Here is a 287,589-nt window from a genome sequence, read left to right on the forward strand (position 1 = left end):
GACCACCTAGTTCCACCCCCTTTCCCTGGGCAGGGACACCTCCCACCAGACCAGGTTGCTCAAAGCCCCATCCAGCCTGGCCTTGAACACCTCCAGGGATGGGGCAGCCACAGCTTCTCTGGGCAACCTGGGCCAGGGGCTCACCACCCCCACAGTCAAGAATTTCTTCCTAATGTCTAATCTAAATATCACTCAAGCAAAATATTCTTTGATTTAGAGCACTTCTTTCGTTCAGAATATTTAAGACTATTATTCATCTTAATGTATTCCCAACCATTATTAATAAAAAAAATAATCGAATATTTTATATCATAGATGTCAAGCTCGGTATGTAAATGGGGTTGGCCGGGGCATGTGGGTGCTCATGATCACTGCTTGGGACAGTGCCTGTTCACCAGGAGGTGGGAGTGACTTACAAATACTTAAAGGATGGGTGTCAGGAGGATGTTGATGATGCCCGGCAACAGGACAAGAGATAACAGGCACAAACTTGAACATAGGAAGTTCCACCTAAACAGGAGGAGGAACTTCTTTACCCTGAGGGTGGCAGAGCCCTGGCACAGGCTGCCCAGAGAGGTGGTGGAGTCTCTGTCTCTGGAGACGTTCAAAGCCCGCATGGACGCGTTCCTGTGTGACCTGCTCTGGGTGACCCTGCTCTGACAGAGGATTGGACTAGATGATCTCCAGGGGTCCCTTCCAACCCCGACCATTCTGTGATTATTATTATTATTACTACTACTACTACTGCGGCTGTTGTTGTTGTTTTCCTTTTCTGTTATTGTTCTATTAAACCGTCTATCTCAACCCATGAGACAGGGGGCAGGGTTTCCCTTTCTCTTTCCCCTCTTTTTCTCCCTCTTCTTCTTGCTTTTCTGTGGTGGCTGTGTGGTCCTGGCTGCTGGCTGGGGTTAAACCACGACCAAATGACACCTCCAGCAGCAGTTACAGGGACTTTGCAGCACTTTGGCAGAGCAGCTGTTGGTGGTTTGCTCCGCGCTGCTCCTGCCCAGCGCGCTGCCGCTGCTCGCGCACCCCAGCAGCCTCCGGCCGGCCGGGGCCCGGGCCATGCAGCCGGCCTTAAAAGGAGAGGAACAGCATCTCCCTCTTGGCGCGGGGGCCTGGCATTCTGAAAAGGGGAGTGAAGCGGCCTTTGGCTCTGCCGGAGCTGGCAGAAAGGGTGCGAAACGAAATACCAGTGTACAAAAATGCATATGTCACCGTCACGAGGCGCCTGGCTGGAGCTGGGGCGCTGCTGCTGCCGGAGCTGTGAAATCCCTTGCTGAAAAGTGTGAAAAATAGCATTCTTTTTATTTGGCTGAAAACATGTGGGGCACAGAAAGTCATGTCTGCTACGCTCATTATAATGTAATTATTTAAGTGTATGTGTAGGCTAACCTGCAATAACTCTCCATGTTCACAATCAAAACGAAACCTGACTTTGGAAAGTAATTTTAATCTTCCTCTAATTTTAATCTTCCTCGTTGGCAGGAGGGGAACTGTGCTCCCTGTCATGGACTTCCCATCTATGTATGTACTGTTAGCATGACTACACGCAAAAGGCTGTGTATTATTTTGGAGCCATTCTGCTCCTGACAGTGTTAAAGTGAGCCAGCAATATTAAGAGGTCTCAGCATTTCAGCGGTGAATCCAGCCAATGCCACTCTGGCAAGCGACTGTTAATCAGCTGATGTTGCTGTAACAGATGTCGGGGGAAAAATGGGAGTTGTCCTTTAGATTATGATCCTTTAAAAACATCTCCATTCCTGAAATTGCTGTATAAAGGAAGAGTTACCGTGTACTTCCACTTGTGCAACTTGGCAGTTTTGCAGCAAAATACTTTGAAAATGCCATTGCTTTGGATTGCAGATATATAAAACCCTTTTGCGAACCAAAGGAAATACTTTGATAAAATGCCAAAATGCCAGAGCTTTCACACAGATCAGAGTTTATTGCTTCTGTTAGCACAGCAGCATACACGCTTTCAGTTAAATATTAAAAGCAACTAATAAGTAGCTGGCTACAGTCTTTCTACAAAGAATTTCTTCGTTTCTAAATATGGCTGGCAAACTATTTGATGCCTCTACGCGAGCTGAAGGCCAAAGCATGATTTAATTGCTGGAGCACGCAATGGAATCTTGCTTGTTTCACAAAACACTTAGCAAAGGTCTGTAGGCCTGTCCCTCAGGTGCAATTCTTTATTTGCTCCAGCTGATTGCTATTCTGCTAAATTGCATCACCGAATCTCAGAATGCTGGGGTGGGGGGGTGTTTGAAAGGGATCTTTGTAGATTCTTTAGTGTGGTTCCCCTGCTAAAGTAGGTTGGACAGGATTGTGTCTGGGTGGGTTTTGACTATCTCCAGAGAAGGAGACTCCATCGCTTGGCGCAGGTATGAAATGCAGAGCAAAACCTTCCTAGGTGCTCTGGGAAGGTTTGCTGGTGCTCCCCTTGCAGCAGCGTGCTCACGCAGCAGGGCATGGGGAGGGGGATTGCTGGTTTTCCAGCATGCTCTGGGGGGATGCGGGAGGTGGGTACACCTTGCCTGCTGGGACAGCTATTGATGGGGAGGCGCGGGCAGGGTGCGGGCAGGGTGCTGCCGGCTGCCTGCGGGGCTGAGGCTGCCCCACGTTGTCTCTCCAGCCGGCCACACAGCCCCGACAGCCAGGGTCTCTGCTGTGGGCCCAAAGCAGGCAAGAGAAAGGGAAATTATTTTTTTTTTAATTTTTTTTCTTTCTGAATTTCTGCATTATTGCCTACTGTGGGTTTTCAGAAAGGTTCATGTCCAGGATTTGAATTCCTGCATGATCTCTGCTTAATTCAGTCTCCTTCATTTCAAATTAACAAGCTGGAGTCATTTAAAGTGCAACGCTTTGGACAAATAAGAAGTTGAAGCTGCTGCGTTGTTATAATATTTTGGCATAAATAGTATTTTTCCTGGGGGAAAATAGGTGAAAGAGCTCTGGTGGGGGGGGCGGGGTGTGGGCAGAATATTGTCTGTGCTCAGTCTCAGCATGTGTCCCTGGGGGCAGGGTAGTCAGCAGAGCATCAGGGCGATCCCCAAATTAACCCCTGTGGTTGACCAGGCTCATGGCAAAGGTGCATGGCGCAGGGGCTGGAGAGAGCTGAACGCTCTGAGGGAGAAGGGCAAACCTCACTTACCATGTCTGTTCCACAGCTCGCTCACAGAGGAGATTTGTTACCAGTAGTAGTTCCCAAATCCTATTTTATTTTATCTTTTACTAAAGTGGCTACAGGACATTTTCTGCTGTTACAGTAAATGCCGTTGTGTGCTCCTAGTATATGAACCGGGCACTTGGGCTCTTTGGAGGGAGTGAAATAAGGTCAAAGGAAATGTTTACATGATAAAATATCAGGTTTTTATCGTTAGGTGAAAGGCCACTTGTGCAAGTCCTATGGACATTTAACTGTGAAATAGCAGTATTTGTATTTAGGTAGAAAAGAAAGAGTACTGGGTTTTGGCCTGTGAAGGAAAATTCAGAATACCGGAGGGATGAGTTTGGCATATAGAAATGACGGTTGGTCAGGGGTAAGTAAAGCGATATTTGTGATATCTGCTGGGCTTTTTCATTAGACAGACAAGAGCTGTTCAGTGGCTGTCAAAAGTGTTGTTTATACTAAGGCTTGGGAAACTATGTCTTGTCTGGCAATAAAAGGTCATAAAATGTAAAGATTTAGATTAATGGACATCTATATTTAAAAACTCAACACTTAGTTGTTTTCTTTTTGAAGATATTTATTTTGTAGATGAAGGTATCAGAGTTGCTTCTACTTCTGGTTGGCTTCCAATGCCAAGTATTTCTAATTCCAGTAAACATTTTAAAACTGTTACAGATTTGATACCGGTTTGAAAACAGTGTTATTTATGCTGATCTAATTTACTTTGGGGAGACTGTCATAGACTGTTTTGTTAAGAATTGGGATTTAAAACTCGATAGAATTCAAGTGTTTTTAGAGAGGGTAAATGAAAATGTCTGTTCGTGAAGTTTGCCAAAGCCTGTTGTAAGCGGTGGAAATCCTCTAACTTAATGCTGGCGTGATGCTTGGCTTCAAAGGGCTCTCGTTGCCTGCAGGGTGTCCTCTGTCCAGAGGAGGAGGTTGGTAGCATCAGACTAGGGTACCCGTGGCTGGGTCAGGCTGTGACCGGCCTGGTGGCTTCTCTGCCCGCTGCAGCCTGGGACACCAGCCTGAGCTACTGCCTGCACGGTGCTGGTGTGCCAGATGTGGATGAATACATCCATACGGGATTAGGAGAATAAGGAAAGCTCTTACGCACATAGCACGCTAATGACCCTCTGCTTTACTATTGTATTTAATTAGAAACCAGTGTAGCATGCAATAACCCCTCACAAAATAAGCTGCTCAATACTGAAGAAGCACAAGGGGAGAACCCATGTGAAACTTCTGGCTGGATGACGTGTTTCTCAATTTGTTAAGGATTAGTGACTTTTGAAAACATTAGCTGTGGTTTTGGTCGTTTCCAGAAACCTTACTGCAGGGGGTTGTGTCTACCACCTTGGAGGAGAAAAATAATTTCCTTCTGCAGTAAATTCAGTTATAGTCTCCCTGCTGAAGAAAGGGAAGAAATAAGAGAAGCCAGAGACAGAGTGAGCTTCTTGATGGAAGTTACAACCTGGTGGGTTTATGGTGAAGTTACCTTTATAGACTGATAGACTATTTGATAATGTGCCTTATAAAGTGGTATCAAAGAGACAATTCTGTGTGGAATTATAGAAACGATGAAGGATTATTAAAGGAGGTCAATAATAAATATTCCTTCGCTATGATGTCAAAGGGGTGAGGTGAAGTCAAATCACCTTTAATATCATTAAGGATGTGGAAGGGAAAGACAATTATGCTATCAGATGACACAGCGCGGTAGGGACCACAAACCTAAGGCCGGGCTGTGAGTTGGGCGGGGGGAAGCGACACGGACAGAAGGGGCAGCAAACTAAAACCTGCTGTGAGAACCCCCAGCTGTGCCCGCTGGCGACTAGCTGTGACCATGACTGTGCCTTGCAAAAGAGAAACCTGGCACGAGTGGTGTCGGGGTAAGCAGCAGGTTAGATACCCATATGTAGCACAGCACAGCCGCCGAGGAAGCTAGGGTAGTTCTGGCTCTCCTGGGAAGGGAAAGCCTTCCTCCGGGAAGCTGCTGCACGGCGCCCAGGACCAGCCGTCAGTAATAGGCACTGCGATACCAGCAAACTTCAGAATCTGGGGGGAGCCTTGCTCAGAAGATAAGCGAGAGAGAGAAACGAGGAGCGCTTCCAGGAGTTAATATTTAATTTGGCTGAGTCGGTACGGGCAGGAATGTGATATTGCTCTGAAAGAACAGGGAGGGTATGGAAAGCAGGGAGGGAGGGGAGTTATGCTGGCACTTTGCCAGGCAGTGGGATGATAACAGGTAGAATTGAAAAAGAAAATTAAATAAAGCCTAGACCTGAAAATCTGCAGAAAAGATCCATGGTGGTGTATTGCCCTGTGGAAGGATCGCCCGGAAAAAAGGAGGGTGACGCCATTGGCAGGGACCTGCTGACATAAGGCTGCAACAGAGCTCCAGAAAATGTGTCGGGAAGCGACAGCGCATGCTTCCTTTTAGCAAATGGAGATAAACTTTTTCTCATTCCTAAAATTCTATGACTCTGCTATATTGGGCATCTGCGTTTGTCTCGTGTGAACAAGGCTTAAATCACTGCATTGGCAAGAAGTCTGTCCTTTGAGAGGTCGGCATTGGCAGAATTGTTGCAGTAACAAACTCGTATTCCTCAGGAGATAATAAACACTTCAGCCTGGTGATCCACTTCTTGAAGTCCTTGGGATTTAGGAGAAATGAAACTAGTTGTGAATCTTAGGGGGAAAATAGCATTTTGAAGGCCTGTAGCATACTGAGACCGAATATCTTCATTATTCCTCAAACCAGGACACCATGGCATGGAATGAGATTTTTAAAAGTAATGTCAAACAGCAAAGCTGTTAGTGACAATTAACTGTGTCATAGGTCTTATGCCAGCATTTGATACTGAAGAAAAGAAAAGGTGGTTCACTAAACAGAAGGTCAGGGTGGGAGATGAACTGGTAACCTTACCAGTCCAGTAACTTAGCATTAATGGAGCACCGTATACTGCTCCTGATTTGAAATGAGAATACTTCTGGTTCCAGATTCACAAAATCAAGTTAACTAGAAGGTGAAATAAAGATATTTGCCTGTATTAAGAATGAAATGCATGGGAGCACAGCTGGCTTGCCTATCTTTGATGCCATGCTTATGCTGGCACGTGCCCAAGGAGCAAAGTAGTCTTGAGTATAAACAGATTGTAAGAAATCGACTGTTTGGAGGATTTGTCAGCCTGCTCTGCAAGCACTCGCTGGCTCACACTTTATCTATTATTTTATGCCTGGATGCATTTAGTAAAAAAAAAAAAAAAAAAAAAAAAACAAACAAACAAAACAAGGAAACAAAAAACCAAACCAAAACAAAAACAAACCCAAAACCAGCAGAAGGGCCTTTAATGGCTATCAACATTGTTTGGGATTTAACTTCAGAAGGGAAAAAACATGAAACACAGAAGCCAAATAAGTATCAGTCATTTTACCTAGTGTACTTTGCTTTTATGTACTGCCCATCTTCCATATTCTGGGATTCTGTGTTTTACTTCCTTGAGCCAGCGTCTTCCCCCTCCTCCTCCTTGTGGTTGGACTTAATGATCTTAAAGGTCTTCTCCGACCTAAATTATTCTATATCAGATGGAGCTCGGGGAAATGGAGGTGCTCTCGCTGCTGCCCATTGACAGCAGAGCCGATGTGCCCACGGTGTGACTCACGGCCAGCGCACGTCTGCGCTTGAGTTACCCAGTTTCTCATGGAAAATAGGAAATTTGCCTGAACAGCACAAGAAGGTACAAGAGGGTCTTTCTCAGCCCCAGTTTATTACTATAAATTACATTGGGTTTTAATATAAAACTATTAGGATCCTGCTACTGGTTCCCATATCAGGGAAGAGACCTTTGTTCCCATCCCAAATCTGTTCGACACGCTTTACAGCAGGAAGGCAGAGCTGTTACCTCAAAACACTGGGATGAAAATCAGGAGAGAGGATACTTTATCTCCTAACTAGGGAGAAAAGAGATTGTCCATATATTTCCCACATTTCCTCCGATTCAGATAACCCTTTACAAATTAATCAAAGCGTCCTCATTCTTTTCAAACAAAATAAAATGCTCCTGCCTCTGAAAACTTTTGAGATCATTATTTTTTAAAATAGAGCTAAAGACCTGACCAAAATTCAGAAAAATGAAGAAAAGGACAGGGTCAGGTGTCTGGCCAGACAAATGTCAGCTTTAATAAGAAAGTGTTAAAGCATATGCAGAGCAGAAAACCCTTCAACACAGATAAAGAAAACAGCATCTCAGGATTAGTTGTTCTGTTCTGATGGAAATGGCCTGGATTTCTCCTTTTTCACTGGACAAACAGTAGATTTCAGGAAGTTCCAAATGGATTTTTTTTCTCCGTTTTATATTTTACTAGATCAGCACTTGAACATGTAGCCTCAGCTTAATATATTAGCTTCCTTCCCGCCCCGTTGTCATTCATCACCATTCCTATCCCACAGATGAAATCCCCAGATTTAATGGCATGGCTTTTGTGCGCAGCGTGGTGTCAGGGCTCCTCTCCTTCCCTCGCTATTCCGTGCCATCAGTGCACGTGCTTTCCATGTGCCTTTGGTTGCTCCTTATCTGAGCAGATAAAGCATGGGTGACTATTTCATCCTTTATGTGGGCGAGCAATTTTTTGCAATATTTAAAGGTAGTTTTTCCTTTCACCTGCCTGATGGCTTCAGCAGGCTGGGACGTCCCCAGACTGGTCTGGATGACCCCACAGCTCTGCACCGTCAGCGGCATCATCCCTCATTTTTTGTTTGAGGTGCCAGGACTGGGTTTGGCCGTAGGGAAAGAGGTGCTGGGAAGTGCTGGGACTCCCCTGGAGTGAGAGGCCAAGGGTCTGAGGAGCCGCCAGTGCCAGATCCAGGCAGGCACTGAGCCCATCCCGCCGGAGCAGGGCAGCTCCCAGTGCTGGGATGGTGTACCTGCTCCAGAGGGGCTTTCTGGGCCTTGGTAAGGGCTCCCGCCTTGGTAAAAAAATCTAGAACAGAAATCAAACCCGGCGTCGGCGCTCCACAACAAATCCTGGGTGGGGATGAGCAATTTTGACTTCTGTCGTCACTAAAATTTGGAGATAACACAGGTTTCCACTTGGATTTCCAGCAACATCCAGGTCTGCCCCATGCCCTTTGGAAGTGAAGCATTTAACTGTCTCCTGAATTCTTAGTGATTGCTGTATAAAAATCTTATTAGAAATCTCATTTTTACAGTACAAAGTATTTTAATCATGATCCTATTTTCTTTTTCTAGAAATAGACTAATTTGGGCGTTTTGCCGTTCCCAGGTGTACTCCAAAGTTTGTTCCCTTTGGCAAAAGGTTATTAAGGCTTTACCAGCTCATCAAAAGCACAGACACTGAGTGTCAGAAAATGCAAGGGGTCTCCAGGGCAATGGAAACGCTAATTTTTAAAAGGTTTTGGCGTGTCATAGCCCCATAGAGGGATTCCCCATCATTCGATGCTTTTAAGATTCAGCTGGGCAGGGTGCTGGGCCACCTTGTCTAGACCATGCTTTTGCCAAGAAGGGTTGGACCACAAGATCCTTGAGGTCCCTTCCAACCTGGCATTCTGTGGTTCTTTGTTCCTCTGCTAACAGTGTGAAACGAGAAAGGAAGGAACGAAAATGCAGATTAGCCTCCTGCAATTAACAAACAGTAACACGTACAAAACTGGAATGAAGTTTGTTTTCAAAGGACATGAGCACAAATACAGCTCGTACTATAGAGTCAGGTTCAGCGTATAAACATTTTCGTACTGTGCAATCCTGATGCTTCTAACTATGGATGATATTGGTGATGGAAATGCCACTTGATGAGATGTACGCTGGTGGGGCTGTATACCAGAATATTGACAAGAGAAAGAGAGGGAACTCTGTATATTTTGTTTCTGCTCAGCCCCACATGTGCTGTTGCTGAAGCAGAAGTAGAGTGGATGCCCAGCTTGTTTATCACAGAGCAAACCAGCTTGGGAAGGTGTTGGCCAGTTTTATAAATTCCCTCATAGGAGAGCACTGATATTTTTAGGGGGTTATATACATTGCGGTGTGCCTTCCTGGCTCCTTTTAGCCAAGAAATTTGCAGAGCTTTCCCTGAAGTCGGGAGGTTTACAAATGAGGCTTGTGACAGCAGTGGCTGGTGGGATGTTGTGTGTTCCCAGGAACAAAGTGGCCACAGGCCAGTACCAGGCTATAGCGCACCTGCACGGGTTTGCTGCGCAAATCAGCATTTCTGATGATTTTCTGTGGGGTTTACAAAGATTCTTTTTTTTTTTTTTTTTTTTTTTTTTTTTTTCCCCTGTGTTAGTGGGACTTCCATGCGGATCTACCTGGGGCTCTCAGGAACTGGCTGCATCCCTGATGACTTTAGCACAGTTTTCCCCGGAGAATTATCTCGTTTTAGCTCTTGTTCCTTCTTGGCTACGCTGTTCTCTTTCAGGTCCTGTTCTGTTGAATCGTGTGTGTCCTAACTGGGAAATCCCATGTATGCGAGTGATATGTGACTGTACGTGCCCGTTATATCCTTCATAACCCATGAATTCCTTGAAGCACATAGATGGTATTTCTTACATTTCTGGTTCTTGTTCAAATGTTGGGTGTTTTTTTTTTTAAAAGAGAATAGGTATTAATGAGAGCTATTTTGCCCCAAAAAGCAGAAATTCTCTGTAAAAAATTACTGATTATAAACTTGGAGCCTTTCAGCATTTCAGCATTATGGAGTATATTTGGGTTTGGAAGAACAGTTTGCTTTATGAATTTTTCATCTCTTCTGCAGCCACTATGATTTGCATAATTATGAAATCATATTATTGACTTAAAAAATGAAGTCATGAAGGGCTGTTTACAAGCCATGAGTGGTCGCACACCCTGGTTTTGCCAGCAGTCACCACAACGGCTGCTGAACTGGGCGTTTGTTGGGGTCTTTGCCTCCGCAGGCAGCAGTGGGTGCTGATGCTGGGCCTGGCTCGCCGGGGGGGCCACAAGCATCACGGCCCCCCTGCTCCCGCTGCCTGCACCGAGGGGCTCGGCGGACCCGCCCTTCCTGAACCAGGCACACATTTCAGGCTTTGACCCGAGACCTGCTGGGCTCCCAGCTTCCTGGTAAATCCTCACGTCATGTTTGCCTGCCTTTCCAACGCACAGATTCTCTTTTGAAGTGGCATCCCAAATAGAATTAAAAATACAATAATGGTCTGTAAGAATGAACAATACCAGAACGCCCCCAACAATTGTAATGTGTGTTCAGCCCTGTAATGGCAGGGTCAGTTTATGGCCCTCAGCGGGGGGGTGAAGTGCTCCCCAGAAGGGTTGCTGCAGGAGGGAAGGCGCCAAAGCTCGCCCAGGGATTGTCACCTCCATGGCCCCCCGGTCCTGCACAGCCCGCAGCACCGCACGCTCCTCTCCTCTGAGGCCTTTCGAGTGGCTGCCGTGCCACGCAAGAGGTTCTTTCAGAGCTTTGTCACAAGAACTGTGAATCGATCACCTCAGCACACTTGCATTTTCAAACCAAAAGCCCAGATCATGTCAAGCCCCTGGAGCGCAGGCGGCAGGCGCGGTGACGCAGCGGTGGCCTTGCTGCTGCTGCCGCACAAGCCCTGGGTGCAGACATCTGCCCTGGGGATGGCACGCGTGGTCCCAGCACAGCCTCGGGAACAGGCTGGTTCACAGTCCTCACTGAAGACCCTTCCTCCACAGGGTTAGCGTTGCTAACAACGTTTGCAGGGAAAGAAAGTATTTTGCTCGGCTCCTCTGCTTTTGTGTACTGTTTTGCTCTCCGGCATCGCCTTCCCGTGTTTGCGATATCGGCATCTCCACAGCAACAAGTCACACGCAGGGCTGTGACTTCACCCGGGGAACACGCAGGAAGCGTCAGGGAGCTGTCAAACAGCAAAGATGTTGTTCCAGCGCAGATGCAGGAGGCAGACGGAGACACCACGCTTGGTCTCTGCTGTCGTCCTCCTGGTGAGCCCCCAGCGGGGCTGATTTAGGCTCAAGAGAGAAGAAAGCCCTTCTGAAGGAATTAATTGTTTTAATATCTGTGGAATAAGGCCTGAGAGAGACCTCAGGCTTAGGACAATTCTTTAGGAGTAATAATAAAAGAAAAAAAAAAAGGAAAAAAGCTAGGTAGAAAGCATTGTCATCCGACATACCACCATAAATCTCCCTGAGCACTCTGGTGTTGACGACCCTTCAGCTCGGTGCGAAAGAAACACAGCAAAGCAAACGACAGCCTGAGCAAAAACGTGTCAACAAGTTCATCTTTAATCAGTAACTAACGAACAGTTTTACTCATTCATCACAGCGTGAAGACTTCCCCAGCTGCATACCTGACACCGCAGGGAAAGCGTGCTGGCTCTGCTCTGAACATTTTACACGCCCGTGCATTAATATCCTATTAAAGTGAATTACCCAAGGAGCGAAGAAAGGGGGATGTTTGCTAACATGCTATGCCCAACAGTGCAAGAACTGTACAACAAATGACAAAAACCTCTCTGCCATTTTAGCTGTGATTTTCAGACCAGAGCAGGACCCCTCTCCGGGGATGCCGCCGTTCTGACGCAGACCTCGAGGGTGTGTGGACTCCTGGACGGGCGGCTGGCACACAGGGAAAATTTTATCTGTTGTATCTCTGTGATTGAAATTTCTGGGTACCTTTCACCCTCATCAGAGGTTTTATGCTGACCAGGCTGCTGAACCTCTGAAAAGCCCAGAGAAATGACCCGCGTGCCTCTGCTTTGCCTGGAAAAAGGCTTCTGGATGGGAAAAGTGGAGCTCCCTCGCGCACGGTATCCACACCCTTGCACAAATGCACCAAATTCTACACTAGGAACAGGTATTTCTTAGAAGAGTGTTGTAAAATCAAATCAGCTTATCATTTGCATTCTGCGACTTATGCATATTTTGTTATTTATTAGGAATTGAAATCAAGCCTCAAGATTTGGATCTCTGCGATGTCCTGGGTCTGGCTTTACATTTGAACTCCCTGTTTGGGGAAGATTGATGGTTACCAAAAGGAGAGAATCACGCTTTGCTGGAAAAGGTAACTCTGTTTTTCCTGCTCTGTTTACTATGTTAATTACATCAGTTGATTAAACTAATGATGCAAACCCCAGCAGGGAAAGATTTTTATCCTTGGAACAGACAAAAATAAACTTTTCTCCTGTGCCTCGCAGGGCGTGTAGTTAACACCGAATGTGCTCTTACGCTACATGGTCCTGGTAGAGTTGGGGTGACTGGGGTACTTTTGAAGAGAGAAGAAAAGCATGATTTTAAATTGGATTGAAAAGCCTTACATTGCTGAAAAATCACATAAAATCATTCCGGTGCACCAGGCCACTGTCAGCTCTTTCAGTTGCTTCCCTGTGGCTGGTGGCTCAAGACCAATTATTGAGCAATAATATTTATGAGACTTTCATCTTGTGAGAAGCACTTAGCTGGTAAATATATGTACTGAGATGGCACACGCTGCCTTCTAGCGTTGGCCACAAAATCTCCCCGGTGCTACCCTGTGTGGGACAGACAGTGTTTCTCCCCCTCCTCCTTGGCTGCGCCTCCCCACTCCCTGCCGCCTCCGGCCAGCCCTGTTCCTGCAGTCGTGGTCAGCGACTCGCATGTTTTACACCCGTAACTTTGAAAAATAAAATATGACCTATGCAGTGTAAACTTCCTTCATCTTTTTCATCGTAAAACCTAGGAACGCATGTGAAGCTTGTGGGCTTGGGCTTCATCCCCCACCTCAAACAAGCGGTAGCTGTATAAATAAGTCATTTAAAAACTCACTGCTTAGTGCATGTCTGTAGCATGAATTCCATTAAATAGTTAATGTATTTTAATGTACTATATATTAAAGAGCAATTAACACTTAAAGATTAAATATGTTCCCCACTGCAGCTGCTGTGGGTTAAGGACTCGCAGGTGGACAGTCAGGGTAGCAGCGTCTGATCTCATTCAACCCTGTGCCTCAGCTGAAACAATCCTGGCCCCGTTTAACAGTGCCCATAGCAGGGGTTCTGCCAAGCAAGTCAATTCACTTTCGAACAGAAGGAGAGCCTGTCTGTACTGTCTGGACGGGCGGGTGTCCCTGCCCTGCTCTGCCATGCTGGGAGGAGGAGAGGGACAGCAGCTCGGAGCGGCACAGTGGGACATCGCTCCTGAAACACGCCATTGAACCACAGCTGCCCCGCAAAATGCTCTTCATGAGTCATTAAAAATATTTCCTAGACTTGTCCTTGTGAAGGTGTATTTCATTAATAGCTGTTGTTTGGGCTTTTAACACGGAAAAAGCCTCGTTTATAAATCATCTCCTAATTTCCAGGTATAAAGGTGAAACGTGGTATCATACAAGATGCAAAAGTATCAAACGTGGAGCATCCTACTCCCTAAAAAAACAGCTTTTGCTGCTTCAACCTGTAGGAATTAGTAAAGTCCCTCTGCCTGCAAAACAAATGTAAACATAGTGCAGCAAATATACTGTGCTAAGCACTCTACCTATTTCTGTTCTTTCCTGGCAACAGATCCTGGAGAGATGCTCTCTGCGATGCTCTGCTCTTTGAAAGAGTCAAGCCAACAGCAAAAGCTTAAAACCCTCCAGACCAGGGGGACCTCAGGGGCCACTGCTGAGGGAGAGGCGTGAGGGCCAGTGCTGCTCCTGCAGCAAGAAGCCTTCCCCGCTGTCGCTCCCCCTCCAGCCCACCCACTGCGCAGAAGTTTGGCAGCGGTTACAGAAGGGAGCCCTGGTGCCGGTGCAACTTCTCCTTTCCTCCTGCCCCCACCAGGGGCCCAGCAGTGGTCCTGCCTGTCCCTGCCAGCTTTGATGATCAGGGGGCTGGAGCCCCTCTGCTGTGAGGACAGGGATGAGTTGGGATTGTTCAGCCTGAAGAGAAGGCTCTGGGGAGACCTTATAGCAGCTTTCCAGTATCTGAAGGTAGCCTACAAGAAAGCTGGATGGGGACATTTTACAAGGGCATGTAGTGATAGGAGAAGGGGTAATGGCTTCAAACTGGACGAGGGTAGATTTAGATTAACCAGCTGGAAGAAATTTTTCACTCTGAGGGTGGTGAGCCCCTGGCCCAGGTTGCCCAGAGAAGCTGTGGCTGCCCCATCCCTGGAGGTGTTCAAGGCCAGGCTGGATGGGGCTTTGAGCAGCTTGGTCTGGTGGGAGGTGTCCCTGCCCAGGGCAGGGGGTTGGAACTGGATGATCTTCAAAGTCCCTTCCAACCTAAACCTGTCTATGATTCCCACCCCACCTCTGGCTTCAGCAATGCCAATATAAATGACCAGGGCTGAAAAAACACCGTTTGGCTAAAGGGCAGCTCTTGCAGCGACCTCAGTGAGGAAGCCGTGCAAAATTGGACGCCTTGCCTGGTCCATGGTGCAGCCACCTTTGCTGCTGGTACTGCACAGTGCTGCAGCCGAGCAGCTGGGCTGGTTGGGGCTGTGCACTGCTCTGCCAGCTCTGGGTTAGCTGGTACGTGCCACGAGATGGGCTGAGTAACTCTTGTGAAGCCTTCTGTTAACTGATGTAACATCCTGTATGGTGAGGTGGTGAACCTCTGTGCCTTAACACCAGCTTTCTGCCAGCACGACAGTAGCAGAGGGAGGCACTGGTAGAGGAGTGGAGGGGAATAACAAGAAATCCTGTTGATAATTACTGCTAGTGTTGACTGCAGCATCCCTTTGCAGTGGTTTCCAGGCCAATTTACCTGCAGGTTGCAACTCCAGCACGCCCTGGGGGGCAGTTGAGGGAAGCAGCTCCAGAGAACCAGGCTGCTTTGCAAGCTGAGGTGTTGTGCACCGTGCCCTGTGCCAGCACAGCCTCCCGCACTGGTGGGGAAGGCGGCTCAGGTGAGCAGAGAGGAAGCCAGACAAGGTTTCCGCTGCAGCGGGGCCGGTGCTGCTGCTCCCCGGCTGCCACCCACGCACCCACCACGGCCCGATGGCTCCTGCCGAGGTGCTGCCCTGGGCTGGGACCTGCTCTGTGGTTTTATGGAGGCTGGCAGTGACTGGTGACTCTGGGGGACATTGCGTTTCGCTCCCTGGGTCAAGCAAGGGACGTTTCTAGCAAGCTCCACAGCGTGTGGCAAGCTCTCACTCCGCAGGGCTTTGGGGTGCAAGGGCTGTGAAAGCCAGAGATGGTGGCGGCCGCAGAAGAAATGACAAAAATGAGTCTAAATGTCCCCGGCCGGGCTGCCGTTATCTGCGGCTCGCAGCAGGAAGGGAGCCCCGTGGGCACCGCCCCAACCATCGCCCCCATTCCAGGGCCGGCGGGCAATGGCCTGGCCAGTGGCCCCAGCCCGTCCCCCTGCCAGATGCTGAGGGGCAGATTAACGGGGCGCAGACAAGACGTCTTCCACAAACTTGTTTCAAACCGCGCATTTGTGCCCGAGACGTGAGCCTCCCCGGCAGCGCGCCACGCTGCAACTGGAGATGTGGCCGCAATGCAAAAGCACTTCCTCTTGCGTCTCTTTTTTTATTAGCTGAAAGTAATTTTTGCTTCTTTAAGAAAATATATATGCAAACCACAGCCCGTCGCCATGGTTACTGCTGTATGCTACTGCGAATAGCTTATTTCACATCCTTAGACCTATAGGGTTTGGAAAGCGTAATTCTTTTGGCCTTTCACCGTTTCCCCTCTCGCTAGGCCACCATCCTGCTGTTGCAAGAAAAGCATGTTGTAATTAGCCCCGCGCGCTGCCGGAGGAGGCGGTGGCCGCGCTGCCAGAGCGCTGCAGCACGCTGCGACGCACCCCACGCACCAGGGCCCCCAGGTAAGAATTGCCCTTTTTACCCCACTTTGTGTCCCTTGCTGGCCATGCAAACTCGCAGCAGAATAGTGTGCGGTCGTTTTACTGGGTCACGGTAAGTTGTTCAGAAAGGTTTATTATGTCTGCGTTTCATTGCGCGTACTGTGGCATGTAGGTCTTGCTGTTTGAGAGAAGTTAGGGAAGATTTAAATAATATGTTGAAGAAATGAGCACTAAATGTAAGGTTTTGTTGTGCAAAGTTTAAGTAACAAAACTCCGCAGTTCTGAAGAGTATTAAAAGTAGCCGTCAGATTCCAAGGCAGACCCTTCCTGGTGTTTGCTGGGGGCACAGCAGGACCCCTGTGGCATGTAGCTCCTCCGGGACCCTGAGCAAGCACCGACCTGCACCCGGGAATACGTGGGACAAACGTGGCGCGGGTCCATCATTCTCTCGTCTTCTGGTTTTACTCTCATTTTGTCAATTAATCTCCCGTGGTGCTTGCTGCACTGGAAAAGCTGAGAGAAAGGTTTTCACGTGCTTCCAAGAGCCCCCAGGTCGGTGTAACGGTTGGTTCCGTGCTGTTGGCAGAGGGCGGCAGGGCAGGATGCTCATGTGCGGCACCCCCGCCATGGTTGTGCTGCAATTCGGGGGTGTTTCCTCAGCTCCCCCTGCGCCGGGGTCCCCTCTAGCCCTGGGCAAGGCAGGTGGGTGCCTGTCCCCGGAGCATCGCTGCCTGGCTCCGCTCCGGCTCCCTGAGGGTCGTCGGTAAAACCTACGCGAAATTAAAATGGTATTAATCCCCTGAGAGTGAGCCCTCGGCTTCCTGCCGTGGCATATGCTGCTGCCGGCGAATGTCCCACCAGTTTTCTGCGATTAAACACAATGTTGGATCGCAGGCAGGGTCCAGCCGGACTGAGCACCACGCTGCTCCCCATGGAGGTTAGAGCAGACCCCGGCGCTGCCGGCTGGGCTCCAGCACTGACGGAGGAGTGATAAAGAAACCATCTTTACTGAGAGCGCAAAGGACACAGCACACATCATAATTATTCGCTGTGAAATTAGCAGTGTGGTTTTTTTGCTCATTTGTATGCTTGTTGACTAGTAGAGCTTTCAAATATTTTATTGCTTTTAACAAAAATACTGTCACTTGATAGTTGCAGGAGGCTTTAAAATAAAAGGACAGTGCAGTCGGAGGGCCAAGTCTGAAATTTGCACATTACCTTTACTAAAATGCACATGCGGATAATATCATTAACCCAGAAAAAAAAAATTAAATCTTTCAGCACTGTGATGTGAAAGCGATGGCCTCCATGTTGCCGTGAAGCAGAAGCGGAAGTTCGTTACTGCAGAAGTTGCGCTGTGTTAGGAGAGATGTAACGATTGCTTTCTTTATCAGCAAGACTGAAATTTAATGTCCGACCTTTTCGGGGAACTGGAGTTTCATGAGTGTCGAACAAATAACAGCCTAAGGAAGCCAATAGCTTCTCTAGGATCGTAATTGTGTTTAGTCTGTGTTTGCAGTAACTTGTGTATCTGCCTTTAAAAAAGGCCAGGGAAAAAAAAAAAAAGAGGAAAGGAAAATTTAGAGTACAAGGTGTATTTTGTGACCATTGTATTCCAGCTATTTGGAATGAAGCCATGAGATATATTTCAAGCTAGACGGATTTGCACCGTGATTTTTATTTACCTGTGTGAGAGGCGGGGGTGCGGCGGCACCCCGTGCCCCTGGCGGGTGGGCATTCTGCAGTCGGGCTGCAGCCGCCGAGCGCATCGGGGGCAGGCTGCAGAGGACACTGCGGATCCCTTAATGTAGTTATCCTTTAAGCGCTACCTTGCTGTAAATGCTGAAGAGAGCAGCTTTGCTTTCAGGAGCACAGCTGGAAGCGTGGCTGGACGAAGCCCAGGGGTGCTGCGGGCGCAGTGGGACCATGCCGGGCACAGAGCATCCAGGAGGATGGAGGGATCAGCCAGGCGGTTCCCACCCAGCGCCAGCCACACAGCTGGCTGCAGTCCAGGGCCTTTTTCAGTCATTTCTGAATTAAATTACGTTCTTAACTGACTTTCGTTCGTTTGTTTGTTTGTTTTCTTCTTTAGCAAAAGATTCCTGTTTGATTCAGTCTTACGCAAGCAGGAGCTGGGGTCTGAAGGAAAGCGCTGGTGTGAGCTGAGCTCGATGCTGTGGTCCTTGCTGGCTGTGTGTGCACATCAGTTTGCGCACCTCCAGTCACATACGCCTGCTCGCCTATAGGCACCAGGCCTCTATAGGGACCCTGGGGCTGCGTGGGCAGGCAGCAGGCTGCCAGGGTGGCTGCTTTTATGGAGTAATGATTAAAAAAAAAAAAAAAAAAAAAGGTTGCTGAGTTGACGAGTTACCTTCTCCTGCCCATACTGAATGTCATAAGAAACCCATCTCTGAGGGAGGGCTAGAAGCCTCTATGAGGCTTCCATAATACAAGTTTCTTCTAGAGACTTAAGTCATCTTTCAGAGTATTTATCACATTTGTAATGGCAAAGAGAAATTTTAAATATATTTTCACTTATGTCCCTAATGCCATGCCTGTTACAGGATGACCTGTCACTTGGAGTTTTCCCTTTAAACTTTTTCCTTCAGATCATTTTGAAGTAGGAACTGAAGCGGGAGGTGTTTTTATTCTGCTTGAGGCATGGTTGTGAGGAGGGTGCCTGCAGCCATCCTCACACACAACACCCAGGACATGTTGGTGTCCCACTGCCGTTCTTGTGGGGCTTCTGCCGGCCTGGGCTGCGTCCTCACTGGCCCTGCAGCCTTCTTCACTGGGTTTCTAAGGGACAGGCAGGGAACCATTGCACAAGTTTTGGAGGTCAGACTCTTGCTTCAATTCTGAGAGGGCTGTGTCAGCCCAGCCAAGAGAGTTCCTCTTTTTTTGCTCCAGTTGTAGTAACACCTAGTGACTCTAAAACATAAAATGTCCCCCAAAACACAACATGTTTCTCTTTTCCCTTGTCTCCTAATTTATGTCTTTTTGTTTGAATGACATATGAAGCTAAGTGTACAATGACATATTTCTTTATCTTTCTCTGCTGGAAGATGATTAGTCCATTGTCTTGTTTGATAACTCAGATGGTAATTACCCTTATCAGATGATAATCTGGGAGACCCCTGGATCTACGGTTTCCTCTTTACCATGCCCTGCCTGGACATCCTGTTACTGCAGAGCTTGTGCTTGGCCTCTGTGCTCTAGGGTTTAACCTCTGTGAAAGAGAATACATTCATTTTGTAGGATACAGTGAGAAATGACATCACAGATGGACAGGGCATAAGGCAAACTGTCCCTGTGCCTTGTCAAGGACAGGAGGTGTTTGAGGGGGTTCCCAGCAGGAACGCCTGGCAGGGCTGCTGCCTGCGCAGGCAGCAGGTACCGAACCCAGCAGGCAGGTCGCTGCATGCTGTCGTGCCAAAATGGACTTGACGGGGAAAATGAAACTAAATAAACCTCATCTAGCAGCACAACCAAATAACGGCTGCGGAGCGAGGCTCTTTGACATGGAGGTAGAGGGGGCTGGGTAGGGAGCTGCCATTCCAGCTGGGACCATCTCAGTGTCCATACCCACCCTGCTCCCACTGTCAAGACAGGACAAGGAGGCACAGTTTAGACACCAGTTACTTTTTAAAGCAGGTTCTGTGTGTAGAAAAGATCATTTGTGCAGACACCGGCCTACTGAAGTTACTTAAGAGAAATCTGGGCAGCGAGGAGTTTGTACAGAAAACTTTGTGACCAGAACAACTGCTATGAAGGTGCCCGGCGTACTGATGCAAGTGTATAGAAAGGAAACGGCCCCACGTATTTCTTTGTGATAGAACAGAAACAGGAAGAGCAACAAATGATCCATTATGGTATTCGTTCCCAGAGACTATCAAGGGACGTGCAACCAGTGCTGAAGTTATCTGAGTGGTACATCTGTACCACCACTGCTATATATAATGACAGGCAAAGTCAGGTAAGTCAGGCAAATATAAAAATATGATGGGATACCAATTATCATTAATTTTTTACTGATCTGGATGAAACTTCTTTGAACCGCAAGTGTAAATTCATGGCATATTTTCCTGAGAAAGAAAAAGGAGTATTTCTTTTTGTCTTTTCAGTCTCTGTTTTCTATTAAAAAAGATAAACAGAAAATACTGGAACGCTCTCCCAGTCGGTGAGATGCCTTCTCTTCCGCAGGCACTCAGCACTCCTGAGGCTGCTCCGTCTGGGCAGCTCCTGAGGAGGGATGCTCAAGGCATCTCGGTTTCACTGCCGGTTCAGAAGTGCTGCGCGGTCTGTTGCAGGGTGTGATTAGAGCACACAAGAAGAAAAGTTACTTACATTCATGCCAGGCTGTATAATAGAACAGAAAGCCTTAAGAAGGAAACAGCTGGAGTTCAGATCTTTCAAGCGGGTAATATTATTTGTCTCCCAAAGTAAAGCGAGGAATTATTTGTTAAAGCTGAAAAGCACGTTTTTTCACAAAATATCACTCTTTGCTTAGTTCACCCCTGAGTACAGATCAGGAAAAAAGGCAAATTTAAGGGAAAATTTCTTCTGGCCTCCAAGCCTAATAAAGTTCAAAGCAAACAGCAAATTGGTTTGGCTTATTCTGTTACAGATTGAAGGATGTGGCGGATGTAATTCTAAGTGATCATTTAAAATTTCAGAAGTCAACAAAAGCTCAGTATCTATAAATGAATAAAAGTCGCATTCAGTTGCAGTGGAGATGCCACTTTAGTACTGATTTTTTTCATTTATAAGATAAAAATAAACATATTCTGGAATAACTGTGTATGGGTAACAAGTGATGGTCAGAATTATAAACACAAATTACAAGATTTGGGGGAAACAAGACAAGCACAAAAGGAAGAAGCTGGAAAGACAAAGTTCTCACAGCCCTATAACCCCCAGAGTGTTTGCTAGGAAAAAAAGAATTTGGAACAATGTGTCTGTGTTGATAGAGATGTTTAACGCTAGCAAGTGTTAAATACTCCTGATACTTGAGATAAACCCTTTGCCTTCTTCCTTGTCTTCTCTGATGTCAGTGTGCCTTGTAGCTTCCTTGTAGTCACCTTGTAGTCTGCTGTTCCTGATGACTGGGGGTGAACACCGGCCTCACAGTTTTAAAAAATACACGTCATGGGAGTCCCAGTCTGTGGAAACAGAGAGAGGCTGAAATCAAACCACGTCTGAAAATGGGAGCCTGCTCGGGGAGGGGGGGGAAGGAGGCCATGTGTTTGTTTTCCAGCCGCAGGGCACCACTGCACGACCGCTGCTTGTCACAGCATCCAGCCTCAAGTGTTGCTGTGGCCACCGCGTGCTTCCAGTCGAGAGAACTCGGTGTGGTAGTAAGCAATAGAAGGGATCAGAATTCAGAATAAAGTCAGCAAGGAGCATAAGGTGTAAAGGACAGAGGCATTTGGAGTATCTGGTGTTTCCACACAAAAGGTGGTGGGCAGGGAGAGGCATGTGGGGCACGGGACAACCCAAGCAGCACGTGCACCGAAGCATTAAATCAACCCCTGGGCTGTGCCCATGCTGGACTGGGGCACTGGCCTGAGCTGTCAGGGAGCTAGAAGGCAGATCAGGCCAAATTTGAAAACTTCACCATGGAAAAGTCTTCTATAGTTTTTTGTGTTTTAATTTCTGAAGTGCGTGGTACCCAGCTCCTTGCAGCAGCCCTCGAACCCCTTCTCTCGCCGTGCATCCCCCTGCGCTGTAGGCCCTGCCGGTGAAGGACCGATGCATAACACCTATGGGACTTCAGAAAAAATTGCCTCCTTACAGACACTGTGATGTCTTTTTGGCATGGTGTAGATTATGCTGGCAGCAGAACTTGTTTATAGGATTCACACTCTTTCTCTCTGTAAACACTCATGTGTTTGATTGGCTCTTAATTTTCCTAACCAAAGCGAGGAGAAAGCTCTCTGGATGTGTAGCTGCAAGCATTTGACAAGTCCATTTTGTAATGCTTTCCAAACCTAAGAGCGGATAAAGCCTCTGTGGAAGCTCCCTGTGGTACCTGTCACTCCTGCGCAGAGGTGGGAGCACAGCAATGGCAGCCAGTGGCCGTCACCGAGCCACCGAGATACCTGTGGGCTGGGGCCGGGCATCATCTAAGGCTTCGGCACCCACCAGAGCTGCTGGGGCAGAGCCTGCGCTGAGGGGCAAGAAGGGATTTCCTTGTCTTGACTAATTCACCTACTGTTACATTTAGTAACAGGGACCGGGGAGGAACAGAAACTGTTGGAGCGCTTGCTGTAACAGTTCTCTGAATTGTTCCCTATGGAAGAAAACAGAAATAAAAATTAAAAATTTATGGGAAAAGAGAGGTTTTTTGACGTATACTCAGCCTTATCAATAAACAGTTGCTTCATATGATATAATACTTGGAAAAAAATACTAAGTAAAATGTCTCCTGGAACCAGTGAAAATATTTGTAGGGTTTGGGTGTGAGTTTGGCTAAGACACAACTGCTGCCTTGATATCAAAAGGGAAAGTCAGAGAATCCTGCCACTGCTTTTATTAAAATGGTAAAATATAGAGAACTGAAAAACATAGTTTTCAAAGGCACGGGACTCTCTTATAGAAAATGGGGAAAAAAAAAAGGAATTAACAATGTAAGAGGTCTATTGTGAGCCTCAGGGATGGAACAGAGTGCAGACTGTAAAAGAGAAGTATAGATCAAAAAGAGTAAACCTCGGCAGGGTCAGAGGAAGAAAGAGCTAGAAGAGGGACCACAAAAGGTCACTTAATCCATTCCCTCACCCCAGGCAGGATGGAGCATACCTAAATCACTCCTCCAGATGAGTGCCTAACCCTGATTTAGTATGCTTGCCAGTCCTTTTTTTTCCCCTCTAAGTCCAGCCTGAATCTCTCTCTCTGCAGTTTAAGCCCATCTTCTTGTTCTCACCACCATAAATACAGACGAGATTGTTCCCTGATCTTTATGGTGTCCTTAAATCTTGGAAGATCATTGCTGTGCTTCCTCCAGTCTTGGCGTTGGCAGGCTATTTCCAGTTCTTTCCATTGTTTTGTCCCTACAACCATCTCTGGAGCTCCAATCCCGCTTCCCTTGTCTTGATGGGCGAACACTGTTGGGACTGGCCCCCATGCGTCCCCTGGTGTCTCACGCATCCCGCTGCTGGCAGCCTGCCTGCCTCTCTGCATTCTTTGGGTGTACGTCCTTCTCTTTTTCTGCCCCTTAGGTTAGTGCCACGTTGTTTTGTTGAGATTCCTCTGCATGTGGCCCTAGATTTGAGTGTCCTAGCAGGGGACATATTTACGTTGTGTCTGACTAATCTACAGCTCTGGGGCCCTCAGCGCAGGAAAGACATGGACCTGTTGGAGTGGCTCTGGAGGAGGGCTGCGGAGATAATCAGAGGCTGAAGCCCCTCTGCTGTGAGGACAGGCTGAGAGAGTTGGGGTTGTTCAGCCTGGAGAAGAGAAGGCTTCAGGGAGACCTTAGAGCCCCTTCCAGTCCCTAAAGGGGCTACAGGAAAGCTGGGGAGGGACTCTGGATCAGGGAGTGGAGTGATAGGACAAGGGGTAACGCTTTTAAACTGAAAGAGGGCAGATTTGGATTAGATATTAGGAAGAAATTCTTGACTGTGAGGGTGGTGAGACCCTGTCCCAGGTTGCCCAGAGAAGCTGTGGCTGCCCCATCCCTGGAGGTGTTCAGGGCCAGGCTGGATGGGGCTTGGAGCAGCGTGGTCTGGTGGGAGGTGTCCCTGCCCAGGGCAGGGGGTGGAACTAGATGATCTTTAAGGTCCCTTCCAACCTAAACCATTCTATGATTCTAATGCATCTCCTTTTTTTGCACTGCTCCTGTTGGCATCACCAGCATGGCTGTACCAATGCCAACCCGAGTGACCCTCGTCAGAGCAGAACTGGTGCCTCAGTGATGGGCGTGCTGGTCTGGAAGGGACCATGTCTCTTCAGCGCACCAGGAGGCTCAGAGCAGTGCCCAGCCATCGCAGTGGGTGCCGGCCCCATCTGTGGGGTGCCCCGGGGTGCCCATGGGTGCCCTGCACCATCCGGCACAGCCGCCCGGGGACCCTAGGGGCCTTCGAGCTCACCTTGTTGGAACCTCACGGGCTAAAATATCCCACCCGCAACGTGCTTTATTTGCCAGGATGAAGGCTGCGTGGGAAATGGGATGAAAGCGCGGCCCTTTTGCCTGCTCTGGCACGAAGATCAGCCTTATCGCCTCATTAAAGGACCAGCATTTGTTGTGGGGGTCTGGAAAAACAGTAGTACGATGTCTAGTGCAGTTTGAGGACGCCGGGGCGGGCGGCGGAGTCGGCAGGGCTGCTCTGCCGGAGACATTTTCCACTCCCTTCCCTCCCCCCGCTTTTTTTTTTTTTTTTTTTTTTTTTTTTTTTTTTTCCCTTTCCTCCGAGCCCGGAGGCGGCGGCGGGGCCGGGCACGTGTGCTGGGGCCCGGGCACCGTGACTCATGAGGCGCCGGGCCGCTCCGCCGCGGGGAGGATGAGGGAAGCGAGTCCCCGGGGGAGGCCAGCCCGCCACCGTCCCCTCCGTCCCGTCTCGCCGGCATCCCGGAGCCTGCGCCTGGATTAGGTGAGCGCGGGGGGCAGGGGCTCCCCGCGGGGCCCTGACGGGGCCCGGGGCCGCGCTTCCGGGCGGGGCGGGGGCGGCGGCGGAAGCCGGGGCCGGCGCGGGGAGCCCGGGCCGCTGCCGCCGCCTCCCGCCCGCCGCGCCGGCGGCGCTGTCAGCATGCGCCCCTGACTGGGCCGGGCCGCCGCGGCCGCCACCGCCGTGCCCGGGCCGGGCCGCCGCCCGCCCGCCCCGCCAGCAATGCCTGAGGTGAGTGCCGGCGGGGGCCGTGCGTCTCCGCCACCCCCGGCCCGGCGGCCCCCTCCCGGCGCGGCGGCTGTGGGCGGCGGCCTGCCCGGGGCGGCGGCGCGGGGGTGGGGGGGGTTCTCGGCCCCGCTTTGACACGGCCCCGCCGGGGGGAGCCGCCGTCCTCCGGCGGGGGGGGGCAGGGAGCGGCGCGGCCCCGCTGCCCGCGCCGCCCTGCCTGGCGCCGGCGGGGCCGGGGGTGCGACAGCCCGGCTGTGGGAGCCGGGAGCGGCCCCAGGGTTCGGGGGAGGGAGAGCCCCGGGGGCGGGAGGGCCGGGCCGGGCCGGTGGCGGGGTCCGGGGCGGCGGGGCGGCCATGGCAGGCCGCGGTGCGGGGCTCCCGCCCGGCCGCGCCTCTCTCCTGGGAATGCGGGTGCTCAAAAAAAGCGCAGTTATTTGGGTTAGATTGTTAAAGAAGACGGTGTAACTTCAAAGGGACGTCGGCGGTCTGGGCGCGCATCGCGGCGTCGGGCCGCATCCCGGCAGTGGCTGTGCTGCCTGTCCCCTCGGGAGTGCCTGCGTTAACGGCGTGGTGGAAATAGGTATTATTTTTTTATTCTTTTTGGAGAAAGTTCTTGAATTCAGAACTCTGTCTCACATCGAGTTACTGTAAACAAATCAGTTTGTGAAGACGTTAGTATAGTGGAAGAGAAAAAGGGAGAAAAGCCTTTTTAGAATGTTTATTTTAGAAAAACATATGATTATTTCTTTTAGAAATGAATTATTTCTTTTGGTGATTTTTTGAGGGGGGGAATATATGCTGCAAAACATGTCAGTCGCAGAAGGACACAGGTGACAAAGATGTAGAGATTAGTGAAACTGCATGAGAGCAGGCTCAACAGAGATGTAACTGACAGGTACATAAATAATGAATAGTAACACTGAATAAATAGCTGGACTACATCTTTGGCAGTACGGAAAAAGGGTTCTAATGAGAGTGACAACAAGGAAATAATTTGCATAATGAATAATTAACTGATGGTACTTACTACTGCAGGGGAGGTTTCAGGGTGAGCACCTGAGGTCGGGTGCTTGGATGAGTCTCAGGCTCCTGCCTGGGCCCAGCCTGCTTAGGTTGGGAGCTGACATACATACAACAATATTATGACAATTTAAAGTAGATAAAAAAGAAAATAAAGGCTTGGCATCCCCAGCTTCACTGGAATGGGTGACAGAAGTGCTGTGGGTGGAAGGCCGGGAGGTAGCAGTGCAGAAACCTGAGGTGTTGGGCGTCCCCCCACTTGCCGGGCAGCGGGGGGAGCACTGCCCAGGAGGTTTCCTGCGGCGTGGAGCATCCCGACGGCCCCTCCGGAGGGGACCGGGTTCTGGGTGCACGCCGAGCTGAGCTCTGCGGTGGCAGCCTGTGCTTTGACAATTTAAACTTTGTGAGGCCTATTGTCAGTCTGCTATCCTCGGCTCGTGTCGGATAGGGTGTGGACCAGGACATTGTAAAATGGAGTTGAGCTTCCCTGGATTTAAAGGTTGGGCTTCTGAGCTACAGAACTCCTTTAGGCTTAGTTGTAACAAAAGGTGTTTAAATAGAAAAGTGATGGCGATGATTGAACGTTTCAAGTTTAACAAGCAGTTAGTCTCCAGACTTGAGAAAATTTTGAAAACTTATTACCCTGTACGTTGTATGTATGAATTAACGGTAGTTGTGGAGCCTGCCTAATCTATGTGACACCTAAAAATACAGGATTGTGCAGTTGTTATTTACTTGGGCTACTGAGGGAAGATACACAGGCAACAGGTTTCTTAATCTGATACATGAGAGAGAAAGTGACAGGGCATATTTATTGTCTCATTTCCTTAAAGCCATCATTGGATTAAATTTATTTTGAATGGCAGGCAAGGGTCTGAGTCCAAGGATGCTTTGTTGTACTCTGAGGCATTTGTATCAATGGGCGAAATTGGGGCATTGTGTGAGCAATTTGTAGTTTGCTTGAGTCGGGAAACAGTGCCAAAGCTGTCCTGTGAAACCCCCTCTCCGCTGCAGTGGAGGGTATGGTTTCTATACATCGACTGCACAGCGCCAGCCTTCCCTGCGATGGGAACAGCCTTGCTTTGTGATTTCTTTTCATTTAGCCACAAAATCCTCCTTTATGCTCGCTGTCTCAGAAGTGTTGTGAGGCACAGCTGTGCCACGTGCCAGACAGGCGCAAGCTTCATGTTTTTCTGGGCTGAAAGCTGTACTGCAAACACGGGAAATGGCCAGTTCAGAGGTATCCAATGACTGCCTACAGCTCCAAGCCTCCGAGGCAGATGTCTGATCCACGTTCTTCACCCTCGTGGGAGAAGATGTTAGAGTTGTAGATCTGGGAGATTAACGAGGTAATGGATAGTATCTGTCTTCAGGAGTACCAACAAAACAGTTTAATTAGTGGAAGCAGAGAATTTTAATTTAAAATTTCTCTGGTATATTATTATCTAATTGCGGAAGTAATCATAATCATAATTTAGAATATTACCTGGAGGTTTCTCTGTAGGCAATGAGGGCCAAGGAGTTACATTTTGCCTCGCTGTGGTCAGTGTACTGTGTCATGGGCCGGATTCATCCTGGGGAGACTTGGGAGATTGTGAAAGCATAATCCTAAGCAAGATCCGGGCATGGGTGGTTAGTAGGGTGCCGTGCGGGTTCCTGGAGCACCTCACCATCATGCACAGTAGCCACACCACAGGCCCCTTGGAAGGGCTGGGGCCGTGGGCAGGCTCTGCCACTGCCGGCCACAGCATGCTGGTGGGGCACCTGAAAATTCCAGGGGTTTTGGCTGATTTTACTTCAGACTGGAAATGCCGTTAGTTTGTTCTGCTTTGGGAATTTCAGCAATATAATCAGAAATAAATAAGTGTGACTTAAGCTGCTTCAAGCTGTAAATGTAGACATTCATTTTTAGTTTTGAAGAAAGGTTAATTTTGTTTGGTATTAATCCACGTCTTGAATTCTACTACTTTGTTGCTTCACTAAGTCTCAGATGCTGTTCATATTTTCCTAGTATTACTAGGTAATAATTACTGAATTTACATTCTGCTGCCTATAGTGAGGCCAAGGATTGAATAAACTGACAGTTTTAGACACCTCTGTGACAAATACCACACACTGACAAGCATTTGAAAGTAGCAGGTGCTGCTGTTGCTTTCTTTTATAACCTAGTTTGCATGGAGGTTTCTGGTGCTTGTTCAGTTCGCACGTCTCAGGAGCACTGAAAATGCTACTTTCCAGAAGTGTATAAGCAGGGAATATACTACTGAAGAGAATCTGTAACGTCATTCACTGCAGCCTGCCCAGCAGATTTTCAGAGGACTGGTAAACGTGGCCTTTGCACAATGTCCCAGCGGCATCGCTTTGCATCCCTGCAAATGTGACTTCCCTGAGCTTAGAGCCCGTGGATATTGTAAACCTGGAAAATAGATTTGAAGTACAGGAGATGGTGATGCATCACACCAAACAGCTGCAACAAACATTAAACAGTCAAAAGGGTGTTGCTCCACAGGGCCATTATTTTGGTTGCCCAGAGGAGACAGACTGTTAAAGCTGCATGGTTTTAACCGTCCATGGCCACAGCAAAGGTTCTTATATGCGTGCTGTAGATGAAAATCTCGTGTGCTGTAGATGAAGATAGAGTCCAGTTTGGATTAAACCATACACTTTCCCCTCTGTTTTTATTTCCTTTAAGTACTTGTTTTATTCTGCTGCTTCAGATTTAATGCGAAGGTGGTAACGACACAGGAATGCCTGTAATTAGGAGGATGAGCCTTAGCACCTCTTGATGTCCAGAATAGAGGATGATTGCTACTTAGGAACCGCATGTGTATAAACTGCAAACATCATTTTTCTAACAGTACTAACACAGAGGAAGTCACACATGTTGCATTTTAAAAGATGCCTTGCATTAACTATTCATTACTTTGAAAGGCTTAATGTGTGTTTTCCTTTGCCTCATGCACATTTCAAATGCTATGAAGAGGTGATTTTGCTGTTAGCAAAGACCAGCTTATTAAGATAAAACTGCAAAAAAAGTTCTGTTCCCTTTTGGTGTCATATTTTTATGATTTTTGTCCATGCCGAGGATGACTTCAGTAATTATGAATATTTATCAAAAAATTCCTGCAGCTACTCCTGTCCAGAAGGAATTTTACTGTGGTTGTATTTTGTATATTTTTGTGACGATTTTCCAGTATGAACAGGGAAGGACACTCATGTCGGTGATCAGGTGTTACCTGAAATAATCTGGTTTTTTTACTGTTGTTCATTTGTAAGAGGTGGCAGACTAATCCTGCACGCAAACGTGCAGTTGCTGCCAGAGGGTCCAGAGATCTGCTGCAGCGTGAGCAAAGCTCGGATGCGTAGATCCAGGATTTCGGTTAATGTGTTTTATACACCTAACAGCTGTAAGGTGTTGAATCTGGCTGGGTTTGATCACTTCCCTGGGGACTTGTATGTTTAAATCTGTCCTGCTGATTTCAGCCCCACACGGGGCAGAGGGGTGGCAGGGGGACCTGGGGCAGGCAGAGGCTCCAGGGCTTTCCTTTGCCTGCGTATGTGGTGGTCCCCGCTATTTGTGTTCCTTAGGGATTAGAGCAGTTGCCTAGGGTTATTATTATTATTTTTATTTTATTAACAATTATATATTGTAAACTTAGTTTCCCAAGTAATGCAGCAAAGTAAACAACATTTCCTTCCTAGTACCCCATAATTATTTACCAAAAGGATAAACATGTGAATGGTGTTTTATTGCTACCCTCAGTCACATTTGAAGTCTGTTCTGCTCGGGGTATGTGCAATTGTAATTCCCGTTAGTGTCAATGAGAGTTCGCAGCAATTAACAAGGAAAGAGAAGGAACCATTAAAACAGTATCACAGTTGTGATGAAACGTGAACGCATCCCAAGATAAAAAAATATGTTCTAAGATAAAAAAAAATACACATTTAATATAAAAAGAGGTGAAGGTTTTGCATATGGCACTGTATAGTGGAGCGTGGTTCCTGTTAAGGCTGTTCAAGCGAGCAGTCCATGTCTCCCATTCTACCTTCGGCAGTTTGTGCAGGGCGAACATCTTAGTCATTGCTTCCTTTGGAGAATAAAGCTAGTGACAAATGTTGTTTTACGCTGTTCTGTGCATTCAGAACCAGCAGTAAGTTTTCCGGCTCTGTGGCTGGTATGAAATTTCATCTGTAACTTGGGTGGAAGCAAGAGGAGAGCCCAGCAGCAGCGCCGAACTGGTGCAGGTCACCGCATACAGGGCTGCCCATGCCTGCCGGGCTCATTGATGGCCGTGTGAGGGTTTGGTGTGTGCTGACCTTGAGATGAAATCCAGCTATGTGTCAGGAGAATTGCTTTTCCCCTGGGATCAATTAATTTTTTAAAATGTCTGCTTGCTGTCAGTTACTACCCTGTGAAATAGTCCTTGTTTTAAATTATGTGCATATTCTGCATTGTTATAAAAGAATATTTTTATCCAAGATATCTTTATTAGAAGTACCTGGGAGAACTCTATTTTAATGTACTATAACAAAAAAAAAAGTCAACATTTGCAGTAGCTACTGTTTGTCCTCACTAAAGTCTCACTTTAGTTCTCACTAAATGCAGCTTGAATTTTTAATGGAATGATCACTATTTGGTATTAATTAGGAATATCAGCAGCAGTTTATAAGGTAAAAGTATAGTTTTGTCACTAGGATGCTAAATAGTGCAGTCAGAGCTCATTTTTGTTTGCACAGGAAAACCGAGGAAGCCGGGACTAAGTAAACCAAAACTGTCCGTGAGTTTTGCGTAGCCAGAGTATTGTTTCCATAAGGCAAGTGTATAATCAGCGGTACCCAGCATGGGGGCACAGGTAGTGCTGCCCCTGACTCTGTGTGTCCTTCTGGAGCTGCCGGTCGCTGCTGGCGACGAGTCTTGGGGAGAAGCAACTTCCAGCCCTTCTTTGAGCACTCTCAGAAAGCGTGCAACTGCCTGTGTTGCTCTTCGGACCTTTTGGCAAATATGCCAAATATTTGTTTTCACAAAAAAAAAATATTTTGGGGCATAAATATGCAAGCTGTATGTTGGTGGCTGAATCAGAATGAATTTCAGTGCAATAAAAAGATGCAAGTACTTCTTAAAGTTAAAATATGGGTTAAAATTTGTCTCGTCACTTGACATTTTGAGAAGTGAGCTTTCACATAGCCCTCCATTGCTAGCCCAGCTGTATTTGACTCATTTTATCAGTTCTTTCTTTGAATTTACAGGTGGCAGTTTAAACTTCTGCATATAGCCCAGGTTTTCCTATTGGAAGCATACCTTACTGTCGGCCCCTGAGGGAGGCTGCTGTTGTAAAAGGCATTTTTTTCACTTGCATACCTGCCATTAACGTACATTCAGAGTTGGTTCTTACAAAAGTGCGTCGGTCTTCCTTGCAGTGTCACAGAAAAAAATTAACAGAGCGCGCACTGAGTTTTCCCCTTATCGCACTGTACCACATTTTATATATCTTGTAGTGAGATGTTTTGTTTCTACGGTTTCAGGCTTTGTGTTTCAGAAGATTAATAGACTTAGCAGCCCTGTTTGCTAAGCTTAGTGATGATAACAATGTAATAAGTCATGAGACAGTCGCAGATCATCTGGCAAGTCAAAAGAGGCCTTGGGCTTGAACTTGGAGCAGGTATTATTTGGAGAGAAATGTAAAACGTTGAAAGCATTATAAATAACCTGGCCTGACTTGGGTGGCTGCAAGTTCAAGTTTGTGTGAAGAGCCTGCATGGGAAGCTCAGCTGACAGCGTCTGCATTCACCCTCTATACCTATCCATGGATAGAGCAAGCGGTGTTTGTAAAGTACATGACAGTATTTCATGCGGCAGGTCCCAAGCATGGAATGGTTCGTCTGGCCGCGCTCAGCGCAGGCTGGAGGAGCGGAGGTGGCGCTTGCCGGACCGCCGGTTCCTGCAGCCCTCGCTGCCCACATTCCGGCTGTGCCATTGGCTCCTGTGCCAGCGAGTCCGGCTGCGAGCGGTGAGTAAGGGCTTGGGAACCCTGAGCATGTTTGGGCTCCGGGCCCAATCCTGCTTCCAGAGAAGTTAATGGGAATTTTTCCTTCTAAAAAAGGGAGAGCGGTCAGAGCTCCTCAGCTCGGTTCTGCAAGGCCCTCTGCACTCCTCTCTTGGTAGTCCTTTGGCCCCCAGCTCCCACTCTGCGTGGGGAGGAGATGGTCCCACAGCGGGTTGGCTGCAGCGGGGCATGTGGGATGGGAGCGTGCAGGACAGGAGCGAGCTCCTGAGACCGCTTCAGCTCTGGCATCACAATCACATTATCTCTGCTGCAGTGATACCTACACAGTATTCAAGGAGATAAGCTTTTCTTTTAAGTTTAAGTAAATTGCTCTAGGAGAAAATGAAGTTTGCTGCATTAATTGGGTCTAGATATACCTGAGGTCTTGAGCCTTTAAACTCCGTGCTCCCTGGGGACACCTTAGAGGAGCGTGCAGGCTCCGGGAGCTTGCTGAACCAGGCAGATGTGTCAGGTTTTCCGAGCAGGTTGCCAAGCTGAAGGCAGCAATAATCAGGCCTGGATTCACCATAGAAAATACGTGTCTCGGTGTGCGCAGGCGCCCAAGAGCCAGTGCTCCAACATCTGCCCAGTGTTGTTGGCAGAGGCACAGGCGGGATGGGGGGCTGGCTGTGTGGAACCACCCGCCCTTCCTCCTCCTCGCCGAGCCCCAGGATTGGCACTCGCCATCCTGACTGACGCTGGCTATTTTGGCGGTGCTTGTGCCATCTGGTTTCCATGGAAGAAGGGTCCTGTCAATTGCGCATACTGATTAACACAGCATGATTTACTTGTGAGAAATACACTCTAGTGGGTTTTTTTTTTTTCTGTGACTCTCTGAGACTGGGGGGAAAAAAAAATCCGAGCAAAAATGTTTCTTCCAGTGTTTGGAAGACTCTTTTAGCGCCTGGGCAGCGTTCTTGACTTCGTGTGATCGCTTCTGGTTTTCAGTGAAATCCTTTCCATATGTAATTTTATAGGGGAATCCTTCAGTGCTGGATACGTAGCCAAAACTTAAAGTGACTTTGAGACTTCTTTCACAAGCAGTGCAAAATCAAAGGTAGTGAGTCCGTGATACTGATAATGTAATTTTGTGCTTTTCAGCCTTTTGATGTGTAACAGTTAGAAATGTTCTTCTGGGAGTGCAGGCACTTACTGCTATGACTTAGCTCTGCAGACTGCTTAGAAGGAAGTCCCTGGGAAAATATCTTGCTTGCTGCTTATCAGCATTTTATTGAGCTCCTGTATTTATGTGCAAATATATTTGATAAATAAATCTTTAATGATGCAATTTTATGTGAAAAGTAGACGCAGCTCTGTTCAATTCTTCTAATTAAATACAGCTCATGGTGTCAACTAAAATGCAAGAATTTGAACTTCTTTCACTCATTTTTCTGCCTGCCTGGCAAAATTATTGCTTTGGGTTTGTTTGTTTTCTACAACATCTGAGCATTCTGTCTTTAATCCCCATTTTTATAAAAATTGCTTTTTCTTAAATCTTTTCAGAAGCTATTTTCCAGATATCCCGTGTTTTTAGTGTAAGACTAGAATTTCAAGCTTTCATATTTGGTATTTTTAAATGGCTTTTAGATGTAAGAGTGAGAACACAAGGAAAATGGTAACCTTTTGAGCTTTTTTCCAAAATTCCTTCCCTGTGCTGTTCAATTTGAGTAGCTTGCGCAGGTACGTCAATGAAAAAGGAGACGCATTGAGGAGAACTCAAGTAGAAGATAGAGAGGAATCTTCCATGTGAGGAATATTTTGGGAAAGCAGATGAGAACAGCGGAGGTGGACAGTGATGATAAATGGTTTGGGTGTGATGTGAGCCTCCTAAAGACAAGAGTTCCTTGGAGCGGTGCTGGGGGGATCGCTGGGTGCTCTTGTCCCTGGAGGCTGATGGGTGGCTCGGCTGTTGTCCCTGTGCTGGCTCCCTGAGCACGTGGGCTCACGGCTTTGCTGTCTACTTGTCCGGGGGACCTCTGCCGCAGCTCTTCTCTAGAAAGAAAATAGACAAGGAGCTGTGGAGTTAGTGCTCAGGGCATAAGTGGCACCATTAGATGGGCATGAGCACTTTTTTGTCTTGGGTTTTCATAGGGCGTCATCTTGAAGCTGTTATTTTGGCTTGTTTCAACATGATGAGTGTTGAAAGTAACTGGGGTATAAGCTGAGTTTTCAGATAATTTTAAAAAATGGTCTAAGATTTTTGGTCCACACCTGTGATCTTTTGACACGTTAACACTGGTATTTTTATTCTGTTGTAGCAGGCGGTTTGGGGAAAATTATCCATTTTTATGTTGCGTGTATATATAGAGGCCATTTCTTCTGCAAGAAGAAGTGATGGGAGTTTGAAGGTTCTGTGTTTTGTGATTTGGCAGCAGTTGAGCATAGAAAAGGTTGTCTACAGAGCGAGCAGAAAGGACACAGTTCACTCCCTGCTCACGAAGGAGACTACTGGAGGGAGCCTGGACTGTCAGCCTTGTGTGCAGGGCTCTGCTGGGGCGGTGGGCAGTGCTGCCCCTCAGCAGAGCAGGCTCAGAGCGAGTCATGGGCACGTCTTCAGGGGGATGACAAATAAAAGCAATCCAGCAGCTCTTACAATGTGAGACTATGAGGAGTGCAAGGACGCAAGAGGGTAATGAGGGGATTGCATTTGTTCTGCCTCAGAGACATTCCTTGATTGTTCCGTGGAAGATGGGAGCTCGGAATCTGAACTCGGGAGTTCAGATAGCTCAGCTGTGTGACAGCTATAAATAAAAACTCAGAAAGGTAGTGGTTACAACGCAATCTATAACCCAGAAACAAAAACTATTAAAGATCTGTCTGGCTGAGCTGGAAACCCCCTGTAGCTACCATTTGTGGTGATGCAGAAGGTGCCACCACACCCACTGCACCTTTCACGCCAGGATGCTGCTTGCTCTTTTTCTCTTTTTTTAATATGATAAGTTTAGTGAGCTCAGATGACAACAGCCTGTGGGAGATCTCTTGTGCCTTCACGTGTTACACCAACGGTGTCCCTGAAGCCGTTCTTGCTCAGTGGCCTCAGGAACACCCCAGGACCCCATGGTGGCACTGGCTGGGGTTTCTGCTGCGGCGCTGGCTGCAGGCGTGCTGGCCTTGCAGCTCCCTCCTGTATAAGCACAGACCCCCTAGAAGAGCTGAAGAAACCAGAAATCTTTTTTTCATCCTCCCCCAAGTTCATCTTTATAACCCACAGCAAAAGGCTAAAAATGAGAGAAAAGTTGTATCCAAGTGTGCACTGAAGCAGCATTACACCAGCTGGGTCATTCCAACAACGGGGAATCCATGAGCAAGATGAGTGTTATTAAAACTCATCACCAAAGCCAGCTCTTGATGGAGGAGGGGAGGAAGGCAAACCCTAAACACCTGTGCGCAGGGCACTGCCGTGGCAAGAGGTTGTCCCCAGGACCTGCCTCACTGCCCCCCTTGCTGGGGACACCCTGTTCAGGGGTTACAGCTCGCCTCCGCCAGCCACCATGTTTCTCCGTGCTGAGGTTTTGTGCAGAAGAAGCTGTTCTGAACAGGGGCCATTAGTGGGTTGTTTTTCATGGTTATTGTTAGCTATGTAAATATCATGATTCAAGATGAACATGCATAACAAAAAATTATAGCAAATACTGATTTTAAAAATGGTCTCAAAGACATTTTTCACTTCTTTCCTAAGATAAAGCATAGTCATTCAGTTTTTGTTCTTTTTAATACTGGTGACTAATTTGGAGCTTTTCCTTGATGTCTGAAGACACATGTATTTATTTAGCTTGGGTGAGATTGTTCACGATACAAAATTAATCACATCAATTAGTGTTTCTGTGATGCTGAGCACTGTATGCATAGTGATCTCTGTTAAGTCAAGGAAAGCGTATCCTAAACTTGATTAATTTTGCTCTATACTGAAGAATCATTTTGCTCTTATAGTAGTGCATAGCAGTTATCTTGGGTACCTCACATGGTGACAGAGCATAGAGTTAAACACGCCATTCTCTGGGATTTAAATTCTTACATAAATAATAAAAATAAATTATTTTAGTTTAATTGTCTTTTCTGATAAGTCATACAGGCTTTTTTACTGTGCTGGAAGGAGATGACTGATAACTATAAATTAAGGCCAGAATGTGTTAAAACCTAGAAAATACTCTGGTTTGGATTTGAGATTTTTTGAGACACGGAAAGCTTTGAACTGAAAGGCAGCCGGCTTTATCTCCTGTCTTGCAACAGATGCTGGAGTAGTTTTCCAGCACTGTCCTTGCCTTGTGATTCATGTTAACGTTACCGGGAGCCAGGCGGTGACATCCTTGCACCAAGCTGGCCATGCTCCCTGTCCTTGGTGGCTCTGGTGTGGCAGTGGTGCTATTGTGGGCGACTGTGGGACTTTCAGAGGCGTGGGTCCCTGGAGGTGCTGTGTCAGGGTGCTGCTGTCAGTGCTGGGGTCCTGGGGGTGCTGCTCTCCTGCAGTTCCTGCCACATCAGCAACCCCGTTTTCACCTGTTCCCATACCATTTTCTCATCCTTGGGAGAGAAGCATGTGATTGTCACAGTTCACCATTACTGAGATGAAGTGACCCAGCCATCAAAACCTGAGTTCTAACTTGCAGTTGAAAGTGGAACTGTGTCATGAGTTCCTCATTAGCTGTATTCGTGTCCCTTTTTGTTTGCCCTCAAGTCAGATGCAAGATGAAGCAATGAACGTAATTATAACTTCTGATTGGCCTGGCTAGCAGCGTGCCGTTGGGGCAGTGGGCAGTTGGTGGGGAGGTGCTCTGCATTAGATTTCACTGAAGATGCTGCAGTGCTCCCCAGCAGTCCGTCTGCGGCAGCCGCCTCTCCACAGGGTGAGCAGGGCCCTTGACATGTGCAAGGATGTGGTAGCTGCATCCAGGCTCTGAATTCATAATTATTCACATAACAAAATGATCAGCATGCTGTCCTGCAGCATGGCGGTCAAGAAGAATAAGGGCGAGAACTTGGAAATCTGGAGTTTGGTGATGGGAGCAAACATGGGAGGGGGTGCCTGAACTGGGGCAGGTTAGAGAAGCTAAGTGGAGGAGCTTGTTGGCTGGAGCAAATGTTACTAGCAATAAATTAATAATACTGTTAGTTCTGACCATGTATATACCATAATCTATCAGGTGCTCACCTCGTGGTCTCCCAAAACTCATTTTACCCGCTGCTTTATCCATCCGTTTCTGCAGAAGGAAAAAGCCACCCTTTGCAACCAGGGTTGCGTGGCAGCTGCTTTAGGAAGGGAAGTGAAAAATTATATATCAGATTGTAAAAAGTGTGAACCTTAGCAATAATAAGGTGCTGGTATGTTTTCCCGTGCTCTAAAGTAGGTATTAAAGCATCTGACCTGCAAGACGCGAGGCTGGGTGTCTGCTGCGTCTCATACGAGGGAGAACTCCTCCGGGTCACTTTTCCTCTCTGAAACCATCGGCATCAGCGGAATTCAATGTTAGAGGGAAGCGGTTGCTTCCGTTGCTGAGTCATGGACGTTGCTTTTTTTCTGTAGTAGTTGTTATCATGGATGATGCTAATAATCTTGGGTTTTATATATATAACATTTTATATACACACACAGGTACAGTTAGAAATCACCTGTCAATATTGGGAGTGTTTTTCAGTGGTGTGTAGCTATCCTTTTTGCCACTGTTACAAGTACCTCCCAGTTTGGAGTCTCAGTTGTGGAACTTATCCTGAGGTTCGGCATGTGGCTGTGTTCTTGAGGAAAACACCCCAAACCTGCTGCATGCAGGGTGGTTGTTGTCAACATTTGGCTGCATAATCGACAGGCACCCCAGCCTGCCCCCACTGAAACAAACAGGAGAAGTAACACGTAATATAAAGTCACACACGTGCATGATGCAGGAGAGAGTAGGAAACATTTTCCAGGTGAAATGTGCCTTTCTGGTGTCTGGGGACAGTGTGGGGTGGACAGTTCGGAGTGACCAAGACTAATTAATCTAAAGTAAGAAAGGATTGGTCTATGGGATTTGTACATCAGTGCCATGACAGTGTTGTTGGGAATTGGTTCACAGTTTGATGAAGGACGTTAAGTCTTGGAGAACTGATTTCAAGGCAGTATCTTCTTTCTGTACACTGCAGTAACGCATGTGCAATTGGGGGCACGTACTTTATGACGTGTTGTCTCTTTTTTCATTATTTACCCAGTTTTCATGAACTACGCACACTTGGATGTGTTAAATTCAGATGTAATGTCACAGTTAGGTGTTTCTGCTAAAACGGTTTCAGAAACTGTGAAATATACTCAAGATAAAAACGCGTCTGATGAGGATCTGCCTAAGAAGCCCACTGAAGGCAGTGGGAGGTTGCGCTGCCTTCCCAAGCAACTTTGTCAGAGCTAAAACAGTACAGAAATAACCTTTAAAACACTACTACTAGTACTACTACTACTAAAACTATGTATATTATGCAAAATATCTGGGTCATAGAAGTAGTGTTGGCAGTTTTTTTACAAATCCAATGTGAGACTTGCTTAGTAGTTCAATGCTAATACACACTTGTAGTTTTACCAAGCTCTGTTTAAGTCACAAGTTGCTGGGCTGCGGGGGGCTGTGAAATACATCTCAAATAGTGTAGTACCTGGGCATTAGTTTTACTAAAGAGTATTTTTCTTTAACCAGTCCTTCGCTGTTATGTGGCCAAGATGTTAATTAGCTCATTGTTTCAGCTTAATTTTGTGACAGTGCTATAATTATATCCCTCAATTGTGCCATGAAGTAATTGTTGTATCGTTTCCAAATTTTATGTTGAGATATGTTATTGGTAAACTTTGAATTTGGCAGAGGTGTTTTGAAAATACTGTAAGGCAGTCAGTAATTTTTGTATTTCTTTCTTTAAAAGACAGCCATTTGGCAATTTTCAAGCTTTGAGACTGTACTGTCAATGTAAATAGAATATTGATTTTATTCCATTTCCTATCTCATTAGAGTCATTGTCATGAGGGTGGATTCATGTTGTGTAATTATCTGTTCTTGCTGACAGTTCTCATGTCATTGATACTGGCATTTTCAGCTTCCACTTTGAGCATAAAAATAGCATTCGTCTTTTCATGTTCTTCTTTAGTGTTGTGCTTTTTTGCCTGTCTAGCTTTTAAACATCTTTCTTTCTAAGAGACGTGTGTGAATTGAGATAGAGAAAACAGGAACGTCCAGCAAACCCAGTTACAGGAAGAGTGAAAACAATGGCTCTTTGGGAACGGTTCCCAGTGGAGTGACACACTCCCGTTCAGATAGCTTATTTTTGTGTCAAAGACTGTAACCGAAAGAGGAGGAAAAACATATCATTAACCTGGCTGTACAACATTTCTTTATAGCAATAATGGGAAATAATAAAAATTGAACATATTTAATCAGAACTTAGAAACCATATGCACATGGTCCTTCCTGTGTTAGTTTCCCTTTCTCGGACATTTCCAGATAACCTTTCAATTGATTTCTGAAGCTGTTTCTTAATCATTTTCATTGACCCAGCTCAGCAGACAACTAAGTCACCCCTCATACCCTCTTAAGGAATGACTTAGTGTTACTTCAATCTTTTGTCTTCTGAGAATCACTTTCTAATTCTTTTTCAATATTTTTAGTTTCATTTTCCTTGCATTCCTGATAATCAGTGAAGGCAAGGTTATGCTTTGTCCAAACCAATGTTGCAACAGTCCCAAGACAAGTAGCAAATACTTTCAAATTTCAAAAGGTGAACTGCAAAAACCAGCTGTGGATTAAGAACAGCCTTTAGTACTGAATGGCCTACTAGGTGAAGTCTGGAAACTGTCAGCCTCCAAGTAAATTTTAATTAAATTTTTTAAAAAATTGTTAAAAAATCAACTCAACCCCTTTCCTGTCCTCTCTCTACGGTTTCTCCTTCTGGATCTGTTGCAGTCTTTCTTAGCTTATCAGAGACAGCTCAAAGAGAGATGTGAATATATCTGCTGGGTTTTTTGTCAGACAGTGATATCCTGTAGTATTTGAGGCTTACTGGGGACTCCTTACTGACTTGGAGTATCACAAGAGAATTTCAAAGTGAGAGGAAAATAGTTTATGCAGATACAAGAAAATAATTCTATGCTAACATCTTCCTTTATTTATCGGAGATATTGAAAATAGACCTCTGGTCTGAAGTCAGTTTTTATTTTTGCTAGAAGGCTATTTTTAAAGCTGACATTTCTGGTTATGTTTTCAGGTAGATAACAAATTCTGACAAAACAATTTTTCTTCAAGTGACTGTGCAGACAAAACATACATCTAGCATTTCTTCACATCCAGAAGATTTACCTTTGAGGCATCACAGCTCCTTGGAGTAATACTTTTCGTACCTGGCAGCCTGAAGAATGAAGGGTGAAATTCAGCCTCGTTTAACACAGTTACAGATATGTCACTGACCTCAACAGGAGCAGGATTTCACTGCGAGTAAGCGGCTAGTCTGACTCCAAATAGAAAACTTATTACAAAGCTAGGAATAAAACATAGTTTCATGGGTTTTACCAGGGAGGTTACTCCTTTCATTATATGTGAGCACAAAAGATAGTTTTCAGCTATTTTTATTTTGTATGTTGCCTTCATGCTGTCTTTCTTTCCTCATTAGGGGTGACTGCTCTTGTAATGAGAGTGAAATTAAGTATCTTGTTTTGAAAATGTGGCCTTTAACTTGCTTTGGCTTTAGCATGTAAAATATGTCAATTGCTGCTTTAACTCTTCTTGGTATTTGGAAAAATCAATAGTTGGTATGGATTGTATACCAAACTGATGAACAGGAGAAAATCCCTGCTTAGAGCTTTTCACAGCTTTGTTGTAGACCTATTACTGCCTGCATCGGCATCACCTTCTCCTGAGGGTCCCGCAGGGAATAAACGTTCATAACAAAATAAAACACTCAAAAGTCGTCATTTTGTGCTGTGCAAAGAGCGATGGTGGGAGGAAGCAGATACATCTATTATCTGTACCTGTGGAGGACGAGAGTGAGTTGCGGTACACCTTGGCTGGAGGCCGGGTGATGTTTTAGGCTTCCAAAAGCTCTCTGATGTGAAGGGCAGTCCCGCACAAGGCGGCTGGGGATGCTTGGAGCCTGTCCCACCAGGGTGCCCAGATGGGCCCGCTGGCATGTGGCCGGGGCAGGTGGCATCGTGAGGTGCTGGCATATTGTTCTGCGCTGCTTTCAAATCTCTTCGTGCTAACCCATCACAGCTGGGTAGTGGAGCACAGGTAGGAGAACCAAACTTGTTAGCCTGAGCACTTGTTACGGAATGAGTTTTCAAGACCCGAGTCTCTGCTGTATCCCCAAGTGCTGGTCAGTAATCACTGCTGGCATGGGATGACTCTGACTTCTGAATTTTAGCCAGTTGAAGCAAATGAACGTCTGTGTTTATCAAGAAGGCACCTAGCTGTTAACTTGTGCTTGCAAGTAATTGTACATAGTTGTTTCTCCGGCTAGTAGGGATTAAAAATCTGGGCATGATTAGAAGTGTCCTGGCAAGGAAACCGTGGTGCCTGTTATAATCTTATTAGCTGTATTAGGTGTGCTTTACTTCTGCTGTAGTTTGTTGTTCTAATCATTTAGTCCTTAGAAAAACACTCGTAGATTTTCCTCGTCTACTGGTTTGGATCCACACTGAGCAGCACCACTTCCCAAGATGTGTTTCTGATGACAGTGTCAGTGATGCTGCTTTGAGGGGTGGAGGGGGAATGTACAAATTATGGAGTGGTGTCTTTAGAAAGACAAGGATGTGAACAACCTTCCCCCTAAATGCAGGATGCTGCTGGGGGTTCCAGTGCTGGCACAATTCCCATCGTCGGGTGTCGCCAGCGGGCTCCAGTGTTGTCCTGCAGGCACTGCCGTTAGGGCCCCTCTGCTCTGTGCTCCAGGCGGCTCTTTTGGGGTCCCCAGGCAGGACAGGAGTTATAATTTATTATGGAGTTATATTTACATGTGGCACCACACTTCTGTGGCAAAGCTGGGCATCTGAAACTCATCTCAAAGAAACACCCATTCCACCTTGGCATCCAAGGGGCAAGGTTTACCCTCTTGTTTCTAGATGTTAAATGCTGGGGTGTTTTTTTAAGCAGATGGTGTTCATCATGAAGCTCGTAGTTCGCCTTCAGTATGTTAATGGGAGGAAGCAGTGTGCTGAGTAATCATCATTCTCTCCTGGACCGGGCAGTCGCTCACATGCGGGCATGCCGTCGCCGCAGACCCGGGCCAGCCTGCGGTGACCCCGACGTGGCTGTGTGCCAGTGACGACTGGGGCTGCACAGCAGGGCACGGTAATGCCTTGGGCAGCCGGGGCCCAGCCGGTCCTGCGAGGAAGCGCCGTTTGGGGTCTGTCCTGTGGCGAGTACCGGCGGGGGCGGAGAGGCCGTGCCGCCGCTTGACCCCGGCCGGCGACGCCCGCAGCGCTGTAACGGGCGGGGCGGCGGGCCCGTCTCTCTGCGGCTGTTCCCCGGGGGGAGCCGGTACCCCGAAAGTAGCCGGTGCCCGGCGAGGCCCGTGGCGAAGGGGAGGGAGGAAGGGTGAGGCCCAGCCCGGCGGGGCGGGGCGCGGTGGCGCGCAGGCGGGTCAGCGGACGGTACCATTCCCGGCGCTGCGGCGGCGGCGGCGCCATGGTCCGTCCCCCTCGCTGCATGCCGGGTAGCGCCCGGGCCCGCAGGCTCGTCCTCCGGCGGCCGGGCGAGCCCCGTCGGGCGGGCTCGGGGCAGCGCAGCGAGCGTCTGACAGGCGCGACCTTTCATAAGACGGCCGCCCGCCATTGGCTCCCTGCCCGGACTGTCGCTGCAAGGCTCTCTGCGATTGGCTGGCTCCCCGTCATGCCCCGGCTCCGCACGGGGAAGCGGCCCCTCTCCTGGCAGCCCGGCTGGCGTGAGTGCCCTGCGCGGGGCGGCGGCGGCGGGGCGCCGCGGCGAGCCGCCCGCTGACTTGTAACGTGTCTCTTCTCTCTACAGGTTGGTACTAAGAAGTGCCTTTCCTGACGTCTCTGCTGCTTGGGACCGCTGCTAGAGCCGCCGCCGCTGCTTTTTGCCTTGCTTGCTGCCAGCGACGACAGCGCATCCGCCGCCAGACACCCCCGCTGCACCCCGGCCGGGAGAAGGGCGCTGGCGGGCCTTGCCGCAGGCTGCTTTACTGTAAAAATAAAAGTGTGCTGAGAAGGTCAGATATCTTCTGCCCGAAAATCCAGGAGAGGAGGAAAAAAAAAAAAACAAAACAAAAAACAAACCCCGTCTCAATCGTTGCTCTAAACTGCTGCATCTCTCTATGCCAAACTAATCGATACCGATTGCACCACAAAACCCCGCTGCAAATTCTGCTGCGTGGAGATTACCTTTCAGACAACTTTACCGAAAGCAGCTTGGAAATCCCGTGTCAGAGGGTCTGCTGTGTTTTCATGCTGGCAGCGTGGGCCCCGGCGGGCGCTCAGGATGGGTTACTGAGCGCACGAGGCCACACTTTTTAACATTCACCTTGCCGGTAATCCTAGCATTTCTCTAAGTGTGAAACCTCAGTCAATTAACAGCGTCACGCTGTGAACTCCTGGTGGCACGTCTTTGAGGTTGCAGCCACCCAGTTTTACACGTACTTTTAAAATAGGGAGTGGGGGGAAAAAAAAAGTATTCTGGAGGTGGCACTTTCATCATTTCCAGTTTATCAGTTCAGCTACTCGTTTGTCCGTTTTATTGGAAATTTTGACTACCTGTAAAATCTAAAGATGGCTGTTAGTGTCACGCCGATTCGGGACACAAAATGGCTAACGCTGGAAGTGTGTAGGGAATTCCAAAGGGGGACTTGCTCACGACCAGACACGGAATGTAAATTTGCACACCCATCGAAAAGCTGCCAAGTTGAAAATGGACGCGTAATCGCCTGCTTTGATTCATTGAAAGTGAGTAAATATTATATTATTTTCAAGGATATACGGTTTATGAAAGAAGCAGTTGTAGCCAGAGAAACCCTGGAGCCCGACAGGGAGCAATTGCTGGCTGCCAGCAGTGGCATGTTTTGCTGCTGTTATTTTATTTTATTGATGCTTGTTGATTTGTTTTGCTGTTTTCCTCAGGGGAAGGGGAAGGATAGGGGGAATAAAGGGAAAATACGCCTGGCAGGGCTCAAATCCTCTGGTATGGCTACAATGACTGGTTCTTTGCCTCCGAATTATTCTCTGCCTGTAGCTGGAATAAAGGGCACTTCACGTAGAAACAGCAAAGTCACTGTAAGGATTCTTTGTTTTTAATAGCACAAACCACGTAAGCAATATGATGATTTGTTTCCATCTCATAACTACCAGCGGGTTGTTGGTGTCTCTGGACAGCTGATGGTGAATCTTAGAAGAGTGTTTTCCTCCCTAGGTTATTTAGGTGCCTGTGAGCACCCTGCTTGTATTTCTGCCTTTGGGACTGCTGTGGTTATCCTGTCTTTTTCACAAATGCACTTGCTTAAGGGAAGGGCAACACTCAGCAGGAGGCAGGGTGCCTCTAGACACGCAGGCAGGGCTGCAGCAGAGAGGGTACAGCCTCATGGTGATTTTTAGGAGGCATATCCAAGTTAGGCGCTATGAATATATGGCTGCTGTTTTACTGTAGCTGAGGTTTCAGTTACAGATGTTAAATGTGTGAATCCTTGTCCTTTCCCTTCATTTTTTATGAATTAAATAATCTTAACATTTAAAATACTCATCCCACAAACAGTACAGAATTAATTTGGTAGAGTCATAAAAAAATCAAAAGCTGTGAAACAGAAATATGCCTGTCAGATTTTCTACAGCATAATTTTCTCTTCTTGGGATCAAATCCTGGGAAGCGGAGTTGGCTCACGGCGGAGACGTGCTCTTGGGAGGGAGTTGTAGCTGTAACCAGCTACTGCAGGTCGCTTGTGCAGCCAGGCCCCGATCGCAGCGGCAGCCGGGCAGGAAGGGGGTTTGTAGCGGTTTTATGTGAATCCTGCAACACTCCTCAGTTTAGAAATGTGTCTTGTCTCAGATCAGATCCCCTCCTCTTCTCCCTGCCGTTCTGGGGGAAGGGGGGAGCTGTGTGAGCGGCTGCGTGGTCCTGGCTGCTGGCTGGGGTTAAACCACGACGAGGGTGAACCTTTGAAATGTTCTTGTCACAAAATATCCAGCTCCCCCACCCATATTTTAACTGATGGATGTTGAAATGTTTTTGTTTGTGTTGTTCAAATTTATTTTAAAATTACAGTAATTATAATGGGGGGGGCAGAAGAAAAATTCATTTTAGAATGTGGAAATAAAATGTTTCGATGCATTAAAAACTGTGTTAGGAGCAGTGCCAGGGGCCGCCAGTGCCGATGGGGAGTCCCAGCCCCGAGCCGTTGCTGTCACTGGAGGTGCGGCACAGAGCTTTTGCCCCTGTGGCCACCGTGGCCACTACCCCTGTGTGACAGCAAGCCCACCTGGTGCTGCTTCTACGCGGCAAGGCATGGCGTGGTGCAGGCCAGCTGCTGCTGCAAGGACGCTGCACCGCAGATGCCACCGCAGCTGTCCCACTGGTGTGTTGGTGTTGGCCACGCCACGACACTGTGCCCAGGGCAGCATGCCTGCTGGGAACGTGGGCCTGGCCATGGAGACTTAAACCTGCCCCTGTGTGAGAATGAAGATGTATTTATTGGTAAAATTCTACCGCAGTATCCCCGGTTTAATTTCCCACCAAGCTGGTATTTGATGGCACAGCACACGGTGGTCGCAGCAGCCTCACCCCACTGGCCTGTGCTTTTCAGAGCCGGGGTCCAACAAAAAGGTTGAAAAAAGTCACCAGAAATAATTAGATGTGAATCTCCTTCGCTATGGGAGGCACCACCTGAGTTTGCTGTCCATCAGCATCTTCCACTCAGGTTTCTGAGGTCCATGGTGATGGGAAGTGCCTTAAAATCTCAGTGCTGGAGGTGGCGGCCAGCAGCACTGGGGCTGGAGCGGCAGCGTGGGCTTGTGTCCGGATGAGGGACCAAGCGGGGATGGCCAGGCTTCCTGCTCCCCGTCGGCATGGCTCTTCCGCTTCCTTTCTTAATGAAGGAGATAATTATCACCTTTGTAAAGAGCTGCAAGGTCTGTGGATAGGAGCTGTAGGTGACACTACGGCATTATTACATTGCTTCAGAATGCCCTGTGGAGAAGAGTCTTGTGCTGCCGAGGTGAAGTCAGCACAGCAGCCGAGTTGTAAGCTCGGAAGGAGCCTGCTGTTTAAAAATATGCTGCTTACTAGGTACGTTCGCTAGTGCCGGTGCTAAAAGGTTTTCCAGTGGCTCATGGTTTGCGGTGTGCTGCAGCAGCTCCAGGGTTTGGGGGTCCCCTCCCTGCAGCCCGGGGAGCAGGAGCTGCCGGAGCTGGGAAGGCTGCTTGCTCCCCTTTTTACTTAAATAGCTTCTATAATCTACGAAGATACCTTTGGTGAACAGAAAGTGGAATATCTCCTCATTGAATTCCCTGTCCAGTCCGCATAACAGAAAAGCAGTTGCTCAGTTTTGGTTTTGTTTCAGGTATTTGTCAATTTTTCTGTGTGCTGGGCTAAAAGGGCACTAGTTACTCTGTTACCTTTTCTGCAATATCACAAACTTTAGATGTTATGCAAAAATAATTTAGGGAAATGTTTTCGAAGGGAAAAAAAAAAAAAAGGATTTTTGATTAGGGCAGTAATTTTTGATATTTTAATAGCTTGGTGCGGATATAATGTCCTTGTTCTTTACTAAAATAGCAGGACACCTAAAAAGTGGCCTTAATATTAAAATACTTGATTTCTTATAAATGTATGTAATATTAGTATTAAATGAACAGCTATTCTTGTATTGTCTCTTGGACATAAGATAGGTACTTAGTCGCTGAGTTTTTCTTTACAAGCGATGAATGCACCTTCCCCTCACAGTGCTCCCAAGAATTAGTGTGTCTTAGAAAAAATGCTTTATATTTTGTGACATCAGGCAGGTGTGTGTCAGTGCTGCAGAGCCCTGCAGCCCCCGGCAGTGATACTTGCTCATGAGCTGGAGATGGCCGGTGTGCTCTGCTATATTTAGAACACAAACAGGCCGAGCAAATACTTTCTGCAGGGACCCCGTGAAATGGCAGTACCCTTCAGCTCTGGCTTCCGTCCCGGGTGTCCCAGCGGGTGTTGTGCAGGGACGGGTGCACAGATCTCGCAGCCAGCCACCAGCAAGGGCGACTCATCCAGAGGGAAAAAGAGATTTCAGAAGTGGAACTTTCAGCTTAGGTAAAAGATTTCTTTTTCTTTCTTTTTCTTTCTTTTTTTTTCTTTTTCCCTCACTGAAATGAAAGCAAAACTTGTGTACGTAGATCTAGAGCAAAAAAAGAGGGGCATCTCCTCCCACCAGTCTCTCCCCAACATCGTGTAGCCACCGGCAGGAACCATTGCTGGCGTTTGCAGGGAGCTGCTGGAGCGGAGACACCGACCGCAGCGCTGGTCTCCGGACACGTGTCACCTGTTGGGAAACATGTCCCATGTGTGCATCTGATGGGTTCTTTCTTAAAGCTGAATTGGTAACAAGCAGCACTTGTTATGTGTTAATTAGAAGTGTGGGGGAGAAAAAGGAAGACACACAGGCATTTCTGTGACTCCAGCGGGGCAGTGCAAGGAGGAGGTCAGGGCCACGACAGTCACAGCAAGATTTCATCATCCCCCCGGTGAATACCCTGCTTCATAATCAGCCCTAATGAAAGCAGCAAGGCTGTCCTTAGGGTAGTGCATTAATCAAGATAAATGCGTGTGGGATAATCTCGCCCTTAGATATTGGGAGGATAATTTTAAAACAAGAATGATTATGTAGTATATTCAAATTGTGTGCTTGAGCGGCTGAGTCAGCTCCAGCTCTGGCTCTCCGTTGTTTAAATGCCGTAGGATTTTTTTCCTAAATTTGGATGCCTAAAAGCTTGCTAAACTGTCTACAGCAGAAATAAGCTCTTAAGTTCCTAAATCAGGAAACTGGTTTGCAACAGAAATTAGATTTTTAGCATAATTTTAAAACATTTTTCTTCATTTTTTTTCTTGGAAAAAATATGCCCAAGTAGAATTCATTTTTGAAATTACGTTAGCTTCATCAGATGTTCCGATATATGAGTCATCTGACGCTTCCTGAAAACTGAGATAAAGATGCCTTAACAATGGGGAGATGGATGTCAAATGCAAATCTTGTGGGAGGCTGCAGATGCGCTGAGGACACCCCGTCAGCCTGCCTGCAGCTTGTCTGCATGCGCCGCATCCTTCAGCTGCCACGGGGTCTTCCCTAGCCGTGTTTTTTTGAAAGTATAAAACCAGCAAGGATGATAGTAGGGAGAGGGTGATGGGGACTGGGACTGTCTTTTCTGTTGTGCTGCCGGGTTGTGGTCAGCGCTGATGTTTATCGGCACTTCTCCACTGTACTCAGTGGGCTTTCTGTGGGGTGTGAACTGTTGGGATCCAAAACATGCCGGTTATAACTCATCTGAACTTCACATGATTTCAGAGGACTCGGTAAACACTGCAGGATTTGGGCTGTATCACAGTTTGTCCATTTGGAGCTGCTCTCCGCTATGGGCACTGCAACTTTCAAATAACTTTTTGCTTTCTCAAGTTATGCTCCTGCTAAGGTAGCTATTTCGTGCTTGAGTTGGATGTCCTGATGAAGTGTAAAAAGCTTTTTCCTGCTCTTCCTTCGACAGCTGGAAAGTCTTTAACTCTCACATTTCTCTGCTTTTTTGAAATTCTAAGAGAAAGCTAGAGATTAGAAGTTCAGGTCTCTTCACTGGTGATATCTGAGGTTGAAGCCCTGGTGCCTTGTGTCTAAGATCCACCGATATGTAGTATGTTAGTATTTTATCTTCTGTTGTACAAGTACTTATTTTTTAAAAATTAAACTCCTGAGCTCTGTAAAAGTGACATGCCACTTTTTTTACCAAGAAGCCTTAAAAATATATAAATGCATTATTATTACTATAGATTCACTCGGTGAGCAACTTATTTCTACCGCCTCAGAGATGTAATTGTTAATTTTTCAAATCACTGTACTTTGTCACTGCTTCAAAAAATAATGATTTCTTTGACTTGTCACTCCCCTTCATGTTTACTTACCCAAGAGTACAGAATAAGAACCTTATTTGTTTATTTTAATGCAAAGAAAAGGAAATAATTGTAAGCCTATTTCACTAGTAATGTAAGAATGGCAGATCATTTGCTCTGTCTCTGCTTTAATTAAGGCAGAAGAAAAAAATCCAGAAACATAGTTACAGAACACTTTAGTGGGTGATTCTTTAGTAATTTTAACTTTGGAGTGTACGGCAGCACTCGACTGCGAGGCACTGACAGCATTTGGGGCGCAGAGGTTCAGGTCTGCTCAAGGGCTGGGAGGCAGCTGGACCACACGTCTGATTCCAAGGAAACTTGTAAAGCAGTAACCCTTGGAAAAAAAATTAAAATATAAACAGCGTTCAAATTCCTGAGATCCAATTTGCCATTTTTCTCCTCTTCAGCCTGTGTGTCTGCCAGTAGGCTGAGCTCCAGAAGAGGAAGCAAAGGGAAAGTGGCAAATACATTGGGAAAATGGTACAATTGTTAGGCTGAGTGGCAAATAGTCCATTAAGAAAACAAACAATTGAAACCATGCGTGTTCCTCTATGGGAATATAAATGGTATTTTGAAATCTTATCAGATACTCAGACAAAAGAGTTACAGCTCACTGTGGTGTTCAGAGTTCATATTACAGTTTCAGCTCTACCTCTGCAGGAAGAAATTAAAAAAAAATTAAAACATTGCATTGCAGCATTTGCACTGTAGTTTTTTTTAGAGGCTGTACATAATAGAAACCAGTGTGTTACATAGAGGCAGGAACTCTGCTGGGTAGAGTCAAGATCGGTAAAATTCTGAACTAATTTGTGGGGAGAATTTTAAGAGGCATAAAATAAGAAAACCTCATATCAAGCATATTCAGTCATTTGTCTCAATTCTTCAAATAAGTGGTATGAAGCAGCCTGTGAGGCCCCTCTCCTTCCCGGGATGACCCCAAGTCTCTGTTGCTCTGTTTTTCTGAATACAGATGCCTTGTTGCCAAGGTTCACTCTTAAATTTGTTGGAAGCAACAAATTACATTCAAGACTGAATGATCACATCTGGTTTTTGACTTTGGAGAAGCACTAACGTTTCTTCGCTGGGACTGCATAGCCGTGTTAGCCCAACTGGACACCATTTAGGAAATACCGCCCCGGGTGCTGTGTAGAAGCCTGTGCTTGGCATCAGGAATAGCTCCCGTGTCGGAGCCGTGTCTAGTGTTTGAGAATGGCCAGTCTTCTAGAGAAGAAGTCTCAAAGCCAAGGCAAGTCTGCCACCCTCCTACCAGTTTGGTCAGATCGTGAAAACCCTGTTAAGACTAAAAACAGCATTGTTTTGGGGATGATTAGTAATAGGGCACCTCTTTAGTCCTCTCTCTGTTTTCTTGCGCTTCCTTCTGCTCCCCGTTGTGTTTCTGCATGGATTGGTGGTGGGGCTGGGCTCAGTGGAGAGCTGAGTGCCTGCTCTCCCTACTTGGCAGCAGCGGTTCTTGCTCTGGGAACCAGCTCCCGGCACCGTCCTGCCACTGGTTGGGGTCCAGATTTGGGGGAGGGCAGCAGTGCCCTGTGCTCAAGCACAGGCTTGGGGTAGAGGAAGCTTTGGTGAAGAGCAATTAAAAAGTATTCCTGTGTATCCTGTGTCTTTCCCTGCTCTGTGTTGCTTTCAAAGGGAACAAAAAGGAGAAAGCAGAGCCTGGGGCAGCACTGCCTGCGGCGCCAGGGCAGCTCGCCCCTTTTGAGGACCAGGATCCCAGGTGGCATGCAATTTCAGTGACACTAATTGCTTGATTTTGCCCACTGACTGCCTCACTGTGTGTTTCCTCCCACCAGCATTGTGTTATACTGCTTGGGGAAAATCAGAGGGTGATCTTTCTAGCCTTTAAAGGATATGAAGCCACCTCACCGAGTCTCTCTCTTGCCGGCTGTGCTAATTGGCATGCTTGCTGGCAGCCTTAATCGCGTGGGACTGGATTTGTCCAGGTGAATCTGCCCGCAAGCAGCACGGTGGCAGCTGGGCCCTGCTCGCCTGGCTGCAAGCCCCACGTGACGGCTGGGAGACCCAGGCTTTTAGTTTCTTCATCCAGGGCTGCACAGCAGCACTTAAGGTGGTCCCTATATAAAATAACAATAACAAAAGAGATGCTTTTATTCTGATCCAGAGTTCTGTCTTTTTCCTTCATTTGCACGGTGCCACTAGAAGGATTACTGCTATTGAAATAAGATTTAAGTAGATGCTGAATTGTCAAGTACTGAAACACAGGATTATGCAAATAAGAAAACCTTTTTAGGGTTTGTGTTTGAATTTATTGAAATACTTATGACTTATCCCCTTCATTAGGGAACATCTCATTATTTAATTGATACAGCACACCTGTTGAGGTAGTTGGAAGCAACCTTTTGATCAAATAAAGGAAAATATTAACATCTGATGAAGTGGATTTTTAAAGAAGAATAATAAATCCAGCTACTTCATCTGCAGGGTGTAGTGATGCTGGAGTGCTTCACACCAGCAATGATGAGCTGTGGGATGCAGCAGCTTCACGAGCTCCTGCTGCATTAGGAATAGCAGCATGGGAGACCTTGCAGGGCTGCTGCTTCGTGTGGTCCACCAGAAGGTGTGTTGGAAACCGGTCACTTACTCAGGCAATGCTGGTTTGAGATCCCCTCCATTACAGAGAAAAAGCTGCTTTTCATGGGTGCTGCCTCAAGAGGTAATGTCCCTGCTTCAGGGGCATTCCTGGATGTAGCAGATATATTGATAATAAAACAGGATCTGCTTCCTCAGATTACATTTTTTTATGTCCCAGTCACTGCATAAACTTCACGGTTGACAGAAATGCTAAACTCTGCGGCCTTTTGTTCCCCAGTACATTTGGGCTGCCAGCTCTCAGCCCTGGAGATCCTGAAAAGTTCTCTCGCTTTCCAGAGACGGGATACTGGGAGCACTCGTGCTGCTCCGGTAGGAAAATGCTGATACTTTTGGAGTATCATGCTCAAAGGCTGCTGAAGAGTGGGGGTGCTTTAGCAGGAGGGTTTGAAGGGGCCGGCTGGGGTAGCAGATTTGGATTGAGCTTGCATCTTGAGAGCGCTTCAAGTCCTCTGAAGTTCCTGGAAAGGCTCTTTTCGGCTCTAGATTCCTCTGGACCATTCCTAACTTGGCGAAATAGTACAGAGAGTCAGTAAAAAAGGAAGAGAATACTGTTTGAAGAAAGGAGAAGTTTTTTTAGGAAACAAAGCCATTTACTTTTTGTCAGCATGATTTCACTGAAGTTGAATGGGATAGTTTCCAGGCTTAAATATAAGCATAAATAGTTGTGAGATTGAGATTTAAATTTGAGAAAGAATTACAAAGTTTGAAATTGTCCTTTATGTAAGTGCGTGCTCTCTGTGCTGCCCTCCTGGCTGCAGGAGAAGGCACATGTCCTTGGGTGCCCAAGGGTCTGGGAAGCAGTGGTTTAGAGTGGGGGCTGTGGGGGCATATTTTGGATCACAATGTAGAGAGGGGGCTCCGGGGTCACAGAAGGGGGCTGGCTCTGAGGCCACCTCCACCAGGGGAGATGCCTGTGGGACCAGGAGGAGCAAATGCTCCGTTGAACTCGAGGTGGAAGGTGGTAGTTTTCGACTGGGGCAGATCATGGGCTCAGGTACAAGGGGGTCTGCAGTGTACCTGGGGAATGGGATCGATCGTTTGTGGACATGCTGAAAAAAACCACAGTCCAGGAGCAGCCGTGCCAGCCCAGGGCAGCTGCAGGTGTAGTAGGTAACCACCACTTTGCAGGAGTAAAGGTCATTGTTTTCTGCTCTTAAGTCTTTCCTATCTCCTGGTGATGGATTCACTTGCCGTCCAAGGGAAGTACCCACCTGCTGAACTTCAGGGCCATCGGAAGCCCTATGGCATTTTAGCCCATAGCAATATTAACGCTGCTTCAATTTCCAGCTTCTCCAGTGTTGTTTTCCCTTTCCTTTCCCTGGATGCGTATCCTTTTAAAAACATCCTCAGTCTTGAAAGCATAAGTACAAGCTGATCATAAACATTACTAGGATAAGATTGCAAAAAGACACAAGAGTGAATTTTAACAAATTTGTCTAGTCTGTGCTTTATACATGCTCGAACGAAATCTAAGGAATAGCCATGTGTAAAAGTGTGCAAGTGAGCATGCAGAGTGGCACAATGAATTTGTCACAGTGGTTACACTCCACGAGCACAGACTGATAATCCGTTGCAGAAGCGAATTTCTTTATCCCGTCAGGAGTCAGTCTAAAATCCTGTGCGATTGCGGTGCTAGTCTTCTGTACTGGGCGAGGGAGAGGTTGTATGGGGGTTTTTTGAAAGAACTCTTTCCAGCCGTGACTGGCCCATGGAGAGGTTTTCACTTCCCAGGAGCCTGTCAGATTTTTAGCTGTGTGTAGCTGCTAGCACAGCGGTGTCGAGAACTGCACATTTTAAATTTGTGTCTTTAATAAAGGAACAAGAGTACACGCTGAAGTCTTTTGAAAACAGCAGACAGAATTAAGTGTTTTCTGGGATCTTGAGACTCACTATAAACTGACATTGGTGAAGCAAGTACTTGGAGAAAAAAAACCAAATTGTACATTCGGTCCTGCTTTTGGAGCAGAATTCATCCGTCTGTGTGCAGAGCTCGGAGCGCGTTGTACAGCTGGAGGTGGCGAGCTGAAGCTGGGCAGGCTTCTGGCTCTCTTCTCACTCCCCATTTTCTATGGTGGAATTGAGGTTTAGAGCCAGCTTTTGATGGTCAATTGTGCCTGTCATTCAGCTTTCTGGTAGTAGGACGTGTTCAAAAGATCACTCCCATTAACATACTCTTGCTTGTCCAGTACACTGGTGGAATCTTCCCTGCAATGAGCTGAGTTAAGGGACAGTATAAGGATTTATGCAGTGATTGCAATTGAATAAAAATGCAGGCAAGTTAGGAAAAACCCTTATTGGGCAAACCGAATGATCAAAGATTTCATACTCAAGGTCCTCAGAGGAAACAGGAGAGTCAGTTCTTTGTATTTATTACGGTGTTATTTATTCCTGTTGTTTATTGAACGCTGGGGCTGCACCTGGTGTTTATGGAGCAACGTAAGATGCCTCCCTTGAACAAGGCATGCAGGTGATGGATGGATGGATACTCATGGATATATATGGCAGCTTTATTTCAAAGTAAAGTACCTTAAAGTGCAAAGTTCTTTTTGATAGTGGAGTGGAGGGAACTGTTTCACAGAAAAAAAAAAAAAGAATTAATTTGTGATTTAAATATTTCCAGTTGATGCCGGGGGGGGGGGCTTGTGGTGGGGTTTGTCAGTCGGGGGAATTTCTCACTTGGCCAAGTGTTCATTGCACAGAAGCGAATGTGTGTGGAGCTGCAAACTGGCAAAATATACCTGCAGCAAAAGCGTAAACACACTGTAACTAAAACTAAGTATTTTCATTTTTTTCTGCGCCTGGACTGAACAGAAGGAAAAAAGGGATTTTTAGAACTGTAGTATCATACAGCGTCAGTTAAGACTGTCTTTTTTGGAAATGATTATGAACGCTGCAGAGCACTATTTAAAAGGATCTCCAGACTCTAAAGTCAACTCAGCTTTTCATTGCATTGAAAGTAAAACTATCTGCACTTTCCTAATTGTACTAGCAAAGGTAATATCAGTACAGGATTAGATGATAGTTTAAAATATCGCTAGAAAATGTGTTTAGAAGTATTTAAACTTCTTTTTTTTCCCCTAGTAACTTACTTGTAACAACTTATTTGCAAGTTGTATTTTGTGTTCAGAAAACATTCTTAGTGTTGCTTTCACTAATGTGCAAACAGAGCAGTGAACACGGGTGTCGTTTCTGCGCTGTCCCGTGTGAAAGCCCACAGTGCATGGAGCAGTATTTGTGCTGAGGGGAGATACATTTGCGAGGAAGCTTATTGACTTTAGGAAGAGTTTAGTAGAAACACATGTAATCTTCTTTTTGGGTTTTTTTTTTTTTTTTAAATGGGCTGTTTTCCTAGTAGCTCGAATGAGAGAAGAATGGGTGGTATCACATACATTGGAAAATAAGACCAGCCTTATAAATAGCCTGTATAATTTTTCAGAAAAGATTTAGATATGTACATGAGGGAGAAGGGCACAGTGATTATATATAAACCAAAATGTAAATGTCTGCACAGTGTAATGCAGCTGACTTTTGCTTGTGGTACAGCTACTTGTGTTATTAAAATAAATGAAATGGCAAAAGTAAGAATGCCATTGTGAGAAAGCAGAAATACCAGCTTTTTGGAACTGTATTCAGTTTATCAGATCATGGATTACTGTGTTTAAAGCTTTCCTGGAAGATTACTTTCCTAAAGCCTGGAAATTGGCCGAAATAAGCTTAAATTGTACACAGAGTCAAAGTCTGCTGTATATACTCTGCTTTATTCAGAGGTCTTACAGTGATTCCTGTTATCTTGCAATCATTTGGCTGCCCTCCTCAGTTAAATTTCCGTGGAGCAGGACCTCGCAGCCCTCTGCTCAGAAGTGACTGCGGAGCTCTGTGGTGCTGGTGGCAGCGGTGGCAGGAGAGAGACCCGTCGGTGAGTTGTCACAGCAGACAACTGCCTTGTCCTGTAGTCGGTACCACTAAAAGGCAGTAATTAAAGTAGCTGTAAATGATTAAGGTTTTTTATATGCCTGGTTCCTTTGAATAGAGGTGAGCATTCCAAAGTGCAAGTTTTATGCAGGGTTGCTCATTTTACTTTTAAAATTTTTGAATCATGCAGATAATTAATTCAAATGCTGATTTAAAAAATGCAGAAAAAACTGACGTGGGAATTGACTTGAAAGTGACAGAAAAAACTGACTTGAAGTGCTAGTTGTTGGGTTTGGGTTTGTTTGGTTTTTTCTAATTACCCACTGCAGGTATAAATTAATATGGTTTCTGTATGTTGAAGTAAACAGCTGTTCCTAAGGAGAGGTGCCAGTTGTACTGTTTAAGGTTCAGAATACCAGAATTTCTGGCTGCTTTTTTATATCACATCTCCTATTTGAACTATGGATGGTTTGATTTTATACTTATGGAAAACAAAAAGGGAGAGAAACAGAAACAAACTTTATTGAGTATAAACTCAAATATCTCATAACCAAATGATCTGAAACAGGGACTCTTTATCAGGGAGTAGAGTGATAGGACGAGGGGGAATGGTTTTAAACTGAAAATGGGTGGATTTAGGTTAGATATTAGGAAGAAATTCTTGACTGTGAGGGTGGTGAGCCCCTGGCCCAGGTTGCCCAGAGAAGCTGTGGCTGCCCCGTCCCTGGAGGTGTTCAAGGCCAGGCTGGATGGGGCTTTGAGCAACCTGGTCTGGTGGGAGGTGTCCCTGCCCAGGGCAGGGGGGTGGAACTAGATGATCTTTAAGGTCCCTTCTAACCCGAGCCATTCTATGATTCTATAACGAAGTGGCTAATTATAATTAACATTCATTTAACTGTTATCATGTTACTTACCCCACTTAGGACCTGTCAGAAGCGTGGGTGGCAGGCTGGTTCATTTGCCCCCATCACACAGGTTCGTCAGGGTGCTGCCCCCATGGGTGGTGGGCTCTGTGCAGACGGCACAGCCCCATGGCCCTGCAGGCACTGGGTCGGCGGGCAGGGACCTGCTGGGGCACCCGGCAGCCCCCGCTCCCTTCTCTTTTGGGGGTAACTCACGGGTAGGTGCTTTAAAAAGTACGTGAATGTTGACAGGGTGGGAGCCATGAATATTTTGATGAACAGAATGTGTTACAAGTAGTTTCTTTAAAAATATGTACAACTGTGTGTAGAAGGAAAAATACAATTTTCGTTGCTGTATACAAGATTTTGAATGCAGCTACTGCACTTACTCCTTCCTTTTTAAAATTTTTCTTGAAATCAGAAGTTTCTTTAATCTCATTCTATTTCTTACATAAGAAATTTAACCAATTTTCTTAGGTCTAGTTTGCTTTAGTACGTTAAAAACATATTTTTGCAGGAAGTTCCATAAGGAGGAAGTCAGTGGGTTTGTTTGAATTCAAGGTTGGAAGAACAAAGACGTTTGGGTGCTAAAATTTTTATGTAAATGGCCTTATCATAGCCAGCTAAGGAACTGGTACATTGTTAATGGCATTTTGCCTCATTTTTTACAGTACATTTAGCTGCAAGGGAGAAAGCAGATAGCATAGCCATGCGTTGGGGGCTGGGAGGAGGAGCAGCTGCGGCACCGAATGGATCAGGAGGTGGTCCCTCACCCCTTCTTTGCATGTGTATTTTCACTTCGCATCTCCGAGGGTAAAACACCGCTCTGACACAGAGCTGCAGCTCTCCAGATGGCAGCTGGCTCTGGCTGGTAGCCCTGCATGGGTTCAGCGTTTGCCCCCAGGCAGGGTGCCAGTTGTAATGGTGGGACATGTTCTCCTGCCCTGAAGGTGCCTTCAACTCTCGGCCTGGTCTTGGCTGGGGCAAGAGCACAGGACTCGGCGCTGGCGTACCCTGCACCGAGGGGAATCGTAGAATCAGAGAATTCGTTTTGGTTGGAAATAACCTTTAAGATCAAGTCCAACCATTAACCTAGCATTGCCAAGTCCTCTCCTAAACCATGGCCCTGTGCACCACATCTACACATCTTTTAAATACCTTCAGGGGTGGTGACTCCACCACTTCCCTGGGCAGCCTGTTCTGATGTTTGATAACCCTTTTGGTGAAGAAATTTTTCCTAATATCCAATCTAAACCCGCCCTGGCACAACTTGAGGCCATTTCCTCTTGTCTTATTGCCTGTTTCCTGGGAGAAGAGACTGACCCCCCCCTCACTACACCCTCCTTTCAGGTAGTTGTAGGGAGCGAGAAGGTCTCCCCTCAGCCTCCTTTTCTCCAGGCTGAACAACCCCAGCTTCCTCAGTCGCTCCTCACAAGACTTGTGCTCCAGACTCAATGCACTTCTCTTCCCAGCGTCCCCCCGTCTGACAAGCGCGGCACAGGGGGTGCACGGGGAAGTGGCCCCCACGCTGACGGGCTCCTCTTGGCCACGGCCCCGTGGCTGGGGCCCTGACCAGAGACCGGAGCATGGCAGTGGCCACCCCTCCATGCCTCAGGGCGAGCCCAGTGCTGGGGAAGGCGCTCATGGGTGAGATGGCGCAGGTCATGGGTGAGGGCAGAAGAGGAGATCTTCAGAGGGAAGTGAAAAAGGAAAGTAGTCAAAGGGGAAGAAGAGGTGACGACCACGGGCCTTCTTCAGCTTACAGAAATAAAATGTGTAAGGAGGTGATTAAATCTCTAACCAGACAAGAAGACAAAGCAGAAGGAAGAAAGAAAGAAATTAAGAGGAGAGACAGAAGACTAAAAAAAGGTACGAGGCTGCAGGAGGTCAGATACTGTCACACCACCTGATGGATACCGAAGGAGAGAGGACTCGGTTTTAAAAGCATGAGCAGACAGAAGGGAAAGAGGAGGAAAGAGCGAAACATAATAGATGTCGAGAACAGAACTGTTCAGGGCAATGCATCAGTTGGGTGTAGCATACAGAAAGGCGCTCTAATTCCTTGAGAAAATGCATCCGTTTTCATTTTCTGCCAGCTCTTCGCAAGACATTTTTTTGTGCCTAGTTCCAAGTATGGTTACTGGTGTGATTTTAAATATATCTGAAGAGAAATATAATGCTTGTTGATTATTTTTTTTTTAATATGGAGGAAAGTGCACCTAATGTTTACTTGTTGGAAACTTTTAACAGTTGGCTTAATTAAGACAGACACTGAAAACACGAAGGGAAGCAGAGGCCGCTTCTTAATGTTTTAGGCCATTAGCTGAAGATATTTTTAATGCCTGTAACAGTGTAAAATATTTTTACTCGGTGTTTGTCACATGTTTATTGTTTAGATGTTTCTGGTGCGTTTAGATGTGTAAATACCTCAATGGTTAGACACTGCTAAAGTGGCTACAGTGGAAATTACTTGGAAGTTGCTTGTTATAAAGCTTTCAGCTAAGTGTTTTACTCTGTGCTATACCTAGGTGTGTATATAAGCACTGTATACTATTTGTATATATATGCTTAGTATATAGCATGTATATTATATATAGGTCTGTATGTATCACAGATTAATGACAGAAAATAACAAAAAGTGAGGTTCACTGCAGGCAGGTGAGGGACAGGAGCTGCGAACTTTCAGAGTTGTGTTGCTTTTGGGGTTTGTTGGAGCTGGTCACCACCCCGGTGGTGTGAGCTGCGGGGGCCCCCTGGCCAACGTCAGCAGTTTCCAGGAGGTGGTCAGTCCTCCCTTCCCCAGGGTGCCAGTGCTTCCAGTGCCGCCTGCGATGGAGCCAGCTCACACCATGGGGCTCTCGAGGTGCCACCTGGCCCCGCTTCCACCGCACAGCTCTGTAGCCTTCGTGTGCGAGCCGGCTGGCTTCAGAGCCAGGCAAGAGCTGCTCCAAATGTACTTGAAAGGATCACGTAATTAAAGTAGATCTGTTATCAAAATCACTCTGAGGTTCCAGCGATGGGTTTGGATCCTGATGAAAGCGTTTGGCAGCCAGGCACGGAGAGGTGTTGTCGTTCATTAAGTGGCTGCGAGCAGACGGGCTTGCGGTCCTTGGGAGCGTGTGTGCACACACATGTCAGCAGCGGTTGTTTGTGATACCCTGGTTGTGCATTTGCATACAGTAGATAGCAAGAGGTATTCCCACTGTTATATGATTTATTAATCATAGTGCATTGCTTTCTCTGGCTTTATATCTATCTACATCATGTATAGTTTTTTCAGTCAATCTGTTTTTCAAAATTCTTTTGTACTTGCTTTCTTTTTGGTGTCAGTTGACAAATGTGCAGGAAACGAAAGGAGAGCCCCCCCCCCCCGAACACATGGGTGAGAGGCGGGGGAAGTGCTCTCGTTACATTTAACAGAAGCAGGGTTTTGGGGTAGGGATAGAGTTTTGTTCCCTCCAAAGACACAAGGGAAACACCAAGTAATCTGAGTAGGATTAGACACCCACTGACTTCTTTTTTTTTTTTTTTCCAGTGGTAAAGCTTAAAGATTTAGTAAAGTACAGGACATGCAACAGGTGAACTATTTATTTTTTTTTTAAAAGCACCTGTCTCAAACTCTAGATTGGCAAAATCTGCAAATAAAACTTTTACAGCAAAGTATTTGAAACATAAAAAAACTTTTTAGGAAAAGGAAGACATTCACAAAAGCTAAGGCTTAGCCAGTGTTTTTCTTTCGCGCCCCACTGCAAGACCCCCTTCTTCTATCGAGCTGAGGCTGGGGAAAGGCAGTGTCTGCGGTCAGCTGGGACTGGGCTTGGTGAGCATGGCTTGCCGGCAGCTCCGCAGGCACCGCCGGCTTTGGGAGACGAAAGTTTTGGCAGGATCAGGAGATCCCTGAGGGCATCTCATTCCTGTGTCTGCAGCGTTTGCTGGTGGAAAGCTGATGCGGAGGAGAGTTTTCACCCGCTCTGGCCCTGCACAGCTGGGGCAGATGTGGCACACTGTGGTGCTCCCTCGCTGGCCCCCAGAGCGGTCACTGCGCAGGGTGGGCAGGACAGGCTCTGCTGGCCTGTCGGGGTGCTGAGTCCTGCCCTGGTGGCAAGGTCGGCCGGCTCTAATTCAGAGTCAGACTCACCTCAGGGTGACGCTGGGTGTTTAGGTCAGCACCCAGTACAGTTCTCCTGGTGCACGGCTGTTTGGTGCCGGAGGTCTGCTGGACCAACAGGCAGCTCTGCTGGAATAGCACAGAACCGACAACTGCCTTATGGATGGAAAACACAGGCATAGTGAGCCGCTGCACTCCAGGTAAATCAGGGTAGTATTCAAACAGGGTCTTTGATCTCCCTGCTTTAGGACTGGTCTCACCTTGCATCTGTCTCATGTACCTACAGTTAATCAAAGGGGGAAAAAAAGACCCTGAAAGTTTGGGTTTGGGTTTGATTTCTGTGTATGCTCTTCTCCCTTATTAACTGCACGGGTTTGAAAAATAGCTGAGCTTGGTGTTGATCTATTTAATTTCACATGACAATTTTTAAAAATTAAATCTTAAGATGTAAATTACTTTCAAAACGACTTTCTTGGTTTTGCACTTTATCTACTGCTGATTCCAGAAGGGCTTTGGAGCTGAAACGTCCCTTTCCTGTCTGATTTTTTTTTTTTTCTGTCTCTGTGCGTATGCCTTATAATAAAGTTATGGTTGGTTGCGGTGGTTTTCCTTGGTTTGTACGTATGGGCAGGTATTACTGCTATGTGTATTTTTGCAGTACACTGATGGTTTGGTTTTAATACTTTCTGAAAAGGAATGTTTTCCTAATTTTGTTCCCCATATACATTGCTTGAGATCAGAGAGAACTGCTGCCAGTCTTTCGGAAGGTGCAATGGTGACACCCGTCTGACACTCAGAAGCCACCTCGGGCTGTGAGTGGGCAGGATGATGCTGGAGGGTGTTGCTGCGGAGGTTCAGCAGGAGCACACAGCCCTTGGCCTCCAAAACGCGGCCCTGGGCAGGCGGGAGTAGACGGGCACTCTCGCTGGGGACCTACATGGGGATTTCCCTCAGGGCGGGAGGTGGGTAGTTTGGTACAACAGAGAGTTGACAGAGAGTTGTTATGACCGTGATACACCCTGTGACCCTGCCTGTAGCAAGGAGATAAAGTGGCCGTGGATCACTGGGGCGGAATGCTTACGCACCAGCAATTTTGTCCCATGTCTCTTGAATTCTTGGCCTTACTGTGGATTATTCCAGCAACTGGTGCCAGGTGGCTCCTCCAAGATTTTTTCAGGCTGCTGTATTTTGTGTATTGACCTTGATTTTTGTATGCTTTGTGCTTAAACAAATTGAAAATAGCAGTTGCTAAAAATACACCCATATTTAATTTTTAAAATTTGGAAAGCATTGCTGAATTTTGTTGTTGTTTGGAGTACAGCAAAAGGTCGCTTGTCCAGCACCATCCATAGTTGCCTCATTCTTTTCTCTCTGTTCTACTTAAATGGCAAGTAGTTAAATGTTACTAAGTGACTACTGAAGTTCTGTTTTGATCAGCTGACAAATTGCTCAGTTCAGCTTCTGCTCCTTAACTTTGTTTAAAAAATGTCTTAGCCCTCGGGACTGCGAAAGGCAGGGATTTCCAGTGGCAGTGGTATTGCTGTGTCACTTCGAGTGCTTGGAGGTGCTTTACCTGCTGGAAGCTGGGACCTGTGTTCCCAGGCAGAAACACTCAGTGCTGAGCGCTCGGTGGAGGACGGGGAACTCTTTAAGGGCTTGCCTAATACAAGTCAGATACTGTTGTTAGGGGCAAGTCCAGGAGCACATGAAGGCATCAGCAGTTGAGGTCCTCTTTGCTCTCTGATCTTGCTCTCATTATTGTGAAGCCTGAGGAAGAAGAGGAGGAGGACAATGGTGCATGGTGTGGCACCGCCTGGAACAGTGGTGAGAGCAATCATGGGCAGAAATTCCAGGTCTCCCTTCAGCCTTCTTCCCCCTTACTTTTCATCTTGGCTTCTGGTCCCATTCCTCTCCTTCGCCCTCCTGTTCTCCATCCTCCCCTTGTTTCTGTGACAGGAGCAGACAGGCTCCAGCCCTCATTCGCAAGGTGGGAAAATTAATTTTGCCAGCGCTGCTGAGAAGCCTGATGTTAAGTGGCTTCATCCATACAGAGGAAAAGGAGGGAGGTGTGTGCCGGTGAAGCCATGTCTTGTCCTTCGCCATTGCCCTTTGGGGTGCTGTGGTGGAGTGGGATGTGAGCACTGGGGCAGCGCAAGGGACAGCACCGGCTGTAGGGAGCCGAGCATCTCCCAGTCCCATGAAATAGCTTCTGGGGCTTTTAGGGCTTGGCAGTGATGGTGGGCAAAGCTTTCAAGGCTTGGCAGTGGTGGTGGGCAAAGCTTTCAGCTTGAACTTGTTTGATTGTAGGGAGGTTATAGTGTAGAAAGTTCTCATTTGCTATTTCACTTATTTCTTGTTTTACTACTTTTTGAGCCAATCTGGTCTCACTTTTTTTTTTTTTAAATAAAAGGTGGGGGGAAAGAGGGGAATTTAATGGTGTTTTTATTTCCTTTTAATACTCAGAAATGAGTTGTTTCCTCCCCCATAGAGCTGTGTAAAATATATTAAAGGAGAATTTAGGTTCTTGAAGAGCAACCACCTGTAACACAGCCCTCCGGCCCAGCCCTGAGGCCAATGCTCTCATCTCCGTGACTTTGATTCTGCCTCACACATGCTGAACTTGGGGAAAAAGTGCTTCTCAGATGAGATCATGATATGCTGGTCTTCCTTCTGAATGTTACTTTTTGTTTCATCAGTTCAGTTGGCTCCCACACATGGAAAATTTTTAATTTCCCACCAGCTATGTGGCTGAACACTTCAAGCAAGAGTCTTCAAGTATTCAGGTCGTAAGCATGTTTTTGAGCTCATACGCACTACAGATAATATCTGCAGAGGTTGTATTTTCTTTTTCTTGGTGTATACAGGAAAGGTAGTAGAACTGTTGAGATGTCTTATAACGAACTTCAGCTGCCATTAGTACAAATGCCACTTCCCTACAGAAAGGTTGCTTCTGTAAAACCAATACTCCCCCTCGCCCTTTTCACCATTGCGTTTCAGTTTTGGTACCTGTCCCAGGGGCAGCTGCTGCTGCCGCCCGGCGCTGGAGGGACCCAGGAACCGAGCTTCCACCCAGAGGAAAGCTGCTGCGTCTGCCTGCACGGTTTGTGCTTGTGACAGGATATTTCAATTGTCGGTGCCCATGTTAAAATAAACAATGAAAGGGAATTCCAACCGCAAAGCAGTATTTTGGCATATTTCATGATTATTTAACTTTAGAAAAATAAACCCTGCCATCTGTGTTTCCCACTAATTCGTGTCCATTGACCTCCTCTATTCAACAACTCAAAATAGCAAGGGCAGATTAATCTTCACCTCTTTATTCCTTCAGAGCCCAGATGCTCTGTAAGTCCTTACAGATGCTGAAAAAGTTTCTGCTGTTTATATGTACTTTCTGCTCCTCTAATGTCATATTTCACATATTTCATAAGCTTTTCTGAGCTATCATTGCCTTTTTTTCCGCAATACGTGACTTTGACAGAGTTAAGCTTTTCAAGGCTTTGATATCAAATATTTATCCTGCAGCCACATTTCTGAGCACAGATGGGATTTTTACCTGGGTCCTTTCCAACGAGAACAACACGTGTTCCTCAAAATTGTACCAGGGCTGCCGGCTGGTGCCAAGGCCAGCTAGCAGCCTCCCCTCGGGAAGGGGCAGGGGATGCAGGGATGTGCCTGCAGCCAAGGGGGACGGGCAGGCACTGTCCCCAGCTGTGCCAAGAGCTTCCGTCCCACTCCGTGACAGAGCTGCCGTGTGTGGTTGTGTCCTGCCAGCCTTGTCTGGGGCCGTACGGAGTCCCGGCTCCTCAAGTGTGAGAACCATCAGGCTTGTTCTAATAGGATGGATCTATGCAATGGAGTGAAAATTCTGTATTTATTTGCTCTAACAAAGAGTTGTATTTTTAAAAGTAAAGCTGATACAGGGGCGCTATCAGAGAGAAGATGGAGAGCTGCTGAGAGCAAGTGATGTTTTCTTGTAGCCTTAATTATATTTGCACTGCGCCAGTACGGACAAAGTAGATACTATCTTTATTTGCACACTGTGACTTACAGTGGATCCTTTGTTCTGTTGTTTTATTGTCATTTTGTTTTATGTAGAAAGTAAGCAAGGCCAAATCTCTGGTGTAAAAGCTAAAAGGGATACAGAGTGTGTGATTACAGCAGTGCTGCTTGTTAGATATGGTTTAATTAGTGCATACATCCGTCATGCAGCTTTGTCTTTGTAAAATATTGATTTACAGTATCAGTGTTATGAGTCCTGGAAAGCACTTAGTGCAGGAAATTATTCTCAAGCTGTATGAAAAAAATAATAATCTGTGACTGATACAGGGCCTGCTGAGTCCAGCTTTGCTGCAGGGTCAGCAGCGTCCTGCCATTCCCCTCCACTTCTGGCAGTGCAGCACAGAGCTCTGAGCAAGAACTTCTTCATTGGTATGCATTGAAACTTTCAGGTTTTGTTAGCCTTTCCATGTCCCAGTGTTAATGATTGTTGGATCATGGCGTGGCGTGTGGGTGGTGGAGCTGGACACTGACCTGGGGTGCGGTGCCCGACTGTGGCTGTGCCTTGGGTGTTGTTTTGCTATTGCATGCTGAAGCCAACCTGCAACCAGCCACCACAAGTTAGAAATTAAACAAAACTTTACTCGTGGCATCAGGTGATCCCCTCTGGAGCTGGGCAGTGGAGACCTGGCGTCTGCATCGCTCCCTGGTCCTGTGGTCTGTGGAGGGCTGTCGTGCCGTGGGTGCGGATGGTGCACCGTGTCCTCTGGGTGAGGTTTGCAGAGCTAATGTCAGCTCGGCCCTCTGCCTGCATGTCTACAGGGCCAGGCCACAGCACCCAGCAGTGCTCCTGCCTGCTGCTGGGCTTGTCCTGTGCTGGCCCAGGACACTGGAGCTGGCCACTGGCTGTCCTCCCCATGCCACTCTGGTGCTGTCCCCATGACATGGACATTGCTAACGCGCTGTGCAGGCTTCGCTCCTGCCAGCAAACGTTGGTGTCCCCTTCTCATTCTTTTTGTTCTTCCATGTAGCCGTTACACCACTTCAGCATCAGGTTTGCTTTTTGTGTTTTTTTTCAATACACGTGACAAGTGTGTAGCAAACAGTATGGTGAAGCAGTGCTTTACGTGAGGTCTCACTTGTTGCTCCGCCGCTGGGATTCACTGGCCGTGCACCCAGTTGCTTGGTTTTGCCACAGCTGCGGTTAGCCTGCAGAGACCGGAGGGTTGTTTATTTGGTTAGGAAGCTTTTATTGTGCCTTAGCACACATTTGCTAGGTAAAACAAACCTGATGTATCAGCCTTTATTTGCCCATGACACTTTTCCTTTGCTAGCCTTGCTTAAACTTGTTCTTTGTTAAATACTTTTAACTCTCCCTTTTCCTCCCGTTGCCAAACATATCAATGTTACTGGTTCTCTTTCTTTGCCACTGAAATCTGAATCACTTATAGACAGATCTTCATTGCAGTAATTTTTAAACTATAAACTTGGTTAAGTTTTTTTATTTCTCTGTTGCTGAACCGTTTATTCATTACATCCTTTTCTTCCCTCTTTTGCCTAAGCAGTGAAAAACGTTATTAATCAAGTTTGTCTTCATTTTGGCATGGTTTAGTTGCTTCTTTGTGTATCTTCTAAATATTTTAAATTTATCTTTCTCTCTGCTATGTGTGCCCTTCCAGATGATGTAGTAAAATTTTGGATTTGTGTTTTCCTAACATAGTCCCTTTACTGACATCCAGTGTCGTTATCCCTTCATCAGTGAGCAGTCCAGACCATATTTTAAGGGTAATGAGTACTTTTCAATGTGGAAGATCGCCATCAGAGTAATATAACCTTTTCAACTTTTTTCCCCCGCTTCTGAGGCTTCTGCAAAGTGCCTTTATGGTCTGAATACCAGATTACTTGAGAGCTGCCAGGAATGGGCTAATTCTGTACACAAGCAAAATGTTCTCCAGTTGTGTGAAGCCTGAGGGTTGCACTTTGGTGTGATGGTCCATGCTCTGCCCGCCTGGGTCCTGTCCTCGGCTGTGGTTCACACGTTCCCATGGAGCCACTGGTTTCTCTGGTAGTCCCTAATGGGAGCGAGCGATCACTGTCTGAAAGGCGGTGGGTGTCCTGTCCTGCATCGGTTATACTCGGCTCGCCTTCTGAAGCTGTTCTGTGGCTCGAACGATAATGGTAATCAAAACTAAATACATCCTTAAATTCTAATTGCTGTATGTCAGCTTTCCTTGGCCTTCCTGGTATTTTCTTATCTGCCCAAGCCAAGCGGTTGTGGTGCTGTCCATGCTTTGGAAGGCGGAAGAGAAGTGAGGGTATGGTTTAATTAGGTCAGAGTTTAACTTCAGTCATTAGCACCACTCATTAGCCAGAGTTGGCTGGGGATGAGAGGAGCCTGTGCAGCAGATCCTGCTGTATTCGCAAAGGGTTTGCTGTAGTAAGGGTGCCCATCACACAGCCCGACACCCCGTGGGGGCACCCGGGCAGGACAACCCTCCTCCTCCTCTGGCCAGGCCAGTGTCCCCTGCTTGCGCCTGCTGCCCCGCGAGCTGGGCTCCACTCTCTGGCCCCCCCAGCGCAGCCGCCCAGCTCCCCCTAGCCCCGCTTTCATACGCTTGGCTTTTTTTGTCCAGAAGTGACTAAGCTTCCTGTTATTCCACTCTGTCAGTTTTTCCCCGATACTGGTGTTGTGTTGAGCAATATTTACTTGCCAGCAGCTTCCTCTGCTGCTGTCCCGCTCCGTCTCCGTTGTGTTCCCATGTACCTTTCACAGCCACGCTGTTAGCAGCCCTTGCGGGTGCTCGCATTCACGTGGTTGCACTTGTATCCACCCAAACCAGGATTTATAAAGAGGAGTCAACACCAGAAGTGCTTTAACTCTCATGATAGGACGAGGGGTAATGGTTTTAAACTGAAAGAGGGGGGATTTAGATGAGATATTAGGAAGAAATTCTTGACTGTGAGGGTGGTGAGACGCTGGCCCAGGTTGCCCAGAGAAGCTGTGGCTGCCCCATCCCTGGAGGCGTTCAAGGCCAGGCTGGACGGGGCTTTGAGCAACCTGGTCTAGTGGGAGGTGTCCCTGCCCAGGGCAGGGAGGTGGAACTGGATGGTCTTTAGGGTCCCTTCCAACCCAAACCATTCTGTGATTCTGTGATTCTATGAAGGAGTTACTCCAGGAATGCACTATGAACTAATGATCAGTCTGCAGAAAGGAAAGTCGAACTTTGGTTCTTCCTTTAAGCACGGGTATGTGTGCAGCCAGAGTAGGCATCATTAAGTTGTCCTCAGCTGTCCTGAGTTGATAAATGCAGCTCGTGTGTATGAAGGAATTGTTTCTACCTCATCAGAAACCGTGGGCTCACTGTGATTTAGAAGGGCTTTCCTCCAGATGATTGGAAATCAAACGTTTCTCCTCCGGCAGCAGCAGCTCAGGCGCAGGCAGGATTTTGTTCTGGAGTTCCAAGGGCAGAGGAGGAGGAGGACATGGCAGTCCCCGGGTGCTCGTCCCAGCTGGCAGGGTGGGCAGTAGCTGAAGGTATTTCTCACCGACCCTCCAGGTACGAAGACCTCTCCCAGCCCCATGGGGCAGCCGGGGACATCCCCATTCTGGTGCCCTGCAGCATTCATGCGCCCGGCCCCTGCTGCCTGCCTTCACTGGGACCGGTGGCAGCGAACCGCTACGGCTACCGGAGCTGCCAGGGTAAAAATAACACATCAGGAGGAATAAACAAGTTATTTTTGTGTATTAGGGGTGGCTGTGCGTAACTGACTCAGGGCCTCGCCTTGCTCTGCCACCGAGGGCTTACTTAGACATCCCGAGCATTTAGAAACAACTTGAGGCATTTCCCCTGGTTTTCGTAAGGCAGGATGGGGGCCAGTGGTCTGTGGTGGGGTGTTGGTGCCCCAGGAGGGGCTGCTGGACCGTGCTGCTGCCTCTCGGAGCAGCGGGCATCCAAGTGCCAGGTCCAGAGGTCCTGCAGCAAGACAGGCTTGTCCTGCCCGAGCCACTGCCAATTCTGCTGGTGTTTGTGCCCAGGACACTGCTAGTTACATGGGTATTTCAACAAACTACAAGGGATACAAAGCCCTCAGCCTTCCTGAAAATCATCAGGTTTATAAAAAAACTGAAATTTATACCTAAATTCTTTAACTAGTAATATTTGAAATGCTGCTGGCACAGTGAAATGGAAGGAAAAGAGCCTGTCTTGCAAAGTTGGTGCAGCTGACTGTGACCTCCCTGCCTGCTCCTGCAGCCGCGCTGCAGGACGCTGCGGCCATACGCCCCCTTCGGACAAGGTTAAGATCTCGCTTTCCTTCAGAGAAACATTTTCTAAAAGTTAATAAGGAAAATAGAAAACTGGTAGAAAATCAATAGTGCCCAGCAGAAACTGGGCGTGAAAAATAACACAGAACGGAAAATAGTTTCTCTTACGTAGAATTAAAACACTTGTCACCTACAGACTGCAGCAGGCCTGGCCGTGCCGGGGAGACCATCTCTCCCTCCTTTTTTTTTGTTTTGATGTCACTGTACCACTGTAAAAGGTATTCATTTTAATTGTTTTAATTTGCACTTGCTGAATTCTGTCAATTACTAAATTATATGTAGCAGTACCCATTTCTAGTTAGGCTTCATGGGTTTTATGGTGACGGGCAATGGCTGTATAACAAAACACTCCTCGTTTCTCTAGGCTTTCTCCCTATCCACTTGTAGAGATTGTCTTCTACAGGAGCAGGCAAGGCTGTGTAAGTGCTTGTACTGGAGCCCGTATTTTAGATTTAATGTTATCCCCATTTTGCTTATGCAGATGCATCATTAGCACTGGAGAGGCTCTCTCCATGGCCGGGGAAGAGCGCTGTTGGGCACCTTGCTGGTTGCCAAACTGTCTGTGGCATGGGTAGGTGCCGGCGGCCGCCCTGGCTGCTTTGGCCAAAGGGCCACCTGCACAGCCCTTAGATGTGTGTGGAAGGAGACGCCTCTTTTTTGACTATAAAAGGTGTCTGTGCAAGTACTCATTGTTTATTTGCAACCGTGTAAATAGCTGCCCTGGCTCCTGCTGTGCCCCCCGGCTGCCCACAGGCGCTGACTCTGGCATTCTCTGCAGCTCCTCATATTGCAGGCACCAGGACATGAGCTATGGGTGTCTTCTGGATCTTCTGGTAAACCATAGCAGGAGGAAGCCTTCTGCTCTCTGTTGAGGGTAAGGAACAAGGGTAACAAGTGGATGTTAATGAGCAGAGAGGATTTAATGAGTGCTGGCCTGGGAACAGTTTGAAGGAAGATAGGGCAGCATGGGGAACTGAGCTGGGCTGTGGCCATAGATGCAGTCAGGACACATGGCACCATGATTGCAGTGAGCTGTTACCGTGCCTCCTGCCCGCTTTCTGCCTGCAGTCCACATTCATTGAGTGCCTTGGGACCAGAGACGTGAGCTTCCATGCAACCCCTGGGGTGCTGCTGCTGTGGTGTGGGCAGAGCTGAGCCTCTGGGCTTTCCTGTCCTCCTCTTGTAAAGCCTTTTGTTCTCCTCCTCTTCAGTCCTCCACCTCTCTCCTCACCTCTCCACTCACTTGCCTTGTGGTGGTGTGCTCTCTGCAGTGTTTTTTCCTCATGCTCTTTTGTCTTACCTATCAAAATCAATTGTTTCTATTTTCTTTTCTATTCCCTGTCCCTTTTCTTTTTTTTGTAATGGCACTGATTTTCACAGTTCTCCAGAGCTTTGCTTACCTGTCCTGAGGGCATCTTTTTCTGTCACCAGCTATTCCTGGCACGTTTCGTAGATCTGTCCTCCAGGTCTCTTAAAAGCTCATCTTAATACATCTCCCCTGTGTTTCAGCACCTGCTGTCTGACAAATTTCACGCATGATCTCTCTTTTCCACCAAATCCTCTGCTCTTCAAACACCTCCTTTCGTTCCAGACCCAATAGACAGCAAGGAGAGCGAGAAGGAGTTGTGAAGAGCAACAGAAAGTATCGCCTGCTTTACCCTGTGGCAGATTATTTACTTTTTTTAATGGAGAAGTTCCCATGAGAGTTGTGTGCCATATAGCCAGCCCTTCCCCTGTTTCCTTTTGAAGTGTGTTTCCTATTCCTTTACATAAAACTTATTCTTATATATGATTTCTAGTAAACAGTCTAACTCTAGGAGAAAGATTTCACTATTTCATAGAATATAAAGTTTATAGAATCATAGTTTGGAAGAGACCTTTAAGGTCATCGAGTCCAACCATCAGCCGAAATGATGGAAAGTGGTTTTGTGGCTATGGCTAGGGCCAAAGCTAACAATTTTACTTATGTTGTAATTATGATGCAGTAGAAAGGAAAAGAGGAGAGCAGTGTTTGTTCTGTCTTGTGCAATTAAGGAAAAATGCAAGTCTAATTTTCTGTCAGCGTAATCTTTAATGATCGTTCTTTGATTTTCACTTCAAAAAAGACGGAGTTAGGCTTTAAAAGAAAATTTTCAAAGGTGCGGGAGTATTTAATTGCCAGCCAACAGAAATCAAGAGGAAAGGTGTGGGGACGTGGCAGTGCCCTGTGGGTGGGTGGCACATGAGGTTTCAGGGCTGGTTGCTGATCTGTGGAGGCTTTTAGGCTTGAGGTCCATGTGTTGTCCTTGCTCATAGGTGCATGTTGCTGGGTTCATTAATTCCTCTTGAACTACTGATGAGGTCTTGCAAAATTTCCTTGCCGTTGATAACTTAAGTGTAGTAATGTCAAGCTATGGGAAACTTTGTCTTAATTGCAGCACAGGTAGCACGGTGAGATGTGGTGAGGAGCTGTGTTTCACACTGACCCTTGGACAGCTGGCCTTGTCCTGCGCTGGTGCATGATTGGCCATTAATTACCACTTTGTTTAGTGTACTTCTGCTTACAGCCGCTTCTGACAGCTCCAGCCCCATCAGTGCAATAAATAGTAATCAGATGCTGGCACTTCTTGGCTTGGTTGGATATGCAGACCAACTGTTAGCTCTCAATTCTTCTTGCTCCCATCCCAGGGATGCAGTTAAATTAAATACCTGTTTTGTCACGGTATGTGTACCTGCCACTGCAGCTACGTCTCCGGCAGTCTGTGCCCACCAGGCTGTGGGGCACACGGGGGTGCCAGAACCGGTGTCACACAAGTGACTGTGCCTCAGGGTGCTGGTGGCGATGCCCAGTGTCCTTCGGACATGTGCCATGGGGGCTGTTGGGGTGCAAGAGCCTGTACCCGGGCTTGACCGGCACCTGTGCATCAGCCTGGCAGTGAGCCGCTGCTCGCAACCCTCCTTTCTGCCGCTGGGCTAAGGAGGACCGAGCTGACTGCAGAGGGGGTGGTGGTTGTTTCTTAAAGATGTGTTTTGTTGGAAATCACTGTCTTGTCAAAAGCTGGAGGCATTGGCTTCACTGAGTTCCCTGTTGTCAAAAACAGGTGGAGTTTTTTCTTAAAAATTGTTAAAAGGTTTCCTGGTTATTTTTTGGTTTTTTTTCAGAACAGAATTTCTTCACCTTTTTGTAGTTCATAAAGTTCTTTTTCGACAGGGGAAGTATTTTCTGTTTTACTCAAGAAACTTTGTAGGTTAGTCCTTTCGGTCACAGCAGTGATGCTGGCTGGAAGAGGGGTGTCTGCCGGCTTGATGTGTCTCATTACTGGAAGTTCTCAGTGGCTCTCTTTCCCTTTCTATGTATTGTGAAGTTTTTCTTTTCTCTTTTGTGTTTCTTTTTAAACAACCCCATAAGTTAAGTCTCCGTTGGGCTATTTCATTGTCCTGTGCTGACTTGCAGGACTCTGTCTCATGCCTGGCGCTGGATTAGCTGCACCTTTGGCAGCCAGGCACAGACAAAAGGCACATTCTCCCTCCCACGGCAGAGGATGCCCTGTGCAGCACCCACTGCTGCCCATCCATCAGCCCCGGCATCTTCATGTACCTCAGAGCTGAAGCCTCCCTGGAAATTACGTCTCCAGGCTTAATGCTTTGTGGAGTGGTGACATTAGACTGAACTGGTTTTGAGATCCAGTGCAATTAGGGGTAAATATGAACCATACCTCCTGCACAGGCCTTTCTTGTGTGGCTGTGTGTGTTATTTCATAGAATCATGGAGTCATAGAATGGTTTAGGTTGGAAGGGACCTTAAAGACCATCTAGTTCCAACCCCCTGCCCTGAGCAGGGACACCTCCCACTAGACCAGGCTGCTCAAAGCCCCATCCAGCCTGGCCTTGAACACCTCCAGGGATGGGGAATTGACAGCTTCTCTGGGCAACCTGGGACAGTATCTCACCACCCTTGGAGTTTTGTTGAACTGTCAGTCTCTCCTTTTTTTTTTTATTACTGAGTAGATTGAAGTGCCTTAATTTGATTACTCTATAAGCAAACCATACAAAAAGGGCCAGAAGTGTTAAGTTTTCAGTTGCCGAGTGCAGAACTCGGTGTCAGCTGCCAAAAGCAGCCTGTCTTCTGCTGTCACACACCTCTGCCCGAACGACACCCACATAGGTGTCCCCACAGCTGTGAAAATGTAGTTATTTGCTGAAATGCCCAAGAGAGTCTCTGTTGCAGTCCCCTGACATCTCTCCCCCTTCCCCTCCTCCTCCATAGCTGCTGCTCTCAGTTTATTTTGGCAGTCCTGGGTAAGTGCAATAATTAAGTAGAAAGGTTTGGACATTATTGAAGCAATATGTTTCCATCTAAAAAAGTTAACTGTATTGTAAAATGTCTCAGTCATGGGGGAGTTAGGGACTGGAGAGTTGTTTGCATTCCTGAAAATCATGTCGCTTCTCCATGCCTCCTTTAGTGACTTTCAGTGGAGAGCCGTGCCCTGCAGTTAGTGGGATTTCCTAGCAAGCGAAATGTGCTGGATTTAATTTGTCTCGTTTGACTAAAAATGCCGGGCAGCTCTTGCAGAACTGCACAGAGAAGCAGAGCTTGTCACTCAGCAGGGATTTCAGTGTGGTGTTACTGAAAGAGATTCAAGATCATTTCTCATGCTGGTAATTCAAAGTTGTGATCCTTTGTAAACTTGGAAAAAAAGGTCTTCGTGGTGAGCCTGATTGTGCGAGTCTGAGTAGGTATATTGCCTATCAAATGCAGCAGGAATTCTGCAGATCAGAGATCCTGTTCATTGTCTATCTGAAATATTTGGGGATGGAAGTAAACTATCTTACACTTCACAAGCAGTGTTTAGGTTTGGGTTTTTGTCTTTTCAGGCATTTTATGAGGATTTTAGCATATGGGTGATTTTGTGGCGAAAGCAGTCTGACAGAAAGTAGCTATTCACTTTTCCAGGTAAAAATAGCAGTTGCTTCCCATAGTGCCACTAACCTGCTCTTTGTTACTTGGATAAAGATTCATTTGAGCCCTGTGCTTGGTGTTCACTTGGGGAAGACTCACTGTCTGCTTTTCACGTTCAAAGGGAAGTGGCATCTCGGGGCAGAGCTCAGGGGATGCTTTTAAAATCATTTCCCTGGGCTTTGGTATTGATTCACAAAACAGTTCCCATTTGACTGGTTCACCTTGGTTTCAGGGAAGCATTTTATTTATCTGAAAATAATTTTCATATTTGTAACTAGTACCTCAAGACTTGACAAATTTCCCATCCTGTCTTTGCCCCCTTCCCAGAAACCTGTCCTCTCTCCCTAAACCAATCGTATCAGCAGGGAGAAGGCATCGCTTAGCTCTTTGCTGTTGGTGCATGCTCAGGCATCTCCTTCCTTCTCTGCATGAGTCCGCCTGCTCACAGGAGAACTGCTGGTCCTCCTGCCTGAGACCTCATCTGCCTTTTAGTGGTGGGAGTGACCGTTTAGGTGAAATTTTAAAATTCGGAGTTTTCAGCATTTGACAGGAACATAAAATAATTTTTCAGCACAGTTTTGAGATTCCAAAATCAGCCGAGATTAGTGCATACCCAGTGTGGTCCCTTCCAAAGGAGGGAGAGCAGCAGGAGTGATGCGGCTAAGTCGTGCCAAATATTGAGTATCTCCCGCAGGGCAGGGAAAGCCTGCAGCTTCCAGTAATTTCAGTTACCGTTTGGGGTTGGTAGCATCCCGGAGGGGAGCTGACCTTGCCCAGTGCTCGTTTGATCTCAAGTCAGTGGGTCTCTCCTGTCACAAATGAGGTGTTAGAGCAGGGCTGGCTGTGTTTTGGGGTAGGAAGCACAGTTCTGGTGTTTCCAGCCTCTAATTAACCCTTTGGCGGATCCATTCACCTCTGACTTTGCAAGCTTGCAGCAGAGGGTACGCAGCGGCAAGGCACCTTGGCCTGCAGTGGGGTAGTTCTGCTGCAGAAGTGGACTTGAACAGGCACATCGTGTGTTTGGGTTTGCTTGGGAAAGAATCTGGTTGAGAGAGACACTTTATCAGGAGAAGAAATCAAAAGCGCCTAAGGGCGGTACGAACAGGGCAGGGTGTGTGGAGATGCCCAGTACCGGCACGGGATCCACTGCGGAGCAGCCGTATGGGGTATGTGGAGTGGGATGGGGTGGGATGGGATGGGATGGGGTGGGATGGGATGGGGTGGAAGAGCAGGGTGCTGGAAACCCTGCTGGGAGGTCTCACCGTCAGAAAGCAAATAGTGTGGTTCTATGTTCGGATGCAGTTTGGAATACAAACTCAGAAAGCTTTGCTTCACTTGTGTTTAGTTAAGTTGTGAAGGCAAGTGCTATTTTGAAATTAATAAATTTCCGTATTTCAATCTGAATTTGTTATTTAACTTTACTTGAATAAAATAGTAATTTACCAATTATTTTTACCACAGTTGTTGTTAGGTTATTTTTAGTAAAATTTAGAAAACATTTCAGTCAATCCAAAGTCATTATTTTTCAATCAATAAGCTATTTACCTGACAAATTCATTCCAACTGTACTTAAAATAATGTGTCGAGATACCATATTTGCGAAGAACAAGGGAAAACACTACAAAAAGGATAGCAAGGCCTAAAAACTCCATCTGCAAGGCAAGAAAAGAGAGAAATGTGTAATAGTTACATAAACTACATCAATAAGAACCCCAAACATGTCAATGCGTTGGCATTTTCAGGTTAGGATTCCAGCAGTGATTTCCAGTGCCAGTGGTGTGGGGCTGCACTTTTCACCAATGCTTTTAAGTCATCCTCTCTTCAAATAAAAATCCAGACAAAAAATAATGACAGCAATTGACCTTCAGATCGCTAAAGGAGGGCCGTCGGCATACTGCTGGAAAGTGGAGAACAATTTATTGATATAGCATTAATTTTTTTGTTATTCTGCAATGACCTTAACCATAAATGTGAGAAGAACCTGCCCGGCTTTGGCAGCCTGCGCGGCCACTGACGTCTTGCCCGGCACAGCAGAGCATTGCAGTCTGTGTCCTCACTTCACCTGGGGCTTCATCCCTCAGCAGCCAAGGATTAATTAATTAGGATGGAGGTAGATGAGAGACCTCCCAAGTTTCACTACCTGTGTAATACAACATGCTGATTTGCTTAAAGCCTAGCCCTACAAGGGACCCAGCACGAGCAGATTTCAGGAGAGATTAAACACCACCGCTGCAAAAATAGACTAGCAAAAGTAACGTGCCTTGTAGTGGGTAATACTGCATGGGAGTTTGTAGGGATCACTTCTTTTAATGGAGTGAATACAGAATGAGCCTTCAGAATAAGTCTGATCTAGTCCAACCCCCCTGCTACCGCAGGGTCACCCAGAGCAGGTTACACAGGAACGCATGCAGGCGGGTTTGGAATGTCTCCAGAGACGGAGACTCCACCACCTCCCTGGGCAGCCTGTGCCAGGGCTCTGCCACCCTCAGGGTAAAGAAGTTCCTCCTCATGTTTAGGTGGAACTTCCTATGCTCAAGTTTGTGCCCATTACCTCTTGTCCTGTCGCTGGGCACCACTGAAAAGAGCCTGGCCCCATCCTCCTGACACCCACCCTTTCAGTATTTATAAGTGTTGATAAGGTCCCCCCTCAGCCGTCTTTTTTCCAGACTGAAGAGACCCAAGTCCCTCAGCCTTTCTTAATAAGAGAGGTGTTCCAGTCCCCTAGTCATCTTTGTAGCCCTTTGCTGCACCCTCTGCAGCAGTTCCCTGTCCTCCTTGAACCGGGGAGCCCGGAACTGGACACAGTATGATGTGTCACACTGTCAACTGATGGGTGTAGGATGTTACAGAAGAGGTTTATAGCAATGAAGATTGCGGACAGCCAAACAAAACTGGCAAGATTAGTTTAATACTGTTTGGCTGTCTCAGCCCGGCACCCCTTTGCCGCATATGTGTGGTTATACCCTGAACACCTGCATCCAGGCTTTTCTTTTCCAAATGCATCTCCACACGGTGTCTCGTTTGGGTGTTGTAGCAGCCTGTTGTCAGCTCTTGGTTTTATCTTTGTTTTTAAATTGGTCCCACAGGTCTGCAGCGCTCTGCTGGTTTTGTGCCTTGAAAAACAGGGATATATTTCAGCAGTGGTGGAGAGGTGTAGTGTGGGCAGCTCTAGATACCACTGGATTGCTGAGGATTCACCGGCTTCTGCTTCTTCCTGCATTATGTAAAGGACTGCCTTCATATTACTATTATTAAAAAAAAATGTGCACTTTGCAGAAGCGGTGGAAGTGCAGGCAGGCGCAGCTGTGCGTGCAGCTACAGTGTCGTGGAAAGCTGGTGGAGCAATGTGCTGGAAATGAGATGCAGGGCTTAAAGAGGGAAATTAATCGCATGTATAATTAAAGTGAAATTTTCTGAAAATATTTTATATCTTTTTTAAAGGATATGTTTGGTTTTGCAGTGGGTATATTGTGAATTGCTGATCAAATCACTCCCGTTTAGAAAGAAGCGTGGCAGTTGCAGCTGTAATCTGTTTAACGTTGCTCGTGTCTCAGACACCGTAATTGCAATGCAATGGCGTATCCCTGCCATAAAGCAGTGTCAGGGCTTTAAGGAGGGAAAAGTGCGCTTCCCCTTTATAAGTAAATGATTGAGTACGAAGAGGAGAGACATTCCCTTCTCCCCCCTGGTCCTTGTTGTGGAGCTCACCCCAGTCCCCCGGGCACGTCTTGGAAGGACCCTCTGGCTGCATCCAGCCGCGGGATGGGGGTGCTGGTCCTGTCGCTGTGACACAGGGCAGGGGGATGCCAGGCTGGGGACGTGCTGCAGCCACAGGTATCAGTGGGAGCGAAATGCAGCCTTCAGGGGTGCTGGGTCCTTCCTGCAGCAAGTGTCCCCTGCTGGGCTCGCTCCCGCGCTCGGACCAGCACGGCGGTGGCGCCTTGCCTCCTCTCGTGCCCTTTGTTTGCTTTGCCTGGTCTGTCTGGCCCAGGTTAGATTTATTACGAAGATGCTGTAGTAGTGCTCGGTGTCGTCTATGCACAATTAGGGAAGAACTTTGTAAATGGAGCGTCAGAGCGGCATCGCTGCGGCCGCAGGGGCACGGCTGGCAAGCTCGCTGTGCTCGGCCTCAGCTCCCCCCTGCTCACAGATGCGAGCAACAGGTGATGGCAGTTTCTCTCGCTTGAAATCACAAAAGCAAGATTTTATTTTTAAACCCTAGCAATTCACGTCTAAATATAGCAGCTATAATGGAGAACTCTGCTGCATATTTACACTTGGGTGAGGACACTAATTATCCAATTTAGATCACCATGCCAACCACCTTCCCTTTCTCACCAGGTAGAAGAGACTTAAAATGCCAGTGCGCTGCAAAAACAAAGGAAAATAGTTGCATCTGGATTTTTTTTGTATTTTACATGTGCCTATAGCTACCTTAAAAGTTACATTTGATATCTAATAAGAAAGCTATTCTTGAATCAAGGGGGCTGTAAAGAGCACGCGGGCAGGTGCTGGAGGCAGCACACAGCGAACACCCTGAGCAGCAGCGAGGGAGCCGGGGCTGGGGCGGTGGGAACACCCCTGCAGACAGTGCAGACAGCCAGCGCAGGTTTTTAAACAGTTTTAAAATGCATGAACTATGTAAAAGGTATATGATAACATCCATGGCATCACACCTCTTGTGGTATTCCCCTTTTAAACTTGCCATAAATAACGTTGACTTGTTTCAGCGGCTCTGCTGAACAAGGGCTGTGTCCCTTTTGTTAGTTCCCCCAGTGTGGATGTGGTGTTTGACAACTTACCTGTTTTTTGTCATACCACACCAAAACAAATAGGAAGCCTGAAAATATTATTAAATAATAATTGTGCTGCAGCACATCCATTAAACAGTTACAGTGGAACCCGATGGATCTTCAGCTTACTGCTCATCTTAATCATCTACTTGGAACTACTGAGATCCTAAGAGCAGAGGTTGTACAGCAAAAAAAAGAAAAGATTTTTTTCAGACCGAGTCATTTACAAGGAGATTATACACTGTGAACAGAAATGTTGATAAAAGTAATCCTCGGTACCTGCAGCTGGCGAGGCGTTGCACAGCGCCGCTTTGTTCACAAGCACTTGCTGGTTGGCACCAGCTGTAATGATAAATAGATTAAATCTTGCCTGCGTTTTACTTGATCTATATAAAGTCATTCGTTTTACTCTTAAAATCTTAGTTATTGCAATCTCGAGTAAGGATCATACGGATTACTAGAGATTGCTCTAACAGGATTTTATGGCTTCAGGAGTTGAGAGAGAGCAGTTTCTGAAGCCCTCGCTGGAAAGGTTTTGTAGTTTGTCACGCCGTCGTTATCCACGTGCAACCCCTGGGAGATAACCAGGGGTTATCTTGGGGGACATTTGGTTTTCCTGTATAGGCAGGGGCAGTTCTGTGGTGTCCTGCGGTACAGCACGGGTTGGGGGCAGGGGGAGCGTTACTTGGGGAGAAATCCCGGGTTTCTCAGTCTACAGAGTTTGTGGGTCTTGGGACTAGCAGTGCTACAAATACAAATATTGATAAATTGATACCTATAATGTGTATATACAGACATGTGGATATACAAATATTTGTGATAGTATGAATATCAATCCCAAATGGTATTAAAGAATCAGAAACATATTTATATTTCCTTAAGCTATTGATGCATTTGCCAGTGGCTGTTGCGAAACAAAGATTCGGGGTGTTTTGGTAGAGTCTGCAGCACCTTACCCCCCGTTACAGACTGACTGGAGCTGGACGGATGTTTCAGTGACACCGTTGTGGGTGCTGCACAGGAGGAGGAGGGTGCAAAGCAAAGTGGTGCAGGTGTGAATGTCCCAGTCCGTATCCCTGTCCCCATCACCATACCCCTGCCACTGTTCGTGGAGCTGGGGATCATAGAATCATAGAATGGTTTGGGTTGGAAGGAACCTTAAGGATCATCTTAGATGCACCAGCCCTCTGATCATCTTCATGGCCTCCTCTGGACCCGCTCCAACAGGTCCATGTCCTTTTTATGTTGGGTGCCCCAGAGCTGGAGGCAGCACTGCAGGGGGGGTCTCCCCAGAGCGGAGCAGAGGGGCAGAATCTCCCCCTCGCCCTGCTGGCCATGCTGCTGGGGATGTGGTAGGCTTTCTGGGCTGTGAGCGCACATTGCTGGCTCATGTTGAGCTTCTCATCCCAGCGCGAGTCCCAGCGCGCGTCCTCTGCCTTGGTCCCCACGCGTGGGCTGGCAGGAGCGCTGAGCTCAGAGCAGAGCCCAGGCAGCTCCCGGCAGACCAGAAACAGGGCTGGTTTCATCCCTGTGCTGTTTTCTTTCCTTCTGGGTTCATGCTGGCAGTCCGTTTACTCTTTTGTTTTTTCTTTCTTTTTTTTAAGCCTGTTGAATTTCACGGCAGTAAGATGGCTTTTCTGCAGTTCTTCCCGTACAAGTGCCATTAGCGTTGTAAGCCAAAGTGATAAATTACAGGGTTTGAGACTTTTATCTACGAGGTACACACACACAAACGTCATTAAGTGGTCACTTCTGTCTGTTTTATGGCTACACTGGATATGAAGAGATGCACAAAGATAATTAAAAAATATAAAACTTGTAGCTGAATCAATTTAATTATTATACCCAAGATCACATCATGCCAAAAAAGTGAGACAAAGCGTCATAGCAAATTCAAATGAGTCAGATTTCTCCTTTTGTAACGGCCCAGTAGGTGCTTGACATGGGGGCTGCTGCTGTTGGGACACCCGGGCACGTCCCCAGCCCCATGGCAGCCCTGGCATCACTGCAGTGGTGGCCGCTGGTTCCTGTGGGGCTGTGTTGGGAAATACTTGTTTTGTACTTATGCTGGTAGTGCAGATTTTGGCAAAGATCTCCCAAAGTGACCAGGAATAACTGAAAAAGGCCTCTTTTATTATTATTTTTTTCCTCCTTTCTGCAATAATAGCCATAAAACTGTAGAAAGAAATATACGATAAAGAAATAAATCAGTGAAGCATATTTGGAAATAACTCTACACAGCCACTGATGGCTTGATTTAGCTGAATAAATCAATATAAGGCATTGCAATAGCTGCAGCACAGCATACACGTTACAGTTGGGCTTATCAGAGACGGAGCGAAGGCATCCCCTGGACCAGCGGCCGTGATGAAGTGTGAAGCTGGAAGGAGCAGGCTTGCAGGCAGCCTGTTTAGCTCCCCCAGCTCCCTCCTCCTCCTCATCTCCGAGGAAGGCAGCTCTGTGCCAAGAGGGGCTCTGTTTCTGCAGAGCCGGGCACCTGCATCGGAGGGTGAACCTGGGGAGGATGGTGGGGATGTGGCTGGAGGCAGGATGGCCCTGGGTTAAGGTCTTAGAGAAATAGCAGGCTTGAAAGAGCTCCGAACCAAAGTTAAACTCTTTTCCAGAGCGTGGCTGAGCTTTGATTGGTATTCCTAGAAACAGGGATTAACCAAATGTACTCAATGTATATGCTAAATGTTTGGAATGCTTTAAAAGCAGAAATTACTTGCTTTCTACTGTAGGACCTTTAATAAGTTTAATAAATAATTTTATAGTCAGAAATGAAATAGCTGCATTTCCTTGCACCAGGTTTGCTGAGGCACTGTCCAGAGCCAGGTGGGGATGGGGATGGGGTGGTCTCCAGCGTGCTTGGGAGCCTGCCAGGGCTGCCAGGGAAACTCCTGCTCTGTGGGACTTTAGCACTAAAGCCTGCTGGAGGAAGGTAAGGATCAGTAAAAGCAAAATTATTTTGACTCTTGCTGACACTGTGCACTGTCTGGTTTGGGGCTTTGCAGAGGAGACTGGTCAGAACACAAGCAAGGGAAAGTGTTGGTGCTGATGGCACAGTGTGTGTGCCATCACTGCGCTGGTGTCACCATCGGATGTGAGGCCGCTGCTCTCGTGACACGGTCACATTCCCCACTACAAATCTGCTCCCCGAGACCTGTGTTTAAGGGCTGAATAAATTAGGTAGCTGTATATTTCAGCTACCTAATAAAACCCAGGGCATTTTTTTGTTGTTGTTAAAAATACTTTCTGCTTTTCTTTGCTAACACTTGGCAGCTATTGCAGTCCAGCAGAAAGCCTTAAGGGAAGACATATTCAGGCTGAACTGAAGGCTCTGGAAAGTTATCCTGGTGATTTTTATCCTTTTATTTTACTGTTGCTGTTCATTAAAAACGTGTTCTCCATGAGAACTTCATTGATGTCAGCACTGGCAGAGATCTGTGCTCGGTGATGTGGGGCAGCACGGGGCTGTTGCTGCTGGGTGCTGCTTGCCATTTCTTTCATCTTCTGTGCTGCAAGAGGTGTGTGTCCCCAGAGCCCCCGCACCTCCCATCTGGCTGGTGGCAGCTTCCCAAAAATCAACAGGCAGTGAGTGGGTCAGGCACTGGTTTGTAAGAGTGTTGTGAAGTGGCGAGGGAGAGACGAGGTACAGGTTTTTTTATTGCTTTTTCTTCTGTTCCGTCCTGCCTGAATTCCAGCAGTGACACTGTCCTCGCTCCCGCTGGTGCCCATGACACCTCCTGAAGTGCTCGCATGGGGCAGGGACACGAGGGTGAAATGCGTGGTCTGTAATGCCTTGGTGTCCTGAAGAGGTTGATTTATGTAAATGCTAAGAAAGTCATTATCCTGTTTATTATTATTATTAAATGCTGAAATGTAATTAACTGGGTACATAACACAGGTGTGAAAACAAACTGAAGTTTGTAGGCATATTAATGAAGCAAAAATGCTGCAGTTAATTAGGAAGAGGAGAAGGGATGTGAGTGGCACCTTCCAGTGGTTCCCTGCAGTTGTTTCTTTTTTCCACTTGTGATTAATTTAAGCAGTATAAAATTTGTAATTTACTAATGCCAGTCGTTTTGAGTCGCTGGGGTGAGGTGGGGGCAGTGGGACACCATTTGCCCCTGGCGGGCAGCAGCAGTGCCCTGGGGCCGCACCGGGCCGGGGATGCTGGCTGCGCACCGCAAGCCTGTCTCGGTGTGTGTGGTGTGGATGTGTCCCCTCTCCTGGTGTCACTGGGTGCTGTGGCCATGCACTCAGTGTCCTGCTCCTCAGCTTCGGTGTTTTATAACACCAAACTTGTAATTGAGCTGTGGCTGGCCAGTGCGTGTGTATGAAATCCTTTGTTTAATAGAAATTCAGCAGTTGTTGTCAATATTTATTCTTGTCTGCTGCTGTTTAATCAACCCCTTATCATGTTTTCTGCTGCTTTTTCCCTTTGCGAGCAGGGGCTCTGCCGTGGGTGTCGTGGCTGCCGGTCTCTGCGGGGCCGTACCGGCTCAGCACCGTGCTGTCCTCAGGCTGCCATCGGACCTGTGCGCTTGCACCCCACGGCTGTGAAAGGGGTTCACCTCAGCCACTCTGTGCTTAGTTTGTATGTTGGATTCTGCCTTACTTATAAGTTTCTTTAATTATTTTGAGGCTAGTATTATAAAGCCGGGGCAGCCTGCTCACCCCCATGGCCGCTGGAAGCAGGAGGTGGGACTGGCAGGGAGAGGGAATCGGGCCATTGCTCAGTGGGACGTTTAGGGACGATTTTCCGGACCAGAGAAGTGTGCTTGGGCAAATCAAAGTGTAGCGGTGATAACTGGGGAAAAGGATGAGGTCTGAAGGGCAGCTTGAGCTGCTAAGGAGGGGAGAGACCATCCATCACTGCCAGCCTCTGTGCCTGCGGTCCTCTGTCTCTCTGCACATCACCAGGCTGCTCGCCGTACTCGAGGGGGAAATGTGTATTTTGAGGGGGTGGCATTTGCGTCTCCCAATTCTCCGTGTGTTTGTCATAGGCAGCTGCACCGGCACGCTTGCTCGGAGGGTAGCCTGACCACGATGATGCCAGGAATGTGGTTATCCTATGTAGAAACAAGAGCCTGATGGGTTTTGTCGTGCTGTGGTGTATTTTCATTTTATGCATGGAAACCGCATACAAAACCAGAAATACACAGATGATTTTCATCTTTTTTACTCGAGCACAAAGCATTGGTTATCCCATCTCGGCATTTGCCCTTCTGCTGGTGCTCTGGAGCTGGTAGGTTTTCCTCCAGCATGCCAGTGCTGTGGAGGAACAGGCAAAGTAACGCGCTACTCAGACGGCTCCAAAACCACCAAAATGCAGCAACATCCCTCTTTATCCCCTTGGAGTGAAATCACCACAGTGCAGGAGGTGCAGATCCCGTTTTGAGATGCTACATCAGACTTTGGGCTGGAGCCCTGAGTCCCCTGGTCGGTCCCTCCGCTGTCGGGGGAGTCACCCGTGTGTGCCAGGGGCCATCAGGGGCACTCGTGGCAGGGCCGACTGCCTGGATTTTAAGGAGTTTTGGAACAACCTAATTTAAAAAATATAAATTTGTTTTTAAGGATACATCCTCAGGATGGTATGTGTAAAGTGTAGAATCAGGTGTTTCCATCCCAGGATGGATATGTGCGTACTTCTTGTTGGAAAGCCTGTGGGTCACTGGGATGGAGTGGTGCTGACAGCTCTGATCTGCACCTCCTGCCGTGATCTGGTCCCCAGTGAAGGGCTGTGTCGTGCACTGGTGTGCTCACATGGCTCATGTGAGCAGCTAACGAGGAAGCACACTTCGTTACTGTTCATTGCGTTTGTCCAGCTCAGCCTCTGGAGGAGCCTCAGGAATGCTTCAGGGTGAAAGATGCCCATACCCTCTTGTACACCTCTTGGGGAGCAAAAAATGAGCTACACACACACCTGGAGTGTGCTGTTTTGGACAGAAGAAAATAATCACTGCTGTTTCCCCCTGGAAAAAAAACCTGAATTCATTCTCAGCTTTCACCTAAGTAGAAAAAGCACGTCTGCAGAGGGTGCAAGCACCAGCTCATGTGCTGCCGCTGGTGTCCCTGTGACACAGCCCGGGCCTGGGGAGGTCTGAGGGGTCTTCAGAGGGACGCTGCGTTCACCCCCTTCCTCTGCAGTCCTGCGTTTGCCACCAGCAGGCGTTCTGGTCACAAATGAAAATTATTTGGGAGTATCCAAGCCACACCTTCCCCTTGCCGGGCTGTCGGGCCTGGCCATGGCCGGGGGGGTGCCGCAGGGCCCTGTCTCTGCTGGCAATGATGGGCAATCTGCCTGAGGGTTTGTTAGCAAGCACGGCTCCCAGCCAGTGGGTTTGGCAGTGAACCAGCAGCTGGTTACGGTGTTGGACCGGCTCTGGGAAGAGGCACCCATGGTCCTGTCGCACCAGGGGCTGGATGGCCATGCACCAGGGGCAAGGAGCTGGGATGCAGGGACTCCTCCTCTGGCATGTGTTGGGCTAGGTCTCGAAACGGGCTGGGCATCAGCATTGTGTAGTGCCTCAGTGATCCTGGTCCTGCCTCCCGTTGCTGCCTGGCTTCGGAGCCCTAAGCGCAGCCGTTGGCTCACCGGGACTGCAGTTTGTGTGCTTCAAGTCAGTAAAATTAAGTTCAGTAATTTTTTTTGTTCGATATGGAAAAAAAATTTTTCTGAATGTATACTTGGCAGGCCAGCTACTACAACAAAGTGAGCGCAAACAGTTTATTTTTAAAAAGCAAACCATAGCTTACGTGTAGTTAAATGTTTTCCTGTAAAACACATGAGCATCGGTATAAATAGTTTTACCATTTACAGGCAATATTCGGATTTTACGTAACAGCCATCTTCCTGCTTGGGTTTTAACACGCCGAGCTCTCTGCTGTCGGAAGGAATTTATACTCCCTAGAAGAGGGAGGTGTTTCCATGTTTGTTTTGGATCAAAACTCTGTAATCTGTTACAGCTGTGCTGTTCAGTGTGGCTGCTGATTTGCTGGCTCCGGCTCATGCGGAGACAAGTAGGTTGGGTACCGGCAGCACTGGCAGAGCCCCCGGCCGAGAGGAGCATCCTCAGCTGTGGCTGCTGCCATCCTGCATCATGGCATGTTGGGAATACCCAAAAGTGATCGGTTTGATTATGTTAGTCATTAATAATTGTTCAATAGTGATGGGGTGGTAAATGTTCATGCAGTGCGGTTGGGATGTGCAGCACTCATAGGAGTGTCTGCTGGCCACAGAAGCTTTTTCTTCTGCTTTTAGGAGGTAGCCTGTCAAATATTAGAGGATTATTGTGTCTGATCTTGAAAAGCAGGACTGGTAACTCCAGTGGCACAGAAATGCTTTGCTGAGTCCATCATAACATTGCAGGTGGTTAAAGGCAGTGGTAGCTGCCAAAGGCCGTCAGCAGAGATTACAGCCTGCTTCTGGTTGATGCTTTTATGTTTAAAATCTGGGTTCTTTGCATCCTGTGGCGTGGAGGTTGTCTCATTGATTTAATGGTAGTGACAATGACAGCAATGCTGCGTGCAGGATCCCATATTCAACTATAATTTCACAAAAACACCTAAGGAAAAAAAAGTTTGCTCAAAACCCCAGAGCCCTCCACGGGGACTGGTGTTTCTTTCACTTCAGTTTCATTTTGAAATAAGCAAATAAGAGTTTGGAGCAGAGTTTGGCTGCAGTTTGTGTTTCCCTGTGGCACTGGAAGGCTGGTTTTACCTATTGCACACCAGGTGGCCCACGGACACCTGCACTGAGGCAAGGGTCCAGCACTGGCTGCAGGCCGTGCACCCCGGGGCAGAGGCAGCTCCTCATGCCTGTCCTGCCACCCATGGCCAGCTGGCACGGGCACCCCGCTTTTCTCTCCTGCATCTCTGTCGCTCAGCAACAATTTTTAATTGGAGAATTAATTTGGCTCCATGACATCCTGAGCAACAATACATGGTAAAAATTTCTATTGAAAGGTTGTTTGTCGTGGTTTGGGCTGGGCTGGCAGACAGTTAGGATCATAGAATCACCGAATGGTTTGGGTTGGAAGGGACTTAATCATCTAGTTCGAACCCCCCTGCCGTGGGCAGGGACACCTTCCACTAGCCCAGGTTGCTCAAAGCCCCATCCAGCCTGGCCTTGAACACTCCAGGGGGGCAACCTGGGCCAGTGTCTCACCACCCTCACAGTCAGGAATTTCTTCCTAATATCTAACCTAAATCTCCCCTCTTCCAGTTTAAAACTGCTCCCCCTCGTCCTGTTACTACACTTCCTGATCCAGAGTCCCTCCCCAGCTTTCCTGTAGCCCTTTTAGGGACTGGAAGGGGCTCTAAGGTCTCCCCGGAGCCTTCTCTTCTCCAGGCTGGACAACCCCACCTCTCTCAGCCTGTCCTCACAGCAGAGGGGCTCCAGCCTCTCATCATCTTTGTGGCCTCCTCTGGACCCGCTCCAACAGGTCCATGTCCTTTTTATGGTGGGGGCCCCAGAGCTGGAGGCAGCACTGCAGGGGGGTCTCCCCAGAGCAGAGCAGAGGGGCAGAATCCTGTCCTTTGACCTCCTGGCATCATTTGTTGTTGCGTCAGTCCTGTACTTATGCTGTGTTTGTAAGTGACAGTCCCTTTTTAACAAATTTTGTTAGCTAAGGGGGGTGAGGGGAAGTGGCTGCGGTCCTGGTGGGGCAGCGCTGTGGGGATGCAGGTGGGTGTCTCAGCTCTGAAGCCCATGTTGGGGTGAGCATGCCACCCCAGCACCGGCACCCGTTGGTGTCCCCGCCATGCCACACAGGGCTCCACGCTCCTCACTGGGGCTCTGCCTGCGATGGGGCTGGGCTGGGAACGCGGGGGAGAGCTCGGGGTTTGTTCCAGAGACCTCAGGGAAACAGCCAGGGTTTGTTGCAGTAACATTTCCACATGCAGAGAGTAGCACGGTGGTGCTCTTGGTTCTCCTCTGCCCCTGGACTTCTATGGTGATATTTTAATGGCACAGTGTTGGTGGATTGATGAAAAACAAGAAGCTTTCCCCTTCGCTTTTGTGAGCAGTAGTTCTTGTATAAACATGCGCAGAGCGGTGTAGCAAGTGGTCGGTAACTCGGGTTGTGCTACCGCAGTAGTATAAAAATAGCATAAATAAACAGACTCAGCAGGCTGGCGCAGCTTCGTTTTAAGACTTTCCCAGACCAACTGCATTTATGAAACTCATCCATACAGATGTACTTCAGATACCCAGAGGGTGGTCAATGTTAGCCAACTCCAGCAGCATAGAGAGAAGCTCGGTGTGGAGTCAGGCTGAAGCGAGTGGTGAGTGCCGTACGGGGGCCAGGCAGAGCCAATGGCGCACACTGGCTTGCTGGGTCTGTTTGTTTATTCTGGTTTTATATTGTTGCAGAAGGATAACCTTAAACAACAGTGGTGAGATCACTGTGCTCAGTGTGCACTCTCCAGTGTTTATCAAATGACAGCAGTAACTATGATCTTTATTTAGTCTCTGTCCATTCAAAATTATTATGTATTTCTACTTTGGCTGTGCCCAATCTGATGTTTCCTGACCCTCCCAAATCAACTCTTCTGCAAATGCCCCTCTCCAAAGCGTAGGCATGCCAGCACTATCAGTCAGTCTCATTACCAAATAGAAATGCAAATACAATGTTGACTCTCAGCCGCTCTCCCCTGCTATGTGGGTTTGGTTGCAACCACGTGATGCCAGGTGGTGTCACCCCATAGTTGTGTGCACCCCGTCACAGTCCAGAATCCCTACGGGTGCTAGAGGGAATGCTGACAACGGTTACACATTATGTTACTGCAAATATCATCCCTGTAGAAATAACCAAACATACGGAAAGCCCTGCTTTGGGGAACCTCAGCCTGAAATTCAGGGAGTACTGGAGGCGGCAGATGTGGTGGGCTCCCCAGGGCTCCTTCTGAGAGAGGAGGGTTCTTGTTGGGTGTTGGGTCCTTCCTGCACCCCGCGAGGACTTGGTATGGAAAACCTCCCATTGCCAGCTCGCAGAGTGTCTGAGGACAGGGCGTCTGGTCCTTGGCAGTGCCCCTGCGTGGAGGCTCCTCTGGGACCCTGCAGGTCCCCAGCACAGGTGCTGTGGGGTCCTTGATGGGTTGTGCCCAGAGGATTAATGACCTTGTGAGAGCAGTTTGCTAATTAGACCTTATTTATTGCATCACCAGGCTGTGCTTTCCAGGAAAGTTTTAGGCTGGAGCCAAGTCCACCAGGGTGACGAGTTCGCTGTTCTTCCTTTGTGTGGCACGTTAGACGGTATTTCTAAGGAGAGGTATTGGAAAGTAATTATTTTGAATTTGAATTTGTTTAAAGTTTGTGTGGGTACTGAAGCCGTAGACGTTTGCAAGTTCTTAAAACAGCTTTGAATAGCAACTACTCAAACTACACAGGGGCCTGCTTTTCAGATCTTGTGCAGATACTTGCACAAAGTGTCCGTTCTTTTGCATGAGTATGCATGAGATGGGGGGTTCACACCAGTACCCCCAGAGCAGAGGCAGAAACCAGCAGCGGCATGCCGAAGATGCCAGGGTCCCAGGTGCAGGAGCTGGACAACCCGATGCCACCCTGAGATCTTCTTTGCAGATTGCATGGTTGGACAAGAACAACTTGGGTGCTGTTAATTTGTAAACCCACCTGGCGTCAGCAGTGAAAGTTGCTGCTGTGATCTCCGCTGCTCCAGTGGGTGCGGGGAAGGTTCGCATCTGGCCTTTGAAAGAGCGTTGGCAGGGCAGGGGGGGGTTTGGCTGAAGCCGTGGGCTGCGCCATGGCCGTGGGCGAATGTTGGGGCTGTCATGTCACGTTGTGTGCCTCGGGCTGCTGGCGGGTCACGCTCTTCTGCTGGGCGGCAGCACTCTTGCGCAGGGGGCTCTGCAGCACACTAAGCTCAATTGTCTGCTTGTTAATTAGTTATTGACTTCTGCTGATATTTCCATTAAATACCCCCTCAAGGAAAAGTAAAAATTGTTAGTATCTGTATCACCTAAGCCTAACTGCAGTGGATAAAGGAGCTTGCAATCTCAGAAGTGAAGCCCAAAGATACTTTTTCATTATTAAAACATGCAATCGGTGTATGTTCTAGAAGGAAATTATTTTTGGACAGAGCCCCAGGGGCGATGCTGGGCCTGCGCCCCCCCTCCCCTCCACCCCATCCCTCCCGCCTTCCCAAATGGTGCCAAGGAGGCTCATGCCAGACCCCCGCCAGGCACTGTGGGAGGGGGGGGGACAGACACCTCCCGGGGACCCACACAGGTCCCTGACGGGTGAGTGCCACCCGCCCCTCCTTGTCCCTGTCCCCATCACCCGCTTTTTGCCAAGGCTAGACAGTTTAAAATACTGCAGACATCATGCTGCCCTAATTTAATGACAGTCAGGCTGGCTGTTTAGTTCAGCCTGGGCTCTCTGCCTGAACGTTGTTGATATGATAGCTGGAGAAAAACATCATGTGAGAGCGGCCCGCGCGGCCTCCGCTCCGGCATTCCTGCTGGGAGGAGGCCGAGCCTCCCGGCTGGCGGGCTGAGCTCGCCCTCTCCTTCCTTGCTCCGCAGGGCGAGTTTGTGAGCAGGACGTGCACGAGGGCTGGGCACAGGGCCGCGTCCTGGCAGTGACACTGCTGTCGTGAGTGTGGTACCACTCATGTCACCCCCCTTTAGTGTCACGCTGGGCACCCTGCGTTTCCCTGCTGGCTCTGCCCGTGGGGGCGTCCCCATCCCGCTTGGCTCGAGGGACCGAGATCTGCGGGAGGCCCTGGCTGTGGAGCAGTGCTCGAGGAGCCTCGGGAGCATTTTTTAATAAGTTTTAGCCCAGCAGGATTCTGGTAAAACCCCCCTAATGTGCTCGTACAGCATTTCGGGACACTGCCGGCGTGCTCAACTTCCACTTCTCCGAATTTACTTGCTTATATTACTCATTTTTTTATGATTGAAAAAATAGCAAAGGATTCAGAAAAGCTTCAGAGAGATGAAAATCTGCCTTAAACTTTGTTGACTGAAGTTACCAGAATCTAGTGAAAAGGTAATTATTGAGCTACTTGCTCACGGTATAAAGGAGATGAATGCAGTCCACGTGCCTCATTGAGATTTTTGGCGGTGTTTTTCAGCCTGTGGTTTCTGACTCCTGAGCACTCTGTGGGCCGTTTCTGAAGGTCCATGGAATATAAGACAGAAAAGTCATTTCCCAAACAGAGAAGTCTGCATTTCTTTTGGAAAATTTGCTAGGATCTGAAAATTCAAAAAAATTGAAAGTTAAATGTTGCACTAGGCTCCAAAGCAACATACAAACAAGAAAGATGTAAACTTCTTGACAGTAGCTAATGATAACTATGCATAAACACAGTTTACCTGGGGATGTGGTATATTCTTGTAGTCTTTAACTCAGAGTAGATTGTCTTCCTTAGAAATGAGCTGCTAAAGGGAGAGAAATGATGGCCTTGATGGGGAAAAAAGGGAGGGGGCTCCCTGTTTCCCAGGAGCCTGATAGCATGGTGTTAGATCACTGCCATGGTTTCTTCTGGCCTTAACGCATTTGAGTCTATGAAGTACATTGAGTGGTCATGATCCAGTCTCTGGATCTGGTCTGGAGAGGTGTGGAGCAGCCTAAACCCCACCATTGAAATAAGGACATTTGAGTTTAATCTGCATTTCAGAATCAGTTTGGGAATTGCTCCTCTCTGTAGCAACACACGTAGCTTCATGTTACTCATTTAGCAGTAGTTAAGTCTGATTTTTACACTGTGCTAATGTAAGATATCATCTTCCAGGGGGCTAGAAAATGTGTCATTTTGCCCCGTGTTACTTAGTGGTAGCAACAATTAACGTGGGTTGTAGTATCAAGAGAAAAATTGACATAAATGAAGCTGTTCCAAAGTGCCTGCATCTTACCTACCATTTCATGTAACTGTGAAATGCTTTGGGGGCACGATGCTGAAATGAGGTTGGTTTATTGGTGCAAAAAGGCTTAAATACTGGACTGTGTTGCCAGTAAGGTATTAAAATAGAGAACTGAGTGTCCTTTTGTCTGAAAGCATCCCCCCAGGCTGAACGTGTGCTTTCCCTGGAGTGTACGGACGAGCTGGATGGGAGATGTCCTATGCGCTGTTCCGGCTGGTCCACCCCGGGCTGCGCTGGCCATGCGGGGGTCTGGCCACTCTGACGGGCTGTCGGGTGCTGCCTTTGACCCCCAGGGACACAGATGGGCACAGCCCCACCGGTGCCCACCCACCACTCTCACCATGCGGTGCTGGAGCTCCCACGGGTGGAGCAGCAACCAGCAGGTGCGTATAGGCACACATGTATAGGTGTATATACACACACATATAAAACTCATGCTCTATAAACACCAGTTCTGTTGCCACCATCAGTTTGTCTTTTCTACTTATGAATCGTTCGTGTTTGTTGCTGAAGTATCCTAATCCTTATTTGCAGTAGGAAACTCCATTCCCCTGTAAAAATATTTTCTCAGGCTGCACATGGTATTTTTCCCCTCGTCTTATCTGTAGGATAGATGTTGTGCTTTCAGCTTTTGTGCGTTTTCTGGCCCCTGCCTTGATTGCTTTGCAACACTCAGAGCTGTGTTATTAGGAGGATTTTCTCACAAGTGACTTCAGTGGTCCTTTCCGTGCATCAGCCCTGCCAAGGACAGCCTGTAGCCCCCTGTGTGAGGGGAAGGTGACAGCTCCTGACAAAGGACTTGGGGGAGACCCTCCACGTGCCACAACCAGAAAACCGAGGTCTGCAGCGCCGTGGCCCAGGGCCAGCAAGGTGGTGGTGAGCACGGCACGGCCGTGTCTATTCCTCTGCGCCTGCCCGCTGTGACAGGTAGCAGTCGCTCCACTCTCCTCTGCTCTCTCTGGAGGTGCATGGGATCGTGTGATGGGAGATGCATTTCATTCAAGGAAACACGCTCAGGGATTATAAGCTCTGAAAGATGACCTTTCTTTGCTCTTCGTTACAGTAGTGGTCTGCATATACGCAGGGCTTTCTATAATCTTGGTCTGTAGCCTAGAGATATCCACAAAACTTTCTGTATTTTTCTTTGTATCAGGTGTATCTCTTATGCAGGGATCACTCAGATGTCAGTTGACTAACTATGAAAATGAGTTTTAAGAAATTTGGACTGCCAGCAAGAGAGATGGATTGGGAGGGGAGCAGCGGCAAACCGTTTATCCCAGCCTTAAGGGGAGACAAAAATCATCGTACAAATTAGATTTCTGGCAGATCTTATAACAAGAATACATTTTAAATTTCTGAGCAAAATTGCAGTATAAGGTCAAACTATATTGAATTAATTTGTTTCCTGAGAAAAATTATTTCCTACTTAAATTAAGGCTGTCTTTTGCCTTGTCATTGTTCCTGTTTGGATTTATTTCAAAGATGAATGAGTAAAAGAAAAAAAATGTAATTTAAGGAATCTGTTTTTTTCCAGAAAAGGATTCGGTTCTTCTTTTTAGTTGGGTTTTTTTTTTATTGTTATAATCCCTTTAGTGAAAGTATGGGCTCCAGTGTTACAATTTTAAAGAACAATTAGTGTGTAAAACTTCCGTAATAATGAGTGTGCATTTTCTGAAGTATCATGGCATGCAAAATCACAGCTCACAGGCCCATGAGAAGAAGGAAGTCTCATCCCCAAGAAGAGGGGGTTTCTCTTCGCAACCTCCCTTTGCCATGCACCACAGTTGGGCGGCTGGGCAGGCCATGCCCTTCACTCAGGCTCTGCTTTTCTTTTTAGAGGTTTTTATACAGTGGAGCCACAGCTGGGGGGACTTGGAGCTAGTTTTCAGAAGTCCCCTTCCTGCCCAGCTCCCCGTGCCCCAGCACTGCCGAGCACCAGCCACCCCGCTCCCTGCTGGGAGCCCGCAGGTGGGGGCACCCACAGCTGGAGACTGCGTTAGGAGAGATCCCCAAGCAGGGATGTCTCATGGCTTATGTCTTAGGGCTGGAGCCCCTCTGCTATGAGGACGGACTGAGAGAGTTGGGGTTGTTCAGCCTGGAGAAGAAAAGGCTCCGGGGAGACCTTAGAGCCCCTTCCAGTCCCTAAAAGGGCTACAGGAAAGCTGGGGAGGGACTCTGGATCAGGGAGTGGAGTGGTAGGATGAGGGGGAACGGTTTTAAACTGAAAGAGGGGAGATTTAGGTTAGATATTAGGAAGAAATTCTTGACTGTGAGGGTGGTGAAACCCTGTCCCAGGTTGCCCAGAGAAGCTGTGGCTGCCCCATCCCTGGAGGTGTTCAAGGCCAGGCTGGATGGGGCTTTGAGCAACCTGGTCTAGTGGGAGATGTCCCTGCCCAGGGCAGGGGGGTGGAACTGGATGGTCTTTAAGGTCCCTTCCAACCCAAACCATTCTGTGATTCTATGTGCAAGGATGGTTTCTTGGTAACAAGGAGGTGCAGTGGGGTTTGGATATACATTGTACATAGAATTGTTTTTTATTATTTCTTGATGTGAATGCTTGTCAAATTGATGAATGTCCTTTCATCCAAATAAAATTAGTGCATGAAATTTGTTGTTTATCACATCTGAATGTAATGAAAAATTTAGAAACAAGTCAATTCTGATTTTCTTATTTGGTTTACACAATTGCAACTAAAATGCATCATTTGTAAGAGGTTTTCTTCAAAGATGATGTATTCCGGGTCTAGTGAAAGCGCAGAGCTGGGGCTGTTTTCCTCGTAATAATGCTACTTTGACTGCATGTCCTGCTGCGCACTCAGAGCTTCTTGTGCACAGCAGAAAGAAAAGTGAGCCTTGAACATTTTCAGAGTAGCATGTGAGCTTTTGTAGGCTCAGTGCTGCAGCCGGACCACGTTTCTTTTCCTAGGTTTCTGGCTCCGCTGCCACTGGCATCCTGGAGGCAGCTCTGTGGGCAGGGGGAGCCGTGCTGGACCCCGTGGGCTGAGCTTTCACTCGGCAAAGCCCTGTGCCCATAGAGGACGGGTATCCCGTACTTTCAGAACAACTGATATTTGCTCACCTCCGGCAACTTTTAAAAGAAACAGTATTTTTTTTTAGGGTTGTACTGCAGGAATACATAGTTTAGAAAAGCAAAGCAAGGAGCTGATGCTAGAATTGTTGAGTTGCTCTGGTCAGTTTGTGGTAGCCTGGAGAAGTAGCCGGGGTCTGCAGCGTGTTGTGTTTGCTTTAACCGATGACATAAGGATGAAGATAGCGCCTATAGCTTCTAAGCCAATTGTGTTAATTCTCTTCTTTAGGGTCGATGTTCAAGGGAAAACTGCAAATACCTTCACCCACCACCACACTTAAAAACGCAGCTGGAGATAAATGGACGCAATAACCTGATTCAGCAGAAGAATATGGCCATGCTGGCCCAGCAGATGCAGCTTGCCAATGCCATGATGCCTGGTGCCCCGTTGCAGCCTGTGGTACGTGCACTTTTTGGCTTTGATCAATGAGTACAATGAGTTGTAGTTGAACTGAGTTAGCAGGTGTGCTTACATGCCTCTAAAATCCCACAAAAGTCTGGTACTGGTGGAGAAATCAAATACAGTGCTTAATTCTCCCTTACCTGGAGCAATATTGTTAATTTAATTGATTTTGTTAATCATTTGTTAGTTTAATTCCTTTTTTGCAAGTTATTTCTTAAAATTAAGAAAGTGAGTGATCTGCATGGGATTTTCATAAACAGACATTTCCTTTGCGATTGCACAAGTTCTAGGAGATTCCTGGGTTTGAGAAAATTCCCACTGTATGTTATCCATTCACTCAGGGGAACCTTCTCAGGGAATTACTTGCTGGAATTGGACTTTGGTTTTCGCAGCACGTTATCAGGCAGAGCAGAAGGCTTGTCCTGAGTGATGTATGGTGCATGACAGTCTGACCTGCACGATCACAGCTCAGCTTGGCAGAAAGAGGAGAGGTACAGATAATCATACTTCTACAGAAAGCCAGGGGCGGAGGGGGAGGGGAAGGAGAATCTATCAGAAGTCTCTCATTTGGTCACAGTAAAATGTGATCATATATTACCTCATACCTGTCTCTGTTACACCTTAGTAAGTAAGCGCAGTGCAGTGTTCCACAAAGTCAAACGCCGTGGCTGAGTTTCCTGCTCTGCAGTAATCCCTCCGTTCAGCAAATGTCAAGATGATTGGCATCCACCTGCCATGCACCTACGCCTTTGGGAGCTGAACACCCTGTGCCAGATCCCTCTCTAATGCAATCCTGAGAGGTCATTTGAGCTAACCTATGGATAAATCTGGCCCAGAGCCCTTTTGATATAAATTTCTGTCTCAGACATTAGAGGGTACTGATTAATGTATGAGCGAGACTGGCATTGATTAATGTATGAGCAAGGCTGGTATATTCTAAATAAAAAGGCAAACAATGCTCCCTTGGCTCCCTTCTCTTTCAATGGGTAAAATGGCAGCAAAGGAAAAAATAAGTTGAAATTGATATATAAAATAAATATATCGGTATTAGCACTTCTCTGACAGTTCTTTTATTCCTTTCTAGCTGGCAAAGGCAGAATTTAGGGAGTTTAATTTATCTCTACATACCTTCCGTTAGAAAACCGGTGTTCACTCTATTAGATGAGTTCTTCAACTTCTATTTCAAAAAACATAGTGACAATTAATACTCCTCAAAATATAGCTAAATCCTTAGGAAAAATGATCTCAGCAGAAAGGAGACTCGTACTTGTGCCAAATGGTTATTTGACCCCACGTTTTGTGGGTCTACAGAGTACCAGTAAGTATTATGTAGCTTATGTGATTTGGTTAATATAACTACGGTTCTCCCACAGAACTTTATGCCTCGTCTGTTTCAAGAAAAAGTGTATGTGAGGGAGAAAAGCAGAAAATGTGGTGGTAGGATCGTCACAGTAAATTGACTTTAGCACAGCATGAGAAGATACCGTGTTTTCTGTTCTCTCTTTTCATTGGCTTTTCTTTAAATAAAATTGTCTGTATCACCAAGGCGAGGAGATGAGCTGAGGCAGCATCAGCGCCCAGACAGCGAATGCTGCGGCACCGCAGTGCTTCAGGGGATGCCCTGACACTGCGCCGCGCTGCCTCCTCCTCGCGCCCCTCCTGCAGGAGGGACGGGGCTGCCTCTGCACTGGTGCCCGCTGCTGATGGCTTTCAGATCGGAGACAAAATTAACTGTCTGTACAGCTAGACAGCCCAAAAGCCGGCTGTGCTTTGCGTGCTTTAACTCCAGAGCAACCTCCAAATTATATTTCATTTTCCACAGCTCAAAACAGACGTGTGCGCATGCCACAATTTTATTTCCTGATTGGGGTACAGCGATACAGCCTTAGTGCCAGCAAATTCATGTTTGGGACTATTGAGAAAGCTTAACTCAAAATGCAGCCAATAGTAAGGACCATTGCTTACAATACTCTTGTCTGTTAACCTGTTTGTTTGATGTTTCATGAATTGTAACCAAATAGGGCTCTCTCGGGTTTATACGAAGTAGTGTGTAGGCACACACCAACATTTGGGTAAACATGAAAAAAAATACTAACGCATTCCTTTGCATTAACATTCCTTTTTAATGTAAAGAGAGGCTAGTGCGAGGATAACATTTAAATAAAATTTAAATTCTCCTTTTTGCTACATTCACACTGTCTCTAGCGAGCAAAATTTAAGTCGGTGTATTTTGAAGTGCAGCACAAACCTTCTGCCTGTGCCTGGGTAGTTTCTGTGTACATCACTTGAATTCAAACATTCCAGACCGGGAATTTTCAGAATTCAGTCTCATTCAATACGAAGATTCACAGCAAGGCCCATTGGCTGTCCCAGCAATAGTGTTTCCAAATGGATATCATCCTACTAATTTGGCCTTAAAATTACGTTATTTTTTAGCACACTTGAAAGCGATGTTATTTCAGGGTGTTCTAGCAAGTGATGTATATCATCCCATCTAACGATGCATCAGTCAGTTTTGTTTTACAAAAATCAATACCCTATGCTTTAATAAAAGTGAACTAACATAATGAGAGACTCTAATTTGGTAAGCAAAGCAGTAGGATCCTTTCACTCAGATTTCTGTTTGATAAATGTCTTAATTATCTTAATTGCAAGTAACATCTGTGGACTTTTCCCATCTTTTCCTTTTTAGTTCACTCTTTTATCTGCCTTTGTCTGGCACTTGAGGGAGGAGATTTCAGACAGTGAGCGGGGATTGCGTGTCCTGCTGGCTGCAGGCGCTTAGACCCTGAAGAAGAGCTCTGCCTGCTCAGGGGAGTGCTCTGCCCTCCTTGTAAACCGGTTTAGGGGGAGCTGGGCTCAGCTAGACTACAGCTTTGGTACTGGAGCATCACTTGTTACCAGCACATCAGCGGGTGCTGCTGAGCTGCTTCCCAATAGCAGTGTCAGGCACTGCATTTGCCTTTTCCAGTGTGGAAGGGTGTGAAAAATGCTAAACAGAAGCAGGAAGGTGCAGATGTGAGACCAGACGAGCGGCGAAGGACCGTGAAGGTGGCTGAAGACCCTGGGGCTGTCCCTCGCCTCCAGGGACACACAGGCAGCCCCAAGCCTGCGTGCTCTGTGCAGTTCTGCGCAGCGGGGCTGGTAGTCGGGGATGGGTTTCTGCAGAGCTCCGGGGGCGATCTGCAGCACAGCAAGGTCCCATGTAATTCCCAAGGAGGCTGTAGGTTGTCGATGTTTCTCTCTGTGTGTGTGGTACCCTCTTATGCTTCCCTTGGCATAGCAGGTGTTCGGTAGATGACTGTTAAGGATGCATTAAATGAGTCCAGCTCCTTCCCTGCAGGACTGGTGAGCCGGGGCGCTGGCAGAAAGCCATCTGTCTGTCTGTCCAGGGAGGAGCTAGGGCCTTGCTACACTGCAGAGGCCAATTCCCAGAGGTGCCCCCGTGTCTCCTTCCCCATCGATACACCCCATTAGCGAGCAGTGTCTTCAAAAGGCAGACCTATGGAGATCAGACTTGCTGTGAGGTTCACTTTGGTTGTGCACAGGCATTTTTAGAGTAGAATTATTCAGTAGACGGGACGATGTGGATTATGGGGCATCTCGCAGCACAGAGTGCGTCCAAGGCCATGTCCTTCTTCACCTCTGTTCTCTCTGCTGATCTACAGGAGCTGCATTTTTCTTTTTTTCAGCAGTTTTGCATGATGCACAGCATAATAGGGCCCAAACAGCAAGGCCAGTAAGTAGTTGTATGGTTTGGTCATAGTGATAGAGAAATACTACCTCTGCGTCTAGAGGTGGGGGAGTGAAAACTCGCTGGAAAGCCAGTGAGCAGTGAACAGCAGAGACGAGCCCAGCGGCTCGGGCTGACCTGGAGCCCGGCCGTCTCTGCACTCTTGCGTGGCATTGGGGTCCCAGTTCTGACCAGTTTGCAGTTCCAGGCTAACCCTCGGCTGATGCTCATGAACAGCAGGTCCATGCCTGGGGTGACCCTGATGGCAGGGTCCCGCTCCTCCCCATCCCGTGGCCCTGGGCCAGTGCTGGGGCGGCTGGGGGCAGTCCCCGGGGAGAGCGTGTCTGTGCCATCTGTCCTCGGGGCCACTGTATTGCCAGACGTTTTTCCTGGGTGCAGGAGCGTTCGGGTGGCTTTGAGCCCTGGCAGACTCCTCCGCTACCGAGAAGGGGTTATGTGCTGCCCGGGTTTCAGCACTGCACGGTCTCTTTCTGCCAGCAGCGTGGCTCCCAGTCTGGCCTGATACAACTGTAAGATGGTTTTCTATCTCCTAATTCACATGTGTACAGCACATTGCAAAATACCTGTGAGTTTCAGAATAATATGAAGTGGCTCTGATAAAATAGGCTATTATTTTGCAGTGGTCTAAAGGCTGCAGGATATTTATATTAGTTTAAAATGATCTCAATAGAAAATAAATGGATAGTCTTTTATTTACTGTACAGTGAGTATGTTGGGCTGAAATAAAACATTGATAGCTCTTAAGTTACACACCGACAGACTGGTTCATAGTTTTGTTTTCAGTGTTCATTATTACATAGCTGATAACACAGTAATGAGAAGTGCAGTTAATTAATAGTGTATTATAAAGTAATATTTCCTGGAAAATTTGCCTGTTTTTTTTTTCATTCACATGGATGAAGAACCAGAGATGTTAAAGAAATTATACCCATTTACACAACTTTCTGTCTTTTTCCTTCAGTAATGTGTTTTTGTCCAGTGTTTTCAAATGGACTTGTTCCTTGCTTCCAAACAGTTCAGTCATTTCCTCAGGAATAGAAAAACATGTGGTGTTATATGCTGTCTGGCTTAAACAGATATGAAACAGAGAAGAAGAGTTGTGTTAACTCTGTAGTTGTCTTCCCTCTAAAAATCTGTTTGAAAGAAAAATCTAAATGCCTTGAGTAACTACTTTATTTAGATACTAAAGATAACCACTTCGGACTAAATTTTATTTGGCAATTACACTGGTAGCACAGTGCCTTTGCATTCAGCGGGGCAGAAGAGTTATTTAATCTTTACTGCAGTGCAAGAGCTCTGCATTTGGTGTTACAGCATTATTTGGTCTTCTACATCCAATTATCTTCACAACATGTGATAGCCTACAAGGGCATCTGACTCTTTCTTTTTTTAAAACAAGCAAACAATCAAAAAACCCCAGTATTTCCATGCTCTGTCTCTTTCTCTGGCTTAATGTTTTAGTCTAAATAAAGCATATCCTTGATGCAATGTATTTCTTTCTGAATATCTGCATGGACAGCCTGTTTAATTTTGTAAAAATAAATGATTATGGTCATCTGGTCTTGTTCCTGTAGTAAACCTCTGTAATTTCTGAACCAGTGCTGGCTGTTATCAGGGTCAGAAATGTATTTATCTGGGTCTAAATTCGAGTGTGGTTTAATGGTGTGACGGGGCTCTCACGCAGTTGCCTTTATCCTCAGGAGCAGACGTTTGTACACGTTTTGGAAGCGTCCCTCCGAGAGCCCCAGACTTCTCCTGTGGCCATGAGGAGTGCTCGCTTATGATGGCATTGCTCAGGTGTGGGTCAAAGGAGAGTTTGCTCCAAGAGCTGCCACGTGTTGCAAGTGTGCAGGGGAAGCTTGAGCAGGAGAACCTGAGGAGGCTGGCAGGGGATGTCTGTCCTCATGGTCTCGCTCGTGGGTGACCTTTGCACGGGTGTTTTTCATGTCCCACAAACATGACAAATGCTTCTTTCCCGCTAGTAACAGAAACTCATCACCATTGTGCTCAAGATGATACCCAAAAAGTTATTATGCTGATGGCGTGGGAAGTGTCTACGTGTTTAAAGTGTCTTTCTTCTTCTTTTCTCTGATTGCAGCCGATGTTTTCCGTTGCACCGAGCTTAGCCACCAACGCATCAGCCGCCTTCAACCCCTACCTGGGGCCTGTCTCCCCAGGCCTGGTCCCAGCAGAGATCCTGCCCACCGCCCCGATGCTGGTGACAGGGAACCCTGGTGTCCCGGTTCCTGCTGCTGCTGCCGCCGCTGCCCAAAAGCTGATGAGGACAGACAGGCTGGAGGTAGGAGCCGATATGTGTAGCTTATTCTCACAAGTCGTATCATTTATTATGTCTCCTAGACATAAAATGTTTTTCTTTTGAAAGAAAATAATGCAGGTTTCACTTCAGCCGATAATGTCGTATCTTGGTGATGGGTAAGGACAGGGAGTGACTGTGTGATCATACGCTAGGTTAATGCTTGTGGTTCTGCTTCAGGCCCTCCATTGCAGAAAGAAACGGAAATACTGAGTCCTTTGAGGAATGACTGCGGCAGCAGCAAGGGCGCCTCAAAACTTTTAGTATGTGACCAGAAGGTGTGAATGTGCAGGTTGCACGGGCATGGGTACTGACCACCAAGGCCGGGTGTAAGGGCAGAGAAGATGGCTTTCAGCCTCTCTCTTCCGCTCACTCTGGACAGATGGTGCCAGCAGTCCTCTGACAGCCTCCCGCACCCGGCTTATCAGCCTTGCTACAACCCTGACAAGTGTTAGTGCTCTCTAGCTGCTACTCTCCCTTGCCCTGAATCTTTCTTATCTGAAAGGCCTGACAGTGTTTTCGGCACCTTATTGGTGCTGCGGCAGTGTGGGCAGTGAGCCAGCGATGTGCCGTGGCTGCCATGTGCTTGAGGCATGCCTGTGAGTACAGCCGGCGAGCGCAGCCTGTGAGTACAGCCAGCAGGCGCAGCCAGTGAGCACAGCTGGCAAGTACAGCCAGTGGGCACATCAAGTGGGCACAGCCGGCGAGCATAGCTGGCGAGCCCAGTCTGTGAGCACAGCCAGTAGGCACAGCTGGCAAGTTCAGCCAGTGAGCACAATCTTTGAGCACAGCCGCAAGTGTAGCCTGCGCTTGGCAGCCCCAGTCAGGCCTGGTGGTTAACAGGCGGCAATGGGAGCGGCTGAACAGGCAGGGCGATCCGCTGTCACCCTGTTTGCCTGTTGGCCATGGACCTCCCACAGCCGGTGGTGCTCTCCCTGTCCAGCATGGCGGCAGCTTCAATCGGTGGTGGAGAGAGCCGAGCTGTGCCGTGCCCCGTCCCTGCAGCCCCAGCCCTCCTGCTCTGCCCTCAGCCCCCACCCCGGCAGCCAGTGCTCAGCACTAGCATTCCGTAGCCTTAGTGCAGTGGCAGGTCTCGGAGATCTGGTACTGCAACCTCTCCTCTGCATGGGGAGGGTGCGAAGGCTTGGAGGTGTTGGGGGTGGATGGGTTGGTCTGCTCTTGGATATGGTCCCTGAGCTCAGGGAGCATGATGGGAGGAGCAAGAAGGATCTCTGTTATAAAATTGAAAGTTGTAATTGTAATGCTTTTCTTTCTGCCTATGCATCTACCTTAACAGGGATTAATTCTCCTTACAAGGAAAATTAATTCCCTTTTCTTGGTTGCATCTGTGACTGACAAGCTGCCGCACAGAAGGCTGTGAGCTGGGTGGAGTGGAGGGTCATCTGACAGCAAGCATTTCCCGCTGCCGCTGTCACTATTCTCAGAGCTCACGTCACCACAGGTTCCCCTTCTGCGGGATCACATCATTTCTCTTTTTAGAGATGTTTTCTCTGAGGAAAGCGTTCCCCAAAGCGTGGTCAGGTTACAGGAGAGGCAGCCGCACCAAGCTGAGAGCTGGCGCACAGATGGCTGTTTCGAATCACCAAGGGATGTTTTTCCTTTGAGGACTCTATTTCACAGTGGATACCTGCCAGAGGTGGTTTAAAACCAAAATGCAATTAGATAAATTCATAAATAAATCATGCTAGATTGAGAAATGAGCACCGAGAGGAGGATGTCGGTGGCGGGGAGCCCTTTGGGTTGCAGCACCGAGGTTGGTTGCGGTGTTTGATCGTGCTTCCACCCATGCAGGGGCTACGGCACTGGTTAGCGATGCTGGGCACATGGGCTCAAAAGCTTTCTGTGTGTAAGCAGGAGCAGGACGTACCCGAAGTCCCCAAGCACCAGCTCTGCCCATGGCCAAGGAAGCGCATCTGTCAGTGGGAGCGCAAGAGGGGCTGCACCAGGGCAGCTCTTCATGTGGAGCCTCCAGGGCAGAGCTTGTGCTGGCCGGCAGACTGGAACCAAAGCTCACAGGGAGCTAGTGACATTTGTGACTTCAGTGGGCAGGATTTGGTCCTCTGGACATTTGTTTTCTCTTTATATAGCTATTTAGAGAAGTGCTACACTGCTGAGTCAAACTCTTCCACGTGAGAGGGAGTTGTAAGAGTGTTAACTCTCACAAAACACCCAGGGGCACAGTCTGCAGTAAAAAACATTTTTATTAATTAGGAAAAGCCACCAAAAAATCTGAAATCAGTAAAATTTTGTAAAAAGGCCAAGTGGTTTTGCTTTGAACTTGAGCAGAAAGGAAGATGATGGCCAAGTTGGGAACCTCTGAAAATAAATGCTGAGACTTAGAGGAATGCCTCTTTTGTCACCTTTCCTGGTGAAATGGCACTGTGCGGGGACTCCTCAGGGACCAGGTTTCGTTTGCTGCAGGAAACCACTGGCGGAGCAGGAGTGGGCCGGGTCCCTGTGCACTGGCCAAGCTCCCGCAGGGCAGCACCCCATGCTGGGGAGAGCCCTCAGCAGCGCTGGGGAGATGGCACCAGCCCTGCCGTGGGCTCAGCTTGGCACCAGTCCCGCTGTGGGCTCAGCTCGCAGCCAGAGTGTGGTCCAGCAGGTCGCTGCTTCTCAGCCAGGTTGTCCAATTGACCGACGTCCCAACTCGTCAGCACCCAGCAGCCTTCTCTGCCATAATTGCATTTATCTCAGTAGGCTCCGCTCTTCGGAGATGTCCTTGTCCTTGGAGGAGGGCTGTCCCAGCCCAGCCTTCCTACCAGGGCCTTTCCTTTGCTCTGCTCTAGCCATTACACCACACAGATAACTTCAAAATAACCCCTTCTTCTACCCTTCAAGCTGTTCAAGTTTTCTTTTTATTTTGAGTGGGATCAAGAGCACATCCAGGTTGACCTACTGACTGCAATTCCAACCACGCTGCTGTCTTACAAAATCAGTATCTGGCGGGGCAGGAGTTGTGTGTCTTTTCCTCCTCCTTTTTTCCCTTCAGCAAATGCAGTTTAAATAGCGAAATATCTAGGTGGGAAGTTAATTTGCCAGTGCTTTCCAGTGATTGGTCATTTAATCTGGAGTATCCAAATTTAGTATACAAATAGCAAATAAGCACATCATTTTTATGAACAGCGAAACATTTTAACATACTTTTTAGATTACACAAGTGCAGAACTGATTTGAAAGATTTTGCATGGTCTGGTTGCTACCTCTCAGAGAAGCCAACATACATCTACCTGCTCTTTAAGTGAGCTTATTGCTGTCTGTATTGTCATTTGTTATGTCACGATTAGAGAGCTTTATATGGCTTAGCTCGCTCTCCCTTGGAATGAACTGTCCTTGAGAAAAATAACCGCTATGATGTTAGCATCTAATCTTGGAATATGATTTGTTCTGCTTAGCATTTTAAATACTTATTTTCAAGAATGATGTACTCTGGTGTTAATGAAGTTAGCACACGTGTTCTGGGATACTGAATCAGGCTGTTCCACAACTAAAAGCTCTCATTACCTACACCTGGGGTGTTAAGGAAAGCAGGCAGGCAACACAAATCTGCCAGGCAGTGTACCTGGTCTCCTGAATTAATATGAATAGTTGTAAGATAAGGTTGGTAACTGTTATAGCAGTAAGCTTGATTTAATACATAGTTGGACTGCATCGCCTGTACAGATAGCATGCAGATGTTTGGGTGTCCAGTATGTTCAGCCACTCCCATAAGCAATCTGGATCTCAGCGTGGAAATTTAATGGGTTGAGGCTTTTCCACACACTCCTCTCCTGCCAGAAATAGCTTGAAGAGAAGTGTAGCTCTTCCAGTGAACTAGAAGAGAAGTGAGAAGGACAGGGAAGTGAGAGAGAAAGAAATTGCCTAACCGTTTTATTTAAAATGCATGTGTTTCCATTTGAATACCATCATTTCCTATGAGAAGTATTCAAGAATCAGGAATGACCCCAACTGAGCTGCTCTTTCCTGCTTGTTTCATATATACCATTTTTTTTCCAGAAAGAAGCAGCTTAGAAGTTTGTGGAGATTTTCAGGTCTTGGACAAGAGGGAAATCTGACCTAGCGGTGCCGTTTCTTTAAACATTCAGAACGTACTGGGTAGCAATATGCTCATTTTGATAAATTCTCTTCAATGCAGAGAAGGAGACGGGACTTGCTCAGGGAAGGGCAGGGATCTCAGCTCTGCTGTCCATGTCCCTCCAGCCAAAGCTCTGCCCGCTTTTGGGTGAGCAGCGTGGGACCTCTGCCGTGGCTGAGGTGACGTGGCCATTGTCACCCCACCAGGGTGGGCAACTTGAATCCCAGCGGGGCGATCAAAATAAACTCAGCCCAAAGTTAGAAAAAGTTAGGTGAATTACAATGAATCAGTAATATTGCAGCACTAATTCAGCGTTTTTTGCAGACAGGCTAGAGACGTACAGGAACCTCATTTTTTTCATGTTTCTTAACATACTGAGTTGAAAATTATGATACTAATTACAGGGCTATTAACAAATAACTAAATAAAAGCTCTCCAGATCTGAAAGACCAGACAGCATATCATGCTTCCGTGCCTCTCTTTACTCAGGCAGATGAATGATATATTACTGCATGCCTGTGGCAAAAAAATGACACCATTTTCAATGCTTGCTTTTAAATAAACAAGAGTTGGAAACATTCTTGGCTACCATCACAGTGGTTGTAAAGCCATTGCTGGTCACACTGATTAAAAGGACCAGCAGTATTATGGTTTGTGTCTGACTGCTGTAAACCATCGTTCAGAGATCTGTTAAGGAGCACTGAGCGAGCCATTCATTGCCTTATCTCAGCTACTGTCTGACAGCTCTGTCAAAATTTGCTCTGGACATGCCAAAGATTGTCTTTATCTGCCTATTTCAGTTTTCTGGTCATTCTTCTTTGGTTTTTAACTGTGATAAAACTAGCTTATCTGTGGATGCTTTTTATTTCTCCCTCTGTATATATAGATACTTTTATATATATATACATTATATATATATTTGTATATATCATCTTTGTGTTATTAATGGAGTAGTTCTTGCTTACATGTGGAGTGGGTTTGGGACCTTGGTTTTGTGGATCACCCATGAAAGACAAAGAGCAAAGAGAGTCAACTGACATTTATTGCATCCTTTTTCTTTATCTGCAGAGGAAAAGACTGCGGTTAACTTCTAGACTGCAAACAAATAATCAAAGGAAATTACCCATTTTTTTCCTATTTGGGAGGTCTGTGTTTGGCTGGAAGACACCCGTTTGTGGCCCAGAAAGTATTCCTAGATGATGAATGAGAGCGAGCCGTCCAGCACAGCTCTCTTGGAGAAGCAGTGACATGTCGGCTCCGTTGGGTGTATGCTTGAGAGCGAGGGGGCGAGAGATCAGGAGTCTCATGTGAGCAGGGATGGTGCCAGCACCCAACAGATACCAGAAGCAGACTTGTGGTTTTTGATGGCTTAAACCAGCTCCGCCTCCTTCCCCAGTCACTCCCAGTGTCGTGCTGGCTGGCAAAGTGGTCCATGCTGCTGCATGGGGAGTAGACCAGGGAAGGGATCTGGCTGCAGAATTACCTGGAAGGCAAGTGGTTATTTTCCAGGTGAGGAATTTGCCCAATCTGTTTCATGTGTGCTGCAAAAACAGTTCTGCAGGCACTGAGCCACGAGCAGTATGGCCACAGAGAGGAACAAGAGTAATGGAGGTGCCTGAACTGGCTCATTTGGCTCCGCTGCAAATACACATCCAGAGTCTGTTGCTGCATGGAAAAAGACTATAAATAGGGTCATGCTGGAATGACCCTGGAAAAATGGATGTTTCCTGTGAGTGGGTTCACAAATGGCATTGCTGTTGTCTCTTGGGGATGTCATTTCATAGGTCTTAGGTGATGGGCAGCTGGTACTTGAAGCCACACAGGGGTTAAAAAGGAGCTAGAGCCCTAGCACGGATGGAAACCAAGCAACAACCAAATTTGGTTTGTTGCAGGGATCAGAGCCAAGGCCCTTGAGGAAATTCTGATGATCCAAGCTCATGGGCACCCACCTTTAAAAGGAAATTCCATCCACCAAAGTGGTTTTATTTTTATACAAACTCATTTGTTTTTGTCCCTTTCTGTTTCCTATAGCCTTTGGAACACTAAAATGACAAAAACGCATTTTTGTTTGTGGTTTGTGAAGAGCTGACCATGAAAAGGACACACGTCATTTTTTAAACATAGGGTTTGCAAGGTGTGTGAAGAGGGGGCTGGGGCTTGTCGCACTGATGATGAAGCGAGTGTCTGCACTGCTGGCGGTGGCTGGAGGTGCGGGGGTCTGTGCCGGCTTGGGGCCGGGCAGCGGGGATACTGCAGGGGGATGCCCTCCAGCCAAGCAGGTTTCTTTGTGCAATTTCTGATTCCTTTGGCTTTGTTTGGCTCCTGTCAGGCAGCGGTGGTGTGACAGCGGGGCTGGTGACCGCTCTGGCTGCAGCCTCTGCTCTTTCCCGACGCGGGCAACCTTCCGCCAATCCACAGGGTGATCCTGGGCAGCCCGGGAGAGGCGGCCACCACTGCAGGTTTTGGATTGCCCTCTCGTGGCAGGCGCCTGGATTGTGAGGGCTGGTGTGGCACCGCACACCCCACCAGTGCAGCTTGCTCCCCGGCACCGGCACAAAGCGCCTGTCCAGTGGGGCTGCCCAGGGCAGCCACGCAGTCGTTCCCCTGGTACCACTGGCCAGTCACCTTAATTAACATCGAGCACTGCTAACTCGGGCACAGCCGATCCCGGTGGAGGCCAACCGCGACTGAGCACCGTGGTGCTTGGGGTATCTCTGTGAGCTAGCCACAGCACAATACTTCAGAAAACAGAAAAAGCCCTGGGGGGGGTCTAAGCGTGAGCCAAAATAAAACCTGCTGTGTGCTTCGCTCTTGATCCTGATGGGTTTTGATGCTCTTTGACATCAGAAGTGGGTTTAGAGAAGCCAGGTCCGTGCTGCCAGGGAGCTGAGCCCACCGTCCCACCACTGCTGTGCTCCTCCTGGGGCCAGGCACCCATCCTCACAACACTGGCAGACGTTCAGAAATCTTGACTGTGCTCCAAGCCATGCCCACAACACTCGTCAACCAAATTAAGCGACTTTCTTTTCCTGGTGTCGCAGGTATGTCGAGAGTACCAGCGTGGCAACTGCAACAGGGGAGAGAACGACTGCCGGTTCGCTCACCCCGCCGACAGCGCGATGATCGACACCAACGACAACACTGTCACTGTCTGCATGGATTACATCAAAGGGAGATGCTCACGGGAAAAGTGCAAATATTTTCACCCTCCTGCACACCTGCAAGCCAAGATCAAGGCTGCCCAGTACCAGGTTAACCAAGCTGCAGCTGCCCAGGCAGCAGCGACTGCAGCTGCCATGGTGAGTCTGCAGAACACCTCTAGAATAGAAGTACGTTAAGGAGAGATGATAATTGAGGTGTTAGCTGTTCTTGCTGGAGGGGGGGTGCGTGTGCGTGTGCTCGGGGATCCCACTCACGACACGGTGCGATGAGCTTTCTCAGCATGTGGTGCCAGATCTGCTCTTAAGTAGTTTCAGACCGTTAAGGTGTTTCACTAATTTTGCCTGCTGATGTACAGAGTATCTATATGTACATATATGTGTGCATACGTGTGTGCGTGTGTGTATGTGTGTGTGCATATATGTATATATAGTTTATTGTATGTTTGTGTGTGGGTAGATGTGTATCTATCTAGCTGCACAGATAGATAAACCTGTATTTCAGTTACCCTAAGTCTGTGTTTGTAGAGACTTAGTTTGAAGTGGATATAACTGCGTTAATGCTGTCCGTGGCCCACCTGCCCCGGCCCCCACCCGTGGGCTGTTGGCAGCTCTCGCAGGGCGCTAGAACAACCCCCGTAGCTGCAGCACCCAGATCTGGAACCTCTCCGGGGCTGGTTTCCCCACCCGGGGCGGCCAGCCCCCGGCGCAGGGCAGTGGTGGCACGTTGTCCCGTCTGCGGAGCCCCATGGGGTGTGGGAAGAGGCGCACGGCGGGCGCAGCGGCAGCGGCATGGCCGGCGGTGCAGGGCGGCCGGCGGGGTCTGGTGGCAGGGAGCCCCCTTTCCGCTCCTGTCCCGCCGCAAGCCCCACGCCTGCCCGCCGGCCCCCCGTGCATGCCTAGTCTTGTTACCGTTGTACACGGCATCCGGTGATTTGTTTTTATTTGTTTTTTCTCACCTACCCAAATGCACTGCTGCCCCCATGATGCACCTCTGCTTGCTGTTTATGTTAATGCGCTTGACCCCACTGGCCATTGCCATCATGTGCTCGCTGCCTGCTAATTAAGACTCAGTCGGCTGTCAAATCACTGAAGCGACCCCTCGAGGCAACCTTTGACCTGGTACTATGACCTTTCACCTTTTAGCTTGGCATGTAGCTGTATCGTAGAGTCAAGTTTGGGGTTAATGTCTAGAAATGGAATATCCCGGTTCCCCCTTCCCTGATCCCCGGCGAGGGGCGCAGGGGCGGCTGGGCCGGGCTGGACCGGGCTCCAGAGCGGGACCCTGCCACCCCCGCGCCCCCCGGCCCCCTCCCATCCCCTCCCCTTCCCTGTCCCCTGTGTCCCGTCCCCTCCCGAGGGTGCCGCGCGGGCGGCCGCGGCGCAGGGTGCGTTGGCATGGCTTCGTGGCGCGGAGGTGGCCCGGGGGTGCCGGCATGCGGCGCGCGCTCTGCATGCCCGGGCAGGCGCTGGGGCCGGGGAGTGGGTTGGCGCCAGCGGCCCTGCCATCCGCTCCGGACGGTGACTATTAACATCGCTTCTACGTGTTGATCCTCATGGAGCTAGCAGTGCTGCTTCCCCTACCCCAAGAGCCTTGCTCCTGACCAAAGCCCTGAAGCTTTACAGTAGCGTAATACCTACGCCGGTTCCTATAACGTACAGCTCCAACATGTTACCTGTGCCGCTGTAATGGTAGGCTACAGTAGTGCTCCCTCGTAAAGCTTTTACCTCGCCTTTTATTTGATAGTTAAGTCTGCTATGCTGCTTGCTTGCTCATGGATAAACATGGTGCTGCCTGGTTTTTTTGCCTTCTACTGATTTTTCTTTTTTCCTTTCTCTCTTTTCCTTGTCTTCTCCCTCCCTCCCGTCCTCCTCCACACCCCAACCTCCCACCCCCTTTTTTTTTTTTCTGTTTTTCTTTTTTTTACTGGACTTTATTTTTATACCCATCCACCATTCAGGGAATTCCTCAAGCTGTACTTCCCCCATTACCAAAGAGGCCTGCGCTTGAAAAAACCAATGGTGCCACTGCAGTCTTTAACACTGGTATTTTCCAATACCAGCAAGCTCTTGCCAACATGCAGTTACAGCAGCATACAGCCTTTCTCCCACCAGGTAAGTGCTTCTCGTTTGCCTTCTTCTGGGGAGGGGGAAGGGGGAATTCTGGAAAAAGTATCCGAGGAGATAACCGTGTGTTCCTGGTCGCAAATGCGTAGTGGGATTTGCGCTGCGGCCGCTGGTGCCGGGGCGGCTACTGCCAGGCGCAGGCAGCCTCTCTCCCTGCGGAGACGCTGCCGTGCCGGGGAGCCGCGGGCAGAGGAGGTGCTGACTGCAGGAAGGCTGGCTTCTCTCTGCTTCTCTCGGAAGCTGGGTGGGTGTTTTCCAGTCTAAGATAACAATCAGTGTCATGCTTTGTCAACCCGAATCAGAACTCAGAATCTCCTCTCTCGTTCCTCTTTGCCTCGATTAACTTCTCTTTGTTACACATCTCTTAAGCTGTTGTATTTGTTTCTCTCTGCTGTAAGACCCCTTTGCCTTCATGTGCTTAGCAACAGTTGTTCTGAGTCACACACTTGAAGGTTTCAATTTTAATTATGGTGCAGTGATCATAAAAGGCACAGGCAGGCAGTCTCGCAGATAAACTAATCATGAACCTACACAAGAAGTCAAGGTTTGGGCCTCTAGCACTAAGGCTTTAGGGCTGATTTTGGACTAAGCAGAACCAAGGTGCACTTGTTCTTACTGGCGTGATGAAATCTACGCTTGTCCTAGTGTAATTGCTGAAGAATTGATGACTGTACTATTTACAATAAGCAGAAATCCCTTCAGAGGACAAGTGATGGGACTTAAAGTTGTAATATATGTTTTGGTTCTGCAAACAACACTTCATGCAAAATTATCTATCTACTACGTCACATGAATTTATGCCTGTATTATGTATATGAACCCACATTGAAACAGCACTATCGTTCTAGGAGGTATGCAGTGGACGTCTGATAGATCTGTATTCAAAAAATTGGGAGGAGTCTGTGAGGACAGCCCTTCGTCACGCAGACTAGTTGATGACAGGGGAGAAAAGAAAATACAGCTATTCAATCTTTACAAAAAAAAATGTTAAGAATTTTATCCTAAACATTTTTTGGCAAGTATGTTCCCAGGAATTCATATAATGCCTTTTACCATTCTTTCTTGATCTGGCATACAACCAACACATATAATTTAAATGGCATAAAAAGCAGTTGTTTGATGTAGTACATTGTAATAGCTTACTTAGGTTCCAAAAATGCACTGCAACCACTAAAATATATTAGTAAAAGCATGTTGGAAAGCTTGTTGGAGTCAATAGTAAGACTCTGATTGAGTAAGCTTTAGGTCAGGTCTCTAGCCCACATACTAAAATTCATATAAAAATGCTTATGAGTTCACAGTCCTTCCTGTAGATATTAAACAATTTCACAGATTTGTTTTGGCAAAGCATAACAGTACATAATTAGTAAACACACAATTTTCCAGCTCCCATTAAATCAGCGAGGGACTGGGTGATTTCTGGAAGAACTCGAGCTGCTTTGAATCATGTCCTTTGAACTTAGAAGCTGAGGTTATGGTTCGTGTGCGTCAGACCTCGTTTGCCCTACATCTCTGAGACCTTTCATGTCGGCACCTACACACAACCTGCCTCAGCTCTTCCTCCAGCAAATCTATACTGAAACCTACAGCAGCTTGTGCAGTGGTTCTTGATGCTTCATTTGACCTTTCTTGACCAATGAAGTTTAGCATATGTTAAACAAGAAAAGCAAAGGATTTTTTAGCATGAGCTACTATAAATTCACTTTTGTATTTTGCAGATAGTGGCAGTCTGAGCTTTCCAGTAATCCAGTACTTTTCTGAAAGTTTGAAAACTATTTGCCACCTTGCCCTTTTTAGTTTTCCCCACTTAAAATTAACTAGCATCAGTCCTGTTTGCGTGTAGTCATCTGGAAATAGAGCTTCTCTGTCAGTCCCTAAGAACTGATGGGAGAGCATAGAGTGTGGATGCCCTCAGCTCCACTGCTATGGAGCAGAGGCAGGTTAATTCAGTGGGTCTGAATTAAAGTGACATTTTTCAGGTTCAGGCGCCCAAAGCGTAATTACTCATATGTGTTCTTAGTTGCTTCAGCTGCAGCGTACGAAAATGCAGCAGGTCTAGAGGGCAGGACACACAGAACCTACACAGAGCCAGTGTGTGCCCCTGTGGAGGATCTTGGCTGGACCCTCCTCTCTGCAGGGCATTTCACTCTTCATGTTTCACCCTTGAGAGTTTCCCACTCATGTTCCAGACAAACCCAGATACCTCTTCTAAATTGCCAGGCGTAATTCTGGCTGCCTGTATGCAAGGGCATGTGAAAGCAAATAAAGGGATCATCCGTGCCAGGGATGGACACTGGCACTCCAGCACACTTTAAATGATTACATGCTCTTAGATACTCATCTCACCACTCTCAAATAAAGCACAGATCTTTGCACAGCTCCCTTGTTGGGGTATCCCAGAAACCTTGGCTGCTGGAAGCTGTCCCCAGACTGAGAGGCGAGTCTGAGAGGCGTTGCAAGAAAGAGCTGGGAATGCTTGTGGTGCTGGATAGTTGAAATAAGTGGAGTTAGTCTCCCAAATGAGGAGGCTCTGCACGACTTAATAGATGTTCCCAGCTTGTTCTGGTACTTTGGTCCTGGCTGCCGACTCTTGACACCCTGTCAGACTGGCACGCAAACGTTTCGCTGTGGGGCTGTGAACTTGCAGAGCACCGATTACTTGGCGTTCACCACTTGTGCACGTGCTCTTTGTTCTGCGGTAACTGTGAGCTGGCTGGGGGTCTGTTTGTACGTACAGATAGAGAGCTCCTATGTGCAACTAGATGAAATTCCTGCCCTGGTGCTTGTTACCATCCTGTGCCTCGGCTCACTGTCTCCTCAGTTGTGTGTATACAGCTGTTCCTGGCCTTGGTGTGTCAACCAGGTGACCAGAACAGTCTTTGAGAAGCGTAATCCTCCCGAAAGAAAGGGGTCATCTTTACAGGATACTCCCAGGAGCTGTTGTCCTGATGCACCCGCAAGGGGCAGAATTGCAGCAGGGCAGCAGAACCACCTCGCCAGCCACGGCAAGGCTTCAGCCACCTCTGCTGTTAAGTTAGTGCATTGCATATTTATTTAGTTACTGCAGCTTCAGCTCCAGAGAGCTTCCTTGCTCACGGTTGGGACTCACTCAGTGCACAGATGCTTTCCTAAAGCAGTGTCTGTGTAAGCACCTTCCTCCATGGGCTTCTGGGTCCATGTAAAAGCCCTGCTCTCCTCTAAAATGGTAGGCAGGGAAAGATCAGGCACAACTCTTCACCTCGACAGGAGCGCTCATGCTGTCTATGGCAATATTTTTAATTAGGATTTAGTAGATCAGACAGACTAAATAGGCTGAGGGGAATAATTCGATGGATAGAAGAGAAAAAAATGCTTAGAACACCAGTAAACCTAGAGTATTTATGAAAATAGCTTTATTCCACTGCAGAAATAATCTGGTTGTGAAGTTGTGATCAGTTAACTGAGCACCTCCTTGAATTAAAATTCTGCCTTGTGCTGAAAAGCTAGGGAACATTTGAAACTGCACATTTATTATTCATGCATTCTCATTAGTCAGTCAAAGCTTCTGAAGTCAAGATGAGTATTAAGGTCACAGCAAAAATGATTTTTATTACTGGTAAGAGGGTCATACAGCATTATGTCTCCATATTTGCAAGTTATTGCACCCTAGCTAGTATTTTCATTTCTGCCTTATGTTCATTTGCTTCAATTCCCTTTCAAAACTGTGTGCGCTGGTTATAATATTAATGATGATAACTCAGGCTAAAATTTTGAGCTGAAAAGCTTCGGAGTCATTATGAAAATCTAACTCGTCTTTAGCAAGTAGACCTAATTATGCATGGAATGATGTAATATTCCAAATCTAAGGAAGTATGTACAACCTTATAAATAGGGCACTTCTGCAGAGACAGAACTCAAAGGTTCTTCTGTGTAACCTCATTAACACCATAAAGATGTCATAAGAGGGACCGAGAAAGCAGTTTTTACTTACTATTTGCAATTGATAGCCAAATTTTGCTCCATTTTTTAATCTTGCAAGTGGTCCCATTGAATTCAGTCATGATTCGTGAATGGGGAAGTCAGAAAAGCTACCTTCTTTTATTTAACCGTTCTTTGTGAGTATTTTCGGTCTCTTCCATCACCCAGAAATAGAAGAGTAATTAGGAAACATGATTATGCCCTTTTCTTTGCAGCCTTGCAGATAGAGGGATGACAGCGAATGACCTTGTCCCCCAGCAGTAATTATACTGACTGACTTTTCCCTGCTTAGTTAAATGCTCTTGAGATTGTGCAAGGCACTACAATGCCTGGCAGCAGCTAAAACAATTTCCTGTCCCCCGTTACGGTCACGTAATGTCAAGGAAGCAGCATTGCCGTGGCTCCCACTGCCAGTCTTCGAGAATAGGTTTCCATTTCCACTGCAATCCCTGTTCCTAGATTTCAGTGTTTATTTCAGTTTCTGCTGTGTCAGGCATGATTAGTGGTGTCAATAAATGTTAATTCATTAAATAAAAGAGTAAATTCATTATTAAAAATGGATATTCTGAAATACCAGTGTGTCTTTATCATATGGGAAGCAAAACTAGAAGATTCTGAATTCAGTCTGGTGGAAGGGATTTTGCTACGTAAAGTAAACAGAATTACCAGCTTAGCGGTAGTTAAAGAAAGTACGATAATGTTCCTAAAAACACCATACTGCTGTCGGCTCTCTAGTTGCAGGGCAGAATTCACCAGGCGCTGTCACTTTAATTATTTTCGTATAGCCTAAAGAGAGTTGCAGGTTGTGAGCCCAGGCCCCAGCAGCTTAAAATACATCCTGTAGTGTAGCAAAAAGCGCTGAACAAGTATTCTTAGGCGCTGCCATGAGCTGCAAAGGAGACTTCAGCTCTTCAGTCACTCCTCTGACCTGCGTATTAAGCAAAGAGACCAGAGGACAGTCAGGATCACTTCCTACAGATATGAGGGGCTCATACAGATATGCTGAAAGTCCTACATGCCAAATTCACCTGGGGTTTGCCTATATATTACCTAACTATTGGAGCAGCCAGATTGTGGATAACGAAGCAGTGCAGATCAAGCCGTGGCTCTCTCCAGCCCACCGGCGAAGGTCCCCAGCTGAAGAGGCTGCCCCAGCAGGAGGGGAGAGCTTCGCTCGCCTCTCCCCATCCTCGGCCCCGGAGAGAACCAGCTCCTGCAGGGAAAGTGCTCGGCAGTGCTGGTCCCACGCTCCGTCTGGCCCGGTGTCCCCGTGTCCCAGCGGGGGTGGACCTCAGCTACCCGTAGGCAGGTGCAACGTTAAAGCATTTAAAGTATAATCTGAGGAAGCCAGGGTAAGGACCATTACAAAGCTTATGTCAAAAGGCAAAAAGATCGAAAAGAGTTTTAAAATAAAGCTGAAGAAGCTTTTCCTAGCCATGCTAATATTCCACAGTGCTACAAAGGCAAACACTCTATACCAGCACACAGTTCGATCGGCTCTCTCCCCTTCACTGAAGACTAGTTCTAATGGATCACTGTGCTATTGTATGGTTTGATTGTGCTGACAGTTACATGCCACTGTTCCCATAATAACAATTTTTCTTCTTTGTTCAAATGAAATTTCTAATTACACGTGTGATGGGTTGTTTTAATTCTTTTCCCTTTCCAAATCCACCTTCCTGTTGCAATGCATGATGGGCAGGCTCAATATTGTGCATGACACCCGCTACAAGTGTTGGTAGGTGCCAGCTTTGTTTCTTGATTATCTTAAACCTGTGGTGCAGCTCACGGACCCTCAAAATCCACTGCTAGATTTTAACTTAGAGCTCTCGTGCCAATCCATCTCCCTTAGCCTCCTGCACTAACACCTGTCAATTAAATGCAGTCGTTTTATTTAATTGACACGGACACATAGACGTTGTTAATTTTGTACAGCAGTTGTTTGAATTGCACATTGTTCCTTGGTGGATTTTGATTGGACTATGAGTTCCAGTGTTTAGAAACTATCTTGTGTTAAATAACGACTGTATCTTACTGTAGCCACATAGACGTATACTGTCCTTCAACAAGATTAATTTTTGTTTGCAGTAAATATTTGGGTTGAATTTTTAAAAGACAAAAATTTGTAAATATAAGGGCATTTAAAATTCTTCTGTTGATTTTTGTATTGAAATGGTTAAGCTTGTTTGTGTCGATTTTCTTGATTTGATGGTAACAAGCATTTTCCCCTTTTTTTCTCTTTCATTTCCCTCCCCTCTTTCTCCCTGGAATGTTGTCCTGCTTTGCACTGTGATTGCATGTCACGCGCTGGCAATGATGTCTCGGGCTTTTTGCTGTGATAAATACCATGCTCAATTATCCTCCCACATGTCGCTCTGGTTCCCATACTGCTACACTCTTCTGTATGTTTGCTTATATGATTTTCCTTCCGAAAGTTCCCATGGTGCACGGTGCTACGCCAGCCACTGTGTCTGCAGCAACAACATCTGCCACAAGTGTTCCCTTCGCTGCAACAGCCACAGCCAACCAGGTTTGCTAATTTACAGCTTTGTTCCTTACAGACAACTTGAAATCGGTGCTTTTAATGAGCATGGGGGTTTTGATTTTACCTCTTGTTGGCCTACACATTCTCTCTAAGACCTGCAGCACAGCTTAATAAGCCTTTATCCATGCTCAAAAGGCGCTGCAGTTCCATTTCTGATGCTAAAAATAATTGATAATGGAGTTTCTGACTCAGTCTTAACATTTACGGGCTGTGCTGCTTAGTTCTGCTCTCCGAGATGTAAAGAGAAAGGGATAATAAACGGAACCCATTATTTATTTCTATTTCTGTGAAGCCGACAGTTCCTTTTAGTGCAGAACTCCAGCGAAAGCCAGTACAACCTTTGTGCAGAGGGGCTGCAGGATCAGAATTCTAACAGACTGTATTGAGCAGTCTGAACATGTTCTGACTCTCCTTTTCCAAGAGCAAAACAAAATCATTTGAGCATGGGCCACACAGAAATTTCTTTTACACCTTTGTTTCAGCTTGTGATTCTGCTAGGAAAGGGCCGATTACTTGTTGCGGTAGCCAAGCTTCAGTTAGGAAATGTCCATTAGAATCCGGTTTTATTTCTAAATAGCTGCCCCGATTGTTGCTGTGTTCTGTATGTATTTCAGGAAAAAACGAATAATGCTTTACTAAGTAATTGACTAAAAGTCTTCCCGGAAAAGCCAGACACAATGCTGTGAAGGCAAGCACCGGCAGCCGGGTGCACTGCCGTCCCAACACGGACCAGCTGGAGCTGCACCTGAGAACAGAACGTGGCCAGTTGGTTTTATCTAGCAAGGCCGCCAAAAATGCAGGTTTCTGTAGTACATCCGGCTGCAAGTGCAACAGGAAAAACTTTTAAAAGACCCTCATCTATCTTTTATGAAAACAATTGATTTTTTGAGATACGCTAGGAAGTTAGAATTGCCGTACGTCATGAAACCATCAGTTCTGGCCTAAGATGCAGGTATTACTCTCGACTCAGTGGGAATCACGCATGTGCCTTTTAGAAAAGGGAACTCAGCATTTTCTTTAGCATTTTGCAGGTGTGGTTCTGTACGTGGCATTAATCCCGAGGATAAATGTCAGCTTTTAAGGCAGGCTCACCCGATATATCAGCTCCCTAAGTCCTTAGAACTAACTCCCTAAGTAATTTCAAAATCCCGCCATAAATCCGTCAGGTTTGCCGCTGCAGTTGGACGTTAAGCAGCAAAGCCCTTGCCCTGCCGCACCTGCACCTCCGTGCTTGGGGTTGATCCCGCTGTGCGAGGGGCTGAGGCGCCTCTGGCAGAGCCGAGAGCCCCTGGTCTTGTCACCAGGGCCGCACTGCCACAGGGGCACCAAGTACTGCGGGCTCTCGCAAGAGTGAGTCCAGAGTCTTTGGCTTCGAGCCTTTCCACCTTTGCCTGTTGAGCACTACCATTTTGTACTACGCCCAGCTGTACGTTCTTTGTTAACCTGTCTGCTTACTGATCTCTCAAAAATATTATTCCAAAAATTACACTCTTGCAGTGATATATAGGCGTGCACATCCCCAGTCTCAAAAGGGACCTGGATATTTTACGATTCCAAAAAATACTCAGGTTAGTCTACTTGAGAAGTTGCGCTTTCTGCTCTTGAGAAATGTTTGCTGAATGACCATGTCACTCACAGATTTAAACTAGCGTTAAGAATTACTTTGTGCTTTGGAAAGCTAGTTTATAGGTAGGATTACCTCTACATACGCATCACCTAAGCAAGCAACCATCCGTATGCCCAAAGTATCTTAATATTGTAATTTTTTGTACCATTCAATTAATTTAAGTGTCTCTCCATCCTCCGTAAGTCCAGAGACTTCTGAGAATAAGCCAAGCCACAGAAAAACATTATTTTTTAAAATCACCTCTGTCTAAATAACCATGCACTTTCCCAAATAGATTGCAGGGAAACTTTCTGTTGTGGAATCTGATCATTTCATGCGTATCCTCCCTGGAGCCTCATAACACACTTAGTAAAGTACTGCAGCCAAACCTCAATATATACATATATAATGAATATATGTATATACAATGTGAGCAATGCTGAAATTATTTAATGCCACACGATGCAATGTGCATGCATGCCGAAAGTCTTAAGATCTGGCCCTCCATCTTCATTGACTGGTGTTGAAGGTCCTTGGTATGTTCCGACAGCACTATCCCTGATGCTTCTACACAGTTGGGTGCAACAGCCTGTCCTGCAGCAGTAGGAAAAAATGGTATGAGAAGCTTCATTCTGCTTGAAGCACATTTCTGTACAAGTTGGCGGTGTTGTGGAGTTGTGTGGAGTTGCTAGGGGAGGAGAGGGCACAAGGGGTGGAAAAACCAACAGCGAGACCTATAAGCAGTTTAGTTAAGAGGAAACCTCCCTGCTCCCTCTCTTGTGTGGATTAACAGGTCAGCCTTAGCATCCATCAGGAAAAAGCCCTTTCAGGTGCAACAGCCGTTTGTGATGATATAAATCAATTTTGTGTCATACGCCCCAGCATGTTTCCCTGTTTGTGGGCATGGTTGCTCCCTCCAGCTGGACTGCTGGGCCTGTCTGTAATGGAAGGTTCTCCCGGTTCCTCCAGCACCTGCATGCCGTGGTGCTGCTCGGGCTTGCTCCCCGGGGCTTCAGCCCAGGCACAGGGGATGCAGAATAGAAGTTTCTTATTTCTGCTGCTGGTAATCTACTCTGATTTTAATACTTCTTTTTTTTTTTTTTTTTTAAATGCGAAGATGAGTTGATGGGACACTTCAAGAGAGCTATGTACTGAATTCTGTTTACGCAGACGAACATTTTGAGAATTGTTTCACTGCTTTGGGGAGTCTTAGCTTTTCAGCTGACCCACCATGATGCCCGCAGCAGCCGTGGGAAGAGCAGGCAGCTCTTCTCGACAGCGGATTTTCACCAGCCGTGAAAATCAAGCTCAGGGCATCTTGGGTTTGGCATTCAAAAACCAAGACAGTGAAAGCAGTGAACACTTCACAAAATCAGACTGAAACAAGGCCACTGTAGAATTTATCGTTTTAAATGATAACGCTGAAAGCACAGAATGTTGTGTAGGCCAACAAAAAGGGCTATTTTCAATTACTGCACTGCATGACTTTTGTAGATTTTAACTTCTCTTGTTTTCCTAAACAACCAATAATACTTATTTATATTTGTCAAGTAGTACTTAACACAATGTTTTCCAGTTTAAGTTGCTGTTGTAGCACTTCAGTTGACTTTAACTTATAGTTACAATATAAAATCCACCAACTGATAGCTGATCCTCACTTTTCCAAACTTATGTTCTATAGCAAAATGCTGTGTCTCTAGGTTGGCTCATTGCGCTTGTTATTCATTGTTTAAATTTTTTACCTATAGATACCCATAATATCTGCCGAACATCTGACTAGCCACAAGTATGTTACACAGATGTAGACATTTTGTCATCAAACAGTAAGTTCCCAATGTGTTGTTGCTTGCAGTTTTCTTACCTTTGTGTGTGCATAATTTGTCTTTTTCAGAGACAGAATGTTTTTATTTTCTTTCTAAGAATAATAGGATATGGGGGAAGAGGCTCTGAACTCCACTGACGTGCCATTCTTCTCTAAGCGGAGATCCCATAGTTAGCAGTGACCACGTGAGCTAGTGTATTGGACCAGTGTCAGTATTAGTTTGTACATATCCATCTAGCAAAATCAGAGAGTCTAAAATTAGAGTTTTACTTTTTGTTTGTAAAGGATGCTGGCATCGGCACTGATGGGAGCCGAGGGCCAGGTCTAGGAGGGAGGTGGTTACATTCTGTCTTTAGAAAGAACTAATTTTAAGTCTCCCTATTTGGAAAGCCAGCATCTCTAAAAATACAGGTTTAGTCATCTGCCTAGCTGAAGCCTGATTTCTCCTGAACGCAGGTTGTCAGACCACGATGTGTTATATACAGTATTTTCCTGGCGTGGGTGGTGTGGCAAGGAGCAGTCCCACAGTGCAGGCGCAGCTCCTGCCTGCACTGTGGTGGTGTGAACGGCGACTGCAGGCGGTGTCTGTCAGCTTTTCATACCGTAACCTTTCACCCTGCGTAGTTTGAAATCTAGGTTTGTGTGCCTGAGCTTGAGAGATATTTTTCCCCTCTATCTTCCTATGAGCGAGCTGCAGTTTCCAGCCTGTCACTAAATTCCCTGTTGTCATTGAGACCACCTGCAGCGCATCACCTCCCCTAGGGCGGCTTGTCAATTTGTGTTCCCGTTCTCTCCCTTGCGCTCTGTTTCTGCTGTGTTTTTTGTTGAATGGCTCAGCCATAATGGAATTATTACTTAGGGTGAGGATTAACTGATTTACCACAGTGCGTTTATAATAATAGTTATTCCTTTCAGCTGAGCGTAAACGGTGTTAAGCTGCTTGAGTGACTGAGGTGGGATGCCTCTAGTCTGCAGCCTAAGCTTGCCAGCAGGCATCCCTCCACAGTCCCCTGGGGCTGGGGTAAAAATTACCTTGGAAATTTATGGCCCAGATTTCTAAGGATGTTTAAGTGCCTCTCAGGTTTCGGTTGGGTTCCCGGGTGTTAGAGGGCAGCAGGGGCTTGGGAAGGGAGAGTGGCACGGGGCTGCTGGGCAGTGCTCACACAGCACTGTGGGGGAGCTGCCTCCCAGGGTCTGGGCTCTGGAAACCGTGCCCCAAATTCTGATCCCACGGCTGGAGGCTTGGGAACAGCGGAAAGCCTGTGCATTGTGCACTGCTGTCGCCTGCAGAATTGGGGTGTAAAGTGAACCTCTGCTGCAAGAACGTTCCCGAGGTGAAATCCCGCAGGGGTTTGGGTCCAGGCTTCCCCGATACTTGGTGGTGGATATCCCTGCTCCAAATGCAAAGCTTGGGCTGATGTGGTGCGAACAAGAAGTTCTGACTGTGTTGAAAATGCCTTCTCTTTTTTTCCTTTCTAGATCATAACTAAAGAGAAAAGGACAGTGTGTTTGGGTTGCGAAGAGGACAAGCGCATTAGCCATAATGTACATACCGTCAAGCAACACTCGGAAACTCCCTCAGCAGTAAGACATCCACACATTGCATGTTAGCGAGATGAAACAAGAACTTGGAAATCCACTGCACACTGTTGCCTATATACTTTGTACATTTAATTGATATTTGTGCTGAGGTGATCTTATTGTCTAAAAACTACAACATTGTCTATCTTTTCTAGCACAGAAGTATGCATATGGATTTGAATATGCATATGTAGTCTATTTCCTACATAATCATGTATGTCACCTTGAAAAGACAGATGATGTTGTAACCATAAATCTATTATGTATTGGTACGTCTGTAGACCAAGATATAATTTTTTAAAGTAAGTTTATTTCTTTCAAGGTTTACAAATAACAAAGGTGCACCTTGTATTTAAAATTGCCATTATAGATGAGAGCGTGCATGCACAGTAATTTTTGTTTAAGAGTAATATTTTTAATGTAATAGATTGTAAGAAGTGGTAAGAGAGGTATCTGACAGAGATGAATGTGCCAAGCAAAACCACAACTGTGTATATTTTAAAGCACATCAATGGCTTTAAATACCATGTTGTTAAGGATTCTCATGAAGTGCCATAGACTGTACATCCGATTAGAGTATTATTTCTGCAGTGTTATTTTCAGAACCACATTTTCACTTACTTTATTAGTACTAATCAGTCGAAGGGCACCATTCTGTTTCAAACCAAAGCTGTCTCAGAAATGGCCAACTATTCCTTACAGTACCAGTAGACAGCACAAGACCGATACTCTAGCCGTACAAATTAACCCATACTGGACAGATATATATATAACCTATTTTAAGGCATTGTAGTGTAATATTTATGCATATTTTACTGTATAACATGATATACGAAAGGGAAAAGCCATTTCTGAGACACAGTAGGAAATGTTTGAGGAACTTCTTTTGCTTCTATTTATAGCCTCTGTCAAAAGTCAAAAGGACTATAAATGTTTTGCAGAGATGGGTTTCGCTTTTACTTCATCAAAGTCACGCTTTACATGGTGACTCTAAACAAAGACAAAAGAAGCACTGACATCATCAGATGCATGACAAACCAAAATATGAAAAAACGGAGATGTTAATTAGCGTAGAAATTGGGTGGGTTAAATACTTGGGTGAGTTTTATATGTGATTTTTTTTGTTCAGATTAACTGCTTATAGCCTTAGAAAGCCTTTACAAAATAAAATAAAAAACAAAAAAAAAAAAAACAAAAAAAAAAACAAAAAACAAAAAACAAAAAAATAGATGTGCATTCAAGTTTTAAGAATGGATTCATCCAAAGGAATTCCTTTTTGTGGTTTGGATGTTGCAGCTAGTAAAGGATATTTTTGCTCTGTTCAGCAAAGTGCTGAAGTGGGGGCCAGGTCACTGGTAGCGTAGCGTGGAGTGGAAGAAGCGGGAGTTCGGTTGTAGAACTCTCCATACTTCCAAGTTTACTGCGAGTTTTTATGCCTGAGAGAGATGCTTTATAGTATAAGAATGATGTGTTGATTTTACTGATTGTACTGTACATCTATTAAAGCCTTAGATTATTACATTACGGGTTAAAACCCATACCAATGTAATTTCAATCGTGTTAAGAAAGTATAGGTGACTTCACATGTTATTGTAGTTACTTAACATTATAGAATATTACTTATTTTTTCTTGTTAAAAGTGTAGTTTTTATTTCTTACATTTATTAGATTGTTTTCATTTTCTATTACCAGTTGAATACCATTTCAGTTTATAGAATTTTGTTTTATTAGAGTTTACTGATGACTTTTTCAAAATACAAAAAAAAAGGTAGTTTTCTTCATAACATACTCAGTTTTGAATTTACATGTAGTGTCATATGAGTATTCGTATTATTGTTAACAAAATGATTTATATTTTACTGATTTAATATTACAATGTAAGAATGTCAGTCATTGTTAGTTCTTGTCTAGTTTTCATTAAAAGAACAAAGATCTTTTATATGGATATCTTATAATTATATAATCATTGCTAAGTAAGAAGTTAAGTTGTTGCTATCGCAACAATCCTGGCAGACAATTGAGTAATATTTTGATGATTTATTTTGTTTGTAATTAGTTATTATGAGAAAATCTAGTTCCTAGATATTAGAATAAAATTTATTTTCTACTGTATCCATTTCAAATGTTAAAATATTGTTTAAATATTTTTTGAAATCCCTGAATATCAGGCCTTGTTATAAATAAGCTGCATAATCAATAGATCAAGGGACTTTTTGTTGATAATCCAAATACTCAAAGTTTACGTAACAAGAATTATAGTGTGTGTGTGCAAACTCTTGAGGGTTGATTATGCTGCAGTTTAGCATGTGGGAACGTATAGAGAGAAGGTTGACTTTTTGCACTTCTGTATATAGTCAAAAAAGAGAGAAAACTGTATAATAGTAAGATCTTATTTTGAATAAAAATGTCTATAATTACAAGGAGTTTTGTTAAGGCTAATAAAATGACAGGCTGAACAAAATTGCTTGCAAAAGTGGCACAGAGTTAGCACTCCATACCCCTTCGAAAAAGTTGCTTTGCTTTATGTGGACAGCTTGTAGTTTGCCAGGATTTTTTCAGCTGGAAAGATATGCCATCCTTCCAAGATCTCATGACTGACAAAAGCTCCACTGGTTCAAATCTGCCTGAAAATCATTAAGAAAAAAAAAAAAAGAAAAAAAAAAAGAAAAAAAAGCAGGTACTTCAGACCATCAAGGTGAAATCATGGATCAAATATTCCGTACATTATTCAAAAACTACTGCATGTTTAAAGTATCAAAAAATATATTAAAGATATATGCTATTCAAACCAGTTTCTGACAATTTCAGTGGTTTATTGTTCACAAAAAAAAAAAAAGATTCTTCAAAACAAATACTGACTTTCACAAAAGAGTTAAATCATGAACAGGCAAACCAAACAGCACACCGTAGCTGTAGTTGTTATGTGATTATTTTTTATTGCTGTAGTGGTCCTGTTCTTTTAGCAGGTGAAAAAAAAAACCAAACCAAACCCTGGGAAATTTTACCGTTTTAATGGAAAGTGTTCGAGAAACCTTGTCATTATCTATGCCAAAGCTGGAAAGAAGTGATTAGACCATTACTTTATCTGATCTCTCCAGTACTCACGCTGAATAATTAATGAAGTTGCACTTATTTGCAACCCCGCAACTTTCATCTGCTGAAAGGACAGATGTGCTTGGTTTTACTATTATGTAATCACAGACTTACTTTTTGCTTGTAGTTGCTCCAAATTATGTACTCTGTCCTGGGCTGCAATTTGTTTTTATGCTTATTTTATTATTACTGCTATAGTTGACCTTGCTGTATGGAAAAAATAAAGTGAAATTGCCCTAATAAAAAATTCTCTTTCTTAATTATGTTTTTCTATATCAGGTTAAAAAGCGCGCCGCTTTCTTTAGGACACGTTTTTCATTTTCTCTGCGTGTTTGTTTGGCCGGAAGGACATCACTTACTTGTGGAAAAAACCCTCCATGCTGCTATTGGGGTTTTTCCTTCAACAGTGCGTGGTATGTTAAATATACACGACATATATTAAGAAGGCGAAGTATACATGGTGTTAAATCCAGAGGATAAATATAAAGCAGCAGGATTCCATAGATCCAGACCAAGCTGTTGTTACCCTCTTGTGGCAATACTTCCGAGATGCAGGTAGAAGAAGGGTCTGTGTCTGCAGCCAGGGGGTGGCAGACCCATGAGGGAGCCCCGTTTCCACGCGTGACGGTGGAAATCAGAATTACTGACCAAAAAATCATGGGTTTAATTTGGAAAAGGAAACACGTGGGAACACTTGTTTTCCAGGAGGATTTCAGGTGTCTCCTGTGTTTGCTAGCGCAGCCTGCGAGACCTCACGGAAGAGCTCGCATGTCGGAGGCCGCATTACTGCCTCCATTTCTCAGCCCAGCACATCAGGAGGTCCCTGTGGGCTGAACACCCCGCTCCTTTGCGCTGCGTTTGCATCCGTGCTTGCGATGACACCGGCAGTTTAATCTATCGTTGCATTTAGCTGCCAAGTTAAAAAATAATGTGTCAAGCAGCGCAAATGTTCTAAATTAGCAAAAATAGCACAACTTTATTCTCCTCTCTAAGCAATGAATGCGGCCATGGATACCGTGGTTAATCAGACAGCTCCAAGTAATTATCGGTTAGTGCTCCCGTGACCGAAGTCTGACTGGAGGCTGCTCGGGGTTCCCGTCCCTGTCCCCGCGGGAGGTGGGTGTCCCCCAGGACCCTCTGTCGCACGGGGGCGGTGCCGGGGGCTCAGCCTGCAGCCACTGGTGAGTGGGTACGGAGCGGCAGCGCTGCCCACAGCGGGGCTCTCGCCGGGGAGCCGGGAGACAATAAATCCACTGGGATGCTGAGGGGAGCCACGAGAAGGAGCTCCTGCCAAAGCGGCGTCGGCACCGCGCCGGACGGGGCTGGGATGGTGACAACCGCGGGAGCAATAATAACAGCTATGTTAAGACCAAAAAGAAAAGAATTTTGTTTGAAGTGATCCGCGTGTGTCTGCAGCTGAGATGCTTTCTGAAATGAGGGAAGGATTCTCAGCCTTGGGGGAAGGAGGAGCAGAACCCTCCTGCAGCAGCCTGGCTCGGGGCAGCTGGGGACTGGGGACAAACCTGTCCCCGGGCACCGCTGCCCTCCCGGGCCCTGCGCGGCCCCGTTCTCCCACGGGATCCCCGCGGAGGGGTCAGCCCTGCCGAGAGGCACTGGGACAGGGCCTGTGGCAGCCGGAGAGGAGCAGTCACCGTCCCGCCTTTTTCTCGGCGGAGTTAGTAAAGGAGTTTGCGTGATTTGTGATGAGAACAGGGAATGGTGTCAGGAAGAAGGAAACAGAATAATTCTGGGGGTCTTTTTGCACCCAGATATTCGTTGTGATTAAAAAAAACCAATGTCGTGCCCATACAGAGCTGATGACACCACTTTTTGTGGTCCAGGCGGCGGCATCACGTGACACCTCAGCGCTGAGGAGAGATGCTGGGTCAGGCACGGCTCTGCCCTCCGCCAGTGCCCAGGGACACACAGCGAGATGTGGGGCTGGGGAGGGTGGCACGGGCAGCCTGTACCCCCACCGCAGCACTGCACTGTGCCGGGGGGTGCAGCAACCCAGCACAGCATCTGCTCCTGCCACCCCCGAGCCACAGGTTTGGAGAATTGCACAGGTGCCCGCGGTGGTGCTGCGTGGCCCTGAGGGGGGGATAATGATGGGGCTCAGCTGGGGGTAAAGGGCTGGAGGCAGCAGAGAGTCGTGGCTGCAGGAGGGAGCTGGGACCTCTGGCAGTGCAGGTAGGAGCTGGTTGCTGCTGGGGTGGGCATGGCTTGGGGTCCTTGGGGGGACGTTCTCCAGGACACAGCTTTTGCAGCCTTGGAAGGGCACCAGCACTGGGCAGACCTTGCCCTGGTGCTTGCCCTGAGGGCTCGGTGCCAGGTCCACTCGGCCAAGGTCCAGCCCAGTCCGTCTGGTTTCTGGCTCACGGTGCAGAGTGGTGGTGGGGCTGCAGTGCCATGGGATTCCCATGGGCTTTATGCCTCTGTCGTGGCTCTGAGAGTGAGTGATGAAAAGTGCGTGCTGATAACAGGTCCTTGATACTGCTTTTAAGGAGTTAAGAGGGGGATGGACCTCCTCCAGCTGACCTGCCCGAGGTGGTGGGGCCCTTCCATTGGGGGAACCTGCCTTTGGTGTGGGTGGACCCCCCTCTGAACGCTTCCTAGCTTATTGCTGTGCACAGTGGTCGGGTGCTGGAAAGGCTCCAGAGCTGCTCCCGTGCAGCTGATGGTGCTTTGTGGTGCTTCTGCAAAAACTCCTGTTGGTGAAGGTGCTGTGCCGTGTACTGGAGGAGACCCGAGCACCGCGGGGTGCCCTGCGCTGGGTGCCCACTGCATGTTCAGCCCCCTTTGGGGTGACAGGAACAGGGTCCCTCCCTGGCAGGCACCTTGTGAGGGGTGGGATGGGGGTGCCGTGGGCACGGTACGGACCCTTGCCTTTGGGATGCAGAGAGCAAACCCACTCTGACTGATTTCACGTGCCCTCAGCTACAAGGCACTGCAGGGGTGAGAGGCACCTCCCGAGGATGGGGGATGTGTCTGGGAGAGCGAGCCCACCCTGTCCCCCCCCGGGCTGGGGGAACGGGAATGAAACCGCAGGGCTGAGCACGGGCGCCTGAGCCTTGGGGTGCTGGTGAGATGCCCAGATGGGCTTGGCCAGGAAGGAGGTGGGATGCTTATGCTGGAGGGCAGCATCTGCCCTGGAGAAAACACCCAGTTATAAGGGAAATGGTTTTTTTTCCTCTGCTCTTCCTTCGGTGCTGTCATTAATCCCAAGGCATGCTTCCTGGCTGGGCTGGTTCTGCAGCCCTGGCTGCATACGGAGCACACGGAATTCAGGGCTCTACTCGCCATGTGCCACGTGGGGCCGGGCCGGGCACGCGTCCCCGGAGCAGCTTCGCAGCTGTGGCTGCCCCTTGGCCGTGGCACTCCGTAGGGGCATTGCAAAACGCTGCTTAAGGAAAACAAAACAAACCCTTCTGTAAAGCAGTGTTACTAATTGCCTTTTCCACCCCCATCTCGTTTTTCTCTGTGTGTACAACTCTGGTCCAGGAAAAGGTCGGCAGTGGAAGTTGCTGCTTTCTACATTCTTCTCAAGTGCGGCAAGTTTTTTAAGAGCCCTACACCACACTTTATACAAAATGAACTGCGTATCTTATTGTCAGCATTAGTAGTGTGCGGTGTCACGGGGGAAACCCGTGCAGTGATAAGCTGACCTCCACTGAGCGGGCACGTCTCGGCCACGCTGCTTGTCTTGGTCAGGATAAAAACAGGCTTCTGTGTCCTGATGATAGCACCCTCGCCGCGGGTCAGGCACCGCGTCCTGCCGTCAGCGCGCAGAAGAAAACCTTCTTTAACTCATTTGTCACTGGGTGAGTCTGGGGCTGGCTTGGTGCTGAGCAGCCCAGGGTGCTGCCGGCTCCAGTGCTCCCGGGGTGCAAGAGCACGGGACCCGCCATGGTGGAAGCGTGGGATGTGCTCAAATCCTGAACAAGAAGCGTGAAGCAAGAGCCTGGCTTGGCACAGAGCTCTCTGTTAGCGCGCACTCAGCAGCAGCGGATAAAAACCAGCATCAGGCACTGAGAGCCGCTGCGCTGCTGGGCTGTAGGATGCTCTGCGTCTCATTTCACGGGGTATTTCCACCACCAATCAGAAAGTGTGGCAACAGCCTGCGCGGGGGTGTGTCTCCAGCCCGGGGCTGCAGGTTTGCATCTCCCCCTCCACCCCAGGTCACACCGGTGCAGCGGCCCACGCAGCACCTTCCCCCGTGGTGGGCAGGAGCTGGGGCCGAGTGCTGGGTTTGGGTGATTCCAGCGATGGGCGAGGGGGGACAGCTTGGGGTGACCTGGTCCTGCCAGCCCCACGTGGGCGGCACTGGGGTGGAAATACGTCTGAGCTCTGGGCAGGTGCCGGGCAGCCGCCCGCCCGTGCCTCGTCCTTGCCGTTTGCTGCGTGTTCGGCACCGCTGGCCTCGTGCGCTTCTGAGCGGGGCTGGTCACTGCTTCTCATGGGGCTGTCGTGAGCGTACCGCGCGTCCTGCAGCGAAACTGACCCGGTGGGGAAATAACGCCTGTATTTAAAATGCCGTCTTCATAATACACACATGCTAAATGGATCGATCTCTCTCTGGTGTCTGGCTGGGCAGGCGGTTGTGCTGCCGGGGAAGATGGGCTCCTGTGCTGGGCTGGAGGAGCAGCCGGAGCAACGACCGGTGCATCCCTCGCAGTGCTGGAGATCACAGCCCCCCTGCCGCGTATTACCCGAACGTGGGCTTTGGGCTGGCAGTGAGGTAGGAGATGCCAACACCCGATGGACTGTGGTCACGGGGCCTGCAGCATCGGCAGCCATAAGAAAAGGGGGAAAATATATCCAGTGTGTCATTTTACCCAGCCTCTGACAGCTGCTGCTGGCTCCAGCTCCTTCCGCTGTTTGTAATTTCTAGTGCAAAAAGGAAAATGATGTGAAAAGATCGTTACTGCACGAAACCCAGTTCTGAACATCTGTGCTGAATTGAAAATTCCATCCTAAAATAGATGCACAGATACAGAGTGAAAAGGAGCAACTCATGGAAGAGTTTGAGGGAATTAACAAGAATCTAACTTGCCCTATAAAATACCTCTGGGGGTCTGTGTGCGTGTATCAGTGTTCCTTCCTAACTTCACTTGCTGCTACATTGCTGTATTAATTTCCCCCAATATGAGGGATCGTGGTCATTTTCATAGAATCATAGGGTTGGAAGGGACCCCTGGAGATCATCTAGTCCAACCCCCCAGCCAGAGCAGGGTCACCCAGAGCAGGTCTCACAGGAATGCATCCAGGCGGGTTTGGAATGTCTCCAGAGACAGAGACTCCACCACCTCTCTGGGCAGCCTGTGCCAGGGCTCTGCCACCCTCAAGGTAAAGAAGTTCCTCCTCATTTTAACTGTGTCCATTCTCTAACACAACTCCGTGCTGTTTGGAGGACGTGCATCTCTAACATGTGGTGCAAGCTTTGGGTCTGCGTTGCACTTCTAGATGTTTTATGTGCAACACAAAACCAGCTGGCCAGGAGACCCCCGTGTACTTTGAAGCTGGCAGCACCTTGGGCACAAACCGCCTTGCCATGAAAGCTGGTCAGAGATCAGAGCTTTTACCATTTTCCATCACTGTAATGCTGCGATTTTTCTGCAAAATCCCCTTTGGTTCAGAAACCCCTTTGCGTTCAGTTCACGGGGCTCTACCGGAGCTGCAGAGGCCATGGCTGAGTTAAACCAGAGAGCATGGTGTGTGGGGGCTGCCGGAGCCCCAGCCCCCACCGTGGGGGCTGCATGTGGGCTTAAGCGAGTGCAAACACCCCACAGAGGTGTTTCCCACACCACTCCGCTCGCTGCTGCAGCCGGGACGGCTGCTGGTTTCCTAGGGGAGCTGGTATATTGAAAATCGGGGGTTTATTGGTCATACTGAAATTACCATGTGTAGCACGGAAAGCCAGGGTGGTAATGTACAGCTGGACATAACCTACCTCTTCAGCTGGTGTTTGGTTTTATGAGTTGCTATAATGGAGTTTCAATTTAACGTGCAATTAAATTATCTCTGATCATAAACTCATAGAATGGCTTGGGTTGGGAGGGGCTTTAAAGACCATCCAGTTCCAACCCCCTGCCTTGGGCAGGGACACCTACCACCAGACCAGGTTGCTCGAAGCCCCATCCAGCCTGGCCTTGAACACCTCCAGGGATGGGGCAGCCACAGCTTCTCTGGGCAACCTGGGCCAGGGTCTCACCACCCCCACAGTCAAGAATTTCTTCCTGATACCTAATCTAAATCTCCCCTCTTTCAGTTTAAAACCGTTACCCCTTGTCCTATCACTCCACTCCTTGATCCAGAGTCCCTCCCCAGCTTTCCTGTAGCCCCTTTAGGGACTGGAAGGGGCTCTAAGGTCTCCCTGGAGCCTTCTCTTCTCCAGGCTGAACAGACCCAACTCATCCCTGTCCTCACAGCAGAGGGGCTCCAACCCTCATGATCATCTTCGTGGCCTCCTCTGGACCTGCCCCAACAGGTCCATGTCCTTCTCATGTTGGATGCCCCAGAGCTGGAGGCAGCACTGCAGGGGGGTCTCCCCAGAGCGGAGCAGAGGGGCAGAATCGCCTCTCTGGCCCTGCTGGCCACGCTGCTGGGGATGCAGCCCAGGATGCGGTTGGCTTTCTGGACTGCCAGCGCACACTCGTGCTGTGTGGAGCCGCCCGTTCCAAGATCCCTGTGCTCTCGGCACAGCTGTAGTTCAGCAGTGTTTCATGGGGGTTACCTGGCTGGGGTCTGCTCACCTTCAGCAGCTGATGGAGGCTGTGTGCCGGTGCAGTGTGTGAAGGTGGTGGGGCAGGTGACAATGCCCGTGTTGGCACAGGCCCAGCAGTGGGCTCCACAGCAGGTGGGGGTGCCCAGAGCCACCAGCCAGTCCCACCTGGTAAAGGTTTCCCTGAGCTGTGCCGTTCGGGGAAAGAAGGCAGGATTTGCCCCTGTGACCCCTGGGGTTAAGAACTGCCCATCCCCCACTTCGGCTTTGTATGGAGCAGAGGGAAATAAAGCACTGCGTGGTCGGGTTTGGAGGTTTTTCTTAACTGCATATTGTCCATAATGTAAAGCTTTGTCTTGTCCTCTTGCTCCATAAGTAGCACTAGTTGATGCTGGGAGGAATGCTGCCACCTCCCGCTCAGGCACCGCCTGGAAAAACCCCGGAGTTGCAGCTAACTCCCGGCGTATTTTGTAGGGGATCACTTTGATCTTTACTGTTTTAAATAAAATTCTGGATCTCGGCTGGAGTGTGCCAACTTAAACTGCTTGAAGAAGGGCCAGGAGGTGTTTTATCACTTGAGTAGGTCGGGGAGAGTAAGTGCGTACGTTAGGGACTTTTCCAAAACCAGCTGAGAAGGTGTTTGTAGTCTCGTACCTATTACATGCTTGAGAAGGCTGAGCAGTTTTTAGTGGTTTTGAACAGAAAAAAAATCTAAGATGGCCTAAAACCAAAGAGTTTTTAACTATATCTACAGCTCTGGTTTTGAGCTCAATGACAGAGCTGGGGACATGCAAGAGACACAACAGGAGCAGCTCCATCACTTCAGCTGCAGTAACTCAAATCCCAGGCAGGGCTTCTCTGGCTCTTGTGCTGCAGGGACTGTGTGGTTCCCAGCAAAAGGAGCAGGAGCCTTTCTGTAGCTGCACATGGATCCAGGGCAGGGAGTCCGGGATGCAGGCGGTCCGTGTTCGGGCACAGGGGAGCCTGGCTGGGCACACGGGCTGCTGGTGGGCTGGCATCTGGGAAGGAGCTCTGGTCGGGTGTCTGGTGCCCATAGAAAAGGATTATTTTTCTCTCCAGGTCCGGAGCCCTCCCTTCCCCAGTGCTCTGGGTTAACCAGCTACCGACTGAGGTTGTTGCCCCGTTTGCAGTCCCTGAGCTTGTGAGCAGGCAGTGCAAGAAGTTTAACCGTTCCCTCCCTCCCTGGCACATCGTCCTGCTCTTAACCCCCTAAATAGACCCACTCCGGAGGCGAGGGGCCATAGGATGCTAAAACCCAGGTGACGGGAGTGATGCAGGAGCAGCCCGGGCTGGGGGGGACACCCTTCTGCAGACAGGGACCTCCCAGGGGCTCTTCGCCTCGGCAAGGTGGGGAGACCCGGGCTACAGCCGCCGCGGGCCACCTCTCCCTTTCTGTCCTCGCCACTTTCCCCACTCCAGCCTCCCCACCCTGCCAGGTTCCCCTTCCTCTCCCAAAACTCCCCTCTCAGCCTCCCATCACGGCTCAGTCCCTCCTCCAGCTTCCCACCCCTCCCCATGCCCGCTACCCCAAAACCCATCACCAGACTCCCATTCCCTTCCCAGCCCCACAATTTTCGCTCAACTTTTTCCAGCCTCCCATGACTTCTCAGCCCATCTCTGCTGCTCACTTCCCAGTCTGTTCCTGGCTCCATATTTTTCCCCGGATCTCATTCCTTTCAGCTAAACCTAATTCCTGGCCTCCTGCTCCCTTTTGGCCTCTACTTTTTTCCTGGCCTACGCTCCTTTTGCCCCCTTCCTCCCTTTCAGTTTCTCACACTTTTGGGGCCTTGGTTGGATTTTTTTCCAGTCTCATTATTGATATTTTTTTACTTTTTTTAACATGGTCTCCCCTTGTTTCTGGTCTCGCAGCATTTCCCGCTGCTGCTGAGCCTCTGCCGGCCTCCAGACGCAGTTCTGAACTATCCCGTGTCGCCATGGTCAGACACAGCAGAAACCCCTGTGGGCAGGATTTGGGTCAGATGTGCTGCTTTCTGCATCCTGGCAGAGTCAGGTGCAGCGCCCGCCGTGCCGGTGCTGCCCTGGAGCTCCTGTGGTGTTGGGTGCGATGGGGGAAGCAGACGGCAACCCATCCTCCTGCTGGAGCCGCCCGTCGGGGCCCTGCAGCAGCGTCCCGCTGGTAGTTGGGTTCCCTCTCCCGGGCAGGCAGCACGTGGGCAGAGCAGGCAGCGGGAGATGCCAGGAGGATCAGGGGTGATCCCTCCATTTGGAGTTCAGTTTAGCACTGTCTTTTATTAGTGCAATACGCTTCCTATTTAATTCCTAGAGAAAGTGAGAACATACAAATTAATTTACTGGGATTTTTCTTTTGCATTGCGAACCCTTCAGTGCGCCTCTGGGGCACTGGTCAGGAAACGCAGCTGCGCTCGGGGGCTCTGGCCACGCCGGGGCTGGGTGTTCCCCTGCCATGAGGACTGGGACGGGACACGGGGATGCCGCTGGGCAGGAAAGCGGCATCTCTGGGTTGTATGTGGAGCTGAGAGGTGCTGCTCGTGCAGAGCAGAGGGACCAAGCGATGAATTGTGCTCCTTGTTCCTCGTGTGCATCAGCATGGCGCCTGGCTGATCTCAAGCAAGATAAACCAGCGAGGGCATTCTCTTCCCAGCCCCAGAGAGGCAGGAGGAGCTGGTGTGGTGGTGGGGCTGGCAAGCCCACCTTGTACACCAGGCAGCTCCTTCACAGCCCGCGCAGTCCCACCAGCCAAGGGCATGGGAAACGGGATGCTGCAGTGCCAGGGGAGCCATGACCCGGGACGAGCTGCGGAAGCAGGAGTGCTGGCCATGAGTAACCTTAAACACTGTGACAAAACAGTTTGCACACTGATCTGTGCACTGCCTTAGCCACACTGGCTTGCCCAAGATGCTCCGGTGAGCGGTTGCCACCTAGGCTCCTCCTCATGTCTCGGGTTCAACGAGTTTCTGTGTCCGACCCTCCCTCAGTAATTGACCTTTAATATGCTATATGTTCAAGTTTACTTAGATTATTTTTTACTCTGGAGGAACCTCATATAACTAGGTGTTGGCAAACATGGACGTTGGCCTGTTGTCAGAGGCAGGCTTCTGCATACCCGCGCTTGATAACAAACATATTAATGACCATAATTAAACTATCATGGTAACCTTAAGGGGGTTGTTTACCATCATTGCTGGAACTGGTCAGGAAAACGCTGGGCTGTTTCAATTCTCATTGAATTGAACGGCCCCATAACCACAGCCGCCCGTTATGATCCCCTTCCCCAGCAGTGGCTGTGTCACTAGGGCAGGCTGTGTCTCAGGGACCGCAGAGGGAGGATGCTGCTGGCTGGGGCAGCACCACAGATCTCTGGCCCCGCGTCCCCAGCTGGGACTCGCGCAGCGCTGCTGCAGCCCAGGGTGCCAAACTGAGCCTGGTCCCCTCATAAATCTTTGCCTTCAGCAGCAGCTGGGCTCAGCCCAGCGTGGAGCCTGACGTGCAGGTACTCTGCCAGCAAAGTGGGGGGGTTGGTCCCCCCCAGGTAGTTACTGGCTGCCTTCGGGTACTCCAGTCGAACAAAAAGCACGCGCTGCTGGAGAGACAACGTGCCAGGTTTGACACTTTCTGACTCACCACTAGGTAAATTGGGCAATCTTCTGTTTCCCAATCTGTTTTCTTTCTCGGTAACTCAGCCTTCGCTTTGCTTTCAGGACAGCGAAAACCTAATGCAGCTGCTAGTTCACACATGCATCTGTCTCGCTGCTCAACAGATGCCGGCAAAAGCCATCATTCTTAGCAAGGAGGAAGCTGGGGCTTTGCCTGCCACCCCGGCAACCACCCACCCCCCCGATGACCCTTGCAGGGCTGTAACCTGCTCCTTCTGGTCCCTTCCTGCAGCCTGTGCCATGTCCCAGCATCCTGCCGACGCCGCATCGCTCACAGGGTGAGCGCTGCAGCTGGGGGCTGCTGCGGAGCTGAGCACTGCCCTGCTCCTGCGGGGAGAGGGCAGGGTAGGATGGGATGGGATGGGGCTGGCCCCCGTGCCCTGAGATGCCCCAACACGCAGGCGCAGGGCGACGTCCCACGGGCAGCACCCAATGCCAGAAACTGCCGGAACCAAACTCTGCTTTTCACATGCCTCTCCTGTGTCATTTCTTATTCAGCGCTAAAACGTAGGCCTCGCCACTTCCCAATTTATTTTTCTGGCATTTTACATTTTGCCCTGTTTCGGTAACTCATGGTGCTCCCCTTCTCCAGCAGTTCACAGCCCCGCGCCTGGAGGGCAGCGCCCGCAGGCTCCACTCTGCCGGGCAGCTCGGCGTCCCTCCAGACTGCTGCTGGATGGACAGATGGCAGGGGAAGGGACACGCTTCCAATCCTTTCCCGTTTTTATTTTCTTCCTTCCTTTTTTTTCTCCTCCACCCCACCCCCCCACCCCCCAACCCCAGGCAATGGTTTGTATTGCTGCGTTTGAAGGTACCCCCTCATGGCAGATGGGCAATATTGTCTTGTACTCTATTTGTAAATTCTTTCCCAATAGAGTGGATGTTAATAATTACACGAACCGAACTGCTACTTAAGTCTTTTGCCTTCCAAGTGGCATTGGTTCAGGCTACTACGGGGCAGAAATCAGTGAAGAATTTGGCACCCTATTTTGAGCATGCTGTGACAGTCCTCTCGGGCAAACAGAATTTTGTATTAATTTTTTTAATCCCTCACGTCCTACCCTTCTGAGCTGAAGACTCATTCTGGGAAGAAATCTGTTAAATCCGGCACGTGACTTTCTCGCAGCGCCGCTCGCGCTGTAGTTTTGAATGGGAACAGGAAGAAATGTGTCAACAACTTCGTGTCTCTTCTTGCCGGGAAAGCAGCGTCTCTTGCCAAGTCGGCAATGCCTTTCGGCGAGGCACGCTGCCTGCCCAGCGCATCTCTGCGCCGCCGGCACCCACGCCCCAGGGATGCTGCTGGGAGCCCTGTGGACCAGTGGTGTCCTCTGCCATGGCTGTGGACCGGTGGCATGTGGCAGGGACACCTCCACCCGCCCGCTCGCGTGTCTGGCAAGAGCCGGGTGGTTTGCGTGGCTCCTGCTGCGCTCCGAGGGGGAGGCTGAGTCATCCCCTCGTTTTTAATAGTCCGGAGGAGGCCCAGCTGTCTCCCCGCCAGGCACGGAGTGTCTGTGCCGCACGGCTTCAGCCTCCGTGCGAGCGTGGTGGCTTCCCACTTCATCCTTAATGTCATTGTTCCTGGAGAACGGCGTGTACCGGCAGCGTACCACCCTGTCCCACAGGTCACTCATTGTCGCTGCATATGTTGGGATTGCCTTAATTAGGGCTAAAATATGGCTGTGTTCACACCTTCTCCCTAGAAAAAAAGGGGGAGAGGAGCATTAAAACCATGCTGGAGCTTGTATTTTGTTGCAGTTGAGGCGTGTTGGCTTCACGCACATCTTTCCTTCCCAGAGTTGCTCCAATGGCTGGCTTAAGGTGGTTTTGGTAAGGTTTTTGGTTGCATCCTCCTTCCAAACCTGATCCAGTGCCGTTGCTCTATGCCATGGAGCCCCACCAGCCCCCCAGCTCTGCTCTGGGCAGCGCTCACGTGCTGAAATACAAAATGTTGAACACATGGCCCCAGGGAAGCTGCTGGCTTTTATCGTAACCTGCAGCAATGGGAATTCGGATACAGCCCTGGTGCTGGGATGGAGGGAGCCAGGCTCATGCCCGGACCCCCTCATGTGTGGTGCTGTGTCCCCGGTCCCCGAGCCACAGCGGGGACAAGTGGCCCTGGACCAGGTCCCACAGGCACTGTCAGTCTTGTAATGCCCCAGCCCCTCCACGGGCATCACCACGGCATCTCAGTGCTTGTTTCTCCTGACAGATTCTGGTCTTTGAACATTTGTGCAGGGTGAAAAAAGGATATGAGGAAATGAACATGTATTCCTGAGTTTCACTAGCTGATGGGGGACGGTCATGGTACTATACAATTCATTAAAAATATTCTTCTTGATGGGCAATGCACTGTAATTTTTATTTTTTTTAAAAAAAAAAGATTGTTTGCAAGTCATGTGGGGATTTGTTTTAATTAAGTGTCGTCTTGTCAGACACACGCTGGGTTACAGAGGCTGTGAGAGTTGAGTTTATCTCTTAATTAGCTGACAAGGCTCCCTGGCTGGAGGAGGCCGACGCGGGCGCAGGCAGCCCCGGCCGCAGGACGTGCCGGGGGGTGACCGAGGCTGGCCATAGCTGGGATTTTTGCGGAGGGAGGAGCACAGCAACACAGAAGCTTGATTTACTGTGACAGCACACAAACGAGGAAGTTAACATCAAAAAAAACCACCAAACAAACAAACCACCCCAAAAGAGCCCAGCCCCGTGGCCCTGGCAGGCACTCTGTGGCTCTTCCCCGGGCGGTGTCTGGGGATCCGTGGGACCCCGGGGCAGGGACAGTCCCTCTCTCCCCATGTGGCCTGCACCCATCAGCAGTGTGATGCAGCTGTGCAACGGGGACCGAGCGGTCATTAGAGCCCCATTCCTGCAGCCTGCTTGACGTTAAACAGATGCAGGCATTACTGCGATAACGTGAAAATATGTGATGTATTTGTCAGAGGAGGAAAAGGGACGACCCCACCCACGCTCCTTGCTGCTTAGGGGACATGTTAACTCAAGCATGGGGACAGCCCCTTCTCAGGACCACTGCCTTACGGCTCCAGCTGGCTCCTTACGGCTACTCTCTGGTTTACCATCTATTTTTTCCCCCACCCCGGCTGAATCCCAGGTTTGCCATCACTTGCCAGGGATTGCAACTAGCAGGGGAGTAAAGGCAACGAGAGAGAACTCCTTGTAACTCGCTCTGTAAAACTGCACAGATTTTTTTTATAAAGAAAAAAAAAAAAAAACATTTTCAAAGGTCTTTTAAAAACAGGATTAAACGAGGAAAACTTTGGAGGTCAGAATTACAGTGTAGAATTAAGCTTTGGTGAGGAGAGGTTTCATTTCCTGTTAGTTCTGTTCATGGGTTTATGTTAGTTTTATGAAGTCGTGTGGTGTAATTTATCTGGTCTTTCCTATTTATAGGAACTTTTTAGAGTACAATGTTAGCGGCTTGAAATGCTGCCATGCTCTAGTGCTTTTTTTGTTTTAACACTATTCAATGTGAAAAATTAATATTTTAGGTCAAAATACTGAATAGCAACTATGAATGCTAAAAATTTGCAGCTCATTTAAAAAAACGTCAAAATTTTCCCAGGGAATGGAAATATGGATATTTTTTTAAATTTTTTTTTTTGGACCAGCTCTGATCTTGCTAAGGAGCTGGAATGGGTCTTTGCAGCAGAACTGTTGGTGACCGGGGAGGGCCCGCAGGGGTTTGCCAGGGCAGAGCCCCGCGCTGGTGTCCCACGCACGGGTCCTGGCCCTTCACAGAGCGAGGAGAACGCCCTCGGGTTTCTGCCCGGGGAAGCACTTCCAGGAGCTTCCCTGGAAGCTTTCAGTATTCGGCATTTTCAATAGATGCGTGACCATCTTCAGAGGGCACTGGTCACCGGCCTGCACCACCAAAGCTGCTACTGGAAATTCACAGTATTTTGTGACTCTGAGAATCGGTGACTTATTTAAACAGCCCGCGGGTGTTCTGTGGCTGAAAACTATTCCCAGAACTTGTGGGGAGTGGCGAGCTTTAAAACCTGCAAATCCCTGACCTCCCAGTGGGTGTTAGCCCAGGTAGCCAGGAGAGCTCCCCGGGGAGCCTGCTCTGCCCCTGCGCTCGGGCTGCTGTGTTTTTCCAAAGACTCCTATTAAAACGCCAAGCGCAGGTCTGGTTTACTCCTTCAGCGCACCAGAGGAATCTGCACAGTATTCCAGTTATTAAAAAAAAAAAGACATTAATTATTAAGCAGGCGTGTATCTGAGGTCGGTGAGATAACTTAGCCTAAGAGATATAACTCTGTTTGCAAAGCTATTTGTGCGGAACATCTGTTTCTGCAGAGCAGCACACTGTGGAGGGAAGAAAATTTATAAGAAAGCTACAAAATGTCAACAAAGGCTCTGGTATGAATAGACAAACGTTCAGATAAAATAGGAGCCTTTAGGGACTGCTTTTTTCAGCCTTTGAAAACTGATTGTGATTTTTCGTCAGTAAAAATTTTTTGACCTGCCTGTGAAGCCATGGAGTGATCCCAGTCCCCGGCACCCCGCTGCCGGCAGGGCTGGGCTGGCTCGGGGCAGGAGCCCCCCTGGCCCAGGGCTCTGCCCTCCCATGGGGCATCCCCTGCATCCCCCTGCCCCACAGCCAGGGGCCAGGACTGTGCAGGAGCCAGGTGGCTGGTCCCCTTCTATCTCATCCCATCTCCATCCCATCCCACAGGGCAGGGAGAGGGCAGGAGCGGAGCCTGGCCATCCACCCCACCTGCCCTCGCTCCGGCCGGCTGCGAGGCATCCCGGCATCCCGGGAGAGGAGAGCAGCAGCTGCTCCCTGTATCTTCTGCTCTTGTTATCCTCCACCGACACTTAAACTCCTAATCACTTGTGCGAAATTAGCTTTACTGGGAAAGCATGTGTACTTTAGCTCTCAGCTCCTAATGCATCAATTAAGGCCCGTGTTATCTGGGAACAGCATGGGGAGGCCGGTGGGAGGTGAGGGCAGCGCCTGCAGAAGCCGGGCTGCGGGCAGGGAAAGGGAAAGCTGCCTGGCAGTGCCCAGAGCTGTGGCAAACCTTCATCCTGGTGGTCCTGTTCCCAACCTTCCCCCTGCTGTCCCCCTGCCCCTGATCCCACCTGGCCGGGTGGACGTGCCGTGTCCTCCCACAGCTCTGCTGGGGTGAGCAGAGGGGACAGTGGCCACACTCTGGGGGTCGGCACCGGACCCACTCAGCCCACCCGCTGGTGGGGGTCTCAGGGTCTCAGGAGGCCCTGACCCACTGCACACCTGTAGCTTCCAGACGAAAAATGAAAGGGCAGCGGCACAAAGGGAATTGGCGTAGAAATGTGCTCCCAGACTGTGGGAACGGCAAATTATACAACTCAAATGATGTTTCGCATATCACTGCAAGGACAGGCACTTGCAGGTGTGGTTGCCAGTTGTGTGAAGAGTGCAATCTTTTTTTTTTTTTTTTTATTGTTTAAATAATAAAAACTATGCGCTTAAAAAAAACAAAACCAAACAAACCACAGCCCTAAACGGATGCCATTGAAATCCTGCACCTGGGATAATAGGGAGATCAGAGAGCAGAAAACCACAAAGGCTCTGGTTTTGCTTCACCTCCTTGCTTGGCTCGTCCCTCTGACTTGAGACTGCAGGGAGGGAGCAGTCTCTTCTGCAGCAAGAACTGGGGTTTTTTCCACTGGCTGTAATTACAGGTCGGATTGAGCTCATATGCATAACACAATGCAGTTTCCAGCATTCATTATGCATCGCCAGAACTGGCATGTTTAGCAGAGAAGTGGGGGGGGTCCCAGAGGTGCCGAGGAGAGTGATGCGAGGGGAGATGCAGAAGGGCTTCTCGGGTGGCCTGAGCAGTGAGTCGAGCCTGTTTGTCTCACTGTTTGCACACTGTATTTATATCTGAAGATTAGCTCGTTAACCAGGTTGAAAACCCCCTGTGAAGCTGTCGTTCCAGCCAGGCTGAGAGCAGACCCAGGCAGCCGTCCCGGTGAGTGCCGTTCACCGAGGCAGGGAACGGCCCCCGAGGAGGCTGGTGTTGGGCTGCTCCCCTCCTCTCCCTCTGCACAAATCGGGCTGAAAGCATCAGCCATCGGACACTGTCTTGAGCAAGGGGGGTGGTCGGGGTCTAATTACAACAGGGCTCATGGAAAGCTCGTTTGCAGTGGGCTTCGTGCTGCTGTGCCCGGGTGAGGCTCTGCTCTGCTTTAGCAAGAGGTAAATCAGTGATCGAGTCCTCCTGCTGTCAGATGCACAATTAAGTAACTGCACGCTTGAGTATGTACTGATTACCGGTGTAATGCACTGCTGAGGGTTTATTTCGATCCTGTGTTGAAGGCCTCCACTGGTTTCAGGGGAGGTTTTCCCAAGGAGTTTTTTGTTGGTGCCGGCTTGAACAGAGAACAGAGATGCTGTAGAGAGGCCGGGCTCCCTGGAGGAGACCCTGCCTGCCCCTTTGCTGCTCTTCCATTTCACAGAGGAGAGAATAGAGCAGTTTTGGTCAGGCGGCAGCAGCCGCCATCAGATAGAGTCAAATCTGTTTCCTGCCTGGTGCGAGCGCGGCAGCCCAGCCGGCTCCGGATGCTCCGGCGGCTGGAGGAGCGGAGGGGGTTTCTCTCGGTCTCGAAATGCCTCAGCAGAGTGCTGTGCGCTGCAGCCCGCGTCCTGCTGCTCGCTCCTCCCGGCCCTCCCAGTGCGAGCAGCGAGGGCGCTGACACCCAAGCACGGTCTCCAGGGAGAAAAAACAAAGAATTTGGCTACACACACTCTGAGGACAGCCAAGGATGATTTGACGAGCCAATAATGCTGTTTCCTTGTTTTTAAACTGGACTTCTGAGGGTTTTTTTCGTCCTCTCTTCTTTTAGACTCCTCCTTATTGCTTCCATTTGAGGAGCGGTGAGCATTGCCCTCTGCCTGTGGCCGGAGAGCCCACCTCTCCCGGCACCGCATGGGCGGTGGGTGCAAAAAACCCACTGCGGAATCCCAGTCCGCATTTGCAGCTCTTAACTCTTGGGTCATAAATAGCATCTGTTGAATGTTAAAGTTCTATTATCCCTCTACCATAGATTTAGCTCTTTTGCAGCCTTTGCTTTTCTAGATTTCCAAGCGTTTTACCAGGCTGGTTAATTCTGGTTATCGTCATTTCCTTACCAGCAAGCTGAAGCAGGGACAAGTGAAGGGACTTGTTCCCTGTCGGAGCGGGTCACAGCTAGAGGAGAATGCCAGGCTCCCCTTCAGCCTCCACTTTTCTATTAGAAAAGCCCGGCCTGGACAACCACACTGGGATTAATTCTTCTTTTAAATGAATCATGCTAAAATATTCATGATGCGGGAGCAGAAGGAATATTTTTCGGAAGAAGCCTTGCCTGCAGGAGGCACAGATCCCGGTAAAGTAAATAAACCTTGATGCTCCCCGCTTCCTGCAGCAGGCAGAACCTATGAATAATGAAAACCCGCCCTCCTCCTGAAAAAGCCCCCCTGGCTGCCACCCTGTGTGCGGCTGGCCGTGTGCCCCCCCACCCCTGGGAGAGGCTCTGCTGGGGCTGCAGCCCCGTGCTTGGCGGGAAGCGTGACCTTGCTTCTGCGTCAATGTGATCCTGATGGGAAGGGTCAGGTCAGCAAAACTCATCTTTTTTTATTGCCCATCGGTGTTAAAGTGGGCCTGAAAGGAAGATTCACCTGCCCGCCAGCCCCAGCTGCACCCTCCGTCCCTGCCCACTTCTCCATCCCTGCCCACCCCTCCGTCCCTGGCCATCCCTGCGCCCAGCTGCCATCCCTCGATGAAATTGCTCCTGGTGACCCACTGCTTCGTGGGCAGTGACCTCCCTTCCACCAGGTTCTGCTCCAGGGCCACCCCGCAGAGCAGCCGGCGAGCCTGTGGTACCCGGGCTGGGGGGATGCTGGTGTTAGCCACACACCCAGCATCACATCTGCAGGCTCTGCGTCACCCAAAACCCACAGCCCGCTCCTCACCTGCACAAAGTGGGCTTCTCTTACAATTTTCCCTCCCACTGCTGCAGGACTGCATGCACACACGCAATCACGGAAAGGCCCTTGAGTTTCTTTTCAACCAGAAAACACCAATTTGAAATGCAATGTGAATATAGGAGGCTGAATAAACCCCAACCTGGGTTTGCACTCCCTGTAGCCGAGTGCTTCCCCGCCATCAGGTCTGCAGCCCCTGCCCGCTCCTGCCCTTTCCCTGCCAACCCGGCGGGCAGCACGGCATGCCACCCCAGCTGGGTGCCCTGGTGGCACCCCAGCCCTGCGCTTGTCCTGCATCTTGCCTGGCCCGGCAGCGCTGCACGGCGGGCCCAGAAGTGAGCAATAGATGTACCAGCAGGAGTGCCTAATTGCTCCGGTTTAATGGCTTTTTAACTTAATCATCCTCCAGATGGAGGGGGTGAAGGGAAGCACCACTTGACAACACTTCTGAGACGCTTCAGCATTGAAGTGTGGAGCGGCTCCGCGCCGGCGGGCATCGGGAGGGACCGATGGGTGGGCGCTTTGCTGTGAATCTATAGGTGACTCACAGCAGCAACGCACACGTGGAAGGCTGGCGGGCTCCTTCCTTTATGTAATGCTCGGCATTTTGTCTGCACCTTCGTATCTAGAATAGCTATTTGCTGCCTAACGCACATGGCTATGGCGAGTTAGCGGAGCAATTCCACCAGCATTATCTTAGTGACCGTGTCGCTGGGCTTCTTTGCCGCTTTGCAAAAATTGGGGCAGCTAAAAGGCAGACTTGCTAAGTGTCGGCTGGCTTTTCTGGGGTTGTTTCTGCAACACATTGCCAAGGGAAAATGTGAACTGTTTGATTTAAGTACAACTTTTTCCTAACTTGCCCTAATAAAGAACACAGACTCCTAATCGATTTTTCTTTTGATTCAAGTCTTAAAATGGTTTCTCCAATCAATTATGTTATCAGTAAGGAAAAAAAAAAAAAATAAACCACCTACATAAATCCTCTTGCCTAAGGGGTAAAGAGAAGCATGCAGTGGTTTGTTTTCATAGGAAAATCAGTCTTTGTTCGGAGAATGAATCAAACATGCAGGGACTTTGACTTGGATGAGTTAACCAGGCGTTTAGCAATACAGTTTTGTAACATGTGCGTGATTTCTAATGAACTGCATGACAAGAAGTGGCCAAAACTGCGATTGGCAACAGCAGGACTGCGTTTGGGAAGGAAGGTCTGCTTCAGTATTTGGCATGGCCCTGCCCATAAACAGAAACTCGCTCGCTTACTGCAAGAGCTTACATATCACTTTAAAATAGGTACATTCGTGCAGTAAATATCACCTGCTTGGAAAAAAAAGTCTGCATTTACCTCAGGAGTAAGAGGATGGGATATTCCCACCAGTATGTAATGAGGAATTGTTGTATGGATATGTATGAATTGGGTCACACCGCACCCAACTCCCAGACTCGTATGAAAGGCTTTTGGTTTGGTGGGCGGGTTTCTGAAGCCCCCGTTGGAATGGTGCCTGTGTGCTCTTACTGACCGCTGCGGCAGGTCCTACCTCATGTAGTTGTGGTCCAGCTGGGAGGGGGGGTGTCTCGTGTGGCTGGTGACCACTGGGACAGTGCCTAGGCTGGGGACGGAGCACCATGGCCACATTCCCAGGGCTGGTGGCCCGACTGCAGCTGAGATGCTGAGGGTTTCTCTACGCCAGGAGAAGATGGGAGCCAGATGGGTGCTGGGGCGGCTCTGGGTGCGTTTCTCGATCTGGACTCAAGCCGCTGCAGAGTTAGTCACCCTGTTTCTTGCCTGTTTTCCTTTACTTTGAAAAGCATCTTCCACCCAAAGGCTATTGCTACATTTGCAGTCCCTTCTATGCCCTTCTCCTTTACTGAGCATAGTTGTCCTCAGGCTTCCGGGGATGCTGCTCCTCTTCCTCCCTGCCCCAACTGCCCTATGGAGGGTCCTGGGGGGAGCCTCTGAGCTGGGTGAGTACCTCCAGAGATGCCACAAAGGCTAAAAAATTAGCTTTTTCTTGGCAGTAATGCTGGGGGCACAGAGGGAGGTGAGATGGACTCCCAACTGGAAAATGCCTTTTTTGCCCTCCTCTGTTGAAAACCGTCCTACTGTGAATGTAATACTTTTTCCGCAGCTCTAGGAAATACAATAATAGGTTGCACATTCAAACCAGCTGCTCGTTTATTTTTTCAACTGCCTCTGAAAAATGCTTGTAATTAGGAAAAATCTATAACAAGAAGTACAAACAAATCAAAGTCTGTCATTAGCTAGAAAGAGTCGGCGCTGTGCCTTAGCTACGGTTTTATTAAATTAGAATAATGAAGCAGAAGCTATACAAAGAGAAACAAGTGCTTTGGAAAGGTCTGAAAATATACAGCCATCAGTTTAGAAAACACATTTTCAAATTTAAACGTGAAGCTGGAAACATGTTAGCTTGTGCTGCTCTAATACCTCCTTCTGTAAGGCTGCGGGAACCTTAAAGAAATACCCTATAAAAGGGAAATAGGAGGAAATATTCTCTAATGCTTTAAATTTAAGCTGTGGAACTGGTAGAACCAGTCCCTGAGCAGAGCCCCACAGGACTCGGAGGTGGCTCCGGCGTGTCCCCGTCAGCAGTGGAGCTTTGGCAGTGGCCAGCTGGTTTGAAGGGCAATAGAGAGGCTGGGCCATGTGGGACTCAAAGACAGTGGTACATTGTCTGCTTTGGGAGATTTAACCCCCCTGCAGAAATGCTCTGCTCCTGCACCGCTGAGTGATGTGCACCAGAGCAGTGGGGACGTGGGGAGAGGAGAGGAAGGACATTCTGGGGTGAGGGGATGGTTCCCAGAACATCTGCACCGTGTCACACCTCTGGTCAGAGCTTCAGGATGGAAACACGCTTCCATAGGTTTGATTTCTGCAGGAAAGGTGTTTTCCTGGCTCTAGTGTGGACCAGGCTTGGAAGCCGTAGCCTGCAGATCTTCCCGTTCATTGCTTGGCTCCATACTTGCTTTGTACAACGTCTGGACACACACAGAAACGTTGAAGACTTCTGTGGCCCCGGGGACAAAAGGCAGGCAGGCTGCTCGAGGACACTGCTGCCGAAGGAGCTGCTTTCTTGCAAGCACTAGAATAAGCCAGTTTCGATGCATTTCACTGTTTCAAAGTTCATTTTTTCCCATCCATTTTTTGTAATAACTGCCATATGCTTGGTTGTTGCGTTCACAAACAAAGCAAAAATGACCTTGCCATTAGGAGCAGGAAAATGCTTTCAAAAATCTTCACCTGTGTGTTTTCTAATATGTATCTGGAAAAATAAGTCTTGCCCTTAATGCTCCTTAAATGGAGGTGCCGCAGGGCCGTGGCCAGAGCATCCTGTGGAGCAAGGTCCTGCTCCGGGGTCCGGGCAAAGCTGATGGCCCTGTGCAGGGTCAGGGTCAGGACCCCACAGGTAGCACTTTCCATCATTAGATCCAGATGGCAGCCAAAGCCAGGCGTGGGACTCATCAGCTTTTAACAGCATCGGCGCTGTGGATGCTGATGTCCTTGTGCGCTGTGAGGCAGCGTGCAGGGAGCCGGGGCGCAGCCGCTGCGGTGGGTCTGCTTCTGGAACACAAACGCATTATTTGGTGGGAGTGGGTTTGCAGCACAGTAACGTCATCACCTCGCGTGTGCGTGCGGGTATTTACCCGCTCCCTCCTACAGAGAGACAGGACCTCTGCAGAGCCAGGCGTTTGGCCAGCAGCCGCCTTCAGCTGGCAACTTTACCGAGAAGGATCACTCATGGAGGTGTCGAACCACAAAAATATCTTGGAGTTTGAGCCCTCACTGAGTGTCCAGATCCACACACTGGGTCCCACCATCTAAATTTCTGGTTTGTTTGTGGGTAACACCAGTCACGTACTCTCTGGTCTGTCTTTCCCGGGAAAACCTCTCTGTGAACGGGAGCAGTTTGCGAGTACAAACTTTTCAACTGTTTGTCTACAACCTTTTGTAAACAAGTCACGAGCGCAGAAGCGAGGGCTTTGCTGCCCTCCAGGCTCCTAAAAAATCTGCCTGGCCCTTTCCACAGCTGGCACCTGCCGCCGCTCCTGGCTCCGGTAGATGGGAAGGTGCCCTGGCCAGAACCCGGAGCATCGCCCAGCCGGGCGGCCCCAGCAGCCCCTCAACCTTGTGGTCCCCAACGGAGCAAAAACTGCACCTAATAGGGACCTGCCATCAGCCAGCCCCGCTGGAGATGGCTCTCAAGGAATGTTTGTTTATTGTTTCAGCACCAGCCACAAAAAAAAAAAACCCTAAATCTGGATAATTGAATATTCATCTTCTGTGAATTCTATTAATTCTGCGCTTCGTGTTCTGAAGAGCAAAATAATTGCCATAATTTCATTTCAAAACCTAAAGTAAATAACCATGAGCTTGTCATTTTTTCTGTGTGTTTTCACTGAAAGGAAATTTATCTGCCTGCCTGCTTTCATTATGAAATGATCACTGGGGCCGCTAGAAGAACAGCATATTTATTTTTACATTTCTCTGCAAAAGCCTATTTACTCTAAGTGGCACGGTTAACATTGCCAGTGATTTCTTTGTCCTGATTTTAAACAGCCTTTTAAAACCCAGCATTAATTTAAACAAGTTAATATAAATTAAACTATGTCGTTTGGTGCAGTTCAGTGTTTCCCCTTTCAAAGGCTCTGCCTTTTTTTAAACAACCCCTAAGGAGATGCATTTTAATATTGATCAGTGCTGAAAAAAATAATTATTAAAAAAAAAAAACCCCAGTTTTTTATCCACTAGAGAAAAGCAAGGGAAGGAGATGAAGTTTAAATGCATCAATCTGGGACCTGGCACGCAGGATCCCTGCAGCAGCAGGGCAGCCGGGCAGGGGCTCTGGGGGAGATGGTGACAGAACCATGGACATGGGGGGGGGACATTGGGAGGGACATGGTGGGGGGGTGCCAGCGGTCCCCTCGAGTGGCCATTTGGGTAAAGCAGCCAGCTGATGTGCATCCCGGCTGGAACGGCCGTCCCGCCGCAAGGTTTCCCTGCTCCTTAAGTGTGGGGTGACCCGGGGCTGGCTCGTCTTCTCCCGTGTGGCCGTTAGCCCGGCAGGGACTCGGCGGGGAAACACAGCCTGCAAGAGAGTCATAAAATGTATTTTTTATGCTTTCCCGGGAGATGTGAAGGAAGTGTCCTTATCTGACCTTTTTTCTCACCCCCACTATCTTCTCATCATGTTTACCAGCCACACGGTTTTCTCACGAAAGAGAAACTCCCGTTTTCAAAGTCAGGGTCATTTGGTGCCTGTGTCACTTATACACTAATTCCTTTGGCCGGGGGCCTGCAGACAGTGTTTATCGGAAGGGAGGGGTGCAGGGGGCAGTGACACGGGTTCGTACCTCTGCTCTTGCATGCCCAGGGTGAAGGTCAGCGGCACGAAGGGCAGTACAAGGCACCCACAAGTGTTGCTGAGTCCTCCCCGCGGGCAGTGCCTGCGCCGGGGGCAATGGCTGTCGGGATGCCCCACCACAGGATGCAGCATCTTTCTGCCATGCTGTAATTTATCTCCTTTCTGCAGCGGAGCGCAGTAAGTGCAGCAGCACCGTCACCCACCCCTTTCCTGTTGGATTTGCCCTGGGGCAGGCAGCCCCTCTTCATACAGACGCTGCAAAATTTGCTTTCGCCACAGCGCACAGGGAATTTCTCTGACAAACCCTCCAATTTGCTAGCAGGTATGAGCTACCGCATTACTGACAAATCCATTCCCGGCTCTAACCCACGGCTTGCTGCCAGCCAGGCTCACTGGTGGCTTCGGGCACATTGTCATGCTCCTGCCCTGCCACTGCAGCAGCCACCCCCAGGGAGGAAGAGGAAAATGGTGTGACCTTACAGTAACTGACCCAGATAACTCAGACAGCAAGGCAGCAACCCCAGCAAAGACGCGGCATCTCGCCTTGTCGGTGACTGCAAGGCGATGGGTTTATCCGCCTTGCCCTCTGGCTGTCTCCCATGGGTCAGCGGCCCCTGCAGGGAGGTGTTCTGGGGAGCACACTGAGAGCTATCGGTCTGCTCCTGGTAAGCAGCGGCTTACTCCTGCCCAGTGAGATTGCCGACTGACTTATAGCTGAACTCTGACATCCCGCGGTTGTTTGTTTTTTTTTTTTAATTTGTAAAGTTTGGGGAAGGGCTGGGGAGCCCATGCAGCTGCACGAGTTTGCGCCGAGCAAATGCCCTGCACCAGTGCATGCCAGGGTGAACTGCTGTCACAAGCAGGGCAAGGGGTCATTCCCTCCAGGTGCCAAACTGCAAGAGCACCGGGCTGGCCAGAGCCAGGACCAGCGAGGTGTTGGGCAGGGCAGGGAAGCAGCAGGCACGTCCTCCCACTGACGCACAGCCTCCCCTCCTGCCCTTGTCTCCCTGCTCCGTTTGCTAAAACAGCAGGACCCCGGAGAGTCCTATGGCAGTTGGTCGGACTTATGGTGAGAAACCCCACGGTGCAATGCCTCCGTGACACCAGCAAGCCCTTCTGGGCTGCAAACCCAGCGAGAGCTCATGGCCACCTCCAGTGTAAACCAATGATGTTATTTAAGGGTGTCATGGTTTCAGCTAGGAAGGAGTTCATCTTTTTTGCTAGCAGCTGGTGTAGTGCTGTGTTTTGGATTTGGGATGGGAATAGTGTGGTAGCGCACCAGTGGTTTTGGATGTTGCTAAGCTCTCAAGGCCTTTTCTGCTCCTCACACCGCCCCGCCAGTGAGCAGGCTGAGGGGGCACAAGGACTTGGCAGGGAACACAGCCGGGACAGCTGACCCTGATGACCAAAGGGCTATTCCATGCCATATGATGTTGTGCTCAGTATATAAGCTGGGGGAAGAAGAAGGAAGGGGGGACATTCAGAGTGATGGCATTGTCTTGTCTTCCCGAGTAACTGTTAAGCGTGATGGAGCCCTGCTTTCCTGCAGATGGCTGAACACCTGCCTGCCAATGACATGCAGTGAATGAATTCCTTGTTTTGCGTTGCTTGCGTGCGTGACTTCTGCTCTATGTGTTAAACTGTCTTTATCTCAACCCACAAGATTTTTCTCACTTTTACTCTTCCGATTGTCTCCCCCATCCTGACTGAGGGCAGCGAGTGAGTGGCTGCGTGGTCCTTGTTGCTGGCTGGGGTTAAATCACGACAAAGGGGAAGTGAACTGGGTCAAAGAAATTCCCAGTCTCTTTGCAGGGACTCTGGGGTGGGAGAAGCCCTGCAAACACGATGCCACAGCTGTGCTGGCCAGGAGCTGGGTGTACAGCCCTGGTGCTCTGGGGACACGGTGACTCCCCGACCCCTGCCCACCCCTTGTGCCCCCTCCTTGCGTGGGCTGTTGAACAGCCAGGCAGGGTCGGATTCACACCCCGGTCACGTGGCTGCTGGGGAGGGGGCAGCTGCCTCTGCCCAGGCGAGACCCAGCACAGCAGTGTCACTAGAACTGCCACATCTCCCTGCAGCCCTCTTTGGCGTTGGCGCAGCATCCCAAGGCGTGTGCCGGCTGCGAGGGAGGGCAGTCACTGCCCAGCAAGCCAGTCCCTCTCATCAGGCTGCTTAGCCGGGGCTAATGTGCTGGGCAGGGAAGCTGATGCCATTCCGGCCGCTTGCTGCTCAGCAGGCTGTAAGCAGCTTACGGGGCTGGCACGGGGGCCTCTCAACAGTTAAACACTCTCCTGCCAGACCCAAAGCGCTCCTGCAAAGCGCTTGGGATGTTCCTCATGCAGCAGAAGGCCACCGCTGTGAGACATGTCTGCAGGGGTGTCCCGTCACCTGGGGTGGGTTCAGTGTGTGACCCACTGCCCGCACGCTCGCCGGGTACCCGGGCAGCCTCAGGGCAAAGGGGCCGGGGCTGTTGGTGCTGGCGGCCCCTGCAAACCCCCCTGGTTCTGGAGCAGGCTGCCGGACACCGGCTCCCACATTTTTTTTTCTAGAAATGGGGCCAATAATTAGACCTGTCAGTTTACATAGAATTAGCCCTGTTCACTTAACCACCAAATTATGACTTCAGAGATTCAATCTCATTATTTGGCCAGTAGGCTTGGCAAGATGATCCCTCTTCTCTCATTACATTACAAAAGTACTAAGCCTTTGCCCTGGCTGCTATTTTCTCCGATGCAGCCGGGACCCGGGGATTTGGCAGGGTTCCTGCGGCAGCTGCCTTAGCCAAACAGACGAAGCCTCATTAGCACCTGTACCAGGGAGATATTTGTTTCCATTAAGACAGCATGGAGGGTGCCATCCTGCTGGGCACAGTGCAAACACAGCAGGAGACAAAGCCCTGCTCCCCTTTCCTCGAGAGCTCCCTCATTGCTTAGCATCTATTTAAACTGTCTGCCAAAATCAGACCGAGCCACAAACGAGCTTGTCTGGGGCTCTGCCCTCCCCTCTCAGCAGCCAGTGCTGGCACCCCGGCGAGCTGGGACATGTCCCCGGTCCCTGGGGACAGGGCGGGGGGAGGCAGCCCGCCAGCATCCCTGGGACAGGCAGCACACCCAGCCCCGGAAACGGCTGCGAAAGGGCTGCTGGGGAAAGCCTGTGCTCCGGAGCTGGTCATCCATGTGCGGCATCGCACAGCACGGGTGAGCCCAGCAAGACAGACGGGCTTAAAAACTGAGCTCTTCCCTGGGGTCTTTACACCCAGAAAAGGGGTTCGGGGTGGATCCTGCCACCACAAAATACAAGCCCAGGGTCTGTTTTTAATATGCTGGAGCAAGAAGGGCACAGTCTTTACGTTCCTCCCACACTTAAACAGATCTGGGGTGACCAGAGCCAGTGCCCCACACTGTGCCACAGGGAGGGGGACATGTTGGACCCCAGCGAGGGGAGGCAGCGGAGCCAGCCCCGGGGCGGGCAGGGGCACGGGCAGCTGCCTTGCTGCTGGGGCTCACAGCAGCGAATGTATAGAATCATAGAATCGTTATATATAGAATCATAGAATTGTTAAGGTTGGAGGAGACCTTTAAGATCGTCAAGTCCAACTGTCAACCCAGCGCTGCCAAGTTGCCACTAAAACATAATGCCTTCTGGCTTTTTTTGGGAAGCTGTTCCCGGGGGCTGCTGCTGCAGAGGCGTCGCTCCCTGCTCCGCCTGCCCGCCCCTGGGGTTTTTGCTAAATTAGAACTTAATTCCTGTGCAACCTGTCTGTCAGTTTTCTAGCCAGCGCAGGAGGAAAAAATCTCAATCTACAGTTTGCAACCAAACTGTTAGGCGTGGAAGAAGTTGTCTGCCAAGGAAAGACCCGGGTGCAGGGTAGTGGCCGGGCAGAGCTGTGTCTGGACGTGGCTTTGGGGACGGCAGCACGTTTTGTAGGATGAGCTACTACTTGGTTGTAAGTCTTTGCACCAGGGCTACACAAATCTACTACAAATGTCACTGTTTTCATCAGTGGACCTCTCTCTGTCTCCTCCTGTCATTTTTTTCTTTCTCAGTGACTCAGGCTAAAGGAATTTTTTCCCTCTCTGTCCCCTTGTTTCTCCTCATGTAGAGATAAGGGGAAAACCAGACAGTAGCAATGCCTAGGCTCTCTCATAGAAAGGGAATGATGACCAGGCATATCTCATTGGTGTTTCCCCTTCCAGACGTTGGGAATTCAGTAAATCCCTCTCTCTGTGGTTGTGCAGTAGTAGTAGGAGAGCACATAGAAGGGCACTACAACTCTGAAGCAATTCGTGTTTCTGCTCACAGTCACATCTCACTTGTTTCCTGTAAACCAAGCAGAGCCATAGGGAACCTTCCCCTTTCTTGACATTTACTGTGTCAAGTCAAGATTTTGAAAATTTGTTATTATGTGTGGTGATGCCATTTCTTAAAGGTCGGGGACACGAAAAGGAAAAGGTGCTCTGTGTAGTTTGGAGAGCCTACGCCAGGTCGGTGGGGCTGTGAAGGCAGGTAGAGCCCATCCCTGCCCTTCCCCAGCAAGGGCTCGGCCAGACAGACACAGGCACTCCTAAGGGCAGGAATGGCCTGAGCCGGCAGCGGGAGGGAGAGGGTGCAGGATGGATTCCCGGGAAGGGTGATGCCAGGTCCCCACGGAGCCGCAGCTACCTTTGTTCCCTCTCCCCTCTCTCGTGGCGAGTACAGAAAGAAGCTAAAGCAGATTAGAGTAAAATAACTATCGGTGTGGACAAAATGCCAGAACACAAATGACATTGGCATTTAATAAGGTATGTCTTAAATCAGACTTAAGTTTAATTATTTGAAGAATGAGATAAAGGGCTACTGCAGGTGAGTGGAGGTTGCACTGGAGGCTGCTCCAGAAAGTCAGGTCGGGGCTCTGCGGCAACGGGAATTATCATGTAGCTGTTACGCGCAGAGCGGCAGATTCTGTGTTGGTGCAATTCCAGGAGGGAATTAGATTTAGGCCGCTTGGCTGAATATCACGCTGGCTACCTCGGCACTTTACAAAAGGAATCTTTAAGGAACTCTTAAAGGAACTTTTAGGGAAGAATTTTTGCAAAGCGAGAGTTGATTACATGAGATTACATGGGATCCATTACATGGGATCCACGGCGGCTGCAACACCAGCGCTTCCCAGCAAGCTCTGCGGGGTGATGCTGGCCCTGTGCATGAAGGACAGGTTTCTCTTAAGAAACCCCGTATTAAATAGCAGTATGTTTGAGTATCGATCCTTATCTGAGATGTCTCTGCACTTCTGAGAGTAGAGCTTTTCTTCCTACCCCCATTTATAATTGCTTTAGATTTTACTTATATTAGAAATCAAAGTGGCAAATAGAAACTCACGAAGGACTTTTTGCCTTTCTACACACAAGTTCATTATGGTTTTAAGTCAGTGCTGATCTTGCCCCCCCATTAAATGCATGGCATTAAAATCAATCATTAATAGCTTTAAAAGGTTCATACAGCAACAAACATACTCACTCATGTTTGAACATTAATGAAGGTATTTTTCCTTAACAGTGGGTTCTTTTAGATAAATTCTAGAGATTATAAAAAGATTATCTATGCCAGTGATTATTTTTTTTCCAGTACATTTTCAGACTAGGCTCCTGAAATAAGCTCCCGAAGCTCCAATTTTAAAAGCCAAAGCTTAATCCCTTAAGAGCTCAATAAACAATCATTAAGGGGGTGGAAAGCATTAGTGCGGTGCAAGCAGCGGGAAAGGCAGGAGGGAAAGACATGCCCGCAGCGGGCAGCAGCCGCTGGCCTTGCTGGGGCACGGGGACGGAGGGTCCCGCTGCCGTGGTGGGCAGGCACGACCCTGTGGGCGCTGCTGGGTGTCAGTGGGTGCAGCGTGGCCTGGGTGAGCTGATTTGATTTCAAGGCCAAAAAAAGCCAAATACTAAAAGGAGGAAAGAGCCTGAAATTCACCTGAGGGGAAGGAGGGTCTATTTGATTTGCCTGAACTGTTCCAGGGGAGCACTCGTGGTTTGGGTGGCTTCATGCCTGGTTTGTCTCTATCTCCCAAGGGGTCTCCGTGGCCGGCACCTGGTTTTGCTCACCCGAATCATGGCTGGGAAGGTCCATGCCTGGAGGAGGGCAATGCCGTGCGGGAACGGACCTGTGAAGCACAGGGCAAGGTGGATGCTGGGATGACTTTTGGCTAAATTTACCCTTGAAGTAATGATGGTGTCACTGGATATGCTCCAGGGATGAATTTAGCTTATTCTCTGTGGGATTTGTCTGGGAAAAAGTCAAGAGCAGCCAGGCAGTGGAGGCATCGCTCGGTACCCACCTGGGAGGGCATCTGGAAGGAACTCATGTGCAAAATGGTTGCACACAGCGGGTGATACAAAGTCAGAAAAGTGTCATCTTTGGTATGAAAGAGGAGAAAAAATCAGGCACGTAAGGAATGGAAGCTCAAATAGATCAAATATAATGAAAGACCTGATCCCAGCGGGATCCACTGAAAATAAGGGTGTTCTGATGGGGATGAGCCATTTGCAGGGAGAAGAGTCACAGCTGACCTGTAACGCTGCAGGGACCGATGCAGTCTGAAATGGCACCATACAGAGTCGTCTGAACATTCATCAGCTGGTGAGAAACTGGTACTCGATTTCTTGAGGGAAAGTGGAAACTTGTCTGGTTTAGCCAGGACTTCCCACCAACGCTGCGCTGCGGTCTGCTCCTGGAGAGCCTTTCTGTCTTGTGCCCACATACACACGTCACCGGAGGCACATGCTAACTTTGCTTTACAACATCTCAGAATAGATTTATATTTATGGGGTTTATATTTTTTTTCTATAGTCAGCATGCCTATCACATTTGTTTTATAATGACTCAGATACAAACCAGGTGAGTCTGTGTTCAGAATTTAAATAAGGGACGTGGGGACTTGGGGACAGCAAGGTCCCTGCAGCAGTGCCGCATCCCACCAGGACTGCAGTGCTTCAGCTTTTGCATCTTCAACTGAAGCTGTTGCTTCAGCAACTGCACACTGAATTAGAAATGGCCTTAGTAATGATTGCCAGGGTATTTGTTTCCAGAAAGAGCTGAGCTGGCATTTCTTTGTATTACATGATTAGCTTTTCATTAGGCTTTTTTATTTCAGATACTGATGTATCTCTTTCTTTATTCCTCAGCATCACCTCCTTCCTAATTGTCAATGGGAGCTGTCGAATCTTACCTTAAGTTGTCAAATGTGTAATGGAGTTTCCTTGAGTTATGAAGAGCCAAGAGATGGCTGGGTGCTCTGAGACGCAGCCAGGAAAATGTTCAACACGGCCAGTTTCAGCCCAGTGGCAGGACAGAAACCAGCCGAGAGCATCCTGGTAACAAGAGGTGAATGCGACCCAGGCAGCAGCTCCCCGGGAGGAACAGCTCTGGGAGGAAGGAGGACAGAGAGGCCGGGAGAGAGAAAGCGCTGCAGGATAATGAGGGAGGGAACAATATCTCCCCTGGAGGAGGCATCAGTGCAGAGGTATTGCTCAGGGTGCTCCTACCCCCATCAGCTTCAAACCTGTTGGAAGAGAGTCAAAAAAAAAAGGGACTTCTAACACTTAGTTTGAACTCCTGTCACCACTTTGGCATTACCATATTTTCAGATATTCCCAAAATAAAATAAAATAGAGCATTGGCACCAGGACAGCTAAAAATCCAGGATTCGTTATGTAGCAGCACTAAACTGAATAATTTAGTTTCTATTTCCATGACTGGTGTTTCCAAGGCCCATCCTTCCCTAAATTAAACCCTTTGGGCAGAACATGGCAGGGGGCAGTTTGCAGAAAGTCCAGCTGAGGGGAGGAAGGGGCAGACAGGGCTGGTGCTATGGGCAGGGGGACACAACCACCACCCAGGGCCACCTGGGTATCATCACTGGCAGTGAGACTTGGGCAAGGATTGCACCTTGCTTATCGTTGTTGTAAAGCCAGTGACAAAGTAGATCCTTCAGATCCATTAGAAAAATCATTGACTGGTCATTACTGGTGGCTCAAATTCAAGAACAACTGAAATATAGCCAGGTTCTAACACGGCACTCAGTTGAACAGAGCCTGTGACATTACCAGGAGTCTGATGACTAACATCAAGCTTCACTAACGGCCTTTGAAAATGCCATTCTAGGGTTAGATATTCAATATGTCAGTGTTCGAATGCATAAGCACGTAACTGCTGCTGTACAGCAACGCAAAAGGGTATGCGGATGTTTATTCTTATCCACCTGGAAGTAACAATCCAACAGAATTCTGAAGTTATGTATTTTCCAGTGACCTAACAGGCATTAGTTCCATTCAGAGCAAGGCAGTCACTACAGCTCCTGCAGCAGCCCAGCCTGGCGAGGTGGGCGAGTGGCCAGACAAGCCCGGCACAGCTTTCACTGCAGGGACGGTGCTTGCCCTCAGGCACGGCCTGTCCTCGCAGAATGGGCACCGCCAACACCGACGTGAGCCCTCTGGGACAGCAGACCCGTCAGACGCGACGGGGCAGGTGAGATCCTCCGGCACGGGGCGGCCGTCGGGTGCTCTGCACCGCAGCAGGCGAGATGCCACTGCACAGAAAATGATGAGTCACCCGCTTCAGCTCCATCAGGATAATGGCATAGGGGGAGACTTCTACAGGAAATATAATACCATGCGTGGGTATACGGCATGTTCCGACTTTTATCTAGATCAACTCATGTAGAACTGATCAGGAAAGAAAATGTGGGTACAGAATAAAGAAAAGCGGAAGGGTAAAAGCTCAGAAGGTCTTCCTGACACTCAGAAGTGTTTTTTGCTAACAGCAGCAAGAGGTCACCTCCACAACTTTTAAATTGCAGTTGTTGCTACCTCGAGTCCATAGAAAGGCAATATGCCAGGCTTTCACCTGTTATTACATTACCGTTCTCTGATTTCTTGATCTTGGCTTTTAAAAAATTGTTCCAAATCAGCTTTAACACCTTTTTTCCATCATTTCATAAGCAGTAGGAAGTTTAGCACCTGAAGACATTGTCTGATTTTAGCTTTCCTATATTTTTAGTGTGGACAAAATTTATTTTAACTGAATAAATGACCTGATCAAATACTATATTAAAACGTCAAGAAACAGTTCTGCCTACATTTAAACACATTTATAAAGAAATATCAAAAGGGAAATTTAATTGAAAATCCAGTATTACCATATTTTCTAGTATCTGCTGAACAGTAGCAGACGATGGTTACCATTGATGTGATTTGCTGGTGATGCAATTGGAGGTATTGTCTAAATAATATTTGATTTCCTCTGTTCCAGAACCGGACGCTGCCTCCAGCTGTGCCTGCTGGGCCCACAGCAGGACTGCTCTCAGCAGCCCAGTGACCCCTGGGAAGTGCATTCCAACAATTTCCCTCTGCAAACCAGCATGGAGCCGGGGTCTGGGCGTATGCTCAACACCATCTGAAAGTGCAAAGTGGCTGAGATCTGATTCCTCTGACAGCATCTGCTGATCGCCCTTTGCACATCTGGAACTGGCCAGGGCAGCAGGCTGTGCCGTCCTGCCCCGGCCAGGGGACATGGAGCCACCTCTTTCAAGTCCTTGCATTGACTGTGGGTCTGAGATCCAGCCCTCCCCACACCGGCACTGCGATCCTGTGGGCACTGCACATTATCACTGCTCGGGGTCATTGCCAGAGCATCTCCTGACACAAATGGTTAATCGCCGCCGTCAGCACCGACCATCCAGCAGTGCGAGAGCGTTTGCCAGCAAAGGCAGCGTTTGCCTTGGCCGTGGTCAGGGATGCCCTTGAAGATACATCACCAATGCCCAGGAGCACGGGTTTGCTGCAGCCAAGCCAGAGAAAACCAAGGGCTTCACTCCGGTCTCTGCAGCTTGAAGAACATGCCCGCTATGCTGATTACCAAATTCTTGCCATCAGTACGGGTGTACTGTGCCTGTGAGCCATGTGTATCTACACGAGGCAAGACAGAGCTGACACCTGCCTGGGAGGTGAGGAGTGAGAACATATGCAAAACTCATGGCTTCTGAAGAGCTGTTCTGAGGAAACATGGAGCTCACACCCATTTCCATCACCTCAAACGAGGTCACCGCGGGGATCACTAATACGGAGTGCAGAGTTAACCACTCTTGAAACCACCCGAAAACTCCCGGCAGCAGCAGGGCTGTGTACCAGCAGAGCTGTGCAGCTCCCCCGAGCGCAGGCTCTCTCCGCTCCGTCCCACTCCCACTTCCTCACAGCCCTCGCTGGGCTGGGAAAACCCAACCGCCTTCCTTGCTGCTAACTTTGGTCCAGGTAATGGAGAAAAAGACAGACAGGGGGCTAAAAAAAACCAGCCGACCCATTACGCAGATGTACACAACTGGACATTTAAGTGCAAGCTGGCTCCAGGGAAAATAAGAGTTAGGGCTCGAAACAGCATTAGGGCGAGACGCGGTGCTGCTGTCACGTGCTCAGCTGTGCGGGGAAATATAGCTTTGCTGCAGTGGCAGCACGGATCTGGGATGCAAAAGGCTTTGGGGGAGCAAGGGGAGCCAGGCAGGGCTGGGAGGAAGCTCTGGACACCTGCGGGCCCCGCTGCTGCCCTCATGGATGCCCCAGCCAGCGGGGTGGCCACAGGGAGACACGTCCCTGCGAACAGGAAACCCTGTCCCTCTACCCCATGGAGATACACTCGTAGGAGGCTTCGGTTATGGCACCTCAGAGGGAGAGCTGTGTTCATTCCGCTCAATGCGTTAGGTAGCAAGTAGTTAATTGAAATACTTAATTTTGTCTCCCTTGGTATGTGATCTTCACTGTTTCCTGCCTGTTTATCTTCTTGGCCATTTGAGGAAACTGTGTAATGTAAGTATAAACGCACTATTAAACCTTCTCAGTAGAATTGTCTTTCTTGGCTGGTAGCTGAACAAAAGATCTTTTCTACTGAGAATAGTAATTTCAATTTGAAATGGCAATATAGCAAAGAGTCAAGATGCTCCCTGCTGTAATTAGAACAAGTTTTCCAGTATTCTGCGTTATCTTTAGACTCTGGAAGTGCAGTTGCTCTGCTAGGATTAATAAGTCACCTCCATTAACTCTATTTATTGCTGTGTTGGTGCCACAGGGGCATCACAGCGGCAGTGCTGATCAGAAACTGTTTGCATATTCCGAAATATAGAAGGCACTCTGAAACAGCAGCTTCGTTATTCTTATTGGTTTATAATATTAATAAAGGCAAAGAAGAAGAAAAGACGTATAGTATTCATCCCTATGGGAATAAATGACAGTCATATCAGACACTTACCAGGGCCTTACAGACCAAGCACTGTGAATTCTCACGCTACCCACTCACCACATTACCCACTACTGATTATAAAATTATAATCTTCTGCATGCACAATACGGGGTCATTCTGTCATCCAAAGTTCACAGCCTGTTGGGACTCTGTCGCTCCTTGGGGCTTACATGATGCTGTGTGCGGATCTATTTAATTAGCCCATGAACAGCTTTTGTTTTCAAGACAGCAAAATGTCAGCTCAGACATTAAAAATGCACACAGGCGCGCGCTCCTCTCGCACCGGGCTGGGGGAGCGCAGCTTCCCCTGCCTTAGCAGCAGGCATCGGGGGTACCGTCTCCCTGCAGGCTGTAGCACAGCGGGATTTTGTCACCCCCTAAATAGCGGGTTGACAGTCTCTAAGAACAGCAATAAGGACAGCAATTTCCACTCTGCGGGGACAGCAGGCACAGGAGGGTGAAACAGAGACTTTGCTGCCAGAAGCAGCAGCGGAGCTTTGGGCACGTATTCTGCTGGCAGTTTTCGTGAGCAGGCTGGGAACTCAGTTCAGACTTGCTTTCAACCAGCAGCGCATGTCGTATCTGCAACAGACACGTCTAATTATTCTTATCAGCTCTTCAACTGTCATTCCCCAGGTTTGTTTTCCAAGGAAAGCAGCGGAGAGGCAGCGGAGGCATGCAGCAGCGAGCAGGTCCCATGGCGAGGCAGGTTCTCTGCAGGGCAGCGGGGCAGGGCTGCCATGCCGGAGTTGGGGTCCCCCACTTCCCTGCACTTCCCACTGCCCCACTGTCCCCTCCCAGGGTCCTGGAGGGATACGCACTTCTCTTCCGCAGCCGAGCAGCTCCTGCCCTTCCCTGAAAATGGCCAGAAACCCACCCTGTCAGCCCATCACAAGGTGGAAAAAGGGAATATTGGGCATCTCTTGTGGGAGATTGTATGCGCCTTCCTGGTTTTCTTTACAGTTATGGATATTTTTGTCTTGCACATCATTTCCTTGCCAGCGTTCAGCCTTCCGCCTCAGTTGCCAAGGGCCACAAGTTCTTGCAGGAAGGTGACAGAAATTGCTTATTGCACAAAAGCAACTTTCCACATACCTATCTGCTCACCCTCACATTTCCCAAATAATTTACTCACAAGTTGAGGCCAAACCTGGGCATTTTCAGCACGCGAAGCTAAGGCTGGAAGGAAACAAAACCTGGGATAAATAGCCATTGCTAACAATCTGTCTACTATATATTTTTCGCTATTTTTAGATAGACAAGGGTGAGCTTTGCTTTTCTTGTGCAAATAAGTGTTTTCTCGAATCCTTTAGACCAGAATTTCCTCAGTTCCCACCTATGTGCAGGCAGCGTTGGAAATCCAGCTGAGGGACCTCTTACAGCTTCAAAGGCATAGTATTTTAAATACTGCATGCAGAAGTATTTTAAAATAAAATAAATTAGTATTTCAGGTTCACTGTGGAAAGTCTGCTTGCCATGTAAGGGGTGCTGGGAAGAGATGCCGTCTTCTGTGATAAATGAAAAAGGAAGTTATGAAACTGCAGAACCTGGAGAAAGAACACACAGTGTGATAAAGCGTTGTTTTGACCTGAAGAGTTGCCTAATGAAAAGGGGAATGAAGCCCACCAGAAACCAATAGGTAAGTTGCAAACCAATTCAGGTAAAATGTGAAACAGGCATTCTTGCAGCAGATAAGACGTCCTTACCTCTTAGCTCACCCTCTGCGTTCCGTGCCCACCCACCCCCTCCAGCAGGATTCCCGAGTGAGACACGGCGTGCCTTACATGTGTGTGTATGTACATCTATGTATTTACCCTCACTATCAGGGGCATTGCGATGATCGGTTATGGGGGTCCTTTCTACCAGCCTCTCAGTCTGTGGCTGGTTTGCGCCCGTTGTTCATACCGGCACACTTTGAAATATTGAAATCTGCATCTAAGTCTTCCTGACAACCAAACCCAACAGGTAGAAACAGCTGGATTTATGTCCAGACTGTTCCCTTTGCACACCCACACACTGCGATAGTTCAGCGCTAATTGGACTGACTGGGAATTTCCATTTGCTCTCGAGCATGCTTTCGTTTCTCGTTAGGGATATATCATCCGTTTGAGTTAAATCAGCTGTTAACAGAACAAAACATTCAGTTTAATGGAAATCAGTGGTATAAAATCCCAGATTTTGCAGATTTTGCATTAAGAGGCAAAGCTGGAAGGAATTCAGTTTCAGCTCTACCAGGCAGAAACCTATTCAGCTACAAGGCATATGCTAGAGCTATGGAGGAAAAGGTGCTAATGCAACATGCTTTATGGTTGTGGTCCAAAATAAGAACAGCTCAGTGACAGAAGCAGGAAGACACTAATTTGCTGTCTGTGTATGAAGGCATGCAACAGTATGGGTGCTAAAAAATATGCCTCGTTCCTTACTCATGGAAGTGCTTGGACCTTTAGCAGCTGAAGCACTGCAGTCAGAATGCGCAAACTGCTAAAACCAGTATGTGAAATTTCCTTTTCCAGTCCCGGCAGGCTCAGAAGGGCGGTGCTGAGACACGGGCTGCTGATGAAGCCGCAGGGACGCAGGTGCTTGTACAGCGCGGGCTGCAGGGGTCCGGCTGCAGCGGGCGGGCAGTTTCCTTGGCAGGTCCAAAGTGGCACTAAAGCAGGTGAGGAACGAGGGTCCCGACAGCACTGACCCCAGGTTGCAGCAAGAGGTGAAAAGTAGTGTAGGCAGGGACAACAGATGAGGTTTGCAAGGTTGGGCAAAAGATGAAATACTGAGCAGTCACAGTAACCAGGGTATAAAAAAGGAAAACGAAAGCCTGAATGAAGTGAGGTAGGTGAGGCAGGAGTAAAACGGAGGCAAGAATGACAGCGATTCAGAAAATGTGCATTAAAAAGGGAAATGGCTCTCTTCCACTCTTGTGAGGCAAGGTGAGTGTGGTTCTGGAAAGATGCTGCTGTTTGCAGTATGTGGTAGCACCTAATCTTCTCATGGTGGTGGAGATTCTTCTCCAAGAGAAGCTGGGAGCTGATGTGAGAGTGTGATGTTACACCCCAGAGAGTACCATCAGAAACTGCTGGGGCGGGGGGACAGCCTGATGCTTGTAATGAATGCCAGCAACACCATCACGACGGTGTGTGCTTCGGGTGCCCACCCTTCCAAAAAGCCATTGAAAAATGAGAGGACACTCAGAAAAAAGTTACATGGATGAGTCAAGTATCTTGGAAAATCCTGCCCTGGCACAGAAGACTAAATAAATTGAAGTCTCGCAGACCAGGTTATAAATCTGAGCTTGGAGTCTTTAGTAACGCATCAACAGTACTGCAGCTGAAGGATGTGAAGCATGGGTTTGGTACAGGTTCACTTCTGCCTTCAGACATTGATATGTTTGTATTCCACCTTGAATATGTGTATTGGTCCCACAAGAACGTTACGCCAGATGAGAAGAACCCACCAAGAACCTTACTCCCTGTGCAGCCACAGCTTCATGCTGGATCAGGTGTTGTCTCTCCTGCCCCGGCCAACGTCATGTCGGCATTAAGCCCAAGGTCGGTGTGAACGGGTGCCTGGGCAGACGCGGCACGTGCAGCCACCTCCTCCCACCTGCTCCTGCTCCTGCTCGCACTGGTGATCCCATTCTTTTCCAAGTCCTGTGTTAATGAACCACAGCTCTGCTCACAGCTGGGCTCACAAGCCCTATTCCAGAGAAGGCTGAGAAGTCCCCATGGCCGGACCCTGCGCCTGGTGCTGCTGCTGGCACCTCAGGCACCAGCACAGATCCTACGAAATGCTTCCTTCCCTGGGCAGCTGTGGGATCCTTGAATTACTGCTCCGACCTTTCATCTCCATCATTTGGATTTATGGCGCTGCTTAGGTAACCGAGGAAAACAGGCTGTAGTTCATAGTGCGTATTTACTGATGCTATCTAACGCTGCTTCAGTATGACTCAAAATTTGCTCAAGACAGGAAATTCAAGGAAGCTGCCAAGACAAGCTGCATGTTAGCAATGGGACTGAGAAAATCACTAATGAAATAACAATTATAAAGGGAAAGATAAACAAAAAGGCTTCTTGTATGCTAATAGCTTTGTAATTTTTATTTTTTTTTTTTACACAATAATCCAAGTGCTTTATTAAAATGAACTCTGGTTTGGGCCACGGAGCTGATTCTTCAAGGAGGAAGATGACTTTTTCATAAACCAGCATGGTGGGCTTGACATTATACTGTATTCACCGTAAGTCAGTCTTGTGGGATGGGTGTTTTGTGGGACCGCCGAGACGAAGGATTAATTTTTGCTAGCACTTTAAAATCCTAGAGGGCACCACTGAACAGTTTTGAAAACCGGGCTTGCTGTACAACACAGATTTTACAGGTGTTGCCCTTCTTGTCTCATTTTTTGCTTTCCTTTCTCTTCACATTCAATTCGTATTAAAATTAAAAAGAATCTTCAAAGTAGTAAATATGCAGTTAGTGGATGAGTACAAAAAGAAAAAAAAACATTAATATACAAGAAGAAAAGGTCTGGTATTTACAAAATATAAGCCATTGCTTCAACATTGTAGTCTGTGTAACTTACCCCAAAAGAGATGCCAGGCTGGCAACTCCATCTGCATCCTCTTGCATGTTCCTACAGGGGTACAATATACAGCTGATTTCCCAATTAAGCTTTCCCAACAAAGTAGTTTTATAATTTAGACAAACTCAAAAGTTTGAAAAATGAATACATATTCATGAAGTACTAATAATCCTCCGTCTAGAACACAGCTTTTAGCTGAGAGCAGATATGACTAGCTCATGTATCACTCACCACACATCCTAACTAAAATGTGAACAAGGAAGAAATGGCTGAAACCAGCAGATTGTGTTTTGCTAAGACAATAAATAATAACCGTATTCTGACTCAAGTGCCAAATGTATAGCGCTTAATTAGAGGTCAGTAGAGCATATTTCTGCTCAGCTGTTCCATTTACAGCAATTAACACATTCGTGTAGCTTAAACTGGGTTGCAGAGCACATTTCAAAGGGATGAGTGAAAGCAAAATCAGGGGAGCGTTTTTCAGCCGCTCGCAGCAGCTCGGGGGCAGCACACCTGGCAGCCCGCTGCCTGCACCCTGCTGCCTGCGCCCCATTGCCCTCTCCCCACTGCCTCCACCCCACTGCCTGCGCCCTGACACCTGCACCCTGTTGCCTGAACCCCATCGCCTGTGCCCTGCTACCCTTGCCCAACTGCCTGCGCCCCACTGCCCGCACCCCGCTGCCTGCGCCCCGCCACCTGCACCCGGCTGCCTGCGCCCCACCACCCGTACCCCGCTGACTGCGCCCCACTGCCTGTACTGGTGCTGGCGGGACGGGGCTTAGCCCAGGCGCGGTGTCCCCTGCTCCCCCACTGCGGAGGGCAGGAGGGCACCCTGCCCTTCTCTGCCCCCGCTGCCCGGGAGCACCGGGCAGGCCGCAGCTGTGCCTGGGCAGCACTGGGCTACCCCGCGTGCCCGTGCCCGTGCCGTGCCACCATGGTGCCGGCATGAGCCCCTGGAGAGGGGTGACCATGGCACACACGCCTGGCCGTGACCACTGGCGCTGGCCTCGCCGGCGTTGCCACGCCCGCCGTGCCGCATGGGCGCACCCGTGTGCTCCGCTACCGCCTCCGCAGCTGGGCTGGAGCCAGCGCCCATCGGAGCCCCATGCCCCGGGTGCGGCCTGAGGGTGGCGGCTGTCGCCAGGAGCACGGGGCGTGTCGGCTGGGGGTCACGGGTCCGGCACCGGCCCCGGCCCCTCCCCGCCGCCGCTCCCTCCCCGCCCGCAGCCCCCGGCCCGGCCCGGCCGCCGTGTGGGGCGGGCGAGGAACGGCGAGCGCCGCCCGCCTGCGAGGGCGGTGCGGGGGGCGGGCGGCGCGCCCCTGGGCCGAGTCGGCGCCTCGTCCCGCCCGCAGTCCGCCCGGGGCTGCCGCGCTGCCTCCCGCAGCAGAGGGGCTGCGGCCGCTCTCCCCGCGGCGGCGGCGCCGCCATGGAGGGGCGCCCCGCGCCCTAAAGCCGCTGCCCCCGGCCGCCCAGTCCTGTCCTGCCCGGCGATGGGAGCCGGCTCGGCCGGGGCAGCTGCGGGCGGGACGCTGCCCCCCGCCGGGTGGACGCGAGGAGAGGCGAGCGCGGGCTGAGGAGAGCGCCGGGGGAGGCAGGTGGGGGCGGCCCCAGCGATCCTCGGAACCGGGCGGTGGCTGGGGGCGACGCGGGGAGCGGAGCTGGGCGGGCTGAGGTGACCCGGGGGAGCCGGGCGGGTTGAGGGAGCCGGGTGGCTGAGGGGAGCGGGCAGAAGCTAGGGGAGCGAGGCCGGCAGGGCTGAGGTGACTTCGGGGAGCCGAGCGGGCTGAGGGGAACGGGCGGAAGCGAAGGGAGCGGCGGCGGGCGGGCTGGGGTGACTTCGGGGAGCTGGAGGGCCGGGGGGAGCCGGGCAGTCCGAAGGGAGCGGCGGCCGCGGGCTGCGGGACGGGGCCGGCAGCCGCGGAGGCGGACGGGGCGGCGGCGCTCGCCTGAGGAGCGCGGGCGGAGCGGCCGCCCCCGCTGCCGGCCCCGCTCCCGCTGCCCCTTCCCGGCGCTCGCCCCGTCCCTTTCCCCGCTCCCCGCCGGCGCGTCCCAGGGCCGGGCCGGGCCGGGCCGGGCCGGGCCAACCCGCTGCCGTTCTCGCCGCCGCCTCGGCTGCCCTGCCCCGACCTCCTGCGCGGCGCTCCGGGGCCGGGGCGGGGAGAGGGGCCCGCCGGGGCAGGCGGCGACCCGCCGGGGTGTCCCCTGGCTCCCGGCGTGCGGGGGGCACGGTCCGCGCCCCACGCTAGATCGAGCTGCGTGGGTGGGAGAGGCTCAGCCGAGCTCGGAAACCCTCTGAAGAAAAGCAGGGCAGGTTTCACCATCCAGTTAGCTTTTCTTTGCTCTTTTCTTGATTTAGATGTGTTACTGTTCCTGTAGAGACTTTGTTGCTTCACCTCAGACCTACGTGACTCTGGTGGAAGGATCATGACCGAAGTCCTTTTCTCTGCTGCTCTGAATGGAACTGAACCGAACCTGTTATCCAGCAGTGGCTGGTCTGCGGGAAACGCCACCACCAAGTGTTCCCTGACCAAAACTGGCTTCCAGTTCTATTACCTGCCCACCGTCTACATTCTGGTCTTCATCACTGGGTTTTTGGGCAACAGCGTGGCCATCTGGATGTTTGTCTTCCATATGAGGCCTTGGAGCGGCATCTCAGTTTACATGTTCAACTTGGCGCTGGCCGATTTCTTGTATGTCTTGACTCTACCTGCCCTCATCTTTTACTACTTCAATAAAACGGACTGGATTTTCGGAGATATCATGTGCAAGCTGCAGAGGTTCATCTTCCACGTGAACCTGTACGGCAGTATTTTGTTTCTAACTTGCATAAGCGTGCACAGGTACACGGGAGTGGTGCACCCCTTGAAGTCGCTGGGGAGACTGAAGAAGAAGAACGCAGTGTACATCAGCACCCTGGTCTGGGTCATTGTGGTGGCTGTGATTTCTCCAATACTTTTCTACTCGGGAACGGGGATAAGGAGAAATAAAACCATAACGTGCTACGACACAACAGCCGATGATTACCTGAGAAGTTACTTCATTTACAGCATGTGTACCACCGTGTTTATGTTCTGCATCCCGTTCATCGTGATTCTTGGTTGCTATGGGCTGATTGTGAAAGCTTTGATTTACAAAGATTTGGACAATTCTCCTCTCAGGAGAAAATCGATTTACCTGGTTATTATTGTGTTGACGGTCTTTGCTGTGTCTTACCTTCCCTTCCATGTGATGAAGACCTTAAATCTAAGAGCCAGGGTGGATTTTCAGACTCCACAAATGTGTGCCTTCAACGATAAGGTTTATGCCACTTACCAAGTGACGAGGGGTCTGGCCAGCCTCAACAGCTGCGTCGACCCTATTCTTTACTTTCTGGCAGGTGATACCTTTCGAAGGCGGCTTTCCAGGGCGACCAGGAAATCATCCAGAAGAAGTGAACACAACGTGCAGTCTAAAAGCGAGGAAATGACTCTCAATATTTTATCAGAGTATAAACAGAACGGAGATACTAGTTTGTGAACAAATGTGAAAGGTTTGGGAACAGTTTGAAAAAAGTCCTCCTCTTTGAGACAGTAGGACACTGTAGTGCTACAAGGGTGTGAGGAAAATCTGCCAGTGTCTCAGATTTGTTTTAGGTAAAGCCTCATTTTCTGATCTTAGAAAAAGCTTAGCAAAGTATGTGGAAGAATTTTAATGGAAAATAATGTGTCAAAATTCAGCTTTCCATCTCTTTACAGTATTCTTATTTCTTTCTGACTTGTGTTAGACAAAATAAAATGAAGTAAATCCCCTAAAGGAAGAAAGCAATTCAAGTGCTTCTCTTTTAATGACTTAGTCTCCCACATTCAAAAATGTTCTCAATTAGCCTTTCTTTAAAAATAGGAAATAAAAATAAAAGCAGTATCTTCTCTTATGAGGCTCAGTCCACATACCTAGCCTTTTGCTCACTTGGCGTGGTAAACGACTATTTAAATCAGAGTCACGATGCAGTTATCTCACCTTTACAGTTTTATTATTTCTTCATCTACTTCTAGTGTTGGTAATTATTTGATAGTTTGGTAGCATTTATGATTCAGTCTTTGAGTGCCGGTGTTTTGCAAAAGGTAGGCTTACTGATGTGTGCATGATTATGCTTTCAGATTACGATGGTTGTTCATGAAAAATCTGGACACCCCCCCACTTAAAGGCAAATTGGCTTCCAGGTGAACTGACACCTCAGCCCCTGGCAGACATAAGCAGGTCCCTCTAGGAGCCGGTGCAAGCAGGCACTTGCTTCGCACGTGCACGTAGTGGTGCGTTTCATGAGCAGATGTCGGCGTGCAAAGGAGTGCCGAGGTGATTTGGTTCTGAGCAGCCGATGGTCCGATCCTGCCTTCCGTGCTGAGGAAAACCAGCGCATTACCAGCGGGAGGAACTGCAGGACGGGGCCGAGCACGGACTGGGCTCGCCTGGGGAGCATCTGCATGAGCTCTGCGGAGCTGGGGCGAGCCGCCCTTCCCAAAGGCTGACCAGCACCTCGCTGCAGCGCGAAGGCTGGACTGCCGGTGTTGGGAGCCCGGCTGGAGGTCTTTTCTTTACGGGTAAAATGTGAGAAATGTGTGTGCTGAAAGTAATGGTACCTTTCGGACAAGTAAAACTACAGTTGCTCGAGTTACTTGCGTTTTCATTTGGTATGGGAGTATTTCTCTTTCTGGCAATCTTTGAGATAACATAAGAGTTGTTTCCCAAGAAAATAATTATTAAAAATGAATAATATAAATGGATTATATATAGGTATTATATTTACAAATAATTGGGGGGAATTAATTTTTTTTGTACTGTGACAAATAAATTACTGTATTAACAAGATGTTGCAACATACTACAAGCTAAATCTGGCCCTTTATTATATATCTTCTGCAAATGTGGAATAGGTCATCCAAAATTAGCCAAACTGCAATGCTGTGTAACACAAGAGCTAGTGATCAGAGCACAGATGAAATCTTACATGGGCAGTCTTAATTATTTCTTGTATTTTTAAGAAATGTATTTGAAAATATTGTGTGCTAAAAATGGTATAAAAGCATGCTCTAAATTATAAATTTAGTGTACAAAATTTAAGTTCTGTGTAATCCTAAGGGTGATTTTAACAGATCTTCGTTCCTCCGGTCTTCATAGTAAGGGTAAAATATTTATATTTTACTTACTAATTTCCAGTGGTTGGTAACAAACAAGAATAGCTCTAGTTATTTTTGACAACATTGTAAAGCAGCTTCTGTTGACACGTACAGCTTCTTAATCTGCAAAATCCCTATTTATTGAACTTATTTATTAGAAAGCTAAATGTAAAGTATGTAAAGTGTGGTTCTCCGTGTTGATATTCAGAATTGGGCATTAATGGAAAATTTAACAGCATGTTTCAATCACTGTAATACTGTGTCTTCTAACAGAACATCTTTATAATAAACTCAATTCCACCCTGACTATTCACTGTTGATATGTGACCTAGTGATAAATTAAACTACTGATTTATAGCCTAAGGATAAATTAAATTGCTGCTTAGGAAGCGTAGCTTCTTAAAGCAATGTTAAGATCTCATTCATCCCTATAAGATGAAAAATGTAGAGGTAGTGAAGAAATCCCAAGCAAGGGTCAATTGCTAATTAATCCCCTCTGACAAAAGACTGTGGAACAGCACAGCCTATTTATATCACCAGAGAATGAGCCTGATTCACAATAAATGACTTCTCCTATTATGTGATTATTTGAGACTTCATTCAACTGAGGCATATCTTGTTTGGAATGGCAGATGAATTAAACGAAAAAAGAGCATATAAATAGGATATTCTCTGAATCTGATTCTCTAGGTCTAAAATTGTATTCATTTCCCAGCGTTTTGTGGTCTTGATTTCTGTCTTTATTTTCAGTTAGGAAATAAAACGTTCCCCTAATCAGACACAGCAAAATGTAAAACTGCACGCCCAGGTTGGTCCTTATGTAGTTACTTACAGCCTTTTCGCAATATGTCTCTCTAATATGGCAAAGTTGGCTGATGATTGCAGTGTGTACAAAACCCAAGTGCAACAAAACTCTACAGGCCCAGCTCTGGCAGGCTGGGCACGCTGGAGGAGAGCCCCACGGTCTGGGTAGACACCCCACCAGGGAGATACACCTTCTGGAACTCAGGACAGCAGTGCCTCTCTTGTATTGTCTACCCGGCAGTCTTCTGGGTCTTGAACTGGTTTCGTGCTTTCCAGGTGAACCTGTTAAAAGCTCTCTCTGTTTCATCCTGCCTCGCTGGAGAGAACTGTGCAATTGGCCGGGTTCATTACTGAGGTCTGCTCTGATACTTTATTTAATGAAGGTCGCTTCTACTGATGATCAGCCGTAGCAGGCAATGGCACTCGGCATCTTCACCTCACAGAAGTGTACAGGAGCCTCCTGCCGAACACTGAGAGGGATGATTAAACACATTTTACACACAGTTTATTTTCCGTCTTTCAGATGCTATGACCTGCAGAGTTAACACCTCAGACCGCATCCTGCTCCGGTGTGACTCCCTGCTGTGCACATACCAAGATGTCACAGCCTCCTCCGAGTCCAGCTGGAACTTGAAGCTGAGCCTCACAATTTCATGTAAAGTTCCTGCTCTTTTTTTAAACATTGCTGTATTTGACATGGGGTAGTTGGAACCACTGCAAAATCACACCGAGTTCAGATCTCCTCCCCCATGGGTACCTTTTACCTGCGACATGGCAGAATCATGTCTGTTGGCCCATCCCATCAGAGGGTCAGACATGGGGGGATTGGACGCCACCAGGACAAAGACCAAGCAGATCTTCTCCAGGCAGTGTCATAGCTGGAGCCATTAGCTCCTGGGGAGCTTGGCAAGTCTCTTCTTAAATATTTGCCTTTTGGCACTTATCCTTACTATAATGTACTTGTGGAAGACAATCAGTCCACCAGCCCAAGGAGATGCCTGTGTTCATACAGAAACCTCTGTGATGGGGGTAGTGGAAGAAGCCTTTCCCTAAGCCACTTGACTGGAATTCCTTTCTGACCTATCCAATATGCAAAGAGAATGCAATCTCAGCTACAGCCTTTGGGCTGTTAATTAATAAGCAATGCTGACGATGGGTTGTGTTTACTAGGAACGAGATTCAGCTCATCGTCTCACTACAGGAAGACCACCTAAAAGTTCCACCTTCCCTCGTTGTGCTGTGTTAGCCTTTGACTGGCAAATGAGATTAAACCGTTTACGATTTTGTGATCGTGCTTTTAACCTATTTTTCCTCTGGGTACAGTCGTGAATCTTTTAATAACTACAAATCATTCACTGAAGACGCCAAAAGGTTTGAGGTAAATAGTTATTTAGAGCTTAAGTTTTGTCAAAGCAGTCTACAATGATCCACACCGAAACAGATTATTATTCATTAGCTGTATTTTGCTTCCTCTGGCTCACGGGGTTAATTTTTTTTTCTCATTTATGCCCATTAACTCCCACATATGGTAATCTTTAATACAAAATGAAATCAGTATGAAAGCTACACATGATCTGGTGTCAGTTTTATGGTTTCATACCACAGCACCTAGGATTTTTTTGTTTTAATCCAGTTCATATGACTCCAAGTTAATGAACTAATGATCAGACATCTGCAGTATCTCTTACCCAACCCTGCGCTGAGCAGGTGATTGCACTAAATGCCCTGGGAAGCTGCCTCCCAACCTGAATTCCCTGCAAGCCTGTGAAAGGTGGCTGTGGGAAGCCACTGGGCCGTTTCTGCAGCTGGTGGTCCGCAAGTGAATGCCGCAGAGCATCCCACTGCCGCCTTCTTTCCAGCCCAGGACAGGAGCTGAAGGTTTGTCTCCATAGCGTGGGCCCATAGACTCAGCTCTCAGGGTCATGCTGTACGAGCTCAAAGAGGGGTCACGCCAAGTTTTCCTGAGCCTGGCATCGCCCTCTTCTCTTTCTCCACGAGGAAGGACAAGAGGGGGACACGGGGCTCCGAGTGCCTCTGGCGCCGGGTGCCCAGCTGAGCAGCAGGATCCCCGGGGAGCGGAACGTCTGGAGCCCCCAGAGCAGGCCGCTGTTGCTCTGCCTGCTGGGGTCCCGGTGAGAGCTGGGCAGAACGTGGGATGGAACAGGGGTGATCTTCCACCCACAGACAGCCCTGCCTGGAAAGTCAGGTCTGCAGCAGGTAAACACGATGGGCTGGGGGGGTGGGGGGTGGGGGGGGCAGGAGACAAAAACCTGCTGATTGCCTTTCTTTTGGAGAAAGAGGGGATTCTTTTTTTTCTTGTTACTAGTTTTTGTCTTCAGATTTGACCAGAACAAAAACATTAGTAAAGAGTGATATGTCTTGGCACAGCCCTTTCTGTGATCAGCTCATTATTTTTCAAGTCCATACATTTGTATTTGTTACCTGCAGTGGTTAGTCTCCACCCTGGTAACATTTTTGAAGGAAGCTACAGGGCTGAAGTTGTGTTTGACTATGAAAAAATGTGTTCCAAGCTCCTGAGCAGCCGTGTTCAACTGCTGGTTGCAAACTGGGGAGGGTGCAAGCAGAGCTGCCAGGGGGTGGGGGATGCTGGCCCTCAGGCAGAAGTTGGTTTAGACCAACACCAAAAGCCCTCAACTTTAAAAAAAAAAACCACATGAAAACAGCTATCACTGCTTGAATGGGACAGTTTCACCCTACTTCCATTTGCTGTATTGTGCTTTGCACTGAACCAGAATCTACTACAGAATAATATTTCTGGAGCCTGACTGTATTGGCACAATAATTTCAAATACTTTGAAGACATATGACTTGTGAATTAAAACCACTACTTATTTTGTGGCTGTGAATTACAATGTGTTTCAAGGATATATGTGAAAATCTTTATTTTTCTATTGTACTGTGATTTTAATATTGTTGAATAAGTTCAATTTTGGTGTAAATACTAGTGAATAGTAATAACTCTGCAATATCAGCAGAGACAGTGCTACTTGGTATTTGAGCTCAGGTTATGTAACTGCTTTAATTAAATAGTAGTAAAAAGATGCCTTTATTTGTCCATAATTTTAACGAGGAAAAAGATTTTGTTTTTTAATAAAGCACGGGGTTGTCTGCATGTACCTTTACTGTTAGGCATGGCTTTTAAAGTTGTAACTATTTTTAGTGGCAGCAGAACCGCAGCCACAGAGTCACTGGCACTGTACCTAGCAACCTCACTTTGTAACCGCCCCAATAAAATTATGAAACATTTTTTCTGCCTTTTGTATTATTGCAGTTAATTCACGTTTCCAGGTGATTCTGCAGGCCACGATAAGTACTTAAGAACAGATAATAAAAGGTTTGCAAAATATACACAATTTAAAACGTTGAGCAGAACCAGTCTCATCGGCTGACGATCAAAATAAGTGAGTAAATGAATTGTTAACGGATATGCTTCGTCTTCTAGGATTTTAGGGTGCATCGTGTCGGCAGGTGGCAGGGGAATGACCCACCTCCCAACACAGATAAAAGCAGACCGTGTGCGGTTCTGCGGGCAGGGGCCTGACCCAGCATCCCCTCTCCACCGGCTCCCGTTTCCAGCATTTGGCCGGGGAAGAGCCTGCTCCCCATCCCTTTCTCCCTTTCCCTCGGCAGCTCCTCCTCGGCTTCAGGTATTTATTCCTCCAATTACTGTCCAGCGTACGCAGCTGTAGTCCGCCAGCCTGGAGTGCATCGCCAAGTCTGTACAGATCAAAAGCTAAATCTGTCTTTACAGAAACTTGCTTTTTCTCTCTTTGGCGATGGCTGCTACATGCCGATTTTGTTGCAGGATACAGAGTGACTGTTGCTTCCCAAACGGCTTAACGTTTAAAACCACTTAAAATACTTAACCACCTTTTTTATCCGTACCTTGCCTGACAGTATAGGTATTTCAGATTTTTATATTGACCTCTTGTTTTCATGCCTTTGACTTGTTTCACCACCTGCAGCTACCCTAACTTCACACAGCATGGAGTTTCACTCTGCTTACACATTTATTCATGTTGGGCAGCTGCAGTGCTCGGAGGCAGCCCCGCTCCTGGGGGCTGGGGATGCTGCTGGGAGAGCTCAGGGGTGCTGAGGGGCCGGGGTGCAGGCTGCTGGCACCCCGTCCTCTGCCCCCTCCTGCACCCCGGACAGGCTGCAGAGATGGACCCCTGCGACCCTCATGAAGTTCAACAAGGTCAAGTGCAGGGTCCTGCCCGTGGGTCGGGGCAATCCCAAGTACAAATAGAGGTTGGGCAGAGAATGGATGGAGAGCAGCCCTGAGGAGAAGGACTTGAGGGTGTTGGTAGATAAGAAGCTCAACAGGAGCCAGCAATGTGCACTCGCAGCCCAGAAAGCCCCCTGCATCCTGGGCTGCATCCCCAGCAGCATGGGCAGCAGGGCGAGGGGGGGATTCTGCCCCTCTGCTCTGCTCTGGAGGCAGCACATGAACATACAGAATAGTTGCTTATAAACTTTTTTAAATTATCTTACAGCATTAGAAAATAGGAGACAAGCTTGTGGCAATAGGCAATGGGCTGAACAGATAAATAATTGAATAAATGGGGGTTTTTCAAACCGTGCAGCTCAGGTTTCTGCTGCCAGCATCAGGCTCCTGCTCCAATGCAAGTGGGAGGGAGATTCTGGGAATGCCACTGTACGGTTCGGGCTGAATTCAGACAAGCTGGGATGGGAGCAGGTCAATGCTTGAAGGCTCCCGGGAGAAGTGACACATTCCTGTGGGATTACCCCAAATTGTCACTGGCAGCGAGGCGGGCGGCCAGTGCACAGCCCACTGGACTCAGTGGTGTCCCGGTCCTGCTTGCTGTTCAGGCAGCCCCACAGCCGTGCCTGTGTCCCTGCGGGGTTAAACCTGACCGAGGGTCCGGCCTGAGAGATACAGAGCTGTTTGGTGCTGCCGACACTGAACCAACCCTGTCTGCTGGCACAAATATAAATACCCGGAGACTTCATGAGTTACATGGCAGCTGAGTGTGGGTGTCACAAATGCTATCAGTGCCTCTACATGAGGTACCAAGAGGACAGCGAAGCGACGGGTGTATTTATAGCCACTGGGGCGCACACACCAACACAGTGCTCCTTGGGGAACAGTGTCACCCCCCTGTGAGGTGGCAGTGACCCACCACCCTCCCCAGCCCTGTGGCAGGAGCAGGGTGCTGAGTGACCACCTTCTTGTCAGCTTGTCCACTACTGCTGGCCAGCAGCCAGGCGGCACAAATGGCTCATCTCACCAGTGGGGCAGAAGCAGACGTCCCGGAGCTGGACGGCCTCTCTGCACCTACAACACCCCCACTCCCTTCGGGGTCTTGGTCCCCAGCCAGGGTGACGGCAGCCGGCACTGGGCAGCAGCCAGCAGGCAGGTGGCCCGAAGCCCTGGCGTACACCTGGCTTCCCAGCCAAGAATCGGGCAGTGACTCCCACAGGGACACCCTTACCAGGGTCCTGAGCGGCTGCGCCTCTGCCTGTGGGTACCCCACTGGGCATCCTTGTGTCCCTGAGTCACCACCAGAAGATCAACTCATTTAAAGTGCTCGAAACACCATTTACCCTTCCCGGCATTCCCATATAGCCAAGGAACAGCAGAGCTATTTATGTAAATAATTCATAAAAGTCTTCCCCATTCAATTTATCACTCTTCCGCGCAGCAGCAGCACCAGCAGCCACCCTGCACTCTCCTCCTGGAGACTGTGGCAGTGACTGGGGACAGCCTGAAATCCATCGGCAAGAGCCCTGCCGCTCTCATGGACCTTAGCAGCAGGGCAAGTGCCTCAGCTTGGTGTTAGTCATGTTAAGAACCAAAGCCAGGTCCCAATCCATGTCACTGGCTGTTGACGGGACCGCTTCCACACTTGCAATGCGTGGAAGAACATGATGGCTGCGAGCATACTGCGACGCGGGGACTGGGGCATCCCTGAAGCTCTGGGGCAGAGACCCAGGACATGCTCACGCTGGGCTTGTCCCTGCCCGCGGGTTGCAGGGGCCCATGTCCCGGTGCCACCCCCTGGCAGCACGTGCTCACTAACAGAGATTTCTCTGTGAAAGCACTGTTAGTTTGTTAAAAGAACGAGTGCTAAAAAATGCATTTCCTTCCTCTGTGAATAACAGCCTTTTGTGGGGAACTGATTTTTCTCCAAGACAGTGACTGAGAATCAACTCGGCTGTGGAGTTAGCTGCTAACTCGGTGGAGAGGAGGGTGCTGGGGCGGGTGGGCACGCAGCAGAGCATCCCCAGCCGATGCGCCGGAGGCTTGAGGCACAGCCCCAGCACCTCTGGATGAGGACTCGCTTGGTTGTTCTCTCTGGGGCCCAGCTGGGAGATGCTCTTTGGGGTTATACACATTTTTCATACCAAATATTATGCTATTATTAATTTCATAATTAAAGAGTACTTTTAAGAAACCATATAAGTTTAATTCTTTGCAGACTACTTGCATGGTAGGCTTTGAATTTTCTTTGGTATAAACAGCTGAGAAATCCAGTCATACATGGAAAATAGATGAACTTTGAACTGTAGAGGAGAAATGATTTATTTGTTTGATATTGCTGGTCCTTTTTTATGGGAGATTCATCAAATGACACTGACCTTGCTGCCATTATTACCTTAAAGCCCCCACTGTCCCTCCCAGGAGCGAGCAGTGCCAGCACTGGCCCTGGTGACCAGGAATGACTCCGGCACGGCCAAACCTCCTGTGCTGAACCAGGACCAGGGTCTGGACCTGCCATCTCCTGCCTCACTGGGTGGGTGCTGTGGTTTTGGAGATGACGATATCAGGCTCAGGCAACCCAAAGTTCACTTCTCCCCCTTTGAAGGTCATGCCTGACATTGCAATGCACACATCTGCGTTAAAGAGAAGAAACTGCAGTTCTGTCGTGACATAGAGAACCTCCCCTGGACCAGCAGGTGCCTTCAGAAACACAGACTAATGCAAGTTGAAGTCATACAGATTCTGTCTCGGCATACAGACAGACCAGTACATCCCATGTAACCAGTAAGAGCAGTACATGGTGTGGATTTTGTTCCTGCTCCAGAAGAGTTGTGAATTAGTGGCATGGCCATACAGCATGTCCTGGGGGACACATGCAGCTTTGGCCCGAAACTTGGGACCAGCATGGGCAGAGATTATAAAATCCCAGTTAAAAGTAATAAACCACTTTGCTAAAGGGAAGGGACTGTACCTTCAAATTTTAGTTTAGGAAGTCAAATGTAATTTTTGCAAAAATAAATCACAAATGATCAGCCCCTTTGGATAATTCTGTAGCTGCCATTTAGCCGCTGGCAGCTGGAGAAGCCAGCAGAGCCCCTGGGCAGGGAGGCAGCGGGGCAGGCCGGCGCCGCTGCGAAGGGCCCAGGTTGGGCTGACAAGGGGCAGGAGCCAGAATGGAGCTAGGCATGCAATCATGTAATTATTTATTCCCCCTGGCACCTCACATTTCCCTGTTTTCTATTATATTAATTCCACAACCGGCGATGTCGTCTACTGCGTACCTCCATAGGAACTTCTTGGCATGGCAGTGCGAGCACCGGGAGGAGCCCAGCTGCTGAACCACCCCATCCCCATCCTCATCCCCATCCGTGTCCCCATCCCATCCGATCCCACCCGCAGGGCTCCATACAGGACCCCAGGCCCCGGCCTGGCACAGCAGAGGAAGGGTTTTGCCTCTCCCTGCTCCCCTCGGCTGCAGTTAGGCAAATGCAACATGAAAAATGGCCTTGCAGGGTTTTTCTAGCAATTACCTGTGCAGCGGCGACAACAACCAGGCCAGATAAAAGCAGCGTGCCCAGGCTCTGCCTGTGCTTTCTTTTGAGCTGCAGCTTTCATCTGCCTCAGCTCAAATGTGTCAGGACACGTTTGGCACAAATGAAAAAGTAAGTTGTTGTTGAACATTCTTGTGTATTACTGAGCGGTGGCAGTGATGCTTCCTGTAAAACATATCTGTGAGCGTGGCAAAGCTGTTTGATATTACAGGCCTTATTTAAAACAGCATTTAGATAGTAAAAGCAGTCATTTCCCTCCATCCCCACATACCAGCTACCCATTAAAATTCAGTCTCATGCTCTTGCACAAAGACTAATTTTGGCAAGAGACTGACTTGCCCTAGATTTTTAAAAGACTACTTGTTTTTAAACAAAGTCCTTTGGGGAAGAGAGAGAGCCGGGAGAAGGACTGCTTCCTCTCCCTGCCCGTCCTGGTCCTACGGTGGCCCATCACCCCCCGGACCATCACCCTCTGGTCCCATCACCCCCCGTCCCAGGCAGATGCAGCAGCAGCGGCATCTCCCCCATTGAGGGGGCTCCCAGCCCCATGGAGGGGTGCCAGAGGGGAGCGGGAGCTTCGGGCACCCAGCAGGAGGAGCTGGGGGAAGATTGAAAGGCTGCCGTTCGCCTTGACATTTACACGCTAAAAATAAAGTTTCCAATGTTAAATGCTTTTTAAAAGAATTATGCCGATATTCAGATATTACTTAAGGGACTCAATTCAGAGTAAAAGCTCTGGTTTTATAAGCTGGCTCTCGTTACCATCAGAATAGCTTTTCACCAAAATGATCTTTTTTTTTTCTAAGTTGTCTCCTCTCCTTCAGACACTGGGCAAAATGTCACTTGACAGTCATAAGTGAGCACAGCAAAAATCAGAAGAAAAATGACCTACAGGTGTCCAATGTATCACCACAGAAAACAGGTACAGAGAGACCCATGGAGGCAAATTAACAACTAAACCCCCACTTCAAGCAGATGGAGAAGGCTGACTTGACTGTTTGGATGCGATTCAATGAAAATGTTCTCTAGCCTTCCCTTTCTGCATGGGGAATAAATCTGCAAAGAAAAACATTTCTCTTTGCTGTTTGCTGGCAGGACTGGTATCATACCAGCGATATCTAGCATTGCTACAGCCAGCTTCATAGATGTTTCTTAATAAGTACACAGAAAAGCTTCCTTCGCTGACTCTGGGATCGTCAACAGGCTACTAAAACGAAGAGAGGCTAAATACCATTGAACACCGTTGAATACCGTTGAATACCATTGAATACCATTGAATACCATTGAACACCATGCCCCAGTAAATGGCCATATAAGCAGTTGCTCTTAATGGGACATACGTAAGGAAGAAGACCTGAATTTTTGGCTAGAAGCTCTTTGCAGCATTCCCATCCCAGGCCAGGGTGCCCTGCAAGGGATGGTTCCATGTGGGGACGCTGCCTTTAAAACCTCCCCAGGGGCTGTGGGAGCCCTGCCCGCAGTGGGGGACGGAGCCCAGCGCCGCTGCAGCACCCACCTCCCCGCTCCCAGCCGCCAGACGAAATGCACCCCATCACCCCGCACCGGGCTCCGGCAGAGAGAAGGGGCCAGAGCAGACACCAGTGCTGTCACCCGGGGGCCAGATCCGTGGCTCTGATGCCAGGGGAGAGGCTGCAGGGTGGCTTTGTGGCCCCAGCGCACGGCCCCAAACCTTCACCATCAGAGCTGGTCACCAGCTCTGCTCGATTAAGCGCTCTTGTAACTGATACTGGAAGGGATGACTCAGCCCTAAGTATAGTTATCGGTACCCAAAATAGAGCCGAGCCCTGCCTGCAGCTCGCCCGGCTCTCAGCGTGCGTCTCAGCCCGCTAACAACCCCAAAACCAACGGGAGCGGAAGGTGGGATGCAGAGCGGCAGCCCGCAGGCAGCGTGGGCTTTTCACCTGCTCAGGAGAAATTGCCAGCCGTCCGGGAGGGGATTTTGAAGCAAACCTTCAAAATTCATTTTGAATTCAGTTTCCTTTCCAGAATGGCATGAGTACTTGGTATTTTCATAGAAACAAAAGCTTTCAGTTGCTGTTTTTCTTAATCAATTTATACTAACCAGAGAGCTTAGAAATAGGATCAATTTACACTGCATCTAAAAATACACCATCAACTACATACACACATATATGGGGAGGGTGGGGGTGCGTATAAATACGTGCATGTGTGTGTACCTAAAATGCTAAGATCCAATTGTAATTTATACTATTTTTTTTCACTTTGAACGACACATTTGAAATTGCCTCCTGCAATACCCAGTAAAGTTTTACAGCTTCTGTCTGACGTGGTTCCTACCACCCTCGTTTGACAGGGGATGAAGAAACAGGTACTACCAGCACGCTCCCCAAAGCCCTGTGTGCTGCCGGGGGCTCGGAGCTGCAGCCCCGCGAATTCTCGGTGGCCAAGAGCAGGCAGCAGCGAACCCAGCCCCATCCACAGAACAGCCCCCTTCCCCAAAGCTCCAGTACCCCAGTGACCAACCTGCTTTAATATGGCCCTTGCAGCAGCTACTGTAAGCGTTTTAGGATTTCAAAGTTAGAAAATTTCCCAATACTTTGCTGTAAAGGTTGGGGAGGCAGAAAACATGATGCACAAATGGTGCTTTTGTAATTTGCCCAGCGTGCCATGAAGGCCCTCCATGCCCGTAAGAGTCGGGAGCAGATCTAGAAACACCAGTAAGTTCACAGTGGTGGGAAATCTCCAGGAAGGAATGGAGGAGCCAGAGCCACTCAGCCCTGTCGTCTTTACATCAGCATTCGAAGCTGAGAAGATGAGGGGCTGGGCTCTGGACTCTGCTTTGCCTCTTAAACTGAATCATTTAAAAATATGAAACAAAAGAATTTGCCCCTTAGGCTAAGACAAGCTTAAATTAAATTGTAACAGGGTCTGCCCCAGCAAACCCCAGAAATAATTTGCACGTTGTGAACTGCTCCTGCAGCCCATCGGTGGGACCCTGCTGCTGGCGGGGGAGGCTGTGCTGCTGCCTCGCCTTCCCCCACCGCTGCCGTAAGCCGAATGGCAGCTACTGAACACAAACCTTGGGCTTAATTACTGCGTTATGACTAACCTCGCTGTCATCACTACCTGTAATTAAATGCCAGCTTTAATATTTGAAGCTAAGCAGGGGACACATCAGGAACAAAGGCTGCCCAGAGGAGCCTTTGCCAGGACATGGTGTTTCCCAGATGGATTTCGGAACCGGGGCACTTTCGGCAGCAGCCGCCAGCTCCACTCCTCCCACACCACCGATGTGCAGGAGGGATGGGCTGAGCGGCTGAAGGGGCTCGGACAGGCTGCAGCCCAGGCCGGCGGCCCCGGGGTGCTCTCATCGGGGTGATGGCAGGGAAGAGACCCAGCCTGATGCTGGCAGGGAAAAGGATTTCGGAAGTAGAAATCAGATGAGTTTAGACAAAATGAGGACGGCAGATTCATTTAACCATGGCAAACTGCAGTGAATTACAAATTTTCTACAGTTTTTCCTCCATCTTCTGAGATACCTTCATCCTGTGCAGTGTTGCCAAAGCAGCAGCTCCTCAAATTGCCCATGTCGCTCCCTCTTGAGTTGGATGTGCTGCATCTTGCCTGCAGCAGCAAGGGCATCGTCTCAGCACAAGGCACTGAGGCACCGTAGGCTGAACCAGGCCGTGCACCCCCAGAAACCCCCCAGGATGCTGGGGATGGTCCAGATTGTGCACTCCCAGAAATCCCCCAGGACACTGGTGCTGAACCAGGCTGTGCACCCCCAGAAATCCCTGGCTGGGGGCCTCAGCAGCATGCCCGCCAGGCCAGTGGCCCTCAAGAAGCTTTTGCTCTTCTTTCCTAGTAATACTTTTAAGAGTATAAATATGCATATGAGATCACTCAAAATGAGTCATATTTCAGTGTCATCTAATTATTAGTTATATTATATGATATTTGCCAGCTCATATTGTAAACAGTTACTTTATATAACATATGGAGAAGTGTGTCGGGCTGCCAGTGGTTTTCAAGATCTCTGCTTTGAAAATGATTCGAGTGTGATGCTCGTTTTCATCGACTCCAAACCTGTAAAGTTGTTAACATGTTTTATCCAGCAAAATGAGGTGTAATGCAGATGCAGTTGTCATGAAATCTTTTGAACTACCCTCTGTGCATGAAAGAGATCATTTCCCAGATGCCTAATGGCCTTGCTAGCACTGATGCTGTGATTTAAAGAAAAGTCAACAGCAACAAAAGAGAAAAAAAAAGGTCCCTGTAACACTCTTCAGTTTTATGCAGGAAGGATGCATCGGGACTGGCACCGCTTCCCCTCCCATAGATCTGCTTGGAATCTGTCGCTAGGCTGATGCCGAGACTCCTGCTCTCCTTACGGGCTACAATTTCTCACTTGCAGGCTTTAATGTAAAAATACATAGGTGCGATCTGGAGACATGCAGTTCCAGGTACTGAGCAAGCAGGGTCACTCCAAACCATTTTGGCAGGGGCACCGGTGGCAGATTCCCCACCACCGTGCACCATCACACGCAGACAGCAGAGAGCAACTTAAATCTCTAGCAAGGCATTTGGGTTCCACTTTGAGAAAGGACGTGGGGTTTGTGGTGTATGGCTGAATATAACAGCCATCATCTGTCTCTGCCTGGGAGCAGGCGGGTGCCCACGTGCCCTCCCCAGAGTCACCACCCCTGCTCCCATCACAGTGATGCACACAGGTGCTGCAGGATGGACCAGGTTTGGGCTCCCAGCCCCAGAGCTCAGACGCTGGACTTGGGCGCTGCCGTCCCACCACTCAGCTGTGGTGGGAAACTTGGCAACTTGGCGTTTGCCAAGCCAGCCCCTCTGCCATCTGGTTGGGTTCTGCGTCTGCTCCGAGCAGCCTGAGCAGCAGCGCGGAGGCACAGCCCGGATCCCAGCTCACTCCCACGGCTGGGCTGGCCGGGAGGAGACCAAGCAGAAATGCACTGGTTACCAGAACACACGGCGCTGGCCGGGTGGGCACTTCTCGGGTTGGAGCAGGCTGGCAAGGGCTGTGGAGCAAACCCTGCATCCCCCCGGCCATCCAGAGCTGTGCCCGAACCCCTGGGCACACAGCCCTGGCAAGCGGCTGTGCTCACCAGCTGATTTCAGCCAGCACGAGTTTATCCTCAGCCCTGCAGAGAAGAAAGCAGCCTTGTTTTAGGAGAGAGCTGTGCTGTGTGACCAGACTTCGTCCCCTTTCACGCTCGTGCTGGCAGAGGATATTGGCCAGCCCAGGGGCACACTGTGCCCTGGCAGCAGCAACCACGACCGTGAGCAGTGGGGAGGGAAAAGCTGGTGGTGATAGAAGCTGGTTGGGGCTTTTGGGTAGCCATGGGAGAGATGCACATCATGGGTTTCATTTTGCAGAACTTGCACCATGAGTTCAGCCCACACACGTGCACAGCACACGCAACACACGCAGGACATGCAGCACACGTGCACGGCACACACAGAGCACATGCAGCACATGCAGCACATGCAGCGCACAGTGCACACACAGCACACAGCACGCACACAGCACACGCAGTGCACAGTGCACACAGCGCACACACAACACACACAACACACAACGCACGCAGAGCACACAGCACGCACACAGCACATACAGCAAGCACAGAGCGCACACAGTGCACACAACACAGTGCACACAGCACACAGCGCACACACAGCACGCACACAGCACACACACAGAGCACACACGGCACACACAGCACACAGCACACACACACAGCACACATGGCAAACACAGCACACAGCACACACAGAGCAGACACACAGCACACACACGTGCACAGCACACACAGCCTGTACAACCCGCCCAGCACACAGGCAGTGAGCAGGAAGGGATGGAGGAAGCAGTTCAGCCTCTCCACAGGGTCAGAGGCAGCAGGACACACAGTCCTCACAGGGTCCACAGCATGACCACGCCACCACCCACCCAGCAGCTGACCTGGCCGGCAGCTGTGGGGACAGGACTTGTCCCCCATCACCCCCTGGAGTCCTGAGCTCAACTAAAGCACCCCCCTTGAAACAGGGAGAAGACGCGCAGGACAGGCTCTAGGGTCGGCACAGACACTGCAAGTGTTCAAAGGGGCTTTACTGTGGCTGGCGAGGAGCCTTTCTGGCCTGGAAAAGGGAAAGAACACAGCTTTTATTTCCTCTCAGATTTCTGGGCTATTTTAAAATAAAAGCAGTTCTGCTCCAGCCCAGTGCCAGTCAGCGCTGTAATTACTCCATCAGCAGGAAAACTGGGATGCTGGGAGACAAGCGGCACGTGCTCTGACGAGCTGCTCTCAGCCTTTTCCTGGTGACTTGATGTCTCGTGGCTTGCAGGGAGAGATGTGCGCTATTATTTCAACTTTGTTTTGACTGATGATGAGAGGGAAGGGAGCGCTGGAGGCTGCTGGCATTGTTTGATCTAAGTAACTTCAGGAGAACTTCTCAGTGCTTGTCTTTGCTCATGTAACGATCCATGGTGCTTCATTAACCATCCCCTGGCCACCTGGTGTGGCAGGAGCTGGTTATTTGCGAAGTTGCACAGGTGGGTGTGCAACCAGCAGCAACACCCTCCCGAGAGATGCCAAGGCTCCGGGGCCGGAGTTCCCCCCTGCAGGACACCCCAAGCCCTGCCTCTCCAAAGTGATTGCCAAAGCCACCACAATTACTTCATTCTCTCTGGTCACCATTGTATCTGAGCCTCAGTGCTCTCGGTTTCCCTCTCCAGCCTTCCCCCAGGCTAAGGGAACACTGCCGCCAGGAGAGAAGGGGCCGAGGAGAGATGGGGATGCCCCAAACAACATGGAAAGCCTGTGGAGCAGCAAAGCACTGAATCAAAAGCACTAACCACCGCATCAGCTCTCTCAGCCAGGCTGCAACTATAAAAGCCACTTAACTGGTATATAAACTTTTCCCAACAAATCTAATACATTTGTCTCAGTGCCAAGTGACCATTAAATGAACAGAGTCCAAAAACCACATTAGCACGTCCTAACCGGCGAGCCCCAGGGATGGCGAGGGCAGCTGGAGCAGAGGATGCAAGCTCCAGCCCATCCTGCTTGAGCTTCAACCTCCCGGCATAAGGGCACAAGCCGGTGGTAGACAGACCACGTTCATCATGTGGAAGTGGCCACTCAGTCTCACAACCAGCAACTTCAAGACCGGTGATAAAAGGCCTGATTTGGCCAGGCAGCGCCGGTGGTGGTCCCCATGCCCAGGTGGTGGTCCCAGTGCCCAGGTGGTTGTCCCAGTGCCCAAGGCACCAGCACAGCCCTCTGTTCGCCCAGCACCCTCAGCACAAGCAGTGATGCTCAAGGCAATGTCCATAGACAACTGCTGGCACTGTATAAGGTAATTGATGCTTTTGACAATTCCTTTCACAGCTTCTGGAAAATAAGCAGAGAGAGGAGGTGAGGATGAGAAGCGAGAGCCGCCAGCGTGCCCTGGGAGAGCTGGCGGAGGAGCAGCCCCATGCCCATCTGGCATCCGGCGCTGTAGCCTGCCCCTTCCCCTCCCCACCGCCTCTGCTCCCAACACGATTCACCTTAGCTATAAACTCCCCACAGAGATTTCAAGTCAGTGATAATACGTGCTGAAGCGTGTTCCCAGCTGGCAGCACGATGGAGGAGCTGCATTATTGTTCCCGGCTGCGCTTTCAGCTCAGGCAGTGAAGCGTGAACCGGTGGACACCCCCCACCAGCGCTCCCCAGCTTCCCAGCCTCCCTTCAAAACCTCTTCCCAAGCCCCGCCGCTGCTGCCACCCCTCCAGAGCTATATTTAACTGCTGGCTGTCGTGCTCTCTCTTAATTGTCTGGGTTAAAACACTCAGTGAGATTTCACAGCTAGGTTTAAAAAATTTGTTTAATACCTTTTGCATGGCCGTTTGTTAGACGTGCCCACCTGTGGTGGCAGGAGGCCAGCACACGCGTGTCCTCTGTCCTCCAACAGCACCTTGTGTGCTCGTTCGTCCCCCCTGGCTACCAGCGGGCCGGGGGCTGCAGTGCCCAGGGCTCACTCTGTTGCGGGCAGCACCTCCCTGGTCAGACGGGGGAAAAAGGTAAAATTGTGATCTTTCTTAGTGGGCTTCGTACTGGGTGGAAGAGCTCTGCACGGCTGAAACCTGACCCAGACAGTCCCCAAATCAGGCTGCTTTGTATGAGACACTAACGAGGCAGGGAAAGCTTGTGCAGGTGTAAGCCAGAGCTCCCTCTGCAGCTCTGAGACATGACATTTCTCCTGTGCCAACCTGCCATTTCCACCACCGGCACAGTGCTCCAGCAGAGCCAGGACCTGGGACCCGATAGAGGGTGACGGAGCTGAAGCCATACCCAGCTTGTCTTCGGCCACCCCGTGCCCACCTGGGTCCCCACTCCCAGCAGTGTCATTCGTTAGCGATAATGGCAGCGCTGGTTTTGGGCTGTCAGATTCACTGAGATACCCACCCATGTCACCCCAAGGTGAGTCGGGAGCGGGCTGGTGGACAGACCCCCGCTGCCCCCCAGCACAGCGGCGTTGCCCCCCGCGGCTCCTCGCGCAGAGCAGCCCGGCCACGCAGCCGGAGGCCACTGCACCTGTGCACTGACACCAGCCAGCCGCACAAGGATAATGATTAATTGCTGAGCAAATGTCCTTCGCGCTTTTAGCATTTAGCGCTAACCTGGTACTCAGGCAAAGCCAGAAACACACAGAAAATGGATTTCCCTGTAAAACACAAAGGGACAGCGCTCCCACGGTCATGGTCGTTGAGTCTAGGGCTCACATTTGGAAAGGGTATATAAATACCGATACAAGTGTCATCTCCATTTTCAAAGCCACTTGAAAGGCTACAGTTTAAAAAATAAAACGAAAATAGAACTAAAGGTATTTCTTTAGCAAGGATTTAACTGAAGCAAAGATGATTAAGTGCAATCCGCTGTATTTTCAACTACTTAATTAGAAACAGGACACTGTAGGAAATTATCATACCACGCCATTTCAGTAAAAAGCTTTTCAATAAAAAGATTAAACAAGTCTATAATGCGTGAAGATATGAGCAGGTTATAATTACTATTGACCTCACCTCAGCAGCAGTATTTAATTGATGTCAGGGTCTTTGTCTGCTTGTTCAAGTTAATCAGCATCTTTGGTCCTCCAAAGACCACATTTGCAAACCTCCTAAGGAAGCAGAAATCTCTCTGCGGTTTTTTTCTCTCTTTTCTTCAACACATTTCTCTGAAACGCTGGCATCTCTGGCTCTGCCGGGGCACTCACTGCCTGTGTTTTTAAAATAAAACACTAAAATAGCTGCTCAGAGCCACCTCCTGCCACTTGTGTTTCCCAGCCACTTGCAGCACGTTCGTTTTTTTCTGGAAATGTAATTTCACACTTTGGGGAACGAGCTGCTCCCAAGTGGGCTGCAGGTGTCAGGCGGGGATTTTTGCAGAACCGTGCGTGCCGACCCCGGTGAGGATGCCCGGGCTGGGACGGCCACCGGTGAATGTCGGTCCCTGGCCATGCATAGCCCCTGGCCCCCATCACGCCCTGGACACCCCACCAGGCCCTGAGCCCCAGCAAGGTGCTGGTGGCTGACCTCGAACTTTTATAGATATGCACATATCGAGGGTTTATAAATACACCGGGAGCCGGGCATGCATATGTATGGGCTGCACCAGCACGCCGAACGGGAGGTGGGTTGGCTCCCGCGGGCTGTTCTGCTCCATTGCAGGCATACATATTTATATGCAGGGTTTATTTAAGTATCAAGGTTGGGGTTTTTTTTACCCTGCTGGCCACCGAGAAGCTGAATGCCCTATATAATGGGTGTTGAAAGCAAATCAGTGCACAGACTTTTAGAAGAGCGATGCTACAGTTTAAGAGACAGGAATTTATGCTGTGCTCAAGTGCAGTGAATTGTAAGCGTACAAAGAGTATGAAAGCTCGTGTCCAGATCCCAGACTGGAATAATCATGGACAAAGGTATTTTTTAACAAAAGAGGATATCTGATATTATACCAGAATCAAACAGAACCAGGACACTTCTCCTCTGGCACTGCTGTACCTTTACCATAAACTTTGTTAATTAAAAACCCCCAAAACCCAATAGTGAAAGATTTCTTCCTGGCCTCAAGCATCGAGCTCAGCGCTGATTAAACCCCCAGGCGCAGGGGAGGGCCCTGGGAGGGGCAGCACCTCCAGGTATCGGGTGCTGACTTGGGCTGTCCCTGTCCCTCCCGGCTCCCAGGGACCCCCATCCAGGAAAAATTACAAAGCAACTTCTCCGCTGCACCTTTCGTTGTGTTAAGCTGATTATCAGCACTTAAAAAGAAAAGGAAAAAAAAAGCAGCTTAATTCTGTATTTTAGCAAAGCTTCTTTCCCAAATGCATTCAGGAGAAAAATACCTCTTTTCAGAGGACCAGAAACTATTAGGGGAGATTTGCTGCAGGAGTCTGTCCTCTGCCCAGCTCACTACAGTCATCTATGTGTCCTGGGTTTCGTTTAGCTTTTTATTTATTAAATACTCAGGAAAAATATGTCATAACTGTAACGGGCTGAAGCAAGAAAATGTCAAACAAGTTCTGTGTCACCTCCACCAGACACAAACCCACTGTTGGTTTAGGCAAGTCCCACTTAGCATAACTAAAGCTTTTTGAATCTCTCCTGCTTAGAAAACCTCCTGACTTTTGCCAACCTCCAGTCAGACCCCGTGAGAAGCAGCATCTCTGCCAGGAAGCCTCGTGCACTGGAATTAAACCTCGCCGGGTGCCGGATTTCATTGCCATGAGCAGCCCTCTGCGCTCGCCGGGACCGACCAGGCGCCCGTGCTTGCTCTTCCCCATCACTCCTGTTTCAGACCTCTGCTGCAACATAATCACACAAATTATTAGAAGCTTACATTATTTCCTAGAGGCAAGCGTTTGATTATAACCCACAATATTTGAATCAGCCCTGCAGCCTCACGGCGGGGCTCAGCGAGCCCTCGATGGCCGATCATACGCCAGGCAGCACCTCCGTGGGCTGTGAGCTGTGCCTGGTGTGCCACACCGTGACCCTACTGTGGGACACCACGTAGCCTGTGTTTGCACTCGCACAAGCTGTGCCTTCAGCTGAGGGCTGCAAAAACTAAAAGTAAGTAAAGAAACAAACTATTAGAGACTGATTATTCCACCATGGTTGGAGCACCGACCATGGTTGGGAGCACTGGGGGAAGGGCTGGGAGCACTGAAAGCACTGGAAGGGATGGAAGCGCTGGGAACACTGGGAGGGCTGGGAGAGCTGAGAGCACAGGGAAGGCTGGCAGCACTGGGAGGACTGGGAGCACTGGGAGGGCTGGGAGTCCTGGGGGGGTTAGGAGGGCTCGGAGCACTGGGAAGGCTGGGTGCACTGGGAGGGCTGGGAGCACTGCGAGTGCTGAGAGTGTTGGGGGCCCAGGGAGCGCTGGGAGCACTGGAAGCACTAGGAGTGCTGGGAGCAACAGCGTTGCCGTGGGGAGCAGAGCAGTTCCTTCCCTGCTCTGCCTGCAGTGGGGAGCGGCTCAGCCCCACACCGTAGCCCACGGCATCCGCCGGGTGAGTGCCCCATGCCCACGCAGGCAGCCCCAGCAGCCGCTGCCCCAGCCCCGTGCCAAGCCCCGGCTGTTCAGCATCCACCCTCAAGCCTGGGCAGCTGCTCCCGCTCCTCCTGCTCCCTTCGAAGGAGCCTTTTCCCAGCTCTCCCTTCAGCCTTCCCTTCCCTTCCCAACTCTGCTTCTCCCAGTATTTCTTCCCAAGCCAGCTTTTCCAGGCTACTTGTCACTCTCACGTCGTCCCCCCGGACTCTCGGCAGTGGGTTTGCACCTCCACAGGTGCAGCCCCCACAGCTGAGCTTTGGGCTCTGGCTGCACTTCAGCTAACATTTATTATTGCACGGTAGACAGGCAAAAATGTTATCCGAGGGATACCGCACTCCCACGGCTGCTTTTCTTGCAATAACACTGCATTTCTGGCTCCTGTTCAGCCCCATGCTGTGGCAGCCTCAGCCCCCTCCTGCCGGCTGCTGCCAGCCAGGGCTTGGACTCCTGTGCCGGAGCCGCATTCAGTCATGCCGAGCCTCGCCGACGGCATGGGCTGGCTCTGCCACTTGGCTACTGTCTACGCAGCCATAGCTGGGGCCTGCGGCACAGGGGCACGGTGCTGGCAACCCCGGCTCCATCCTCCCCTTCCAGCGCCTGAAGAAGGAGCATATGGGGGGAAAACGAAACTTTAAACTACTTCTCTGCTCCACCAATTTGGCTTTCCAGGGCTGATCCCATTTCAGCTCGGCTTCTCACAGCCTCTCCGGGTGCTGGGAGTGAGCACGGTGGAGGACAGGCAGCTGTTGACCTGCCCACAGCACCCAGCAGGATCGGGCCCTGGCTGCAGCCCCCAGCCTGGCCGGAGGGGATCCTGCACAGGTGGCAGAAAACAGATTTCTTGTAACTAAAAAAAAAACCAACAACAGTCTGCGCTCATTGTGACCACCAAAAGGAGCCAAACCTCCCCTACCACCCCAGTGGGGCCCAACATGATTTAAGTCTGACTGTGCTGGGGCGCGGGGAACATTCTCATTTCATACGTTGTTTACAGCAGGCTGCAGCAATTCCGAAGTCAGCAGGCTTTCCAAAGTAAATGAAGGAAAAAACTGCTGTTTATTTAGAAAGTTGTTTTGTGCTTAGAGCCAGAAAGTGGCTGTTTTCTGCCAATTACACTTCTATCGAAAGCCTGCCATTTTTTTTGACATGCTGTGGCTGGGAAGCATGCTTGAGACCCAGGTGCATCACGATATCCCATGTACCTGTACCAGGGTCTGAGCCTTCTCCTGCCACCTCTGACCCTCTGAAGCTTGGATGACACCTCAAATATCTCAGGGAGAGCTGGATGAAGCAGGGTTAATGCACAAACTGCAAGCTATGTGGGGTCCTGCAGCCATCCAGCACAGCACACCACCCATGGCCAAAACCTTAGAGAAAATGCCAGGCAGGCCTTGAACAGAGAAATCCAGAGGTCAAATGTGAAACACTCATTACAGCCTGAGGCACCAGCTGTTTCCCACAGGATACTTTTGTTTTCCATAGGGCTAGAGTAAAACCGCACATGGGAAAAGTCATAGAATCATAGAATAGTTTAGGTTGGAAGGGACCTTAAAGATCATCTAGTTTCAACCCCCTGGCATGGGCAGGGACACCTCCCACCAGACCAGGTTGCTCAAAGCCCCATCCAGCCTGGCCTTGAACACCTCCAGGGATGGGGCAGCCACAGCTTTTCTGGGCAACCTGTAGTCAAACATGATTAGCTGTGATTGTACCCTGAAGGTGTGGATAGAAAGCTAGTGGTTAAAGCCTTCATCCTTCAAGAACTGGGATTCATAATTCTTCATATGTGGAGGTACTTCCAAAAGGGGAGTTTCAGATGAAACGCCCCAGGTTAGTGCAGTCCTTGAGTGAGGTATTCTCTCTCATTTGAGAAGGCAGTTACTGCTGTGTGCCTGTTTAAATCACAGCATCGCTGTGCAAGGCCTGGGCAGCGCTGCACCCTTCCTGAAGGTTGCTCTCCTCACACCACAAGTCGGCAGAGCCCAGCGCGGGGGAGCACCAGGAGGGCTTTCCCAGGGGGGCTAAGCATGGTAGAACCCGGCAGGAGCTGCAGGCTCCAGATTCCATGGAAGCAGAGGGGAGAAAGTCTTGGATTTGTTGGGGATAATGCAATCTGATCAGAGAAGGAAGGGACAGAAAAGGTGTGTCCAAGCGACAGGGAAGCACCAAAATTAACAGTGCTTATGTATTCCTCGCATAGTGAGAGTGTAACCCTGCCATCATAGAATCATAGAATCAGAGAATTATAGAATCATTTAGGTTGGAAAAGACCCTTGGGATCATCGAGTCCAACCACCAGCTCCACTCAAGACACAAGATCAAGATCACTCAATCACACAAGATACGCCACACACCGCAACTCAATACTGGAGCAAAACAAGGTGGGTGTAAAGAGGCTAAGAAAGGAGTCGTGATGTTTGGTAAAATGTAAATTAGATCTCTAGAGGCGTGTTCGGCAAATGGCAATCTGGATGCGAAAGCAAATATGTTAGGATGGAAGCACAGTAAATGAAACAGCCTTCTAATAACCCCAGCAGTTTAAAGGAGGAGCGCTCTGGCATTGCGGTCTGTTCAAACATGTCAGTAACAAAAAGTCGCATTCAAACCATGAAGTGTTTTATTTTTGGAAGGATGATGTATTTCTCCTCTTGAGCTTAATAGTGTCCTAATCCCACTGAAAGAACAATGGTCTTATGATGTGAGCTGCTAAATAATGTATCACAGGTCAATTTAGAAACACACTACAAAGCATCATTTAGCATTGAAGGTTTTTTATTCCCCTTAGGTATGGTAACGCATTAGTTGGATCCCAGCTTCCGAGGCACTGCAAGTGTCTGGGTGCCTCTGCCCGCCACACGCAGGCTACTTGGCACTAGGTGGGTTTGTTATTTGTAACGGGACCAGGTCTTGCAAAGCTTGCTGATCTGTCTCTTTGCAATGTGTGATTTGTGAGAACAACACATATTTTGCAAGTGCCATTTGTACTCTCATACTTCACAGAAATATCCAGAGCAGGTCAGGAAACATGTTGGGCAGTTTAAGGAAGCGTTATCTCCTCACCAGAAGATGGACAGGGAATGACAACATCTTTCACTGTTATATGGAGCTCATCTAATCCTGACCCAGATTTTAGCTGTGTTTAGCAAAGTATGTATTTGTTTGTTCTCCTTTTCGATCCGCTCTAGTTAGATATCACACATTTAGGTATCATAGTACTGGGGAGCTGGATGCAGTCCCCGAGATGAGCTGCCTCATTAAAGTGCCTCTGAATGAGGGCAGTGCAGGGGGGGATGTTAAAAGCCCTTAACAAAAGTCTTTCCAAACAGAGGTGATTGCTGTGAAACCTGTTTTAAAAGATTCACCCCCTTTATGGGAACCACAGGCAAGTGCAGAGCCCATGAACAAATTCTCGTTGGACTTGACTGTTTCCCCTCCCTGAGCAGCTCCAAGACCCCTCATGTGTGTCCCCCCCCCCGCTTGTGGGACCTCTGCAAGGGACAGGGGCCGGGCAGAGCTGCCTCAGGGGGGCAAGGGATGGTTTGGAGGATGGACCACAGCAGAGGTGAGTTTGTCACTGGCACAGGTGCGCTAACAGTCTCCATCCTGGACGTGACTGTCAGCTCCGCGGCTTGGCTGCTGGACACCCTCAGGTTTGTGCCGGCCGCTGCAGACCCAGGGTTAGCCAAGCACCAGCACTGATATTCAGCAATACATATGAAGAACAAGAAGGGGACAATTGCGAATAACAGTTTGCTTTTCTGCAAAGCAGCCTTTCTCTTCCTCTGCAGATCCACCCAAGGATGGACCCGGAGCCTTAGGCATCTCCATGGTTACTGCTTGGCGCCGGCTCCCACAGGGTGCTCAGACAGCACTGGCAGCTCGGCCGGGCTCAGGGGGCCGGGCAGGGGCCAGAGGGAGGACATAGAAGGATGAGGTTACCCTTGGCGATGGGCTGCCGTGCAAAGCCCCTTCGGGGCCAGCACTGGGCAGAGACGCAGCTTCAGCACCCAGGAAGGCTCAGCGCAGGCTGGGATGTGCGAGGGTAGAAGTTGTTTTGGTGCTGGCGTTGCACCAGTCCATGGTGACGATTAACCTACCCAGCACTGTCCTGCCCCGCAAATGACCCGGCCCCTCTGGTATGCTCAGGTGCTGTTAGCAATAGCTGCAGGCTCATTTATGCCTATTTTTAAGCTGGTGATATTGTCTCTGCACTGGCTAAATATATAAGTCTTGTACCATGCGGTGAGTAACGTTTGGCGAAGAGCCACAGCAAAGCAGCATGTGGCCGGGCTTTGAGAAAGCTGCAAACGTGGTGCGGTGGGGTGGAAGAAGATGAGATAAAAAACAGCGAACACTCAAACTGTTGCTTGTCACATCCTGGAAGGACACGTGACAGAAAGGGCAGTGCTCACAGGTAAGCTGGCAACACAGCGCAGCGGTGACGGGGGAGATGCGCTCAGCAGCAGGTCTGGAGGGACACCTGTCTCCTTGTGGGCAGCGCGTGGACTGTGTGGGGGGATGCTGGGGCAGGCAGGTCCACAAGACCCTTTGCATTTGTAAAGAGGTCCCAGGTCCCGGTCCCAGGTCTGGGGGTTCAGCGCTATGCTGCCGGCTGCGTGGCACTAACCCTGCCAGCTGCCATGGCCCTGTGACCCTGCACACCCCGCGACGAGCCATCCCCAGCTGTCCCCAGCCCTGCCCGCACTCTGCCCCCCGCTGCCCCTCGCCCCGGCTCTGCTCCTCTAGAAGCTGCTCCAGCAGCTGGCGGGCACTACGCCGGGTCCTGCTGGATCCCCCAAGGGAGAATCAGATGCTCTGTGCTGCTCACACAAATTAATCCACCTCTACAGAGCATTCGGCAGACAATTAACATGCTCCCCTAGCACTAATTACGCAGAGCTCTCCATCTCTCACCACCAAAGCCAAAATCTGCTTCCCAGCACCCTCTCAGGAGGGTGCCAGTGGCCCCACACTGGGGCTGGAAGCCTGGCAGGGACGGGTGCCTGGGCACTGGCACAGCAGCTCCTCTGGCCCATTTATATTTGGGAAAGGCCAGGCTCCACTGGGAGGAGCTGGGTGACCTGCTCTGTTCTTGGACTGAAGTGTCACACACACATCGCCCCGCCAAATTTCTCCAGCAAACATCAGCAGGCACCTTGTGTTACAAGCCCTGTGCATGCAGGATTATTTAAGAAGCCTTAAAGAACACATTTTCTAAAAGACTTTAAGAAGTATATGAAGGCCAAGCTAAAGTCCTCCCTGGAAACAACTGAACAGAAATGAGCTGACTTATCATGCCACTGCAATTAATTAGAAACCAGACTGGAAGCAAAGGGGTTGTGCTTGGGCTTTCGTTTTCCTTTTACATGAAAGACATTTTATTTTCTGAGCCTTTATCTTAAACTCCCTCCTGGCAATTCTTGATTAATAAAACTGTGAGCAGAGGACTGGGTCCTGCACCAGTCCTAGAACCGTCACCACCTGATGGGTAGCCCTGGGAGGTGACACCAGGTGGCCATTGGTACCTGTTGGGGGCAGCAACCACAGCGATGCTCAGGTGCCGCCCTGGGAGGTGGCATCCATCGGCTTTCTTGCTCAACTGCCTCCCAGCTCCGGGGGTGACATCCCAGGGCTGGCTGGTGACCGCAGCGTCGCAGGCATCCCTCGCCAGCAGGGAACACACAGGACAGCCATGACACAGAACCAGCCATGACAATTAGCATTACTTGAGACCGTGGTGGCAGTTGCAGCACAGGGCCAAGAATAAATGGACACTAGGATCTCTGCCCTTCCGAGGCAGGGCTGGTTTTCATTTTCTTCTCCATGTAGCCAGGAAACCCTGGCAGAAAAGCTCTGCAGGGGTTGTCTCTGGGTGAGGACACAGGCCACGATGCCCACAGCCCCAGATCCATCACCAATGCAAAGCTTTGCTTGTTACTTTCATCCTCAGTCCACTGAGGTCAACGAGTCTTGCAGTAATTTTGTTCATTGCAGCACTGAAAGGGTGTAAAAGACCCAAAGCAAAATGCTCTTCCCCTTGCTAGCTTTCTGACATTTATTAGGAAATTTTCAGCATGAAAGAGTTAAATGGCATTGGCTTGATAGTATTAAGAAAATAAAACTCAAAATTTTGAAGTTCCTCATTTGCCTTCAGAGAGACGCAGCAGCTCCCAGCCCACATGGGATCATTCCCCCGTGTAGCCGGACCGGGGGTTCCCCTTGCCAAAACCCCCAGCTGATGCGGGATGGGCACCTTCCCGCCCTCCCTCTTCTTTGGTCTAAGCAGGGAGTCACAGCAATCTGTAGCTGAATAGATAGTGTGTATATATATATAGGCAATTTGCATATATATATATATTTTTTAAAAATTTATGGCTAAATAGCCCCCCCTCCCCCGCCCCAAACCGCGTGTATCACCAGCCCGGCCGGGCGCGGCCGTGCCGCGGGGTGTCCCCGGCCGTGTCGCGGGGTGTCCCCCGCCGGCCGCGCCGCCCCGCAGCAGCGCTAGATGGCGCCGGCGGAGTCTGGTTTCTCCTTCCCAGCAAAAATAAACGGAGAGAAACCAGAAAAAAAGACAGGACGGAGCGGCCGACGGGGTCCGGGGGGAACGCACGCTTGGGGCCCCTGGCGCGGCGCGGGGAGTCACAGAATCATAGAATCGGTTTGGTTGGAAAAGACCTTTGAGATCACCAAGTCCAACCATTAACTTAACACTGCCAAGTTGCCACCAAGTCACGTCCCTCGGCACAACATCTACCCCTCTTTTAAATACCTCTAGGGATGGCGACTCCACCACTTCTCTGGGCAGCCTGTTCCAATGCTTGACAACCCTTTCCGTGAAGAAATTTTTCCTTATATCCAATCTAAACCTCCCCTGGCACAACTGGAGACCGTTTCCTTTTGTCCTACCACCTGTTACCTGTGCGAAAAGACTAACCCCCCCTCACTACACCCTCCTTTCAGGTAATTGTAGAGAGCAATGAGGTCTCCCCTCAGCCTCCTTTTTTCCAGGCTGAACATGCCCGGTTCCCTCAGCAGCTTCTTATAAGACTTGTGCACCAGACCCCGCACCAGCTTTGTTGCCCTTCTCTGGACCCACTCCAACAGCTCAATGTCTTTCTTGTAGTGAGGGGCCATTGCAAAGCAAATGGGTCCATCAGAGTGCCACCTTGCCCGGCCATCACCTTTCTCCTGTCCCTGAGGCTCACCCAGACTCAGGAGGGGGGGAGCAGAGGGGGAACTTGTTCGGGCCAGGACAACTTGTGTTGCAGGAAAACTGCTGCAGCACCCTCTCTGCATGTCTGGAGGGATTGGTGAAGCCTTTTCACCTCCTTGGATTTCAATGTGAGAAGACTTTTCAACCAATTGCTCAGTACCTCGAGGATTTGTTGCCGATTCAAACATGTGTTTTCTCTGCAGTGATGGTAAAACACCTGCCTGACCAAGGACATGATTCATTACATCTTGCACAAGACAGAGCCACGTTGATCCAAGCCTCCATGCAGGATGCGAGTTGTTAAATGGCTTATCTCAACAATGAGCAGCATATGACGCTGTGTTCTGTAACTTTCAACAATTACTTGGTTTATTTTTCTTACGATACCTCAGGTGTTCTGGTTTGCATTTCACAGGCTCTACTTGCTGTAGACTTAGAGTCTACATTCAAAGAATCCAAACCCAGAAGAAATCACTGTAATTTTCCAATATGACCTTCTCTGTACTATAAATTGCGGCACTCCCCCAGCCACATTCCTGCCTGCCTGCAGCATCTCTTGTAGGGAAAAAAAAAAAAAAAAAACCAAAACCCTATCTTGTCTTAAAAAAAACTACTAGGGGTAGGAGGCTCCTTCTAGTTTTCAGGGAACTGTTCCAAACCGTGGTTATCCTGGCTCTGCACATTCGCGCCGCTCTGCCATTACAGAGCTTCAACCTGCAGCCACTGGATCTTAAATCACTCTGTCTGCTAGGCTAGAGACCTAAAACTAGCACACTTCTCACAGGTGTTCACAAACTGTAATCAAATTACTGTAATTATCTTTCTGTTAAACTAAACAGACTAACCTCTTTAGTTTAAAGAGTGTTGAGTATTGTTTAAAACTGGACCTAGATTTTTGATTCACCAACTTCCAGCTCTGAATGAAGAGCAGCAGCTGGTTTTGTGCGGTCTTGCTGTTTTCATTTTTAAATGTAACTGAACCTAGAAACAATTCCACGCCCAACCTAAATTTGAGGAAGGAAGAGATGTATAAAATAAACACAAGTACACTCATAGCATTGCCGTGCTGAAAATACTCAGCAGGCTACATGTAGGCTGTTAGTGCTGACCTGCCAGAGAGCATCCTGCCGGTCACCCACACCAGCGAGAGTCTGTTCAGCCGACAGTGCTGAATGTAGCGCAGCTTCTTCCGCTGTGCACCGTTGCCTTGGAGATATTTTACATACAGCAGTAGGTACGAGGTTTCCTTTGTGCCCAGGTTGGTGGTTAAAAGCAGTGTATTTGTCTTCACATGTTGCCATTTGCAGCATTTTGGCCCCTTGGGGATGCCCGTCCCAGGCAGCACAGCAGCTGGGCTCTGTGCTGGCATCCATCCGTCTGTCCTGCTCCTCTCCACTCCGCAGGGGCAGGGGAGAGGAGTGCAGGAGAAAGGGTGATGCAGGAAGGGCATGAGAAAACAAGGCACAGGTCACACTACCTGTGATTTTTAGCCCAATGCTTCTCTCCAGCAGTTCCATGGTGCTTTTGGGTAGGAAACAGAAATTATTTGAGCTGAAGCAGGCAGTTATAATTATTCCTTGTCAAGCAAGCATGTTGCTCTTCATACTGAGCCATTTTGGGGCCTGGAGGAGATGGCACTAGTGAGTTTGAACTGCCACAGTAGCAGAGACTCAGCAGATGCTGTGCCTGGAGCCATCCTGCTCCCTCCTGCATCCCCACCACCCGATGCTGTAGCCCACTCCCCTGGCACAGCCCTACCTGCTTGGGTGGCTCTGTCAGAGGGATGTGACCCCTTGCTTCTCTTTGGGTAGAAAGGAGGTTTTCATCAGGGTCTCCTGCATCCTGGGTGGCAGCTCTGACCCCCAAGCTAGCACAGAAAGGGGCAGCAGCTGCTGTCACTGAACTGAAAAACAAAGTGTGAGCACATGTCCCTGCTTTTAAGGGGGGAAAGGGAAAGAAGACAGTGCCAGCTGGTGAGGGTGGGCAGCTGGTGTCAATCTTAGCTGATCCCTGCTCATGTGCTGGCTGCTCCGGCCTTGCTTGGGAGGCTGCCTGTGCCGGGTTCAGCAACACAGTGTCCCCTGCTCTGCCCTACCGAGGCCACAGGCCAGGGTGTCCCTGGCTCCAGCCTTGCAGGGACCTGTGTTGTCTGGGGTTCCTGCTCTCCACGGCTGTTTCTCTGTACAAGAACCCTAGACAATTTTAACTCCCATTCAAATGACAAACCCCCCCTGCTAATGCGCAGCAACTCCAAATGTTAGGTTTAAAACAGCTGACTGCAGCAGTCTTACTGGTTTAAGAAGCAGGGAGGGACAGTCAGAGGTGGAGGGAAGTGCTTGCAAACCCCCCGGCTCACACTGATGTGTGTGGGAGAGGAGGATGAAGAGGGATTGTGGCTTCAAGCTGGTCTCTGCTGGCTACCAGCCTGTGCAGGGCTTAGCTGGGTGGGGGTCACTGTGCTCCCCAGGCCAGCAAACACGATAGGAACACAGCTGCAGGCAGCGGAGTGGAGTGTTGAACTTCAGCAGTGGATATATCATTATTACAGGATTTGTGGGTTTGGTTACACAGGATTTGTGCCAGTGGGTGAGGAAGCTGGGCAACACTGCACTCTGCCTCCAGTAAAGTCTGCAGCCGGTTCTGCTCTCATACCAGCTGAAAATCCTCTCTCTGATACTTACGTAAATGCTCCAACTAGCAGCACAGGTAAAAAATATACCATTTATTCCTGTAGCTGGTGGCTGTGAGGCTGTCAGGAGAGGTTTCAGTTCATGAGACAGGGTTACTGGCTTGCCTGGTGATAAAAAAGAGCTGCTTTTAAAGCTGGCTGTTGCTCGCTCACTTCAGAAGAAATTTTGGTCCCACACCATAGCTGAGACCAAATGCTTATCTGTTATTGGGTTAAAAACAAAACAGCGGCAGTCGTATCAATAAGGCAGCATTAGGCCATAGTCCCCAGTGCTTGAAACTCTCCCAGGACTCAGTATTTATAATTCGAAGTAACTCAGTGAAAGCCAGTGGAATTGCAACTGTTTCCACCAGCTGCTGACCAAGTCGTTGAATTCTTCTTGCTCTGTCCTCATTGTTGGGACACTGTTGGATCTGGGCCAAAATGCCCAATTCCTGTCAAACTCACTCGTTTTTGAGGCACAGACCAAGGCATGCATGAAAAACGTCAGCAGCGCTCCTGCGAATGAGACAACGCTGTATGTGTTGAATCCTTACACGAGTGTTCAGTTGCATGGCGGGAAAGGGAAGCCTCTCCTAAATCCCCTCGTCAGCCCCCTGATCTGCCACTGTGCCCGTCCCATAGCTCTGACTCCTCTCAGCCATGATCTTGCCTTAGAAGTTTGAAAGTTTCAAGTACCTACCTATAAATGCAGTGCTTATGAAGGTGAACAGACGTGGGCTCACCTCTTTGGATCTTACCTAGTTTGAATGTTCAACATCTTTTTTTTTGTTTGACAAACTGCTTATGCACCCCTACCAGAAAACTAATCCTGTTTGTTAACCTGACTCTTTTTGTCACCTTGTTTGGCTAAGAGAGCTGATTTTAAAATAGACAAGACTGTAAACAAGAGTAGCAAATGGTGCTTGAAACCTCCTGATGGGTTGTTGAGCCTCAATGTTCCCATTGTTCCAGCCTGGGAGGAAGCAGCGGCTGGAATTACGGGCTGCATGTGTCAGGCGGGACCTTCCCAGCTTCAAACCCTCCGGGCTGGGGGAGCCTTTTGTTTACAGATGTAAAACCTCAGCCCGCGTTTGCCCTCTCTGCTCCCTTCAGCAGATAACCCTGTTTAGGGCAATTTGCTTAACCTTGTTTGGAGCTGTCAGCAGTCCCCTCTGCTAAGGAGAGATCCTGAGGGGATTAGCGTTAACAGGGGCTTTGCAATAGACCTTCAAACACAATACACATACGGAGCTTAGCTTAACACTAACAAACCACTAAAACGACCCACACATTTGAATAAAATGTTTATAAGATTTTAAGTATTCTCATGCCATTAATACCCTCCCTGAGTCATCCTCATTTCCAGGGCATTGTGAAGAAACAAGCCAAAGGCCTTGGGGAGGGATGGACGGGGCTGGCTCACCCCACAGCAAGAAACAGCAGCCCTTCAACCACCTGGGAAATCCTCCCCCTTCCCAGTCCTCTGCCAGCCTGGGTCCAGAGGAAAAAGGCTGAAAACACAGGGGAAACCACCATAAATTACCACGACTGTCCAATGGGGTAAAGGATTATTTAAGATTTCAAGAAACTTCGACGCTTTTTTATTAAGAAGGTGCAAGGAATTTTTAATTGTCTTCTGCACAGGCTCTCAGCTGCCCTCTCTAGACACTGACTTGATTTCGTCTCAAATCACTGTATATGGACTTGCTGTGCAGCCCCTTAAGTCTTTGTGACCAAACAGGGGCTGATTAGCACAGAATTTGCCCCCATGCAAGAAAACCAAAGTAAAGCTGGGCTGGATTTGTAAGCCATTCATTGAAGTTAATAAGAGTCTTTTTCCAGTAAAATAAAATTTAACTCCATGTGATTGAGCAATCCCAGAAATGCAAAGACAAGACAGCACAAAACCAATCACTCCTCAAGGGTAGATTGCTAATGTGCTGATTGCAGTGCTAACACCAGAAATATGAAATGAAGTACAGTCTGTGACCTTACCTATATTTCTGGCTTATTCCCATAGCCAAATCAGAGTCTGAAATTTATTGTCACCCAGCCCTTTGCAGGCTGAGGTTAAAGTAACTCTGACAACTCCAGTTCGTGCAGTTTACATGAATCAGGCTCCGCAAGCATCAGTCAACCAGGCAAACCCCTTCTTCTTCCCTCGGTTATGTGAAGTGTGTAAGTTTGTTTTCTGGAAACATTCCGTCACCTTCGCTCTTCTCCGGCGGTAGGTATTTCAGCTGGAAGGTCTCCAAACAATTTAAATAATTGCTTTTCTAATTATCTTCTCCATGGGAGATGAGGAGTGCTGGCTAGGGACAGTGCCCCGCTTTAACCATGGTGGCTGCTTGGGGAAGGTGATGGAAATAACCTGTATTTCTCTCCCGAGCCCTCCCGCCAGAAGAGACCTGTTACCTGCAGGGCCAGAGGACATTTCAGTCTGAGTTTTATGCTGGGACGAGCAATCAAAGAAAAACTATCATGTAAATAGCTGATGGGCCTAGCTTTTCCTATATAACATCAGCTACAGGCTTTGCTTAAGCACAAAGCTTGGCACACAGATGCTATAATGGCAGAGAAAAGAAAGACAAAAGGCAGTCTGTTAGGCTGAAGGTGTTTCAAACACTGTCTCTTTCCCCCTGGGACTCAGAGCAGCTTGGTACCGGTGGTCTCTTGCCATATCAACCCCATTAGCTCCCCGTGGAACTGCACTGTGTCCCAGTGCCTGCACAAGCACCAAACACACACATCTCTGACTCATGATCCCAAAAGAATTAACTCAAAGGTGCTTAAATAGATGCTTAATGATGGAATTTCAGTACATTTAGACTGGCTCAGTCAGTGCACTCTCATTTTTTATTCTGTAGACATGTCTACTTGAATTTAGCACCACATTAAAATACAAGCTTTCATATTTCTCAACATCTGTCACAATTATTTATTAAGCATGAGATCCAGCGCTGCGCCAAGGACCGCGTTCAGCCCACAGTGCCTGATTAAGCTCCCTGCGCCCGACTCCCACTCGCTTAGTTCTCTGCCTTGATAACATGAAAATGCTGCACACTGAGATCAGTGGAGCAGCAGTTTTTATTGATACTCAACAAACTTTTACAAATGGCAGCTGTTAATTAGTTTTAAGAGCTTTGCTTGTTTATTTGTGTGGCTTAATCTACAAACAGTATGTGGAGAGCTAAAAATGTTCATTTGTCTCCAGGTGAAACATGGTTAGAGTGGTAAAAAAAGCTGGTTGATAGTGCCCTGCTAGCACTCGCTAATGCCTCCTCCTGGCAGCCGCCCTCCTTGGTGCAAAGAATGAGCTGAGTTGAGAACTATTTGCACCACAGTGGTTCTACAGCTGCAGCTTCGCGTAGATATCTACACATAGCAGGTCGGTGAAAACTGGGTTTCTTTGCTTTTCCCTCCCCTGGAAGGGGTGGGTTTGTTGTTCAAAGGTGAGTTTCACCTCTGATAGGGAAATTTTCAGATAGGTTTCTTCTAGCTGATACAGACACTGATGTCTGCCCTTCTCCCAGGTGGGATAGCAGGGTGGCATCCCCGGTCCACATCCAGGCAGCAGTGGGGCTCCCTGGCTTTCTTCCAGCGCCTGGGGCTCCATGACTCAGGGACCACACACCACAGGTGCCCCCTCGCCACTTCACCCAGCTGTCAAATGCTCAGATCCATGCCCAGCAGATGAATTTACAGTGCTAGGTACTCCTGGGTGCTGGTTCCCCAAGCACCACCACAGCATCTTCAACAGCGGTGCTCAGGTACCACTGGGTTTCGTGGTCTGTCTGCTTCCACTGCTCCCAGCCTTTGTCTGCCCCAGGGAGAAAATTTGTGCCACGTCACTATTTTTTCGATGCAATATTTGCACCATCCTGGAGCTGAATTCTCATGAAGAGTCTAGATTTGATGTTTTGCCCTTAATCAAAGCTCAGGCATTTTACAAGCCCATGAAAACTGTAGAGAAACAATTTTTTTAAAGGGAATTAAGTATAGATGGTATGTAAATAACAACTCAGGAATGAACTTGCATACATAAAGAGTCATAACTGTTGAGAAAGACAAGCCCCACATCACCATTAAACCAAAGCTGCACCTGAGGTGAAAGGCCAGAGCTTTTATCCACTTAGCTCCCAAGCCTCTGGTTTGAAGCACGAGTATAAACCCATCTGCTCAGCAGGCAGCACAGAAGAATTGAATCCATTAGTGCCACGTTATGCGACTTTGGAACCTTTATGCATTTAGAGGAAATAATCTGTATTTATTACTTGCTTAAGAAAATAATACTACCTCCAGCTTATTTTCCTAATAATTATTTTTTCAGTTTGCTTCTGTAATAATTAATCAAAGCACTGCCTTCTTAATGGACTGCAAAAACCATCCCACCTATTTATCTATCCTATAGCAGCAAAATGGCATTTGCTGTCTTAAGCAGGAAATAAGCAATTAAAAGGCAACAGGAGGTTATTTTTTATTTCCCTCTCTCCTCTAGAATAATAAACATATGAGAGTGTGTGTGCTGTGTGTGTTGATCACTTGGACAATTGGATGTGAGGGAAATAGTCCTTAAACACGAAGGCAATAGATGTGTCCATTACAATTTGAAAAATTCCATTAGCTTTTCAAAATAACTAGGTTTATATCTTTTCCAGAGCACAGGGTAAGCAAAAACCTTTTAAAGTAATCAATAAGAAGTAAAATAAATTAATTTTCCCAAACTGCTTCAACATGAAAGGATGCAACAGTGCAAATACATACAATTGATCATTTAGCTAGGCTAAAGCTAACAGTTGTTAATACACAGCATTCATCATCTGTTCAAAATTCCTGTCAAAAACACTAAGTGGAAAAGACTAAAATCATTTGGCTTGTAAAACGCATTGGCATGATGGAGGCTGTCCGCACTAAAAATGGCAAAGGCAATGCCTTTTGAAGGATGCATGCTTAACCTAGGAAGAAAAAGTCAAGAAAAACGTCACAGACCAAATAACAGTTCTCAGCTGCATTGGTGTTATCTTGCCTTACACATGTTTTTGGGTTTGTAGAACACTGTAGCTCCAAGGGCCATCCCTGACACCTCTTTCAGTGCAGCTCACCGCAGAGCCCTCAGACATGGGCAGGTGTGCTTGTGTTGAGTGGAGCATCCCAGGGCATTCCCCCTTCCCCACAGCCACAGCCTGAGCCAGGCAGCAAGAAATGCCCAGGGAGAATGTGGTGGGGTTTGAGAGCCACCAACTGTTACTAGAACTGAAGCTGGAGTGTGGCCAGACAGAATAAATACATCTCAACATACAGGTACACAGGCCCTTTAGGTACTGGAAGGGGCTGTAAGGTCTGCCTGGAGCCTTCTCTTCTCCAGGCTGAACAACCCCAACTCAAACACCTGAGTGACAGGGCTGTCAGAGACTTTGGACAGTGCAAGCCTGTGCAAGATGCATGTCTGCTGTGCCACAGACCCACCTCAGCCCACAGACATGAAAAGGAGTGAGAAAGAGAAACAGAGATCGAAGTCTGAGGAGGAAAGAGTGCATGTACACTAATGGATTTGTCTTTGTTCTTAAGAAGCCCAACTTTATTGTGAGTCAACACAGAAACAAGAATATATGCACAAATTTTGAGTGGGAAAGTGAGATTTTATCAAAACAGCTTACTCCCATAACGTTATCAAATACAAATATCTAGGTCCATCCTTGTTAACTTTTGGCACCCCCAGAGAGCAATTCAGTCCAAGATGACATTCACCTAGCTGGAGGTTCATCTGCCGGAAGCTTATTGTTTCTCACCATGGGTTAAGTAGTGAGGGATTCTGGCAATCTGGCTTCTAGCATAAGGATCTTCCGTAAGCGTGTAAAAGGGATGAATCCAGGTGTAAATTCATGTCTGCAGAGTTGTGCACCCACAGACTCATATTTACATTGTCCAAGGCTAGATCTGACCTAGCTCCAGTGAAGAAGTGGAACAGCCACGAGGCTGTGCTTGCACCATGGTGAGAAAATGGTATTGCTTTGGTGCAACACCTCTAGTGCAAATATTTGACTTCTGGTTTGGATGTGTCCTACCATCTTAGAGCACAGACAGAGCAAGTTTGGGTCTGTCTTCACCAAGTTAGCAAAGATATACCCTTCAGTTCTCCCCCAGTGGTGGATGGCATGCTTGGGTGGGTTGTAGCTCCTTTGGTCATCCTCCACTGCTGCCTGTTCATGGTTTGATGGCTGGTTGTTAGCTAACATACTGCATGTATCTCTCTAAGCACATATGGAATAATGCTCCACACATACAGACTAGGCTTATCTAGGCACCTTTTCTTTCCATTCAGTGTATGTGTTTTATATATGCTACTTCTATACTATACTATACACTACAGCCACCTACAGCATCAGTGGAAATGCAGAGAGACTTGTATCAGATCCACAGCCCACACAAATACCTAGTGACCCCATGCTTGCATCAGCCCAGTAATATCCTGGTGTACCTTAGGTGACAGTGGAGGTTTCCCTGTCCCGAACCCCATGCCATCGATTTTGGCACCCAGTGGCACCAGGTCACAAGGTGGCAGATGGACAACAAGGGTGCTGAGCATGTTGCCTCTTCTCTGCCATGCATTCCTCCCTCTCTCCTGGCTTGTCTCTGACACCCTGGGTTAACTAATCCACAGAGAGCATTTTTGTGAGATAAATGGGGACACTTGCATAGTGCTCTTGAGTCTTGAGCCAGTCTGGCTGGAGACGGGTGGCCAGAGCCTTGGAGGCAGTGCTTCGCCCCTCACCTCTGCACAGCGCAGCGTATGGTAGGGCAGGTTAGATGGAGATCTGCACTCATTTTCTAACCACTCATCTTAGTTCAGGCTTTTATTCACTTTGGGAAGGGATATAATTTAAGATTATTAGATTGCATAATTTATGCTATTGGAAAACATTAATGTAAGCATTAACAAGAAATATATTCACGGTCTTTAATAGATCATAGTTAAGAACTATATGAATAAAATTACAACTTTGCACAGAGCAAGTGATTTTATCTGCATTTGTTCTAATCGCTGGGCCTTGAACATAGACAGTTTAAAGGCGTCCATACTCTGTTTTACCAGTAGTGAAACAATATTCAAACGTCAATCCAAAAATTAATTAATAGAGGTTCATGGTATGTAACAAATCAAACTACTTTTCAGCTAGATTTTGAACACCAGCTCTGTTGTTTCTGCTTCAGCTACAGTAGCTGAAAATCTCTCTCTCATTTGTGTCCCTAACCAAAGCAATTAGCCTGCTCTTTGCTCAGCCTGAACTGCAGCCCTGCTTAATGACAAGGAGGGAGGGGAGAAAAGCCTGTCAAACAGGATTATTCACGAAAAAAATAGCTAAGTGGATTTAAAATTGCAACCTGTCACTGCCTTCTGCAAGTCATTTAGGAAGAGCTGGAAACTGGAATAACAATTTTATCAGGAACAGAAAACCAAGGAAAGAAAGAAAAAGGGGACTTGTGGGAGGAGGTAGACGGACCTGGCTGTGGGCAGAAATGGTGGTGGTGTGTTCAGGTCACAGCAGTCCTGACGAATGGGGGAGGTGAAGATGATGCCCGCAATTCCCAGAAACAGAATGGCAAAAGGCATAGAGAATACAGAATTTTATATGTATTTTTAATACTGAATATATATATTCTTTTAAAAATAGAATTATATATAATATGTATTACATATAGAAAATATAATCTCCAATAGATTTATATATTTAAATATATATTTAATATTTGTATATGTAAATATATAATACCCTGGTATATATTTTTATACACATATATATGCACATATATATAACTTCCTTAAACTCAGCTATTCCTAGAATTGTTCCTGTGCCAGCAGAAATAGTGGCACTTTATTCCTCTTTGCCTCTTTCCTTTGCACCCCGAAGACCACTTGCAGGCAGGTTTAGGAGATTTCAGAAATCTCATAAAATAACTAACTGGAGACAAACACAAGTTAATTCTCCAATGTTCAATTCCTTCCATAGCCTCTTAAAATCCCAAAAACTCTTGTAGCTGGCCCAGGAAGAGAAGACAGTTTGTGGGTCAGGAATTCTGCCCCCACCCAAGGCTGCATCTAGAACTTCAATGAGTGCTGTCCCTTTCCTGCACTAGGGAGATTGCATTCTGTAACTACTGATGGCATTCTGTAACTACTGTGGGTCCTGGACACTAATATTAAAATAAGCTAGAATATTTTTTAAATGCTTAGGTTGTCTTAAAATATGCTCAATGGGGAAAAAAAATGCCAGACCGGAAAGAATATAGATATATTGGCAGTTACGTGCCAGACAGGAAAATAAAGTGAGGGCTCTTGTTTTTTCCAAAGATGACATGAAAGTGGTGACAAACTGCAAAGGCCCATGTTTTATATTCTACTTCCATAAGCTCTTCAAAAGAAAGAAATGGTGACAACACCAATGCTCTTAGAAAATACAATTAGAGTATCTTTATCCTGGCCAATGCAGATATGAACTTTTCTGAAATTTATGAGCTTCAGGCAATTTGAAAGCTTTCCCTCTTGGCCATAGCAAGGCTTTCTTGCACTAAATGAGAAGAAAAAGGTGCTGTCCTTCCGTATCAGAAGTAATAAAAATCCTATTAGAAAGTGAGAGAGAATGACTATACCTCCCATTCAGAGACAGGAGACATGAAAATCTCTCAGCATGTTGAAGGTATTCCCAGGTTAGAATTAATGAATAGTATGGACAAGCTCTACAAAACCACAGTTGAAGCATGACACAGGTCTCATATCTAGACTGTGGATGGATAAAATTTGTAAGTCTTTAATCACAAATCAGCACAACTCAGGTTGATTTGTAAGGCTGGGCAGATGCAAGACCCTCCTGCGTGGTCTGACAACTCACTGTTCAGCAGAGATGTGTCCTCTCTTCTGTGTCTAAAGAGCAGGTTTTGGTAGTTCCAGACACTGCTGGCCAGAGCTGGAATCCCTGTGGGGCTCCCACTGGTCTAGAGGCACTGCAAGAGCAAAAACACTCTCTTTCTCCTCTCTGCAGTTACTTAAAAGGTTCTATTTATTTAATGATGTGACCCAGCAATGAGAACACGAACTGGGAACAGAAATAAGAACATGAGCAAACCCAATGTTTGTAACCCAAATCCCAGTGCTTATTAGTTCGTGTTCTTCTACCCCCTGCATTGAGATCTGCAGGAGAAAGGCAGGATTTCTCCACCAAACCTCACTGCCATAAACAGGGCTTAGCCACATATATCAAATTACAGGATATTGGTCCTGAACTAGTCTTGAACCAATGATCTAATCCCATTACCAGTTCTGTGAGTCATTCAGCTCCACCAGGAGCATTTAAAGTATTTTGTATTTAATAAAAACATACAGGAAAGGCATAGTGTGTTTGTAATACACTCTCATTATCTCTGCAGATGTGCTGATAGCGGAAAGAAGTCTTACAAGTCCCAGACCTCTCTTGCTCAGACTGAAGATGTAAGAAAAGCATAAATTGCTTAAGCTGTTGGTCCTCAATGAAACTGGGTTATAACTTTGAATTCTCTCCAGGCAAACTGGTGCTGAGCATTAGGGTTTCACTCCAGCAGTGGTATCGGACCAGGCTTTCTCGTAGCTTTGAGAGATCTACAGGGGATCTGCCCCGAAGAAGCTTAAAACAGGAAAGCAAAAGAGAAAATACATTCTCCAGGAAAAAACTAGTACCGGGAGCTCTTGGGTCTGGCTTTACAGCTCTCTGAGTGAAATCTCATGGATTTTGTCCAAAACAATGGACAAGGAGAGCCCATTCTGTTACTGTGTGTATTGCAATAATTTCCTCCCTGAGCTCAAGCTGTCATCTTCGGATGAGCAAACATCCCAGAGCATTGCAACCGAGTCTCCTGAGAGACTCGGTACAGAGGAAAAAAGGCAATTTAAAGTATTTCGTTATTTGAATGAATACAACACTATTTCATAAAATAACAGCAGAAAGAAATTTTCTGCTGTTAGAAATTCCCAGATTAATCAGTTTTAGACACTAGTAGGCAATTATTTTATCACAATCACCTGTTTTTCATTGGTAATTGCTGCGTTCAGACTATACTCCATAATGGCCCTCCATGGCAGATTTCCTGTGGTTTTGTTTGGTGGCTGCAGTTCCAGCTCTGTCCCGGCTGCTGTTGGTGCTGGCAGCAGGTTTCTGCTTTGCCTTCAGTTCTCTAAGCGGAGTCCGGGCAGCACGAGGCAGAGCTGGCCGGAGACAGCCCAGTTCATCCCAGCTCGTGCCAGCCGGCGCTGGGAGCGGCACAGCGCTTTGGTGGCCTCCCTGCCTTGCCAGGACAATATTCCCTCCAAACTCAAGCCTGCTTAGAGCTCATCCAAGTATTTTAAACAGCACTGTGCAAACTTGCTTCTTGCTAGTCTCAGCCATTTACCTGCTTTTATTTTGCATGCGCAGAGCACAGCATTAAGCCCTAACAACTCTGATACCATCAAAAGTAGTAAAGAAAAACAAAACCAGAAGCTATAAGCACTGCCTCACTTTCATGGAATGTCCAAAAAAATTACTGTCAGCAGTTTGAATTTGATAGGATCGCTCAAACTCCGATGCGTCTCTCACACCTCCTTGTGCCTTCATTCTGTAGAAGACTGGATGTGCTGGGGCAGGGCAGGACCAGCTTTCCTTTTACTATTCAACTGAAAGTGGTCGCTTTGACTTTTTGTTTTGTACTATGAGCTAAGTGGACAGTGCGTCCTCTGTCCTCTGAAATGGTTCCTTTGTCATTAATCAAATTCAAATGTATGCCTCAGCTGCTCTCTTAAATTCTCATCCATGAACTATGAAGCAGCAGTGGTTATCTGCTGAATTAAGTAGTTCAACTAAAAGAATCACATATATTGTTTCCAGTCAATGGACACTATGAATAGATTTTATGTAAAATTACTGGGAATGCATAAGCCATTTTGCCAAATATTATGGAATTTCTTATCCCAAATCCTGTGTGAAATGTAATTTATGTTCAGATACTGACAACTGATTCATACTCAGAATTTATATAGCGCTTTGCATATGCAAACTGCCATGAAACATTAATTAAGCAATAGATTTCCTAATACTGAAGAAGTACTCTTACGTTGGGCTTAGTGTGTGAAATGATCAGGGCCTCCTGTCAGTGCTTAAATACTATTTGCAGAATTTCATTGTACTATGAGTTTAGTTATTGGCATAGCTGTTAACATTCAAAGGCCTTGTACACAGGGTAAGTAGGAGTAGGAACAGTGTTTTGGTCTTTATCTACACTAAACTTTACTTTTAAATGTTACTTTTGCTACTAATATGTTATTTTAAAAATGCCATAATTGTAGTAAGAACACAGCCTACTTGTAGAATCATGGTACATCTACAATAAAGAGACAATACTACAGTTTACTGGGGTTTTGTTAATGTTCCCGCTGACTTTTACTCCTTTTTCACAATCTGTTCTTTCATATTTGAAGAAGTGCAAAGAAGCTTTGAGAATCCCTCTTCATCCCCAAATGACTACGCGCAGTTCCAGGCAATGACCATATTGTTTGTGCCACCGCTACGTCCTGACTAACCTGCAAACCAGATGAGAATCGGCTGCCTGTGGGCTCTGAGGCTTGCAAGGGTAAGTTAAAGCAAGCGAAACTCCTCTTCAGGTGAAGACACGGTATTCTGTGAGCTGAGAGTTGCTTCAGGTGACTCTTTGATATAGATAGGACTTAAAATACAACTTCCTTTGCAGCGAAAAAGACGTACTTTGGGCACTCAGCTGTAGAGTGATAGATCATCTTTTCTAAATGAAACTTTAAGAGCCTCTTGCCTGCCATGGGATAGATAATATAGCTAAAGCTCTACGATCATTTACACAGTAAATTTATGACATGTATATAAACCTCGTCTTGTCTTCAAATAGCCATTGTCTTCACATTTCCTTATCTCATCGTGTGTCCATCCTCACTCAGTTAAACCCAGTTTAGACGGTATGGTTCTCAGGACAGAGATGTGCTTGTGCAAACGTACCACACCCAAACGTACCACACCGCTGTACACAGCGAGCTCAGGAACTCGTGGTGCTTCTTTGGCAGTATATTGAATGAAATGTGTTCAAACACATGCCCTGGGGATCCAAGATTGAGGCAGCTTGCTCCTTGCAGGATGTAACCCTATTCTGCTCTGAGAACCTTCTGACTCGGTTTCCAGCAAGTGCTGGGATGTGGCACCAGTCAGGAGCATTTACCGCTGCTGCCAGGTGAAGGGAAAGGGCTCCAATAGGCAGTCACTGACAGCAGCCTTTGAAATCGCCCTGGTATGGGTTCTGTGGAGCACATTCATTAGCAAGAATAGACTATGACTTTGAGTCCACATTCAGCATTCCCCTTCTAACACAGCTTGTTTTTCTGAGATCATAAGTTTTTAGGTATTTGGTTAAAAAAAAAAAGAGAGAGAGAAAAGTTAATTACATATAATTATACCTTCTATAAGGTTTCTACTGGTGATGGGAATAAACGGCTGTGTTACATATAAAAGAAGAGAATTAGCTTTTAACAAATTTGTCACTTGGATAGGGGTTTTTTAATCATTCAGATTGGTGATGTTTGTCGCTAAAACAGCAAACCCACTTTTGCCTTCCCTGGTGGTGCCTTCTCTATACAGCTATGCGAGTGGCAAAGATGCAAGGAATTTGCCCCAACTTCGGCTGTTCTTCATAAATCCAGCTCAAAGCAAAGCCAGGTTTTGTATCAAGAGCGCACTGGACTGTGCACAGGCAAGAGTGGCTGCGGTATTAATCACCGAGCATGGCTGAGCGCGGGGGGAGCCCCCATCCCCTCCTTGTACCCTGCAGCACTGCTGACGCTTCCAGCCGCAAACCTTTCCCTCTGCACCGTGCCTCTTGTAGGAGGAACTGATTTTGCAACAGCATCTAGTAATCTCTTGTATCAGTGCTAGTGGTAAGCAGACTTAGTTTAAATGCAACCAATTTATTAATTGATGTCGATCTTTTCATGACTGAGCTTGGTAACTACCTGTTGAGAACCAAGGCGATCTCCAGATAGAGGTAAGGCTACCCAAAGCCACAGGGCACAGGTTTATCAGCCTGCTGAGATATTCTCTCCATGTTCGTTACTGCAGAAGCAGCTAACTGCATTGCTGCTGTGGCTCCCGAGCCCTACAGCTCCAAGCTGTATCCTCCTCCTGAGACAGGATGTTAGGTTTGATGCTCAGTGATCTTGCATGGTATGCCAGAGGCCACTTTGTGCTGCTGATGTCTAAGTGATGGGGGTTTGTTGTTGTTACTGATTAATTCTGTTTATCAGTCTGGAAAATTGTAAGATTTGGCTGTAGCCAGCCTGAGTCAGCACCACACCTTATAAAGACTCCCAGGTATTACGTGCTCTCCCCTTCCATCCCTGGAGTCACAGAAATGGCTTTCAGTCCCACACAGGAGGCATGGCTCATGCTTTCAGGGTGGTATTTATAGGCCACTGACTGCAGCACCCAGGCACTGATGTTGCTGCACTCACACCAGGTATGAATCTGGCAGACAGAGAGCAAATACAACTCACAGTTGCTAAACACCGGTAACTGCACTCCCTAGAAGCCTTGGCCCTTCTGCTGCCGAGCCTTCCTGAGTCAGCCAGCTGGGTGAGCCCTGCCAGGAGCAGCCCCTGCTCCAAATGCCGGAGCCTCACCCCGGCCGGAGGGAAATGCCCAGACCAGCCACGTATGGAATAAGGATCACAAACACTTCTGCTTCCAGTTAACTGAGAGTGAAACTAAATGGTTTTGGGTTTGTTTTTTTTTTTTTCCACCCCTTCTTTGACAGCCTGCCAGGGGAGTCCTTCATGGGTGAGAGAAGTCTTTCCACGTGAGAGCCTTTAATTGGGAAGACTAAAAGGAGCTTTAAAATCTTTATTTTAAGCAATGACAGTGCAGAATGAGTTCATGATGCAGAGAACTGGCACATTCCTTCCAGATCCCAGCAATCATGAGATCCCAAACCCTCCTCCAAATGCTTCTCCAGGCTGTGCAGACCCCAAACTGCTCTTACTTTAGGTGCTACACACTACAGTGCTGGATGGTTTAATTGGAAAAAAACAGCAATAAAAGACTATTTTTAATTGATTTGTCACTGCAGCCATGAATACCCCACAGAGTTTACTCTCCTGTTCTCATGAATGTGTTTGTTGATATTTGCAAAAGGATTCAATCTGATGTAAACTATGAAATATGATGTTTACTGTACAAAGACAGATACCCAGGCACTAGTTAACAATGAAATCAAAACTGACTCTTACATGTATATTTGCATTAGTCAGTCGCCTCAGTGTCAGCATACCTGTCTGAATCCTACAACGCTTCATGGAACAGTCTGCGAAAGCATCTGCAAGTTAATAACCTGTTAAGAAACTTCTTATGTGAATCCAGACATAGATATGTCAAAACCACACCACAACTTCCACTTTTGTCTGAAGAAGTGGACATACATTGTAAGTGGCAGCCAGTGGATATGATGTATTTTTGACTGTAGACAAGCTTTTCCCACATGCCCCCTTTCCTGTAAGAAAACAATATTGATATATTGTTGTATGCAGAGTAGTTATCAATAGTCTGCCATAAAACTGGAAGATGTATCAAAAGATTTGTAAAGCAGTTTAATGCCTTTAACACCAGAAGTCCAAATGCAAAATTTGCTGATGCTATCAAGTTGGTTGTCAGCATCCTGGAGAACAGAATTGGAATTTCAAGTGATTTTGACAAATTGGATAACTGTCAAACATTTGTGCCTTGTATGCCATCTTTAATAGTGTATCTAACTTGAAGTTTTAGTTTACCATTATGCAAAAAGAATCTCTTCAGAGGGTGAAGTAGCCTGCAGGCTTCACTAGTAGGGTGAAACCAAGCAAAAAACCCTGAAGTACAGATGAAAACTGAAACTCCCCGATCATCCTGACATTTTGTTTTGCTTACGGTGCTAAAATGCCACATCTGTTTCATTGATAGTAAGAGATCCTCAAAGTTCACCTCCTCTTGAGCAACCAAGAACTGGCCAAGATGAACAAAAGAATTAGTAGGATTAATTGGAATAGATCCTAGGACCAGGTACCTTGTTTGCCGTTTGCAAGTGGGACAAACAAATAGAATTCAATTCTGTCCTGGGGAATATGCTTCCTTTAAATAAACTTGTGGGCTTTTTTCCTGTTTACTCCCGATTGGCTCCCAGTACCACGTTACTCTACTTTCATTCAGACTTGATTCCCAGGTAAGTCACAATCCACTTGATAAAGAACCATGGGATCTGTCTCTATGAGCCAACCACGGGTCCCTCACCCTTGTTAAGTGATGGATTACAAACAGAATCTGTTAACATTTGAAGTAATTTTTAGTCTGGTCTTCCCAGTGTATTTTTCTTACATGATGGGATTAGTTTGGAGTGTGTTTTACTGGTACACTTCGAGCAGTACAGTGCCACCAATGGAGGCAGTTACACAGATAAACTACCATGGGTACTCCTACAGTATCTTCTTACTGGAACTATTTACAACAAAATAAAGTATACAGAAATAAAAATATGTTTACATTCAGTGAGTGATAGTATTTTATATTTATTGTTGCAGTTATGGACTGTGGTATGGAGAAAGGCCTACAGAAAACTTGGAGCCCCAGTGGGGCAAGGAAGCTGCGTGACAAGAGCCAGCCAGGGGATGAAGCCCTAAGGGAGCAGTCAGTGTCCTGACGGGGCATGACGATAGCCAGCCTTCAAACAGATTCTCTAAGGGCTTGTGGTCACATATCAGCACTCCTGACTGCCTTGGCTGACAATATCGAACATGGCTTACAGATCAAGTAGTATCAACATCAGTTGTTCTTATCTGTTCATTCTCACGAGGTCATCTGTCAGTACAACGGAGGTTGTTTGTGCCACGACTCGGCCTGAAGTCAAGCTGGGTGGGGTTATCTGCAGAGGCCAGGTGTTGCAAGATTCAGTTTGCTCCCACATTCACGTTAATCTGGCCTGGCAGCTAAAGGCCTGGAAGATGAAACAGCATTTAGGCTGGTGACACAATCAGTGGTCAGCCACAATGATCCCTCCAACCTTGACCAGCCAGAAACAACCTAAGTGTAAGTCAGCTATAAGAAGCAGCAGCCCTTTTAAAACAATCAGAAAACATGGCATTTTGTTAATTCAAGAGATTTGAAGGCTATTGAGACTACAAATAACTTACGTCAGTCTGAGCCTATCATGGGTCTCATTTTTCTCTCAAAAACCTCCCTTATCTCCTTTGTTGATATGTTTATCACAAAATTACTTCAAAATACTCAAATACAAGGCTACACACGTATAAAGAAAAACAGTCAATATTTAAACTCTGATGTTTTCAATTACCCAAGATGTAGCAAAAGAACTCTGCTGGTTACATCAGAAGCGTATATACCCTACAAAGAACAGTGTAAGTTTCGGAGCTGAAATGACACCATCCTTTCTAAAATCTTGTCTTACATATACTTCTCAGATAACTAAAGAGTGAAATTATACAGCTGGCATTGAATTAGTTTTCACTGACCTGCCATGTGGCCACCAGCAAGGCTGCCAAATCTGGCACGGTTGTTTCATAAACTCCCATTGCCCATATGGCCACAGAGCTTGCAGAGATTTGCTGACCTTGCAGTCTGCCTGTGTACTACAAAATAAAGCTCAATTGAGCAGGCAGTTCCTCTTGTCTAGTTTAATTCCTTCTCTCTTGCAGTCTTAAGGACTCAATCAGGGTGAACTTGAGGGATCCATGGCTCGCCTGCCTACACAAGATCTAAAGATGCTCAGCTTTTGGTGAGCCATACGGTAAATATTTTATGAGTTTGTACCAAGTGCCCAAAAATGGGTGCATTTTTTGTGAGCTTCTGCAAGTCTAGAAATATCATCACTCCTGAAAAAATCATGTAGGGATAGATTTGGACAGAGAGCAAAACATGCTTGCGTGGCAACTTTCTCTTGCACGGTTCTTACCACAAATACAAAAACAAAAGCAGGCAAAAGGCCTTGACGGTTACTCTGTACATTTATTTGGTTTAAAAGCTTTGACTGTTCACTGACTGATGATAGATTTTTTGATTAAATGACATTCTAGGTGGAAATTCCATGCGGTCCATTGAGAACTATAAAACCCCCTAAAAATTAAAACCTTTTATGTATTTTCACTATGTTTAAATCAGTTTCTCTTGTTAATGAACAGAATAAATCTTTTTATTTCTCTTGTTCTGGCACACAGGGGAAACAGGTCCGCTTGCTTTGCCCATCTACTAGCCCTTTGCTTACACCAGGTCCACAATATCCACATAATGGCTATGAACTCACTGTCTGTTGGATTCACCTATCCCTCCATAATGTTCATAGAAATTACAGGCCATGAAAAAGGAACGGAATACAAATTTGGTTTTATCTAGATTTCCTTCCATAGATGTAGTTTCACTTTTTTAAAATGAGAATGTGTTTCATTATTAGTCAGGGAAATAATCCCCAGACTTTGACCAACACTTACAACAACAATTTTACACTGCCAATCTGAGACCAAAGACAGACTGTTACAGTGATTCCTCACGTGGAAGACCATAACCTGCTGACCTGCAAACTTCACTTTCTGCTTCTTTAGGACTTCTGGAGATATCCCATCTCGCTTACAAAATATGATAAGATCACAGTTGAAAGTACTCATTCCTTACTGGCATTTGACAGAAGACTCTGTCAGGTAAAGCTCTTTGTTCCTGGTCAGATGATGGAGGAATTAAACCAATTAAACAGTGAAAACTCTCCAAATTATAAACTTTTTGCTGTATCTGAACACTACTGCCAGCAGACTTAATGCTGCAATGTGATATAGCGCCATGGGTCAATGAAGAAAATGCATTTTTCTACAAAAGGGCTTTTGCTGCAGACAGGAAGTTTATTTTTTGAATTAGTCACCGGTTTCACTTCATGCTGATTATACCATTTTCATTAACATACAATAGCACTGTTTCCACGCAAGTGCTATCAAGATTACATCTATGGTTCCAAGAGCTGTTTCATTACACCTACACACAACTTGACTGCAGCACATAGTACCGGATAAGGGTTCTCTGTTTCGTATACTTACCTAAAATCCTAATCTTCATCACCTTTTATGTAAATTGCTACTGTGGTAAACAGAAGGGCATTGATAACTAATAAAGAATATAGAAACAGACCTGAACTTTGACAATTATGCATATTTTCACTATAAACGTCACATCTGTGAGTGGGATATAAACATGCCACTGAACACATTCTTTATGAAGAAAAATAAAGTGGCATTATTATACCAGTTCAAGTGAGATGATATGTAATCAGTTCTGGCAGCACAACTTATTTTTTTCAATAGAGATAAAATCTCTGGTAGGACTTTTGACGGAAATAACGAACTTTTTCTCGTGTGTATGTGTCACCTTTATTTATTTATTTATTTACACCCACCAGCAGCTGCTATTATTTCTTGAAAAAAATGGAACTTGGGTATTCTGCATTTGAGAATCTTTTTGCAGAGGAAAGTCACAGCGGGGCTACATTTCCCGAAGACATGCACACTACACTTCCTAAAACAGACAGGCAGGAAAAGGATGACTCTGCATAAATCAGCTCCTACTCAGGAAGTAGCTGGCAAAAGGGAGACTGTTCAGCTGGTTGAGTCAGGGGAGAAACCAGCTCACACTACTACAAACATATCCAATTACAGCATTAAGCAGTACCTTTGGCCTGAGTCACTCAGCAATTTGTCTTATCAGTTTCTTTGTGATTATCTGGGTGTTGAACAGATGGAACAGTTTCACTTATAATAAAACTAGTCTACCCATGGAATTACCCTAATTGACTATCTCATTTAACTCCATATGCAGTCATTTTGATTCTAGAATAAGAATACCTAACACCATTGGATTAAGATAAACAGACATTAGACAGTCTTTTTTCAGATATGTATTCACGTACAGAATTACTAAGAATAACTCAAGGTGTAGATGAGTTAATTATTCATTCAATCATTCAAAAAAATAATTCCAACATTTAAATACTGTTGGAATGCCAGATTATTTTTTATGCAGAATTTTGAAAGGTCTTTTCTCTCTTAAATATGAATCTTCTGTAATGTAGAACATAGGAAAACAAGGGCACAATTAGTTATAAACAGACACAGAACCTGGATACAAAAACATCCAGCTTTTTGCACAGCTTTCTGGGCAGAGTGTGAGAGCAGAATACTTTATTATACCAATAGATGCCATTGCCTTCTGATCAGCATTTAGGGTTACTGATATAGGGAAAAGGAAGGATGAAGTAGGAGAAGTAAAGATAGGAGGACAGAGATCTTCAACCCCCCACTACCAGGATGTGGACAGATTTTTGAAAGTAGTCAGCTGCTTCCACTGTTATTCGTAAAGCGAGTTCGTATTTACCGTGTAAATCTTTCTTGCTGATTTTTGATTAAAGCTTGCCAGCAAATTTTTAGGGCTGAAGACTGAGTCTGGCTCTTGCACAGCGCTGAATGCACCACCACTATTCAATAAGAACCGCCCAAATTAAATAAAGAAAACTAAAGTCATTGTTTCAGAACAAGAGAGACATACTGAATGTCAGTGCCAATATTATTAGACACTATTGTGACGAATGTAACCAAAACCATTCCTAGCTACTATTAAAGGGGAGAAAGGAGGTTTTATTGATCAAATATACACACAAAATCTTAAAAATGCTATTTTTTATCAAGTAGTTATTAAAACTTGCAAATACTTTGACATGCAAATACTTCAATTTTGTGCTCAGAAGGTCACCTCCTCCTTCCCCAGCCCCCACCAGAGGAACCCCAAACCAACCAACAATCATCCTGCTGGTGAATCCACAATAATTATTATTTGTTTACCACTTAATTAAAAACTAATTCCAGCCCAGAAATCTTGCTCAATTTCATATATTAAAAAAGAATAAACATTGAAAAATTTCTTCAGATGTGTCCAATGCCAGAAAACACTTACTGTAATTCTGTAGTTTGAACTCTTAGAGATTATTTCATTTTCTTAATTTCCCTCAGTAATTATTCTCCCTTTAAGGTTTACTGCTAATATTAATGCCACATACTAACAGTACGGGAGTGACAGAATAGCATCTCTTCCCCAAACGATTCTGAATCTTCTCAGTTTAACTGTTTTATATCAGATTATGAACCAATTAAGTCATTAAGAGTTAAGTGAATTGTAACATCTCTCTATTATATCCAGGGAACATGTCAGATATTAGGAAGTAAAATGACTGCTTGCAGTACCCTTAGACCATCACTTCCCCCAGGATTTTCTCAGTGGCAGTGCTGAATTAAGACATTCGCAGACCCTTTAGTTTTGCTGAAAATGAGGATCAATTCAACATTTAGCTCTTTGCATTTGGCCCCAGTGGCCCATAAGCAGTTAAGCAGAACCCACAACAGAAGGGCTTATTCTCACCACAGATCAGCTCACTGTTGTAGGGCCTGTTTACACCATGGACCTAAAAACTGTTGCTGCACAACCAAGAGCAAAGAAGGGAATCAAGTCCATTTAGTCGCCATTGCCATAAAGAACAGGAGGGGAAAAAAATACATGGAACTGCATCCTCATGTTGAAATGAAAGGTGTTACATAAATATATGTAATGAAATTATTATTAAAATCACTTTTATCATCTCATGAAACTTGAACATCTAAATATGACTTTTAGTATTATTTGTAGCCTTAACATTCAATTATCACCATACCTCACTAACACATGGCAGAGCACTATCATCTCAGACGAGTCTATTTCACAGCCACAAGAGCTTCCCACGTATTAATAAAAATCATTTAAATGAGTAGTCACTAACAGAAGCCAGAGAAAATCTGAATGAAGGCTATGATCTCTTTCCACTTGAGCATTACAGAGTTTCAGGCTTCAGATACAAGTAAATTTGCACACTCGCATAATTCCGAGCATATTTCAAAGTGTCTGTTTTAATCAAAGTTGGACACTTGTGCAGAGCTCAGGCCTTCCAAAATTCAGAAGCATAAAAATGCTACGCAGGACATATCTTAAAATTCAGACCACTCCTCACATCACTTTTCTGTTCCTCAGGTATAGCACAGTTTTTCTATAAAATACTCCTCCTAAGCGAGCTCAGTGGTACTTAATCACAGCTCAGGAGGCTATATATCCCTTTTCTAACATTGACATTGGCTGGGAGTTAATCCCATAGCTGTAAGTGTTTTGGCTATGCCTCTTTAAAGAAGAAGTACCAGAGGACCTGGTTAGAGGCCCCTTCAGTAACACCAGAAATTCTTTACCTATTTTTACAGCACTAAAATTTGCTGTCACAAGACACTGACAAACTTCCATGGGACTGAAATTTGAGATATTATATATGTTACTGATTTAAACTACACTTAAGTTTAGTCTTTGCCTATAATAAGTGAAATACATTTTTGAAAAAAAAACCCCACCACACTGCTTTAGAGTTCTACAATGCTGATCCTTGTATAGACAAAGGTACATAACTATAAAAAAGCAGCTAATGACTTGATCTTTCTAAACTATGCAAAGAAATAATCTTAGTTTGTATGAGAAGTTTTACTGAATGAGCAGGGTTACTCAACACAGTAAAAGCTAGCTATATGTGTAAATATTGTACGGTAAACTGCTTAGTAATCAAACTTACGCCTCTCAGCTCATTTTTATTTTTACTTTTTTAAGATAGTAACAAATCACCCTGATTTTTTTTTTTTAATATCCTTGATAATTTTGAAAATCAAACTAATGCAGCCAATTGTCTGATAATTATATTTTGCCTAGATTCGGCTGCATTGTAATGCTTTCATGTTGCCCAAACAGAGCTTGTTTCAGGACAATTTTCATTTATTCCTGAGAGAGTCTAAACCATGGTACCATTCATGAAGTACAACAATCCAATATAATGTGTGTTTAGTAATTCAATAATGATGTACTGAATACTCTTGTGATTTATTTAAGTTAAATGTCTAAACCCTTAGCCAGGGATTTTCAACCTCTTCAACTCGCAGATCGCCTTAGCGGCACAGAAAATTTATTTATAACAAAACCAGACTTGTTACTTCCCACAGACACCTTACTATTATTTCAAGGACTCCAAATTTCTAAAAGCAGCACTGCAGACTAACTAATTACATAGAGCTGGCTGTTAACAAGAGAGATTAAATTAATAGATGTAGTAGAGGACTGGGACTTGAGCAATAATATTCCATATTTAAACTCAACAGCGTAAAGATCATTTGTTACTTTGAACACGATATAGCAGCAATTAATAGCATAGCATAGAATGAAAAAATATATAGAGAGTAATTTTATTCTGTCAATGAAAAAAACCCCCACAGCTCAATTCCACAGTGAACAGGGATTAAATAGACTGGATTTAAACCAACATTACAATTGACCGGTCTTTATAAAATCAGCTACTGCTGTGTTAGGGGAAAGTGCAACATAAGTAATTTACGTGTGGGCTTGCTACAGAGGTGATGAAGGTAAGCAAATCCACATTGTAACCAAAACAGCTAATAGCGTAAGCAAAGTACATCAGCAGAACAAGAAAATAAAATATTTTTGCAGTAATGCCTTTCAACCAATTTTTATAGCTGTTTTTAAAGATAATTTTGCAAACCCTGGCTGGTGACTGGTTTTGGCTGGCTTACACGAAGGTGGGAGTGGGCTGTCAGTGGGTGATGGCCTAGCTCTGCCGCTGGAGCACTTCTAGAAGCAGGAATCAGAGGGACAGGGAACTGAGAAACAGGAAGAGGTAGGGAAAGGACTTAGTTTCACTTAGGGCTTAGACTCAGTTATTTTGTTTCCAAACTCAATATCCATGCAAGTCCATGCACGAGCTGAGCAGTCATTAGGAACTCATTTGTGGAACACGAGGTTGTAGAGGTTGTCTTCACTTTTCAAAGAACTGTAGTACTGCTCTAGAAAAAAGATGGCCTACAGGTTCGTTACAAGTTCAGGGGAATGTGGTTAGCAGGCAGAGTCTAGAACAGAGATACAGCCAAAGCCCAGCCCTCGTAATTCAATGTAAGATAAAATATCTGATCAATCTCCAGATTGATCGGTACAGCACCTTGAACTAGCTTAGGATCAGCCTACAGCTGAGAAATTTAGGAGGTGAGGGAGAAGACTGTGCACCTGGGAGAAATCAGGTGGAGGCCTGGCAGAGCAGCATCCTACCTGGGGTCCCCAGCTAACAGCTAGATGTCACAACCTATAGCTACAAGCTGAATACAGACTGTGTCATTTCAGATATGCAATATATTTAAGAAAGTTGTTTAAACTGTTGCCCACCCCACAGCAGGGCGGGTGGAACGTAGCTTTTATATTTATTGGGGGAGGCTTCATTTGCAAAGACTTACTCGAGCAATAGCAGAAGGGTTTAGTTTAAGCTCCTGAAGACAGGGGTGCAGTACTCACCAGCAGATCAGCGGAATTGCAGTACTCACCAGATGACCACAGGGATGCAGCACAGCTAGATCCAATGGAGTGAATCCCCACAGTGAATTCTGGAAAAATAATTTACGTAGAATTTAGTCTCTGTGAAAACCGTTCAATAACAACAGAATGCTGCTTACAAAACTTATTTCAAATCCTTTAGTCTTTGTCTACCGTGGTCTGTGGTACTGTGTTTAAATTAGGTTTGTAAAAAAGGAGGTGTGGTAGAAAGGACCTACATGCCACAACTACTTGAATAAATACTAAGAACAACGAAGAATTGGGTAAGATACAAAAGCAAAGACTGGAGGGTGCCAAAACAACTAATGATACTTTCTTGAAAGGAATGTCTGATTGATAGAAAGTTCAAGGAACAACTTCTACAAACAGTGGCAAATAGCCAGTCCCCATGAGTCAACCCCACCAGGCTAAACTGCTGTTCACATGCCATGCAGGGCAAGCAGCATCAACATCTGGCAATGGCCACAGCTTCAGCTGGTCGGGGAAGGCACAGAAGCTGCAGTGTCCTGTAAGGGGCTCTCAGGAGCTGCCATGGCCAGAGCTGCCATGGCCTCCCAGCTCAGGAGGCAGAAAGCCCAGCCAGCTCCAGCCGCCTCTCTTGAGGAGCCCCAGGGGGCAAGTGAGCCTTTTGCACCAGGGATGGTTTTCCCCAGTGGGGAGTGGACACCTTCAGTCTCCGGAGCCAGCTAGGCAGAGCTAAGGGGACTGCTCGGGGACAGCAGCACCCACTGGGCCCTCCCACACAGGGTGCGAGGGCGCTGACAACAGTCCCTCCGTGGCAGGGGGGACGCGGCCTCGGCGGCAGTTCCCCTCCTGCTGTCCCTGTGGGGTCAGAGATGCCGCCAGGCGCCCGTGAGGACACGGCCTCCCTCGGGGAGCGGGAGCTGTCGCAGCGGCCCTGGCGCCGGCTGCGAGGGGCGTCCCGTCCCCTGAGGAGGGACGATAGGGCGGGGAGGGCCGGCGGTGAGGAGATAACCGCGCCGCGCCCTCCGCCGATAAGCGAGCAGGGGGGCTGCCGGTCCAGCCGCCCTTCCGCCATTTCCGTGCTGGGCACGGCACCCCGGGGGCGCCCGGGTGAGCCCGCGACGCTCCGGAAGGATCCCCGCCATCGCGGGCCCTCCCTGAGGGGACACGCGCCGCGCCGCGCCCCGAACCCGCCGGGCGGCGGCGGCGGGGCCTGAGGAGCGGGGCGGGGCGCTGCGCGCGCGGCTACCCGCCGCCGGGAAGCCAATGGGGGCGGGCGGCGGGGCCTGAGGAGCGGGGCGGGCCGCCATGGGCCGCGGCAGCGCCGTCCCGCCGCGGGGCCGGCGCCCGTAGTGGCAGCGCAGCCTTCCTCCTCCTCATCTTCCTCATCCTCCCCCCGCCGCACAGCGCAGCCGCCGCGCAGGGCCCGGCGCCCGCCCCCGGGGCGGCGGCGCTGGCCGGCGACGGGGCTGGCCCGGCGCGGCCCCGTGAGGCGCGGCCGCCCCTTCCCGCCCCCCCCACCTCCCTTCTTCCCTCCTTCTCTCCGCCCGCCGTGAGGGCGGGAGGAAAGCGGCAGCCGCGAGCGGGAGGCGAGGGAGGCGGCGCGCCGGGAGCCATGCGGGAGTACAAGGTGGTGGTGCTGGGCTCTGGCGGCGTGGGCAAGTCCGCCCTCACCGTCCAGTTCGTGACGGGCTCCTTCATCGAGAAGTATGACCCCACCATCGAGGACTTCTACCGCAAGGAGATCGAGGTGGACTCCTCGCCGTCGGTGCTGGAGATCCTGGACACGGCGGGTACCGAGCAGTTCGCCTCCATGCGGGACCTCTACATCAAGAACGGGCAGGGCTTCATCCTGGTCTACAGCCTGGTGAACCAGCAGAGCTTCCAGGACATCAAGCCTATGCGGGACCAGATCATCCGGGTGAAGAGGTACGAGAGGGTGCCCATGATCCTGGTGGGCAACAAGGTGGACCTGGAGGGCGAGCGGGAGGTCTCCTTCGGGGAGGGCAAAGCCCTGGCCGAGGAGTGGAGCTGCCCCTTCATGGAGACCTCGGCCAAAAACAAAGCCTCGGTGGACGAGCTCTTCGCGGAGATCGTCAGGCAGATGAACTACGCCTCGCAGCCCAACGGGGACGAGCAGTGCTGCTCCTCCTGCGCCATCCTCTGAGGGCGGCGGCGGGGCCGGGGCTGGCTGCGGGCACACGGCGGCGGCGGCTCGGCCACCCGGCCGAGGCGAGCCGCGGGGCGGGCGCGCTGGCCTCGGCGGCCGCCAGAGACAGACACACACAGAGAAACGGAAAAAGGAGAGAGGGGAAAAAAAAAAAAAAAAAAAAAAAACAAGGAAAAAAATTATATCGTGTTGGAAATGTGGCTTTTTTCGGCATGTACGTTTCGTCCAGTCTTGGTCGTTGCATATTTCCCGTCAGTGTCTGCCGCTGCCCCGCGCTGGCAGCGGGCACGGGGGAGGACGGCGGCGGGGAGCGGCCCCTGCCCGCCCCGGGAGCGGGGCACACGCGGGGAGCCCGGCCCGGACACGCGTGGAGCCCGGACACGCGTGGAGCCCGCCGCCGGCCCGAGGATCTCTATGCAAAAGCTGGGGGGCTGTGCCCGGCGCGTCCCGCCTGGAGAATTGCACATCTGAACTGGGACTGTAACTCAAACACTGATGCCAATACAGTGTGGGGTGCCAGAAAGTGTCTGCTGATGATTCGTGAAATAATCTTCTATTTTGTTTACCTGCTGTATCGGATGGGAGTTTGCAGGAGAGTGGTAGCCTGTTGGGTTTTCCTGTTGTGTTTTGTTGGATTTTTTGTTGTTGTTTTTTTTTTTTTTAAATCAGCTGTGAAAATGTTACAAATCTGCACAATTTTTTAGGTGTGCGTGTGTGTGTGATTTCGTTTTTATTTTAATTTTCCTTTGGCGGGTGGGAGCGGTGGTGGTTTTGTTCCGAGGGTTTTTCTTTTTAGGTTGGCAATAACTGATTTTGATGACTAGCTCTCTAAAGTGCAAAGACTTCCTATATGTGATGCAGGGCCAACAACAACCCTGTGTCTATAGAGTGCCTTCAAAACTCAGCTGTTCCAGCCGGTGCCAACCTGTGAAAGCTCCACAGAATCCCATTATCTACTACTCCAAAAACTACTTAACAGTTTCCTTGCAGTAATCATACCGAACAAGCCAGGACAAAAGGGCCTATTGTTAGTGGAATTTATTTCTTATTTCCATCTGAGTCTTTTAACTGTAATTGCCATGTCTTGCAAGTTCGGGCTTCATTTACTTCAAATTTACAAGAATTTAGCCTTTTGGGATTTTGGGGGGGTGGGCTTTTTTTTTTTTCTTTTTTATTCCTTTGGTTTTGTTGTGGGATGTACCTCCAGCCAGCAAAGAAGGAAATCTTATCGTTGTGATGTACCAAGAAAATTCTAACAACTGTCATTTTAATTCCAGACATGCGTTTAAGAGATGTCTATCCATTTTAAGAATTTTAATACAAATGCTGTTTTTTAGAAAACAACTTTGTGCGCTTTTATGTATTACGTGAAACACTAACTTTCACATAGGCTGTTATTCCTGATTTATGTCTTAATAGAAGTGAAAGGTGGTGGTGGGATGATTTGGGAGAGTGTTTAAGGAAAAAAAAAAAGACAAACCACAAGACTGCTAGTTTACCTACTATTTAGTAATTTTTAATACAGTTTTTCATTTGTGTTTAGGTCCTGACCCTATGTGATGCCAACATGTGAGTGGAATGCTGTGTTCAGTAGGCAGCTTTAGGAAGGTAGTGTGGCTTTAATGCAAAAGGACTTGCAAGATTATGCCCTTACTCTTTACCGGGCTAAAATTCTGAGGGTCGATTATTTATAAAATTTAAGCTTTTGACCTCATTGCATTATAACGCTTTAAAATTATGCATCAGACCGTTATTTCTTTCCTGGTTTGCAGAGGGGTTGGGGTGGGAGGACACCTGTACCTTCTGTCATTTGGAAGATCTAGGGAGTTTGTTTACCTCTGTTATCTTCCTCTCTTAGCCCCTTCTTTAAAGATTAGCACACAAACCTGCAACTTTTTTTTTTTTACTTTTTTTTTCTTCCACCTATCCCAACAAGACTTGAAATTATCTCACCACCCGAAAGCAAAAGTTGAGCAATGATGTGTAAAGGGTTTTTTTAATAAGGCCAACTGAGAACAAACTGCCATGATTCCTACTGTGAATCTGATAATTTCTTCTATTTTACATAGGAAAGCTTCCTGCTTCAGCACTGGAAGAACAGTGTTTAGTATTAGTTTAATTCTATGTATTGAAATCCCAGTGATGGAAATTAAAGTTATAATCTTGTGTTTTAGTTTAAAATTGGACACGTATTTTAGCAACATCCGGTATCTACTGAAAATTTGGAAAATATATACTTAAGTATTACACATCTCTTCTCCTGAGCTCACACATATCCTTCAAAACAGCAAGGACCTGTTCTGATACAATTAGTCAGGTTGTATCAGTCAGACTGATACAATCATAGTTGAAAACAAAGAGGGTGGGAGAAGGCAACCCTAGTGATGGTCCCTCAACTTCTGCTTGTGGCCTTCAAGTAACAGACAAATTGATCCAGCCCCCCATTTTCAAGTGAAAACGGAAAGCCGCTTTGCATCTTGTCTTTCAGAAATTTCTAAAAATTAATTAGAAGCCAGCTCCTCAAGGACTTCCAGGTTAAAGGGTCAGGGGAATAATGCTTATTAATAGCAAGGGTTTGTTTTAACAAAAATGCTGCATTGAAAACTAAGAAAGCTTGACATGTCTGCGGTTTAAAAAACTTCATGACTGATTTTTTTTTTAAATGCCATATATTTACATCTCAGCTATTCCTATGGTTCAGTTTTGTCTTAAGTTCAATGGGATTATTCAGTTTTTAGCACTCAACAGGCCTTTCTCCAGATCAGCACATTGGAAGCAACTTGTTCCACTTAATAAAAGCAGATATTTATTCTGTTCTCCCCAACAGATAGCAGATTCTTCATGTTTTCTAGTGCCTCCTGTTGCCCTACTGCCTGTGTTGTGATTGAGGAATGATGCAAAAATGGGTGTTTGTAGCACACAGCGGCACATAAAGTCCAGTTTCTCTCAGCCTAGCAGAGCAGCTGAAGGCAGCGTAGTAAATTCTGGATTATGCTGGGTTTTTTTTGTAGATATAATCTAGTTCTTGCCAAAAAGGTGTGTGTGTTAAACAGTGAAGGATTTAAGAAACCGTGGCATGGGTCTAATCAGAGTTTTGAACGTAATTAGATGTTCAGTGTTCTCTATGACTTGTGAGGACAGTACAAAAGGTAGAGCTCAGTAGTCTGATCTTCCAAATACTCTGAAGTGTTTTGGTGCTCGTTAAACATAGGCCTTGTCTATAAAGTAGAAAAATGTCATACTGCTTTAACTTGACTGAATAATGAAAGCTATATTAGCTTCTACACTCACGGAAAATGTTGTATCAATATAAAGGTACTCTTCTATTCCTTTTCCCTGTGGGAATATGTTATACCCATGTCAATATAAAGGTGGTATATAGCTCTTTTCACAGTGAGAATTGCAAATATTTAATTGATTTGGAAGAAAAATTACATTCCCAGCCCAAATACTTCCTGACGGTGCAGAAATTGTGTAAACAAGGCCTTAGTTTAAGGCTGGTCTTATGGCCACATATTTTGATGTACATAATGATTGTATTTTTAAAAATCCAAGCTTGTTCTATTGCAAGAAATTGTGTCTTTGAAATCCCAGTCTCTGTGATTGTAACCGTGCAGTATTCTCGACCTCATTTTCAATACAAGTGTGGTTCTTCTCAACACGATGCTCAGGCTTTATTGATGCTTACTGTTCTGGATGTTGAATTCTGTGGCAGCGGGATTCCTGGCGGTTCTGCTTCTCTCAAAAGAATGTATGGCAAGTTTTTTGCAAAGGGCATTTTAAATAAAGGGCAGCTGGCTCTTTATGACTTTTTCATTTGGATACTCATTGTGTGCAGGTGTTGTTAAGTATCAGATTTCCTTGAGGAGTGACAAAATGCAGAAACTTCCATTTTCTTTAAGAATTTTGTATGAAAAGGAGTGGCATGTGTGTTCCCTTGAATCTCGTCCTGTTCAAATTCATGGACAACTTCCACGACTCTAAATGGAAAATGGTTGGAGCTCTACTGGTATTAGAAGCTCTCCTACTCTCCAGGTTTGTATAGCAGGCAACCCAGGCACTCTTCTTGATAGACCTTCACTGTATCTTTGGGGACTATTATTTGGAGTGCCCATTCATGTTCTGGTGAGATTTGAGACTTGCTGTAGAAGCAGATATGTCTACAAGCTCTGTTCAAAGGTGAAATAGTTTTAAATAATGATCTTCATAGCTTACGTCCTGCTCCTATGGTGTTTATAGCCTCATGTAAAATGTGTGTGTTGAAAAGATTCTCCTTCCTGTCACACTGTTACAGCATGGTGCTCTAGAATCTCATTTTTGTAGGAATCCAACATCTGCCTAACTTCTAAAACTATTTGGGCCTGACAATCTTTGGTAAACGTGTGCATAGCAGATGAGAGTGATTCAATAGCAGATTTTTAGTTCAAACAGATAAAGATATTCAAGTAACTTACAGTGATGAGAAATGGAGTGGAAGTGCGTTGCTGGGTCTGGGTGTGTAAGGCTTGGGGGGTTTTGTTGTTTTTGTTTTTTAATTTGAGTAGACTAAGGGTCTGTTAATCTGTAACCGAGAATCTCACTGTATTTCCCAAGTTAAGAGTCATTGTGTGTGTGTATTCTGACTTCATTGGGGTTGGAATCTAAATTCTTCCCCTTACCACAGATGATCTCAACTTCTGATCTCAATTCTGCTTGTAGTCAGTATCACGCTGAAGAAAACGACCAGTGAAACCTGAACTGTCTGACTAATAGTGGGCTAGAGCAGAGAGATTTACATGCAGAAAGTTAAGGAACAGCCATTAAAATTTCCCTGTTGCTCTTTTAAATTTTTGGAAGGGTATTACTGCTCTAATACATCCAATAGCATCAGGTGCTGCTAGAGTATAGTGATTCAGTAGATGACATTGTGCATCAAGCAAATACTATGCATAAATACTGAATCTGGAATATCTAACAAGGTCTTAGATGCTATATAAAACGCTGTAAAAATTAGAAGTCGGTTAACCAAAACTTGCAAGTTGTTCAAATAAGTCTTAAAATATTGGAAGCAGCTCTTCTGTAATGACTTTATTTTATTTTGGTAGTCTCTGTGTCTTTTGGAGTTTTGGGCAAAGAAGAGACTAAGTGATCAAGGATCCATAGCTTTTTTTTGGTAATCCTTGACACAGAGATATTTTTAGGAAAATGGTGCCTGACGTGTAACTTCAGCTTTAATGATTTAAAACCCGTTTATTTCTACAAAGTTCTTTAAGACAACATTATAGCAAGTGCATAGTTAATAAATCTGATGTCCAGGTAACAGACAGATCGCAGACATCTCTCCTCTGCTTGATTGATTACAACTGTGCAGGAAATGCTGCAGCAACTAGACTGATCAGAATGACATTGCCAAACTTTTTGCCTTTTGATATAGTCCTGTTATCCTGTTGTATTACAGTGCTAGGATGAAATGGGATGTTTGCGGTTGGTTTTGAGGATGGTTGCAAATGGACTTCTGGGTGAAAAATTAATCTGAAACGGAAGTTGTGTTTTGGGTTGGTGGGGTTTTGTTTTTTTTTTTTTTTTTTCGTTGAACTGAGTATTGAAAAAGGTACAGATCAGTGTTTGTATTTGTAGTCCTTTACCAGTTTGTCATTTATGGTTATATTCATCTAATGCTTTGTTTCTGTAGTGCTACTACTGTTATCCCAATTTAAACAATTAGGGTGAATGCTTACAAATTCAACTTATTTTCTTAGAATTGCGGGTATGGCAGTAAGTACTGAGCTACAGTTGAATATTTGTATTTGCTTTGTTATTAGTAGGTAAGATGCTCAAGTGTGGAGCCTGATGTGGACATCTGAAAAGAATAATAGAATCCTAGCATGGTTAGAGTTGGAAGGGACCTTGAAGACCATCTAGTTCCAACCCCCTGCTGTGGGCAGGGACACCTTCCACTAGACGAGGTTGCTCAAACCCCATTCAACCTGGTCTCATTTTAGCTGTTGGAAGTGATGCACTTAAAAGTGTTCTTGAGAAACATGACTTGATACCCTTGTGATAGCATTTTTTCTGAGGGTTGAGAACAGATACAAGAATAAGATGCATTTACTGTTGAATTAACTTGAGTTATATCATTTCCTTGTCTTGCCAAGAGATGATAAAACTGGTAGTGTTCCTTCCAGCCGTGGTGTTGGCAGTCCTGAGGTGGGGAACCATTATGCTTTCCTGATGGGACAGATCATTTAAGTTCCTTTCCATCTTGCTGCCTTTAAATCAATTACTGCATCTGTGACAGAGTTAGAAATTAAAAGGAGGGAGCAAGATGATGTTTCTAACTTGGAGAGCTGTAACAGGGGTGTCTAGCTTAGCCCTCTATCAAAGCCATGCCCTACTTCTGGTTTCCAGTGTCAGCACTGATTCAGCATGTTTCCAGCAAACACTTAAAGCTTTCTACACCTCGGTCTCTCCAACTCTGTATTTTGTTGAAATGTTGATTTCAATGCAGATGGACTGAATTTGCATGAGCATTTGGCTCTGGAATTGCAGCACCAAATAAAGTAGTGTAAGAAGATTGAGAGAAAGAGGCTGAGGACACACAAGACAGTGTGCGGAAAGGATGTTGTCACTTAAATGAGTATGTGACTTTTTTTTTCCCCTCTAAGACAGAGCTAACTATTGGAAACAAGTTTTTGAATGTTAAGTGTCTAGCAGAAGTCTTGGTTTAACCAAGTCTTACGCTTAAATCGGAAAAGATGCTTAAATCAGAAAATATACTTAAAAGCCCTTTGAGTTGGAAGCATAGTACTTGAATGATTTTAGAGAATTATCTTTGTAATTTTTCACCAATCTCGATTTGTTTAAATATTCTAAGATTTATTTATTATTGTGGTAGTTATCACTAGATAGAGGATGTGTTTAAGTGTGATTTAATATAAATATTAATTTAGTGCTATAAATATCTCCATGTTGTAGGGATTGATAGACACAGTAGGCATGAAGTGGTGTTCTGTTTACTTACTGAAGGCCTTACCAGAGGTAAAGAATCAAAAGATACAGGCTTCTGTTTTCAAAAATGATGATGAGGCAAATAAGAATGCTTAATGTAACTTTTTGAATTAGCGGGTGACTTCTCATTGCTCAGAATAATAGTCTTTTAGACAGCAAATGATTATTCCTTCTCTTCACTGCTGTGTGACTAGCTGTGCCATTGCATTTTTTTGCCTGTAGTGAGAAAAACTGTGTGATCCTGCTGCCATGAGTGTTTGTCAGACATGGGCTGACTTCATGACTCTGTTGCTCACTTGGAGCTCTGGCATTCTTCCTCTTGTAGGCTGCGTGGGGGAGGAGGGAGCCCAGATGACGCAGTGATAATGAAGTGATTGCTTATCAAAACCCAGGGATGGAAAGCTGGCTTGCATCTATACATTTGAGAGGGTGCATCCATTGTCAGAGTTATACTTGAAACCAAGCATCTACACAATACATGTAACGCCTCGCTCTTCAGTGTTACATGTTCATTATACGTTTGTTCTGGGAAAGCAGAAACAAAGAACTGTTTCCTGCAAGATAAACTGAGATCTTTCAGCTATGGCTCATGTATAGCAGTGGTGTCCAGCACGGTCCAAGGAAAACAGCTTGGCATTTTGAGGAAGAAGTACGCACATGCATTATGTCCACTCTTGCTCATCCAGAAAGGCAGAAAGGTAGTCCGAAATAAAAGTTTTCTGCACGTATCCTGAAAACACTTTCTGTAGATGCATAAAATAGATACATTTTACAGGTCAAAACAGTGAATCTTTTTGTGTTTCTTAAGAAACACATAATGTGACTTCTGCTTAAGTTCCTTTGCTGGATCGTAGTTTCTTCCCCTTGTGTACCACCCCTGATGCAGTGATGAGGTCTGCTTCTTCAGACTCTTGTGAGTGATCAGAGATTGAATGCGTGTTCAGTATTTTCCACATCTGTAACAAAAGTAAGTTTGGGGTGTTATTGTACATACATGTCCGTGACATTCAGTGTATTAAGCAATGCACCTCTGCTGCATTTTTATGAGAAAGATACAAGTGATGAGGAAGTAGCAGCATAGGGCTAGTAAAATACTGGCTAGGTAGGACAGGAATCTGCAATGGAGGACTGTGGTTTGGGTTTGTGGTGTGAGACTGGGAGTAGGACACACATTGCCAGGTTCTCTAAATGCCAGATATGATTTGCATGGAAGGGTAGGAAGCAGGATGTCTTGTTGGGGGCAGGGAGAGTTTGGGAGAAGGCAGGTTGAATTTTTCTGTTTCGGGTAAAGAAACATCGTTCTGTGCATGTATGTTGTGGATTCCTTTTTTTTTTTTTTTTTTTTTTTCCCCCTTCTCCTTTATGGTGCTAAGCAGATTCAGAAGTGCAAAGAAAGTTTGCGCAATGAACTTCTCATCCACCAAGGATGATTTTGATGTTCTAAGTTTATACTGAGTTTCATAACTTCCCTACACCACTAATCACCAAAATCTCTTAAACTGTGTGGGACTTTATAATGGTGATGGTTACAATGTGACTCAAGGTAGTTGGGAGCCATATGTACTTAAGGATGAGATTAGTGATAATTTTATTCCTTGAATCAACTACATTAATATTGCATACCTCAATTTAGTATCAGGAGTTTGCTGCCAAGTTTACTTGATGATTAACAAAGTCAAGATGAAAGCATGCTAATGAAGTACTTGAGTAATTAAGTTTCTGATGTTTGAGATCTTGATTTCCCTCCTTTTTGGAATACTCTGCTGCATTCCAGATTGGCAGTCTATTTTCTGCTGGGTCTCTTGTTTCAAATACTATGTTTGCTTTAGTGTGGGTTTTGCTTTCTCTTTGGTTTTTGGATCTTTTGGGTTTTCCTTTAATTAAAGGAAAAAATAGAGAAGAGATTCACATTTGAATTACTGTATAGCACAAGCTGCCTACATTCCAGAAATATATGCCATGTAGTCCATGTATTTTTTGCAATGAAAACAAGTTTAAGGAGAACACTCTTATGTTTAAGGTATTTACAAGGCCTGGACTCTCAGCAGAGAAATGGCCTGAAAAAGCTTATTTACCAAAGAACTAGGTCAGCCTGGGAGTGAATTAGAGTCTTCACAGATACTTAGATATTTATTCACTCACATTATTACTATATTTCAACCTCTGTAGTGAGAGGGAAAGTTACAGACTTCTAAACATAAATATTTAAGCATACATACAAAGTTGTATCTGGTATCCACAACTGGGGATACATCCACATTTTTCTACTCTGAGCATAGAAAATCGGGAATTGGGTTCCTACACTCACTGAATATCAGAGCAGTAGCATAAAAACTTAGATACTTATTTATTTAGCCAATTACGAGTGTCTAAAAAGAGGTTTTCTTTTTTCTTTTCAAGCGTTTTTGACCAGGCACAAATTAATTTTCAGCATTGCTAAACCAGAAAATCACTGTGGTTATTAAACGTGTGCAATGCGCAGCCTTTTGCCAGATGTAGGGATGGCAACCTGTTGAACTCGTCTGAATTGTTTGTGGTCAGTGCTGTCTGTGAATAAAACTTCTAGCTTGTGTCTTACCTCTGTATTTCTTGAAATAAGGAAATGGAAACCAAACCTGTCTAAACCAAAATACTATGAGTTCAAGGATAGATATTCTTGGATTCTTTACAGACTTTATGATAAATTGGAATTGCTCAATGTGCATCTGGTCGCAGCTTGCTTCAGGTGTGTATGAGACACTGACCTCCTTTATCATCGCTCAGGGTTTTTCAGCACTTAGAGTAGTTAACAGAAATTAATTGATGGGTAACTGGAGTTCATTTGGCAAGCATGTTTGTACATACTAATATGAAGACATAAACTATTATTCCAGGATGTAAACAAACTCTAACCAAATGTGTTGGGTGTCCTCATTGCCTACAATAGAATTTTTAATATAACTTCATGACTGAAGTTGTGTTTGTGTACTGACCTACACTGTTAGGAATTTGAATTTGACTTATTCTCTGATTCTATAAATGTATACATGCTGAATTCCCTGTTCTTTTGTAACCCTATTGAGATCAGAGCCTTATTTAAGCAAACAAGCAGAATTTAAGCTCAGTCTGCATTTTAAATACTTCACACGCACCTAGTAGTGTGATCTTTGTCCTTTTTAAAAGTTGTAATTTAATTCTGAAAAAAGCCTTCCACTGTGCACTTAGTTGGATGTTCAGATGTCTAAAATGTAAAGTGGTTTCTTAGGGGGTTTTGTTGTTTTGTTTTTTCTTCTATGGGTGTTTCTTGTCCTGAAGTGATACTGCGTTTATGTAAATTGTGAATGCCATCTTGAAATGGCAATAGGTCTATTTTTTTATTATTATTATTATTTTATACAGTTGTTTCTTACCATTCTATCGGGAGTTTATACTATGTTGTATTATAGTATCAGTAAGGTTTGTTCATACTCAAAGTTCACAGCCACTGGACAACCTTTTATCGTTGTAGTGTTATCTAATGGATCTGATGTGCAGGAGAGCACAGATGCTGCATGCTGTCAGACAGGGAGGCTGGGATGCTACAGTATCAGACCTCTCCTAGATTGAGTTTGCATTTAACAGCATTTTTCTTGTGAAAACGACAGAAGAACACTTCTCCTTGTGCTGCCCAAAGGATGTTGAGACAGGCTTACAGGCACAGTGGTTTATTAGCATGGCTGATGGCATACATTGACTGTAACAGTAAAAGTTCCTTTTGGTGACAATTTAAAGAAGAAGAGACAAGAAAAAAGGGGGGGGGCGGGGTAACCCACAAGCCAAGCAGAGATAAGGTGGAAAACTTGCACTAGTGGCCAGCCAGGAAGAGAAGCACCTTGGGTTCTTTTCAGATAAAGGTCCTGCTCGGGGTTTTCTCTCCAGTGCAAAAACCAGCCCCCTGCAATGCTGTTTCCATATGGGTCTATGGTTTTCCAGGGCCCACTCAGACTCCCTGCAGGTTGCTCCTGTTCCCCAGTGCTGGTGGGACCATGCCTTGGTCAGGGGTTATCTGCTGGCTGGGTGCTGAGCTTTGTGCACGCTGATTATTTGGTGATGCACACACCACACTGGCTGTGAAAACGATCACTGTCTGATTACTCTGCAGTAATTCACCAGGCACCTGAGAGAGCAGGGATGTCTTTTGCCTTAACCTTTAAAAGTTGTGTGCCCTGAGTTGGTTGCACTGCAACGCCTTATGGTGCCCTGCGGGATGAGCAATGTTGCAGCTGGAGCAGTCCTGTGAACGTCCACAATCTCCAGAGCAAGTATCGAGGTTGCATCCTAAGCGCTGTTCTCTGCAGCTGCTCGATGCTATATCAAAAGAGCATAAGTTAGATGAAGCCGTCACTTTTTTTTTTATTTTACAGCGGATGCCAAGAGCTACATAAGCCCCTGAACTATGTCAGAACTGGAGGGAGAACAAAGGTGCCCTGAGTTTGCCTTTCCCTCCTGCCCTTCTGCCTTCTCTGCATTCAGAAACAGCTGAACTTTGTGAGTCTTGGAGTCTGTGGGTCACTGTAGGGCCGTATGGTCTGCACATATGAAAACATACATATTCTGAACTGAAAACAAATTGCAGTTCTGTACTTCAGGAAGCAAGACTTCTGTGTTGCTTTGGCATAAGTACTGTACTGTAGAAACTTTGAAAAGAGAAGTATTAGTTCCTTTGGGTGGCCCCACCCTCCACTCTTTGAAGAAAAATGGAAATATTTCTCTCTTGGATCCAAAGGTTAGATGTAAAACATATGATTTGAGTAGACTCAAAATTTAATCAATTTGAAACTGTTACAATTTTTATTCACTTGAAACTGGGTCAATTTCAAATCAATCTCTTTGAAAGATTAAACACACTTACTTCAAAAAGGGCTTTTGTGATCATCCATCACAGTACTCGTAAAATTAACAAAAAGGGTTGATCCAGTACAGTGTTGGAAAAGGCAGTATTTCACTCCTGCATTATGGTGTTTTAACAGGTAACAGGGTGCATACTCAGTTGTGTATCCAGCTTTCTTTCATGGGCAGGCATTATTTTTAAGTCCATTAACTATATTTTTAAAACCCTCAGTCAAGGTTCAATCTAAAAAATAGTGATTGCAGGACTCAGGGAAGATTATGATAATTTATTTCAATTACCAATGCAAAACCAGGTTATATATCTCTGTGCTTCACCATCTTGTGGAAAATCTAACATTCAAAATGTAGCATAATCAGGTTTTGATTTATACAAACTCTCTCTGGAAGACAGTATGCCAGTCTCTTATTTTGCTGCCTGCAAGGTTGCAGTGATTGTTAGGAAGCTTGTGTTTCCCTGACAGTGGGTTTCCAGCAAGCCTGGCCTGGTGAGGCTGAAATCAGCTCTGAGTGATGGGCTGGTGCTCCTGCCTGCTGCTGCAGCTTTGCAGGGCCATTGTTACGCTACGGAACAATGGCTCTGGCAGGCGTGGGGGAGCCCCCTCCAGAAAACCTGCAATCTGGCCATTAGAGCCCTTCCCTGGGAAGATGATTGTCATCTCACAGGACTCTTGTCTCCCCAGTAGGTGTTGGGCATGGTCAGCCTCCACAGGCCGTTCAGCTTGTTTCCAGCAGAAGCTCATGCGGCTGAGGAGCGATGGAGCCTCACCCCGTTCACAGCACCAGCAGCCCACCTCTCCATGTTAGCGGGGTCTCGCTAGAGAAGCTGTGCTCGTTCATCTTTTCTCTTTGGTGGGTGGTTGTGCCTGCTCCCGTCACAGCTGTAGAAGAAAAATGTTTGAAGGTCTCAGCACACTTCACTGTTCTCAGCTTCCTCGCCTCTTCCCTTCTACACACACATACTTCTGCTTCCTCCCATTCCACCCCAATGGGAAAAAAAAAAAGTGGTTAAACTAGTATTTGGGGGTGCTAAGAAGGAAACACACATTACCATGTCTGAATTTGGAGCGGGTAAATGCTGTGTTCAGCTGCAGCCACCCTCAGTTCCCCACTGCACCCACCCCCCCACCCTCCTGAAGATGGGTGCCTGCGGAGCTGATAATTCTGCATTGCCCCACACCTCCAGCACCACAGGGCAGAGCCGTGTCCTCTTAGTTAGCGTAGTAGAAAATGCAGTGAATGCTGCAGCACTAAATGACTGCCTCAAGAGGTTTACACAAAGGCTATAAATAATTTAAATATCCAATCATGGGTTATTCCAGTCACTGCTAATTTCACTGGGCGTAGAACAGGCACCATGTTACAGAAGCTCTGCCTTCATTTGAAAGAATAATCTAGCTGATGAATTGAAATGCACTCACTCTAAGCATAGCGTGGGACATACATTCTTCAAGCTCTGTGCAATAGTAACAGAACTTGCAGTCTCTAATTTTAAGCAATAAAGGCTGATTAATGTTCAGTGTTTAAGGGTTTTAAAAGTAAAATGGTTTCTTCTGATTAAAAGCAGTCGCCATGCTACTGACTTCCCCTTATCTGTTAAAAGGTTTATATTTATTGAATTATTTGGATCATAATGCTAAATAAATTTATAGATTTCTTGTTTACAGGCTACTGATTTCAACTATTTATTGATCAGGCACCTTGAATACCTGCACCTTCTGTGTTTTTTTTAGGTGTGTTGGAGGTAGCAGAAGCAGGTTTCCCAGAAGGCAATATCTTTTGTCCGTGTGTTCGTAGCATCTTCTGGATCTGTATGTTCATCAGGTCCCACATCTTAGCAGGAGGTGTACATGCCTTCATACAACAGTGCTGTTTGTAAAACTGTTATAAAATGATGGTGTCGGGAGATGTAGGTGGTTAATGGTTCTTTGTGTGAGACTTGATGGACAGCAAATCCAAGCTCCCAGCAGGCTGGCGATGGGGGCGGTGCCTGATGAAGCCAAAATCTCTCGCTTTCCTCCTATCTAGGCACTAGGATCATGTGTTGCTTTACAAAATATAGAACTGACAACGTACTTGTGGGAGGACGTGGGCTTGATGTGGCCCTGGGTGACTAAACGATGCTCAGAGTGGCCTCAGAAAGCCAGGCCACGTGGGGGGTTCCTGAGCTGTGCTGGGACCCCGTCAGTGCACGCTGGCAGTCAGCAAGCGTGCAGAGGGGTTACGGGAGCAGCTGCTTTCTGAAGGTTTGCAGCTGCTTCATTCAGGCTTGGGAGCTGGAGTAATTGACTTTGGAAAAGAAAATCATTGTGTATGTTACATCCTTTTTCTCAGCCATACAAATTTCCTAATATGTTTTAGGAGTTGGCATTTATGTTTCTCCATAACAGGGTAAAGCAAAACTGGCTGGCATTTCAAAGCCTGTTTGTGGAAAAACTGAAAGTAAACATACTTTTTTGTTGTTTGTTTTTATACTTAGATCACTGTCTACTCCAAGTTGTATTTGAATTGACAAATTCCAGGTTTGATTCCTAAAAGGTACTAAGTGTGTTAATTCCTGCCATTAGCCCATCACCTTCCAAGTCAGCCATGGCTGTCAGCAAATAATAGTCCTGGGTGCAGGGGATGATTTTCAAGAGGAATGTACTTGATGCTTTCTCAACTGAAAAGTGCTAGCCAGTGACTTAGTCTATATTGATTAACAATGTTTGTCTTGTTGCCAGCGCTCATTTTTATTATCTGCACTTTCCTTTTGGGAATACCCTAAATAGATGGAATCAGTGCTTCTGCCTGAAATGTGTGGCAGTCAGGATTTGAGAGTTTTTTTCAGCATCACGGAGATCTGTAAGGGACTAACAGGTTTATAAAGACGAGGTTTCATGCCATTGTTCACAAGGACAGTGAACATGAAGTCAAAAGCCTTCTACATAGGTTATACACTCAACTAGTTACCAAGTACATGAATTTAATTCCTTTTTACCATTTGTCATTTGCCCTATTATCATGAGTGTAGCTGATACTTGCTGTTGGAGATCAACTATTACATGCTTAGATGTTTCATCAACACGACTAAGTCATATTTGTTTTAAGGAAAAAAATAAACAAAACCCTCCTCTTAGCTTTAATTTCTTAAAATAGCTCTTCACGATAACTGCTGGCTACATGGGTGTTCATTGATAATGTACATGTATGAAGTTGTTTTTCTGATTTGGGGGTGTGTGTAATAAAACTGCTAATTTGTTCTTTCCATACCTTGACAGACGTGGCCTTCCAGCGCTGCTGGTGCTAAACCCTTGTGCTGGGGGAGGTGCGTAGCTCCCTGCTCAGGGAAAAAACAGTGGAGCAGGTAATGGGGAGAGGAGGGGAATTTTGAAAAGGGGAATAGAAGCCATTATGTCAAAAACAGTGAGGTATGAAACTTTTCTCTTTTCTTTTAAACTTGATTTCCACATAATGGAGTGGAAAATATTTTTTGCTCAGGGAACGTCTGGAATTTCACTTGGAAATTTCAGGTACAGTATTTTTATATTTCATGCCATGTAAGAAGACATAGTATGTGTGTTGCTCCACTGATGTACCAATGTATTAGTAAATATATATATATTTATATATTAGTAAATGTATATATATATTTATCTGAAAACATTATTTACTGTACTGAATATGCTTATTTATTTGAAAGTGTTTTCTTTCCATGCCTGATCAAAATCAAAAAGTTCCCTGGAGAACTTCAGCATTACCTGCCAGCTTGTGCCTGCACCCTTGGTGGCCTGCCAGGATGCTGGGCTGGTGGCATGTGTGCCCTGCGCTGTGGCTACCCCAGTATTGCTGCTTTTGCCTGCCGCAGGGCTGCCCACCTCCATCTGCTGGTGACGGGGGGCTTGTCCATAGGGAATTTTGTTTTCTGAACTGGAAAGAAACCAGCTTTTTCAATAGGAAAATAATGCATGGATTCTTTCTCCATCTGCTTGTAAAATCAGTTTTATGGGTTTCTGGGTAGATGGCAAAAGCTTTCTGTGCAATATTTGGATGCTGACTTGGAGTGCTACAAATAAGGTGCTTGTCCCTAGATCATAATTTGATGGAACTGGAGTTGATCTGTTGATCTGAAACCAGTGGCAAGACTCCCAAGTACAGATGATTCAAAGCTTGAAAGAAATTCCTATTTACTGTTTATTCTTGGTGTTAACTTTGATCATATGTATTTGACCATAATTTACTCTTGTCAAGCATTCTTGTTCTGGGATTGAGGCCGTGACAGAAATTCAAGGAAATTAATTTCTTTGGCTTACTATCATAAGCCAGCCCTTTCTGCTCTACTCCAACTTTTCTCTTTATGTATAGGTGATTTGTTTAATTAAAGAGACTGGCAGAATCTCAGATCCAGGTACTTCATTAAAGAAAGCATGAGCTTCAGTACAGGAATTTCACTGTGTCTCCAGAGCACTTTTTATTGGCTTCAGATCTTCTAACAACCCTTTCTGTCCTATGTTGCCTTTTCTTAATAGTAATGATGACAATAATCTTACTTTGTCAGAATTAGTCTTTGCATCATTTTTAATGCCTTTAAAAACTTCCCCATCAAATTTTGTAGTATCAGATCCTTATTTGCCATTTTCTTTCTACTCTAGGTGAAGGTCATCTAAGGAATGTGAAATCCTCCCCATCTCTACCCTTATGAAATGGAAGGGTGAGCACCCTCTCTGCTGGTTGTGTGGAGCCTTTTTGTCTGTATCGGGGTAGACGGCAAACATTTTCAAGGCACCTCTTTCAAGAAAAGTGTAAAACAAACGAAAAAGTCTAAGCTTCTGTCACACCTTCGAGTATCTAACTGCCTGCAAAATCCTATCTGTAGCTCAGCAGTTTCCCCAAGGGCTCATCTCCAAGCTCTCCCTCTCACAGGGGCATCTGAGGGAGTAACACACCCCTCAGCCATGTGTAATCAGCCAATTTTTGTCTATTTACAGGCTTTTCAAGTATTACTGTATAAATCAATATTTCAGTTATTTAGAAATATTTTGTATGTATTTTGTGTGTATCAATATTTTTAAATTATGTAGTGTAATAATTTAGTGGTAATTAGTATTATTTTTTGTCATCTTCTGAGTTACCACGTAGCTGCACTGTCCCACGCTTCTATACCAATAGAGATCTCCAGCTTGGGAAATAAGCCCTGGGCTTTCTGTCATGCAGTACAATCCTTTGATAGCCTGACTCAGGGAACAGTTTTCTCTCTGCATAGAATTTTCAGTTTCTGAAATGGATGGTTTCTTTCACACACGGCTGGGCAGGCAATTTATGTGCTGATCACCATAGAAACCTGCAGATACATCACTTGGTCAAACCATTTCCATGTTGTACCAGCAAGCTGGCATCGGAAAATGCAAATAAGGGGCGTGAGAGAGGATTGGTGAAAACGTTGCCTTTTTTCTTGATTTTTGCTGATACTAATCTTTATTCTAAGCCGCCCGTATTCCTTTTTAACCTCACGCTCAGGCTCTCTCCTTAGTAATCTTTTTGGTCAAGTTGCACCAGCTTTTCTGAGATGCTGCTGCTGTCCCTGCTATCTGCCCGGGGTGAGGCTTTTATTGACGACCTCCTTCAAGCCCCATAAGCAGTTCGGTCTTTCTCAGGTCTGTTCAGACCTCCTTGGTCTTTCCCAGCACCTCGAAGGTACCTGGATCCACCAGCTCCTCTCCTGCATGATGGGGCTGGTGAATTTTTATAGCTTATCTCATTCATAAATTGTCTGCATAGGACTGCAGGTAATTTCATTACTGAACAGTAATTTTTTTTTTTTTTAATGCCATGCTATTGACAGTTAAAGCAATGAATCGTTCTTGGGAATATTGAAAAAGGGGTTGATTTTCTTAGAAAATGAAAAGGCAAGGGAAAGGCTGATTTACTCTTGCATAGAGTAGATAAATAGTCCAAGTATTTGCGATTACAGCTGGCCTGCAAATCAGTACCGATAATTTTTTAATTGCAGCTCACCCTGGATGCTCTGTGCTTCCCACGGCAGCAGGAGTTGCGTTAAATTTGAGATGTGAACGTGACTGTTCGAGACAGGAGGAGGCTGACAGCAATAAAATGCTGCTTCTGTAGGAAAACAACAAAAAGGTACAAAAGGATGAGAAGGAGGTTTGCTCTAGAGTGTAGAAATGCTAATAGGTGAGGCTCTTCATTATTAAGGAGTTTGTCCAGCAGTTTTTTAATCACGCATACACAAACCAACCAACCAAACAAAAAAGACCAGAGAGATTGGGATTCTGCTGGGTTCCTGGCCTGAACTGCAGTATGGCCCAGGATATCCCATTTACACCAGCTCAGGATCTTACCTCCCTGCAGGGACTAAAGTCAGTTTTAGGTCCACAAAGATTTCACTTAGCTTTTAAGCATCCTAATAGTCAAAGTACTGACCTCAGTGAGGAGCTGCTGAAGGCATGGAACTCTCCCAGGCTGAGCAGCAGGCTTCTGCAGTCCAGCTCTTTCTTATTTCTTTGGCTTTTGGGCACCTGTTTGTCATAATCATGATTCCTCATTTTGAGGCTTTTCCTCTAATAAGAAAGGTGACAAGCTGCTTGGAGCTAACTATAATCTGTTGAAAAAACGGTGGAGAAAGGCAGTAATAGTTTATCAGAAAATGGTGACTGTTTGTGCAAATGGATAAGTACTGAGTGAGGGCAGTGTGCCAGATAGGAGAGGATGTGTGGAGGTGAGAGAATCCAATTATAACGTATTACAGGTATTTCAAAGGGCTTAATAATTTAGTTTTCTTTCAGCAATATTGCCATTCACCTTCAACTGTAAAAACTGGAATCCTTTTTCATACAGTATTTCAAATGATGGTGACCAATTTAGTCTCTTTTATGATTACCACAGTGGGGTGTGAAAAGAGGATTCCTAATTTGGCTACTGGAATTCACATTCCATTCAAACCTATGTACCTGCATAGCTGATGGGACCAGTTTACACATGGGGATAACTGGAACATATTTTGCAAATACTGGATGTAGTGGACAGAGTTTTTAGTTTAACCACAGAAGACCTGGTGTAAGAAAGGTTCTTCTTTTAATTTCTCTTTTGAATGCAGGGGTGAAAAAAGGGACCAAAGCCGTTCCACAGTCTGAGCTGAACACATTGAGCAGTTTGCATGGGGTGGGGGAGGACACGGGGGAAATGATGAAGAACATTTTGTTTCGTATTTTCAAAACCAAGTTTCAGCTAGGAAGTGCTAAAAATATTTTGCACTAAGACCTCTTATTTTAAATATTAAAATTTATCTAAATTAAATGTGGAGGTGCTGGAACGAAAATGAAAATATTTCTCATTTTAATCTAATGCAGTATTTTTTTTATTTGCTGAGCAACCTTATGTTGCAACTGTTTCTCCTTCCATGTAGCTTGAATTTTTGATGTTATTTTTCTATTTAGCGACCAGTAGAGAAGAAGAAAGTTCTTTCCAATGCAACATTGTGATCATTTTAGGATATCCGAGTCTTTTCCCATAAATTCAATAATATCAAAAATTTTAATTATTTTTATGGTTTGCATAATGTACTTTTGTTTTTCCCTCCTTGTTCACTAAATGACAATCGAGACTTTTAGTTTGATGTCACCTGTCAGGTGCTGTCATTCAGAACTGGTTGGATCTTATTTTCACAGTAACATTTATTTTCACAGTGAGGAAAGAATAGTTTTCCTTTCTGTGCATTTGATTTTTAGAAATGTATATGCATGGTGTCTGAATGTTTGACATTATTATAACTTTTTTCTGTGTCAGATACAAAAATAAAATCAAAATTAAAATCATGCTTAATGCATCTTTTCCAGCCATGTTTTTCCTGGGTTTGAGATGAACTGCTACAATATAGTATTTTTTTTAATCGACCATGATTTGACTTTGGAAGTAACTCAAGTTGGTATAAAAGTGGCTTCTCTGGGGCCATTTAAGTCATGCAGTGGTTTCCTCAGCATGAGGCAGGAATATGATTTATTATTTCTGCTGGTGACAGTCTTCCTTTAATAGAAAACAGGAAGGAGTTTGATTTTATAGAAGACATATACTGGGTGGATGAATAAGGTTTGCATATCGTGAATATTTACAGGTTCTTTGTTCAGATTGCACCCATTCAATATATACCAAATTCTGGTGACTTGGCAGTCATCTAGGAGCTGCACGTAATAAATCAGAAATTGCTGCTTTATATGCATAACTAGATATATATGCACTCACACTATCGAGAGTGCTATGCAGCAGAAATTTAATTTACATGCAGCTGCTATCAGATGATGCTAGGTGATCAAGACTATGGTAACTAACCAATTCATAAAAACAATTTAGCATTTTTTTGTCTCTAGGTTTTGCATTTGGGTTTTTATCAAAGTGCCATATTTCTTAAAGTTTTCTTTGATACTTGTTTCCTGGTGTTCCTTTTTTGTTGCTTAACTTGTTTTGGGCATAACATCCTCAACCTAAAGCTGGAAGGTCATATTCTGAGCTAATCTGAATGGATCCATTACGAAACCAGACATATACTGGTTTACAGCTGTGGTCTGACTCTTAAGAGATGGACTGGTTTCTGGTGTAATACTGTTGAAGTTGGCTTAAGGTTTTGCTTAAGTTTACCCTACAAATAATGTGATATAGCTATGGTTCTGTCAAGTTTGCTTCTAGGAAAGGTGAAGCAGTGATGGCAGTTTCTGTGAATGCTGTGAAGGGGTGCATCACCACAGTCATTTGTTCCAAAACAGGACGCTCCCATTAATTTGTTTTGTATGTTTTCCAAATCATGAATGATCAAAATATTGCAAGATAAATATTTTTGTCGTTGTAAGCCCTCTCCTCCTTTCATTTTTGTTTATTTTTATTTGACTTAAAGCCTAAAATTTTAGATTTGGGTTTAGGATTTGATATGTAAATCCCAGTCTTTCTGCAATGAGGAGAGACAGCTGTTAAAGTCTTTCAGAGCGCAGTATAAAATTGTTTTCAATGTTTTTAACCAGACTGACAGATTACGAAGGTTGAATTATTTAAGACAATGCTCTCTTACTTAAGAATACATAAGATTCAGTAGAAATGCAAGCTGCATGTGCTGAAATGGCTGATGAGCTTTTGATTTTAAAGTAGCAACTTTTGTCGGGGATCCTGTATCATAGTCTTTGAGTCCTCTAGAGCTTATATTAGGTTTTACACTGGTGATTGTACCAATTCTGTTACTTTCAGGAGAACCATAAAGTACATCACCATTTGTGACAGTAGGAACTGAAGAAGGGCTTCTCTGAAGCCCCGATACCTCCTTGTCCCTTGGCACCCATGTGGAGCAAAGAAAGATATTATGGATATTATTCTGTTGTCTGTCCTTGATTCACAGCTCCCTGCGCTCCAGCTCCTGCTGCAGGTAACTTCTCAGTGACAGGGATGCATTTGTTTTCTGGAGAGGAGATTCAGACCATCTTTTGTATTTCTGCAGACTAGCACCAACTTGGAAGCAGAGCCTAATTTTAGTGCTGGGCCCTCCCACTCCATGGCATCTCTGGACAAAGCATCTGCTACAACTTATTCTCTTTTTCATGGAATGTTTGTCACTGGCAGTTACAAAATTTTACCCCTTTCCACCTCTCTATTTTTTTATATGTGATATCTTTTCCCTTTTTAAAAAATTCAGATAAATAGCAACTTCTGTAATTCCCTGAACATGAGCTTGTGGGGGAATTTGGCACTTCTGAACAGCATCAGCTCTACTTTCTTGGAGATTGTCAAACTTAGCCTTTGTAAAACTTAACCGTGAGGACTGCCATGTGGTGAGCTTTGTGGTGTGAGAGTTTCACTGACTTCTGTTTGTTGCCAACTGCCCAGAGCAATGTTTGGGTTGAGAGATGGGTAAGGGCCAAGGGCAGCTCTTCTCCTAAAAGCATCCCTACAACTGAAATACCGATACATCCTTCCACATTCAACAACCAAGTGCCTGGTGGTGGGATGCCTTCCTACTGGGGCTGACGCATGTGTAAATAGACAGGGAGCTTCAGGAGTAAAGGGGAGACCTGTGCTGCCTCTATCTGTGCAGATACCAGTGTGACTGACAACTGGCATGAGGCTAAAAAGATGTGAGAAATTCGAGGATGCGGAATTGAAGTAAAATACCCTCTAATGAAAAAATTTGCTCTAATAAAAAAGATGGTGTGAGTAGACTCTGGTTGCGATAGAACTAAGAATAATTCCTGCAGTCCTCTGAGCGGTTCATCTGCCAATAGAAGACGTGTCATGGGTAGGAACGGAGAAATGATCCTCTATCCTTTAGTTTTCTGTTATTGGAAGGCCTTAGGCTTCCTAACACTGTAGCTTCTGTAGAGGTTTCCCATAGTTTCATCCTACTGGCTGTAGAAATAATTTCCCATTAAAATTGTTTGTGAAGTATCATAGAATGTTCTGCATGGTGCTCCTCTGCAGGGATCAGCGCAGCGGCACCGGCTCTGCCTGCCAATGGTAATGGTGTGGAGAACGCTTTCTGATTAGCTGGATCACTGAATGTGCTGCGGGATTTCTTACTCCTAGGTCAGTCCCAGAAGAAGTATACACAGTCCCCAGTGTATGCTGCCTCTAATGCAAATAAATCTTAAATGGTTGAAACCAGTTAGGCACTTCCTAAGTGGCCATCAACATCAGAAAATGAAGGGACATTGGGCTGTTTGCATCCTATTTATTGCTGCTGCACGTCCCACGGCAAGCTGCCCAGCACTGTGTGCTAGCCATTGCTCCTGGGCAAGGGCAGGCGTCTGGTGGCATCGGGGGAGCCAGCCATGTCTTATGTCCCTGTCCCACTCCCAACTCTGCCTCTCCAGAAGGATGTCACGGCATCGGCTGCGTGTTGCACAGCCAGGACGAGGGCAAGCTGGCAGCACAGCATCACTCCTCACAATTTACTGATACGCTGCTGGCATGGTTCATACAGTTTCAGCCACTAGTTAGGCTGGACCCAGGGTAAATGGGGAAAAAAAAGCTGGCTTGCCTTACCTTCCTCTCTGACTGCTCCAGATAGTCAGGTGGCACTGTTGTTCTGACTGATTGTGTCTTTGTCAGTGTCTGTCAGATGTTGGGAGTTTGGAGTATGTCTAAATGTGGCAACTCTGAGAGATTTGGATTTTGGATTAGGTAGCAAATCGGCCTGGAAAAAGCTGTTATAGGAAAAAGATGTGACTTTTCAGTCTGCCTGTAAATACTAATAGCAGTGGAGAAAATAGCCAAGAAAAATATACCCTTGTAGCTTGTTTACTTTAGCCTGTAATACTCCTGCTGAGCTAAAGAATTTTGCATTGGTCTTTATAGACCTGAATCGGTCTCATCAGGGATTTGAATAAAAATAGATCCTAAATGATACCATTGTAAAGCAAAGAGAAATTTTAAAGAGTGGGAATTAAAACGTTGCCAATTTGCCATGCCTGCAGAACCTCTGGTTTCCTTTGCTGCCAACAGCCCCACTGGGTTAAAGAGCATCAAGCTGTATTTAATGATTCCGTTCAGTCTCATGGCCTAGAACTGTGTACTCTGACACACAATGCAGCCAGAGGGGGTTTTTGTTGTGTGGGGGTTGTTTTAGGGTGGGTTGGTTGGTTGTTTTTTTTTTTTTTTTTATTACTGGCAGAAAGAACAAACACTTTCTAGCCACTTCACGTAAATGCTGCTCTGCTTAGCAGGGTGTGAAGGAAGGTGGCTGTGAATAACGGCCCCTGACAAGTCAGTCCTGTTTGAACTGGGTCTGTCCAGAGGAAATATCCAAACACAATCGCTCACCCCATGCACAGAGAAACAGCTCCTGCGGGTGGTTTGCTTTTTGCAGTTTAAAAAAATGCAACAATATTTATGAAGAAAATAATCTTGGCCACTGTTATGTGCATTGAAGAAGGAGTTTTTTGATTGCTAGAGGTAATGTTGTGTAGGGGGAGTTGTGCTGCCTTTTTGTTTATCTTTGTAAGGGGAAAAAAGAGTTAAAAGATTACAAAGTTAAAAGTGTGGGTCCAGATGTTGTCCTAAGATCTATCATTTGCCATGTCAGCTTTACTGTTTTGGGCTTTCAATATGTTGTAACATTCGGACAGCAGTTTTGTGGTTTCAGAGGCTGCTTATTCTTTGCAAATAACTAGCTAAATAAATAATGGTCTTTGTAGGTCCAAACAAGATTTGTGTAAATTTGGGACTCTTTCATTTCCTTAAGGTTGAGGTAAAGTCAAGAATTAGATAAATGTTATGAAAACGATTAATCTGAGTGCTTTTCCTACCATGTGTTGTCTCATGTTTTGACTTACAATGAATGTAGCTTTTCAGAGATTCTGCGAAATGGTTGTATTCTATGAGAAACTCTAAATTTACTTGCAGAATGCTTGTTTCAGCTGTCTTGGTGCTGACGAGCTGCCCTTGCCTGGGGTGTGTGACTTGGCTGGGGTGCGCAGGAAGGAAGGGTGGATCTGCTGGAGGTTTCCTGTCTTGCCGCGAGGACTGATGCACGCTGCTGTTCTTGCACTTTGCTTGCTGCAACAGCAGTGTCAGAAACAGGGCCCTGAGAGCAAGGCAAGAATGATGGTTTCATATGACAATAAGCATATTAGTCATCAGTAAAGAGCAAGGCTTCTCTTTTCCAGGAGAAGCGCTGCCTTCTCAAAAGAGGAGTGATGGGTAGGAGACTACTGAAAGTTTATTTTGGCTTCTTTTCTGATTTATTGCTCAGAATACAATGAATGAACAACCTGTCTGACTGGACTCTGTCAGATTTCCCTCTCTCCTGTTGTAGGATTGTTGTTGTCTGATGGTTTTGCCTGGCTGATGCTCTGCATCCATCATAGCTGTGTTTATAGGCTCCAGGCTTACACATGTTATTTTCAGGTTTACATATATGTTACGAGTTGCTGTGTGGGACAAAGTGCAGAGGCAACCATAGAAGTGCCAGAGAAGCATTTTATGCGTGTCCAGTGTTAAAGGTTATCTTTACAACTTTACCATCTGTAAATAGTCAGAAAGGTCTTGCTTAAACACAGCTAAAGTTCAAGCTGGCCAGCCGCCCTGAGTGCCCTCCGTGCTGCTTGCAGGGATGTGCTGGGGACATGCAGCTGTGTCCCTGCGGCTGTTGAGTGTGCCCCTAGTATGCTTGAGGCCGGACAGGCTAGAAGGGTAGGCACAGTCACATAAAGCAATAGCAGTTGCCCACGGAGAAAGAGGGTATGCACCCTCTACACCAGGACTCCTGCCAGGCACGCTGTGCTACTGACTTCTTACCAGTGACCGCATCTGACAGTTCGGCTTCCTACACTATTTGTGACTTACGTTATTGAATTCATACACAACTGATGTAATGGTGCTGGCACAGCATCTGGGTAAATAAGGTCTGTATCACATCTGTAATGTCAGCTGTTGAGTTACAGCAGCCTTTTGATTGCTCTAGTGTACTCTGGGTATAAACAACTAGGTGGTATTGAAAATACAGAAAGAAGTGATGCATTGCTGCAATTTTCATATCACCTCCTTGTTCTTTATTCTTCTGCCTTCCTCCAGCTCTGCCCATTTTTTCTGTTTTGCCAGCTGTAGTGAGGGAGAGTGCGGTAGGGCTCCGGGCATCAGGCTGACATCTCCGGTAGATCCTGCCTGGACACATGCTACCGGTGGCAGAGGGGCAGAGGTGGCCACATGGCACTGAGGAGCCTCATCCCTGATGACCAGATGTGTTCACATGTTGAATTCCTCCTTTTCAAGAAAAACATTTAAGTATCACCTCCTTGGAGTTCATTACCTTGCTGCTGCAAGCTCTGTCTCTCCTGTCAGCAGCTGCATTCAGAACAACTGTCAACTTTTTAATCCTGTTTGTAATATGCGTAGCCACTGCAGAAAGGGTATTTTTCCTGAGTTGTGTGGTGTCTGCGAGGTCACCGAGCTGTGCGCTGAGCATCTCACCAGGGCTTGAAAATGTGGCTGGATTGAATGTCCAGGGATCTTGTGTTTAATATGTATATATTGTTTATTGTATACACTATAAGTATATATATTTTTATATATTTATTTTTCTATATAAACACATAGATAAGTGCACTAAATGTACTGCATATGCTCCCAAAGAAAGAGGGTTGTTTGCATGAAATGGTTTGTTCTGGGAGCAAATAAGATTGTTGATCTGAAAGATCATGGGGTTTTCTTTTGCAGGAGGGAAAGAGTAAGGCTGATTCTGGATTACTTCCATTTCTGTTTTTCTAAGTTAGTTTGTATTTATGCAGGCAAAGGGGAATTCTGTTAACTTTTTGTGCGTTTTTTGGTTTGCCCTGTACAATCTGGCTGTTGTCAGTCACATAGTGCTGCTCTTGTGAACTACATGAAATTGTCTTTCTATCATCTGAAAACTTACCTCGGGCTTAAATCCAGTTCTGGGGAAGGATATATGCTCATACAAGTGAAAAAGTGAGCTACCCATGAGCAAAACTTAATGTTAGGGCTGTGCTTACTGCTGTGCAACTGGTATTTGAGCAGTGAATGAACCATGTAGGAGCATCTGGTTGCTACTGTCAGCAACTGAAGAAATAGCCTTGTCATATGTTCCTTCTTTTCTTCTCTGGTAGGAATGATGTGGAAAAATGCAGTTGTTATTCAAACAAATATGTATAAAGTTACGATAACTGTAGCGTTCAGCATTTACTCTTCAGTATGGAATGTAAAATCCCCTAAATCCAGTCATAGCAGGGAAATGCAGAGATTGCACGTGATAAATGTTTGAAGTTGGCTTTCTCTTGCACTGGTATCAATCTTGGGTATGCAACAGCCGTATTTGGCTGGATGAATTTCATGTAGATGAAATTGCAATAAAATATCTGACTTGGACATGTGAGTCAGCAGTGATTCACCGCGGAAAAATGTGCTGAGGAGGAAGTTGGGTTAAATACAGGTGAAGTAGGGCAAATCACTGTAAGACTAACGCTGAGCTATAAATTTATTTTGTCAGACTGAATTACAATTTTATTTCCCAATTTCAGGTTCTTTGTGCTACCTTTCAGGGATGCCTCTGAATTCGCCCTTCAAATGGATTTGCACAAATGTCTCTCGGTCACCTGAGCAGACCATGTAGTTTGGTGTGTAAATATGGGATTTGGTATTGAAAAGGGTTGTCGCTCAGCCTGTGAATTGCCAGGGGCTGGAGAGCAGTTTCTGCTCTGAGGGATGCAGGTACTGATGCCCAGTACTAGGTAGAGTTCAAAGTGTGACCAGATACTCGGTGGACTGCACAGCGGTGCGCTCTGCCGCTCGTTCTTGTTCTGGTGTGTCCATGTGGGAATGTGGATCCACTCCGGGTTCAGCTGCTCCGGGGAACCAGGCGCCTCCTCTGCCCTGGTGCCGTGCAGGGTCGCTCTCCTGGTCCTGGAGGTGAACACCTTCAGTCATCTCCCAGCTGAGCTCCTAATCTCCCCATCAAAGCACAGCTCTGCTGTGGCACTGAGCACAGCCATGGGGGCTCATGGGGGCCAAAGGGCAGTAACCTCCTCTCTGGACAGCTATTTGCAAGCTGCAAAAGTGCATCTACATCCCATTGTAGAAACTCACCTGCAGAGGACAGTGAGAGCTACAACCTGTAGGGATAAAGTACTTTTATACCTCTGTAGCTGCACGTAAGAAAAACTTGAGTCTGTGGAGCTATTAGGGTTAAAAAAAAGAATGATGCCACAAAATTGGTGAGATGGTTGCTTTTCTTGCAGTTGCACAATGCAGCACGTGAACCGGGACAGTCGGTTTTCTGGTGGTTAGCGTTTCTGACTGATACCACTTTGATACAGGGATTCTCATGTGGTTTAAATGCTGACTTGTCTTCACTCCCCACATCAAATCACTGAAATCATATGAGAATCACATGCCGGAACTGCAGAGGAAGACCACGTCACTGTTAATTTGCATGACCTTTAAAGCTGCCTTTGAATTCTGCCTGCGGACGGCAGCGTCTCACAGCTGCACACCCTCCTAATACACCCGCCGGACCCTGGCTCGCCTCCTCGCTGCTTTGACTCTCTTTAACCCAGTAACACACTGCACAACAGCCTTGAAAGTCCATTTCCTTAACTCGACTGAAACTGAAAAGAGCTACCAGCAGGGTAGTTCCCAAATGGGAGCAGATTAAATTTGTCACCTGGGACAGGGAGGTAGGAGCTATTGGGTGGAAGTGATGGGTAGAGGTGCTATGGCTGGGAATTCTCACCCTGTGAGCCCAGCAGGAGCAGATCAGCTTTCTGATTCAAAGGAAATATATTCAAAGGCTATAGGGGTTATCAAATAGAGGAAAGCACCCAGACAGATGAGTTTTCCATCCAACGTCGTTGTCTTCCCAGTTTAATCTGGCCCCCCTTGGCTGCTCTGAGGCTGCCAGCAGAGACCCTGGTAATGACACCTGGAAACAGGCAAGTCATGCGCGTTTCGAGCATCTTGCTGGGTCTGGTCATTCTGTTCTCTACCAGCCTCCAGATGGGTTGTCTCTGAGATTGCCACGAGCTTGTTACGGTTTCTGTTGATCTCGGTCTGGACCTAAAGGTGAATTGCTAGATATTCTCATGGTATTTGTGCTCTTTATCTCCTTATGATACACAAGAAAATATTCAATGGTCAGTTTTTATTTTGCGGCTATAAAATCAATACTATAGAATTCAACTTTCCCTTGTGTTTTCCTTAAGATAACTTTTTTGATGCCTCTGCTATATTTTTGGTCCACTATTAGAGATCTTTTGGTTTAAATAAATTATTAAAAATATAACTGTCAGAATCAACTCCTGGAAGCATGATTTGGTTTGGGGGACATGAAGAAAGGTCTTGAATCCAAAAGCTTGTCTGAATGTTCCCCTTCATCTTGTCCTGCCTCATTTTGTCACAGACAGGAAAATCCCACAGGCCACCCAGTCCGGTATATAATTTTTTTTTCTCCTAAATAGTATTTTTTTTTAAATTTTCTTTTTGCAGCTGGCCAGTGGAAGATGAAGGTGGGATAGCACCCCTGCTGCCAGTCTATATTGAGAAGGATTTGGTAGGGTAGAGCTAAGGAATCTGAACAGCTTCTACAAAGGTACTACACTTTTCCTTCATACCTGACAATTACAACTGAAGAATAAATTAATCAACAGTCCTCAAGCTCTGTGGGTCAGTAGTCAACCAACCTCTTTGTTTTCCCAAGCCCTGCATGCGGCTGCCGTCAGGATTGTGGCTGGGGAAGGGCGCAGCACTGCGTGCCCCTGCCGCGCTGCATCGCCACCTTCCCTTTTTCCTGCAGCTCCGCAGTTAAGGCTTCCTGCGCTCTTGGGGGGGAACTGTATACTCCAACCAGAATAGACATGGATGGCACCAAGCAATTAGCTTGTATCTTTGCTAATTGTTTTTATCCTCTCTGTTTTGAGCGTGATCCTAAGGAGTGGGGAGCACCTGTTATTCTCAGACCCAGTTAATTGCTTCTGGCGATCCTGTTTGATAACTCTAGGTTTATTGGCTTTCCTCCAAGCTTGCTTAACTAACACTACTGATCAGAACAGTATGTGGAGCTACGGATGTGTACTCAAGCATTTTCAGATCTCATTTAATTTCTGAGGCTTAACAGGATTTGTCAGGCCAAGTCATTTTCACCAAGATGAGTGACAATCACGAAGGATATAGAGAAGGGCTCATTAGAGCAGCAAATTCAAAATTATGCATAAAGAAGCAATAACTGGTCCCACTAAATTCCCTCAGCACTTTGACACCAAATAGCTCTCCTATAATTGAATGTCGAAAGGGAGCATTTTTTGCTTGTCTTTCCAAGCAGAAAATAATCAAATGCCCACCAACCAGGACTGGGCAATTATTTTCCAGACCCCACTGCCATCTAATGCAAAAGTATTCTCCAGGTGCAAGAACAGAGAGCAGATTTCTCCAGCAGCCTTCACTCCTTTTGTTAGGCTGGAGATGTTGTGTTTGTATTTTTCTCAACCCGAGTGAAGACTTTGAAAAGTTCTTACTGAAAATGAGACAAAGGATTTGCGGTGATGCTCCTGGCTCTTAGAAGTACGCATCAGCATAACTTTATATGCGTGGTCTTACACAGCTTAACGTCCTCGTCCTGTGTTCAGTGGGCTGTTTGGCTGGGATTTTATCTTCATCAGTTGCAGATGATTCTACAGCTCTCTTCCCAGTGAATGAAAAATCTTTTTATGAAAGGGCAAGCACTGTCTGCACTGTCTCTGATCAGATTGCCAGCCCCCACTCCTGGGGAATCTGTGAATGTATTCTTTGGGTCACTACATTTTCTGCGGAAACAGAAAAGAATTTGCCTTTTTTGATACAAGTGGGAGTCTTCTGTCTTCCATCATTTCTGGTTTTCACTGGGCATGAATGGAAGAAGGAATTTGTGTATTTAAATCCACCTGGCATTTGTGGCCCCTCTCCTTAACTTCCCTCAGGTATTCCAATTACAAGGATGTGAGCGGGATGCCTGACGTAAACAAAGATTTTTTGACACTGATATACTTCTTCACAATGCAAACTGTGAAGCCACTGAACCACAAAGGATCATTTAGAAAGACTTTTTCACATTTACTTCTTGGAGGAGCTTTCTAAGAATAAGGGTCATGATTTATCATCTCCCTGATTCAAAAATAAAAGCAGACATTGTGTGTTTAAATAGGAGAATATACAATCTTTAGTGTCTTTTTTATTATTCTACAAACTGTTTTAATAAAGCTGGCAAGGAGGGAAATGAGGCAGACAATTTGGTTTTATGTATATTGACTAAAGATGAGTAACGCTGGAGATCCAGCAAGCCCGCCTGGGGACAGGGACAGAAGGGTTGATAAATGCCATGGTGTTATGACCTGATGCAGAGTCAAATCTCTGCTGATGAATTCTAGTAATGATACACGGCTTATAATTACCAAGCAATGCAAGTAACGAGCGCAGAAAGGCAATAATGAACAGGAGAGTTTGGAGAAATAATTTAGGTTACAGCTCTAAAAACAGGCAAATCCCTTAATCCCAGCTACTCGGCTGTCCGGCTTCTGCAGTTCTGTACCCTGGAATGAAGCAGGTTTTAAATGGACTCTTCATTTACAGCTGTGGCTTTGACCTGTTCTGTATAGGTAGAGGTCTGTAAATGAAATGGTAGGTTTAGTCCAGAAGGAAGCTTAAATTGCGATATTGTGTTGGTTTTGTTGCGGTTGAACTGCTCAAAATCACTGCGTGAGCTGTGTGTGACATGCATAATGCAACTGAGCTGCAACCTGGATGTATTTGCAAATAGCTTACCCTATGCATAAATACCAGTGTAGAAACAGTGTGGATTTAATGCTGGTGACCAGTATTTGCCTGACAGCACCGATAAAGGAGGGACTGTGTCTGCAGGGCAGGTCTGGCCACTGAGCCCCAGGGGCTCCTGCTGCGGTGGCTGAGCGCCCACCTGAGCCACGCTCTGTCGCAACTGGAGTGTGTCTCTTGGAAGAAAAACATAACATTTTTTAAACTATTTTCAGCGTAGAAGCAGTATCACAATCCACCTTTTTTTTTTTTTTGTCAAAGGACAACTTCTCTTATTTCTTTAATATGCATCTTATTTTCAGTCTGTATTTCCCAGGCAGGAGAGCTTGCCGCATGCTCAGTGGGTCCCTGAATGTCCCCTGCACCAGCTAGTGAAGGCAGCCTGTGAACAGAGTTCCCCACCTTTTTTGTGGGGAAAAGGAGCTGGGGAAGAACCCAGAACTGCCACACTGCAAACGCTAGGTGATGTTTATAGAAATACTTTTTGTGGAGGAAAATTGACGGGGAGAAGAAAGCCTATCTGCCAACACTGAGATATTCCTTAAATTTACATTTATTTCTGCAAGCTGATCTGGGGAGAAGAAAGAGTCTACAATTTTTAAAAAAGAACAAATACATTTTCACATATCTAGCTTAACATTTAATTTTTTTTTTATTTTAAAATCAGACTAATTTCCTTGGCTTCTCTCAGTTCTTCTAGTTTTTCATCATTTTCAACAAATTAAAACTAACATTAGAATAGGAAAAATACCATCTGTCACCTCATATTCCTTAAAATTAGATTCGTGGTTCATTTTGGTTGAAGAACTCCCCCCTGAGCTTTATTTGTCAGCTTCTTTCATAAGCTAGAGACGTGTCTATGAAAGGTGTACTTATGCATAAGACTGTCTGTCAGGTCTTTGATATCAATTTGACTGCAGTTTGTTGATTCAGAGAATTAATAAATAGCTCAAAATTATTGTACAAGATCTTCATGACATGTCATTAGCTGAACCAAGAAGAAAGGTGGGAGCTGTAGTGCCGCTGTTGTAGTTTAAAAGGCTAAAATTAAGAAACACCACCAACAATAATAATTTTTGTTGAAGCAGAGTTCCTTGGTCTGTAATACTTATTTATATGTTGCTTATTTTCTAAAAAACCTTCATCTTTAACAATATGGTAAATATTTGTTGGGAGTTGGGTGAGCTGGATCATTTCCCAATGCATTTGAAAATAATGAGAGATGCATTTTGTATCCTGAAGATTTGAACTCCTTATGTAGGTCCTCTCAATACCTTTTTCTTTTAAGTAGATCTTTTGTTCCTGTTATACTGCTGCTAAAATACGTCTTCGCAGAAGTTCACAAATAACATGTTCTGTCTGAAATGCTGCTGCTTTTTCATTTGGAGAAAGCTGCTAATTAATCTGAATGTGCTTGTCCCAGCTATAAATACGTGCTTGCTGATAAACACTGTCAATGGTAAGTCATTTAGATGGTATAAATTGGTGTCATGTCATTTCACATCATGTGATGTGGCACCTGAAGTGCTAGGACGCCAGCTGCTCTCTGGAGATAGGAAGGACATATACATTTCTCATTTTTATTTCTTTTTTTTTTTAATGTAGAAAAACAGGTAAAATAACTTTACAATTCAATACCATTTTCCTCTTTGTTCCAGTGTTGCAGGGCAGCATTGCTGGATTTTGTTTTTTATTTTTGTTCAAAGGAGTATAGGAAGCCAATGACTGCTTGCTAATTAGAGACCCCATTTGGCTGCATGTTTTGTTTTATTAGCCTGTTTGGAGAATGTAATTAGTGATCAAGCCAGAATAAAGCTGTATATCTCCAACCATACATAATCAAAAAATGTGCCTTAGTTGCTATTCAGTTTTTGGTTTTAATCCGAGGCTGTCTACGTACTGTAATTTGAGTATTTGCAGGGTTCCCCTCCCCCCCCCCTTTTTTTTTTTTTAAATCTCAGCTTGTTCTTTTCGCAGTCACACTGCAAATGTTCTGTAGGGACCGAGGGTGACTGGAGCAGCTCAGCTGGCATTCTCAGGACTCCCAGGTGTGGTGCTTTTACACTGGGTGTACGGTTTTCAAAGTTCTCATCAAAGTTAGTAGAAGCAGAATTGGGGAAAGCTGTGTCCTTTGAAACACCTTTTCTGTCTTTTATTTCTAGTCATATTAATCAGGAATTTCATAAATGCACCAACACTCTGAAAAAGTCCTGGACAACTGACAACCCGTGACAACTGTATTTATGAATCTTTATCAGGGAGTGTAGCAATAGGATGAGGGGGAACGGCTTTAAACTGAAAGAGGGGAGATTTACATTAGATATTAGGAAGAAATTCTTGACTGTGAGGGTGGTGGTGAGACACCGGCCCAGGTTGCCCAGAGAAGCTGTGGCTGCCCCATCCCTGGAGGTGTTCAGGGCCAGGCTGGATGGGGCTTTGAGCAACCTGGTCTAGTGGGAGGTGTCCCTGCCCATGGCAGGGGAGGTTGGACTAGAAGATATTTTAAGGTCCCTTCCAACCTAAACCATTTTATGATTCTATGAAAACAACAGAGACATCTGCTACTGAATTTCCCTGCCCTGATTCTCCCTGAGGTACAGCTATACCAGAGAACAACAAACTGGGGATGGGGGGGCAATGTTGATTTCTTCCTTTTTCCCTGTGTCATCTGCTTCTCAAACCAATTACCTGTGGAGTCCGAAAACCCACAGGGAAACCTGCTTTCGTTTTAACAAAGCATTTTGTATGGCACAGCGTAGTTTAGCTGTAGATGCAGTAGCTGCTCTCAGAGCAGATGGGATGTTCGCAGAGCCCACGTTTGCTTTGGAAGTTGCTGGCAGCCAGGCAGCAGCAGGGGAGAGGAGGAAAACATGAGTTCTTGTTCCTGTGGCCTTAGTTTGTATCCGATGGCTGCTGTTTATCTTTGCCTTTTCTAATCAGCATGCTTTCTGGCAGCTTTATTTTTAAAGTCATATAAACCAGACACGTTTCTGTTGGTGGAAATAAAATGAATGTACCCTCAGTATACTCATGCAATAGCAAGAACCAAATGGTAAATTTGTTGCTCGCTGCAGCAGGGTCAGGCTCAGGCTCCACACTATTGAATTTTGTCAAAGAAACTTAGCTGAAAGATGAATTTTCCAGGTTTACATAAAGAATATTTCATTGAAAGATATCTTTCCAGTTTTAGATAAAATACTGGATGTTAAATAAGCAACCAGTTCTTTACTGTTTTACAGTAAAAATTATTTTGTGTATGGTGGGACAGCCTGTTAGTTACACATTGTGTATGCGCACAAAGATGGAAATCTGCTGCAAGCCACTGAAAAGAATGTCAGCTTGATGTTTCAGTGTGGTAGGATAATTCATATTATACAGCTTGATTATAATCAGTTTCCTAGACAGAAAATAACTTTCCTGAAAAGCCTTAGTCTATTCTAGAGTCTCCCAGCGTCTCTGAGAACACGGATTTCTTGTTGTTGTATTGCATCCGTTACCCTATGGATGTTCCATTGGAAAACTCTCAGGCATTTCGTGTGAAACCCCCCCTATGGCTGAGACTCGTCAGCACTGCTGCTGGAAAGCGGACAGAGCCTGTTCGCAGATTACTTCGAGAATGCCTGTGACTCTGGAACCACAGTTAATAGTCATTTGTTTTTAAAAGGAATTTATTGTGACAATAATATTAGTAAAATGGAGTTGTTCTGGCCAGGTGCTCTCACTCCCTCAGTAGGAGAACCGTTGGTTTGGTTGCTGAGCCCCCCTCTGTGGCTGTGTGTAACCCTTCACTCTAAACCAGCGAGGCTGCTCTTCAGAACCCGTCTGGGTCTTGCTGTGAACGCTGCTGAATTCCAGAGCTTCGCCCTACAATACAGAGAAAGCATTTTGCGATCAGGAGGATCTCCAGGCAGGAGGCACTCTGGCAGGTCCTGCCCGTTTCTCCTGGCTCAGCACTGCCTCCAGCCCCAAGCAGCTTTTCTCCGTGCTGTCACTCCTCAGGCTTTTCTGAACCAGTGAGCACGTTATCTGCCCTTTTTCACCTTACAGGACTAACCATGCCCTCAGTTCTTAACATCATCCAAGTCACTTCTCTGTGGGTCTGTTCCCGTTTGAATCCTGTTTTCCAAGGAAGAGCTGTAAGCGTGGTGCACTCTGCTCCCAGCGATGCTTTCCCACCTCACTCATTTCTCTCTCTCCACCATGAGTACCTGTCTGATGGAGGCAGCAGATGCAGTTGCAGGGTGAGCACTGGTGTTCAACATTCACACTGTGACTGGACATTGCCCTCCGGTCTTTTCCTTCAATGGTCATAATTTACAGTTATCACCTTCCCCCCTAGCTTCCAGAGGAAAAAAAGTTGTTGAAGAAAAAAACCAAACATGAAATAACTTTGTCCAAGACCTGTTAATTTACATGCCAATTCTGTTGGCATTCTGAAGAGGAGGTTTACCCTCTTGGACTTCTAGCCTAAATGTGATGATTTTTGTTCCCTTTGCTCCCACGTTCAGGATGATAACTTTTTTGAGTGATTGCTGTCAGTTTTGAGACTGATTGTGATATGCTGTAATTTCTCTTCCATTCACCCAGCACTGTGGCTACCTTTCCTTCTTTGTTCTAATATTTGTTAAACTGAAGATCTTTCTACTGTTTCATTCTTTACAAGTCTAACTCTGTTTGGTTTTTTGGCATCCTCTTAGTATCCTTCCACTTCACAACACCTCCAGCACTTTTACTGTCATCATTCAGTGTCTGATGGGTTTTTTCTTCTGTTCTTCAAAGCTTGGATCTTTCTCCCAAGTATCTGGCTCCACGCTCGCTGGTCAGTCAGGCTCTGGAGCCCTCTTCAGCAGCTCCTCCCTGCCCCAGCCTCATGTTTTTGGAAGAAAAGTTAGAAAGCATGTTTTGAATCTTTAGAATATAGAAAATGTGGAGCTTCCTCCACATATAACTCCCTTACCTGCTGAGTTCACTCACTATTGCCTTTAACTTCTTAAAAATTTTACCTTATGAAATATTTAATTATAGGCATGTGTTTGCTTATTTGTTTTATCTTAACTTTTCTTTTAAATGCACAATCTGCTCGTGATCAGGATTAATCCCACTTTTCCCTTGTGATTATGTTTCTATAGATGGTGACTCTTCTTAGGATGCACCTGCGGTTCCTGAGGTTTCTCTACAGCATCTTCATCCACTCCTCTGTCACGTCTTAATTCTTTTATCATTTATTTTCTAGATGCATTTTTAATCCTCTGATTTTCTCCCCTGTGAGCTCTGTCAGAGCTCATTTCACACATAAATAACTTCTAGTAGGTATCCTTTCATGGCTAATGCACGTCCCACAGCTTCTACATGGTTGGCTGTGTTTTCTCCTCCATATTAAGGAGCTATATTGCATCCTTACTTTAGTAAATATTGTCATTTCTCCCCATTTGCTATTTTTACATTGAATAGAAGAAAGGATAGAAGTCCAGCAAACTCTTCTGTTACTGCTAATTCTTTCTTCAACTTCTCTAATTCCTGGATTTCTGCCTAGCTCAGCACTCCCTCACTGTCCTCCCCCATTTGGCCGCGCGCAGCCCGGACAGGGCTTGAAGGAGGACACCTCCCTCACACCCCGTCTCACTCCCAGCCCAGCCCCAAGCAGACCCTGCAAGCTGCCAGCTCCAGCAGAGCACAGATGCTATAACTTGCTACTAAGCAATCCACCAAGCAACACAGGCACAATCCAATTCACTTACCGGCCTCCGCCGGCTGCCTGTGCTCAAGGATTTCCCCGTCACAGCAAGTTCTTGCCAATCCCTCCCTTGGTTACAGTGGTACAAGGAACACATGGTGGTGCAGGCACACGCTGCTCTGGCGGGCCGGGCTGCATCAGGGAAAACCGATACTTGCCCAACATCATTTTTCCATGCACAAATGGTGATGTTTCCAGCGTACTTCAGACACAAACAGGAAAACTTTCCGGATGTGGTAAATAGCATTACCTCATCTACTGCGCTGTGGTGAGACCCCCCCCCGCAGTGCTGCCTCCAACTCTGGGGCACCCAACATGAGAAGGACATGGACCTGTTGGGGTGGGTCCAGAGAAGATGATCCGAGGCTGGAGCCCCTCTGCTGTGAGGACAGGGTGAGACAGTTGGGGCTGTTCAGCCTGGAGAAGGCTCCAGGGAGACCTTGGAGCCCCTTCCAGTGCCTAAAGGGGCTACAGAAAAGCTGGGGAGGGACTCTGGATCAGGGAGTGGAGCGATAGGATGAGGGGGAAGAGTTTTAAAGTGGAAGAGAGGAGATTTAGATGAGATATTAGGAAGAAATTCTTGACTGTGAGGGTGGTGGTGAGACACCGGCCCAGGTTGCCCAGAGAAGCTGTGGCTGCCCCATCCCTGGAGGTGTTCAAGACCAGGCTGGATGGGGCTTTGAGCAACCTGGTCTAGTCTAGTGGGAGGTGTCCCTGCCCAGGGCAGGGGAGGTTGGAATAGAAGGCCTTTTAAGGTCCCTTCCAACCCAATGGTTCTATGATCTTCTGATACTGTTTTTTAAAATGGTCTTTATTATAATGGAATATCGGACACAATACCAAGAGCTTAAGGGCTTCAATCCAAGGTCTGTGAGGCCTGTAGAATGGGGAGTAATATCCACACCACAATGGCACTGTGAGTTAGGCATGTGGCTAGAGAGCTAGTGTGAAGTGTCAGGTCTTGCAGAAAAGGCTGATTCTTTCAAAGAGAATGACAGTAGAGGATTAATGTTCTCCACCGTGTGGATCTGTGGAATACACTTCATTTTATTATTTTGAAAATGTCTAGGTTTTGGCAGTTTTAGTAACTTAATTTTCTTAATCCTTATAGATTTCTCCTAAGGAGATTGCAAGGTCGCTTGTAGTCATGTAAATGAAAAATACTTTTTTAAATATATGAAGTTTAATTTCTTACCATTAGGCTGTGTGTCAGCTCAGAAGCTAATCTGACGAGATGTTAAAAATACTAAATGCCAAATGAAATGGAAGTATTTGCTACGTTTTGGAGGGTACACAGTCCTTAGTGACCTAATCTTGAAGTCCTTAGCGTCAGTTTATCGTACTTGTATTGCTGATTCTCATGCCTTGATCAATCACATCCTTTCAAGCCGATCTATTCCCCACTCTTTCAAGTTTCAATAGGAGGATCTTGGCTAAACTGCCTTCAGAAATTAGGTACTGATAGGATGGGTTCCTGTCACTTCTTGTAAGGCTAGGTGTCAAGTGTTTCTGACGCTGAGGATGGAACCGTGTCGGTGACCATCTCCTAGACTCTGGTTGCAGCTCCATACTGACACCTTGCCCCTCCTTGCGGGTGAGGAAGCACATGCCAAATCTCTCCCTGTGCTGGGGTTTCCCTGGAAGGCAAACCAAGCTGACTAATGGCACATCTAGGTGATTTCCAAGAGGGTTTTGTTGCTAAATGGAAATTCCACTTTACCACCGAAACCTGTAGAACAGAATTAGCAGTATTCATCTCTGAGATGTCACTGCTGGCTGGCAGCCTGCTCTTTCCCAAGGCAGGAGAAGACACCGTGGTCATGGTTTGTGTCAGTGTATGCGTTTGCACAGCACTCTCAGATCCCACAGAAATTTTCACACAGTTTGCTGCCTGGGTCATCCGGGTTTTGAAGGGAAAATTTGAAGGAAAGTCAAAATTTAGAAGTAGAAATGGCTGTGCCTCAGTCTTTGTGTTAACAGGCTTTTTGTTAAGCTGTTCCTGAATTCAACAGCAGTTGTGCGAGTAGCAGTTCAACACATACAGTGTGAAAAGCCAAGATAGATCCAGGTATTCAGGGGTATTCGGAGCCTGTACCCCTAATAAATAAACCCTTTAAATAAACTTTTTTGCCTATTGCCTCTATAGTACATGTCTCATAAATATATTTATAGTTCCCGCTGAACCCCAAGGAGAGGACCAGAAGCACTAAACTTGAGTCTATGATTTCTCCTTATTTTAGCTCAGTTTGGAGGTACAAAGCCAGGAGCAGCATCGTATTATTTTGCTGAGACCTGTTACAAAGAAACCCCATTTAGATCTCAGCAAGCTTTTGTCTCACAGCAAACAGGAATGCTCAATGGTACTTAAAGCTTGATCTAGGTTGTATCAAATGCCTATAATTTTATGTGTCAGTAGGCAAATCCAAAGCCTCTTATTATCAGAAGTGATAATGGCATACGGAATGTTATACAACAGGCAGCATGCTGTTAGGATCCTGCGCGCGCTGAGAATGCCATGTCCTACAGAGACATCTCTTCGTCAGGGGTGAAGTGATCTGCCTGCGTTCCAACACAGGACCAGGAAAAGAGGAAGCGGCGAGGGCAGCTCGGGGGATGGTTCTTGTCTTCTCCCTGCATCCTGCATAAAGAAATAGCTGCATGAATTTGTGGCAATATATTCTTGAGCTGTGACTCGGTGAGAGAAGATGTTTCCAGAGCAGCTAGACTACTTTAAAGTTGCATGCAGTGCCAGTTAAATAAGGTAAGTTAAAAAACAAATATGTGCTCATAAAGCATCATGTTTTAATTCTAAATACATTTTATTTAAAATGCATTTAAATCCTATGCAGCCTTTCCAGTCTATGGAATATAGTCTGGCATTTTCAGCTTGTCTTCCATGCCTGCTTAGCACAAACCGTCTTGGCACCAATTCGAGGTGCATCCCTTTATGTTGCCGCCAGTGGGGTCCCTCGGGAAGGACTGTCACCGGGCAGGATGATGCTGAGCTGAGAGGAGCAAACGGGATCTCCTGGTGCAGCAAGGAGCTCCTGCTGTGGACTGCTCAGGGAGAAGGACTAAACCCAAGCAGGTTTAATCGTATGTAGCCAAAATGGGAATGGGAATTTCTGGGGAGCGGAGCCGACAGCCCTCTGTGGTGTCAGGAGCAGCACTGTCCGGGCTGCGCTGGGAGAGCAAAGGAGGAGGGAATGGCGGTGAGGTGGGGTGGGGCTCGGGGCTCAGGGGTTGTTCTTGTGAATTTGGGGGCAGAGGCCCATGCATTAAACATATGCACTATAAAATCCTAGCTCCTATGAAATCAATAACAAAATTGCTCCTACTGATTTCTGTAGAACCAGGATTTCAACATTTTATGTTTTGCTTGGAGGAAGGAATGAGCTTTGATCCAGCCTAGGTGAATATTTATAACTAAACATTAATTTTATCAAATATTTCTTGACAAAACAATTCACAAAATACATGTTAAGCCTTTCATCACCTAAACCTTACACTTTACCTCCAGAGGTGAAACATGAGGGCTTCAGAGAATATTTAGGAGGCATGGTGGTTTGAAATTTGTATGGGACAGTACAAAATGTCAGCAAATTAATCTTTTAGTTGGTTCATAAGCTCATGACTAGTATTTTAAAGCCTGGCAGTAGACTGAATCTTACTTTTGGATATGTGTCTAATTTCAAATAATGCTTTTTAGATTTTGCTTTTGTAGTGTTACCATATGTAGACGTGGCTGCAGTGCTGGGGAGGGACACAGGTAGGCACACTCCTACAGCCGCTCCTATGCAAGTTTCTTTTTGTGACATCTCTTCGGTGACATTAATGGACCATACTGTGCTGCTACAAATCAACTGCTTTGAGTTTCCTGTAAAATAACCTTAAACGATTGGAAGAACAAAAGGGGAACAAATGAGATAGAAAGCAGCAATCAGCAAGCACAGGCTGCCTCATTGTTATTTTAGTTTTAATTATTGCTCAAAGCAAAAGTCGGGTGTTGAAAATTGAGACCTCAGCAGTCTTGCAGCTGAATGTAGCAAGAGAGATTTTATTTTAAGAAAGGCATGTTTAATTGTTTCTAAAATGTTTTAAAGGTTATAAAAGTCTCTAGACAATAATACTATTTCAAAATGCACTATGAATGCCAAAAAAAAGCCCAGTGAGCTTCCTTTATTATGCTTAAAGCTTTATGGAAAAAAATCTTTCACTTTAAACTTAATAAAAAGCAAACACATCTTAATAAAAAAATGGTATATAAGGCAGAAGGATATACTAGTTTGCTAATACTCTAGCTCACTGTATAACAAAACACATTTTTCTTTATTCAAATTCCTGCTTCAGTGTAACAGGGAACTGATGGAGAGCAACACAAGAGAATAATACATGTACAGAAGGTTATTTTTATTAGAAGTAACAGTTTATGAAAACTTATAATCCCTATTACAATATTAAAAATGAAAATATTTGTAGCACTTCTCATTTTCAAATTAAAATGTATTTTTTGTTAAAGAGCATTTTAATAGAGATGTCTGTCTGGAAGAAAAAAAATTAAACCTCAATATTTCTAGTAGGCCATTTCCAACATTTGAAATGCAACAAGCTTTTTTCCCCATTGAAATAGTGATGTTTAAGCAGCGTTAGATTTATCTAAAACACCTTCCGCTTCCTGTGAAGTCTCAGTACTGCAGTCACACTTCTTAAAAATTTGTAAGTTATTAAAAAACATTCCAAAAAAGAAAGTTCCTATTACTGATTCTCGTAAAGTTAAAATGTCTATTCCTGTCATAAGAATTTCAACTTATAATTAGGACAAAACTGTGGTGAATTTTTTTTTTATACTATCATTTAATTTAAATGGTGTTGACTTAAAATGCTGCTGAGAAAGATTCTGATTTGATGTGGCTCTCGAACTTTGTAATAAAAACAATCCTTAAGTACGTGTGTAAGAGAGAGGGGATTTACATAAGTTGTGGTTGCTTCTGGAGTCCTTATTCATTTACATGTAACGGGAAATTCTATCACGTTTATTGTAAATATTATTGTAAATTATTTTAATGTTATTGGAAATAATCCTTGTGGAACAAAACTTTATGACTGTGCTTTCTTCTCCAGATATAAAGAAAATCAGTATGAACAAAAAGTCTTAAATTTCTTCTATGATGACATGTATAGTTGATTTATGTGTAATTCACCATGATTTAGGACTAAGAATAGTTTAAGAAATATAGAAATTTCTTGAAACTAAAACACCTAGTAGTGACAGACAAAGCAATATACAAAGCAGAAAAAATGCATTGGGAATCAATTGCAAATCTAATTCTTTCAAGAAAAAATCGTTGTTGTCAGCTCAAAATCGTTGGCTTAGAAAAATATGGTCTTTAAGGTCCCTTCCAACCTAAACCATTCTATGATTCTATGATAATATCAAATCCATACTTTCTCCAAAACTGGACTTTTGCCAAAATCAGTTCAGATGCAGGTCTGCATGCCAGAAGGTTTGGTCAGATGATATCTAGAGGCCTCTTCTGACTTTGACTTTTCTATGGTTCTAAATTCCAATGGCTAAACCAAGAACTGCATCTCCCAGGACTTTTTTTATGATGATGACTGACTGGAACTAAAAGTTGGATGCACTGAAATGCTGCATAAAGATTAAGAAGCTGAGGGTGACCTACCGTAAAACAAACACGCAAACAAACAAACAACCCCCCTTACACCTAGCAACACATTAGTTACTTGTCCTTATAAACCTTTGTTGTGATTTTAGTGTGGGACACTGTCAGAGCCCTGGCTCTTGTCCTGGATGGCTGACCAGGGGTTTAAAGAAGAGCAGGAAAAATCTGTTATGTTTTTTAATAAACAAATGCATTGGAGTCAGACGTCTTTGCTTAGCATATGCTGCATCAAGACCCTGGACAAATGGGTCTGAGCATCCAGCTGGCATCTTGCCTGCCGGTCACCCACCTGCCTGTGAGAACACCGAGAATGTGGAGTGGCTGGGAAAAAGGATTGCTTTTTCCTTCTCTTAAGTGATACCTACCCAAGTTAAAGGGGATGAATTCGTGTTTAATTCCATCACCAAATACTATTTTCCAACATGTTCGGGAGCTTTTGATCTGTCATGCTTTGCAGCCTTTCTCCTGACCTCAGCGATACCACTGTCAGATGAGTTTGTGCAACAACTACAGCAGATGGGACCAGGCTGGGAAAACACGGGGTCATGATCCGAGCACTGGTAGCAGGACAGGGAGCACCATGCTCAGTCTTCTACAGGTTCTTACTTGTTATAAGTGATAAAAATTAAAATTCTCATCTGCATATCCTCAGCCTGAAAACTTACTCTTGTATGAAACAACATTCAAGGGCTACTACCCCATTTTTACATGTAGCAGTAAATGCATATGTGTCCAAAGACGCATCAGTACTGATTAAGCATATCAGCAAAATAATTTTCTTTGCCTCTTGAAAGTTTCATGGAAAAATCACTAAGGTACTCTTGCCTTGTAAAGCAAACAGTAGGCAAAAACATATTTTACATAGATCTTCAGGGGGTCAAAATATTTTTTTTTTTTTTTGAGACTAGTCTAATTAAGAGGTGAAAGCATTTATAATTCTAGTGTTCGTAAGGCATGATTTAGTAGTAGCTGGGAGTATAAATTGAAAAGAAAGTTAATGTTACACAGGCCTAGTTTTAACAGAGGTAATACAGGGATGTAATAAAACTTTGTTAGGAACATTTCGTGTTGCTAGAGATAATAGTAAGAGCTGCACAGAGCTTTAAAAAAGGACAACTTAACATAAATCTTCTTTGGCCTGCAGAAATGTCTCAGACTTGTAAAAAGGAAATAGCATTCCAGTCAACAGAGAACACCTCAGTGACAGTAAATTGTTAAAAACATTGCTGCCCTTGAAGAAATGCCTGAAAAGCATGAAATGCTATTCACACCTATGGTTATGGCAAAAATAAAGGAGGCTTAATGGGAAGAATGCACAGTAGACTAAAATCATGTTTAAATCAAGAACATAAAAAAGAAAGGCATTTGTTTTACGTATAGGGTTTATTTGGTGTTATACTAAACTTAGGCAGACTGTCATGCTACTCTAAACATCTCAGAAAGGGCTGAAGATAAAACTTGAGGACCGATGCAGAATATTTGGGAGGCTGAAAATGGTTGAAAGAAAGGACAAAATTCCTAAAAATTATTCAGTGTATAAAAGCCTATTCCAGGCAGCTTCACTCTACTAAAATTGCTAGTGAAGACAGATAGGTGATAGTCGAAGATTTTGGCTATGGACCTACTGAATTAGCCTCCTGGTCCATACGTTTGACCTCCGACTAATTCTCAAGCAATTGCTCCAGCTAATTCTTTCTTTTCCATTCTTTGTCTCCTTTCACAGCATTCCTGGGTCTGAAGGAGGGCAGCGGAGGCTATGTGGGGCAGAGATGGGGCCAGCTGGTGCTGCAGTGGCTGAGTCCCGGTATGGGCAGCGTGGCAGCCTGCTCTCTGCTGGCTCCATGCTCACCAGCACCTCACCGTGCCTTCAGCACTGATGGTGCCGTCACTGAATGCCTTCACCGAGTGACAAACTCAGGAAGGCAGCTGATCCAATAATATACATTAAATGGCATGAAAAGTGGAAGAGGAACTGCCAATGAGTTTCAAATCAACAATTCCTTGGGAAGTACCACAATGGGATCTGCTATAGTTGTTTCCCTTGATGGAAAACACATTCAGTGGTTAGTAGAGCTGATGGTAACAGGTCGGCAGTAAGGAAACCCACACATTGTATCTTTTTCCTCCAGTCTGATTCCCATTTCAAATGAAATGTGAATACCTTAAGATCAGAATACACTGTACTTTCATCTGTGCCTGACTCCCATGCCTTTTAATGTGAGTCTATTCAACGCAAAAATAATCCAAAACAGCATTGAAGAATTTGACTCAATATTTTTTTAATGTAAACAGTTTGTTCAACAAAAAAAAAAGTTGGCTTTGGATTTAGTTGCATTAATAGTTTGGCTGAGAATTATTTTTAAAAACTAACGTTTAATTTCAATGGTTTTCAATCAGACATTTTGATATTTTTGTTCAGAGACTGAGCTGAATTTATTAGAAAATATTATAGAAGTAAAACATCTATTTGACAGAAACAGAAGCTTTTTTTTTCTGTTTTCCTGATAAAACCAAGTGGGTTTATTGTGGAGTTTTCTTTGCCTCTAAATATTTCCTCCCCACACCTGTGTTGGAACATACAGAACAGGAACGTAGGTTTCACGTGAGGATGGTTGTCATTCCTGCCTATGAGCAACCACCCTTGTTAAGAGTAGGGGGTTTGAGAGTGTGTATGCATGCGTGTGTTATTTAATCTCCTTTTTTATTACTTTATTTTGCAGTACTTTGCAAGTTAGGAAATAAAAGGTAAGGCATAATCAGCAAACAGAATCTTGCTGGTTCTTTGGAGGAAGTAGAGAAGCCACAATAAAGAAGGGCAGAAAACCAAAATAATTTTGCAGCTGCCCTTGGATGCACTGAAAGAAGAGAGGTGGTATGGCCACGATTCACATAGGAAGAGAGTTGCAGGGCGTGAGGCAAAAATTAACACAGCGTGGATCATTTTGGCAATAAAGTTGAGGAGGAAAAATTTTTGAGAGATGATGTTGAAGAATAAGGGTGGAAATCAGCTAACGCCTGGTTGTAAAAAGAAATGGAGAAAGTGGAGTCATAGCTGATTAAGAGGTGACAAACTCAGGTCAGGAAAAGGACAGCGGGTGTTAACCAAGAGCTGGCGAGGGTGGGAGAGCAGGAGATGAGCAAAGGCAAAGTAGTGGATGGGGGTCAGACTGAGGAGCAATGGGATTTTGGGTCACAGCTGAATGGAGAACGAGGAATTTGGAGAAGGAAGTAGAAAAGAAGATTAAGATATAAATCTGGATCCTTTAGGGATCTGAGCAAGAAGTTAAACAAAGTGAAGTCAATTCAAGGAAGTAAAGAAATGTGGGAGGCAGAGAAACACATAGTGGGGCAGTGTGCCACTGCTCCAGCAACAGAGAGCCACAAAAGCCTAACAAAAATGCATTAAAAATCGTATTTCCTTAATTTTATTTCATATTAAGTGGAGAAAGGATTCTCAGTATTTTTCAGTTTCATTTTACAAATATATATATATATGTATATATTTTGTCCAGATAAATATCCTAAAAGCATAGAGAACAGGATTCTGAAAAGGCATTTAAGAGCTTTTACTTTGTGGAAGTTACCTGTTCATGTGTGTGTTGAATGAGACCAAGTTAGGAGGAAGGTGGTTTGTTCTCAGGCTTGTTCTGTGCAAAACTCTCATGCATACCAACCCTGCGCAAGTTTATGTTAATATTTAACATATTTGGATCGCTGATATTAGTGTCACTGGTAATGGTAAGTATAGCTAAAGCTCTTCTAAGGTAGACAAGAAGGGGAAGTAGCTACCAAAAACTTCCAGTGGCTAGCAAAAAAAAGCATGTGCGGGTTTAAGTACAAGTATCTATAAAGTTCACCAGGGATAACTCTAAATTGGTGGTGTTTTTTAATTCATAAGGGACATTAGGTTATTCTACTGCTAACAGTATTTACAGAAAACTAGGCTAGAAGCAAACAACTACGGTAGGTAACAGAAAAAGAAGATTCCCTAGTATCTTGGTTAATTACTACCAAAAAAAAAAAGCCAGGCATTAAAAAGTGTCTGTGATATTTTCAAGTTTCTTTTCAACATCAAGGTTGTAAGAAGATCGGCTGTCCTGCCACTTGCCTCCTGGTAAACCTAGGAGTGATTCCTTCAAAGTTAGTGCAGTTTGACTCTTGAAATCGTCATAAGATGAAGACTAAATGAAAATTCTTTCTGCATCTTGAGGCTTAAGTTCATATAGCTGTTAACTTTTGTTTAATGTCCAAATGCACAAACAATTATGGTTCCAGCTTCAAAAAGCATGGTGTTTAAGGGCCTGATTCTGTAGACATGCATGCATCTGTTTTGTTATTAGTTCCACCAATTTAAGGCCTAATCCTAACCTATGTTTTAATACAGCTTTTGCAATATACTGTCATGTATATTTACCTTTGGGCCAAGCAATTACTGTTAGAAGCAATGCAGATGACAGCTACGTTATTTACAATGATACAGCGCACTGGTTGATTTTACAGCTACGCCTCGATGCTCCGTGCAATCAGTAGATACGTTTTCTTCAGATTTCTTTCTGGCACCAGTGATCAAAGCCTGAAGCGGGTCCGTGTTTTGTTTTGAGATCTCACCTCACAGACAGCGTGGTCCAGCTGACAACGCAGGTCGCTGGGACAGCCCTCGGGCAGGGTGACACTAACTGTGTCCAAGCACAGCATCTCCCGAAAGCCAGTTCTGAACTGTGGCTGTGGGCAAGCGGATCAAGGAAACGGAGGTTGGAGGAAGTTGTTACTGACAGGCGAAACATTTGTTTTAGTGCAATTAAGATAAGCTAGCAGCAATAAAATTAATGAACCTGTGGTGATCTAATGAGGAAAAGTGAGAAGACCTGACTAATAAAAAACGGAAATTGCATGTTTTGTGAAAAGCGGTTACCACTTCCAGACTGTGTGTGTTCTGCTTTTCTGTGTATTTATTAGTAGAATACATTAACAGACTGCCACTATAAAACGCTGCAGTTTATTCCTCTTGTACCCTTATCTTTGTGGAAGGAAGGCTGCAGTTTTCAGTCTGGGGCGGACCCACTCTCATTTCCCATCTGTCCTCTTTGCCCCAGACCAATACATAAGCAGATTCCTACCTAGGAGACAGAAAAGATAGCTGCAGAAATCTAACCTCCCCTTTTAATCTTAAATATATCCATTTGTCAGCATATCACAGTTTGTGTGCTGTATTGGTTCCCATTCAAGCCGTAGGTGTGGTACTTAAAACAGCTACACTGTAACTTGTGTTTATACAAGAAAATTGACCTGGGGAGTTGCTGTGGCGTAATTTAATTGGGAGACCAGTGCCCAGACAACCTCATCCCTCTCTGTGCCGACTTCCCATGCTTGAGGAAGTTATCGCTTCTGTCTGATTAATGAAAGTTAACTACTTACCAATGTAAGTATATAAGAATAAATACATGTAATCAACATAGTTTGGCTTGTTAGATTTACTTGTCTTAGAGGAGTAAAGTTTTAAAAACCAGAGGAAAATCCAAATAAATTTTTAAATGGCAATGTAACAGAACACAATCATCTTGGTGTTTGTCCATTTTATTTTATCCGATATACATGGTACTGTGAACTGAAGCTGAAGTGGATGAATGACCTTTATCCAGACATGTATTTGTGATTATCCTGTACAACACCTTGTCCAACACTGGCCGAGGCTTGCTCACTCTGACTGGGTATCGCAGGATTCAGACACACATGTAAACAACTGGTTAGTCCTTAGCAATACTTCATCTCTCTGATAACATTTCTAATGCAGTCAGAAACTTGTACGCACTTTTGGGTTTCATTCTGGGGATGAACACAAAGCCACCTGCTACCGAGACCCGTCACGGCACAGGCGGGCGGCTGAGTTTATGGCGGGGGGCGGGAGGACGCGAGAATAGCGGGTCCCGATTGGCCCGGCTTCCCGCGGCGCCTGGCGATTGGTGCTCGCTGCCGCCCTTCTGGAAGGTTCGGCGCTGGCGCTGAGGGGGGTGCCTGCGTTGGGGGGCGCGGAGGGGGAGTGCGGCGAAGGTGCTGGCGGCGGAAGGCCGCGGGGTAAATGGAGCCCCTGCCCCTGCGAGCTAGACCTCCCTGTGCAGATATGTGCTTGCTGTGAAGATGTGGATGTGGGCAGTCAGAACTGAACCTGCTTCAAGGACAGCTGCCCGGTTCCTTTCCTCATCCACAGGCACCTTCATTTTCAGGCTGTGTGGTGCTTGAGAATAGAGACAGAACGTGCCAGCTCCAACAGCTGGGGGGTTTTGCCACTGAATTTCACAAAAAGTAGATGCGCTATGAGGGTTGTTACTCCTCTTCAGGTAATGAAAGTTCTAATTGACCCTTAACCTGGCTGTAAATACTTGTCTTGGCTTTTTTATACTATGGGGTTATCCACTGTCCTGCAGCACATGAAAATTCAGCGACAGCTTAAAATGCATGGTGTTTTGTATCAAAGTAACTATCAGGGTGACTGCTATTCTGTAGCACTATCTTCATATTTTATTCATTGATCTCAATTTTTGTAATTTAAATTCCTGTCAGTTATAGGAGAATGATGCTGTAATTATTTTGTATGTTACACAATTTATAGATAGCATGAGGACCTAGAGTTTCTCTGGTAAATCTCATTTAAATTACAACAGCAGTCCTTGTTAGTTAGAACTCATGATAAGAGAATTTGGGACCTTCCTATGAAATTTAGGTCTAGCTTTCCATGAAATACGAGAGTTGTGTTGTTTGGACCAGGGAAATGAGTGGGAACGTAACAACCCAGTCTCCTCCTTCTTTCGCATCTTGAGATGATTGAGGCTATGCAAGCATCCTTATCCAGATCAGAGCAGGTAAAAATGTTTTCCTCCTCAGCTGCTTCCCACTCCCTTCCGCAGGTGGTTATTCTGTCTAAAACATCACTGGCCTTCAGCTGGTACTACTGTTTGCTGAATTTGCAGCAGACAAAATCAGTCAAATGTTGCTATGTCTATCCTGTTAACATCATTTTGCTTTAAGTTAAATTATCAAAACTGCCTTAGGAGCAGGAGCATGGTGATGAACCTCACTAAGCAGTTACTTGTTGAAGTGCTGCTGCTGTTTGCTAGGTAACAGGCTTTTGGTTACCAGATACCCTGGAGAAATAGATCACTTTTAGGAAAGACTTCTCATATGAAGAAAGGCTTCTGGATGCCTGTGCCCTCCCTGGTCTGTGTGTTTGCTTGTTTTGCCTGTTGGCCAACTCAAGAATGTATGTTATCTGTCAGTCAAATAATTCTGTAACTAAGGTAATTTTTAGCTGTGTTCCATTTGCAGAAAAAGCATTTAACACAAACACATCAACTGCATAAGTAGTGTAAAAGGATTAAGCGTTCTTGCTCATGGTTTCTAATTATTTTGGAAAGTAGGAACTCCATGAAATAGCTGACTTCCTAGTGATTGTGAGAAATTTGGACTTCTTAAGGCCAGGTGCAGATGTCTGCGTTGCTCTGCTGCCTTTTTTTCCTAATGGTTGTGGCTGCAGGTAGTCTAGAAGGTGTGTGATCATGCCATGCAGTACTTCTGTTTAACTCACATCCCTGGACATGCCAGTTTGGTGCAACTTTTCCATCTATTTTGTTTCTTTGCTGTTCTTTGCATTTTTTACATTAATCTTCTGAGATATTCCACAAAGCAATATGTGAAATTAGGCTATTATGGTGAATTACAGTGAATGTTAAAGCAAATATTGGAAGCATTTCTGGGAGACCTTTTTTTTTTTAATACCAAAACTTTCACTGGAAGCAGGAGTTATGCTTACTCAGCCAAGAGACCCTAAAAAGTACTGTGTGATCTTGCCTCAAGACAATAATTATAAATAATCTTGAAAGGGAGATAATAAATTGCCTGGGAGCAGCATTAATACTAAGCAAAAGAAATACTCCAAGTTACCTGCTGTAAGAATTCAAAATAAATGGAATGAAGAGGCTGTGTCCATTTAAATCCTTGCCTAGGAATTGTTTGTTTCCATCTACAACACAACATGCCTTGAGCATGCTGCTTACATAGTGTGAATATAAGCATTTTGGAAAAGAGGCTAGTCAACAGCAATTAGCACTGTCTTGTTTATCTTTGTGCATTTTGCACACAGCTTTAACAAGCAGATAGAGATAGACAAGACAATATAAAAATGAGCATTCTGTTTACCAACTAAAAGTCCTCAGAGCTATTATTGCTTTAGCGTTCCTATGCAGAGCCCTTTCTCCAGTCTGCTGTACCAAAAATAATAATATCGAAATAATAGAAAAGACCTTGCAGGACTTGGAAGGTGAATAAATAATTTTAATTCTGTTGGAAATCATACTGTATTTATTATATCGTACCACATATTTACTGCATCTACTTTAGAGTGCAATACTTGATGAATTTTTAAAATGTATTTATTTAAATTTCATCAAATGAAAATTATGGACACAGAAAAGTTACACAGTGTACACTTACAATCCGTTCCAAAGCTAACTGCACTCTCAATCCCCCCACAGTTTATGTATTTCCCCCTTTGCAGTCTAAGTTACTGAGTGGTTTTCCACCGTAGGAAAATAAATAAGTTTAAAGAGTATATGAAAAAAGCAAACTCCAAATATGGTAACTTAAGTTGCGGAGATGTATTAATTTTGCCATAAGGTTGTAACTCCCTGAAAGTTCTCTTAAGGAGTTTGTGTAAATGAGCTCTTTTCACAGAATCATTGTTGGGGATAAAACTGAGTGAGACTCTGAGATGAGGCTTCATATTTGCTTAAGTTAGGCTCCTGGGGAGAAGTCAGAGCTTAGTACAGCATGCCATCCATCTTCTCCTGCTGGTAGCTTGCTCTTGTAGCTCACGGTTGCAGAATGGGAAATGCTAGTATTATTTATGCAAGTGAACTTGCCAGTCATGAGGACAAATGAATTGTTTGACCACCATTTATGCTGCATACTCTTCCCATGTTTACTCTCTGAAAACAGGAGGAACAACTAAAATGTGAAGTTAAAGTGGAAGGAAGATAAATTCTTGTTCTAGCGTTTTTTGTTTGTTGTGTTTGTTTGGTTTTTTTTTAAAGTTTTTATGCACTACCACAGTGCTGTAGTGTTGCAGGAAACTATTCGAACTTAAAAGAGAAACTTCTTAATGATTGTCTAGAAACATAAAAACCACAACTAATATAAAACCATTCAATGAATGTAACACCTGTGCTTTTTGTCAGCCTTCTTAATTGCTTAATTTTTCATGTTTGCAATAGACCTTATGCAATGAAATGTAAAAGCTGTGCTGGATCATGATCTGTTATATTTATACATCATTCTATCTAATATCATTTACTCACTGGAATAAAATTATCCCCTCCCAAAGTCTTATCTACTTAGAAAGGAATAAAATTATGGAATGTTTAAGCATGGATTCTAAAGTACATAGCAAAGATTTTGTTCCTTGCATATTAATGCTTGAATACAAGCTGAATATTTTTCTATGAAGGCTTTAATTGCAAGCTCATAACAGTGAGTCTTTTGTGGCAACAATCATTCTCTGGGTCATGATCAGAAAGCAAAGGAATAGAATTATGAAGAAGAGAGAGCAAGTCCCTCCTTACTCGTGTTCCCTCTTCTGCTTTCAGGGTAATTATGATGTGTTTCTGCATTCCAGAATTTAGGGAAAAAGAAGATGGGGGAGGGAAGTTAAACCCTTTGGTAGTTTTGACTCATGAGAAATGCATTCTTACTCAAAGAGAGTTCTGTCCCCATTACTATTCAGGAACCAAACAATAACCGTGCTTAGCAGCACTGGAATGAGCTGTGGGCTGGCCCGGCAGATGCAATATCAAATCTATACAGAGGGATGTCAGGGGTCATGTGTGTCTAGCAGCAGACCCTGCTTGTTCCTTGGTAAGCTTGAAGGTTCGCTCCTTTGCGTGAACAGTCTCTGCTTTGACCATGGGAACATTTGAAAAGCAAATCATGTCCCTGTGGTCCCAGTGGGCTGAGGGAGGGAAGCCCACATGCTTTGCAGACAGACCCAGTGGCACGACTCATCATGCATATGTCAGGCTGGTATTAGTATTTTACTGAACTAGACATGCTGATTATTTTTTTTAGTTTTGTGATTGTGGTTGAGTAAACAAAATACATGCTGAAATAACCTAAAGGTGCTCATAGCTACCCAAAGACTTGCAAATCCCACTAGTGAGTTACAGAGCATTGGTGATCTTGAATGACTTAAATTTCGTCTTGTTGTTGAGGCTTCTAAACCATGAGGGATAATCTGCTCTGTTATTCTTGTTTAATGGTGAGATATTAAAAAAACAGTTATTTGGGCTGGTAGTGTTGTTATGGCTGAGGGAATTATTATCCTGATTCGTCTGGCCTATGCTGGCAGAAATTAGTACTGTTATTAAATGCTACTGGATGTGTTGTACCCTTGTGAATGCAATTATAGACATTTTTTTATAATCAAGCAAATTTTCCATTTTCTTTTAGATAGCGTTTTTTCTAAAGTTATTTTATTCTGTTCTTAAGCCTGTTTTAACCCTCCTTGATCTGATCTATTGTTATCCAGATTCCTAATTTCTTTTAAGCAGCATGAGCTAGAAAGGTTGAGCAAGGGACCTTTTGCTTAAAGCAGGGGTATCCCTACAGTAGACGCTAGCTGTGGTCAGTAAGGAATTGGACGTTTTGCTGGTTTATACCAGAGCCCTCAGGCTGGCAGACACTGAACACCCTTTCATCCTTCTGACTTCAAAGTACTGCTCAGAACTTTGCAGAAACAGGCTTTTAGTTAGATCTGTAATTGAAACAGATCTATTAGACTGACCTACCTCATCTTTTCAAAATATCTTGTATGTAACCTTACAGCAAATGAATATGTTATTTTCAGGCAGAGCATGATCTCATGTATAATTATTGCAGCTCTTTTTAGCCATGTATAAATGCACCTTCCTGGAATTCCATTTGGGAGATGAATTAAACACTAACTTATCTCCCATTGCATATATTTAAAAAAATATTCAAGGCTTTCAGAGAAGTGGAAACAAAATGTTTCATTAAAAAGTTGGCCTTAGCATTTTTGGCATGGCCTGCAGGTTTCATCCTCTTTATCCAGAGGAGCTAAGAAAATTGTGATCAATGAGCTAAAACTAGAGTTGGCCGAGAGGATGATAATATAAATACAGCTGTGAGATTCCTAAAAATTCACATACATGTACAAATAGGTGGGTGAAATCCTCATTCCTTTGTGTTCTGTTGTAACCACTGGCTGTACAGCTGCCTTGTTGACAAAGGATTTTCAGAGTTAAAAAGCAGGATCTACTTTAGTCTGAGTTAAAAATCCTACCAATAAAACTCTTCCTATAATAGACTGGTAACCTCTGATTACGAGGTATTGTGTCAGGGTGTTTGGCCTGGTGCTGGGTCTGGCTGGGATGGAGACTCTATGCAGCAGCCTGTATGGTGCTGTGTTTTGGATTTGTGAGTAGAACAGTGTCACCCACCGCAGACCTTCACATTCATTGCATGTGAGACACACATGAGGGCTAAAGTTCCAAGCAATGTGTTGCTAGGAGCAGCTGTCTGAATATTCCAGGCTGGAATATTCCGGTGGAAATACAATGTTTCTATAAAAGTTGGTAAAAATGTAAGACAACCTTGTTATGTTAAAACTGCTTCTCAAAAGCAGTTTTATGAATCTATGCCTTTTAGGGTTCTGTGTAGCAAAGCATAAAGCTTTTGTTATTTTTTTTACCGTAAGCGGTATTTTTCTCTTGGAGGCTTTGCAAATCTGCATGTGACTGTTACCTCCAAAGGATGAAGATGTTTTGCAGGAGTTGCTAAGGTGATTTTGTGGAATGGAAATGCACCAGTAATTGGCTGCTAAGTTGTTTACGGGAGAATATGAATGAAATTTCACCACCCACAGCAAGGCAAACGTCCGTATGTGATATTATTTCAGAAGGGTTTCAGTAGAAAAGAAAATAGCTGAACAACACTATTCCCAGTCCCTCTGAGGATGATAAAATACAGAGGGCATAAATATTTTAATCTCGTTTCACCTTTTCATCATTTTAGCCAGAATATGAAGCATTTTAATTTTTCCTCTTTTTTGCTTTGTGGGTTTTTTTTTGTTGGTTTTTTTGTTGATTTGGTTTTTTATTCTTTTTAAATATCTGTATGTGAATGGTTTGACAAGTGTTTATTTGGAATATTTAGTGTTCAAAAGTTGATACTTCTACTGAGTCATCGCAAATAGCTTGAAAGCTGTGAACAAACCCTGCTGCTCCCCTGTACATTTCCTCCCAGGAAAACCAGAAAACACTAAAAGTCTTTGGGGAGGGGGAGAGAAATTCCTTCTTGACTCCAAATATCAGAGCTGCCTTATCCCTAGGATAAGGTGCAGTATTGGCATGTGCTCAACATCCTGTCTTCCACTGTGGTCAGTCTGTCATAAAGTTATGCATCATGGAGAAAAGTTTTGATGAAGAAATAGCCTTAAAGCCTAGAGCTAATGTAGTGTAGATCTCAGATCTGTAAATTATAGAGGGATACTTTGACAATGACAGTCTGTTTGCCACTGTGACATCTAGCTTTCAACTTGGCTCTTCATTTCCTTCTTTAAAATTTTTATTTAGGGATGAATTGGCAGCAGACGATTATAGTATGGTTCTTCAGTTTGGTTTTCTGACCTGACAGAAGGGTACAGTTGACTTACCTGCATAGATCTCTTGACTTAACCTGTACTTGTCAACAAACTGCTGGAGAATTGTTGATTAATTTTCTTCACTTATTTGAGGACAAACCTGCCTTGTCTTTGATATTTTATTTTTTTTATTCCCCCGCTTCCCACCCCTCAAAAAAAATCATATAGTTTGACATCACAAAGCCATTGGCTAGTTCACCTGCTGGACCCGATGTCAGTGTATGCCACCACTGCCTTTCAGTGATCCTTAGACCTGATGTGGTTGTTTGGCCATAGGTGTGCTGCTGAGAAGAAACCCCAGTGGATACACTCTGCTGAGAACATACTTTTTCCTTTATGCGCTTGTGTATGCCAAGAGGTGACTGAAAGTATCTCAGTTTGCAGGCCTGCAATCTGACTGACAGCTCATTAAAGTTAATGGGACTGATCAATTTAATAGGACTTTCAGTCTGGCTTCTCATCAATATTTATGAACACACGTACTTTTTTTGTAACTTAGTGTTGATTTTTATTAACCAAAAAGACCTGACTCCAAGTAAAAATATTCGAAATAAACAACATAAAATATTCACTACCTTCTGAACAGTAAGTGTGAGCTATCTGAAAACTTGACAGAATTCAGAGACTGCCCGAATCTTTTGAGTCCACCCTGAATTCATTGTCAAATTTAACCTTATCTACAGTCTCTGTAATTAAAACACATTCACAAATCTTCTGAATTCTTCTTTTCCATTTCTTTTTATATTCTCTTAGTTTGTTTTTCTATACTACTCTTATTTTTTTATGCAACTTTGAAAGACGGAAGCACTCTCAAGTTTAAGCCTTTTCAGACATCAGATCGATTTCACCTCAATATTCTGGGCACAATGGTGATATTTAGACTTTTAATAAAGAGGTGAAGAAAGTGAAATAATAACTTTTTGATTTTTTGATAAGAAACGCACATTATGTGACTTTGCAGGTAAGATACCTTGGCAGGTAAGCCATTTTACTGTGTGCTTGCCTAGGGTGAAACAATACTATTCATCTGTTAGTATCTTTTTGTGCAAGTCCTTACCAAGATGACGGGCAAAGAGGGCAAGGTAGGATTTAACAGATTCTTCAGCTTCATTATGTTTACTAAGATTTCATTTTTGTTTTTCCAAGCTGAAGAAGCTTTCGTCTGTTTTTATTCTTTTGCCAATGTTAATGTAAGAAGCATAAAATCTTGCATTCTTTGAGTTTCTGTATATATCGTAAGAGCAAGTAGGGTGAAAGGAAAGCTTCTTTAGACTTAATTGCAGTGGCAGTCAGACTATAGAGCTAAAAGGAATGGCATCGTAAAATGAATGGCATTTGCAGTAAATATCAAAACTCTGAGTTCTTCAGTGGAACGAAAGTCCTCCCAAGAGAAGTTCTTCCAAATTGTAGGCATTTGAATTAAATAAAATATAAAAATTCAAATGTTACTTGAAAAGTTACATTTGTATTCTGCAGAGAGCTTGTACTAGCTTTCTGCATACATGCAAGAGTAATTCTGAAGGTAATTTAGCTTTTTTGCTCACATAGTAACTAAAAAAACAGCAATTAACTCCATCTGTTTTCTCCAGAAGAGGCAACATGAATAAGATTTCCAAGGTGCCAAAATTGGATTGAGAGGAGACTTAGAGTAGTTTTACCTGGTTCCAGTACACTGCTGCGCCAGTCCTTTCAAAGATATCACTAGAAATATTTTACTGGTAAAAATAGTTCCATATTGCATGCATTGTTTCCAAGCACGTTTGCCATTTTCTGGCACAGTAGCTGAATTTGAATTGTAAAGAGCAGCACAAAAATAAAGCTAAGGAGAACAAGTTCTTTAAAGAACAACAATTTCTTATCCACATGGGTTGATTTTTGGGGTTGATTTTTGTGATTGTTTTGGGTTTTTTGTTTGTTTGTTGGCTTTAGATCTGAATCAGTCTACTTTCTTTATTTTCAAGAGAGTTTTGATATGGTGAAGCAAGTAACAGAAGTAGTCTTGTGTGAGAAGGAGTTTGCCAATGAATGCCATATAGTGAAGCCTAACGGTTGTTAGGAAGGAGCTGGGTTTAAAATGCTGGCTTTAGGACAATGATCTTGCTGGTTTAAGAGAACAAAGAGCAGCATAGAGGTCAGTTGCTTCAGAGGCAGAAATAATTTCATTTTCTCCTTTTACAATTACTGAAAGGTGTAATGACATTATAATGAAATCACACTTCTGTTTCAATGAAACACCACCCCAATTCTGTTCATTTGGGGATTTAAATGTCTCTATCATAATTTTCATAGGCTATTGTTTAGGATATTGGGTTTTATTCTGAGGTGTGCAAATGTTTGTGGGCTGATACGCTATTAAAAGAAATCATGCATATTATCTAAGAATAGCAACTTAGGTTATCAGGAGACTTAAAGTTATTGTAGAGAAATCGGAAAATCCAATGGAATGTTCTTTTCCAGGTCTGCAAATAAGGAAAAATATTTAAAATAATTCTTTTTAAAAGGCTTTGATTAAATCAGGGTTTGAAGAGTTATTAATTCTGTTACATTTCCTGAGAGAATGCTATATGCCATATTCTTGCTAAAAATTAAAAAAAAAAAAAAAGCTATTGATATAATCAAATATTTTTCATCCTTTTTCATATAATCAAATGTTTATTTACTGGTCATATGTTAGTAAATGGTGCTCAACAATGCATTCAAAATATTCAAAATCCTGCAGGGTTCATGTTCATGTTGCAGGACAATAAATACTGTTGTCAAAAAATAGAGTAATCCAGAAATCACAGCTGTATGTTTTGGAGGAATTTGGCTTAAAGGGTAGATATGAGGGGAGCTTTTATTCTAATGCACTTTTATAGCTGAAGTAGAACCAGATTAATGGAGCAGATACTCCAGTGCTCTCAATTCTGTTCATGTTTTAGGAAGAATGTAAAATAAGTGTGTGGATGCATACTAGAATTTCTGAAAGATAGGTGTTACCATGGATACACTCAAGGAACCAAAGAGCTTGTGTGAATGTAAAGCACTAATTTTTCTGCTAGTTGCAGGAGGATTTGTTCTAATAAGAAACTTGTGGTGCCATTGTTTCTCCTCCCCTTGTTGCTTGTTATTGAAGCAATACAATGCTTGGAAGTTGCATATTATGTTGAGGGGCAATTGCAATCATGTTTCTCTACATCTGTTGTCCAGGGTTAGCGTTTTCACACAACAGTGGCAGTTGACCTAAATGTTATTTCAAATGAATGATATAACTGACTGATTTTGGGTGCTGCGAATTCTTATGTTGTGATGAAACACCCTCTTTTTATAGTGCTAATATATATGAATGTGCCTATCTTTCCACTGTAGAGGGGCAGGTGTTCATGGTGAAAAAAGATCTCTGTAGAGCAAATAACAGGAATAGAAATAAGTGAGAGGAGGGAAATACCGGCAACCTTTTAGAGGTTGGACGAGAGGCTCAACATGAGCTGTCAGTGTGCACTAGCAGCCCAGAAAGCCAATTGTATCCTGGGCTGCATCGGGAGAAGCGTGGCCAGCAGGTCAAGGGAGGTGATTCTCCCCCTCTACTCCACTCTCATGAGACCCCACCTGGAGTGCTGTGTCCAATTCTGGAGCCCCTACTACAAGAGAGATATGGACGTGCTGGAACGCGTCCAGAGAAGAGCCATGAGGATGATCAGAGGGCTGGAGCACCTCTCCTGTGAGGACAGACTGAGAGAGTTGGGGTTGTTCAGTCTGGAGGAAAGAAAGCTCCAAGGAGACCTTATAGTGGCCTACCAGTACCTTAAGGGGGCCTACAAGAAAGCTGGTGAGGGACTTTTTGGGATTTCGGGTAATGGTAGGACTAGAGGCAATGGATTAAAACTAGAGATGGGTCAATTCAGATTGGACGTTAGGAAGTTGGTCTTCACCATGAGGGTGGTGAGACACTGGAACAGGTTGCCCAGAGAGGTGGTGGAAGCCCCATCCCTGGAAGTTTTTAAGGCCAGGCTGGATGGGGCTCTGAGCAACCTGGTCTAGTGGGAGGTGTCCCTGCCCATGGCAGGGGGTTGGAACTGGGTGATCTTTAAGGTCCCTTCCAACCCTAACAATTTCATGATAATTTCACTGAGTTTCTAACCTCAATAGTAATTAACAACAACTTGTTCCACAGATAACTCACATGCTGCTTCAAAGTATTTCCTATTACCAATTTCTTTTGAAAATTAGCAAATTTTGTTATGGTCTTGTGGAATGTGCAACGTGCATTAGTTAACAATTTTGATGGTTTTGCATAAAAAAATGTGTTTGCAGTGGGACCAAGGACAAGATTTTGAATGGCTTTAAGTTGATTGCAAAATTTTCATTCCCAGAGGGCAAAAAAAGTGAATTACTCTTTCAGTTCTCTTCTGAAGTGCTGATAAGTTTCTAGATTCAGCTTTCAAAGAAAAAAGGAAATGTGCAAGACTAACATCTTACTGAATCTCTAGTATTAAAGAAAGGATAGCATTTTGCTCTTTGCATGTATTCTACTGCCTGAGTAGGTTACTACACAAATGTTTCGCAATGGGAAAAAGCTCATCTGTGAGTACATAAACTGTGAATGCACAAGTAAATTAGGTTTGTTTGTACATCCAGATGCTGCTAACACTCTTGTAGTAGTGTGTGCTGGAAAGATCCTTTGTGAGGGTTCCAAAACTTGTAGGTGTCAAATACCCCGTTACCAACAAGTTTTGTGGAAATCAATGCAAAGTTATCTCTATTCTTGGGCATCTAAACGTATATGGAAATTTGGTTCCCAGGAATAAGCATCTGCTTGCAGATGAGTTCAGCCTCTTTGAAAAGTGCACTTGCGTAAGCTGTATCATTTCTGCTATGTTATATGAAGCAAAATATGGCTTCTTTTTTTCTGGGTCTTTTAGGTGTGCTAAATTATTCCCACTTAGAAGTTCCTTCTGCTTATTCTAGTCAGTATAGCAGTATAATAGCATGCAACACTCAGCATTTCTGTTGGTCTTGGAAAGATAGCATCATCACATGGATGAAGATTCTGGCAGTGGCATATCTGATAGCATGGCAAGACATTCATATGTCCAGTATTAAAAACATACAGAATATCTGTTTTTCCTGGTTTTGCACAGTGATTACTCATTTTGGGACATTGCTAGATGTGCAGAAAAGGCTTGTATTGCTGAGGAAAACACAGTAAAGGTCATATCCCCTGTAATTTTCATAAAAATGGCTTATCTGCATTAAGACTAGCTGATTCTTTGGTGTGCAGACCAGCAGAGAAAGATCTTTATTGTTTTTTCATTGTGTGTATAGCTTTTGCCATGTTTTCCCATGATGTTTGAACTCCTGTGTATTTTTAGCCTGAACAGATACTGAGAACCAAAATCTTTCCATTCCAAGGACCTGTAGCCAAACAGGTATGTCTGTTAAAGCAGCTCAGTAGTCCTGAATCACTTGATGTAATTGATTTCACTCTTACTTCAAAATTCTGACTGCTCACTTCAGCTCTTGGTGTGTTGCAGCATGATTGTTGTTATGACAACAACGCAGAGTTTGCTGCTAGCATTACTTTACTATTTGTGTGTTAATATCTGTGATGCCTTGAAAAAAGGTGGCATTCTTTATCTTTGAACTTATACCAAATTGTGCTAGCCCTCACATAGAAACACTTTTTCCATACTGAGGGAACTTTTTTATGGTTTAAACAAGACCTCTTAACGTGCAGTATGAATTCCTGAAAGGTAAATTAAGTCATATTCAAAAAGATATTTAGAAGCCTTTATTCACTGCTTTTAGTAGAAACTAGGACTTCGTGTGTTTTTATGAACCAGATAAGAGACCTGAATAGATACTAGTGTTTAAATCCACACTCTAGTTTATTTTATAGCAGTTTCACTGTGTAGACAAGCCTTCCTTGTCAAGGGAAGTTGCAGGACTGGCTGTTATCATGTCCATGCAAGGTTGCCAAAACATTAAGCCGCTAAGACATCTCAACCTGTTGCAGAAGGCTGGAGAGAAGCTTAGCCTTTGTGTACATTATGTGCTTCACTATTTCCTGGAATTTGCTGATGATACTGACTGTCATGATACTTCAGTGCTTTCAGGCATGCTACTAGAGAGGACAGAACGTATATCCAGAGTGACTCCTCTTATCCTCTTCTGCTGTTTTGGCTTGGAGGACATACGGCAAAAGAAAACTAGCAAACATATGAAAGTTTGACCATCTAACATAAAGCAATTAGACTTCCTGAGCCATCAGACCTGATTAAAAATATTTTGACTCATGCTCAGAAAATCTTTGGTGACAAGTTCAAAACTATTTTATTCTTGTTTTCAGTTTTTCTGCTGTATTGAGCCACTTTCCTTTCACCCTGTTTCCAACAGTCAGCCTAGAGCTGCTTTGCCTTACCTTGGCCAGTTAAGATAAAAGACAGAAAGTAAGTGAGTGGAAAAGGCTGACCTGCACTGGGAGTGGGGAGGGCCAGTAGCCTTAATATTCGTTAATAGAGAATTTTTTTCTAGCAAAGGATTTTTATTAGATCTCAAAATTTAATTTAAAAGAAAACTGGTGTCATGTTCATTGTGTGGCTGAGATGCATGACAATGTAATACCTCAGAAGTTTCAGAATTATAGCACAAGTCAATAAATTTTGTAGGTGTTCTCTTCTGACACCCATATGCTTTTACAGCAAGGAACTGAACCCCAGGCAGAACTGTTACACAACATAATACTGAAACTGTCAGCCAAATTGCAGAGAAGTTTGATTTTAAAAGATACTATATGCATTTTGGAGATCTGAATACCTTTCTAAAAAGAAGTAAACCGAGCAATTGTTGTTTAACAGAGCAAAAAGGAAATACATTATTAAATATTTGCATTAGGTGCAAATCTAGTGCTACTCTGTTCCAAAATAGCTCTTACTTTCTTTGTCACTTACT

At 46.5% G+C, this 287,589-nt stretch overlaps 3 protein-coding genes across 25 annotated transcripts; all 3 read left to right on the top strand.

The window, feature by feature from the left end:
• The first annotated feature begins 12,194 nt into the window (after positions 1-12,194).
• Positions 12,195-125,168, top strand: MBNL1 (muscleblind like splicing regulator 1). Of its 19 annotated transcripts, none has more exons than XM_054206532.1 (12): positions 12,195-12,211; positions 15,812-15,938; positions 42,774-43,708; positions 94,695-94,865; positions 100,721-100,921; positions 108,074-108,331; positions 109,259-109,312; positions 110,152-110,305; positions 115,977-116,012; positions 116,710-116,804; positions 120,174-120,248; positions 121,727-125,168. In XM_054206532.1, exons 3-11 carry the CDS (start codon positions 43,535-43,537, stop codon positions 120,228-120,230), a joined length of 1,200 nt encoding a protein of 399 aa, XP_054062507.1. In that variant the 5' UTR covers positions 12,195-12,211; positions 15,812-15,938; positions 42,774-43,534; the 3' UTR covers positions 120,231-120,248; positions 121,727-125,168. The 19 variants fall into 19 exon arrangements, with proteins under 19 accessions (XP_054062507.1, XP_054062504.1, XP_054062520.1 ...); XM_054206534.1 differs by lacking the exons at positions 12,195-12,211; positions 15,812-15,938 and adding exons at positions 24,350-24,505; positions 25,222-25,328; XM_054206529.1 differs by lacking the exon at positions 12,195-12,211 and having other exon boundaries at positions 15,499-15,938.
• Positions 125,169-165,810: 40,642 nt separating this feature from the next.
• On the top strand, positions 165,811-169,458 carry P2RY1 (purinergic receptor P2Y1). 5 transcript variants are annotated; one of them, XR_008467140.1, is made up of 3 exons: positions 165,812-166,076; positions 166,838-168,113; positions 168,618-169,458. XR_008467140.1 is itself a non-coding variant. In XM_054207005.1 (2 exons), exon 2 carries the CDS (start codon positions 166,906-166,908, stop codon positions 167,995-167,997), a length of 1,092 nt encoding a protein of 363 aa, XP_054062980.1. In that variant the 5' UTR covers positions 165,811-166,076; positions 166,858-166,905; the 3' UTR covers positions 167,998-169,458. The 5 variants fall into 5 exon arrangements, 4 of the variants coding, with proteins under 4 accessions (XP_054062980.1, XP_054062978.1, XP_054062977.1 ...); XM_054207005.1 differs by having other exon boundaries at positions 165,811-166,076; positions 166,858-169,458; XM_054207003.1 differs by having other exon boundaries at positions 165,812-166,153; positions 166,838-169,458.
• Positions 169,459-224,685: 55,227 nt separating this feature from the next.
• RAP2B (RAP2B, member of RAS oncogene family) lies at positions 224,686-226,566 on the top strand. Its single transcript, XM_054206380.1, has one exon. The coding sequence runs from the start codon at positions 224,844-224,846 to the stop codon at positions 225,393-225,395; it is 552 nt and encodes a 183-aa protein (XP_054062355.1). The 5' UTR covers positions 224,686-224,843; the 3' UTR covers positions 225,396-226,566.
• Positions 226,567-287,589: the final 61,023 nt, after the last annotated feature.

This window comes from Rissa tridactyla, chromosome 6 (genome assembly GCF_028500815.1).
Source record: "Rissa tridactyla isolate bRisTri1 chromosome 6, bRisTri1.patW.cur.20221130, whole genome shotgun sequence".
NCBI lineage: Eukaryota > Metazoa > Chordata > Aves > Charadriiformes > Laridae > Rissa > Rissa tridactyla.

Bases quoted from the DNA above. Each gene is read 5' to 3' on its own strand.
- P2RY1 (XM_054207005.1), top strand. From the start codon at position 166,906: ATGACCGAAGTCCTTTTCTCTGCTGCTCTGAATGGAACTGAACCGAAC.
- MBNL1 (XM_054206532.1), top strand. From the start codon at position 43,535: ATGGCTGTTAGTGTCACGCCGATTCGGGACACAAAATGGCTAACGCTG. The intron at 43,709-94,694 runs GTGAGTAAATAT...TCTCTTCTTTAG, and splicing joins CCTGCTTTGATTCATTGAAA to GGTCGATGTTCAAGGGAAAA. The intron at 108,332-109,258 runs GTGAGTCTGCAG...CTGCTAATTAAG, and splicing joins CAGCGACTGCAGCTGCCATG to ACTCAGTCGGCTGTCAAATC.
- RAP2B (XM_054206380.1), top strand. From the start codon at position 224,844: ATGCGGGAGTACAAGGTGGTGGTGCTGGGCTCTGGCGGCGTGGGCAAG.